Consider the following 239057-nt stretch of genomic DNA (forward strand, 5'->3'; position numbering starts at 1 on the left):
TCGAGTTTACCTGACAGTATAGAAGCGGAATTTTCTCAACTTGATGGGACGAACAAAGAATCGAACGAATGGACGAAAGTGTGTGCACTCAAGGCGTTGTTTATTAAAGGGGATTCGCAACGGAGGACTGGACATTTGGCAGAAGCATTGGAAACCTTTGATTCCGCTCTGCCAATATTGGCGAGCGTATCATCTACACCGCCATCGGCCGGCCGAAAGGAATTGAACACTTGGATTGAAGAATTATTGGCAGGATCTTGCATGCTCTCAAGTCATGCTATCAAAACAAAAATTTCCCCAACACTCGAGACCGAAACATTATCAGCATTTCGTGCATGGGCAAGATTTTGGGAATGGGCCCCAACGAAGCCACTAGGTCGCGCACTGCATGCTGAAACCTCAAGGCGACAGGTATGGAAAGAATACTACATCACATTATCGGACATACTCCAGCAACACCTGCCATTTCCCACAACAGATCTTACTACCGCATATCCTGAGTCGTCATCGAAACCACAGCAACGAGCGGAATTGAAACAAGTGGAAGCTCGCTACGAGGAATTGCTTCTGAGTGAAGTACAGTTTCCGAAGGCGGAAGAACCGAGTGAGGAAGTCGAAGCATTTGTTGAACTAGTGATGCAAAACTGGAGAGTTTTATGCGGGAATACATGGCAAGAACATGAACTCGGCGAAGGAGGGGCGGAGGCAATTAGTAGAAGTGTTTTGAACATTCTGTACAATGCCGCAACTAAAACGTTCCATTCAACGCCAATTTTGCGACATTTATTCACCGTTCATGTAGCGGTCGCGGAATTCGATTTAGCGTTTAAAGCATTCGATACCTATTTGGAGATTGTGAAAAGAGGAAAAGCTCGAGTGGAGAAAACTGGGGAGTTGGAACACGGTCTAGATGACGACGAAACAGTTTTGAAAACGGCTGCTGAGTGCATCAGAGCTTTATGTCGATATGGCTCAAGACAAGGCGCAGAGAAGGCTAAAGACCTTGGCCAGTTTTTCGAGGAGTGGCTGACTAAACACTATCCTGTCGAACAGCCACATGGAACCGAGAAACTGCTTGATAATGGCACCTCGCCTGTTTCAAGCACTCCTATATCACCAAATACATTTGCCGTTGCTTGGCGGTCAATCGGAATCGGCTATGCACAATGGGCACGCTTAACTTTCGATTCGTCTTCGAGAGGGGCCATTCAAGTGAAGGCTATAAAATGCTTCCGCCGGGCTCTCCTCCCCCAGTATAAGAGTACCGCAGATGTAGAAACCCTTTTTGCATTGGGCACAATCCTTGCAGAACGCAGAGAGCTATCGACAGCGATCGAGGTTGTGAAAATTGGGCTTGCTCCTCTGCGCTCCAATTTGCAAAATGGACATGGCTCTTCCGTTGCAGCCAGATTCTCAAGAGAAAGATCTCTGATACCGTTATGGCATCTTATGGCTTTACTGCTGAGCGCAAGACAAGATTTTATAACAGCAGTAAGATCTTGTGAAGGCGTCTTTGACCAATTCGGGGATTCAAAAAATTTATATGGAGCATCTGACCTTGACGGTTCATTCAGAAGCGAGCACCTGAATTCCAACGAAAACCTTACGCAGCAGAATCGAGGCTTAGTAGATGAAATGGATGATTTTGAAAAAGCAAATCTTTTGGAGGTAAAGATGACTCAATTGTCTCTTATAGAAGTCCTTGAGGGCTCCGAGGTTGCAGTTAACTGTAGTGATGAGCTTTTGACTATATATACAAGACTGTTCGGTGATCCTTCTAAAGAAACTGCCACTGCAGTAGTTCAAAGTGCTACGTTGGTGCCCCCCAAAAGTTCCGCAGGAACCCTTAGAAGCATGAAAGGAAGTATATTTGGACGAACTCTGAATAGGTCAATGCGAAAGGATATGGTAGCTTCGATGGAACAGAGCGCAATCTCTCAACGACTAGACACCACACATGCCACGATCAATAGAGCACCAACTATTCAAGTCACTCATGAAAACGGTACAGCTGGAAGACATCACCGCAGACGCTCTGGAGATCATCATGAAAAGCTGCACAAAAAATCAAGTGTCAGAAATCCTTCTCAAGAGCCGAATAGAAGTGCGAGCGTAGGAAGGACCGATGGCACTGCGAGGGAGATGGATCCACAGAATCGAGAGGATCATTCGGAACAAGGCTCAAAACCACTACCACCAACCTCACAGCAGATGGAACACAAGGAGCCGGTTCTTAAACCAGTGGGCTCCAATCACATTGTTCAAGACAGTCGCCTTCCAATTACTCCACATTCATCGTCACTCAGCCCCACAACGCGATTCTCGAAAGATTCCGAGAGGCGGCGGAGAATATCAACATTAGTCAAAGTATGGTTATTGATTGCCGGCTTTTATCGGCGAGCAACCATGTATGAAGACGCTAAAGGTGCAATCGAAGAGGCCCATAAATTAGTGCACGGCTTAGAAATAGATATTATCAATGACCCAACAGGCCTCGCGTCATTCGATCATTCTGGTTGGGGAGGTGGAAAGAGTGTGGCTGAATTATGGGGCGACGTTTTCTCAGAGGTACGTATGCTCGAGGATTGCATAGAATCATGCTAACATTTTTTAAAGCGTGGCTATCTCTCTGTAGATCAATCTTCTCCATATACGGCACTTGAAAATTTCGAGACTGCTTTAACTCACTTTGCTGACCACCCTGGCGCAATCGTTGGGCTTTCCGATATCCTACTAGATATATACACAGAAGATCTTCTACCTCTTTCCACCATGCCAGCTTTAGTTCTTCCCACGTTATCTGCCAGTACTCCCTCGGCATCTACCCTCAATACCTTAGCGCAATCCCAACCACATCAGCCAACGCTTCCCTTTCCCACGAGCGGACCCCTTGGTCTTCCCCTTCCTACTCCTTCGAACCAAGACATGCTAGCTACTTCGAAGACTAATCGAGCAGATAAACTCGATAGACTTGCAGCTCGGGATCGTGCATATGGACTTTTATCCGGTCTAACAAAATTAGGTTCAGGTTGGAACTATTCAGAAGCTTGGTATTCTTTAGCCAGAGCATATGAACTAGGAGGACAGAAGGATAAAGCGAGGGAGGTACTTTGGTGGTGTGTAGAGTTGGAGGAAGGTAGAGGATTGAGAAGCTGGGATGTAGTTAGCAGTGGTGGTTATATTCTTTAATTATTAGATGGGTTGGAGATGCGAGTAGTGCGATTTTTAGACTTCGGACGATAGAGGGTTTGGTTATACATATCGGACAGAAGCCTTGGTGGGATATAAATAATGCAGACTTAAATTAACATTTTTGAAATATTGGCCCGACATTTAATTGGATTTGCAATAAGTGTTGAATTGCATGGATAGGTATATCGATACTCTTGTCTACATAACCTATTCTCTTTTGTTTATAAGAGTAATCCAACGATTCATCGTACATTTCATTGTACCCTTCATTTATTTCAGATATAGCCGCTCGTCTCATCATTTTTATTGTGAAAAGCGGGTAAATTTTTTGTAGCACTTTAGTGTTGGACTTGAATCGGCAATTAGCCGCGCCCACTATTCCTCGATCACGTCGCGCAGACAAGTTAGGAACCGGCGGTTGCAATGTGGATATGTCGTGCCAGGTCCGGTGGAGATGATGGTTACAATTGTTGTCGGAAAAATTTCGTGGAAAGACGATTGTTGTTGATTGTTGGGGGATGGGAAGTGAATGTTGGAAGCTGGGTTTAGGATCTGATATGAGTGAAGCAAAATATTCAGCTTGGTTGGCACGACTAGGAGGCAGAGTAAAATTCAAGGAGCGCGGTGTATTTGTGTGTGTGGAATCAATTGGATATTTATAAGTATTCTATCTATCTTTGCCTTGAAACATGTTTGTTGGTATGTATCCGCTTGCTAACACATTTTCTAGCACTGTCTTTGAACCTCCAGGGTACATTCTAATTTCTAATTGCACGAAACGCCAAACACCCTCCATAAGCAACCTCGCTGTATAATTCGGGATCTCAAGATTTTGAGCTGCGAACCAGATCACCACCTGGGTGATGAGCAACTTTGTAAACTTGATTTTTGACTCGTTCCTGGCTCGAACATTTCTTCTCGGTATCTGAATCTCGGGGATATTCGCCGGAGCAGACTCAATATGGGTTTGATGAGCCCTACTAACGTTTTCCGTCAGATCCATTTGGGAACTTCAAACGGCTGCGCTCGTCCACCTTAAGTAACCATTGATTGTCTGCTTTCTGTTTTGGTTCGCCGGCCTTCTCGGTTTTGTGAAGTTTGATTTTGGGATTTTTCTCTAGTTTTTCACCAGCATTGGTGGATTTTGTAGATTTGGTTTTGGGATTTTTCTCTTTGGGAGCGCTGCGAGTGCTGCTGTTGGTATCGTTTCCGGGCATCGTTACGGGTTGATTTGTGTGGGATTGAGATTGAATGGGTTGAGATGTGTTGAGATGAGATGGAGTGTATTGAACTCTGGTTATGATAGAGGTCAGTGTTGCTCTTGTTGTTGTTGATGAGGGTGATGATGATGAGATATGCATTAAGACTCGAGAATCTGTACGTTATATACACTTCTTGCATACCGACGCATCCACTTCACCAACAACAGCAACACTGATCTCCCATCGATCGCGACCCACTCAATTCAAGGCCAAAAAAGATGCAGTCATTTTTATGTAACTTTTGATGGATTCGGTGGATCTGGACTTTGCCATCGGTCGGACTACCGTTTACGAGGAGGACGAGTGAAGCCTCCCGGACTACAGAGACCAGATAATCGACCCGTAACCGGAAACATCGGTAGTAGAATGATTCATTACGCAGGTAGTTTAGGCAGTCGGTTTCTACTCTTCATGATAATCTCCACTTGCTGTATAGCATATCTCAACTTTTAGCTTACGATCAAGTGATTGTCGCCTGGATATGGATGGCGAACTTTAAGGACCAGTTTGTATTCAGTGTTCGCAATACTTTTGATCTTTGGTGCAATTGGTCTTGTTCTTTTAGAGAATTTAGGCTGCTTTTGCTACTTTATGTTCGATATGCATAGGAACATTCGATGGCTTGACAAGTCATATACTGTGGATTACGATGAGAATAGGGTGGTAGTTTTTCTTTTCCGAGTCTATTAGCTATTTAGTGATTGAATGAGTTTCCTGATAAGTATCGAAGTGGATACGAGTATGTATAGTGTGTTCATATCCCAACCATGGATAAGAAAGATTATGGGTTCAGTGTATACAGATGCATATGATCCTACATTCGAAACTTCTCTTCACAACCCCCCCCCTCCTTCACCCCACCCTCCTCCCTTCCATTTTCCATTTCCGATCTTCTGCTTATTTCCCAACTCTTGATTCTTCCGACATATAACATACTGTAATTTACACAATAACCAGGTAATGAGCAATGATACTTCCAACCTGAATCAGAAATTCAAAGTAACTCCATCTAACTACACATCGAACCACACTTCACCGTTCACAACATAAAAATCCTCCTCCAATTCCATAAATCTCAAGTATTCCTCCAGCCAATTCGACCCTTGAGTGGATAATCCACGACCTGGCCGACTTTTCAAGAGGCCGGCCGGCCAGCTAGGTTAGACGGGCCGAAGTCTAGACCGTGGCACAGTAAGTAGGGTCCTTGGTATAAATATAGAACCAAGCTTTCCAAGCGGGTCGTGCGAGAAGGGCCAGAGGCTCAACCCTGTGACCCGATTGAAATCTATATATAGATGGTTAAAGGGGACCTCAGGTACCTAGGTAGGTATATAAAGTATGTACTCAGCTACTTTTGATGATTCTTGATTCACTCTCTGGTTCTTCTTTTATTACCTTAATTTTTTGGTTCACTAATTTTTCCTATGTATTCTCCTTTGAGTTCACTTTCTGGTATATATATATACCCCTCTTTCTGTATTCACTAGTCTTGAATTTTTACCCCTCCTTCTATATTCGCTATTTCATGCACATCCATATACTCTACTCCCTTCGTTGAATCTCGGTTATAGATATATCTATACCTACCTACCTAGGCAACTCCGAATATCTCAATTTGACAGGATCACAATTAAAAACGAGTAACGGAATGATGTGAGCTTTCATGCGATTCAAGTACATTATTGTCCGCATAATTTCTATTCCCCTGTAAACTCTATAACCATGTGCTTCACCCCATAACAACCCCATCTACCTCACCATCGTCCATATTCGAACGCAAAGCAATCCGATCAAAACACACATCTTGGCTAAACACCTTGCTCTAAGCACTCATCGCTAAACATCTAGTTTCCTGAACCCAACACCCTCATATCTAACTAAACTTTCGTCTCCGTCTATGTCTCTGTCTATAAGAAGCTTGTTAACGCCTTGCAGGTAATGACTGGAGCAAGTACCTGGTCGCTTTCGAAAAGAATCATCATTCCCTCGATGCAACCTTTGAAAGCAGCCAGCAAAGCCAAAGCAGCCAATACCACAACCAATTCTAAGTTATAAATTGCAGTTGAGTTGTGCCAAATATATCTTCATTCGAATTCAGACACCAAATTCATGTCAATTTGAGTCGCTAGTAATAATCGCTTCTGAATGCTCGATATCGTGGAGACGAAATGGGTTCAAATTGAGCTGGTAGATTTGCTGACAAAGTTCATTTCCAAGTATAATGAAGGCGCCGAGGAATATGGTAGTGACTAGGTCGAGCATAGTAGGCTTTACGGCCTCGTTATTAGATGAGTTCCGTATCGATAGTTGCTTGAGATTGAAGCCAAGGACTCTAATATCTCTTCAACCTTATACCCGGAAGAAAAGACCCTTGTTCGCTGGCACGGCTGAAATCGATGGTTCTTGATGCATCACACCCTTCCGGCTGTAACAGGGGTACGATTTCGTATACCTGCACTTGGATAACGAGTGCAAACTACATGGTGGTAGCACGAGTGGATGACGGGATCTGTGTATCATGACAGGTAATTTTCGTGCGAGGTTGAACAGAGTTTGTGCCGTTGATATCCACTTCAGCAACAAACATCAATACTAAGAGCACTAATCAAGAGAGAGACTCATAAGCACGCTGTGGTGCAAATATAGGATTCAAAATCTTTGTCATAGCTTCCGCGGTTGTGAACAAAACACCACCACTAAACACAGTCCGTGATAATCTCATGACTGTTCCTCTCCAAAAGGCTTTCACGCCACCATCTTTGATTATACCCATTACAGCTTGAGTGGTTGTAGTCACTTTCGAAGATTGACTCCTCGTTTTGACAGTATCGAAAGGTTGTGTTGCCAAAGTTGTGATTACACCTGCCGCTGCCCCATTTACGAAGTTCACGACAGTATTCTGTGGAATATCTCGTACGACCTGAAAATCCTTGATAATGTTGTACGAACCCATCCTGAAAGAAGTTGCTGAAGCTTGTTTGAGAGTTGTGTCAATGAAACCTCTATACAAACCTACGAATCCATCTTCTTTGAGAATGGTACGTATGCAATGCATTGTGGAATTATATTGCCTCGTGGCCCTGGCATCATCAATCAGCGCCGTTTTGATCCGTTCAGTAGGTGTGACTGCAAAGATGCTGGCTGCAACTCCCGCTGCCATGCCTGCTAACATATTACGACCGGGAGATAGAACACCAGTCTCCGGATCTCGAAAAACGTTTTTGATGCTGTCATACGAAGTAAATCGTACGGCATCTTTTGCAATAGATCCAAATACTAATGCACCACATCCCTTATACAAAGCTCTGATACTTTCTTGTTTGTATATTTGTAGAACAATCTGAAATGGATTCCGTGGTAATTTATATGGACCAGAATGCAGCTGTACTCTGGTTTTGGCAAATTCCAACGGGTATGTAAGAGCGCCTTCTACTCCTCCAGCAATTCCACCAGATAGCAAAGATACAATTGGTGGTGTCGATGCGTTTCCGTGGCCACTCATTGTAAAAGTATGTGATAGTTACTGATATAGTGGGCAAAAGTTGAACGTGAAAGGGAGATCCCAAATGATTGCGCAGCCAAAGATTTTTCTCTCATAATTATTAATAATTTAGGTTCCTTCCACCGTACCAAGGTACTGTTTCCATGACTTCAATCTATGACGTCTTAGTTTCTCGGTACTTACTTGTCAACCTCACCAGTAGATCGGCAGTCGGTACTGTGCGTTCGCCTAAACTTGCCGAAGCCGACGATATTGTAAAATAATTGTTGTAGATTCATCATTTTTAAACATTTGGTGAAAGAATAATAGCAATATGGTGTCTCGATTTAGAGATGCTGGTGCCCGCTCATTGATCATCCTGACGTCAACGCAAAGCCGACAGCAATGTATACACTGTTCATCAATCAATCAAGGGCAAAAATTCTAGCTAACGGTCGCGGTATTATTTTTAGAGGAAAGTATGCGAAGTGCTCATAGTAGCAAATCCTTTCTTTCCGTTCCGAGCTGCGTCTGTCATGCATTCAGGGTGAATGCCTCCGAACTCCCCCAAGCACCTAACCTCCGCCCAAGAGCAAACGATCATCAAGCTTCCAGAAATCTCTCTTTTCTGACAATGTTGATCTCGTCTTTGAAAGCCTTAGCGGAACAAAACTTTGATACACGCTGTGAGGCAGCATCATGGATTTCTTGATTGGCCGGATTTGTTTCTTTTCTGAATCTTACATCATCCGACGCGTTTGAATGAGCATCACTAGCTTTGTTAGAGGATGCAAGATGACTTTGAGAATCTTGTATCATTTTCTTGGCCGCTCTTAATCTATTCAGATTATCTTTAGAAGATGATGTCTCACAATCGAGCCTGTTACTATTTCCTGTTTGTCTGTTCGTTGAAAATGCGGAGCTTCCAAACAAATCAATCCCAGTAACCGATTTCACTTGAAGGTGATTCTTGCTCCTGGGACTATCTCTAGGTTCATTCTGTTGTGACTCTGAATCCACGAAGGTTCCTCCAGTTTCTTTGAGATCGTCAAGTATACGTCTGCGTTTGGCCATGTGTGGAGATCTTGATTGTAGATGACGGTCAAGATTGAAGTAGGGCGACAAAGAAGTATCAGGCAAGCGCTTTCGATGACCTGAGCTTGTAACCTCTGTTGTAGGTACGGTATATCCAGGCAGATATTCAAGAATATCATCGTCATCTCGTGGTTTCCAGAACCTTGTAACTCGCTCATATGCCTGCTCTATCGCGTCGGAAACGGGAGGTTTCTTGTACCATGGATGATTTACTGCTTGAACAGCAGTCATACGTTGACTTGCGTCACTAGCCAAAAGGCCACGCAGAAATGATCGAGCTCTCCGATGAAGATAAGACCACTTGTTTGCTATTTCTTCTTCATCGGACGAAAGAAAGTTCTTGGCAGCTTGAATTTCTTCCAGCAGGGACAATCGGCCTCGGGGAATCGAACTTTCACCAGTGAGCAAACTCCATGTCAATATTCCAAATGACCACATGTCTGCAGCTGTCGTATAGCCACGGCTTATATCAGAACCAACGATTTCGCTATTATCAATCAGTACAAGTATTTGTCAATTGTCATTTTTAAAGATATACTTACGGTGCAACGTAACCCTCTGTCCCTACTGAAGAGAAGAGTCTGCCAGTTGTTTTGTCCGTATAATTAGCAAGGCCGAAGTCTGTGAGAATGACTCGAGAGCCGATATCGGTGTTTGTAATGAGAATATTTTCCATTTTAACATCTCTATGTGCAATTCCTTTCGAGTGAAGATATTCCAGAGCCAGAGCGATCTGTCGCGTAATGAGGCGAGCATGGGCGTCTTCAAGCCTGTTGTCACAAGAATCGAAGTATGTATATAGGTCTCCTGCCGCAGCAAGCTCTGTAAACATATACAGCCTGTCGTTGGAAAGGAAGGCCCTCTCAATGCGGATAATATTTGGCTATGATTTGTTAGTCTCGGCTATCTGAATACATATACGATTGAATGAGTGAGCTTGTCGTAACTTACATGATTAAGTTTAGACAGTATGTCAACTTCTCGCAGGTATGATTTACTCGCCAAATCGGTATCATATTGCTGACTTAATCCTGCAGAACCATGGGAGATAGGGTGCGAACGTCTTGAGGGACTTATTTTGATTACTTTACATGCTATCTGCTTCGAGTTACCAACATTGTTGGCAAGAAAAACCTCTCCAGCAATACCGCTGCCAAGAACATGGCTGGAAATGGTGTATCGATCTTTGAAATACTATAAATATGTTAGTCAAACATGAAAGACATGCTAAAAGAAAACGATGACATGAATACCTTTATTTCGATATCAGGCAAAGGCATATGCGATGTTGTTCTTGATCTTGGTTGGTGAAATCGAAACTTCCAATCGGGTCGGATCTCAATCAAATCACCGTCAACAAGAAGATGTCCAATTCTTTCATTTCCGACTATACCGATCAATACATTGTTCACATAGGTACCATTCCTGGATTCAAGGTCTTCGCAATAGATTGAAGGTGGGTACTCATCCAACTTTTCCGTATCATATATGATAGTGTAGATACGAAAGTGTTGCTTGGAAACAATCACACTATCGATGGAAAAATCACTAAACTCTTAGCAGGTTACAGATCGATTGAACAAAGTACATACCATTTCGTTTCTCTTCCCACATGAAGATAGCCTTTGGCAAGAATTGGAATTGCTGCAAAATCTATGTTAGATCACGAAAGGTTGATGAGACAAGAGGCTTACGAACTGAACTCTTGACCAGTCTGTGCATGCTCATACTTGAGCGATGCGACAAGGTTGTTACTGATGTCACGACTATTCCCTCCATGAGTTCCCATTAGGGATCGATCAATGTTCTCACGGTGGTCTTGACCACTGAGCTCACTATTCAAACCCGGTGCTTCCATTGTGATTTTAAGATATTGGACCAATGCTCAAAGAATGCGCGATTCACATCACCTTAGGAGAGATGATAGATATCAAGAGATTCGTAGGAAATGAAGAAAAAGGTTTCGAATGCGAATTTCTCAGTTTGAAACATTACGAAATGGCCGCAAGCAAATCAATAGTACAGATTGTGACTTATTAGCCAAACAACGCTTCATCATAGGCCATCTTGATTATGTAACTTGAAGATTTTCTTGATGTATCGCATCACCTTGCTTCTTTTTCACTTCTCCCGTCTTTCTTGGGAAGGAACGAAGGGAGCCACATGCAATTCCGGGTTTCACTATCACGTGACAAACGGGCATCCTTCGTCAACGAACTCCCTTCCATGCTTGGGAGACTGCGAGCCTTTGTTTAATCTCAGATCGTATACATTTTGGGGGGTCTGGTTGAAGTTTGAATGAAAATTGGGGATGATAGAAACATGTATATTAACAAGATTGCTTTCCATTACAACTGGTGCCAACCTTGCGACACATAGGCCTTACTGATGATCCTCTCCGACGACAAACTACCTGGTGGTGTCATGTCAACGTATATGAGACCTCTGTTGGTTTAGCAGAAATGTGTTACACATTAGAAAGGTTGATTCGAAAGTTTTTGAATAAGCCCCTTGGAAGATTTAGACGTATCGTAGGCCAAGTGCTATACTTTTTAAGCATTTATACACTCAGGCTTCTTTCTCGTGATATTAGACATTTTATTGTGTGCCAATTGCCTCAACATCTTACCTATAAGATTCTGAATGTTCATAACATCTTGTTGTGATACACTCAACATCATACAAGCCCGCATTGGAGCATCATTTGCCAACGATGAAGATGCTACATTTTGCATGTGGTAGACTCACCGATGAACTAGGTAAATATCTTAGATAAAAGGAGATGGTGCTCATGGAACTTTTGATTGTTTGACAATATATGAGAGATTGAGAGTGTTGGTTTGTGACTTGCGGAATGTGATTTTCTGAATATTTATATTGATGCCAGATATTGAGAGTGTCTTGAATGTGTTATATTGGTATTTGTGTATCGAAAGTGTTCTGGATCTTTGTATTGATGTTGGAGATTGGGGGACTTTGAATATTTATACTAATGTTAGAGATTAAGAGATTTTGAATGCTTGGAATAAGGTCAAAGATTAAGAGACATGAATGTTTTTATTGATATCAAACATTGATGTTGTCGTCTGGATGAATGCGAACCTTTGAATGGAATACCTGGCAAGCTCTACGTAACGTCATATCTGAAAGCACAGAAACATGTTAGAACCCTACACACCTACCAAGCACGCAGTACTTTTCCTCAAGTCGGGCCCGACCAGGTAAAGGAATCTATATTGGGCATCTTGGGAACGGGTAGACAGTCATGTGACTAGCCCTAATCAGTCAAAATGCGCTAAATTAGCTCGAAAATTAAGCGAGTATCAACACCCATATTTCGAGCATCAATCAACGGAACTGACTTCTCCTCCTCACCATCTTCATACAACTCACATTGAAAATGTAAGTTGAAATCCATCCATCCTACCTTCAATCGCTATTCAGATTGCATTCTATGCTTATCGAAAGCATTTGAATCATTGCAATCACCAAATTTCCCCTCATTTCCGCAAGAATGGATTTTACCCCTCCGTGTCTCCATTTGCATCACTTCCACATCAACAACTTCAAGTATCCATAACTGACAACCATCTTTAGGAGAGCAAAGTGGAGAAAGAAGCGCACTAGGCGCTTGAAGCGTAAGCGCCGCAAGACTCGTGCCCGATCGTAAGCTTCCACCTTCCTGTCGCTCCAGAACGAAGATTTGCTTTTGAGCGATCTTTGTCGTGGAGACAATTTTCTTTGTCGAACATCTACTAACCCCTCTACAGCAAGTAAACAACTCAAAACAACTCGATCTCGATACCCCTTACCTTTCGAATCCTAACATCATGACCTCTTAACCTCTTTTCGAATGCGCCATTTCTCGCACCAAATGTCTTCGCCTTTTTCAGCATTTCAGTATTCACCAACAAGATCGGAGTTCGCGCTTCGTTCAACGGCGGCTGGGTGTTCAAGGAAAGATCAGTTTGATGACGCGCACTTGTCAGCACGTGGTGGGAAGTTTTGGAAGGAAGCTGGATCGGTCAACAATGCAATGTCGATTTGTTCATTGAGGGTTTATGAACCAATACGTCATGGGAAATAAGCTGCCTCTGATGCTAAATGCCTTTATGACTACCAACCCGATAGGAATGAATAAGAAAAAAAGAAGTTCTTCTTCACTGATGTCACCTTTGCACAATGTGAAATGTCTTGAAAGTGATTGTGATTCCTATGATACTACTACTTTCGAAATGCTCACTGTCGTATTTCGAAGCCGTTGTTGTGATGTGCTTCATGCTTCCCCGCATACAATATCAAACCCTTCCCCAGATATACACAAACAAAATGGAGTGACAATTATCACCAAACCTATCTTTCCCCGCCTCGCCCTGGATGCTACGGAATATAAAATGCCCGTTGGACTTCTCAAATTATCTTTAAATCTACTAGGCACTTACAGCTACCTATTTCGATGACAGCATACTTACAAACTAGGTATATAGATAAATTGACAATTGACCAAAATCATTGCGCGCGCCTCATAAATTGGATTACCTTGGAAGTCCACGTTTGAAAGCTCCAGCTGCATATGACCTGCTCAACACAACCCCGCTCATTGGTCAAGCCACCAGCATCTCAGCCTCGTCTGTTTTAGCAAAATGTCGGGAAAAAAGTTTCCAATTGCCGACTCATCCAAAAATTTATTTGATTTGCGACAGAACAGAAGCTTGTCGACCCGGCGCCTTCATACAATTTGCCCAGGCTTCACTTTGATCACAAAATGGCGGATAACATTGAGAAAAGCAAGAAGCGCAAGAAGAACGCCGATGGTTCTTCAAGACCCAGCAAAAAAGTGGCAATCGAAGAAGACAGAAATGTTCAGATTTCCTTAAAGGATGGTGATGAATGGGCTCCTGTAATTGGTATGTTTCCAAGTTAAGACCAGGAGAATGTTATAGTCTCAAAATGAGTTTTCAAGGTTATGAAAGGTTGACTCTTTATAGCATCCACTCCTGGACTTGCTATGCCGGCATCTATATCTCTCCAACCATTCACAAAACCTCGCAAGAATGCCCCTCAACGACCAGGACGAAGCGGAGCAATTGCTACAACAGAAGTCCTCCTCCATTCCTCAGAACATCCAAAGCTTGATTATACTGCGCGAGAGGAGGAAGCGGGTGGGTCTGATACATTATTGAAGCATTATGTTGGTGTATACGATCCAAAGACTGGAAAATTAGAGGTTATGGAAGCGCGAAAGATGGTGGTTCGTGGAAGCGTTAGAGCACATCAAGCTACGGAGGCTGAATTTGCCAAACATGTAGGTCTATTGCAAGGGAATTTCAGAGCGGATGCTAACACTACTCGCAGACTATCAGAGAGCTTCGCAATGACCTTGGAGAGACTTTCGGTACCAAGAAAGCGAAGAAAGCCATTGCTTCCGTTACCGAGAACGCCATCTCAGCAAACAGAGGCTCAAGATTACTTGCGGATGGTGCCAAGCCAGCGAAGTTGGATGCTGCAAAATCCGCAATCATTGCATCCATGGCAGAAGCCACATCTGGCATGGCATCTAGAAAAGACCTCGAGGAGCAAGCAGATGCAGCCAAGCCACGACCAAAAGCAGACCTTACCGCGAAAGATATCAAAGATGTGTATACTGTGGATAGCCTCATTGGAAGTGATATTTTCAAGTCTGTACCGGTCTTGGAATGGGAACAATCAGTCAAAGCAAAGAAGAACATTACGACCAACTCGAGATATGTGTCGGCCAGAATCGTTTCTGCAGCTACCGCAGGCGTTAATAAGCTCAGAGTCTTACGATACCTCCTTCTTTTGTTGGATTTACATATGGCTTCTCGACCAATGCGAGGTGGAAGAATGCTGCCCAAGCGCGATGAAATGAAAACGAAGTTGGGTGACAATATACCGCAATCCGTCATTGAAGATGTACGACGCAAATACTCCGACGCTGGAGTCATGTCAAAATTCAAGTCTGATCTCCTCATCACCCACGCATGTGCTTTAGCATGTCTGGTCGATAATTATGAAGTTGATCTGTATGATCTTCAGCTGGATTTGAAATTAGAGACGAAGGAGATGACTCAATATTTCAAGGAGATTGGTGCGAGAGTTGTGGGACTCCCGGAGGCGAGGAGGAAGGCATTGGATTTGGACAAGGCGACTGCCGCACAAAGGAGGACAGCGAAGTTGAAGTTGCCATTAGATTTCCCAAGAGTGCCATTTGGAAGGAGAGGATAGAATGAGCCGGGGGTAGACTAGGCTGCTAAGTGTAATTGGCGAAGCGGAGTAGAAAGGATATTGGTTTTAATACTGAAAATGGAGATAATGAAATCTATGGCAATTGACAATAAGGTACATTGGTTCATTTCTGTTTCTCGGTGATTCCTATAGGGGAAAGTGCTATTCTGGATTGTCAGTGGCTTCCCAACACACCCTTAACTCCTCCAAGATGGTAAGTGCAGTGTGAGCACACAAGTCACTCTTGCTTCGTAGTCGCAACTGCCGTCTTGATTTGTTTACTCTTTACTATTTCTTGTGAAAATCTTCATGATTTCTTCTTCCTCTTCTTCTTCTTCTTCTTCATACATTCTTAACCAAGAATTTTGGCCCAGCATTTTATATCATTTTATCTTAATAATGTTTAGAGAACTTTTGAAGAGGGGGGGGGGTTGGTGGTTGGGGCTCTTACCGTTTGGTGCGGCTACGAAGTCGGACACTCCATCAACGCCCAGGTGGGCAAGCGGATTGGGGATGCGAGGAGTGTCTAGGCGTCGGCGCGAGCTGCTGCCACCAGGGCTCGGGGTGATGCTGCGATGACGGCGGCGGAGAGGGCCAGAGCAGAGGCGGAAATTTCCACCCTGGGCTCCTGAGTGTGCGGCGGCAAGCCACGGTAAGGTGACCCCACTGACTACTAACCCTCTCCTCAGCGTAAAAAAAAAATCGATTCTCGTATCAAGGCCCTCCAATACCGAAAAAAATCGATACTTGTATCAAGTCTGGTCCGGATCTCTCTCTTGATCTCTCTTGGTCTCGTTCTCGAAAAAATCAATCCTCGTATCAAGTCTGGTCCGGATCTTTCTCTCTTGATCTTTGGAAAGTCCCAATTCCTAGGGCAGATTTGGTAAAAAACTCCATTTTCTCTTTCTTCTCATTTATAATACTAATTATAGTTTATCTAGTATTAAAACATTCTCTCTGTCGACCTCTCTCTCTCTCGATCTCTCGCCATCTTTCTCTCTTGATCTCTTTTTGGAAAGTCCCAATTCCTAGGGCAAAATTGGTAGAGAACTCCTTTTCTCTTTCTTTTTAACTACAATACTAATCATTCTATTCGGTTTATTTAGTATCAACATTATCTCTCTTTCTCTTACATATACACCCACACTCTCTCAAAACCTTCAATTCTCATTTCAAGTCTGGTTGATATTTGAATATCATCTCTCTCTTGATGACCCCGAATCGAGTTAAATCTGGTACAGAGTTTCTCTCTCTCCTTTCGATAACAATACTGATTCTTCCATCAAGTTTATCTAATATCGAAATGTCCTATTTCTCATGATAACTCGAGTCTGCATCTCTCTCTATCCCTCCTCCTATCAAATGATAAATTCCTATATCGAGTCTCTTCGGCGTGGAACATTGCTCTTTTTCGTTTTCTTTCCTTATGAATCAGTCCTTTCATGAAATCTACCTGGCGTTGGATATCCTTTCTCTTTCTACTTCGATCAATAATCAATTCCAAGATTAAGTCTATTCTGTAATAAAAATCCTTTCTTTCCTCGCTTTCGATGGAGAAACTAATCCTCTTAGGTCTGCCTGGCGTTGGATATCATCTCTCTCTATTTCGATCAAATTCTCAACTCTCGTATTGAATTATCCTTGGCATGCCACCAGCACCAGCGCCAATTGTTCCGACTCTCTCCTTGTTCACGCTCCTTCTCACGCCCCTTCTGCTGCTTCGCCACTAGCACCAACAGCACCTCTATTTCCTATCCTGGACAAGTATATCTCGAAATAGAAGATTTTAAGCGGATAGGCCACGCATTCAATTAACATTCTTGTATCAAGTTTGCCATTCATTAAACCATTATATTCATGGCGTCTGTGTAAGGGAGATCGAAGCGTTATCTACAGTCTATGGCATTTTTATTGTTTTACACATGAAGGAAGATGGCAGTTCTATTTGGGGTGTCTATGGTCTATATGATCTATATGGTGTTTGTAGTGTTTGTGATGGTTTGTGGTGTTTTGTGGTGTCTGTAATCTTGGTGGTGTTTTGTAGGAGATTGTGGTGTTTATGGTCTATATGATCTATATGGTGTTTGTGGTGTTTTGTGGTCTTTATGGTCTATATACAAGAAGGGAAATCGGATGTTCTGCAATGTTTTGCTCTGATGGAAGATTGGAAGGAGGAGAAGTAGATCTCCAGGGTTCTCAGGAGGAGGAACGAGGTTCATATGCAGGAGGACAACGTCAATGTGTCATGATTGGTATCTCTGTCTTTTTGAAAGAAGGGTGAGGGAATGATGGCAATTCAGTTTAAAATCTCAAGGGTCTGGGATAAGCATTCCATTTTGGCGCTTGTGCCGAAAAGGATAAGAGTTCAATTCATGATGTTTGGAAATGTGACGAGAGAAAAATAGTAGGGGAAAGGGACAAAGATTGGTTTATGTTGGTTACTTTATAGCGAGAAGGGTGGGAGTGAATTTTATGGTGCCTGTGGCAAGAAGTGTGACGTCTTTTCCCAAGAGCAGGACAATGGACACTGGAATGTGAGATGGCGGGACTTGGTTTGAACCTTACAGGAGCACTGATTTATGAGGGAAAGAGACCCTGAAGGAGCCGCGAAGCTCTTAAATGGTGCTTCAAAGAGATGTTTGGAATAGCTGGGATGATCAAGACGACGAAAATATGACATGGCCTTTGTAATAACGGTTACGGGTGTCTTATAAATTATTGGGATTGAGAGAATGGGAGAGAAAGGAGGAAATTCTATGGTAAACAGCAGTCGGCCATCGCTGGGCCCACAGATGGTTGCTCGATGTGGATATTTTGTCCAAGCTCCCTCACCACACTACAACACACAAGCCATTGCCAGATACGGCGGATAGACAACGTTGCAAAGCTCTCGATACTACCCTGAACGTGTATATTCTCAGGTGCCTTCGCATACCATACCACGAAAAACAATACCAAAATCGGCGAGCATACGAGAACACAAGCTTCAAAACGTTGATCTCGAGACGCCAGGCACAGAACCAGAAAGTCGATATTCCAAAGCTGGGGGATGCTGGACTTGAATAATGCAACGGAATAGCTATGAGGAAATCCCATCAAGCTGCACACCAGGGCACCCTCAGCTAAACGACCCTTGCAAGGACGCAATATCTGCACAGAACATGACGACAGCAGCTTGAGTGGTGTAATCCATTGACTCTCGAGCATTGTACCCTTTTTTTGAAGCAATTAGCAGTGAGGTCTTCGTCTCTCGACACCACATTTCGATCTTCAAACGATTCTAGCCCCGACTTTCGAGCAATTTCTAAAACAATACTCGTTTTGTTTCAGAGCTTCGACATGACATGCGGCGCAGTTGCTATCAATCTCAAAGTTTTTGCGACAGAATCACCCTTAACCAAACGGCTTTCACGTGTACTACTCGAGTACTATTTACTATCCGAAAGCGTCTTGGGGGTCTCCAAACTTGAAGTGTATTACACCAACAACACTTTGCATAATTGAGTGCAACAGTTGTTATTAGTGCTATGCTGACACTGATCTTGTGGTAAAGCTTTTCACGGGTTGTGGGGTTGTGGGGTTGTGGGGTTGGTATGAAAAAAAAAGGATAGTTGAGAACAAAACTGTTTGTAGTTAGATGATCATTTAGACACACAAATCCAAAATGCAATAACCTAAAACTCTTATTCTACTTGTTTGACTTCTATCGGTATGCTCTAGTAGGTGATTGTGACATATAATTTGTCTTGGTTCAAACTTTAACTCATGAACTATTTCATACGCTTTTGATTCTGTATACACCCTTTTTTTCACGAAACGCACTCAATCGCGATGTACATGTTCGCCGGGCACGCATGAAAACGATCATGTATACATAGCTAATATAAATGAACGGTTCTCTACTCTACCAGCGATTCGATCATAGTCTCTTACTCTTAGATTTTAAGGATATTTTGAACCCTGGTAAAAAATCATCATATTAATAAGGCTTTTGTAAAAGAATTTGTATATGACGTAGGATTTCTATATTAGTCTAGACCTAGCTCCTTCTTCTGAAGTACTGGGTAACTGTATAACATAACCTTATTAGGAGGTTCGGTAGTCAACGAATCATTAGTGCTATACCCCGCGCACTCGGAAATTTAGAACATTAAACTATAGTTACTTTTAGAAATTCAAACTCTTATATTGTTGGACTGCAGTCCGGACTATTGGATACGTTGTTGTAGCATTTGCGACTCTAGTCTCTAGGAATTGGCTTGCAGAGCTCAACGAATTCAAGTTTTGCTAGGATTAATCTAGAGGCGAGCGATAAAATCAATGTGCTGAGGTTCTGATGGAAAAGTTTGGGTATGGTATAAGGGGGATGTTCTCTAGGTGTGATCCATACTCACTAGTACGGTAGCTTCAAATCAAGACACACTTCAAAAGGCCTAGGCCTACCATAGAGGAGAATTCTAAGTGATCTCTTTATCTTTTATATAATAAAGTATTGCTTAGTTTAAGCTAGTCTTATACTAAGATATCACCTAAACACGTTAAACACGTGACATACATCACAACTTCCAAGACTACTGACAGCTTAAAACCCAAAGAATTGCATATATATATATATATATATATATATATATAGAAAATATTCTTTCAGACTTCCTCCTCATATCTTTCTTCATATAACTTTTCCTGTCATTGAAACCTATTATCAAATTCCTCAATTCGGTTCCGACAATCAAACAATCAATAATTAATAACTATGCCGGCACGTGTAGCATTTAGGAGAATGCTCCCCCGTGCAGGGTTTGTGGCCAGCAGTGCGGCAATCGGAATTTCAGCTAGCTACAGCAGCGATCGTGCCTTCGACTATATGATGGGCCCGACGAAACCTCGCTCCAAACGAAGTCCTTCGATGAAAGCCATTGAACCGACAGCCCCCATCATGCTTTATCGGCATTTTAAACCAAGCTGGCAGACAATGTGTGCTATATGTGTCTACCGTTGTTACAGCGGTTTTTGCCAAGGCTTTTGCACCGCCATCTTCAATGGCTGCAAAAGAGTATGGGACGAGATCAAAATAGACAACGAGGCGGCCTTGGGTATGTTTTCTTCGCATACACATACATATCTTCAGTTACTGACTGATATTCTTAGAAACCAAGACAAAATAAGCACTTGATAGTGAAGACAACTTTGTTGAGGACACTACATAATAGTGCGATACCTCTTGATCATCTTTAGACTGGAATGGGTAATGGCGTAACAGATGGGATTTTCTTCTGGGGGTTCAAGGTTGTCATTAACTTGTGGCGTTTGGACACTGGGATATAGCGATACCCGATAATGACTGTACACTAGTACCAGGCACAGCAAGGTGGGATCTCGGTTCGAAAAGGGTGCAATTGAGGAGTAAGATCATACTTCTCTATTCTTCGAAGTGTGGTTAATAAAATAAAATGTTCGTATTTAAGCATTACGAGGTTCCTTGATTACATTCCAAGCGCAAGGTTCCGAGAATCATCCATTGTCTCGATTAAGAATAATGATGTGCAGTGAGGCTCAAGATAGGGGAGATGAGCATCACGTGATGTCTTATTCTATATTTGGCTGGCAAGGTTATCCCCTTCAATACGAACTCAAAAGAGAAATAAAATTACAAATGTATGTGATGATCTGTGTATCTCGTATTTCCTCTCCTTTCTCAAACAATATAAAAAGTCATGTAACCCAGAAGCTGCCTTGATAGATGCAAGGAATATCAATATTTTCCTTTTAATTATTTCTCTCGCTTTTTTCTCCACCGTCAATTGTTACACCATGTCCAATGCCGAGGCCTGGAAAAGACGTTCCATATACCAAGTGCTCACCGACAGATTTGCCATAGAAGATGAGAATAATCCAGATAGAGGCCCAGATCCTGGGATGAGAGAATATTGTGGTGGAACATGGAGGGGAATAATATCTAAACTTGATTATATTCAAGGAATGGGTTTCGATGCAGTTTGGATTTCACCCGTTTGTTTTTCAGCCTCATCAGTGTTCTACTTGCATTTACTAATGATTCCATACAGATCACTAAGAACATCGAAGAATTGACTGAATATGGAGTTGCCTATCATGGTTATTGGCCAGAGGATATTTACTCAGTAAATCCACATTTTGGAACCGCTGATGATTTACTCGCCCTGTCGGATGCCTTGCACGCTAGGGGTATGTTTTTGATGGTTGATATAGTTGTCAATCATATGGGTTCGCCTCCCACAGTGGAATATTCCAGATACGTACCTTTTAATGATTCATCATACTATCATCCACAGTCATATATTACAAATTACGAAAATCAACAGGAAAGCGAGGAAGGATGGCTGGGGGATGGACATGTGCCATTGCCTGATCTAAATACGGAGGATCCTACCGTGGTACTCACCCTCCAAGCCTGGATCACAAAACTTGTACAGAAATTTAAAATTGATGGTTTGAGACTTGACACCGTCAAACATGTCAGGAAGAATTTCTGGCCGGATTTTATTCGGGCTGCTGGGGTCTGGTCGGTGGGGGAGGTATTATCAGGTGATCCTGACTACTTAAGCTCATATCAACCTTATGTTGGAGGCCTTCTGGACTACGGGACATATTATCCTCTGAAGAGAGCGTTTCATAGGGATGGCGGAAGTATGTATGAGCTGATCAATCTCCTCACTCCTGCATACCGATCGAAATTCCGCGACACGCAGCAAATGTCGACTTTCATGGAGAATCATGATATGCCACGGTTTACCAGCGACACGAACGCGGACTTGGCTGTTGTAAAGAATGCTATGGCATGGACTCTACTCACCGACGGTGTGCCAATTGTTTACTATGGACAAGAACAATCTTATTCTGGAGATGGTGATCCCGGCTCGCGAGAGCTGATGTGGAAATCCAATTATAACATCACACCGCTATACCAATACATCGCACGATTGAATCAGATCAGAAAACTGGGTTGGGACGCAGGATTTGGCACACATCTAACCACAAAACTTTACATTGAAGACAATGTTGCTGCTACGCAGAAGGGCCCCGTGCTCATGGTGCTGACCAACCTAGGTAGCCAAGCCAGATACAAGAATGTCTCCATACCTACCATGTTCAAGAATGGTACCATAATAGTCGACATTCTCACGGGAGAATCTTTCAAAGTCAAACGATCAACGAATATCACCATAGTATCTGGAGAACCTCGAATTTTCCTCCCTCTTGGTCTAGCAGAGAACATCTGTGATAATATTTCACCACCAGCTCAGAGTGCCATATCTAAATTCTTCTCCAAAATGTTTGGTGGCTCTTCTTCCTCTAAAACTGCCGCCGAAATCACCGATTGGCCATATGGTGAACCGGTCAACACCGCAGATATCATACTAAGTGAAAAAGATCCGGTTGCGGAACAGGCGGGAGTCAATATTCTGATGCCGAGCGTTCAGGAGAGTTCATCTCCTTGGTCTATATTTTATGCAGCTAGATAATTAAGCGATCAGAGTATACTTTGTTTTTCGAGTCACCGAGAAATTTTAGAATAACCATCATAATTAGAAGATACCTTAGATCATTACAATTCATTCTTTTTCCATGTCTCGACAAATTGGCAGACGTTTTCTTTGATCTTCTTGCATGCATAGAACTCATGCTTACTGTGTAGGCGGGCAGGAACTATAAATCCATCCTCATGAAGAGGAGGCATGTCTTTGCAGCTCTTTGCAGTTTGAGCAATCAGTATGACGATGAATTATCTACTCGGAGCCAAACAAACCCTTTTTCTCGATCACTATCCACCTCTCGACATTTGTCTTGAATTCATACCAAAAAAAAACTGATCACTTCTCATTCCAACTTTCCAGAAATCCCCACCCACTCTCCCAAGGCCAACAACACCTTGCCTTCCAGCAAGCCCCCAAGCTGTTCTCTCCCAAATTTCTCAGTTGCATCCAACACTCCACTCAATCCCATCACTTGAAAAAATACCTATGTACACCATATCCCAACACCGGCTTTGGGCCTTCCCCAATCGTTTTCTGGCCATTAACTGCATGATTAAAACCACACGCTAATAATTAGCTGCTGCCACCACAATCATCCTTCTTCACTTCTACGAAATCCTCCTTGCGGACTTTCAATCTTGAAGGAGGAATATCGTAGTAAATACCATGAATAACCGGACTGGGTGCAGGTACATCAGGATCCTCAACCACAAGGAAAAATGAATTTATTTCCTCACAAACCTCTGAATCAGTGTTGTGGGGTTAATGGAGGTAATGAACCGACATACGGAGGGATACATACTGAGTCGGTTTGTGGAAGAGATTGAGATTTCAATGCCGTACAGTACATTTGTCTAACCCTAAGCCCTTGTGCAACAAACATGATGTTCAGACAAAAGGAAAAATATGAGATACACGGTGATTATCCAAAATTTAGTTTGAAATGAAAGAAATTGCATCCTGGACTTTTTCCAAAAGGCACCTATCGATCAATCTGTACCCAAAGGAAAGTAATACACCAGGTACGAGACCAAAAAGGCAACAAACGAAAACATAGCCAGGAAAATCAGGACCTGTATTTTTTCAAAACGTGCCGTCCCCATCTCAGACCACAATATAACACCAAAGGCCACACTGAGGCCCAAGGTCAAATAGACGAGCGATACTTTGCATCACGTCAGCTAATTCAGCAGCACCCGATAGAAAAGACGGTAGACGTACAGCCAGGAGTTAATCCAAAAATATCCCTTTCCGCCCGCTGGGGCGTTCCTCCGCCAGCGAGCTTTTTGCTGGAATTGGCTTTCGATAAACCCAGTTCCTTCATTACGTATGCGAATAACAAGGTGCCAGCCTCAACACCGAAGATCGAGCGAAACGTATCGACGTCGAAGGTTCGGAGCTCTGCTCCGCGACCATATTTCCATTGCGCGGCCAGGGTCTCGGCTTTGTCCTTGGGGACATCGTAATGATGATGAAGGATGTGAGAAATGTATTCCCGGACTGTAGATGAGGGTGCGTCGAGCGGGGGAACTGGAACTGAAGGGGCAGTGGACATTCTGAAGAAAACTTGAGAATTTGAAGTTTTTTTTTAGTTTTTTTTGCAGTAATGCGTGAGGAGTTTTGAAGAAATGCTACAAGAGCCGATGAGTGGGAGAGAAATTGCCATATTATAGTAGGTTCTCTTTGGAGAATTGGAACACGGCAAGTCACATTATGGGTCTGAAGGCATCTCAACAGCGGGTACCAACAGTTTGCACTATGTCAGCTTGCATTGCTCCATTTAAGAGAATAAGCGTGTTGAGTCTGCAGGTTCATTTCTTAAATACATGATACTCGTGCTGACAGAAAGTATGCAGCACTCCACCTAAATATGGGCCATCAATCATCTTGTATTTTACCACCTTATGGGACATGCCTGTGAGTGGAGTGTGGCACACTTCTTTCTGGCCGCACGAGTATTAATTGGATATAAAAATTAGGAACACATTATCTGATGGATGACGAGAACCTGAGCAAGCCTAATCTGCTAACAAGGTATTCTATATTATAGAGAACGAGCTTTTTCTCGGTCTTTCGTAAGTAAAAATAACAATAGCCTCGCTAGTACTCTTTATAATTATTTTTAACACTACTTAAAACCTATACCTATATTCATACTATATCTTTCGAGATATTAGATTTAAGAATATTTTTATTATTTAAACAGGAAGCGGGGTTGCGACGGATTGAAAGAATAGTTTACTGAACCAACTAATTATATTAGATTATGTTGCAGGTGGCGGTCCGAATCTTCAATTCAATTGGAGTTAAAATTGATCAGTCAGTCGTAATATTACTGTGTTACTCTCTCACTAGCATGTTTTTTTTTGAGTGCCAAAAAGTGTCACTGATTTCTGGAGATATATCGGCGATTTTGGGATGATTGAACGCATGAATTTGTTTGAAATCATCTTTCATTCAATATTCTGGCTCGCTTAGATACCTCATTGACAGGAGTTTCCAAGAGATTACGCTCTTTTCCAGAAACAGCCTTGCGCTTCTTTTCACCAATATCCGATGTGCCAAATGCAGTCAATATACGAGCCATGCAAACACTTTTCCGATTATCAAAATTTTCTTGGTTCTGCTGCGTCCGAGATGCGATAAAGGAGCGAGCAGCGCTACCTAGCTTCACAAAATCATTCACCAGAGGCGGACTAAACTCAGCGCCATAGCGAAACGTATTAGCCCATTCAATCAGGTCGAAAATCTGTGAGACGGGATGTTTGTTGCTCTGGTGATATGACTTGGGGGTCTCGGGAGTGTCGATGGAATCAAGCGGATCGTAGAAAAATATCGCAGAACACCAGAGTCTAGTGACATTAAATCCTTCAGCATTAGATGTACGGATATAATAACCAAGAAGTGATAGCTTTCCAGCTAAACCTTTGTGCTTGTATACATTTGGGTTTTGCGTCATTACCCCTTTCAACCACTCAATCAACTTCGCCTGGAGTCCATTCAAAATTGCTAAGTCGCATGTGGATGTGGATGGCTGACTTAGTTCTCGAGAATTCAATTTAGCGAGAGATTCTTCATCCGAGCACACGTCGAAGTCTGTTGTAATGTATCTCGATTCCTCTTCAAACCCGTCCAAGTCCAGTTCGCTGTCAAACAACTCTTCAACGCTGGAGAAGATGCCATGCATTACCGGTGTGGAATCAGGGCTCACTGGAGTTTGAGTCGGTGTTTCTGCAATTACCACTTCGATAGTATCAATTGATAGCGATCCATCTTTGAGCATGACTGGTGGCGACTGAGGAACCTGCACTTCCTTTAATAATGGTGTAGGGTTTTTTGTGTATGGCGGTGGTAATGTGTCCTGTGGCGGCAATGTGTCATATCGATTTGGAGGTCCAAACATACTCCATTCTACTAACATAGCCCCTTGTTGAACGTACATTTCCTTCACGTTAGTTTTGCGTTTGGCAGTAATCAAATCCGCGTGTAATTTTTGTAAATTCACCTGCGCATAAGTACTTGGGCTGATGTATACACTGAAGATCTTCGTTTTGGATAGAGATTTAAGTCTTTTGATCAAATCGCTCGAGGTACCATCTTTGGGCGTAATACTCCCAGGAGTCTTCTTCCGCTTATTCATAACGACAAAACCACTCGTAGTCAGATGGAATTCTACACACATGACAAGTCCTGATTTGCTTATGCCAGCTTGGTGAAGGGCAGAAGCGTCGAGGAAAGATAAATCATCAATGCCTGATGCCAGAAAAGGTGTGAAGGAATCTGTGAAGTTGGCGTCCGGAGGAACAACAAACAGCATCTCCATTTGTTTTCGCGCAATAGATTGCCTGATAGATACTTTGAGGGAAAAGTAGATATGAATGTGACCGTCTGTATCAGAGCTTGCTGACATAAGAAAATTAAGATTCTGATTGTTCTGATGCGAGCAAGAGCCTAACGTGAAAGTTTCGCCTGATGATGAATCCTTCCATTTTACAAACACTCTCTCGCGAAGGAGAGGTGGTTCTTGTAGCTGAAGTCCCTTGATCGGAACCAATATGTCCTACTTCCGTGGTTATAATCAGCAATAGGTTTAGTAAAACAACAATTACATTGAAAAAACCACTAACTTTCGCAACCATGCCGGATTTAAAACAGTCGTGATTCTTGGAATACAATGAGACGTAGGATTGACCAATAAAAGCTAATCTGTGAGTTGTGTTAAAGCTGTTCACGATAGTATAACTTATGCTAAAGAACGTAACCACCACCACTATACAGATAGCTTCGGGTTTTTTCTACACAACAGATGCTCAAGAACTTAACCACCACCACTAGACAGATAGCTTCAGGGTTTTTCTAAACAACAAGTGCTAAAGAACATAACCACTTCCACTATACAGATAGCTTCAGGGTTTTTCTAAACAACAGGTGCTAAAGAACTTAACCACCACCACTAGACAGATAGCTTCAGGGTTTTTCTAAACAACAAGTGCTAAAGAACATAACCACTACCACTATACAGATAGCTTCAGGGTTTTTCTAAGCAACAGGTGTTAAAGAACGTAACCACTACCACTACACAGATAGCTTCGGGGTTTTTCTAAGCAACAGGTGTTAAAGAACGTAACCACTACCACTATACAGATAGCTTCGGAGTTCTTCTAAGCAACAGGTGCTATAAGATACGATTCTTGTACACAACAAATATAGAAGCAACTTTGTTGGCTCCATTGACAGATGGCGCTTGTATTATGGTAATCGATGGACGAACGGCGATGGACAAATGGCGATGGACAAATGGCGATGGACAAATGGCGATGGACAAATGGCGTTGGACAGACGCGCTTTTATTATGGTAATCGATAGATGGTGTGCGACAAAGATAAAGGGAGAGTTGAAATGGCGATGAACAAATGGCGCTTCTACATGGTAACTGATCGATGGTGTATGCGATGGGAACAAACTGAAGGATGAAAGATGGATGCTTCTCTCCGTAATGGATTTGTAGAAGCAAATGTAGTGAAGTTGTATTTCATGTATGCTTATGTAATCTTGTGATACGCTGATGTTGGGATAGGGTTATTCCGATCCGATGACATCTAAAATATTTGAGAATATCTTCAATTCAATTTTCAATCCAGTATACATCCTTATTAAATGAACCAATGATGATACAATCGGAAAATATTTGATTAGATTAAAGCAATTGAGGGCTTTCAGAATCTTGGGATTGAATTTTTCTAATTTGCATAGAGACGTGAACATTCAATAAGACGCTTCTGCAATGGTCCAATTAAACTGTGTACAAACATCTTCGATTTAGAAAATAGATCCGGGATTAAGAATCTTATCGCTGGGCTACCTGATGGCTATCTAAATGAACCGCTGCTTTCGCCATTTTCATCCTCATCATACTCCGCAGTAACTTTGATGTTGATACTCATCCTCTCAGCTACCCTCTCACACAACAAATTTCGAAGGAAACTTTTTCTTCGAAATACAACCCTTTCGCGATCGATTTAGATCATAGTTATTAAACCAAATTGATTGCAATTACCCCCAAGTGATTCTGATTAGTAGTTATTGTGATATTATTGTTGGCACTTTAAATACAAAACTCATATAAAAATTCGTGTAAAATTTTTATTTCAAATCTTTAAAATAAGAATATAACTTTTAATATAGATTGTTTTAATAATTCATTAACACTTCGGGATATAGTTATAATGAAGGCTTCTTCTAAAGCCTCCATTATACCAAATACTTATTCTATTATTATTCTAAGTACCCCAATATCTTCAAGTCTTTTCTCGCTTTTGAAAACCCTTAATTCGAAATCTCTAGTCTTATTTTATTAATCAATCAGCCAATCAGTTCTGAAAAAAGAATTAAAGAGTTTAATCTATTTAGTAATCCCTTTATTACTCAAGATACAATCAATATTATCTATATATTCAATTAGAATAAAAAACATAGCTCTACAATATCCCTTAGCAATTAGAATAAATAATTCAGAATACAAAACAAACCAATTATATTAAAGAAAGCAATTCTAAAAGTGAGAGACCTTATATTACTAGTATCCATTCTCATTCAATCATATAACGAACAATCTAAGTTTTTAGATCTTCTTGAAATTTTCAGAGAATATACTAAAAAGGGAAAGCTTATTATAGCCTTCAATATTATTGTATTTCAAATCACTCACCTCGAATCAGCTATACGGAAAATCGAATTGCAAGTTAAAATATTAGCCAAAAATCCAATCCCAATCACCACAATATTAATTAAACCTAATTATACAACTATAGTAAAAGAAGGAGAATGGAATCTAGTTAATAAAGGAAAAGCTATTAAGTCTATTTTAATAAACAAAAAGATTGAAATTATTCAAAAACACCTAATTCTAATTAAACCAGAAATTACAAATATTACCTCCTTCTCGCCTATATTAATACGAAACCAAATAAACAAAGTATTTCAGAAAATTAGAATCAAAGGCCTGATTATAATAACAGTAATCCTATCACTGAATAGTAATATAATAATTATTACAAATGCTCCTTTTATATTACAATTTCTATTAAAAAAGAAGACAATCTGGAGTAACCTTATCAAATTCGAAAGGATTCAAAAAGATCAAGATGTCACGGGATCACTTCTGGGAGTATTCAGAAGCTTTACCGCTGAGCTAAACGCCCAAAAGACTAGGAGGTAGAACTGGAAGTTCTACCTTACTCTCACATATATAGCAGGACAGGACAGGACAGAAAGGGCTTAGTGTCACCCCGTGACACAAGAATGGTATAAGGTTATTATTTATAAAATATCTATAAAAGAATTCTCAGAATCAAAAAGAATAGATTTCATTCTCGAAGAAATCAAAACCTTCAATCCGGATTTCAAGTCTATAGGAATACCTTTTTGATTTATACTAATATCAAAAAGAGTCTATTAATGAGAAGGAGCAATAATAATTGCTTTTACAATAAAATCAAAAGCAAAACTAGTTATTCAAAAACGACTATATATTGCTAGCATTAGTATAAAAGTAGAAAAGTTCTATAAATCCAAACCAACTATATAATACCAAAAATGCCAAGGATTTGGACATCAGGATATATATTATAGAAGGGATCCCTCCTGTGAACTTTGTGGGGGTAAACATATAACATCAGTACATTTATATATAGTCTGCGATATTAGAGGAAAGTTCCATTAACACTTGGCTATCAAATGCTCGAATTATTAAGGAAAGTATATAGCAAATTCAAAAACCTGCAAAATCTATTAAGCAATTTAACAAAAAGCAGATAACACCAATTTATGAGCTATACTAATATTCGAATCCTTTAAATAAATCTTAACAGAAGCTTACAAGTTATAGAAAACATTCTATAGCTTGCAATAGAGCTTAATATCAATTTTATTATGATTTAAGAACCTTGGATTATTAAAAATGAAATCGATTACTCAAATTCAAGATCTATTATACACTTCAATTTCACACAAATACTATCAAAATTCAACCCTAATTATTAGCTATGTATACTATTATATATATCAAAAACTCTTTAAGCTATAATCAATCTAGTTTCCGATTTTTTAATAGATTCTGATATACAAATTTTCAATTATCAAAATGAAAACAAAACCTTTCAAATTATCAATATATATAACGAAGCTGATTAAGTTAAAGAGAATGGTTTCACAATCGAAAAGTGCTTATATAACATATCTATTATACAAGATACTATTCTCTTAGGCGACTTCAATGCCCATTACCTATAGTGGGATCCTTTTTCCAAGAAAAGCGGAAACGCTGATTAACTAATTGAATGATTTGAAGATTAGAATCTCACTCTTTTAAACGAGCCTGGAATCAGTACCTTTTATCGAACTAATCTTCTTAATCCAAGTGTCCTTAATTTAATACTAATATCAGAGGGAATCTCTCCTCAAATTTACAACTGGCAAACGCTTTCAGATATAGGATCTGATTACACAGGAATAATATTCGAATTAAAAGGAAAAGAAGTTCCAACTATTTCTAATGCTGAATCGACAACTAGATACAATACTAAATTAGCGAATTGGGAAAAGTTTGAATCAATACTCAAATCGGAATCCTTATATTCCCCTATTCTTTCTACTTTAGACTTAATCACTTTAACTAAAGAGGATTCCTTAAATCTCTTGAAAGATAAAGATAACTACTATTCAATTCTAGATCAAGCAACAAGCGAATTTATAAAGATTATTCAAAAAGCAACTGAAAGGTATATACCCAAAGTTATTTCAATTAAAAGAGCTAAACCATGGTGAATACCTGAATTAAAGGATCTTTGAAAAGAGTTAGAAAATATAAAGCAAATAAGTGAATCAAACTCAAAGAACCTTAGCTTTAAGAAAAAATATTGAATCACTAGAAATAAGTACTTTCAAGCTATTAAAACAATAAAGAAAAATTATTAGAATGAATTTCTAGAAAAGAAGGATACATAAACAATTTTCAAAGTAATAGCCTATACTAAAGACTTTCAAAATCAAAGGATATTGGATATTTCAATAGAAAACTTTTTCAAAGAAAAATGCTCTATTTTCAAATCAACTCTATTCCCACCCCCTTCTATTACTTTAAAACCATAATGGGAAGGGTATAAATAATCCAAGAAATAGAAATAGCCTAATCTCTTTCAAACTGAATTAAGTAATGCTTGCTTAGCCAAAATATAAGGAAAGATTTCTAGCCCAAATAGAATTATTTAAGAAATTATTATAAAGGCTTATAAAGCAATCCCATAAACCTTTTTCACTCTTTTCAGCAAACTTCTTAATCTTGAATATCACCTTAAATGCTAAAACAAACTATTAGAATTATTCTAAAGAAAACCTCAAAACCTGATTATTCACTTCCAAAAGCATATAGAGTGATTGTACTCTTAAACTATCTTGGAAAAATTAATAAAAGGATTCTAGCTTAACAATTAGGTTTTTTAGCGGAAACTATTCACCTCCTATATAAAAGCCAAATAGAAGATTGACAAAAGAAATCAGTAATTGATGTTGTATTATTATTAATTATAGAAATCGAAAGAAACAAATAAGCTAATAAGAAGACCTTAATACTATTTATAAATATAAAGGGAGCTTTTGATTACATCTCAAAAAACCGATTATTAAATATCTACAAGAAACTAAGACTACTAACAAATCTTATCTTCTGGATAGTTTCATTCCTATAGTAGAGATAGCTGAAGTTATTCTTTAATAGTCAAACCGAATTCTTCAAACCAATTTCAACCAGAATACCACAAGACAACCCAATCTCCCCAATCCTCTTCCTTATATATATCAGGAACCTCTTTCTATCCAATTCAGTGAAGTTTCTTTTTTATATAAATAATATTATTCTAATCACCAATTCATTTATTTAGAAAAAGAATATTAAATCTTTAGAAAGAGCTATGAAACAAATCTACAAACTCAGTTCGAAAAATTCTATTCAATTTGATCTGGCGAAAACTGAGCTAATGCACTTTTTGTCATTAAAACTAACGAAAAACTATCCAATCACGTTATTCAATTCCAAAACAATTATATCTCAATCTCTAATTAGATGGCTAGGAATATGGTTTGATTCAAATCTCAAATTCAATTAATATATTAATATTCGAATCATATAAGTTAAAGGAGCCTTCTATCGAATAGCCCGATTAGCTAATATCTGTCACGGATCGCACCCAATCGCAGCTGCGATCGCTCACGTGCGCGCTTGTGCACGTGTACAATCACGTGTACATAGCTAGTATATAAGAACGCTCTACAAGCGCTTTGCTCCCGATTCTGTAGTTGTAGATTCTAAGGATAAATTGTACTCTGTTCTTGCAGTTCTTCTAAGGCAAAGTGTCACATTATCTATAACTCACTATACGATTGCACGGCCATCTGGTGACCGATTAAATAATACCTTATAACTATAATACCTTTTTGGGTATATCGAGGACGTTTGATATTACTTATAGGAAAAGGGCTGATTCTGAGTAAATCTATTTGATGGAAGATAATAAACCCTCAATATATAAAGTTATAAGTACTGCTATTATGTTCGATCCATTTATCTCAAAGGGATTTTATTGCTTTTCCCCTCTCGCTGGCCGAGCGCCTTCAGCTGATGACAGTCAATCTCAACGGAGTGATGGTTATAGTCCTTATGGTTCTAATGTAAATATTGATAGATGTGGAAAGGGTAAACAGTCTGGAAACGATTTCTTGATCGAGGTATTAACTTTTGAGGGTAGCATGCTGATGCACATTCTTCTGTTACAGGAAGAACAAGTGCTGACCTTTAAAGACTTTGAGGACTTGTAGAACGAAATTGTAAGATTTAAAAACGAATTGTTATAGTGTAGTCTTAGTATTGCTCACTCATTTCAATCTTTAAGATACCGACAGCAATATTATGCAGATTCCTTTGTGAATCGCGGAGTCCGGATTCCTGATGTTTTAGTCGATTCTATTGAGAGGGTATCTCCTATTACCGGGAAAAGGAAGAACAAGAAAAACCCTTGCTTGTGAAGTTAGTCTTCGCGATGATCTCTTTTGAGTATTGATAGCAGACTTCTTTCAAATCTGGTTGCCTTGCTGAGCGATCTACAAATTCATCGAACATTTTATTCTCGTTCACTTATCATTGCAGTAGAGTGTTTGTATATTTCGAAGCCCATCAATCTTTTATTCAAATTCAAAGATGGTGTGGAGCTGAAAGTAAGTTTCTGATAGTTATTGGTTATCGAGTGACTCGAACTTTACAAAAATTCGTTTATCTCGGAAGCACAATAGCGATTTTATGTAATAGATTAGATGGAAGGAGAGGTATAAGAATATATATTCTCGCTGTATATTCAAGTTCCCTGTTTGATAGGATAGCAATTGATCGATCAGCTTGTAGTTATTTATAAGAACCTAGTCAAAGCTAATTATATATGAATTGAGTACAAATACTGAGTTATACCTAATAATATTTAACGAGAAAACTTTTTAATATAGTATTGCAGGTTTAGATTATTAGTTATATAAACAGAAATCATCAATCCGATAATTCTTCTTCGCAATTTGAAAAGAAAAATATCCGATTTCTTCTGATAAGTTATTGGCCTCTACATTAACAAATACTATATTGTTAAGGATTTAACTATTAAGCTTATTGAGATTAACAAATTCGAAGTTACGCTTTGAGAATGTAATCGTTACAGAACGATTAAAGAGATACCTTTTAGAAAGCTATCTAGTAATATCGATTTGTCGATTATCCCTAGAAGCATTTTTTGCTTATTGAGTAATTCGAATCTATTTATTCAGTTTCATATCCAATATCCTTTTTGCATTTCTACTGGCTATACAGGAATCTTCAAGCCAAATAATATTCTATTTTCAGAAAACAATTTCAATTGTAGTACTATTGCCCCCACATTGGGAATGAATCCCAGTTTCATACTATGTATAGGTAATATAAGTGTTATAGCCAAAATCTAAAAGATTGGAGAAAACGAAGAGTTTTACAATGTAGAAAAGAATATCGAGGAGGATATAAACCAAAAAATGCAAGCGAAAACTGTCGAATCTGCTTGTATTACCGAAGACCAATATTTAAATCAATATATTTAGGTAGAAGTTCCCTTTTAAACGCAATCCGGGATATGAGATTCTTCGATTTAATAAAACTAATGGGAGGTGATTCCATAAATCTATTATGTATACTTTCGAAGAACGGATATTTATACAATACTCAATCTCTTATAGATTTCGGAGCAAATAACTTCGCTTTTATCGATAAGATACTCCTTTATTATTATTTCCTATATTCAAACCCCGCTTTATATTATTTGAACTACCAATTGAAGTCAAAAGCTATAATGGTGTACGAGGTGAAGCTATTATTCATTTCACATTTCTTAATTTTACGATTGATGTTTGATAATAATCTTATTTGCTATTTCTTATTACTAATTTGGGTTTATATAGTATAATTCTAGGTTGTAAATGATTAACAAAAACCTGAGTTAAAGTCGATTGTTTTAATTAACACCTCGAATAACCTCCCAAGCATCCTCCTACTGTTTCCTTATCAAAAAATATACTTTTAATCAGAAACAATCTTCAACAACCCAGAATCAATTACTTGAGATAAAAAGATATTAACAATCGGAATATCTAATTGGAAAAGATATACCACCGACTTGACAATAAACAACCGATCATAGTATCAATTGTATCTGAAATACTTATTACCCCTCCCCAAGAGACTAATACAGTAATCTCAAATACAATCAAAGCTCAGGTTTCAATCAATCTAAAGAAGAAATCTATTCTCGGTTAAATCTTTATTCAATCTATTTACAAATCCCTTTCACTTCATATCTCCAATATATTCAATATCTATACACTTAAGCCAACTCAATTTCAACTCATCTGTAAGAGAAGCAAGGATTATGAGATCTTTATAGTTACATGTACAGAGATTGACAATATTATCTCAATTCATAAATCTAGTTAAGACAATAATTATCGAATTTCAATTACAATTACTACCTTAAACAATTCTAAATCAAAAACTATCGCTATTCTCAATCGCATTATTGCAGATGTCGAGACAAAGCCTCCGATCCCTGAAGCTTACCAACAATATCACCAAGCATTCTCCAAGTGCGAGTCCGATATTCTATCTCTCTCTTAGTTATATAATTACAAGATTATACTTGAAGGAGAAGATGAAAAAGCTTTCAAATATAGTCCCCTATATAAAATATCGCTTAAATAACTTGAGATTATTAAAGAATACATTACAGAAAACCTTGCCAAAAGATTTATAAAACCCAGCCAAGTACTGTTCGCAATGCCGATTTTCTTCGTAAGAAAGCCGAATAGAAGCTTAAGGTTCTATATAGACTTTCAACTATTTAATTCTTTAACATGTAAAGACAGGTATCCTCTACCTTTTATTAACAAAACACTTACATAACTTGCTGATACAAAGATGTATACCAAATTAGATATTCGATAAGCATTCCATTACATTCGTATAGATCCAGCTTCCGAAGAATATACTACCTTCCGCATTTGATATGGTTTCTACAAATACAAAGTTTTACCTTTTGGACTGATAAACGGCCCTGCGACTTATCAATGATATATGAACGATATCCTATTTGACTATTTAGATAACTTCTGTACTGCTTACCTCGATGATATTCTTATATATTCTGAAAACGAAAATGAATACAAGGAACATATTAAATACATCCTCAAACGACTTGAGTTCGCTAACCTCCAGATAGACTTCAAGAAGTATGAATTCAATATCAAATATACAAAGTATTTAGATTTTATTATTTCTATAGATAGTGTACAATCGATTCAGAAAAGATTAAAGTGATTACTACTTGGACTTATTCTATTACTGTAAAAGGTATCCAATCGTTCTTAGGTTTTTATAACTTTTACCACCGATTCATCAAGGATTACAGTATAATAGCAAAACCTCTTCATAAACTTACAAAAGCGAACATCAAATTCCACTTCGATAAAATCTATCAAATTGTATTTGATATACTCAAAGATAAACTCATCTCCACTCCTTTTCTGCAGCATTATAACTATACACTACCCTGTATACTGGAAACCGATGTATTCGATAGTATAATCACTAGTGTGCTATTTCAGAAGTACAGTGACGAATAATTACTAGTTGCCTACTTTTCGAAAACAATAGTTGCCGCCAAGCTGAACTATAAAGTTCATAATAAAGAAATACTTGTGATCATTAAATCCCTAGGTTACTGGAAAGCCGAACTTGCCGGATCCCTGCATCAAATCAAAGTATACACCGATTATAAAGCACTCGAGTACTTTATATCTACCAAACAGCTAAACACTCGACAAACACGCTAGGCAAAACTACTCGCCAATTATAACTTCATTATCATATACTGTACTGAAAAGAACAATCTACTCACAGATGCACTTACACATTATACTGACGAGTTGAATCAATAAAACAATACTAAGAAGAAAAATTGTCTTCAATAGCTTATAAAAGATAATCAAATGGATATAAAGATTATACACGAATCTCTGCGGCAAAACCCGGATGTAATCGCAAATATCGATATATACATAATCACATTGCTTTTCGATATTATAAATCGCATCATTAAAGCAAATAAATCCTATTCAAATTTAGAAGCTTTGCGCGTTCAGACTATCAAATCGCATAAGTATTTCACACTCGAGAAAGGACTCTTGCTTTACAACAATCGACTTTACATATTGGATATCGAAAATCTACAAATCTATTTGATTCACGAAGTTCACAATTCAGTCTTTACTGTATACCCTAATATCAAAAAGATCTACACTCTCTTAGCCAATCAATACTATTAAAAGAATATAAATGATACAATCGACCAATATATACGGAATTGCCACAAATGCAAGTACAGCTCTGTACCAAAAGATCGCATTCCCAGTCTCCTCTATCCGCTCCCGATCCCTACACAAGTATAGCAATATATCACTATAAACTACTACAGTTTCAACAAGGATAAATACAATTACAACAACGTATTCATCATTATCGACCAATTAACCAAACAAGCTATTTCGATACCCTATCATAAATCAATCGATTCGAGAGATCAGGCCCACTTATACCTATATCATATATACAGATATTACAATACCCCAAAGACTATAATCTCTAATTATAGTCCTCAATTTATATTCAAATTCTGATAAGAATTCAATAATATCTTAGGAATGCAAGTCAAGTTATCTATCATTTACTATCTGCAAACTGACGGTCAAACTGAGATTTATAATCAATATCTCTAACAACACTTGCAACCCTTTATAAGCTATTATCAAGATAATTGATCTGAATTCCTATCAATAATGAACTACACTCAATTTACGCTTCCCTATAAATCACTAGATGATCAAATCCTGTACAAGACCTTGTATAACTACTTACCCCACAATCCCTGGGATTGAAAACTCGACTCCATTACATCTGTCAACAATTTGAATATAATTGATGCTAGAGAGTATACCAAATATAATAAACTAATATTCAATCGAGCAAAAGAAAATATCTTGTATGTATAAGAAAAGATATCTCAATCAATCAACTCGTATTACTGCTTAATCGACTTCGATGTGGAAGATTACATATAGTTTAATATAAGGGACTTTTCAATACAACGACTGTTCAAGAAACTGGATTACCCTATTTAAGGGAGATTCAAGATTATTGGTCGGGCTGGAGATTCCTTCTGATTGGACTTATTGCTTATTATAAAAGTCCACCCCGTATTTCCATCTAGCAAGCTCTGCAAAGCGGTAGACGACCCACTTTCCAGACAAATTCTTGAATCACCGCTCCCAATAAATATTACTGATAATATCGAATAGGAAATGGAGCATATTCTAATTGTAAAAAAAGTATACCGATAGCTTAAGTACAGAGTATTGTAACTGAACGCTAATGACAATCTTATCTGGTACCCTGTTTTTAACTTAAAAACTGCTTTGTACCATTTTTTATAACTTTTATCTACGAAATCCCACTTTGCTAGGACTTCCTATACATTTATCAAAGTGGATTCGTCTCTACAAAAGTGAAAAGGATAATTACGATTTTACAGATAACAATTAATATATAAATGAAAAGATAGAAAGAACTTCTTTAATTTATTATTGTGATAAAGAAAATCCTAATTGTATAAGAGGCTGAAAGTGATTGGATAAAAATGAAATGTCAATAAAGAAAGTCTTTTCCCCTACTTGGTAGACTTAAACCAAGCTAGAAAGAAAATCTCTACAGGTATTAATGGTTACGGTCGGGCGAGGTATAACAGCAAAGACTGGATAGTTTAAACCGAAATACCAACCGAGTCCCCAGCTAACAACAATAACAAGCACATATAGAACAACTACAAACCAAAAGACAAAACGATCCTTAATCGCAGTACACACAACAACAAGACCGAGCTAGCGCTCAATCGCACCCAACTGCTCGCGAGCTGCCGAAAGCTCTATTTCTATCTGAATTACAATGAGCTAATGCTACTACTTCAATTCGTCTCCCCATATTGCAACTTCCGCTATGCAATACTCTATAGTTTCTCGAGTAAAAATAAAAGGAAGCATTTCTTTCAAAACACAACTCTTTAGCTTCTTCCATATATCAAGCTATCTTAAGAGTTAATTTTGCTAAAAGCTGGTAAAGTTGTAACTTACCTCTATCATATTGCCATACTCAGCAACAGCCAATTAGTATTAAAGAAATATCTTGCGTGTATCCCTATCAGATAAGTACTCATATTTATGCTTGCCAGCCAGATAAAGTAGATAACAAGATTGACCAGACGATTATCCAGGAAGTCGATAGTAGATATCATTTCCCTTGCTGGAAATACAATTGTATACACAGCTAGCACAAACCCAGCTATCTTTCTAAATATATTGTTCCTATTATAGTATTATCTTTTTTGATAACCTCTTATTTGAAGATCCCTATTCATCGATGTCAATAAAGCTAACGCTTCTACAACAAAATGTATCGAATTTGCGATTAGGTTGATTTTGACATAAGGTCTTTAGAATGTTTTCCTTAACTATCTCACTATCATTTTCGAGATTACAAAAATAATATATTATTATAATCAACTTATTAGCGAACTTCTTTTCGTAATTATTAATACAATCAATCAAGAGATTATATTCTTTCTTCGAATTCTGTTTTGAAAAACAATGGAATAGATACATTCAATAAGCATATCAAAGATCGACCCCACCCTCAGGCATATTGCCTTTGATATCTGTAATCGCATTTATTAGACAAGCCGACCACAAACTGGAGATACCAAAAGAAAGTCTCATTTATATATATCTTCATTATTCAATCCATCTTTCTCATCATTCTTCTTCTTGTTGATAGAATTACTATTACTCTTACTACAGCTCGACTCCTTCTTTTCCTTAACAGGACGCTTGCCTTATACAACAAAAAAGGCAGATGCTTTTTTCATTGCAAACTGTAAAAAAGTATATCAGCAAAGCAAATGCAAAAGAAAAATAAACAATTCACTGCTATATATGTATCCTTTCGTTGCTTCAGCTGTACTAGCAACAACTTGCTTTTACTACTGCATTTTCTTGATAATATAAAAGGCATATTGATTATTGATCAAGGAATACAAAGAAAATGAATGATCGGAAAAGATTTGGAAGAGAAAGGGAAATTCGGGCGATCTATATACTTCGAAGGTTTCGCGCTGTTGCTAGGCTACAGGACAGTTTCCTCCATTTCCCATACGCCTTCCCATTACGAAAAAAGCAAAATTTGCGCACACGCCCGTTTACCACACCATACTACAACATAAATAATGACACCTCATTGGGATCGCCAATACATCTACAGATTAAATAATTATAAAGCTTAAGGGCAAGCTTTTTCGAAAAGGAGAATAGTATCACGGATCGCACCCAATCGCAGCTGCAATCGCTCACATGCACGCTTGCACACATACACAATCACGTGTACATAGCTAGTATATAGGAACACTCTACAAGCGCTTTGCTCCCGATTCTGTAGTTGTAGATTCTAAGGATAAATTGTACCCTGCTCTCGCAGTTCTTCTAAGGCAAAGTGTCACAATATCGAAAGGGCCTTAGTCCTAAAGCCCTCAGATAGCTATATATAGTATATGTGATTAGCATAGCTGATTATAATTCAATAATTTGGTGAAAAAATCAAACTTATTTCAAGAATATAATATAATTACTTCAAAACCTAGTTCTTCATAAGATATTAGGAGTATTCAAAACAGTTTCAATCATTCTAATGGAAGTAGAAACCGATCTAAAACCTTTCAAAATCCGATTAGATTCAAATATCAAATAATACGCTTTTCAATTAGCTAAATTATCATCAAAGCATTCAATCAATATTGAAAAAGAAACTTCAGCTTAATATCAAGCTGATTTAGGAGTAATCCCTACACCTCGAAGAAAACGATATAAATCTATTCAACTGGATAGAATCAGAGAATCAATAAACCAGAATTTCAATTCTTTTTTACTCGAAAAGATTATTCACTTTAACTTTCTTTTATAGAAAAGAGATATCCCTTTCAAAGTCAATATTAGTAATTCGTTAAAAGAAGATACTGCTATTCTTTATAATATTATCTTCAAATACAGGGATAAGGATACCATCTATATTTACATTGATGCCTCCTCCACTGAAAAGGGAATTGGCATCGGGATAGGCATAGTAGCTATACAATCAAATAATCGAATTCTATATCAAGAGCAAAGCAATATTGGTACTAATCAATTGATATATAATAGAAAGCTCTTTGGAGTTACAAAAGCTATCGAATATACTAATTCTATTGCTTATAATAATCAAAAGTTCAAGATCTATTTAAACAATCAAGTTGGTTTATATTACCTAAAAACTCCTTCAGATCATTTAGGATAAGCCTACTAAATAAGAGCAATCAATGTAGCAAAGGTTATTAAAGCAAAAGGAGCCGAAATCTTACTAAATTGGATTCCTGGTCATATCTCAATTGAAGGAAATAAGCTAGCAAATAAACTAGTCAAGGAAGCAATCATAATACAATCTATTTTAAATGAAATAAGCTTTGGATTATTAGGTATGATTGTTAAGGAATATACTTTAGATTAATGGTTTGATATTTTCAATCAATATGAACTCAGATCAAACCAATCCCCATCAATTTACTCGAAACTATTTCCTTGGAAAATAGGCTCGAAAATCAAGCTATTAAGCGGAATCAATCGAAATACTGTTAATATATTCTTTTAATTTAAATTAGGTTATAGATATATCAAATTCTATTTATATTACTTCAAACTTTCTAATAATAAATATATATATAATAATATTGTGATATCATAATACCTCCTTATTAGCTGTTCTATATATAAAGCTAAAAGAAAAGAAATCTTTAAGGAGATATCTTTATCCAAAATCACTATACAATTCCTATTTCATATCAAAATTGATATTGAGTTAGCCATCAAATTCATTAATATCATTAAAATAGCTATAAGGGCATGGTATCTGGCTAAAGTTTTAATATAAAACGAAATAGGAGAAAGAAAAGTAATAAAAGAAAAAGAAGATATAATAATAGAAGAAGAAAGAGTTATTATAAAAATAAAAGGAATAGTAATTAAAGAAGAAAAAGAAGAAGAAAGGAGTTTCTTTTTAATTTCTTAAGTATTATATTTTTCTTTTCTTATTATATACAATACATATAATAAGTAAACACTGGTTCCCAATATTTGTTTTTATTTCCCTAAATCGAATATATTCATCTTTGTAGAATAAAAAGTTATCTGCTAGAGCCTCTAGAGGCCTAGCTGTCCTATATAGTCTTAGACTGAACGTGGACGTAAATGAAATCAATCAATCAATCAATCAATCAGCTACCCTCTGCCACGGCTCAACCAATTTCTCCACGCTATTCCAGTGTATCGTCTTATGTATGCCTGGCCACACACCGAAGGCTCAAGTACGAGTTTCCCTGACCGCATGATTCCAGTTTGAGCACCGGTAAGAAGAGATTCTGCCTCAGGGTAACGTGATTCCAAGGCATTGGTGCAGACCTGCTCCGAATCTACAAGATTGAAGAGATACAGAAGCATGTTCATGTTTGCAGCTGATCAAGCACCAGCAGTCTTGGGTAGAGATGGTATAAGATCCAATATATTCCCAACGACTTGATGTTCAGGCAGAACTCGGTCTTGATCTCCAAATAATACGTGGCCGATAGCTTCAGATTCTGGAATGGCATCTGCTCCGTAAGAGGCAGCTAGATGCACACCATCTCGATATAAAGCTTATAAATCTTGGTCAATACCGGGACTAATTCCGATAACGTTTCGAAGATCGTTAGAAGGTCCACTGAATGGTGTCGATTTAAACAGTCGAATCAATTGCTGGTATTGTGAATGATGTGAAAGGCCAAAATGCATGAACCAGAAGTTACCGATGGAAGCCCCAAGGGAAAACATCTCACGCCGTGTAGCCATGTTAATGAACGCAAATCTCAGAGTTTTATTCACGGACAGGAGATACAAGCTTACGATGACAAAGATGTGTGAATCAGCTTCGGTTAGTGCTGCGATCCTCAGAGAGTTTTGTGGCAGCAGCGGGGGTAAGCCTATCGCCAAATGTTGGCTAGTATCGGGGAAGTGCTTTCACTCGAGACGGATGATTTGTGCATCTAGCAACTCTGAAAGTTCTTCGGCAGGCCCAAGATCGATCGTAATGTATTAAACTGCACTTTAGAATGTCGTACGGACGTTGTTTGAACAAGCAGGAACCTCTATATAAATGATTCTATACAAATGATAGAAAATTTTGAAAAACCTATGCATCTGCGGTGTCGTAGATTCGGCATCTAAATGACAGTGAAAAGCTCGCCGTCACCCTTTACGGTAGCTTGTACATCATGTTTCGCGCCGCAGGAATGCATGAGAAGACCTCGTTGGCTTTCTTGGCTTCTAAAGCTGTCAGTCAATCGTCAACGGACGGCAAGCCATCATTTCCCAACAGCGGATCACCACTCGCATGCTGTGATTGTGGTAATTGAACAGACACTCACCATTTGCTTCATAGTTCCATTCACTCTCAATAGCTCATCATGGAGCTCATGAGTAGTCCTTTCACCAATGATTACTTGTTCAGGGTGAATTTTACACATCGGGTTTGGCCATTCAAGTCCTTGAGCACCCTACTTTCCTGCCTCATTCTGGCACAGAAAAGGTGTTCTAATTGATTTGAGCTGCAAAGTATACTTGATTCAATGTATTGAAGATTTCGAGTCCGGATGACTCATTCTCCGGGTTCCGTCTCAACGAGCCGCAGCATGTGAATATCAGCTTTGTGAATAATATAAATCTATTTAATTTGCTAGAAGAATTAGAGTTTTGCTAATACATTGAATTGACACATCAAATCTAAATACCAACAAAATTAGTTGTTGCATTGGGAAACAACCTTTCGCCCTTGAAGTTTTAAACCATGTCATCATCAATAGCATCGTCCCTTGCGGCCACAACGAAGTCCCCCAAGACCAATTCTCTGTTATTGCTCTTGCAGATGTCTGATATAGAGTTGGACAATCAAATAAAGGACAATAGTAAATGGAAGAAGCGGTCAGAAGAGACCACTCTCGATGTCCATTTCCCGGAGCTAGACAATGCGTCCTTGGAAGCCACCAATCTCGTACTTATTGGATCCAGCATGCTCGAGCGGTTCAAAACAACTGGCCACGACCTCAATCTAGGTTCAAAGCCAGGAACTTTCAACGCCGGGGTAGGAGGCGATACAATCCCCAACGTACTTTACCGCATAAATCTAGGCCTCCTCCGGAAAGCCAAGACCTAAGAGAAAGTGGGAATGGTTATTGTCAATATCGGTTCTAATGATTTGAAAAAACCCGGTCGAAGCTTGACCGAAGCTCAACTTTACCAATTCGCTCTTCACTTGGAGGCGTTGAGAAGAACATTCCCCCGAGCACGAATCGTGGTTACGGCATTATTTTACAAGAAAGATGTCCACCTATCAGATGTTGATAGAAGTAACGAGGATCTGCAAAGCATAGTCTCTGGATTGCCTAGTGTAGAGTGGCTAGCGGCACCGGAAATCGATCTTGACGACCATTATGAGGATCACGTTCACTTGAACAGAGCCGGTTATGAAGTATGGAATAAATGGCTGGTGGAAAAACTTGAGATTTAGCAACGGCGATGGATAGATAGTATTCGAGGAGAAGCTTTTCAACACGAGGTCTTGGGCAAATGACCACTATACGACTTCTACCGCTGATATATCGGTGATCACTGTAACTTGCAGTAGACCGCCAACCTTGTCGGGTCGGTACCTTGAACGGGAGCTCAATAGAGACTTCCGAACAATGCCAAGAGGAATTGTTCTCGAATATCCAGTCTGAGGAAGTACTGCTCCGTTGTCCGTATATGTGTAGTAAAAACCACATGACATGATCCACCTTCCACCTTCCACTTTCCACCTTCCACCTTCCACCTTCCACTTTCCACCTTCCACTTTCCCTCTTCCATCTTCTATCTTCCATCTCCATCTACAGACGACTGCGCTCCTAGAATAGGTTTAGACTTGAGGTACAGCTTTGAAATCTTGACGTTTGCGGTTGATGGAAAGGAGATTGTGGGGGTTTCAATCCATATTGGGTTATTTCCAAAGCGGTTGTGGCCAAGGCGGCGCTTGAAGTGATCATACTCCGTTATAATTTCCGATTCTTGTTAAGCATGTTTCAATTTTCAGAAACCCCTGAATTAACGATTCGCGATTGGCTATCAACGTGCACAAAGGGGCAATGGAAACAACAAAACCCTAAAAAATTCAATCTATCTGAGAATATGAGATGAAATTACAACGCTTGGCTTTCTTGGTACTTGAAAGCGTCATTTCTCCATCTTTTCTTTTGGGTCTCAGATGAAGTCACTAGATTTCGGAAATACAGAAAGTATATCGTCCAAAAGTATATCGTTCGAACGTTAAGCAATTGGGGATATAAACTTCTTGAAAGAGTGCTTAGTGTCGCTTGCCCCGCAAAGTATGCGCGTATCCGTCTTTAGGTTACAATCTAGTCGTTGAACTCTGCGAGTGCCAATTCAATCACTCATCTCGTTCGTCCGTTTGCTCGCCAAGAATTTGCATACACCGAAGTTACGGGTGCTAGTATAGGCGTCTTGGCTCTCGTGCGAGTGTCCACGATACCCAGAAATATCCCCAAAAATTCGAGAGTGAGATGCAGGGACTATGCTCTTGGCCCTTTGCAATTGCAGTGAACAATCTCAGAATTCGCCATTTGCATTGGTCTTCCCGTCTTCATCTACTCCATTTTCAAGCATTTATTCTGCATAGCCACCTTGTTTGTCGTCTTGGCTATCATTCTACTCTTCTATGCAACGAATTCTTCGTTTACCCGTGGGTCTTCCATCATCAAAATGCTTGGATTGTTTATCGAAAACTGTTGGGTGAGAATTAAGGAGAACTTCTAGATCCTCCTTTGCGTTGGGTTGATTCCATGGGACCGTTGATCAGATGAACTTGGCAATATAAACAAATAACCTCAGCAGCAACCATTCTACTATAAAGATGAAGATGAATCCCACGATCTAACATCATCACTTCCATCATTCACTTCCACATTCATTACATTCACTAAACACATTACATTCTTTTAACGGGCAAGTTCCAATTTTCACTCTTTCAATATGAAGTTCTCAATTGTTTCTGCTGGTCTTTTGGCCGCATTCGCCACTGCTGCTCCAACCCCAACCTCCGACGAGATTGTCAACCGCGCTGCCATCGCTAAGCGCGCCACTGTTACCGACGCCTGCAACATTGGTTACGCCAGTACCAACGGTGGTACTAAGGGAGGAGCTGGAGGAGCCACCACCACTGTTTCCACCTATGCTCAATTCACCAAGGCTGCCACTGCCGGTAACACCGTCGTTGTCGTTTCCGCTCCTATCACCCAAGCTGCCAAACAAGTCAAGGTTGCCAGTGACACCACCATCATCGGTAAAGACTCCAAGGTCGTTTTCACTGGTTTCGGATTGTATGAGCTTCCCTCCCTCTATTCTCACTTGCAATTATCTAATCTTATCTCATCAGACTCGTCAAGGAACAATCCAACGTTATCATCCGTAACATCGCCATCAAGGAGGTTCTTGCCGCCAACGGTGATGCTCTCGGAATTCGTAAGTTCTCCAATTTTGCTTATATAACCACTTCAACACAGCAGACTGACCACTCTAGAAAAATCTACCAACGTCTGGGTTGACCACGTTGATCTCTCCTCCAACAGAGACCACGACAAAGACTACTATGATGGTCTCTTCGACGTAACCCACGCTTCTGACTACGTCACTCTCTCCAACTCCTTCATCCACGACCACTGGAAGGCATCCCTCGTCGGTCACTCCGATTCCAACTCCGCTGAAGACAAGGGACATCTCCGCATCACCTATGCCAACAACTACTGGAAGAACGTCAACTCCCGTGGTCCATCTATTCGTTTCGGTACTGCTCACATCTACAACTCTTACCATGACACTGTTGCCGACGGAATCAACACCCGTCTTGGTGCTCAAGTTCTTGTCGAATCTAACGCCTGGACTGGATCCAAGAAGCCTTTGTACTCTACCGATGCTGGTTACGCTGTTGCCAACGACAACGACTTTGGCTCTGGATCCAACGAAGCTGAGAAGGGTACCTTGTCTGCCAGCAAGTTGGGATACAAGTACACTCTTTTGGGCAGCAGCAAGGTTAAGGCCGCTGTTGTTGGAACTGCAGGTGTTACTTTGTCTTTCTAGATCGAGAGTCGGCAGTACTCTTGATTCTTCTTGGGTGATATGAGCACTTGTGAGGAACGGGGCAGAGATAGTACAGGGTACTTTTAGATTCTTGGTGTGTATAAATTTTTTGGTCAGAGACCGTATATATAGATGTGAATAGACGGCTCGAGTAGCTAGTCAATGGAAGATTTTTACTCATCTACTTTCCCGTTGCAATTTTCGTGATTCTCTTTTAATCTTCAATGTTATAATGCTCTATCATGTATTCGGGTTTGAATTAAACACAGCAAACATACTTTCTGCCTCTATTTAAAAGAAAAAAGAGGCTAAAGTTGATCACTTTAATAAATCCTATAATTAATCAACTAATAATAAATTATAGAAATTAGAAACATTGATTAAATTCTTGAATACTCTTTGTTTCATTAAATCATTTAAATATTTAATTTTCTAAATCAAAATGAAATAATTGGATTGTTAAAGGGCTTTGCTAATAGTCAATTGCGGCCTGTTTTTTCTCCTACGAAGAGCCTGCTCAACTAGAAAGAGAAGCGAATTTTAGACGAATGAGGATTGGGATTTTCTCGGGCGTTTTATCATCTGGTTCTTTCGGATGGAAATGTCGTGAGAGAGTGTCAGAATCGAGGACGAATAGAGCGAGAACACTATGAGTGCATGGCATTCAATCGCATAGGGGACGGTAAGATTCGTGAGTTGTATGTGATTGAATCACCAGTGGGTGCATGAATTGACGGGACACTTCCCAACTTTCGAAATTTCTAATAAATTCATTCTTTATTAATTGTTTGATATTAACACTCGTGATTTGATTGCTTCAAATCTAATAAATGACTGCAACAATTTCCAAGACATCTAATTCGATATATCAAGAGATATTCACAAGTCCATTTTTATAGTGTCCCGTCCACACCCACTAGTGGATGGCCAGAATATATATACGATTCGCGATAGAAGCGGCAAACGACCCATTAATAAAGCAGTCTGAAATAAAAGAGAATACAGTCATCCAGCCAACAAAACCGAAGAAAAAAATCCCATCATGTTTTCCATAAGTAGCGCTCTCAGTAAAATTGGTATCTATCGCACAAAAATAATGTTAATAGTTACTTGTGAGTCCACTCGGCCTTCTTTTTCTCCGCAAAAGCCTTCATTCCGATCTTTTGATCTTCACTTCCAAATAAGCTGTGGAAAACTCTTCTCTCATACTCTACACCGTCTCTGAGTGGTAAGTCTTGACTCTTGTTGACAACTTCCTTCGCAGCCTGCACTGCTACCTTACTGTACCCTGCAATTGTCTCGGCAGTACCTAGCGCAGCTTCAATGAGCTCCTCCCAGCTTCCATATGTCCTTGCCGCAACTCCCCATTCTCCGGCTTCTTTGCCACTGAAGTTCTTGCCGGTCAATATAAGCTCCATAGCTCTAGATTTTCCAATCGCCCTTGTAAGTCTTTGACTTCCACCAGCTCCAGGAATCGTCCCAAGTTTAATTTCTGGTTGCCCAAAGTTTGCCTTCTCTGTGCAGTACAATACATCGCACATTAGAGCCAGTTCACAGCCTCCTCCTAGCGCATGCCCTGATACGGCTGCAATAATAGGCTTCTTGATGGCGGTTGTGAGATCTGACCAAGATTCTATGAAAGAGTTTGTATAGGCTTCAGAGAAGGTAAGCGGTGCCATTTCTTTGATATCCGCACCAGCTGCAAAGGCTCTTTCAGATCCGGTAAGAACAATCGCAGATATGGACGGAGATTTATCGAATGCTTTAAGTGCATCGTTGAGTTCGTTTATGAGTGGTGTGGATAATGCATTAAGTGCTTTGGGTCGATTTAATGTTACTTTGACCAATGTTAGTAAAGACTTTTTTAGAGAAGGCAGGGTAGAACAAAGTACTTTGTCCAACGCCAGGTCTTGGTTCTGAAGTTTGTATGAACTCGTAGGATTTGGCTGAGTAGGCTCGTGAAAGTGCGGGGAGAGTTGAAGCTGTGAATCGCGAGGCAAGGGGCCTCAATGCTCTAATTGAATACATGACTTATTGAGATGTAAAATATCGTAAAGGTAGGCTTTGACCCCGATCGTATGAAGCTGTTACTTTAGATCATTAAATAGAGATCCACGAATTCCAATGTTTTGAATATCAAAAAGCAGCTTGTGTAGATTTCTACTGAACTCATTTCTGGCAATTCGGGTACAACCGATTATCCTCGGGAACTCAGAGCTTAGGTAACCCCCGAGTCCCTCAAAAGAAGACCCATCGTCCCGCATGATTAAGTATCACGTGAAAATAGCTACATGCGCGCCACAATCTAAGCCACGACGCTTTCCACGGGGCGATGGATGCTATTAAAACAGGTGGTCTCGAATTTCAAAAGTTCAAACTCCAACTACCTTCCGCGCCTACCACCAAACGTCGCTCCTTTCAACTATAACTTCTTCGACAAGAGTTATTACACCTGCACAAACTCTATACGCTTTCGACACAAGGACACGCAATTCAATATGGATTCGATAGAACCAGAACAAACCCCTTTCGCGGCTGTGAGCGCGCAGACTTCAAAGATAGGACGTGTAAGTTTGTTCATAGATGCGATTTGTTGAATCGCATCATTTGGAGAGGACATATAGACTAATTCGAAGTAAATAGCAATACCAAGCTTGGTTAGATAAATCAACACCATATGTTCCTTATAGATGGTTGGCTACATTCGGGCTTCTTATGATATTCTTCATTCGCATATTCGTCGCACAAGGGTGGTATATTGGTATGTTGACTCTTGGTCGCTTTGCGCGTTCTCAACTTATACATTTCAATAGTGGCATACTCTCTTGGAATCTACCTTCTTAACCTCTTTCTCGCATTCCTTCAACCTAAGTTCGACCCCTCCAATGAAGCTATCGATAATGATATGGAAGATGGAGCTGCTGGTGGATTACCAACTAAACAAGATGAAGAGTTCCGCCCATTTATCAGAAGACTTCCTGAGTTTAAGTTCTGGCATTCAGCGACAAGAGCAATCGGAATTGGTTTCGCTTGTACTTGGTTCGAGATTTTCGATGTACCGGTGTTCTGGCCAGTGTTGGTTGTTTATTGGTTGATTCTGTTCACATTGACCAGTAAGTGATTCCTTGACAGAAGAATAACTTGAGAGAGACAGATTTGTGTTTCAACACACTGACCTTTTCCGCAGTGCGCAGACAAATTCAACATATGATTAAATACCGATATGTGCCATTCTCGTTCGGCAAGACTAAGTATACCAAGAACAGCTCGTAAACTCAATTGGTTTCAGGAAGCAACGAATAAATGACCTGCTTGGGCGACGACAGAATTTGAGAAATGATAGCAATGCTATCTTGTGTACAAACAGCTGTACTTCATATGTGTTCATGAGAGGATTTGGGGAGCAGGAGGCGAAACCCTTACTGATTTTAATCGCAATTTTCTCTGTTCCAGTATACTTAGGGGTTTTCTAGGACATTCAAGGGTCGGTATAGCTGAAAAGCTATCGGGAAATAGATGATACGAGCTAGTCGAAGTCAAGAGAAGAGCAGCATCATCACAACATCGCATCTCTCAAGCTCTTCGAAACATTAGCAAAGCTTCAAAAAGATCCTTCTGAAGACCCCAAATTCCTTTTGGACATTATTCCAGAATTTCAAGGTCGCGCAACCAAATGATATCTAGCATACTCAACTTGTCTCCTTTGATATCTATTTCTGGGTGTGTGGTTCGTATATCGTGAACATATCTTTCCAAACACTCTTCGCCTAGACTGCATCTTTCTATGTAAATCCTTTCTCAAAACATCTTAGCTAGGCTCTAATGTGCATGTATGTGATACAATCAGCTTCCTTTTCTATTATAAGTACGGGCCAATGATCTGAGATAACAAGACTAGACATGACCATAGTGAGAAAGTGAAATTTAATTGGACAAAACTTCAGCCACAGCTTCGTACCACCTGGGCATAGGTACCTCCAGGGCTAGGTACAATCCAGCCTTGTCACTAGCGCTATTTTCCCAGTGTCTGTCCATCCATTCAGACGCGACATTCCCAAATTTATTAATCTACAACAATAAATTCAAGCATATCCACAAAACAATCATCGAGCAACAAGATGGCGTCCTCAGCATCTCGAATTGTTCATCAAGAATATATTGCTCGCATACGATATTCCAATGCCTTACCACCACCTCCAAATCCTCCCAAGCTCCTCGACATCCCAAATACTGGCCTTGCCAGTGGTCAATATACTACACCTGGATTTGCTACAAGATTAGCGCGAGATCAACCATTGAATATCGAAGCCGATGCGGAACTTGGTATGCCATTAGACTTGGTGGGAATGCCAGGCATATTTGACGGAGACGAGAGCTGTAAGTTCGCATATTTCTTTGCAACTTGCGCAATCGCTCACTTTTAATTTCAACAGCTATACAAGCACCATTGCATCCTCCACAACTTCATCCTCATGATCGTGCTCTCCTCAGACCACTGGCGACATTGGGCAAGCCCAAATTCTCCGACACAGGAGTCTCATTTTTGCGACGCACTGAATATATCTCTTCTGGCTTCACCTCAAAAGCGCGGATGGAAGGCACCACCTCAGCGAAAGGACTTGTTGACACACGAAAACCAAAACCTGTTCAAAACTTACCAGCTGATCGTGAATCTCCTGCATACATCAAGGCACAGGTTGAGAAGGGCTTCGAAACCGCCGCTACCAATCTCAAGGATCGCACCCGAGTCCGCCATCCTACCAAGCGGAATGTCCAATTAGTGGATGCAGTTCCTCTTATACCAGATCTCGATGCTTTCCCAGATGCGGGTGGATATGTCCTTTTGAAGTTCCTCACCAACCCCGTTCCTCCAAGCTCTACTTACGACGCTCGGGTTGAGAGCAGTGTTTTAAGACCCGCTGATCCCACCGATGCAGAAATCGAAATGAAAGAAGCTGCTAGACAAGCTTATGAATTAGATCCCCATAATAACCCAGCTCCGGACGAAAAGATACAATACGAAATGTTCATGCCGGATACGGTTACTGATGCCAAGAATATCAAACGGAAATTCGACGTTCTGGATCCTGAACACGACGATAGGGACCTGTATTCACAATTTGATGAGGAAACAGGCAAAGGAGCGTTCAGACTGAAGAGACTCCGTGGCTATGAAACAGTTCAAACAAGCGGTGGGACAGATGACAAATATGATGAATATGTGGTGATAGCTATGCACGATGGGACCGATGGTTTACACCAAAAAGCCGCACATTACTATCCTGTCGTTCAACGAAGTTCCATCAGACCACAGAGAACCAAGAATATTCAAAAGATGAGGCACAATATTAGCGGCGAAGAAGAGGAAGTTTTGGATATGGTGGATCTGAGTATTGTTGACCCGAGCGCGGAGACGAAGCAAGTGATGGAAGGATTCAAGACTTGGCCGTATGGAGAGAACCATGAGGATGACGCAGAAAGAGAGGCAGCTGAAGTCGAGGAGGCGCTCTCCGAAGCAGATGCTGAAGGCGAGGACGACGATCTGAATTCGCCTGTAAGACCTAGTTTGGGTGGAAAGACAATTGCGTCTAGGGTGCAGAGTGATGAGGACGATGACGATGAAAATGAGAGTTTACATTCTGAGGATTAAGGAATGTTGATCTGGACGAGGACCGGAATGGGGACAAGACTGTTGGAAGGAAAATATAGAGATGAAGCAAAGAAAGGAACGAGAGATAATGGAAAATGCGCATATGTGCATATTAAACGAATATCTATCGAGCAATAGGTTACTAATCATACAGGTCTACTTTGATTTCGCATAGCAAGGGGCGGCGTTCTTTAAGGATGGTTGCAGTTATACAGCAGAAGAGAAAGATATGAATAAAATGATACCTACACATGGATATCTTAAGTCAAAATATCGTGGACAATCTGATAAGAACGTGAAAATGAGCATCAAAATGAGAGTCAAAGTAACCACTCTACAACGATGTATGTTTGCGAGTATGATATTCATGATATGTAATTAACTAACTATATGCACCTATCCTACCCCATTCTAACCTATCCTATTCCATAAAAACCAGCCTATCCCCAACTAAACCCCAATGAACCAAAAGAAAGAAACGCCTGTGCTAATATGGTGCTATGCTTGCGTATCTGTATGTTTGCGTGTGTGTATATCATGCTTCTAAATCCAAAATGACTGCAACGAGAATCTCGTCGCTAAATTACATTCTTGTCTATATTCCCGCCAAGCGACTCTACCCCTATCTTATTTGACCGGTGAGAGAAAAAAGGTGAAGGATCCGTGAATGTTCGTATTTTGAGGTTAAGACGATTGAGTGGAGACCTAGATTTTCCAGTGATTCCTCTCGTTTCCAACGATTAGTCTTATCTCCTATTACTCCATTTACAATTCCACATTCGAATCTGTACATTTAAACCACCAATTTCTCTTCAAACACGTTTCCTTATGTTTTGGAGTCGCGCTAGGCGTTGGTTTTACATCAGGTGAAGGATCAACGCAGACGAAACCAAACCAATTTTTGGAGGTGCATGTTTGGGTTGTAGTCGATGGGGTTGAGGTTGTGGGTGAGGGCAGAGGTGGTGCGGAAGTTATGGAATGGGATGAATCTTTTGTACTCGAGACAGAAACGGATGTGGAAGTAGAGGTGGGATCTTTGCAACCAAACCAGCCAGGATGCTCACAAGTTGTTGTTGCTGTTGTACTCGTAGTAGAAGAGGTGGAAGTGGGTGTATGTGGCACTGAAGTGCTACTGCTTTTAGTGGTAGTTTTCTCATCTTTGCAGCCAAACCAGCCAGGGGTTTTGCAAGTTGAGGTTGATGTTGATGTGGTAGTAACCGGTACGCTAGTCGTAGGTTTGGAGGTTGTAGATGCATCTTCATCTAAACAGCCCCACCAGCCAGGCGTTTTACACGTGGAGGTACGACTCCGAGTGTTCGTGGTCGAAGTCGATGGCGCTGACGTGGCAGTGCTACTGCTGTTGCCTTCTACCTCTTTCCAAAGTGGACAGTCTACACATTCCGGTGTAAATTTGCAAACTGGTACTGTATCGTAAACTTTTATGATTTGCTCGATAACAGTTATGATCTTGTGTGACCAGATGTGTACTCCCCACCCGTGATCGGCCACAACGTCATAAACACACTCCATACCGCTATGGCATGAGCTTTCTAATGCGTATCCAGCGTATGAACAAGAAGCGGTAGCTCCATTGCACGTTCCCAAATAGATCGGGTCGGCAGTATGTCCAAAATGATAAGCTCCAGTAAACTCACGCTTTTGTGGTGTACTTGGATTGTGACCTGGTGGCGCTGGTAGACCTAAACGACTTACGGGTAGAGCATCTGGAACGGCCTCGAATGTAACAACAGGAATACCATATGTCAGCCCTAACATAGAACTGACCGACCCACCAAGAGAGTGGCCTGACATCCACACATTTGCGTTAGGATAAAGAGCTGTGACATTGGAGTACAGGTGTCGAGCCGCGGTGTAGTATCGGTTTTCAGACCTTAAGCTTTTCTTGAGGCACGATACATTGCAAGTGTAAGTTCCAGTAGCACAATCGCAGACTTGTCGGTAGAAAGAAGCACCTTGTTGGCCACAACAACAACTGAAGAACAAATTGTCGTTCTCCTTATCGTTTGTAGTTGTCCCATCTCCATCGTACACCGCAAGACTCGTTCCTTTCAATCCTATGACAATTGTCGAGTTCGACTCATCCATATAGATATAACCTCGTAGCCCGTCGGCATCCCAGCCAAATCCATAGTCATCGGTTCGATTAAAACCCCCATCGACGTCCTTCCAATCCCCTGTTTCTGGTTTATCCACGTAGGCGTTTCGCAGCCATTTGTGCCAGTGTTATGATGGTATCCTGTCTGTATGTCCGGTCAGGAATTTCGTCAACAGTCCAAGCCGACGGTGACAATGCCCATACATCTCCGCTCTCTCTTGATGCCGCCACCATTGGATCAACCACTGAAGGTCTCCTGTCTTTTAATCGTTCTATCTTCACTGGGCTCTTCTTCATAACCAATGGCCTTGTCACCTCTTGTAGTGGCCCCTTTCCATCTTCGGATTCCAGCCATACTGTTGACTTGGACTTGGTATCTAAAATATCGAGTTGTTTGTGTAGTTGAGGGTATTCGTACGTTCCATGATGGAAGACGTGGCGAAGGGACTGTTGTTTGCTATTAGCATATTTAAAATGTGGCGGTGAAAGTATATATTTACAAATACATGATTTCCAGCGGAATCCTGTCCAGGATCTGATTCTGGAATCAAAGGTGGTAATATGGGCAATATTGGTTGCTGCTGTTGTTGTTGTCGTTGATGAGTTGAGTCCGATGCACTTATCGGTGTCGATAAGGCCAGGAAAGATAGTAGTAATTGAGCTGTAACCCTGCCAGCAGAAGAACAAGATGTAGATGATTTATACCTCATCTTTTAGAAAGTACTTATGGATGAGGAAACAAAAGAAATGAAGATACTTTGCTACTTTGTTGTATATGATTAGCAATATAGTAGGTATGTTTTGTTGAGCACACTCGAGTATTGAGATGAGAGATGATTGATGGATGATACTCGAGTAGATGACGATAGTTTAATGTCCAAGAGGCGTCACAAGCACACAAGCATTAGGCGGAGGATTATACTTCTGTGCAGGACATTGAAATGAAGAAATCCTATTGGTTCTCTGGCTAATCCTTGCGCATCTCTTATATTTCACAGCCTCGAGACAACAATCTCGGTTTGGTTGGTGTTGGGAAAGATTGCCGTACCTGACAGGAGAAGGAGATCCATTCATATGATCAAATGTACCGTTAGTCATACTCAGCTATACGCCCAAGTTGAAGGTTGTACCCAAGTCAATCTGGATCGATTGGGAAAGCCGACCCCTTCGTCATACCTCTCTCAATTTACCAAAAGATACGCCGGCCGGAATACAAAACCACATCCAATACCTACCTAGTACATCACAAATCGAAGACCAACTGGCAAAAGCTGGCGTCAACGAGTGAGTCGTCCATAGCTAATTAAGGCAGTAGCTTATTAGTCCTCGTTCTCGTGGACTTATCTATTATAAACACACGTAGCTTCAAGCTAATCACGGAAACTACTTCGACTAGGTACTCAGACTATCAGACTACATCGAGTACTACTATCTTCCATTTCCTTTCCTTTCCGTCCATTTGAGTGCCTTCTACCTCCTGTTTGGTTCATCACAATCAATTTATGCTTATGAAATGTAACTTGATTCTCTTCCTTTTACATACATCGAACTCTTCAATTTTCCCACACTCTTTTACACAACGATCCCCGGTTGTTGCTCAAGCAAAGTAGAGTTTCAGGCGTCATCGTATTCATGCGACTTTAGTTCATCACTTCATAAATAGGTATTAATTGTTCATCTTCTCGATTTTCTCTCATTGCCTTCAAAATGCAGTCATTTACTGACAAGATGCATTTTACTTTACCAGATTTCATGTCGTCTCCAGGGAAAAAGAGTGATAGCCAACGGCCTCGTCCGTTGCAGCTTTCCAAGTCATTTTCAAATCAAGAACCACCGTCCAGTCCGGATCGTCTATCCCGTCCTCTCAGAGCAAACACCATACAGAACGGCACTGTCCCGTCAATACTGATGTCGGACACAGCAAAGTTGGGAGAAAACCAGCGACCTGGGACACAATCAAATATTTTTGAGAAAACCTCCGGGCATGGAGGAGAGGGCGGGGAATCGACTGAGGCGTCTGGAAAGTTACCCGTGGACTTCGATGAACTGCCTATAGAACTTGTGAGCTTAGCAGATAGGTCAGTTGAATCTCTAGCATAAAGCAACCAACACGCTTGATTAACATCCCCTGTAGTTTTATTGATTCTCTATCTGCAAAGATTCATCCCACCCCTCCTTCAGTCGACAAATTATCGGGGCTTTTTCAAGACTTCTATGCCGTTGCCGCCAATCACATCAACACTCACATCTCCGCATTATCCTCCCGACAACATCGCGCAAGCTCTCCAGCGCCACCAGCCTCATCGTTATCCGCGACGGCGAGCAAGATCAGAGCGAAAGCTACTTCTATGAATAAGGAACGTCCCAAAGTAATAGAAAGAAAATCATCTGAACAACAGATGTTAACTAGCGAAGAAATCAACGAGCGGAAACGTGCTAGGAAAGCGCTTGAACATAAACGTGTTGCATTAGAAGAAGCAATGGAGAGGAGAGTTTGTGAAGGCATATATGATAGGATATGGCGACACAGGAGTTCACAAGATGAAGCTCAGGACGAGAAACTCCGATCGAAAACTGCCGCTTTGTCAGTGGTTGGGATAGGGTTGGTAGATTTAGGAGTCGATTTGGGCATAGAATCGAGTGAAAAGCCAGACGCGGCTGAAAAGCGAGAACTGGAGGTTCGAGAGTGGCTAGAAGGTGCCAGAGGAGAGTTGATTGCGATGAACGACGAAAGATATCCTCTTGGGAAACTTAACCACTTAAAGGCAGCCCATAAAGGTATTGTTGATACCTTATCACACTTTCATCCATCTTCATCGGCGGATGAGATCATGCCTATGCTCATCTTTACTCTTATAACATCTCGACCTGAAGGGATGAATGTTATAAGCAACCTTTACTTTATACAGCGATTTAGATGCGAAACGAAGATTGATGGGGAAGCTGCTTATTGCTTAACAAACTTAGAAGCTGCGATTTCTTTCCTTGAAACTGTAGATCTGGCAAGTTTGAGGGCAGACGAAATTCCATCAGGGCCAATCAAAATCAGTAGTCGACCCAGCACACCGAAAACAGATAAACCTGACTCTTTGACAGTTGGTATTACACCTACAGGTCTCTCAGCTCCAGCAACTGTTTCTGCAACTCCAAGTCCTTCTGTGTCTAAACCTACGAACTCACCCGTGTCCACACTTCGGCCTACGGTTCAAACAGCGGATCGAAGGCTTAGTGATTTATTCCAGCCACCCGCGGCTTTCGGGGCAGCTGGAGATGCAATATTCGACACCGCTGATCAGGGGTTCAAGAGTATTGGTAACAGTTTGGAAGGTAGCTATAAATTCCTGCTTGGAAAGCTAAAAGAGCGCGACTCCAAAGGCCAAGCTTCAGAAATCGCTATACCAAAAACGCTAGATGATGCCCGAAAGCTTATCAGTACACCTCCACCAGAAGATGACGGATCTGTAAGTGGTGGAAGCACTCCTCAAAGCCCGACTGTTAAGGAACATAAGGATGGGTCTAGTGCAGAGACGAAGCCCGAGGGACGTAGCCGAAGTGATTCGGCTCAGAGAATTGATGATAGAGTTCTCAGCTTCATTGGTGGTCGCAAAATGACTAGAGAAAGAAGCGCGGATAGTAATCGAAGTGGTGGTAGCTCTAGCAAAAGGGTTGCATTTGCTCAAGAAGAAAATGGAGAGAAAGGGACGCCCTCTCCGCAGGCTCCTGCTGGCAATCCAGCCATTGTTGAATCAATGCGAAATCTCGGCAACTCACTCAACCCGATGAACAGGATTGCTGGGATGGGTATGATGCGTAGTTTTGGACGTGTAACAACTCCAACAACGCCCACTCCGACTAGATCAGCCGTACTGGATGGAGGGACTGCTGAATTGACTAGTGTATGTATCATGTACCCTGTGTAATTCATACTTACTGACTTTGATAGACATTCCCTGATTTAGCTGCGTCTCTACCACCCAAAGAGACACGCAAAATCGCGCCACCGAACAAACGATTCATGGAACTTCAAAATCCAGGGGATCTCAAAATTAGTGAGGTAATGGAGTTATTGAGAGATTATAGAAGATTAGCAGGAGCTTTAAAAGATCTTGGGGCTGTTTAGGTGGTATCACCATAATTTTCTTTGATTATCTTGTCGTCTACATATCTTCGGATACCACGTTCCTTAATTTTTTCTTTGTCTTATTTTTCATTCCATAGGCTGTCTTTAGGACATTGGGAATCTGTTAGAATGGTGTTCATTGGGGCGTGGATATGGGAAACATAGAATTGAATGGGTATATGGTATGGGATTTGACTTGGGAGCCTCTGACGAGTGGGGAATGTCTGAATTCAAAACTTGACATGAAAGTGAACTAAACTCGGCCTGAAGAAACACATCGATACACGTGGGTTTCGATTTAAAATTCGATGGATCGAGAGAGGATGAGCTATATCGTTACATTTTTTTCAGAGGAAGATCAAGAGTTAGACACACGGTATTGATTTAAAGGATTTGGGGCGGTTGAATTTGTTTGACATGATGGATGTAGTAGACAACAGAAGATCGGGAGACATCAGTGAAGGTGAGTACTCGAGTACACTCTATGTGATAAAGTAGAAATTGTGAGATTGAAAATGAGAAGAATTTCAAAATCATCTGTTTGTAATTATTGTGATGCGTCGATGTGATTTGAGCACTATGACTGGACATTGAGATGGATTTTATCGGGAATCGGAAATACTTGTTTTTGGTTGTATGGTTATTTGTGTTTGTTGTAGTAGGAATTAACCTGGGCTTTTAATAAGAATGAAAAGGGGTTGGCTAGCTAGCGAGAATCGAGATGGGTTTTTGTGTTTGAGTATTCGTGCTAGTTGAATATATACATAGTTGTATAAGTACCTGTGACGTATCTCGGATGTTTTCTCAATTATAATAATGTTGTAATCTTTAAGTTGGATAGTAGATAACCCACCTCTCTTGATTTCGTATGGATGTATATATACGCATATTAATATTAATATTATTTGTAGTGAGTATAAATATAAACATATGTAAATATATGTGAACATTGACGGAGAATGTGAAAGAGAAGATTTTGAAAGGGATTCATTTGTATTTATTGAGTTGTATATTTCTGGGGTGAGTAAATTAATAGGTAGGTGTGTAGAGGAGTAGTAGATAGTTGAAGTGATTCGAATAGGATGAATAGGAATCTAGGTATATTGATGAGAGAAAGGGTTGGAGATTCAGTGGTATAGTTGTATGATGATGGATGTATTTGAGAGGAAGGGAAGTTAGGGGACGGAGAGATATTGGGGGATTGTAGGATTGTGGAACTGTGAGCAGATATGGATATAGTTGGGGTTAGGGTTATATTGATGTTGATATTGATATTGAAAAGGTTTGAATGTTCAGAATTGTTAGGATTTAGATGCTTGAATGCTGAGTATACTTTTTGTCTTACGTGGATTTACTCTGTTTATTCTTTTTAGTCTTTTTATTATTCACTTTTTATTATTCACTTTTTATTATTCACTTTTTATTATTCACTTTTTATTATTCACTTTTTATTATTCACTTTTTATTATTCACTTTTTATTATTCACTTTTTATTATTCACTTTTTATTATTCACTTTTTATTATTCACTTTTTATTATTCACTTTTTATTATTCACTTTTTATTATTCACTTTTTATTATTCACTTTTTATTATTCACTTTTTATTATTCACTTTTTATTATTCACTTTTTATTATTCACTTTTTATTATTCACCTCTTATTATTCACTTCTCATTATTTATTCCTTACTATTCACTTTCTATTACTCACTCCTTCCTTCCTTTAACAATTCCCAGTCATTTTGCATATCTCTGAGATCGCCTGCTCCTCTTATAAATCTTTTGTTGCAAATCTGCATTCATATCTACTTCGGAATCTTAAGGCAGAGTGATCATTTTCATATCCAAACTTGTAATTGTAAGCATAATCGAACGATAAGAAACTTCCAGTGCCCTCCTCTCGAAAATTCAATAGTTCCGATTGGTCGAATCTACAGTGAATAGTATCGTTGCACGTCTGCAGATAGCCCGGGTATCCGGGGTATCCTGTCATCCTACTCGCCTACTCATTCTAGAAAAGCTACATCAGACCAGACTTTGAAAATCTTTCATAACAATCCTCTATGTTCCGAAGTTATCTAGACAGCGCAGAGATGAGATCACAGTGCCGCAAAGTAAATCCTTATATACTGGTCTGAAGGATAGGTTCAGCTCGTCAATTTAGGTTCTACATCCTGGAGTAGTTATCCAAAATCTTAATCATACTATTGCATTGTGACGACATGATCATTTCCATCTCAGCCAGAAGTCGGATCAAGATATGGAGGGTGGTAATACAAGATCTAGACCCCCAAAAGGCTTATCGGAAGTTATTTCAGATATGCAACAAAGGGGGGTTTGGCTGAATATTAGGAACCCTTCAGTGAGGTGGGATGGAATAGTGTGACCTTTGTTCATATTGGGAATAGACACGAAAATGAACTAGATTCTGAGAGCACATCTCCTCGTTAAACTTGGCACTCCGCCGAAGCCTTTGACGAATCTGCAAATGAGTCGTCGAAAGGATGATGAGAATGATTCTTGGCAAGCTGAATCTGGAAAATCCATCTATTCTGCACTCTATAATCCCTCCAATGTATGTCGTTATGCAATATCACTGCCAGTCTTTCGTTGTATGGATTGGAGCGAAAAACTTTGCACCTAAACTCCGAACATCAGATTCCTCGATCTTGGCTCATCCTGTCATCTATCTGGAAGGAGGTGTCCTTTCCCTTAAATTAATATAATACTGTCAGATGAGCACTTGCGGTAAACTTAATCATCTTATAATGACACACTTTTTCTGTTGCAAAAGCGTCCGGACCGCAACTGCCGTTCGGTAATTCAGGCCAAATATGAAGTTATGAACTGATTCGCAGATGGACCACACATTTCCCCGGATTTGTTTGATGTACTCCAGACTTGGCAGTCTTGACTTAATTAATATTGAAGTTAATAACGGGTTTATAGAATTGTGGAATGAAGATGTAGTTCTTGGCATGTGGTATTAAAATGGTAATTCCCACGTGTGAAACTTCATATGTTTTGAAGACATTCCTTGAATCAAGGTTGTGCAGTCAGTACAACAATCATCATGAGAAGTTCGGATATCGCATTTGTCTTGCTAAAGTGTTGTGGCAGCAGTCAGAAGCCATGCGACTTTCCAGGAACTTTGGATAAATGGTGTTGATCAAGTCGGAAACTGTGTTCGATTGCCTCCTACCAATAGTCCTGTCACCGATTTAACATCGACTGATTTGCGGTATGTAATTTTACCATTATTTGTAGCGTTCTAAAGATATTTCTACCGACTGACTATATGAACAGGTGTAATGTCGGAGGCACAGTTGGAGTATCCGGGGTATGTTCAGTGGCAGGTATGTCAATCTAAATCGTAAAGAATTTGCTTAAACTGACATACAACAAGCTGGAGAGAATGTAACCGTAGAGATGCATCAACAACCCGGAGATCGATCATGTGCCAATGAAGCCATTGGAGGCGCTCATTATGGACCGGTCATTCTGTACATGTCCAAGGTCTCGAATGCGGCGAACGATACTGGCGCTAGTTCATGGTTTAAAGTAGACCAAGAGGGATACGATGTGTCTCGTCAGTGGTGGGGTTCGGCATGTTTTCCCCTTTCTCTAACCCAAGTCAAATCTCTCGGCTTCTTCCTAGCTTGGAAGTACATAACCAAAGTATGAGGCTACACACATATGCAGCAAACCCTAAACGCCAACTGTGGAAAACGTTCTTTTATCATTCCATCAACACTAGCACCCGGTGACTGCTTGCTGCGCGCAGAAGTCATCGCTTTGCATGTAGCAAGTTCTGTAGGAGGTGCTCAACTCTACCTGTCTTGTTTTCAACTACGTGTAACTGGGTCTGGCTCAAAGAACCCCACTGGAGTACTATTCCCAGGGGCATACTCGGCAACCGACCCGGGGATTCTGATCAATATTTACCAACCCATAAATAATTACACCATACCCGGACCAACTACAGTCTTTACTGGCTAGGCAGTAGGTAATGAGCATATACACTTTAAGATGGAAAGAGTTGATTGGAACATGTGGTAGATACCATCCTGCAGAACTCGAAAGCAAGAAGCGGAAATGAAAACCATATGTTGAGCAATGAAGTCCGCGATAATGACCCTTTTCAAGCTTAACATGCTTTTGGTGATGTCTACATGGCTGTCTGGCATGCGAGTGAAATGATAACGTTTTTCAAGCACAAAGGCCTCGTTCCCAAGCGGTTAACTCCTGAATGACCTTGTCGAAAGTATCGATTCACAATATTTACCTAATCATGAAAAACAGAAGCTCAAAACGCGTAATACGGACTGCTCATATCTGTGATGATGAGTGCAGAACACATGGCGCTTAGATCATGTGCCCACATAAACTACAGGCTTAAGAGCATTGCCGAAATACTAATGACGATTTGGCATGAATCCTTGTAGTGCATGCCCAAAGAGCTACGGAGTATAAGGAACAGGTAATTGCCGATCTGGGGGTGAAAGTTTGATGTTGCATTAGATCAATGTGGTTGATGCGACTGGATGAATTGAGTTCTGGTAGTGGGGTCCAATTGTCTGTACTGTGCTGTACAATCCGAGGTGAGAACCCGGGAGTTTGGTTGTAGCGCCGTGGCATGAAAAAGGTTTGCGAGGGGAAGTATGTGGTTTCACAGAACGGAGGCCTTAGGAAAGCGATGCGGTTCGGATGTACTGAGTCTTACGGGGGGGCGAAAGACTTGGCTTCAGTGTCACCTCACCTTGAGGTAATAAGCGCCATTGGAGCACGAAGTATACTTGACGGACGAGGTGACATTGTGCCTCGGATAATTTGAATCGGATGAGTGGAAAGATCTGACGATTTTGATGAGTTACGATCTCGGGCACGTAGGTTGATACCTACAACAGTTGCGTGGCTTGTATCCGTTCCATGATACCCGTGGACTAATAATAAAGTAAATCTCAACTTGATACGAACCCTGAACTGTTATGCTGTTGAGCTACTATGTCCTATGGGGTCTAAAAAGATATTGTTGGATTGTTTTGCAGCGGCAATGGGCGCAATAGATTCATTCCAACATGCGACAGGTAGGCTGAGCTGGACTGGGCTGATGAGGATGAAATTGGGGGCGACTGGTCTTTCCTTTACCTTTCCATTTCCCTGTCTCCTTCCCTTCTGCTGATTCATCTTATCTTATCCACAACACCAACAATTAGACAATACTTCAACCGGCCCGCACCGGAAACTAATCTCGAGCCAATTAAAATAAATAAAGTTTGAAGAACAAGTAGAAGCGAAATAAGCGAATATTGGGCAACAAGAAGAGTGATTGGATCAAATTGAATCACGTAGATCATGTGGATCATACCAAGGTGGGTATAATGTAAATGTCGATATTTGAGAGAAAAAAATGGTCTGGAGTCCTTTCCCCCCGAGCTGAATTATCGAATATGTGATGACATTTCCAAAAGGGTAGGTGGCGATGAGAACATCGAATCGATTACTCTTCTCAAACACCGTGGGTTAGAAAAGTGGAAGCAAATAACATACAGGAAGCCACTCTCATGTATATCACCAAATGTTGGTGTTTCGAACATCTGCCCAAACATAGGTAGATACAGAGTAGGTAGACTGTACGTGCTTGCTACAACAATTCATCAATCCATCAACCCATCAATAAATAACACAGCCATGCTTCAATTCGGAATCTCGGACCCCAAAAGAGGTATTGTCAAATTCAACCGTCTTTTTCCCGTTGGCTATGCCTTTTGCTTGAGAAAAAGGAAAGCAAAGAGAAGATCCAAATCACCCAAATCATCCAATGGATTCCTCAATCACAACAATAGGTCAACGGCCATCTGCATATTCCGCCACAAATTGAGGAACATCAGGAACATCAGAAATACGGCAAATACTGATTTGATCAAACAAGGAAAGAACTTCCTTGTCAATTTCTCTGGACCCCAGCTTCTTCTTTTCTTCATTCGACCAATCATCAAATGTGACGACTTGATTGAGTGATGGGAAAGAATGGAAATGATAAAAAAATGTCGAAGCTCTCCAATCATGATGATAAGATGAAGATATACCCATGTTCATACATATGGCCAGTAACCATGTCTGCATGGGTGCCTTGTACCTTACCTTGGCCTTCTATTCAACCGCCAGACTCTTATGTGATCGATGCACCGGGAAGGAAGTGGATGTGATGCTGCCATGCTGCCATGCTGCCATGCTGGTTGCGGAGAACCTTTCTCAATTAGTAGAAGCACAACTGCATTTCTTATCACACACATAATCCACTATCACCTCAATTTTTCAAGTCATACTGGTACAAGAATGTCAAATTTCCGCAACACGAACTTATTCATGAAGTCTATGAGTCGGTTGAATGTTGTGGGACGAACACTTCCTTTTTTTAATATCTTCATGACGGTTCAATAGAGGATCAATCAACCTTCAATACCTACCTATATTACAGTAATATTTGGGTGAGATAGATCTTGCTGGTCGAGATCAAATATCAAACTATTATTCATTATTACTCCACCTTACGATACACAAGAAAGATCCTTGACGAGATAGAAAACGATAAGGGATTGATTCGAATGACGAAGGTTCAATAATTTATACACCACCTGCCACGAATTCCTCTTTCCCGTTACTCCCCAATATATAATAATAACATATCTGCAACATGCGGTCTTCAATATTGGCTCCGAGCCTCTTCCTCATCACGTCCTTCACACAATCCACGAGTGCATTGAAAGCTCTACCGGATTCACCATGTGCATCGAAATGCGGCAATGTTTTAGGAGGAACCTCAGGAGAGAATGATATCGTGTGTCAGAATACGGACTATACAAGCTTGATTGGAACAACATACTCGGGTTGTGTGGGATGTCAATTGACGAGTACTTTTGTTGATCCTTCAACGAATGAGACGGATTTGGAATGGGGTTTATGTTCGTAGTTCTTTCCTCAAATTTATGTGTTGAAGTATGACTAACATGGCGGGTACATAGATAATTTGAGATATGCCATGAGTTGGTGTCTCTTCGGCTTCCCAAATAATACAGATGTGGAAGATACGCCATGTATAACGTCTCTATCGTGTGCTCCAATGAAGAATGCCATCGAATACGGAAATTTAACGACGGATGCCCAAACTGAATATGGCTATTGTTCAGACATCGCTACGAATCAAATCGCCGAATGTCAGAACTGTCTCGAGATCTCCAGAGCGACATATTATCTGAACAACTTTTACACTCTCCTCTATGGAGCCTGTGATCAGCAACCCGCACCAGGCTCAACATTATCCTTTCAAGGTTCGCCCTTTTCCACAACTCAACTCAATATGACATCTCCCACTCCCACCGCCGTACCCGGTCAAACCTATTCCGGTCTCTCTCTTAATGCACGAATCGGAGTCGCAGTAGGAATAATTGTCTTCGCCCTCTTCATTACCGGTTTTTGCATCGTATTCAATGGCCGCCGTCGCCGCCGTCGCATTCTTCGTCAACATCAACTCGATACCGGCTATGCAGCTTGGAAAAATGCACACGACGTCGATGGACTAAGTGGCCATATCCCTGTCAATGAAGTAGATAGTGCAGTCTCTAATATGACATCCGGATCGGGAGGATTCTTTGATAGTCCTAATTCCCAAAAACCCCTACAACCGAATTATTGGGGTCAACAACAACCTCATGGGGGAAATTTCAATGGGCCGGCCGTCATGACGCCGATTGAAGATAGTCCTATTACTCCCATGGCTGAGAAGGTGTATCTGTCTCCTTATTCCTCACCATATAGTAGTCCGGCCACAGCATCTACAGATGCAAATGGGAGGAGTCCGAATATTGATCAGTGGCCTATGGATCGAAAGGGAAGCTTCGGCCAGAGCAGTTTCGGTCAAGGAGGAGGCAGTATGGCTGAGAAACTTAAGGCCCGAGAGAGGGAAAGAGAAAGGAGGAAGAAAGAAGAAGAAGTGATGAATGAGCGCAATCAAATCGAGTTGCAGAATATGCAACATTTCCAGAGCCAAAACGTGGCTCCGGTTTTGGGGCATCCGGGATATGGAAGGGACCGAGATGGGGTGAGAGGATTATCGAGTGAGGATGCGAGGAGAGGTGATGCCCTTTAATATTAACTAGGACCTAGGGGCTTGAGAGGGGTGTCGTTGTTTGTTTATTTTGAGTGTGGATTTTTTGTATATCATTTCTTGTGTTTGATTATTTGATGATACCATTTTGCGAGGGAGGGAAGAGGTAGAACTGATTAGTTCGTCCTAGGAGGAATTGATGGACGAATTAACGAATGAATGAATCGTTAATACTGACTGTAAAGTCATTTGGAAGGCACATGACGAGGAAATAAATACTACTCCAGCAAAAAGTAAATTGGGAGGAAATGAGACTCTTTTGATATCATCAATGGAATATATACAGGTGTTATGTATATCACCACAATCCATTCACCCACATTGTACCATGAATAAAAATAATAACACCCTGCCTGTGAATTTAAATCTCTGTGCTTCTCTCCACTGTTCTGCAACGATCATCTCGAGAATGTAGCTTGATAACCAATGGTTTAATGTTCATAATTGAGTATCCATACACATATTGCATGTATCTGTACTTTATATTCTATTTTTATGTTGCTGAAGATTAGATTTGGGGGAGAGAGGAGGAGGGGAGCTCTAATTTGTCTATTGTAACTTGTAAGCGCTGGGAGAAATTGGGGAGGGGGAAGGTCGTTTTGAATTGATAGTTTGTATATATGTATTTATATTTATATACATACTTTCGAATTGTGATTTTGAGAAGTCTTAGGGAGTGGAGTATAGAGTGGTATTTTGGGAGATGGTGAGTATCTATCTTGTGGTTTATGATATGGTATTATATGATATGATATATATAATGCGGTATCGAGTTATTGATATTAATATTGATATTAAAAAAACGAACTATCTGAACATAGGTATAATCAACACCACAAGAAACAATATTTGAAGAGCTGTGTTGTATACTATGCGATATCAAAGGAACCGCTTCCCTTTTAGATTCGCTTATCTAACTTTTAATAATTCATTAATGTAGTAGAAGCTACAATCATGTCAGGGAATTCTCTGCGAAAGCGCTGAAAAGGAGGGTAAGGGGAGGAAGAACAAATCCTAGCCTGTAGCTAGAGAGTTGGGTGTTGATTTCACTTAGTATATGAATTGAAATTTTGATTTGATTTCAGTTTCGGTTTCGGTTTCGGTTGTAGATCATTGGTTTGAGAATATTGAATGTTGAATACTGTATGCTCTGATTTGTTGAAGATTGGGGCTTTGAGTACTAGGTTGGATTAGAAAGGGATTGCGTAAGGTTGTGTAGATACTAAAAATGACTGGCCACATGAATTAATTTGGTATAATTACCTATGTATAGTTAATCTATCAAACAGATTCCAACATCCCAAGCCTAGTTTCGAAGCAAGGAAACAGATACCAAGCCAGCTGATACCAATCCCGCTCTTCCTAGCTATTAGTAGCTAGTTAGAAGACCACACACGCCTAAAGAAATTGTAATTAAGAAAATGTAGATAGTAATGAAAAGACGAAAGACCGGGTATCATTCAATCTCGTCCATTGTCGGCTCTTCAAAATTCTCCAGGCCATTGATCTTGATCCTGATTCTGATCCTGGTCGCTAATAACCGACATCCTCTTCGGTGCTCTTTTTTTCTTCCTTTGCCTTTCCTTCTCTCTAACTCTCTCCCTCACATCTTCAATATCTCCCCCTACGCGGGGACTTTTCGTTCTCTCCTCCCCACCACTATCTAACCTTGTTTCAATGTCCCATGCGCTCGGAGAAAGAGAGGAAGCACCAATTCCACTATTCTGCGTGCCATCGATAGCGGCTCCCGCGTAACTCATCGTTACGTCCGATTTCATGCTCACATCCCTGTTTCTGTCTACATTCCTTAACATCCTCTTATCTTGAGCCTTTTCCCGATTATAAAAACTTGCGCCCTCATTATTGTCCGTCATCCGCGCCAAATTTTGTGTTGGCGGTGAAAAAGTTCTTGGAGGATCAAAGGTGGGAGTCTGCATGTTAGACGAATGAGGATGCGAATACGGTGAGGAGGATTCCTCATGAAGCATTATTGGCACCGTATCTTCTGTTCTCGAATATGGATTTGAATGAGGTATTGAAGGGGAATAGTAAGCTTGATGAGCTGGAAGAATAATCGTATCGTGTTTATGCAAGCTTTCATCATCGCTTGGGTACTTTGCGAGATTGAGTGAAGGTGTGATATTTGTATTATTATGTTTTCTAGCTGGCGGAGGTGCAGCTAGGGTGATGGTTTTGGATCGCGTTTGTGGGTTTCCGAATGCACCTTCGTTAGGCGCAGTGATATTGAGAGCGCCGTATCTCTCATCCAGTGTAGTATGCCGTTCGCGTCCACGTTTTAAGGCAATATAATTACGCCATAGGGTGAAGATTATGAAAAGGGTAATGAGGAGAAGAATACCAAGACCTACGGATACCCCAATGATTGTGTGCTTAGATAGACCTTTTCTGGATTCGGTGGTGCTAGGAACGGTGGTGTTGTAGCTTTGTCCAGGGGATGTTTCGGTGATGGCATATTGAGAGAAGACGGAGGCATTGAGACCAATGATAGTTCCGTCGGGGGGCTGTTGGTGACATCCTGCTTGGAGAGCTATCAGGACTAGGTTAATTAGTATTTGGTCGTCATAACTTAAGGAGCAGAACTCACAATTTGAGAGATAGGATTCGGTGTTGCCAGATTGAAGACAACTTTTACATGCGGAAGTGCCGCCACTCAAAATAGAATTGTAGTTTGCCGAGCAATATCCATAAGCTGTTTCATTTTTGGTGATAAATTTTCCATCTTCAATTGCTAGTTGGAATGGGCCACAAGCTTTAGAGGTAGAGCATGGTGTCGCCATTGTATCTGTAGCATTGGCAAATCCATACAGGCATGATGCCAAAGTATAACGAATATTATCTACCGGGCGTTAGTACACAAGTGACTTTCAAAAAGTCACGACAAAACCAATCTTACACATAAAACAGTGTTGATCATTTTGGTCATTACCAGCTGCAGTACTCAACTGCAAGCAAGAGAGACATGATTTCAATTTTTGGCCAGCTGTAGTGGTTATGAAATGTTCATTTTGGCAGACAATTTCACTTCCATCAATACTGTCCGAGCCCTGGCCATCACTACATAAAGACATGCATGGTGAATCCGGTGTAACCATCAACGCGAGCGCGATGTTGTTGACAAGACTGAGTAGTCCAAACGATATTAAGAACATGGTTGGAGAGATGGTGACCGTAAGTGACGATTATGAAGCTCTCAAGTGAAGTTTTGAAACCATCAGTAGGATAACTTTCAATATCGAGCCTTGCGTTAGACTTTCTATTATCGTAGAGCTTGTGAGTTTGTCGCACAAGTCAGCCAGACTCGGTAACGTAAAGGTGTTAAATTTATCATGAAAGGCTCCGCTGATCAAATATTTATGAAATGAACAAACATATTGTAAAGACTACAGCACCTCGAAAAATAGAGAGATTATCAAAATGATCTGAAGAAGTCCTGCGGGTTTGTCGAGCGCGAGAATAGCCGCTTTGAAAGAGAATCCGTGATTCTTCACAGAAATCAGTCGAGATTCGAGCTTTCTGTGTTACCTCTCATCCATACGACTTGCCATGTATGAGGGAGAAAGTATGGTACCGTGCCGTCGGTGCTCAACAGATGCCCCAACTCTTCTCTTTGGAGGATGAGGGGCAAACCTATGTCTGTGGCGACCCAATAACGTAATTTGTTTATGTCCTGCAGGAGTTTTCTAACAAGGATAAACGGATGAACCATTAGCTTTGCACTCCCACACTCCATCACCTGTGTAGCAATGAACGGGGGTATTCATCATGTGTCTTGGAGATGTCCAAGAACTAAAGCTTATCTATCTATGCTCCGAATAATGCTTGAGGCTTTTATTCGAAATCGTTGTTAGGTTATTGCTAATTGGATAAAAAACCTTGAAACATGAATAGGCAAAATGGTTGATGATGAATGAAAGATAGGTATAAAACCAATTGTTGGTGATGAAGGTCCGGATATGCAGAAACCAACTGTTGGTGTATGGTAATTAAATCACTGCCTTGTCCATAGCCTACCATCATTCATTTATCCATGCTTGTTTGGCCATCCATCCGCCTCGTAAACTCGTACGCAGTACTACCTGCATAGGAGTACAATGAAGGTCTGTATTGTGTTCGGTCCCGTCAAGATGATAACAGCAGTCCGAAATGGTGGCGTGGGGTGGAATAACCAGGTTATGTTTCCCCATTCCGACTCCAACCTTAAGCTACGCGAGTTCCTTGCATGTGTGGCATTGCGAAAGCTGAGCAAAGACTGAACAATCGACAGGGGATCGGAAGGTTTTCAATCGTTTCCAGCCAAGCTTTAAGCGCTTCAATATCGGAATCTGAGAAGGGTAATAAATAGACAGGGTAGCCTGCATGGGTAAACTCACATACAGAGAAGGATTAGCCGTGTACGCTCTTCCTATTATGTAATCCTGCCTGGGCATTTCTCCAGTCTCAAGTGTTTGCTAATCACTCATACTCTTTTCCATCAATCTCAGAGAACGATTTCCTTTTCAATGACGGCGGCCACTTGACAAGTTGCTTCATATCTTCAAAGGGTCCCTGATTACGGAGGAGGTTCATGAATGCTAGATTAGCGTTTCCCCGCAATGTTAATTAGCACGCTCGTACGTGCGTACCTAGGTAGCTCTAGTTTTAGTAAATCCTAATATTCAACTCAACATGTAGCTCTAGAATATGATAATGTTCATGTTGGAGTACGGAAAGGTCCAGGAAAGCCCAACAAAGGAAACTCAATACGAAGATCCAAGTCCTCGAGAAATTAATCAAGTCACCAATGTAGATTGAATGATATCACGTGCTATTTATTTATGCAGTAATGCCTAAGGGTATGTGACAGTAATAATGACAGGGGGAGAACATAGGAACACAAAATAACAGAGTAGTGATATCAATTTGGTCAATGAGAGACTTAAAGATCCAAAGATCTAATAAGTGTCAAACCCTCCACAGGTAACGGCGCTACCTCCAATCGAGTACATACATCATGTCCCTCATCACCAAAAGCCTCTGGAGGGTTGGACCACTGCCAAAACCTTTAGCCTCAGTTGTCCACTTTCAACAAGCCAGAAATCTGTTGTACCACCAGCAGTCACGAGATGTTTCTACAATTCCAGGAGGAAAACGTATACACGTTGCTGGTACACATCGTTTACAGACGTTGATTGCCAATGGTATCGCTCAGTCTGCAAAAAATCCACTCAGGAATCCAGTAACCTTGATGGTAGCAAACAACGATTATATTCAGCAATATGTGGATACGGACGGCAAGATTCAAATAATCAAAGACGGCATTGCTACTACCATGGTAGGAGCTGTCGATATGGAAGTTCTTCCTTTCTCAATGGAATATTCTGTTCCTGATGGAACATTCCCTCCTTCTAAGAACTTAAGGTACAAACGTTTGTTGATGGATACTGCTCCGAATGAAGATGATCTCTTAGTTGATGCCGTCTCTTCGCTACTTGACAATGCTCCTCGTAACCTTGACTTGAAGGAAAAACACAAAGCGGCGCGATTGCCAATCTCGGATATGAAAGTCTGCGATTTGTCTTATTTTCTTGAATTGAACGCAAAATTTTGCGAACAAGAAAAGAGAAAACCTGTGGAAAGGGAAAATATCGTAGAGGTTCGAGCAGCACCAAAAGCTTCGGACCTCGAAGTTGTGCCTATAACTCACATAGCCAAAATCAATACTGACCCTATTGATTATTTGATCTACGGCGAACGGCCAAGAGATCTAATCAAATTTTTCAGAAACATCAAACACAGACTTCGTCCCTCTTCCGTTGTGGTGATAGTAGGAAACAACCCTGGTCTGGTTCAAGATCTATACGACCAAGAATTTCCAGATATATCAAAACGACCAAATTTCGTTGAATGTATCAATGCCACATACAGTAAGTATAGGTTCAATGTTTCTACCTTCTTGTTTAACCTAACTCTGTTCCCCGATTTCACCCTCTAATCTGTGTTTCATCCTATATACTCTTTGCTTTCTCGGGAAGCTTTAAAAACAAACTTTCTCCTGATTCTGTCCTTGATACACAATACTGACTCCTCGACCTTACAGTGGGAGAAACTCAGATTACGGGAATTTGGGACTCGCTCCGTTCCGTCCCGATAGTGAGTGGAAAACTCCTTCTAGGTCCACTCGCACGAACCTATGACGATGGTATGACTCCAGGTGAAGTGGAAAAGAGGGAGCAGGAAGTGGAATGCCTTGTCAACAGGGTAATGGATGCACCCCTATTTGGCGCAGAAAGAATCGATAGGCGTGGATTAGAGAGATATAAACTCAAGAAGCTAGTTGCGCGGGCTGTCATTTATCCTCTCACCGTTGCGTTCAATTGCATGATGGGCGAGATCTTTTCAACTGAGGAGCGGGTTACAGAAGCCAGACTGTTATTCGACGAAGCTTGTGCAGTGATACAATCTTTCGACGAATCATTGACTCGTCAAATTCTCTTGGACAACTTATTATGGGCAGTAGTAAGACACCCGAATATACGTCCTATCATGTTGAAGTGTGTCGAGCTCGGATTTGACACAAACATTGATTTAGACAATGGCTGGATCATAAAAAATGCACCACAGGGTATGACTCCAGTTCATACTAAGTACAGCAAAATTGTCAAGGAGAGATCTAGGGAATCAGCAAAAGCTATCGCGGCCGACAAAGAAGAAGCAGCAAAAGCAGAATCGCGACTTAAGATGGCAAAAGAGATAATCGCAAAGAGAATGGAGGAGAACGATACTGAGGAAGTAGTCAGAAGGGGCTTCAAAAGATTTGCCTTTGGAAAAAAGATCGAAGCTCCATTGAACGTTCCGGATAAAACATACTACAAAACTAGAAGTCCTTTGGAGGCTTCTGGCATTTGGCAAAAGCTAGAGATTCCTCTTAATGATCGAGTTAAGGAAGGAAGTGAGAGCAATCCGTCTGTTCATGTTAAGGAGTAGAGATGCTGTTGTACAGAAGATTAGCGAGTAGAGCGCGGAAGGAGACAATGGAGGGGATATTGAAAAAGCGCAATTGTAGAATATCTAAACATTCCGAGGTGGGAATAGTACAATGGATGAGCGACACGTTGTGCAAATCACAACGGGCGTGGATGACGGAAATGTCGATTATAAGACCCTGAGTATCTTTTTCCGTCTAGAGATCTTCTATCACTGTGCAGAAATCGCGGTTGAAACCTCTCCCTACGATACTCGATGATGGAGATTCGAAATGTCTTTTAGTGTCGAAGAGAGTCATGGCCATGCTATGAGTTTAGACTTGGCTCGCTGGAAGAATTTATAGAAATAGTCTAATCCAGGAGTCAAAGCTTTTGACTCCGTTTCTGTCTTCCTCTTCCTCTTCAACGCAACCACTTTATGTCACTTTTGATATATCTTCCTTTCCATGAAGCGAACCCCTGTAATGCAAGCAATAGAAACACATTTTAGACGAATGGGGGTTTTACTGATTTCATCTGTACTACATACCGTTTGTCAACAGCATACCTAACCGTTGATAGATGACAAGTAAAAGAGCAATGTATCTTTGTTTTTGTACTAGTGATCGTTGATTGTAGAATTTGTAGTCAATTTTCGAGCCATAGTGTAATAGCTGAACTACTACTATTGTTCACTACTATTATTCACTACTTTTATTCACTTCTTTCATTCACTCCTCTCATTCACTCCTTTCATTCACTCCTCTTATTCACTCCTCTCATTCACTCCTCTCATTCACTCCTCTCATTCACTCCTCTTATTCACGCCTCTTATTCACTCCTCTCATTCATTTCTCTCATTCACTCTCCCCACTATCATATCAACCCTCCTCTGCCCTCCATCCTCCACCCTCATACACTATACACCATATCCATCACTCCCCTTACTCAAATCTCCCTACCTCAGAGCTTCGACCCCAAACCCCCACAACAATCAACAACCAACAACTCATAACCTCCTAAAACAAATCCAAACAGGTCTACACCCATAACTTTCATCGCACTAACACTATATATACTAAGAGACCTTATATACTAAAAGACTATGTACCCACATTATCACCCCATCGAAATTACCGAATAAAGTTCAAGTATACGCCTAGGACAAGTCGCTGCAGCAGGAATACCTACGTACACCATTCACACACACAAAGAATATATTTCGACTTATTCACCACTTCTCCCACCTTCAATCTTCCATCTATCTATACCCAATCCCACAAGCTCAACTCATCTTTCAGGACACTCTCCCTAACTATCTACTAAATCAAAATAAATATCGAAATTTCATATAAAATCGCAACATGATAGTTATAACCCGATACAACAACAATAACAATAACAACAGCGAGAAGGAGTCGAGTAACGACAATAGCAATCACAATGCAACCACAACGACAATACCTTACGAACAATGACAATTATTGAGACGTGCAACAAAAATCTCCCACAACAAAAGAAAGGGGGGGGTTTGTAATGACATCATTTGATACAAAGAGATCTAAGTTTATGGGATTAGTTACCTACCTCATATTCGCGACGTTTAGTTTTCTTTCTTACTTGCTGTTTTATTTGGATGCTAGGTGCACGATATATATAGCTAGCTAGCTATATTGATATTGATAAAAGACCATAGGTATGACTCTTCACATTATAGCAACTTCGAGATTCTGAATCTTGTCCTGGAGACCGAATACACAGGGAATTGTAATGGCCTGTCGAAGAAGGATAATTTACAAGTACACAATTTTCGACCTTGATGTTTAACGTTGGTGGCTTGACCACTAAAAGTCGTGGTACGAAGTCTATTTCAGCCCTGTGGAGAAAGACATGCAACAGAGGATTCTGTTCTGTATCACGGGATCAGGATCTTCGGGATTGATCTGTGATGAAGAAGAAAGATATGGAGAGATATTGGATGGAAGAAAGCATGGGTCTCACTCGAAGTATCTTTGTCGGTTGAGAACGCACTTGCAGGATCTCCTAATTTGCCGATGATTCTGTTCTTTAGAGTATTGGCACTTCAGAAGGTGTTTGTCCTACATGACACTAGCACTAGACAATGAACAGTTGACGCATGCATGTACGGATAACACCACCGCCGAAATCCCGCAGATAAATCTCTACACTAGCTCCAGCAAGGACTTCCTTGGCACATAGTCAGCAACAAACGGCATGCCTTAGTATCACATCAAAGTAATCTCCAAATCAACGTAACATCCACCAAATGTAAGCATCACAAGAACGTTCCATCTTAATTGAGCTTCATCCAAGCTACACACACACAGCCACAGCCACATCGAACGATTCTACTGCAACTCATCCGGCACGACCGAATTGTCGGAGATGCAAGACGCGAGGACATACACCTGGATCCCAAATTCTTGGTATCATATGTCTGCCTTTACTCTTTCGTCTGACATAAGCTACCGACCAACCCATAGAGCTGGTTCAGATACTCCACATCTCAACTGATGCTTTGCCAACCGTCTGGATTGCGTGGGAGCGGGGATTATTCTCGAACTCGTGGGTCAGATGGCGCTAGCTTATTTGGGTGTATTCCGATCACAAAATGTCTAGACTCTAGACTCTTTTTCGGATAGAGCGGACAATGGAAGAGACTTCACTTCCGAGATATGTATACTTACATTTGTTCCTTCATTTCCGAAGAGCTTATATGAAGAACAACTTGTCCCATTATAAGCTCCCGACGATGCCGGATGCCAGTATCATTCACATGAGCATTCCATCTCTATCCCATCGGAACATCTCGTGCCGTTGCTTCTCACGCCCATTATAACGATACCAGCACGCTCAAAATTGTGAATCTCCCCTGCGAAAGAAACGATAAATGTCCGGATGCCGCAAGCGGAATCTCACATCTTTCCTCGCCGAGGTGAGTTCAGCCTTATGGAATTCCGGCGTGCTGATTGATGGATCTTCTTCATCGGTAAGATAAGTAGATTATGCAATGGAACTAGGGCGCAGGTGGGTTGGTGTGTCAGGTACGCTTGTCAGCGAGATGCTTTTACGATGGAGATGGATGGATGTACTGCCGGTCGAAATCGGAGGTGGGGAGGGAAACAGAGAGAGTGAGCATGTGATCGGAAAATATATTTCCTTTTTCCGGTATCCGATCGGGAGGAAGATTTCCTTCATTCCCGATGGGATTCATTTTATTTGTGTGAGACATGGGAGATTTTGATGTGCGAGTGTGCGTCGTCCGGTTTGTCTGAGTGGGGGATCGTTATTTCAATGAATGATCATCACATGATACCTGTGATTATATTACTTATATCCACATAACAAACAGCTAAGCCATGCCGAGTCCAGTGCACTTCTCTCCACAAAAGCAAACAGGCAAATCACTTCCCAAATTTCATAAATATATTCACACCAGCCAACTTCTGATACTTGGTCGAAGGCAGGTAGGTATCAGCAGTGAGCACGCACCGCCAAATGCAGATCACCACTACCCCATATGGATATTCAAACAACAACAACAACAACACACGAACAAAGCTTCTACCCTCCTGCTTTACATTCACCTCCCACAGAACACATGAAAGATATCCATGGATCCCAATGCAATTGAAAAATACCCACTCGCTCCTCCTTCACCAACTTCTCAATTCCCCAACCACCATCCACCTTCTTCACCGTGCGGTGTGTATATGTGTATGTGTGTGTGTATGCCCCCAAGCCAATAAAATCTTCAATGCAACCCCCCATTCCTCACCGACTACAAGCCACACGCCCTCCCACAAACTTCACCCCACCTACACACCTGTAAACTTCATGCACGCACTTTCCGAGTATACCAACCAACCAACCCCTCCAACTCCTTGCCCCTCTCACCGCATCGACCGAACATTGAGTTTTGCCCACCCAGATGTACATATGTATTCTGTATGTACCTCTGTACCTCTATACATCCACCTACTCCATCCACCCACATGAAAGCGAACATGCAGGCGACATTTCGACGATATAGGCAACGTTGAACATACGGTGTGTTTGAACCTACTGTGGACTAACAAATTTTCCTCCCGTCTCCCGTTCACCGGTACTTGGAGATGAATCTTAGTTGTCTGGATTACGGTACATTACACACAGGAAGTACGACAATGTAATGCGCATGCACGTGTTGGCCAACACATGTACTCTGCAATTTATCTGATTCCATCCCTCTATCCATCGATCATGCACCAAGTACAGCACCGGATGTGATTTGTTAAAATCCAGCTTGACCGATTACCATTTTTGCTTGCGTGCGCATATGTAGATGTTTTCCTCAACGTGTTTTTTTTCGAGTAAGTTGTGATGTGAGTTTTTTCGTCCAGTGTATGTATGTATATCTAGTAGCTCGAATAGGATATACCTGATATGGTTATCCGGATCATGTGATGATGTGATGATGTTCGAGGCGTTCGAAACTTACAATGCACACCTTAATGAAATAAAATACAATCAAATAAATAAATAAATAAACAAAATAATAATCTCTACCTACCTACTTAGGTACCTGCAGTATTTTCTAGAACAATATCCAAAATGCATCTCCATCTCCATCTACATCCTCAAATCCATCCCCATCTCCCAACCCCTCACATACAATTCCAGACATGCAAAAGTAAATCAATCCATCAAAATCCATCACCCATCACCCATCGCAAATCGCCCCGCCTCTCAATTCACTCCCATCCATCCATCTATGTACATCTCATCTCATCTCAACCCATCTCAAATCAACAGATCCCATGATTTCCCCCTCCCATTGCCCCCAACCTTCTCGTCCCAATAGGACCCCGTACATGACCTTCCCAGACGAACGAAAATCTCGTCACTTCGAGGAATTGATTATCCGCGGGAAGAGCGCACACGACTCCGGATTAGCAGGCAGGCAGGTAGGTTGGGGTAGATATCTAGTAGGTAGTACCGTGCCTATCGTATGTACGGTATAGTACAGTACGTACCGGTAAATCTATTTGTTTGTGTATCTGTCTATCGTGCTAGATTGGACTGGATTAGATTGTATTATATTATATTACATTATATTACATTGTTCCTGATGATCCGAATGCGAGACGAGGAATGCGGAGTGCGAGTTGCGGAGGGGAGAGGCGAGCTGGCTAAATCTGAAATGTCTTCTTTTCTATTCTAAGTAAAAAATTGTACGATTCCGAAAGATGAAAGACTCCGGTCTGGTCGGGTCTTGATTATGAATCGAATGGAATGGGAACTATTCAATCTAGATGGGTGGATTTGAGATTCTGATATTTTGATATCTTGATTAATAACTACCTACCGCAAAAAAAAAAAAAAAAAAAAAAAAATATATTAAAAAATAATAATAAAAATACAGATACTCTCAATATCTTACCAAATCCTAATTAAGTATCCGTCCCCAAAGTCCAAACTAAACATCACATCACATCTAGAACTCCAAACCCCGTTCTAGAGTGTTGAAAAAGCCTCCAGTCAGTATTCATCATCAATGTTCAATGTTTACTAATAATAGGATACTTCATGATAAATCATGATGATGAATACCCGTACCCAATACCCAATCCCAAACGATGACACCATCGCACTCACTCGACCCAAGAAAACTTGAAAAAATTGCCTTTGAGCCAGAAGGAAGTTGCGTTTGCATTTGGGCAAAAAAAGAAAAGAAAGCAAGTATTACTAGCTATAGGTAGGTAGATAAGGTAGATGACCAATCTAATCTAGCCTTTTGATCTTCTCCCAGACTAGGTACAGAGCATTCTAGATTCGAGATTCGAGATAGATATTCTTATTACAGTAGGAATCTCTGTCTCTGTCTCTGTCTCGGGATCTCAGCCGAGAGAGTGTGCGTGCGAGAAAGAGAGAAAATGATGAAAATCCATCGAATTTTGCTGAGTTGTGAGGAATAGAAATTGAAATCAATGACCCCTCTTTCTTGTATCGATCGATTTGGATTTGGAATGGGTTTTGTAAACTCCCCTCATATCGCATCGATATGTACTCGAGTCGAGTAACCACATTTGTCTTTTCCATCGCATCACATCACATCACATCCTATTCGAGATCATATCATCATAGCAAATCAAATCCTATCATCCCACCCATCCCGTATCCCATATAACTATCAAGATCACGAGCTCCATCTTATCCAATTACACACAAGCAATAATAACAACAACAACCGCAAATATCCCCATCAATTTTTGGGTAAGATATAATATACACATATACATAGATACACATCACAATAAAGATTTACATCCATCCATACATCCATACACACTACACTTCCTCCTTACGAATTCTCCAATTCCAATTCCAATTCCATCCCACTATGATCGATCCATCTCCATCCCATAGCATTACGAATACGCATACACATAGAGTACGCATCCACATCCACATCCACATCCACATCCACATCCACATCCACATCCACATCCACATCCACATCCACATCCACATCCACATCCACATCCACATCCACATCCACATCCACATCCACATCCACATCCACATCCAATCCAATCCAATCCCCATCCCCGGACCCCTCAACTCCCGTTTCCGTCCCTGTCCCGGACAAACACAACATCCTCAGTCCGCCTAAATCTCCATCCCATCCCATCCCCATCCATCCCCATTCACATCCCCCATTCCCATAAAAAGAAGAACAAAACATAAAAAATTAACCGAGCAAAACCACTGTACTAATCAGATACCTCCTACCTACCTCTCTGACAAACTGACAAACCTACCTCACTAACACAACCAAACCCAATTGATGATGGATGATGATTCATGCCTGCATATACTCTACAGTACAGTACACAGACTACAGTACATACCACCCACCCACCCTTCCTCCACCTTACTCACCTACCGAGTTGACAACAAAACAATCGCTGTGACAACACTCCCATCCAATCCCATCCCATCCAATCCAATCCATCTGCAGGACGTGAGAAAAAAACATAAAAAATTAAGGCTGTGTTATTTTTTTGGTTAGGTGATGTGATGTGATGTGTTGTTTTGTGTTGTATTGTTTTGTATGGAAGGAAGGAATAAAGGAATGAGTCATTTCCAAGGCATTCATATTATATACACAATTGATCAAATGCAAGAAATTATGAATTAATTTTCACGAGAAGAAGAAGAAGAAGAAGAATTTGTTTGTATGTTTGTTGATATTGTGATATTGATTGATTATTGCTATGCTAAACTTTTTGTTTGTATGTATTCCTATCCTATCCTAGATTGCTCAACCAAAACTGGGAGTTATCTAATCCATCCATCCACCGATCGTCATGTCTTATCGCAAATCCCGATAACTTAAAAAATTATCCATCATCTCCAAACATCTGAATGTGAATGTGAAATTCTCCCTTTAACTCCAAATGTCCCCGCATGAGTGGTGTGAATATCCATTCTGATCTCCAATATCCTATATCCTATCCCTTCCTCCATCCGATCATAAAGAAAAGTAACCGCGTGGTTCTTTCTGTATCGTGCCCATGAAAAACCTCCTATGATATGCTCAAGAAACTCCAAAATGCCCGCTCGAAATATTTCGCTCAAATTCGCTCAAATCCTATTCCCATTATGTGTTTGTAATATACAATCCGTAACTCGTAGATAATCCCAAGAAATGGAGGCGTTTAATAAACGCTAATAGCACTTATTAAACCCGGGGATTGTCGAGGAGGTAAATAAAAACCTTCGTCGAAGAAAGTTTGTTGTTCGGATTGTGGTATCGATGAGGAGGGAGTAGACTTGCTGTAATAGGATGTGGTAGCGATTTGTTGTTTTTCCGAGAAAGTTGGGATGGTATCAGATGGTGGAGAAGGTGGCATTGATTCATCTTCTGAAGAATCGGAATCGTGGTCAAGTTCTGGTGGAGATGATGCAGCGTGATGTGATGTGGTGAGGTGAAGTTTAAGACTTGCGTAATCTTCCTCGCCATCATCTTCAAAGCTCTCTTCATCTTCCTCGATTTCTCGTGATGAGACAGTGATTGGTGCGTGGATGTTGTTGGAGTGGACGCGGGTCAATGAAGTCATGGTAGGTTCTTCCAATTCTTCATCTGAATCGAAATCGCTATCTGAATCTGAGGAGTCGTCATTATCGAGGTCGGATGTTTCCCAATCTTCTTCTTCTTCCTCGACAACTTCTTCGACCACGGTATCGGCCCATTGAATGTGTTTTGGTTCTTCTTGCTTGGTAGCCTTTCGGACGGATTGGTTGAACCAGCTTTCTTGCTCTTGCTCAGCTTCGGCAAGCTCAAGCATCAATGAATCGAGAAGGTTTGCATGACCGACCAGAAGACGGAGGTCGTGATCTGCTCGGGAAGCTTCGAAAGAAAGCTTTCCTCGAGCAGTGTGAGCAAGGTAATAAGTTTGAGTAATCGACATCTTCTTTCTCTTCAATGGTGATAATGGAGATTGTGATTGTGATTGAGGTGTTTGGGAGGAAAGGGGACTTCTGGAAATGGTTGACATTTTGTATTAAATTATGCTGCAATGCTGCAATATATTGAATGACTCAAGGCAACGCTTGTTATTTTTTTTTTAGACGAAAAGCCGAGGGTGAATGACTGATATCTTGATAAGTGATAGCCGGGATATGATGGTAACACTTTGAATATTGGATGAGGAAGTATTCTTAAAGAAGTGTATTGTGTTATTTGAAGATGGAAATAACTTGAATGTATTCTTATAGACTTGACTTGACTTGACTTGACTTGAGTTATGTATGATTGATGAGGGTGATATGAGGATGATATGAAAGAATTATAAATGATCATGAGGAGGAACTCGGACAGTCTTTGTATCTTTTTGCAAATCGTCGTAAATGGCCATGAACCCCCATTAAGCACGTTAAGCACAATTGAGGGCTGATTCATAAGACCGCGATCCGGACAAAACGGAGTTGTGGATTTTCTGGATGGGTCATCACCATTAAACCCTTTAACCCCATGCGCTAGTGGGTGCTAGATGAGTGAGACTAATCTTCTTTGGGTAATATCTTTCGCCAGTTTTCTTCATTCGCTGATTAGTTTTCGTACTTTTGTCGTATGCGTATAAAGTCCGCCGCGGTATGATTTTCAGCCCGATGGATGGAACGGAATTAAAAATGATTTGGGCTGGGGTTATTAGTCAGTTTGGTTTGAGTTTGGATGGTTTGTATGGTTTCAAAGAGGGTTTGATTGATTGCTTAGAAAGCCAAAACAATAACGTTAGTGAGAATGATACTCCACACAAAGAAATTCAATTCCATTCGATTCACTCACAAGACGAAAGAGGAAATCAGTCATAGGTCCGGTTGGACTGAATTGGTAAACTCCAGTGTCCAGATTGAAGGGATCACTAAATGGATTGATTGATTGACTGATTGACTGACGGACTGACTGATAGATTGATTCATACTAATCCAAAAACTCCGAATCTTATTTCCACCAGACGAGACACACTTTGGATGATGACTTGGACTTGGACTATCATGGAGAGATTCCGCCCAGAGAAAGAGAATATCGAGTGATAGATGAAGTCGGCAAAGATCGCATGGGCCAAGATGCCGAGTAATGAAAGAGATTATTCTCTTGACCGAATTCGTAGCAAGAGTCGTAGGCATCTATCTAATCTGATCAATGAATCACAATCAAATTAAATCAAATTATTGGATGGATGATTACGATGATGATTACTACTATCGGTACTCGGTACATGGAATCACACTCTTTCTCTCTTTCCCTCTTTCCCTCTCCCTCTCTCCGGTTTAATTCCAAGATATCTCCATCCCCACGATTTCCTTTGCTTGCTCTCGTTCCTGATGACAAACTCACCTATCATCAACTCCTAGGCTCCATGGAAGTCATCTTAAATGGATGATGCACTTTCTAATCAGAATTTCTTCTTTCTTCAATTTGTTATCTCGGGTTACCAAGCAACACATGGCATCATTTCTCCACGATTATGGAAAGTCTTTCAAGATCCCATCTCCAGAACGCATGCATCAAAAGTACACCCCTCGATGGAAATGAAAATGAAGATAAAAATAAAAATAAGAAATAAAACAAAACAAAACAAAACAAAACATTATCACTAATCTTCATCACTCGTATACTCCATGAATGCATCCCACACACCTGATAACGACGACAACCTACATCTACACCTACCACATCTTCCCAATGTCTTGCGCGTGATATCTCATATCCACGACCAGAGAAACCTTAATCATGGCCCATCCATTTCCCTACCCGGTGTCCAGAACACATGTACAGAAGGATGTATAAACTCCAAATGCCCCATAATCCGTTGGTCTGATCCCACCCTCAACCAATTTCTTCCAAGTTCCCAAACGTGTCCACGACTCACGAGACTGCCACGAATGCGAATCCGAGCCTCCAACATTGATTAGCTGGCAGCCTGAACCATCTTACTCATCAGATTCGTAGTGCTTCATCCAGCCTCCTTACCTACGCAAGTCAACATGGGCAGGACGCGGTAAATCATCATGAGAAGAAAGGGAATAGTCTACATCTACATATGTACATGCATATATGCAGCGATGAAGGAAAATAATGAATGATGATTAAAATATTATAAAAATAAAAAAATAATGAATAGTTGTGAAGAAATTAAAAAAACACACACACACACACGTATCCCTGGCCATCGTTCATCAGGCAGCCCACAAATTCACAAATCCCATCCCAGCTCCCAGATCTCCGCCTTTCTGCACCACAGCTGCACCTCACCACTTCACAAAGCTTGGATATCTTGGATGCTCGTAGGTAAGTTGGACCGTGTTCACCGACAGACACCGAGTTTCCCTGCCCACATCACATCCTTCGTACATAGTACATACATACATGCGTAGTCATCGACTGGAAAGCATCCATTCGACTCAATCCATATAGGTACAGAAAAACGGTATGCATACAATTTAATTATACGAAACGACTAGCTGGGGCCATGGCCATAAATTGATCCATGATGTTTCTCACAGCATCGGAGACCAGAATCAGAATCAGAATCAGAATCAATTATTTTCCGAATTCTGAAATGCCCTCAAACTGTCCTGCATATTCGACTACCTCCTGCGATCCGTGACTCCCTAGGTATCTCGGGTTGCTTTGCATAATACAGATGATATAGATGAGATGATGGCTCCCCGCAGGTTGCAACCGCCGTATAAATTACTCCGTACTACCTAGTCGAAGTTCGTTTGATCAATTGATATGCTATCGAGGCTATGCTCTCATGTAAGTCACATGGGCGGATAATACGGTGCATATGGAAATCCCACCTAGGTAGTATCAACAACATCCGTCCGAAACCTTGATGTTAATCACGACCCTAACAGAAGCTCCACATTGATAAAGTTTTTTTTTCTCTTTCTTTCTTTTCTTCAAGCGCTAGATTATCGTAGTGAGTTAGCATTTGGTAGTTTATTAATTTGTTCCCTTGAAATTTCAAATTTCATCACGATATCTTCAACTTTTTCACTATCGCCGGTCGGTCCCATAAAACTTCAATTTTTATTCTCCGAGAGCAAAAAGAGTCTAATACTCGTTCGTACACCATACGCATGAACACCATTCCACTCTATTCTATTGACCGCCGAACAGTCATAGAAATGTCGAAATCTTCCAGTATCCAATCCATTACGGAGATGGTATATCCACCAAATCCGACCATTCGGCCGATTTTTCTTAACTTCTTACTCTCTCCTCTCTTCCCCCTCTGGATTCTTGTGCGATGTGCCTACCTACGTACGATACACAAAGACTCATATCGGTGACATGACTCGGGTTCTTCAAACTTCATGCATACCTCAATTAGGCAATCACACCTACTCATTTTAATTCCCCAGCATTTCGAACCCTTGGTTCGCTTATTCAGCTAAGCCTTTATCATCACGCCGGTACCTTCTCATCCCAGGTATCACTCTCATTATGAGTCTTCTCCCAATGAATGCCAAACGGGCGCATTTCTTTAATTCCTGTTCCCAACACGGTCTTTACCAAAGCTCCGTTAACCTTAATTCCATCCCTCGCATTTGTGATTGGCGTACCTGGGTGGATGATTATGTCAGAAAGGATGATTTGACGGCCGCATTTATCAGCGGAGATTTTGGGTGACTCGACGGAGATAAATGAGATGAGGTGATTGGTTGGAACACGAGGGGCTCACGAATGATGAATAATGAATGTGGAATCTTTTTATGGGATTGGTAATCGCATTTTTCGTGGTAAACGTCTTTCTTTGTTATCCACTGACGACTTTGGAATCATGAATGGTAGGTTATCTGGATACTCTACTGTATGGATCCTTTCCGCGTTCAAAAGTCGGTTTGTATGGGGTATGGAGTATGATTCATAGTTGTCTTACATGAACACGTCTTTGAGAGGTATCTTCATTGTTTTAACCTTATCCCCAACAACCTACTCCAGTAAGTATCTCGCTACCGAATCCATCCGCAAGTACCCCTCCCTCTCTATCCTTGAGTCCTCGTGGTCTCTCTCATGGATGGATCCATCATACCCGTTCCATTCATTTCAACCCCCTCCGTTCCATCCCAACCCAACCCTCAAGCGAAGCCACAGCGCACCCAATTACCTCATTGAGCAAACCCGACTCACTCAGCCTTGCTATCGTACATCTCGCTAGCTAGCACCTGGTACTTTTGCTCTCCGTCTCCGTTTCATCTCACACAAGCCTCCCTCAGCCTTATCATTCCATCATACGTCAGACATAAGACATAAGACTTATACCAGTGAGAAGTTATGTACCTGAACTAATCCTTTCTGGGATGCTAATAAATCTGTCCATCTTTTCGTATCACATCCAATTACGGTTCACTTCTCGCTCTCGTAACAAAGGGTGCTATACGAGTAGTCAAATATGAAAGAAAGTATTGTAGGTTATAGGAGAAGTAATAATAATAACCTTCGCTTGGATACTCAAGTACCACCAGTATCAATAATTCACTGCCCATATTTATGGATTTGTTTCTCGGATAACGATATGATATGTCGGTTCGTATCACCGTATCTACGTTTCTATCCATATCCCAAGTAAACAGAAATAAAAGGGATGTGATATATACGATCGGATGAACTATCATGACAAGTTTTTAAAGTTTCAATTCAGGGAGTATCCTACCCGTGTTTTGACACATCTTTTAGCAATTGATCGGCTCGAAAATATTTCTTCATGCTTTTGACGTTTCTTGTCTTTTATTGGCAATCTTTTTTTTCTATCACGGCGGTGCTGCGAGTACGAGAGATCGTCCGGGTATACGGATTTTTGTTCGGACCGAGCAGGACTTGGAATTGGGTTTGGTTTGGAGTGTTTGGAAATATATGGGGATTTTTTTTGGTTTGAGAGCTTTTGCAATTGAGTTGAATTGAATTGCTGGATGTTTGATTGGGTTGTGGAATTTGTTGTAGGGATATATTTCTTGTTGTTGTTGTTAGTTCTCTGGATATGGATGTGTATGACATTGTATGCATATGTAAGTCACATGTTTTGGTCTAGGGGTTTGATGACATATTGTATATCATATCAAATGCCAAAGTATATCTATTCTACGAACAATTTATATGCTATATGAGTTCAAAAAGTGCAATATAATAAGTTTCTCCTATTCTTATTTCCTACTCGAAACAGAAATATCGACTTCTTATTCCTTCTTGGCGCAAGATAGTACTATACAGAGTACATATACTTCACAACCTAACCACACAGTCCATCCATCGACACCAGCCCAAGCAAAACAATTCGGCACCTCATCACCACAAGTGATCCATCCCGGTAATCTCTACTTCGTATTATCTAATATCGATCCACTCGCACAGCCTTGGGTCTCCTTAACACTCAAGATCCGGTCACACGGTACGGTGTGAGTCCTCTTCCCCAAGTCTTTGGTAATAGCACAGCCTCCTCAATCCTCTCATTCTTCATATAAAAGCAAGGTGTCCATCCAGCACAGACACATTTCACATTCAGATTCAGATTCAGATTCAAGTAGCAGAGAGAGAAAGAAACTTTCAACGGGCCCGGCATTTACTGGTAGCTGGACCCTTCTTTTTGGAATCCTGGTCCTGGTCCTTGAAGTCAAGGGATGGGACTCGGGAGGGGAAGGGAAGAGGAATTAAAAAAGTAAAAAGAATTTACAAATCCCTCATCTATTTCCAAGTTTTTATATATAAAAATAAAAAAATAAAAAAATACATCCATCCCCTTCATCTCTCTCAAGACAAACTACGGAGTACTAGGTACTCTTCTCGGTCAGCACCGTTACAGACTTACCACATTTCATTTCATTTCATTCCATTTCATTGTAGAGCATCACATTATATCGCACAACCATTCCTACAACACCCGATCTCTCTCAAATTCCACTTCTCCTGCAAGTTACGTGCATCCATCTGTACTCCGTGCCGTATCTCCAATTTTCCCTTCGAAATTTCGTTCGCTTTCTCTTCCATGCATCATATCATAATGCATACCCCCCCTCTCTTCTCCACTCTTCCTAGGAGGAAAGTCCCAAAAAATAAAATCCGAAAATCCGTAAGAATGTTCGGATCGGAGTCGGATGATGGAGGGATTCCACGTGTCGGTCGGATTTAAATCGTGAGTGTGAATCCTTTGCTTCGGGATTTAATTTTTGGGTGGGGATCATTGGAGCAGGGGAGGAGGAATGATGGATTCGTAAATCCGTCCGTGCCGTATCGGGGATTTGGGTTGGGGATGGAGGTTTGATGGTTCATGCATGGGTTTGGTGGTTGGTTGTGTTTGGCTCCGGTGCTCCTTTGGGGATTGTTGTTCGCGAGAGGGAATTTTTATATATTTTTGATTTTTGATTTTGAGGGACAGGGGTGAGGGTGAGGGTGACCGTGATCGTGATGGACGAAATAGGGAATGCGGAAATTGTAGGAATGTTTTTGTATTTGTATTTGCATTTATATGTTTATACTACCATAACAACTGAGAAGAACGAAAAAGAATCGCGGGATTGATTCATTGGTCACAATAGATTTAATCCAAAGATCTAGGCCACGAACAGCAACCCGACGACTTTCAAGATGATGTAAGAGTGGTATAGTGGGAGTGAAGTCCCTCCTAACTATACCATTCTCCTCTCCACCAAAAGAGGCTGGAGACCTCCTTGACGAGTAGAAGAAAGAATCATCTCCTCCTCACTGTCGTTTTCATCATGACTGCTATGATACTTCGCACAAGATATCACTACATGAGATTCTCAACATCCATCATACCATAACATTGATCTCTATACTCCAATAAAACCTCATCCTCTCTGAATTCTCGTCTAGCAATACCTAGATATGCTAAGTTCTTATTCTACCCAAACCATATATCACAAACCATCATCAATCTCAAGAGGGTGGAAGATCGTAGAATTCAGATATAAATAGGGGTTCTTCTCTTAAAGATTTGGTCTACTAGAATCAGCTGATACCTAGTCTTTTCATCCAGTGAGGTATCTGATAGTGAATATGTTACATATGTAGCTAAGTATCTAGTGCTACCTACCCGCAATCACATTGAGTGCGATATCCAATCCACACCAATCGTCTGAGATTTCTCAAAATCAACTTGAATCTCTGTCGTCATCACACTTCCATATCATTCGTTCATTGCCAGCTGGGAAAGGTTCTGTGTACTAACCTACATCGCATGACTATTGTCGTACTCCCTCACAAGATCAGCATCGCCCTGAATCGGGGTAGCAAAGATAAAAATACATAAATGCTCACTCAGCGTCCATCTATGCATGGGATCCGCACACCTACCGAGAAGGTTAAAATTGCTCCATCTATTAGATACTACACATCTAGAAACTTGAAATTTCACGGGAATCTCTCGCATATCTATGTCTTCATCCGTATATCTATGTTATAGTTTACAAGGAGTATAAATCAATTCTCACGTATCTAGATGAATCTCTCGGTTCTCTGGCTCTCCTATACACCTCCTTAAATCGCTTTAGAAAACTATTTTATAGTTATTTCCCTTGAATTCAATTATTCTTTTAGATTCAATCATTCTCTCTCTCAAACCCAATTATTTTTTCAAGCTCAATCATTCCTTTAAAACCAATTATTCTCTCAAGCTCAATCATTCTCACACCTATCCTCATATATCTGTGAACACAAGACCCAAGTACAAGTACAAGTACAAGTCGTACCCTAAGAACATCACTATCACCATCATCATATCACTCTCCTATCTTCCGAAAAGCACTTGACTCCTCTCTCCCCATCCCCCCAAAACGCTTCGAATTCTTCCTTGCCCAGAGCTCGATCACTGTCTCTGTTATCCTTTATTTGCATATACATTTAAAAATAAAAATACAGGAGTAAAATAAACCAAAGTCTACAAATATAATACGATATACATCTATAGTTTCAATGTACATACTACCTAGATACATACCTCACAACCCGAACGTCCCAGAGCAGAGGTTCAAGAGCTAAGAACTAAAAGCTAAAAACCATCAAATCAATCCCATCCCATCTCCGATACGATATTACACAATATGATGATCCAAGTTCCGCAACTACACAGATACTTGAATTCCCCCTTGTAAATTGTCATTCATGTGAAATGCAGGTTGTCTTTCTAGATCTACCTAGCATTTATAGTTCTCAACTTCTCATGCGATTCGGGAAGAAACGGATTAGGGGTTTCAAGCTCGCTTCGAATTGATATTGATATTGTCTTTTTATTTCCATTTTCGCTCTAGATTCTTGATTTGAGAGATAGTATGAGGAAGTATGTAAGTCAAGCCGGTGATGTATCATCTCTCCCCAGACTTGAAACTTGAAGGTTTAATATAAGGAGATTCTAAGCACAAGCAGTATATAGATGGTTTGGGTATTAGATAGTAGATATCATGGTCTGCAAGTGCCGCGGCTGGTGATATTTATTGAGTATCCCCTATTTATCCGATTGGCCTTTTCGATGTGCAGTCTTTTTTGTGGTTCTTGAGTTTACTCTGATTTGGAGTTAGATTTCTTCTACATCCGTATCTGTTCTCCTGTACCAAATTGGTTCTTCAATTCAATATACAACACAAGCATTTCCCATTCCAAAACCAACTACGTAAGAGCTTTGATAGACATAACTACATAGCATGAAAATACCTATCTAACCCCCCTATAAAAGCAAGAGTGATTATTCCAATTCACCTACCTACCACGAGTGACGAGACAGCGTCTTTCGAATTTCCCAAACCCCCAATCATATTACAAGCAAGCAACTCAGCAAGTCTGCAGCATGGAGTTTGAAATTAGACGATTCGCACTTCAGATAATTGCCGTCTTGCCTACTCTACCCTGGCTAGTATCCCCTATACCATACCCAGGGGAAAGGAAATACTAATAAGAAATTCATTGATTCTATGCGTGAAAAAGCGATAGAAGATTTCTTCGAATACTGTACTATCATAGAATTAACCGAGTCTACACGTTATGCACAGGTAGCTACATATATGCTTATTCTACGCATTAGGTATCTAGATTCGAAAAAAGCAATACCAAAAAAGCGATTGACACAATGCTGGAAGGATGGCGTTGAAAAATATATGTGTATTCGAGCTAAATGTGAAATTACAGTTAGTGCCAAATCTATCAGCCGAAACGCCTTTCACACAAAACTTATTATTATATTTACGAATTTCTTTATAATTAATAATATAATATAAATATTTTCTCATATTAATGATTTGTTTCAATAATAATTAATAAAAATAAGATAGATTTTTTTTAATAGATATTAAATCGATTGAATTATAAGAATAAGGAAGCTATAGTGTTTTAAAAGACAAGAATTTACTAATAAAAATAAGGCCAAAATCAAGCAACCTCTTGATCTTTTATTCAATAATATAATTTTTGAGGAATTTGAAATTATGAAATATCAATTATATTATAAAAACTTTATAAATTAAAATTTTAAAAGATTAAATCACACAATCATAAAGATTTTATATTCAAAAATATTAGTAAAATATTGATTTTTGGTGTGAAAATGATTTTCGGTGATAGCAGTTGACTAGGTAGTACTGTATATTCAAGAAACATTTCGATGGGTACAACCCGTGCTAGCTATAGATTTTATTTTATCTTATCACCGTCTATCTGGACCAAGTAAAAAGAAGTGCTCGCGTAGATTTGGTAGAAAGTTTGTGGATTCGAATTTTGCGAAGCACGCAATGAGGAATTTAGAGGTGGTAATTAGGTGGTTCGCTAATGTGATGCGAAAAGGAGAAGGTGAGATGTGATGTACAATGGATTGACAGAACTAGGAATCTAGTGCATTGAAGAGAAGAAGAAGTCGAAGACCGAAAGGACGGAAATGAGAATATTTGGATCAAGACATGCCTTAACCCTCGGTGTGACGTAGCTGGAGGAGATTTTACTGATATTTAGCGGGATGTGGTGGAATAGGTAATCAATCAATCGAGAATGTGTTTTGAAAATAAGGAGTGAGAGATTGTTCATCGTTGTCGTTGTGTTAGGAAGGTATCAACAAGAGTGATGATGGGATGTATCAAATTGTATAAAAAGGAGACACAAGCGAATAATGGCGAGATTATGTGTGTAACCATTTGCGCACCCCTTCCAAAATACCAACGCCACTAGTTTTATAAACCCGGTTTAGTTAATCACTCATTCCTCCCCCTTAATATCGTGAGTGAATGAATTTTGCCGCGTTCATATATTCTATCGAGACTCAAATAACATTTGTCTCGTTCTCATCCTCCAAAATGCGAGATGCGGAATACTCGCTTCTTTGGTTCTCCGCTTTCATTCTCCCCTTTTAGCACCCTTTTGCCCTCACACCGCTTTCCAGAAGTTCTCATGTAAACCGTTCAGACTACCATTTAATCAAGATTTTGGTACTCCAATCTGTTCGGACTCGTCATTCCATCCAGACCCACGCCCGTCAAAAAGCTTATGTGCAAATCTCTTATTACGTCTTGGCCGGGACAACGAGGAGCCGTGAATCCATTCTACGAAGTATACGACCTAGCCAATTCACCCGAGAACCCGAGTCTGTGGATAGATCTCTCAACTACGAAACACATACGGATTACGATTGCCTTAATAAATGTATTAAGAGGAAGGGGGAAAAGGCACAAAAGGTAAAAAGACATACAACAGTGGGGATTCGCTGGTGGTCACCCACCCAACTACTAATCCACCGATCTGAAGCTTGTGTATGGCAGAGCGGACGGGATGCCCAATTCTCTTCAGTCTATGGTCGTATGTGACAGGTTTAGTTATGATAGTGAATATGTATCCAAGTGGAATGAGGTGGACAGGGAAGAAAGATACTTCCCGTGTAATAGTTGAAGGGGATGAATATAGCTAAATAGATGAAAACAAGTAGAGATATACAAGTTGCAGATGACCGAAGTGCTATGGATTTGACTCTCTAGTATGCGGATCTTCACACGTAGAGTTGAAGAAAGAGATTGTTGACAGCAAACACAAAAACTGCAAATTGCGAGAACCCTAGAGCTGGAATACAATTCTCATTCTCAAACCTCAACTGTGGTATGTGAATGGATGGGACCAGTATCATGTATGCAATTGCTTAATTAAAATTCGGCAAATTGGCACTATTAACCATCAGTCGTACCTACTGCCTTCAACATTCATGTATTCCAGCACGGAACCGATTTCTTCGCATTTTGAGGTAGTATTTGGGTGCAAACATACACTTACCGAAAGTCCTCATACGAAATATAATTTGACAATAAGGATATATCTCATTATTCCTCTTGTAATCATCCACTGACAAATTAGCCTTGACCCCAACCTGCCTACTCGACCATTCTTCTCGCTCTCGGCATATTCTTCTTTTCTTTCCCCTCCACCTTCTTTCTCCTTCTCTCGATGACCCGATCCAGTTGTTTACCCTTCAACTCCCCGAAAGTATCTAATAGAACCCTCTTCTTTTGTTCTGCCTTCTTCAAATAATATGGCGTCTTTCCCTCCTTCACCAATTGCTTCTCCTCCTTCCTGTGCTTATCCAATACCTCTCGGGCCTTCCTCTTCCTAGCATCCGTCTTCTTTCTACTCTCCATTCGTAACAATTCCCTCTTCAACTTCTCCTTCTCATCTTCGTCCTTGGTTTTTCTAATTGTCTCCTTTAATTTCTTCATTTCGTCTTCCCGATAATCAACTAAGAAATCGTAATTCTTTTCAATCTTCTGCATATCAACCGGGCCATTCGTTGGCTCAAATCGTGGATCTCGAATCTCTCTTTTCTTGACAGGTACGACTTCTCTACGACGGGATACAGCTTTCTTGCTGGAGATTTCAGTAGGTGCATTTTTGCTGCTGCGGGTAAAGTCTCGTTGGTCCTTTTTTCCAGCTTTACGTTCGGTAGCTTCGTTATCTTCCCATCCATCCCCATTACTCTTCTTTAAACTTTTCGAGTCCCTTTTACTGGGTTTGGGCGCGGTAGCTTGTGCTTTAGCCAATGCGCCGAAAGAGATCGAGGCCGCAAGGTTGGATGCTTCCTCTTCGGATTTAGATAATTCCTACTGAACGTTAGTTGAAGATCCAGATTTGGCTTTGGTGAATCCAACCTCATCATCGTCATCATCTATATCATCTACTTCCTCGTCGCTGGAACTTCCTTCTTCCTCATCGTCATTTTGACCAGTTTCTGATGGAGCAGAATCTGAAGAAAATTCTTCAAATTCTTCAGAAGCCTCTCTTCTTGCTCTCACGCGCCTCTGTAGACCAGTGTCTAGTGCTTTTCTCTTTGTTGATAACATCGTCAGATTTCGTAGTTGCTCAGATTTTAATTTCTTAGAAATTGATCGATACGGGGAATTTTTTGCCAATCTCTAACAATCTCAAGGCGGTGAGGCACGGAATAACAAAATTCCGATTAGTTTCGAATCTTCCTGTTATCGATTTTTCGAGTTTATCTTCAGCCTTGTATCTTCGAACAGAAGGTGAACTTCCCAGCTGATGTCCCTAGCACGTTCTTTTGTGTCAACACTCAGTGCAGTAAAGTTGAGATACATCACTGCGAGAAAATTCTCTTCAACTAACAATGTGTTAAATCAATGGGAACGAAACGACTCGGAGCAAATACCATCAAAAATAAGGTTCGGCGAAAGGAATCGAAATCAGCCCGGAGCACCATTCAGATCTGGGGACAAATACAAGAGTGATAGAGTCTCTAAATTTGGCGATAAAAAGACTCCATTACTGGATCACAGTGGTTCCGAGAACATCGCGACAAATCTATCAAAACCATTGTATCCACTATTACGACCACCATACTTTGCACGCAAACCAGATCCACTACAAGATCGGGCATTCTTCTACCCCTCATTTATTAAAGATCTTTGGCGACAGAAGTTAGTATTAAAGGAGAAAATGGCTCCCATGTCCAAAGATGCGAGAGTACAACCTTCAAAAGCCTCAGGTGGTGTTCCAAATCCTACCAGCGAATACCTAGAAAAGTCCTATACCAAGCCAGGCCAAACGCCAGTCCCCTCTCCTGTTGCCCGCCATCTCCTCGTCGTCATCGATCTAAACGGCACACTTCTCTATCGCCCCAACCGCAAATCCCCTACTAAATTTACCGCCCGTCCACACGCCCAGAAGTTCCTACAGTACTGCATCGATACCTTTTCCGTTGTAATCTGGTCATCGGCTAAATCGCAAAATGTGATCCCCATGTGCAAAACTATTCTCACGCCCAACCTCCGACAGAAGATTGTTGCCATCTGGGGTCGCGAAACATTTGGTCTCAGTTCCATGGACTACAATACTCGCGTACAGTGCTACAAACGTCTCACTAAACTCTGGAACGACCCGCAGATTGCAGCTACACACCCCGATGCTCAAAATGGTGGCAGATGGGATCAGACAAATACAGTATTGATCGATGATTCCAGCGAGAAAGCCCGCAGCGAACCTTTTAATCTGATTGAGATTCCAGAATTCTTTGGCGATGACAAGGAAGTCGGAGATGTATTGCCACAGGTTCATGATTTCTTGAATTTCCTCAGCATGCATGAGAATGTCAGCGCTGCGATTCGTCATTCGCCATTTGTGCCACAACCCAAGGCCGATCCTCGTAAGGCTACAGGTTTGAATTTACCCATCCATCCACCTAAAGCTTTAGGTCCTGCTAGAGTCCCGTCTCCAGTTGAACCGGTGTATCAGCCCTCATACTCAAGTGATACTGTACCCTCGAAGTATCAACCGATGCTTGGAAATTCGGAGAAGTGGTAATTTTGCCCATTAACCGCTTTCTGTTGCTGGTAAGTTCATTATCTCAAGTTAAGTATGGCATTGTGATCATTAACACTGAGTGGTAGAAACTTCATGACATCAAGATCACTTGGTACTTTCCTTTCTTTATGATACCCTTTTTAAACATACTTCTGGGGCTTATGTATAGGTGGTGGGTCATTAGGATAACATAAGGCATCACAGCATTAAATGGCGTTTACGATGGTATCCATCAATGTATAGTGGCATGGCAGTGAACTTAGATTGCATTGTTGCATAAACGTTAGGCTAGTAATACCAATAACGATCTCCATTTAATTCGTTTTAATTTATCCTCCCACACGTCATGATTGATCATTACACGTTAACCCTATTCAGCGCTAAAATCATTTTGAAAATTGAAACATCTTGAAGTAATGATTTACTTGAAGACCTTTCCGTCAGCCCATGGGTACTCCTTGCCGTTAACGACAAGTGGCTTCTCCCAGGTCCATTGCTCGTTGACGAACTCTCTGTCCTCTGGCTTGCTGGCATCAAGTTTGGTGAACTCGTAGCTCTCATAGTCAGGAGCGACATCGAAAGCTGGGAGAGCCTCTTGACCACGGATGACGAAAGCACCCTTGATGATGCTGTCGTTGGCGGTACCGTAGACGGAAGCGCATCCAAAGATGTACTTACGGGAAGCCTCAAGACGAGCGAAGAAACCACCGATCAAGTTGGAGGTCATGAAGACTTGAGTAAGCTCGTCATTGTACTTGTAGTCAACAGTCCATAAGGAGTATTCCTCAGCGTTGAAGTTCTCCCAGAACCACTTGAGGGCATCAGGGGTCTCTTGGTTAGAGTATTGACGCTTCCACTCATCGAGAGGAATGGTGGGCTTTGCCAAAGCCTCGAGAGGGTGCTTTGGCTTTGGTGCAGCTGGGGCCTCCTCTTCCTCCTCCTCCTCGACTTCCTTAGCCTTTGGCTTAGCAGCCTCCTTCTTTGGCTTCTCGGCCTTTGGTGCCTCGGCCTTCTTTGGTGCTTGGTTCTTGAGGGTTGGCTCGTCGATCAAAGCGAGAGGGTCAACAACAGCAGAGTAGATTGGCTGGTTGTAGACGGTAGCGTACCAACGGGCAGTGTTTGGGTTCTCAGCTCTCCACTTCTTGTCGAAGAAGAATTGGAAACCACGGGAGATGATACCAGCGGCGAACAAATCGGCAAGAGTGATACGCTCACCAGCGAGGTAAGTGTTGTTCAAGAGGTGCTCCTCAATGACGGAGATGCACTTGGCAGTGGCCTTGATGGCATCATCGACGTTCTTCTTGTTGTATGGGTCACGGCCGATGAGAGGACGGAACCAACCACCGAGGGATGTGAGGACCTCAGAGTTGAAGAAAGACATCCACTTCAAGATAGAAGCATAGTCTTGCTTGGTCTTACCGAGGAGGGTGGTCTTCTCGTTTTGGGAGGTGACTGTAAATCTTGTAAGCTGGTGACTCATGAAACAAAGCAAATGCAAGATAATTTTTTAAAGATAGTGTTCAGAGTCTAATTAATAAAGATCAACATAGAATGATTAAGACAGGGATAACTGTATGACATTTTTTTCATCATTACACAGGAGAGTATGTGGAAGGTAGAGTTGGTGCAAATTTGTGCGAAACAAAGTGGGGTGAAGTGGGATGTAAACATACTATAGATAGCGATGGCAATGGCCTCGTGGAGGGTGAAGCCATCAGCACCAACGAAAGTTGGGACTTTGCCGAGCTTGTTGATCTTGAGGTATTCCTCAGAGACTCCCTTAGCTGGCTCGGTCTCGACAATGTCGAGCTCGATGTTGTTGGCCTTTGCAACTGCAAGAATGGCAGGTGAGCGGGGGTTGCCCTATAAAAAGTATGGAATTAGCAGAAGTTACATAAAACTATTTGTTCGCAGATAATGTAGCGGAGACCGAATAAATCCATATACATACTGGGTAGGTGTAGAGAGTTCCGAAAGCCATCTTTGCGTTGATTCAAAGTTTATTGATTTGGATGGAAGAAAGAAACTTTTCGTGAGATGCATCTTCTCGAAAATTTGAGGTGGGCGGAGGGGTACAATAGAGCTAGTTTAAATCGGGCCTAGAGCCGAAATCAGCTGATGCGGCAAAATCGAGTATCGAAATCTAAAGTTTACGAAGGTCGGTTTAAAGAGTAAAGGCTCCTAAAAGTCCACGACTTAGTTCCCTCTTCAATATGAAGACATCATGGCTTCCTGCAAGCCTAAGGGAAGGTCTTAGATGTGCCTCTTCCACCCAATCAACCATCCCCAGATCACTACTCCGAAATCGAATTCCTCTTTCCTCGCCCCCGAAATCCTTCACAACCACTTCACAACTTCGAGACAGCATTGCGGCCCCAGAAATAAACTTTCCGGATGAAGGAGGAAGAGGGGAAAACGGATCGCAAGAGTCACCGAAATTCTTCGCGCGTCTAGTTCCATACTCGCCATCATATTTCACGGCCCAGCCTTCATATACCGACAATCTTCTCCAATTGCAAAACCTCCTACTAAAATACTCGAAACTTCCTGTTGTGCAACCAGGAGAGGCGCCGCGTGTGGCATGGAGGTCTCTTATGGAATACAGAGATCAGACTGGAGAGGGAGTACGGTCATCAAAATATCATAAGATTGTGGAGACACTACATCGACTAAATCACATTCATCCATCAGTGATGCCCCCAGATGTGAAGGAGGCTATGGACAGGTACAAACGAGATGTAAACCCGCACGAGAATGTCGCAAAACCTATACCCATTGATCAATATGGACGGGCATTAGGAGTCGGAAGGAGGAAATCGTCTACGGCGAGAGCTTACTTGGTAGAGGGTACGGGGGAGGTGCTTATTAATGGGAAAACACTCGCGGAGGCTTTTGGTAGACATCATGACAGAGAAAGTGCTATCTGGGCTTTGAAGGCTACGGATCGGATTGATAAGTACAATCTTTGGGCCCTGGTCAGTGGAGGTGGAACTACAGGGCAAGCAGAAGCTTTGACGTTGGCAGTGGGGAAGGCTTTACTTTCACACGAACCAGCTTTGAAGCCTGCGTTACGAAGAGGTAAGTTTTTCGAAGTTTATTACTTTACCCTCTCCCTATTTATCGAGAGGAGACAGTACCCAAGGATAGGACACTAACATATCTCCAGCCGGATGTGTAACTCGTGATCCAAGAAAAGTGGAGAGAAAGAAGCCAGGTCATGTCAAGGCCAGAAAGATGCCTGCCTGGGTCAAGAGATAGTTGTATATGTATTTCATTGTACCAATACATATGGTGTTTGGGTTTCCGATGGCTTGTCTATGGGCTTGAGACTCATCATGTAAAAAACATGAGAATTGAATAAATACCCAATTATATTCGAAGATACGTACTTCCAACATCAACACTATCAGCTATTTCAGTGGGCCTTATTTTGAGCAAGTCAGCTCGATGGGTAAACATACAAAATCATAAACCACTCCGATACAACATCAACTTTTCATATATTCTTCAGTCCTCAAAATAGCAAGTGCAGCCATAGTACCAGGACCATTATACGAAAGCGAACATCCCTTCATATCTATTCATACCAATAAACAATTTCAAAACATACGTTACATACATTTTCATTTTTTCGAAACCCATGCATGCACCCAACAGCTCAAGAATCTTTCCTGCCAATCAAAACCCACCTTCCTATTCGAAGCAAATCTATATTTATCACCCTACATATACCCCAGTTAACCCCACGCTGACTTGACTACACACTAATGACTTCAATCTGCACCTCTTTAATCTCATACCTCATCCATCTACACAATCTCTGCTCCCCTCTCAAAAAACTGATAATGCCATCTCATCCATCCAATCCCTACTGCAGCCAGCTATTGCTAGCAATCGATCATCGCATGTGCATTAGACACTAATAAACAAAACAAAGCTGACAATGCATCACACTACATGCGTATAAAACAACATCACATCGCCACTCCAATAAGCAATCCTAGCCCTACCCCTTTCTCGCTTCCTTCCTCCACTCCCTTCGCCCATTCGCAATCCAGCCCATTACCATCACCATCACCATCCATGCCGTCGATCTCCATCCAGCCTCATCCAGCCTCACCTCACCTCACTTCATCTCACTCCCACCATCCACACCCATCATCAGCCACAATACAACCCAAGATTATCTACCCAGTCCACGTCCGCTTTCTTTCCCATCTTAACCCCAAAATCAAGTGTAACGTAATTTCGATAGCATGCTCAATTATCGATATTGATCTCAAAGACAATAATAATCCATCATCTCGACATCGTCCGTTCAATCTCACCTCACTGCAGCCCAACTCAACCCAATCCAATTCCATCCATCCATCCAGCTCAACTCAACTCGACTCAACTCAATTAACCCCGACCCACTGCTTACTGCTTAAAATCATGCCACTATATCATCCTCAACCTCTAAACTCGTAAAATCCCTCCAAACCCTAACCGCCAAACCCTCACCTACATCCATATCCTCAGATTTCCCACTCAAAGTCCTAAAAACCCATAATCTTCAAACAAATCTATCACATACATACATACATACATCACACCACACAAATCAACCCTGTCCACCACAGCCTCACCATCCATCACCCATACCTCAGACCGCATACCCGCGTCTCCGTCTATCCGAACCCTACACTACACCTCCATCCACACCCTCCCGCATGTATCCCGCATTATGCATGTCTAACGCAGCTCAGCCACCGCTACACATCAATCCATGTATCCATGTCATGTCACATTTTGAGATTTCTCTGCCAGATCTGGATACTAATCTAGATCCGGCTTTCTCTCCATCTTCCACACACATCTCGATGTAACTTCACATATTCTCATATCCGACCTGATGCTTGCCAAGCTATGAGATATTTAAAACCTGCAAGGCAAAATCATCATCGCGAGATAATATTAAAAAGATTGCACCCGTTTACAGAATGGTTTTTTGTGGAAGATATTATTCATTTACAATACAAATATACACTATCTTTCCACAATTAATTGGCGCCCTGCTCTCCCCCCACCTCCTTCTCGCTTCAAAGAACCCACTCCCTTTCCCCCCGGCAGGCACTCGTCTCTTCCGGCGTATCCACACGCATGCTGATTCATTGCAACTCTTTGCCTTCATACCTTAAAAGATATGGCTTACTTTCCTCAATACCCTAATAGATATATAATCCATTCATACGATCGCCCTAAGAATTTTCATACACCCAACCTATAACTCGTTCCTTCAGTTCCGGACCTAGAAGTCCATCTGGGATCCCAATCCCATGCTGTCCCTTAATTGTGAGCCTAGTAGCCCCCCTTAAATACAATCAATCATACTCCCAACCAACTATTCGAGCCTAGAAGCCCTCCCATTGAACGGCAGCTCTAGTAAACCACATCGTACAATAATACGATATGAAATAAAACAGACACGCTAAAACACATCCATATCATTCATATAAGCCTCCCAAGTATTCCCAACCAAAATTTGCGAACCAGAACCTGAATTCCCACCTTCCTTTCCTTTTCATCATACAAACATCGTAATAAAAGCATTGCGCGTAGAAACATTGAAACGTAGCTTCATCGAAAAATCAGAATGCCGCCCACTCGCAAATAGTCCGCCAGTGACCAATCCCTTCACCTCATGCATGCAGAGAACCACCAACACCAAATTGTCAAATCAAGAAGACAAAATCAAGGTTCCCACCCATGTATACGGACCACATAAAAGTGATCCTGATTAGTAGGAAAAGAAGAAAGTCAAATCTTGATGTCGATGAAACAGGGCGAAGAATTTGTAAAAGAAAAAACGCCAAGGAAGAAAAGATGCAAGTTTATGCTCTACAATGGTATATGAAAACAAAACTTTTCCAAGTAGAAGTGAACAGAAGTGAAATGTGGTAAAACAAGATATAATGTTATCATGGTGGCGCACGACCGACGTTTGAGTTTGCGATCGATGAGGATGCGCCTCCGCTAGAGGCTCCGGATGCTTCGAGTTCTTCTTGGAGTTTTTGGCAGCTCAAAAGAACTAAGGTATTGTTAGATAGCTCAACGATTGTTACGATCTCTGACGTTGTTTTAAACTTACTATCAATAATTTGCGACTCTCCGACTCCATATTGATAATCCACCAAACCATATTTCTCGACCGAATCGCACAGTCGCGTTAAGTTGGTTCCCATTTTGTTAATAAAATCCAAAGACATGAGCGTTTGCTGTTCCTGTTTTCGCTGACCGGATTCAAGAAAGTCGTGTTGTCTGGTGAAAATGCTTAACCATGCCGCGTTAAATTCGTTCCATAGTTGAATGCGATCGGCATGAAGCGCAGTTTCGTCTACAGTGAGGCCTTCATCAGAAACTATTAGTGGATAAAATTGAACAGAGGAAATATTAACTCACCCAATTCTGTTACGTGTCCTAGTAGCCACTCAGAAACTTCAAGTAAAGAAGAGCCCGCTTCTGCAAGACGAAGATCAATAATATTTTTGAAAATCTGCTTGAGAGCAGTCTGGTACGTCAAATAAGCTTCCTCCATCACATGTGGATTTTGGGGCTGCAGGTTTCCGGCGTCCATACCATCGGCCGTTCCAGGTGCTTGAGCCATTGCGCCTAGTCCTACGGATCCAGAATATGATTGTTGGATCAACGTGGTGCGGTCTCCTGGGCTTTGCTGGTGTTGTTGATATGGGGTAGACGAGTTCGAGGAAGCATAATTTTGAGTCGCCGGAGTACTGGTTGGGTCATTTTGGATGAAAGGGGCGGCCACATCGGGTATCATTTGCATTGATGCAGGTTGCCGTCCCTGAAATTGCGAACCGTCATAAATGTTATTTTGTGGAGTTTGTTGTGTGACGTTATTGGGGTACATCAACCCAGTATTGTAATCTGAGAAGCCTTGCTGTTGTCTTTGATCCGAAGGATAATTGGAGGGGTATTGCATGGGATTTGGAGGAATTCCTGTCGAAAAATTCGAGGTTGGCTCGTAGCCACCATACGAATATGCTGGGGCTTGTCCAACTCCACGGCTCATTGATGGCGACCCTGTCCCTCCGGGACGATACCTACCCGGTATGGAATTTGGAATTCCACGGCCTTGACTCTGATCTGGTGTATATCTGGGATCCTGAGGGGGATACGGCGGCTCATTTTGCCTTCGTCGACGGTTATTGTCGTCCATTGTCGTCTCCTATTCGGTACTATATAAACTACTTCCCGCCAGCTAATCCGATCGATGCGCCACCCACAAATAATATGGCGTTGAGCGCAAGTTGGCCAGCTTGATGATTCGGTCCTGATGGTTGGTTGAATGGGTTCCTCTCGCCGCGATTTCGACGCGTTTTATATATTCTTATTCCTCGATACTAAAATATGATGCCTCTACACCCCAGTCAACACTGTGCATCAAGTCAACAGATCGAGAGAGTTTAGTTACCTGGCGCTTTGGAATATGGCAGTCTGAGAAAGAAAATTTGAGATTTATTTTTGCTTCCAACCCGAGCAAGCCTTGAATTGTTGTCGGAAACTTTTTGTTGGGAGTAAAGGAGGGTGCTGGAGGGAGATATAGGAAGAGATGAGAAAGTTGACGTGACTGACTCTAGCACTTGGTCGATAATAAGATGAAGTTCACCCTGAAAGACCGAGTACGTGCTAGAATGATCAATGATGGTTTCGACTACTCGAGAGAATAGAAATATTGCGGAAATAAGGTGTCGATTGAGTTTCTTTCTAAGGTAAAGACCTCGTCACTGCTCCTAGGACTATCCTTGACTTCTGATACAAGCAAGTCCCCTGTGAGATCTAGCTTGTAAGGCACAATATCACTAGGGTATCAGATTGAAAATATGTCCCGACCTGTGACAAACGTTGAAAGTTTCCGTGGGATTTGGAATTTGGCCGTGATTTGGACTGGTGGCTAGCTGGTTGGTTTCGTGTAATTTCTATGGAGGGGCTGCTTTGGAGGTTATTCTGACGTTATGAGGAGAGATGGAGGGGGAACCAGGTTCATGGATAATCCAAGACGTGCAACAGCGCCTCAATTGTCCCTTCCGAGTTTCTAGAAGCGCTAGAAGACTCGAGGGAAGAGGGAAGAACGTGTATTGATTGACAATGTAAATATATCTTCAAAGTCACTGTCTAGGAATCTACCAAACGCGAACCTGATAATGGCCGACGAGGATGAAGATGTGACGATGTATATGAGTATGCGAAGATACCTTCGGGCCGAATCCAAATATGAGGATTTGAGAAACTGAATCGAGTATTCTTTCTACTTTTGGGGGGGAATGTTTGAAGGTGGTGAATGTCGATATATGGTCTGTGAACAGTTTCGTCTACAATATAGGAATGGGTGATATTTCCACTGATTTTGCATGAGCTGATAGCTTGATTTGAGAGGGCCAATGATCATGCACCTGACTATGAATCTTTCCGAGATTTTGGATTTGAGGATTTGCGTAGAGTGAGGTCGAAACAGAGTTGCAAAGATTGAAGTGATTGAAGAGGAGTAGTAATGTCAATACGGCGACATGCTTTTGGGAGATTTTTGAGTCGAGTGACAAAAGCAGAAGTTACTGTCAAGTTCCTTCCTTCCTCAGATTTCAAGAGGGCCGCCAAGGTTCTTCCGAGCACGATTTGACTACTCCAGAAAAGTCGGATATTAGACGTGATTTGTTTTTAAATCTCAAATGAAGGTGCGGTACTGTTAGAGGTTGATGGTTTTGAATTGGTGGTATGGTAATCAAAATGATGTTGGGTGGTGAAGGGAGTTGCCCGCGCCGGATCTACCTTTTGACGGTACGATAGCGCAAGTGCAAAAATGGAAAAGCTTTGCACTACCTCCAAAGTCAACACTTTCTGTGAAGATCCTCGCCCAAACACGGAACCTTCGAGTTGAATGGATGGAACTTTGCTATCCAAAGTACTAATAGCACGAACAGTGCCGAGTAAGGTGGGTGATGATACTACAGATACAGTACAGTAAGCTTTTGGTTCATCCGCCCTCTTTCAACAGCTACAACTCTCCATTTTCGTATTTGCTCACTCATTCCGGTTCGTTCTCATCCATTCCACGGGAGCGGATGACCTAGTTGGATGGACAGATGATGATTAGATGAATACGAAAAGACGGTTATACTAACAAGTCTAACACTTTGGTATGACTTTGCGATCTTTAAAGTGATTCCAAATTTTGGAGCCCCGTGCTTTTATCCTGATGATGCGGGCTTGACTTGACTGATTCAAGTATGTCGAGAATTATTGGGAGTGTCGGTAACCAATCAATTGGCCTAGAATGCTCCGAGATGTTGCCTCGCACCAGCCACTTTGTGAAGTCTGTCTACTGCCAGGTACGGTGGGTTGGCGGTACCAGATAGAAACAGCTGCAAAGTTGACTACTGTCCGGTCAAGACGAGCTAGTATTCGAGGTGTCCGGAGATAAAGAAGAAAAAAAACTTGTTCAGTCTGTATGTTGTAGCTCTGAATTTAACTAAACGTACTCGGTGGCTGGCTGGAAAGCGGAGACCTGGAACTAGAACAAGCGCAATTACTCGTTAAGACCAATGAGATGATGGATCCCGTCAATCGTTTTATAGAGGGTCGAATTTTGAGAGATAGAACGATGTGGTGGAGAAATTTGTGATCACGGTCCAAGTAATCTATGTAGCAGACTCGATTCAACCAGGTGGATGAGAGTAGGGAACAAGATGGCGATGCAAATAATAATAAAAGTGTGGGGAGGGAATCTATTTTCCGGCAGGGGAATTAGCTGCCAATATGTAAGTTGTGGTCATATAATCTGATATGCAGTTGATCAAAAAAGGCTCAGGTCGTTCTCTCTCTCTCTCTCTAATCCAGATCCACTCCAAATCATAATACACATCAATAATATCAGTAATATCAATTTCCTTTTCATTCTTCAAGGCAACAGATACGGTAGGTTAGTAGTCTAGATGGGACATTGAATATGGGCAATCTTTTGAGCTTCAAATACCGGGGGGTTTGGTCGATCAGGCGCAACGCTAGGACCTGAGATCGCCGGATGAGGCGACAAGGCAATGCTTAGGATGCGAATTGTGATAGATGCTCGTGGATCATTAAAATAATCGAAAGCATGCCGAGGGATTGATCGAATGGGTATGGAACTAGCCCAGGTGCCGAGTCAAATGTTGGAAAGTTTAGGAACGGAGAAGGGGTTGACAGGGTTTCGAGACATGAAATGGGATTATTAGACGTGAAGGGTAGTGAGATGGGTTGAAGCCTAGCAAAAAGCGATGGTGTTTCTACCTAGATGGATACTTCAAGGGCAGCTGTAGCATTTTCGGAATCAACGATAGTGAGGTTGTGATGGAAAAGGAAAGTCCAGCCCGATATCCAGGTAGTGTGAGTGTTATTAATGTACAGGGTCTGAAAGAATAAGCTGTTGGGGTCCAGAGGCAGCGTTGCATTGAAAGGAAAAGGCCGAAATAAAAGATACAGGGGAATCCGGATAGTTGGAAATATATAATCAGATATATGCCGCCTTCCCAGCGTCGTGGTTTCACCAGGGTTCAAATCGGATGGAAGGAAGGAATGGAAGGCTGAAAAAAAGAAAGTATTCTCCGAGATCACCGAATTGATTGGATAATCAAGTTTTTTTCCTTTTGATTCCCCGAACTTCAGACATGTCAATACACCGAAGTCGTATGTGTGTAGCTCATCCAATCCAGAAGCGCAGTCCGCGACAATTGTCCAAGCATGGAAAGGGACATGAAATGTGAGGGAGAGGCTAGGATAGAAGAGACGGTCAAGTCGGACAGGAGTCAACAAGAGTACCGAGTAGGAATTTGGAGAGCAACGCAATGTACGCAGTGACTACGAACGTATGCTAGCTAGTACTCGTGAAGCTAGAATAGATAGCTTTGCAAAATTACGATAGATCCCTGATGCCACGAGTTTACTAAAGTAGTAAATTCCACAATATTTCGGTACGACATCTTTATGGGCGCTGACTGGTTCTTTCCGAGGTATGTAATCTCGAGACGCTTGTGCCAAGTTTTTGCTGTACAAAAGCCAAAAAGTCGAATTTTGGAGGAACGATTGAGAAACCTCCCACACGTTAAAAGTGGTGGCACGTCCTTTTATTTTTATTATTTGAAACCAAATCACTCAGGAAACATTTGAGAGGTATCGAATGTTCAGAGCGTGAATTTATTTTCCCATTTGGGTATTTCTAGGGTACTTTTAGACGGCAAATACAGCAAATACAGTAAGTACTAGGTAGTGCTCTATCGAGTCGCTTCTTGCTTCCTAAGTATAAAGTGCTAGCGACGATGGATGAATGGATGAATAGATGGATGGATGGATGTACAGTACGGAGTATACAACAAAATCAAGAACCAGTATGTGTATGTATGTATGTGTGTATGTATGTATGCATGCCTAGGGGTTTTTCGGGCTCTTCACAGAAACTATTCTGTTAACAGCTACCGGTATCTAGAATCTAGATATTGCAGCAGCCATTTTCCCTGAAACCTTATCACCAGGGTCTCGGGCGCAAAATTACCTAGTAATTTTGCCCAAACACATCTCACCAAATCGATATATTTTTTTCTGGTACACTTTTCGTATCTTAGGAGGAAAAAGATTAAATCCATGTACCTGGTCTGTCGTCAAGAGAGGAAAAAATGAGCCATTGCTCATCTTGGAAAATATCGCTTCCTCGCCAAAAAAAATTGATAAACCAAAAATCCACAGTACAGTTAGTTTCTAGGTATGTTACATTACATTATACGGAGTAGATGGTCATAACGTTGTACTCGGTATTATAAATAAAGTCAGTCAATACACAAATCTCATTAGATGACCCTTTTTATTCGATTTTACTCCCAACAATAACTCATAGAAATTATACTTTTATACTCCGTACAAAGTTGTTAAACTCCCTTGGCACTTCGATATCTGCAAAAGTATATCCCAGTCTCCCAGTCTCCCAGCCTTCCAGCCTTCCAGCTTCGTTTCCCAAAAAGATCTACACAGGCCTCTCCATCAAATCAATTTGAAAAGAGGGCTTAGTAGATGATCGATGTGAAACTCATTACTTTATTCAATAATTTATTTTAAACCTCTCTTCCGTTTGATTTCTCTCTCTTACTCTTACGCTTACTCCATGCAGTCACATAGTCATATAGTCTCTCATAGCATAGCCTCACAAATCGATTTTCTTCTCGGCTGCTTCGCTCAATCCTTCCAAAAGGGGCTTTAGGTACTCCGTGATTGTTAACTAATCCCTTTCACAATATAAAATTAGTCGAATTGGAGGTCGTACGATCCTCCAATCTCATCCAATTCCATGCGTGCCAGCACGCTTTCTAATCTTTGTGCTACCAATCGCACGTATCTAATCGTGCTCAGAGCTTCATCTGAGACTCCACGACCACAACTCCCACGAGCTTTCTCATGCCTTTCTGTCAAGTATTCAGCTAGTAATAAGCCACAATAAAGACCGTTCCTAGAGAGACTTACTTCCTCAACACATGGTCATATCTCACACATGAGTCGAGATACCTGCCAAGCTGGAATACCAGTAGTCAAACTCAGAGATGTCTTTAGAAACAGGGGTCAATCACCCAGCGTGTCTTATTTTTGAGCGTTACATCCGTCTAGACTCTAAACTCTATCTGCACAGGCATGCGACGCAGAGTTGCGAGCAATTTCCAAATACTTTGTTTCTGCATGAATGTTCACAAACATGCAATCATGCGATGAAGCAACCCAGCAACCAGAGCAGACAGCCCTCAAATTGTAGTCAGGGGTCTCGCAAGTTCATCCTGAATGGAGACACTTGTTCTTCTTGAAATGGATCGGCAATCGAATCATGCAAAGGGTTCCTTCTACACGCCTTCTATTTTCCCAAGGCTGGGCCGGAGTGATAGCCCATGAGACCGCTATTTCAACCGTCCTCACGTTTTTCCAGACGGCAACTTGTTTAGCTCTAGGGAGCCCTGATGAAGTTCTTCTAGGTAATACCTTGAGCTCCCACGTGTATTGGGGATTTTCACTGGCAGTAAGGCTGTAGTTCTGGAAGACAAACCGTCAGACCGTTATATCATATCCGCATTATTGTTAGCAGATTTCTATCCTCAAAATCAATGACGATTAGGTCATGATTAGATGTACCAATGCCGTGTATCTTTCTTCCACTTGCCGATTACAGCCGCGTTTCTTTTCTCCTCAACTTTCGCATCGGCAATACCGGAGTACAGTATGCATTTTCGTAAGCATTACCCAATACGTCGATGTATTATTTTTAAACGATCTCGAGAATACGACGTCATTTTTCATTTTCAGGCGTCAATGGAGCAAGCAATAATTGTCAAACAGGAAAGGAACGAGGCAACTGATCCAATGCAGCCCTACTGTAACGAACCCGTAAGCAGTCTCACACCTCCTTGATGTAAACTGGATATTGGCCGGAATACTCTAGGTCCCTCTACTTACTTTTTGACTTTTTCATTCCGAGACAACCATAACCTTACAATTTCATGGCTCACATGTCCATGACAAAGATCTCAAAGGTTCGAAAATAGAATTCACATAGATACTATATTATGTGCACAGACCACCATTGGGCTGCGAGTGCGAATCCTCTCATCATTCATCCGGGCCTGTTGGGAGATTCAATCGATCTTCTAGAAGACACTAAGAACTCCAAATTTCCCTCTTCCTTGTCAACTCATTTCTGCATCAATATAACTTTCCCCTTGAATATCTATCTTGAGTCCTTGACTATAGTACTTCATATAGATTTTTAATGGGTTTCAAACATAAAACTTACTAATTATAGATATTTTAGTTGAATTTATTTAAAAGAAGAATAACATTAAAAATAATTATTTATAAAATCTTAAAAGAAAATTAAAAATGAAGTTTTTGATTTATATAGAAATGATAATAAAATCTAATCATTTTTTATTAACGTAACTTATGGTGAACCGGGTCATATGGGGAACCGGGTCAGGTACCTTTACACCAAAATTTGTATGTAAAGGTACTTAGAGCGATTTTTTATAACTCTATAAATACTAGAGATATAGTTTCGATATTTTGAAGTATGATATATTCAATATAAATATTTAATATAACAAAATTGGATAGAGATATAATCTTTTTTAATAAAGATATTAAAGTTTCTTTCAAATTGTTGTTTTTGCCTAACAAAAATTACTATGAGAATTTTTAAAATCGTATTAATTCAAGAACAATATTACTAAAAAGTGTTCTGTTACTTTAATACCACATTTTTATTAGATGTTAAGCCTAATTATCAAAAAAATTAAATTATCTTTAATATCCATAGAGATTATAAAAAGTCGCTCTAAGTACCTTTACATACACATTTTGGTGTAAAGGTACCTGACCCGGTTTCCCCATATGACCCGGTTCACCATAAGGTTACGTTCTTAACATTAAGAGATTTAAAAAATTCAAATATTTCAACAACATTCAAACATTCACAACATTCAAAACATTCAAAACATTCAAAACATTCAAAACATTCAAAACATTCAAACATTCAAAACATTCAAAACATTCAAAACATTCAAAACATTCAAAACATTCAAAAACAGTCAAAACATTCAAAACATTCAAAACATTCAAAACATTCAAAACATTCAAAACATTCAAAACATTCAAAACATTCAAACATTCAAAACATTCAAAACATTCAAAATATTCAAAATATTCAAAACATTCAAAATCTTCAAAATATTCAAAATATTCTAACATTCAAAATATTTCAAGGATTCTAACATTTCAAACATTTCAAATGTGACACTTTGCCTTAGAAGAACTGCGAGAGCAGGGTACAATTTATCCTTAGAATCTATAACTACAGGATTGGGAGCAAAGCGCTCTGCGAGCGCACCTATATACTAGCTATATACACATGATCGTGCACATACGTATATGCATACGTAAGAGATCGCAACTGCGATTGGGTACGTTCCGTGACATCAAATATTTCAAAGATTTTAAATCATTTTGAACATTTAAAACATTCAAAAGATTAGATAGTAATACTTAATTTCTTAACTAGTTTCCAAAACGTAACTTTTCTACATCTCATTAAAATCATTTAAATATTATATTTCGATATTTCAATTTACAATAATTTTATTAATCTGACTTTGATTTGAATAAGTATAGTATTATATAGTATTATTATTATTATTATTATTAGTAATTTTCAACCGGGCCGTATAGGCGAGCCTCCCAGGGGCATTACGGTTGGGCTAACTGCTGGATGATCTTCTAATTTACATGATCCCCCTTTCCTAGGGATAGAGTCTCAATACCCTCAGTAGCCTCCCAAGCGATGGCTAGCGCACTTGCGCCTTTGTCTCCGATCCTCTGAGCGCCTCCGTGCGCGCTTTCCGATCTCCTATATAATATTTGTTTGAAAGCTGCTTTATCCTGTAAGGGTAGCTTTTGTATACATTCTATTGCAACATGGTATGCCGCGTGAGTATTATATAGTAGACAATAACTAACTCTATTATTCATTTAATTTTCATCTAATTTTGAATTATATTAATTGAGATTAAAATTTCAGAGCAAAAAATCTAAAAATTGTAAGATTTTATATAAAAGCTAGTTATATCAACTTTTAAAATATTATGTTATTTTAAATCATTTATTAATCGATAGTTTGGAATAACTTCAAACTTTGAATAATAATTGAATCAATTGATTGCTTTTATTTAGTGTAGAGATTTTTGATTTGAAGTTATATTGATAAAGTTGGAATTTTATTATTTATTGTTTTTATTAAAAAGATTGTGAGATTACAAAACTATGTTTTGGAAGCTAGTTATGAAATTAGGTGGAATATAAAATTCAAAAATTATTTTGTTTAAAAAAATCCATATGAAGTATTATACTTGACATTCCAAATCAATTGGCTACGATGTTTCTTTCTAGATAGGATGTTTCAGTATCCTCCATTTTCACCCTTTTCCGTTGTACGTTCAAGACTTTTAATTTCATAATTCCGCGAGTGAAGGGCCAAGCATACACGCACGCGCAACACTCAAGCTGAGTGTGCTGAAAACGAGCTTTATCACAAGAAAGCATTGATTTGAAGAAAAAATATGCATTCCAGCAGACATCCATCACGAGGTGGATGATCATACATAAAACCTAACCCCTCCTTTTCAGCGAAACAAACACAGCCCGCATGCATAATGCAGATTCACAGCAGCACCCCACACATGCTGCGTAAGATGGAAACCAATCGCTCAACTTACCCAGATTAAGCATTTTTAGACATCACGCTATGTTGTTCTATTTAAGATATTTCTTGTGCTTTGACCTGAAGATAGTTCTTCTTGGCGTGGTGATTGGCTCATCTCCATATTGATCAATTGTAATAAATATATGGGTACGACAACATCGAGATCTACCTAGTATCTTTTCACACTTCAACCAATGACTCTGGCAAACATGTTTGGTCTGCTGATTGGATAATACGTTGAATATAGCTTTTTCAATGATGTATATTAAAACTAAAAGGAAGAGTGGATACTTTACCGATCGTGAGAGGTATTTGACAAACTTTAATACTATACGAGATCACATTACTCGATAGCGCATCATGCATTTTCGATTTCGATTCGGTTGATTTCTGTATAGGAGTCAAAAGATCATTTTCTGCTGAGCTGTCCTCGTAACTACATACGTAGAAGATTTGATTTTTCAAGGCCAGACGCTCTGAGATGATATGTCCAAGCCCGAGGAAAGTTTTGCTAGGCATAAACTTTGGGGCTGTCACCTTTTTTGAAAAACTAGATGAGTGAATTTCATCTGGAATGAACTTTTCTAGAGGATACGACTACGATTAGGTTTCTCGAGTTAGTTCACGCCGAGCTATACTCTTGATCACTGCATCGGGACAGCTCTTTGCAGACAATGAATCCGATGCCGATGATGTAGGAAACCAAGTCTATGATGTGAGTGATACGACAGTTTTGTCGAGATAGTTCTGAAGTGTCTATGGTTTGACGTAGTAGCTTTGAATATATCGCACATGTTGAACAATGTTCGCACATATGTAATGAGTGTGGGAATTCAGCATCAGCAAGTATCGGTCTGAGGGGGAAATGTACACGTATCCTATCATATTCTATCCTATCACGTCCAGATTATCGCGTTGCGTGCGTCACTTTCGAGACTGTGAGCTTTGTGCTTCAGTCTCGTGTCAATCTTGCAAACATAGCATATGTGAGAGCCTTTCCACTTTTGCAGAACTGTGCATCGTCTCAACTGCTCAGATATCAAATCCATAATGAATCAGTCTGTCATGTACACGTTCGTTTCGTTCTTGCTTCTTTTCCGTGCTCTCTTCACACTTATTTTTATCTCGCGCATTGCCATACAATCTGGTGAGGTATAACAACAGCCTTTTGATGGATTCTCCAACATACTTCTAAATATGAATGTGTAGTATCCCACTATTCTTCTGTAGAAATCTTAATGATAGGTTCTCAATATATACCTGCCAATGTGAATATGCCACCCCTCGAAAGAATCCATAAGAATGAATACTACATCTCTACTACATATATGTATATAAATATAGCCATCTTATGTACCACCACGCTTCAAAGCTCCTGACGATTTCTCCCGAGTATTTGTTTTCATTCTGTATAAACACTCCATACCCACCATCCCGTCCCACACAAATTATCTCCTACCCTCAGCAGCGAAAGATCTCTTCCCATTCAACATATCCCTCAGATCTCGAAACCTCTCCCTCGATCCTGATACTCTTCATGCTCTAACACATCCGATTCTCATTTTCTGTATTCATGATAAATAATACAGCATTGTGAATCTACCGAATTGAGGTGCGTACTCTCACTGTGATCTCTCTTTCATGTTCGAGATGAAAATTTATGCCTTTATAAAGTTTATATCACTTATCACCATGTATCTTCCCTAGCTTTCGTTAGGACTCGGAAGATTCAAAGCTGGAAATATCGAGATGATGCATTCTTGTAAGAAGCCGTACAGCGATACAACTGTATCTTGCAATAATAATCTCGAATCCACGTTTGGCTTGCGGTGTGGAAGAAAGTGTGCTGCTGTAGGCAGGGTATTCGATAGTTTGGATTATAGTTCAATATTATAAGGGGTTAAGTATCTAAAAGCAATTAGAAATTTGAAGATATTTTAATATTTTAATTGAATCCAATATCTTAGATGATTTGAGTATGTAAAAGCAATTGGAAATTTGAACATATTTTAATATTTAAATTGAATTCAACATCTTAAATGATTTGAGTATTTTAATTGGTTTGAAGATTTAATAATCTTCATTAACAAACTAGAGTTCGGATTATTGAACACTCTGGTTCGACTTCAACTTCAACTTATAGGGATTATAACTATAAATGTAATCTAGAGTTTGACTTTGGATTTATTGTGATTTACTGAGGGTCTCTGTTTTTATGATTGTAATAGGTAGGGGATTGCTGGCTGATGAGATTTAGGGATGGGCTTGGGGTTGAGTAGGATGATGATGTAAACCTACTACGAGGGGATATGGATATGGGTATGGATATGGATGAAGAAGATTAAAGATAGATAGCGCTAGGAATTAAAATTTAGGAGTATCAGGAATGTATAGAGGGAGTATTTATTGCACGCGGAATCGCTTTTAGATACTGAGTGAAATCACCAGTGAAATACTATTTGATAGGTAATCATATCCCAACACTAGCAAAGCCATAGAATGTACTTATCATATTATCAAAAGAAGAACTAGGTTACAATTACATGCATTGGTGACTCTGTTACTCTGAGAGAATGATGTGGATATCGGATGTTGAGAGATGAGAGAGATGGTGTGTATGAGTTTTGAATAGGGAGGTTGGAGGATGACGTATATATATAGTACAAGAGTAAAAGAGTAAAAGAAAGTAACGGGGTCTTATTCACGTATGATAAGTAGATTCCCCTCTACTTTCCCCTCCCCCTCAACATTCCATTACCCAATATTGTGTACCACCTCGCACCTCTCTTCCCAGAGTTCAAATCTGTACCTCTCTCTATCTTTATAGACATTAAACAGTCAGATCCCTCCCACGCATCTCCTCTTCCCCATTCTCAAGAAACCATTTTCCATCCCAGAATTCCACACACATCTCACTTTCTCCCATCTCGTCCCAGATCCAAAGCCAATCTATCCAACTCCGCCTCTAACGAGACATTCGCTAACCCTCTAGTTCTCCAAATTTTTTGACATTAAATATATATCTACAGACCCCGAGCTGCATTAACAAACAACGCCCGTTTGGCTTAGCGGTAAAGCGCATCACTAGTAATGATGAGATCCTAGGTTCGATTCCTAGAACGGGCAATTCCCATCATCTACCATGAATATAATATCTTTTGTCAATTTGGTTGTTCCAAGCCCTCTTTCTTTTTAGCACCGAGGATCGTGGGAAGATTCATCTCAAGAGTGCCATTTTGAAGGCTTGAGATCGAAAAGGAAAGCGACAACAAGATGAAGTGGGGTACTTCATTTGTGTTCGTGCACCAGATTGAATTTTAGGTAATGTGGTAGTGGGTGGGTGGAGAGGTTGGTGGAGACTACACCAATTCCCGAGAATCTCTTTTGCTCGCAGCCCTGAGGTTCTCATCTAAATTACTAACCCACTACGCATTTACACGGGATCTTGTGTAGAAGGGTGGCTGTGATGCCAGTAAAACAACAAAAATGCCAAAAGGGATGGGCTGTCCCCTGAGTAGCGTCCCTCCATCTTTCGCTATTGACCCATTCCCGTTCGCAGAACCTAGGACTCGTCACCAGCCACCCTGACAACCCCCCAGATTCGAATCTTCGAAAAGAAGATTAAAAAACATACAACAGTAGGGATTCGCTGGTGGTCACCCACCCAACTACTAATCTACCGATCTGAGGCTTGTGTATGGCAGAGCGGACGGGATGCCCAATTCTCCTCAGTCTATGGTCGTATGTGACAGAATATATTGCTTGTGGTGCTATATTTGAGAGTCTTTGTAGTGTATGCTGTTGCTAAACTTCAAGCCATACATACTAGACGAACAAAATCTTACCCCTTCCGAATAATGATAATATCGCAAGTCGGAGAGTCGAAGAATAGGTAGCCCACCTTGCATGGAGCATCCCACCATGTTCAATCTCTTGACTGCGTCCTTGGCGGCGAACTCTTGTCGAAGAAGCCCGAGATATCAAACATCCAATAAACCCACATGATCTGCCATCACTTACCCATTCATGCTCCTAGCTCTAAGCACATTCCCCACGTGTAAATCCTTACATTGAGAATCAAAGTGCATATAAACATACTTGATCTTGTATGCTTTGCTCCAAACGCATTCTTGAAATTCCACCCAAACCCTCATTTGCTAATCAACGCCCCAAATTTCAGAAGTTAGAAAGCCGAACCTTAGATATAACAAACCCAAGCGATTTCAAGCAAAACCAAAACCCCGAGGTGTGCCCACAAACTCCATCCTCGTGATCAAGATCAAGTAGTGAACAAAATTTGTTGCACATCTCATAAGTCGGACCGACCGCGGGCCGGTAAGGGGGCTGCAGATATCAGCGGACCATTTGAATGTTTTGATAAAGTGGCCTGACTCGAGAGAGAGGACTATCTAGATATGGAGTAAACTTTATTGCACAAAACAATAATCCATATATAAAGCTGTAGGGTTACTTTTGTGGTAAGCTTACACGTGTATATACATGCTGTCCCCAAGCTTAGTTGGACCACGAAGTGGATTTTGATTGGATCGAGAAGAACACTTTGAACGCTCAATTCCAAGACCAGCAAAGAGTCAACTAAATTGGTTGACTCATGAGAATCTAGTGAATAAGATGGCACTTTATGATAGTAGGGGATGAGAAGCTTCAAATTGGTGTTTGATTCAGATATCAAGTTCAAGTTATTGATATGTAATTATGGACTACTAGTCCGCAAAACTATTAGACAACAATAGCACTTTCACTTGGAGCACATGAAGAAACGTGGTGGAGTATCTTGTAAATAAATCATCATTTCCCTGTAATGAGTTGAGTATAAATGTGTGTCTCGAGAATCCACAAACCACACCATATCAATGCATCTAGATCCCTAGTTCTGCTGCAAGAGTTTCAACCATTGCTCATATCATGTCCTGCATCTGAGCATGTCATACTGAACTTTGATTTGGGGTGTAGTGTGTGAAAACATGCATTGTTCGCTATATCACTGATCTTCTTCCCTTCCCAATGCTTTCGAATCAAAATTGATCTACCACACATTAGTAAGTTTCACCCTCAAGTACCAACCTATTTTCTCCAAAACGGATTCAACATCCAAACTCACCTAAAGTCATGCTCATAGAAACATCCGTATTCTCCACCATCTTTGTGAATTCTTCGAAACTAATCTTTCCATCCCTATCCAAGTCTGCCTCCATAATTGTTTTATCAACAATCTGTTGCAACTGTTGATCCTTCAAATTACTTCCTACCATCATCTTCAAAACGATGAATAATTCTCCATTGCTTATGTATCCATCACGATCGATATCATAAACCTTGAATGCAAAACGAAGCTTTTGTTCCTTGTTTCCTTTGCTGCTGAATGCGCTGAGTCCACTGACGAATTCTTGAAAATCAACATCTCCACCTCCATCTTCATCGAATATGGCAATCATTCTGGAACAGGGAGATTAATCAGTATGTGTACATCATTTTAAACATTGCGTGTGGACGGCAGATGAAGAGAAATAAGATAGACCAACCTGGTAGCTAGAGGATTCGACGAGATTTGCGGAAGACTGAGGAACTCCTCACGTTCAATAGTACCGGAATTATCCTATAGACATAGACTTCATTAGCCCTCCTGAGTTCCATACACTCCCCACACGTTCAACAGATAACTCGCAGTACTTCCAACACACTAAGTACACCGACCGAGGAAACAGAATAGTGCGCACCTTATCCAACTTCATAAAACGTTTTCTTAATCTATCAACCTCATCTCGATCAACTGTTTCGCACCCAGAATTAGCGCGCCGATCCTCCCAATGACAAATCAGACAGTAATGTAGAAGAATGTATTATCCGCACAGTTGACCCTTGTACAATATTCTCCAACACTGCACTACTTGTATTTCCCATATTGACGGATTGTGTTTGTCTGGTATATGATTATGTATGCGGTAGGTAGGTAGTTGTTTTTTCTTAGCAAGGCCAATCGAGTAAAGGAGGTGGAGGTAAGCTGTTGGAGTAAAGGCGGTCGCAAGAGAAAGGCTTGAAGAATAGGGTGAATGGAGTAAAGGAAGTGGCCGCAGTAAAAGAGATAGTCGCAAACCCAAGTAGTAGGTAAGGTTGTTGAAGTAAAGGAGGTGATTGGGGTTGGTCGCAAGACTGGAGACTAGATAGGTAGCTAGGTGATAAGTTTCCTTAGAAGGGCGGGGAGAGAGGCTGAAAGTAAGATGCGAGATTCGATGATGTCCAAACTAAGGTATTGTTTTCCTTCCGAATCAGACTGAATATCGATTTAAAGTATTAACCTCCTATTTCCTGAGAGTTTCTATTATATTTCCCCCCAATCATCAATGAATTTTGGAGATTGTATTGTAAGTTATATGGGAAAGGTATCGAAGTTATCCATATAACACAATAGGGTCAAATCTCCTATCGTCAGAAGTTTGATATGACAAGGATCCTTAATCTAGTATAGTTCACAAATGTTCTTTGTTGTTGCCTTATACAGTAACCAAATCAGGCCAACATTACCCAAATTAGAGTTATTGACACATTGAACCAGGAAAAATTTGCTTGTATCACGAACGTCGGAACGTGGCAAAGGTACAATTTTCTATCATCAAAATATTCCAACTGACATCGAATTTCAATTCAAAAAATGGATTAAGCATTCAGTCATGAACAGCTTTTTATTTTATGAATTTTTTACGCGTTCAAATTGCGTTGTCGCGTTAATTTTACATATCGGAGTCATTCCATCATCAACATGAGGACACAACCGGCTGGCAGGGTGGTGCGCCAAAAGAAGCTCAACAGATCCACCCATCAACAAATTCTACGAGAAGACCAAATAGAATCTGCCGAATATGATTCATTACAAGGTCAATATAAAGTCGAGACTGGTGTCGAAAAAGCTGAAGAAAATGTTAGTTGTCACGTGCTCGATCTTACCACACAATCACGTGATATATTGCGTATACTGACTCCGGTGTTTCAAACAGGAATACCATCTGCAAGCTGCTCTGGCAGGCCACACCTCGGGTGATAAGGATGCACCACAAGAGATCCCGGCTCCTCCTGCAGAAGAAGGTACCGACATTGACTATGAATCATTATACTCCAGGAAATTTGACAAACCTGCTACCTATATCCGCTTTTCACAGACCGTGGAAGAATGTACTGGTTGCCAATATAACATGACTACCGAAGATGAAATTTTTCTAAAAGATTATAACAAAAGGAAAACCCTTTCGAATCAGCAGCTCTCGGAAGATAACTTTGAAAAGCTCATGGAAATTTTCGAAGAAACTGCTGAAAATAAAACCCCATGGGCCTCAATAGACAAGACATTGGTGAGTTTTGAGACCATGAAAGAAGTCATCAAGGAACGAGGAGAGGAGAAGATATTTGGTCATCTGAAAGAATTGTATGAATATTGGAAGTCTCGACGGCATGCCTGTGACAATCATGGCATTCAGCCCAGTCTGAAGTTTGAAACTCACCAAGATCAAGACGAAGGCGATCCGTATGTTTGCTTCCGGCGCCGTGAAGTCAGAGCTACCAGGAAAACCAGAGCAAGAGATATGCAAATCACAGATAAAGTTAGGAGACTGAGAAAGGAAATGGAAGAAGCAAGGGACCTGATTAAAATGGCGACTGAACGCGAAACTTATAAGAAAAAACTCTTGCAATGCGAACGTTCCGTATTCGAATCTCGTAGTGAAATCAAGAGCCTCAAGATCAAGCTGGGCATCAAGAGTGATCCTGATGACGAACTTCTCATCAATCAGAAGGTATGTATAATCTCGACCACTAGAAGAGAGTTCGAACATCCTGCTGACAATTCGAAGCCACAGAAGAGGAAGGCCATGGACTTTCAAAATGTGCAGCGCCAGCCAGCTCCACTTCGTATTCCACCTCGCCCTGATGGTCGCGGAATTGAAATGGATATGGTGCAGTTAAGTCATGTGCTGGCCCAAAAGGAGAATATGCTGCAAAAAGAGCTCGAGGAGAAATCCGCACAGCATATCAAGTGGAATGAGAACTTCATCGACTGCACAAGGGAACCACTCCTACCAGTTGAAGGACAAAGCTCGAATACGGGCTTTCGCCCAGCAACAGCTCAATACAGTCAGTATTTACTGACGCCACCATCGTCTGTGACCTCCGACTCATTTGATCAAGCATCTCCAGTGAGCCAAGAAAAACCGGACGCGGTAACCGTGCGGTATAGTACACCTCCAGAAGAAGACGATCGTCGTTCGCAACCAGCATATCGGAGACGAATTGGCCGAGGTGGCCGGTTGTGGATAGACCGGAGAGGAATGTCTACAGCTGTCAGCAAAAGCATGGAGAGGAAATCTGATCGTTGGAAATATGACGAGGATGAGGATGAGGATGACGGACAGCCTGTATACGAGGTTGACCCTTATGATACCAACCCTCTACGTTTTAGATCCACAATACCTCTTTCTGGTCATTTGTATCCGGATGCACATCGGCGAAGCATGTTCCAACATCAATCGCAATCGAACAGGACTGGTACTGGAGGTAGTCCTGGTAACAACCGAGCAATCGGGCCTCCAATCCAACATAGTAATTAGGAATTTTCTTCTTCACGACAACTGGGTTGTCACTTTACCAGAAGCGGCTCCATTGTGAGGCTTCTTTGTAAATCAACTTCTGCAGGGTTCAACGGGCAATGGGGGTAGGGGCGTTACCCAGGGAAAGGGCTGAGCGTTGATTTGTTGTCATTAGAAGTTTTGTCCGAAAGTACCCAAGGAGGGTATCTAGGCGACCTATATGTATTTAGCGCTCATGATCGAGCAAAAGATCATTATGAAATGATTATACAGGAGTCAAATATGACGCCCAATTAATAATCTCCTCCAAAAGCACTCCCAGAGCAAAATGAAAAGCTTCGTGACCTACCAACCAAAGTGTTCTCGGCATCAATTGAATTGACATTCTACCTAGAACGTCCCTTTTTCTTTGGCTGTTCCATGTCCTCTCCCTTTCTCTTTGCATTTTTCATCGTTCCCTCCTTTGAAGGCAAAAGCCTCATGCGATGGTTGCCACCCGAAAATGTACCTGCTTCTTGAATCGCTGCTCGTAACACTTTCTTCTCTCCAGAGCGTACTTGAATCGCCATAGCGGTTCGAATTGGGAGATTCGCATTCTTGAGAAGATCCTCGTCCTCTTCAAGAGTAGTCGAGTACTCGTTTTCTCTCGCTTGCAACAAAATTGCTAGGACCTGACCTGCGAGCTCCGTGGTAAGTTTGGAACGGCTTGGTAGACTGCTCTCTGAGTCCAAGATTGCTTTAAGATGACTTTCGTCCACAAGCAAGAGATACAGGAACGCTAAAAGCTCATCTGGTATACTTGGCTCATCTGGACTAGAGTGAACGAGATCAAACGACTCGTCATAGATGCCTTCTCTTTCAGCCAAATCAAGACGAACTTTCAACTTGTCTTGGGTGAGCTTTGACAACGACGGATGAACCTTGCCGTTCCGGAACAAGGAAACGATGAGTTCCGCTGAGATCTCAGCGACATCGTATGTGGAGTATCCGTCTGTGACATAACCGTATCTCCTTAAAAGATCAGACCTGGGAAGCTGGCCATAACTAAAAGTCTCTGTCAGTAAACCATAAACGCAGCAAAAATTGTGATTGAGGAAAAGACGAACTCATTGAATATCTCTTCCCCCTTCGCAATAGGTTTGATTGCTCGCATCTCTAGTTCCTCGTTGTCGCAGATCAAGCGGGCATTGTTCCTGTCTGCATCTGCGTTGAGCATATCGGCCAGCGGAATCATAGATAATATGGTTTTTTCATCTTCCCCATCATCGGAAACCAGGTCATCTGCCGCTTCTTCTCCTTTGCCACCGGAGGTTGGACCATCGGAGGGATCTGGTATGTCGAATGCATACGCCATGATGACAGAAGCTACTTTGTGACACATCTCCGTGCTAGAATGCTGTAAGCCTTGCGGAGTTATGTAAGTTTTGAACATGTCTTCAGCACCCTGTTTTCCGATTTTCTTCACTACTGCACTCGCTTGCAATTCCGCGAGCTCGCTATCCGACCAGAACACCAAGCTATTCAATTGCTCTGGTAGTATCGCGAGGTATGGAGCCCACTTAGAATCGTCTACTTGTCCTTCCGCCATGAGTATCGAGGTGAGCGCCTGAAATCCAGTCAATCATCAATTCGAATCTCATTGAGACGCTCATAACTACTTACCAGCCAGCTCGGCATCTTCTCTGCAAGTCGTTTCGAAATCGCAAGGGGCTTCGCATTCTGAGCATTTAGCACGGCACTGCGTGGGATGCTGAAGATAATCTCGTCGTCATCAATGTCTTCTAGGGCCACTGTTACATGTCAGCGAGAAATGCTCTTCGGATCACTTCATAAAGATCAACAGAAAGCAGGTAGCAGCTCTTTGATCAATGCCATACTACAGTAATGATAGAAACGTGAAGAAAGAATGGATCATACCGACACCTCGCCCTCGACCTTCTTGACGGAGGTCCACCAAGGCCATCTTTGGATTAGTCCGGATACCCATTTCTTGGAGCCATGCTGAGAAAGTTGCTGTTCTAGCTTCAAAATCGTCGACGTCCATAATTTCAGTACACTGACTTATGCTGCTGAAAAGATAATGTACGTGGTTGTGTGTGATGTAGTAACAGAATTGGCGCAAGTGATAGTGAGTACTGTAATTTCTAAACTCGCACCAACGACAAGTCGCTAAATAAACCGAGCAAATCAAGGGGCCCTAGTCCTGATAGGGACAGAATGTGGGGCATTTCAAGGTCAGCAGGAAAAATTTCGCACTCTTGTAGTTATTGATTGCATTTGAATGAAAAGTGCTAGGTAGTATCATACATATATTGCATTAATTTTCTCAATTGTGCACATATGATTAAACCGTTCTAGATGTTGGTTGTGAATCTACCTAGATCTTTGAAAGTATCAAGTTACCTAGCAATTCTACATATTGCGCTTACGTTACTTATTTTCAGCATAATCCTTATCGATTAGTTCTGTTCGTGATTTTCAGCCTTGTTAAATTTAGCGGCCGTGGGCATTGGTCTTATCCATTTCATCGTCGACCCCTCCTTGATTTATATTTTATTGTTGATACTTATAGAACCCAACAGCGAAGATGATTGCTATAGGGCTTGAAGGTAGTGCTAACAAATTGGGTGTTGGTATTATATCACATCCTTCCAAAGGCAAACCGGCCGAAATTCTTTCCAATATTCGACACACCTTTGTCTCGCCTCCAGGAGAAGGTTTCCTACCAAAAGATACTGCGAAGCATCATCGATCATGGGTCGTGAAACTTGTGAAGCAAGCTATGGCGCAAGCTGGAGTAAAAGTATCTGATATCGACTGTATATGTTATACAAAGGGCCCTGGCATGGGAGCACCTCTCCAGAGCGTCGCTATCGCAGCGCGAATGCTTTCTCTGTTGTGGGGTAAGGAGTTGGTAGGGGTAAATCATTGCGTCGGGCATATAGAAATGGGCCGAGAGATTACTGGGGCACAAAATCCGGTCGTTCTATACGTTAGCGGAGGAAATACCCAGGTGATTGCATATGCAGAGCAACGGTATCGAATTTTTGGGGAAGCGTTAGATATTGCAGTTGGTAACTGTTTGGATCGTTTCGCAAGGACCCTGGAAATTAGCAACGACCCTGCACCGGGATACAATATCGAACAATTAGCAAAGAAGGGAAAGGTGTTGCTAGATCTGCCATATGCAGTCAAAGGAATGGACTGTTCGTTCTCTGGAATCTTGGCAAGCATTGATATACTCGCGGCGGAACTCAAGGCGAACCCAGAGCAAAAAGACCCGATCACTGGAGAAGTTATTACCACGTCAGATTTGTGTTTCAGCCTGCAGGAAACTGTGTATGCGATGCTGGTGGAGATCACAGAACGAGCTATGGCTCATGTAGGGAGCAACCAAGTCCTCATCGTGGGAGGCGTAGGTTGCAATGAGAGGCTACAAGAAATGATGGGGTTGATGGCAAGAGATAGGGGAGGAAGCGTTTTCGCAACCGACGAACGTTTCTGCATCGATAATGGTATAATGATAGCACAGGCTGGACTTTTGGCGTACGAAACTGGCTTCAGGACTCCACTGGAAGAGAGCACATGTACTCAGAGGTTCAGAACAGATCAAGTCTTTGTCAAATGGAGAGATTGAATAATATATCAAGAACTTAATCCTGTCTTCTCAAGAGGGGTTGCACATAATTGCATATCGCTGCTCCTACTCTGATTAAAATCCATCATCGGAGTCATCATCTTCCTCAATTATGATCTGCGCCGATAGCCCGTGCTCGTCCTTCTTTCTGCCTCCGTCCTTTTCCAGCCATCCGGAATATCTCTTCTCTACAGAAGGGTCGACCTTCCATTTCAATGGATCCGGTTTCGAGTTTTTCTTCTTATGTTCTCGTGCGGCGCGTACCGATGCCACAGAAAGATCTGTGTCTTCAGGGCCTGATGTCAATTTGAACAGTGATGCGAGTATGCTGGAGGAAACTCGTAACAACGAACCTGTGATCAAGCCGATGACGATTGCAGACCCCAAGAATATGATGATGGTCTGATAACTGTTAGCTACAATCCATCAATTTGTTATTGCATCAAGCTTGCCTCGAATTTCGCCACTACTTTTAGAGGAAGAAGCATAGCAGAAATCAAAGAGTTTCCCAAATGTAGCAGTGGGGCCAGCGCAATCCTAAGAATAGCCAATAGCCAGTTGGAAATAACAATAACTGGCAGGGAAATGTAATGAAAAGTGCTTCCTATAATCGACAGCCATGCTGTATTTGAGAGTTCCATAACGGATAATGACTGGGTTGTCTGAAATGACAGGAAGATGCAAGGCTGACGGATAAGATCTGTCCTACACCTATGTCGTATGATCTAATGCTTATAAGTAGAACTCGGAATATTCTTGAAAGTTCTCATAGTTTAAGCCTTCACGGGAACGTTTTTGCTGCAAATGAGTGGTGATAGTGATGTTTGATTGAATAGGACTACAAGCATTTAGGTAATACCACGATTACCTCTGTACTGATGTGTGATGGAGGAAAGAAGGGAGGAATAGAACAATAGAACACCAGAAGAATGAAAGAACCTTGGAAGCTTTGATGAAGGCACAGACCAAGTCAGCTACTGTGAGTGTAGTGTGTAACAAGGATTCAAAGCATCGTCGCAATTTTTGTGGGTTGGTCTTCAATAAAGCTGATTGTGGGGTTGAAGGAACAAACCTTAGGAAGGATTCAACTTCCAAGGTTCACTCCAGAATCTTTTCCACGAAAGAACCATCCCAATTTTATTTATTGTATTTAAACCCTCAAGCTCAAATTTCGATTATTTCTAAGATACCCTTTAACAAGCACAGGTCATCCAGATTCGTGGAACAATACATTCATTTCAAACCATAATCCAAAAATACTTATTTACAACTCATGAGATAGCTTTGCTCCACAGGCCGTTCCCCTCGACCCTCTGTCTTTCTTTTTCTTTAAAGGGCTCTCACCCCCCGGAAAGGAATCATTTTTTGAGTGCGTTGGTTAGAATAACACGACCATTGTCATAATGGGAAATACACCTTCTACCAACACGAGGCCAACTGCTTCCACACCTCATTCGCATTCTCCCGCGCCTTCGAGCAACAGTAATGACTCGTCAAGAACATCCTCAGCTCGCAGAGATCCAAGGAATTTGATACACACGCATAGGACTGCTGCGAGAGCAGAACCTTCTCTTGCACAGGCTCACGGATCGAATGTCACACACCGCCCGCGCAATTCCCAATCACACCCTGCTGCACAATTCAATAATTCTTTGCCGAATTCGGGAGTGAATACACCTTCGGCGCATGACAGAGAACCACAAGCAGGCTTGCAATCACATAGACATGAACCAGAGACAGAAAAGATCGCCGTGAGAGATCAGCCCACCAAGCCAGTTGATGTTCCCATGCCATCCTCCAATTACGACCCTGCAACGTCCAGATCCCATTCACATTCCCTATCGAGCCCCCAAGCCACATCTGTCGACCCTTCTGGTCCCCCCATTCAAGATATGTCGTATCATCTTTCGCGACCTCCGAGGCTTCCACTGCCAATTGAGGAGGAAGTGCACACCCCAGGGTCGCCTCTAGTCACACCGGCTGATTCGATCGCCCCAGCTATAGATATAGATGCTCTGGACAATGAACCACCACTTGCAAGACGGAATTCGGCATTGAGTAGTACGACAATAGACGAAGAGGACGCCGAGGAAATTCAAATCGATCGGACCAAGGCAACGGTACCAACCTTATTCGAGTGGAGAGAAGGTGGAGAGAAAGTTTATGTAACTGGAACCATATTTCAGTGGAATAAGAAGCAAAGATTGAGTGCAGTGTGAGTTCTAGTCTTTCCAATGAACCCCTTGAACTCCAAGGTTTTTACGGTACACTAACATTTCCCAGGGAAGGAGAGCCGGGACTTTTGAAAGCGATAATTCATGTACGACCCGGCACTCACCACGTTCGATTTATTCAAGATGGTATTATGAAATGCTCAGCACTTCTTCCAACCACCGTCGATTTTGGCAACAATCTAGTCAATTACATCGAAGTCAGCGCCGATGACCTGCCTACCGATGAGGGTTCTGTAAATATACCTAGCGAACCAATTGGAGGTTCGGAAACCAAGCCTGAAATCACCCAGCCCGAGCCAGTGCCTGCAGAAGAGAGGACGAAGCCGAAGCCAGTCTCCAAGATGAAGCGCGCAATCTCCCAGAGTCAATTTACTTCAGAAATTCCACAATACCTCATAGATATGGATAAACCCGAAGACTCCAGGGAATACCGGTACGCAATTGCTGCTATAGACAAATTGCCTCCTCCACCTACTCTCCCAGGATTTTTGGGAAAACCTATCTTGAATGCCAATGCACCGATGAAGGATGATAATAGTGTTCTCATTATGCCTAACCATACTGTTCTCAATCATCTAGCTACGAGCAGCATTAAGAACAATGTTCTTGCTGTTTCTGCCACTACGAGATATAAGCGAAAGGTACGGGAGCGTCTTTACCAATTTATATTATGTACTAATTCGCAATGCAGTATGTCACAACAATCATGTATAAGCCTACAGCGGAGGAGTAAGAATAAGAATAAGAAACAGCAATGCGAGATGTTATAGTCTATGAATAGTGAACCTGGTGGACCTGGATATCAACGAAACTCATACCTGCATCGAGTAAATAATAATTTGAGCAGATCAGCTTGCTTCGCATGATTTCTCAATGGCAAACTACATGCAGAATATTCCAATAAGAAATTTAACCACAAATGATGACCTGACTATTTATCGCAATGTTCAAATTATGACAATAGTAATGACATTACAAAATCAGTACAAACTCCACTTGCAAGCTCTTTAGACTTCATTAAAGCGCACTCGAAGCTACTTCCTAGTACTCCCGCATAAATCCCACCTACCCCTTATCTATTTTAAGCTTCTGTACCCATCCCATCCCGATCTCTCCCCGCTAATGGCACGTGCTGATAAGCCCCCGCTTCTTGCGATAAGATTTTTTTTCCAAAAAGTTGATGCCAAGAGAAAAACAGTTATCGCGGAGGTATCACAAGCTTTCCCCAATTCTCCAGCGCAAACATCATCAAGTCGCATTCTGCACAATTTGAAATACGAGACTCTGTCATAAATACTTCCAAACCGAATCTTCCAAGACTCAAGGGCACATCACTCTGTTTATTCGAATACCTTTTGAGATACCTGCCAGCGAAAGTCAAGTAATCCTTGAATCTCAAGCTCTCAAGATCCAAGTTCGCAATTTCACAAACTCGTCATTATGCGCACACAGCCAAATATTATAATAACAGGTACGCCTGGTGTGGGAAAAACTACCCATTGCGAACAATTGGCTGAGAGTACCGGATTGAAACATTTGAGTGTCAATGATGTGGTTAAGGAGAAGGGGTGTCATGAGGGCTGGGATGATGAGTTGAAGACATGGATTGTGGATGAGGATAAGGTTGGTTTGATTTCTTTGCGAGCTTGACGGAAGATCCATTTCAATGGATTATTGAGACTTTATTAGGAGTTTTGGCTAATTGTTGGGAATCTATAGTTACGGGATGAAATAGAAGAAGATGTCAAGCAAGGCGGCTACATCATCGACTGGCATGCTTGCGAATTATTTCCGAAAAGTTGGATTGATTTAGTGGTTGTGTTGAGGGTGGATTCGACGCTGTTGTATGATCGGCTGAAGGCGAGGTATGTTCCCTCTAAATTTATGCGGATAGAGACTGCATGGAGATGTAGCAACGATGGGGAGCGATGGTCGAGAAAGCTGACTCTAGTCCAAATATAGAAATTATCCAGAAGCCAAACTACAAGAGAATCTAGATGCGGAAATTATGGAGGTTCTACTTGATGAGGCGAGAGAGAGTTATGACGAGGAGATTGTGGTGGAGCTACGGAGTGATACAAGTGATGAGGTGGAGAGTAATGTGAAGAGGGTTGAGGCATGGGTCAAACAATGGAAGAAGGATCACGCGGAGGATGAGCAGTGATATTTTGTAGGCATGGATTATTGTTGCTCAGTCCCTGAAGTGTTTTTTGGCTTCAGAGAGCACTATCTATCTGTCACTCCATTCCTTTTCCTCTGTTTACTGGACTCTATGCTTCTTCTTGCAGCCATGTCTTCAATTTCTCGAGTGCTCGGAAACGATGAGAGATTTTGTTCTTCTCAACTTTCTCCATCTCGGCGTATCTAAAGGGGCGGAGTCAATATATATGTGATATGATGAATGAAAACACAAAATGGAATAGGAAAGAGTCTTACGTTTGACCTTCATACTCGAAAATAGGATCCCAACCTATGAGTCAAGGAATATTAGTAAAAAGAGGTCTTTTTAGTGGTGTAGTAGAACATACCAAATGCAGCTGGACCTCTTGCAGGTACGATCTTGCCCTGGGAAGTGTTAGAGCCATACAACGGCACGCAGGAATATGGGAAGATACTCACGTCTGTTCTCCTTGAAAGATAATAGGTTCATGACCCGGACCTTCAGAATAGGCAAATGTACACACTGCTTGTGCAGATTTATCTGAAAATCCAGCAAGCATATTATTCAGTCCATCATGACCTATTTTATCCATAAACCATTTACTGCCCATTATTAGTGACCAGAGCACTCTCAATGTAATTCTTGACCGGGGAGTCTTACATGTATGGACCAGGCAATTCCTTTAATGCGTTGAAACATAAACATGTATCCTCAACTAGCACTGGACCTTGAATCTATATTCGATATTAGCAACACTCCCAAGGCTGGGGAACATGAAAACACACAATTTCTGCAGCTCTTCGACATTTGTCGCTGGAGATTTCCTCAATAGTCCCTTGGATCTCAACGAGGTCGAGAGATTGACTTTGAAGGTCAATGGTATCACCCAGAATAGCTTTCACCTCGACAAGTTTGTTTTTGTTGCCGGTGATGAAATTGAGGGTTTTGGGAGGAGCCATGATGAATGGAGATGTAAAGATTTTCCTGATGCAGGAAAGGTGATTATTGATGAATGAGCGTGTTAGAGTTGACGTTCAAAAAGGGAAGCAAAAAGAATAAAATCTTGGGTTTTATAAAATGTTGTCCCTTCAAATTCCTATCCTTGAATTATATTATGATATCCATATACGGAGCTTCGACTCATCCGGTCAAAAAGTAGTGCATTGGCGAATGTGGATCGTGCAATCCCAGCACCGCAACCACACCACATCCACAAAAACTGTTGGCGGCATCGATAGACTCTAACAACCACACCGAAAACTCCTAGCTAATAAGTAAGGTGATGATATATTACTCAATCAACCTCATCTTTCAACAATAGTTTATCTTCCATCATGGACGATTTCTATCAGCCCCTCACGAATTCCACCGATGCCATTGACACCTCGAAATCCGGAGGTTTGATTACAAATGCCCTCACAATTATTCGTTCGGTGCCGTTGCCTATTGTTCTTAGTATCGCTTTAGCACCGGCACTTCTGATTGTAGCAACTAGACTACTGAGCGAGAGGCCGTCGGAAAAGCAAAAGGGGAAGGATGGAAAATCGGTTTGGATGCCGGCTTATTGGGTGCCAGGGTTGGGACATGTGGTTGCATTGTACGTCTCACGTGCCATATAGGTATAGGGGTAGTGGGATTTCGAGACTGATGAAAAGATAGTTTGACGAATGGAGAGAAGTTGGCTTGCGAATTAAGGTAGTTAGAATACTGGATTATGGCTGTATAGGATAGATGCTAACAAATGCATAGAGACCAAAGTGCCCATGGTGAGTTTGGCCAAAAAGGGGAATTCTCTACTCTCATAATTTATAACTGAGAGTATTGCAATACAATCTTTAAATGTTACATAGGTACTGATATATTGAGCTAGGTATATTTGCGCTTAATCTTGGAGGCTCTACCCATAATATCAGTAAGTCGCTTGCATTTTCCGAGTAGCTATACAAAAACTGATCATTATAGTCTCAAATCCAAACTTGGTAAAGGCGTAAGTATATGAGCGAGGGCACATTCATATCCAGGATCACTAATGTTGTATTAGAGTACTACAGAAACGGGAATCAGATGTTGCATTTAAAACTGTTGCGTTGGATCTATCAACGAAGGTAGGTACTTCACTATCACAAAATTGAAAACCATGAGTTGGCATGGCTTGTGTTGCTAATAAACCTCTTAGTTTTTTGGACTACCCAAAAAGGCAAAGAAGGTGTATATGGACAACTGGGAGGTAAGACTGCTTCATTTTAATCACTACACCAAGCTAAATATTGTCACAAGGAATACACGTCTATTTTCACTTATCTCATGAAAGAACCATATCTAAGTAGCATGCTGGACAAAACCATACGCAATCTTGAAGGACTAATCCCGCAGATGGTTTCGTTCATGGACAGTGAGATAGATCAACATCCGTGGGAGAAATGGGCCAATGCGGAGTACATTTCAAACAACGAAATGGAGGTTGATCTTATGGCCTTGGTACGAGATTTACTTGGGCATGCTTCTGTACCATCTCTTTTCGGACGTGAATTTTTGGATAATAACCCACATGTCCTGCACGATATTTATGAAATGGATCGCGGTATGATGTATTTCATCATGGGCCTTCCATGGTTCACTCCTTGGCCTGCTGTTGCTAGAGCTCATTATTCTCGCTCCCAAATTCAACAAAGTATGACCAAATTTCAAGAGGCTCTTGATGCTTCAGTAGATGGGAAGCAAATGGACTCTTCATGGGGTGATTTAGATGACGTTAGCGACTTCATCCTCAAAAGACATGAATTGTTTAGAAGTAAGATTACAGAGAACTTTATCCTTATAACAACTGACATTATGGTAGAACATGGCCTAGAACCGAAAGAGCGTGGAGATATATCTGTAAGCTCACATCTCCTCCACCTCTTAAGTCACTATCTAACATTGTCATTAGGTTATCTGGGCTCTCATAGTGAACTCTACCCTCATCGTCTACTGGCACCTCCTTTACATCCTCTCCACCCCCGGGCTCGCCGACAAAATCCGCGCCGAGATCTCCCCCTATGCAACCGTAACCCCTGGCGAGAAAATCGGCTCTATTTCAGAAGCTCCACACATCCACCTCTCTCACGAAGATCTATCCAAGAAATGTCCCCTTTTCAAATCCACCTATCTAGAGGCCTCACGATTATCTTCCCAACCCGTATCTCTTCGAAAACTGGAAAACGACATCACCCTCACCGATGCATCATCCGGCAAGGACACTGACAAAATTACTTACACGCTCCACAAAAATGAATACGTTACCCTCCCCCACGACCTCCACATGCGCGACCCCTCATACTTCCCCTCCCCCACCGAATTCAACCCCGAGCGTTTCCTCACCACGGATGAAACAGGAAACACATCCGTCGACCTCCAAACTATCCGTCCCTATGGTGGCGGACCCAGTATGTGCAAAGGACGCGTATATGCCGAGCGAGAATGTCTGGCTTTCGTGGCTGGGATTCTTATGTATTGGGACATCGGACCCGTTGCGAAGAAAGGGGAGAAGAAGGGTAAATGGACGATTCCTAAGATGGTGAAAACCAGTGCGGTGTGTTTGCCGGATAAAGAAACAAGGGTCAGGATCAAGAGGAGAGAGCTTTGATTGAGGCTGAGATAGAGGACTTTAGCTTGTGATTAAAAATGGTAAAGGAAGGGTGTCGCGGAAGATAGCGACGAGAATTTCAATTTGAATACAGCGATGGATGACTACCTATTGAACTGTGATCAAAAACATTAAATGTAACAAACCCGCTACTGAGATAGTAACTACCAATTATTAGCTTTCACCTAAACCCTCTCGTTCAGTCAGCGCTCAAGATATCATCCTCATCCCAATGAACGAAAGATCTCTCACACCCACCCCCCTTACAAGAACAAACAAGAATCAACCGACCGGACCAGAGGAAGCACCCGCTACAATTAACATCAAGATTTCTTTCAATGGTCAAATAACGCAGTTTTTGCCAAAGCCAAATTATTACTTTCCCTTGAACCTCGAATGGATATATAAAGCCCAGAAAGGAGAAGGAAAAGCAGAAAGAAGTTAGACTCAAAGTTCGAGAGTATACACCCTCTACACTTTGTAGACAGGGTGCTAAGATGGTGATGCGATAACCAAGGAGAAGGGGAATGATGTAAAATGACAAAACATGACGGCGACGGCGATGCGTACATAAAGTGACGAGAGGAAGGAGAATCCAAGCTACGAGTGACGACAGGAGCACACACTACTACCGCTAAGCTCAAATAACTTACGAAGCCACCGGTGGACTGAAGGATACATCGACAAATTCAATCCATCACACAAGCACACAACCTATAAAACACATTCTAGATCGCATATGGCTGTCTGTTTTCTCGTCAAAATTTGATCATCTCAATCATCTCATTTCACATTTCTATCAAAAAATTCGCCCCAGAAACCACGTGAATAAAGTAACAACCCACTCATTCCTAATCTTTTTCGTGAAAAAAGATTTCTTCTAGTGATCTTCATCTCATCTTATCTTTTCATATCATCGTCTAATATCAATCATCTCAGTTTGTCTTATCTTGTTCCCATATCATAACCCTAAAAGACGAAGCCGAAAAAAAGAGAACCGAAAGATGTGACTGAAAAATCGCAAGTGAAAAAGCAAGAGTATTAAAGTAACTTCCAACGCCTAATTGGGAGATTGTACGCGATTGCACTTCAGAAAAATCTCGTGCTATCAAATCTACAAAAGAAGAAAAAATCTTTTGGTCCCCCGTTCTCGCCTCCAAAGATATAAAAATATACGCTAACAATCAAGATTTCATGCTACCCCAAGGTCGTGCAAATGCTGGAAGGATCTCAAATGCCATATACAAAAGGCTCTCCAAGCCATGGCAGAAAAGATCTTAATTTCGTGGGTGTGAAAATGGTACAGAAGAAGGTAAGAAGTTTTGCATTAGATAACGGGACCGTAATTGTTCCCGCAATCAAGCACTGTTCGCCTCCTCGTTGTCTGATTGCTCAGCAATATCATCCTGAGTATATTCCATTTTTTCCTGTTGTTGCATGGCTTGCTGAGAAACGATCTCTGCTAGACGCTTTAGCCTTGGAGTTTGGAGCCCTAGGTCCTTGTTAGCAATGAATGTTTACAAATATGGGGGAATGATTACATGAAGGGGTATATGTTTCTAGGGCTGTGATGACACGAGGTTCGGCGATCTCATATGGCCCACTGTCATCCATATCAACGGCAGCCAAGAGTAATACGTCGCTCTTTTCAGTTACGCGAGAAGCGACAGCTTTCATGATTTCTCCGTTGATGGGCTGTTCGTAATCAGCGACGAGATATTGGTTAAGTAACTTCTGGATTTGATTAGGTGAGAGCATCCAGCAGATATCCTGAATAATCTCGATATCGTTAAGAGTGGCCTTCTTCAATTGGAGTAGTTTGGTCGCTTGCTATAAACATGTTAGCATATGGTTTTACTAGAAATACACAATGTTACTTACCATCAAGTGCTCTAGCTGCAGTGTTCCCTCTGGCATATCGTGACTCTTACACCATTCCTCGATTCTTGTAATGTTGTAATTGATTTGGAGTCCTCGCTTCCACGACAAAAAGTTTCTTCTCATCAAAAGATCATTGAATGCGGTGACACCAACCAACCTGAGCAATTCGGTGACTGTTTGGGTTATGATTGAGTCCTCCAAATAGTATGCCTTCATAGCTTTGAAAACGTTGTTGAGCAAGCTAAGCAAGTTGTCCATGCTGAAGGCAGGTGCTGAATTTGTTTGAAGCAATTTACCCAAGAATCTGTTGCTTTCATTGGTGACGAAACCTGGAAGTGATTGCGATTCGATGATAGCTGGAATGATCATCTTCTGCAACTTCTTCTTCAGTACCTTCATCCAAGTGTGATAAATGTTGAACTCTAAGCTCTCGAGATCATGCTTGACGATGTCAAGGAGACGGTCATACTCGAAATTGTCCGACTTCTGAGCTTCATACCAGTCTTCGGCCAGGAAGACGAAAGAAAGCATCTCGTGAACATTAGACAACCAAAATGCACCAGGGTTGACAGCCTCATCACCATCATGTTGCATGACTTCATGTTGAATAGATTGCATGACATTAGCAAGAAATCTTTCAGATTCCTTAACGAACCCATTGTTCCACATCTCTGATGTGACAAGGTTGATCAAATAAGATGGGAAAAGGACTTCCTTGTCTGTTGGTGGTGGGGTAGATGAAGCCGCTGGGATCTTAAGGTTCTTGATCAAACCAATTGTAACTTCTTCATTCAAGCCCTCCTCGTCAGCCAAAAGATTCTCGAGCTCGAACTCAATGGTGTCAACACTGGGTTGGAATGTGGAACCAGAGAGTGTTTGTTGATGGAGATTGTTGCTTGTGACGGCCATAGATACTGGCCTTGGGTTGTATGCTGCACTGAAGCGATCTAGCTCGCGTGGCTCGGCTCCTGCACTTCTACGTTTTGGTTTCTTTGAAGAAACCAAGTTGATGAGGCCATTTTGTTGCGCAGCAGCAGCACCATTCATAATCTCACCGTTCGGTGGTAGAATTGGGCCTGCACGCTTCGCCAGGTCAAGTTGATCTTGTAAGTCAACAAGTTGTTGTCTGAGAGTGATCTTCTCAGATTCGTGTAAGGTGCCCTCCTCCTTCGCCTTCTCGAGCTCCAAGTTTGATATTCTAAGAGACTCTCTCAGCTCTTTCTCTTCTTCTTGGAGACGCTTGATATTGACAGCTGACTCATCAAAGTTTGTTTGAAGTTTCGTCATTTCTTCCTCCATAACAGCGAGACGTGCGGCAGTTATTCCAGCTTGGTTGGCTTCAGTTTGCAACTCCTTTACCCGAGCTTCCAATGCATTGTGTCTGTTCTTCCATGACTTGATCTGGTTTTCATAGTTCTCCACTTGAGTCACTAAAGTCTTGTTCTCTCTCTTCATCGTGCCAACAGACTGAGTAAGTTCGACGACCTTGTTTTCCAATTTATAGGAAATTTGCTTGAGATCTCTTGCTTCTTCACGGATCTTCTTGTACCCACGACGTGCTGTTTTACCTCTCCAAAGACTTTGAACAATGACAATCTTTTTCCTGTAATCTCTCCACTTCTTGAGTGACTGCCTCGATCGCCACGATCGCTGGATGATCATAGCAGCATTTCCAACTCTGGTCTCCATGATTTCCTTTCTGCGCAAGAATCCCTTGGCAGCAGCTTGAGCGAGTATAACATTGTTGCGAATTGCCAGGAACTTTTTGCGCTGTTTCTGACCACGCCAAACTCTTTGGATAGTTGTGGCAGCCTTAACCTTGCGATTCTCCTGAGCGTTCTTACGAGCCAGGTGACCTCGAACCGCCGATTGGAAAGTAAGGATCGCACCCCTAGCATCAAGATACTTGCGTCGATAGTACTTCGCTTTCAGATTCTTCTGTATCATAATTGCACAATCGTTAAGTCGGGTTGTTCGCAAGTTCTCCAAGAAGGCCAACATTCCTGCGCGGAAGAAGATCTTCGTTAGACCAAGTTGATATTTGTCCAATCCACCTCCACTGCTAGCACCGAGTGCTTTGGTAAGAATTTTGTTGGCCATATCACGGATTTCTGATGTCCACGCTGATGATGGTGTCAACATGTAGTATCGTAAAGCAAACTCCTCATATGTCCAACGTGTAGGATATCCTGCACAACTGATGCGGACCGTCTCAAGCACACCACAAGCTCGCAATTGACTCAAAACCATAGGACCTTCGAATACCCATGATTCCTTAGCCTCGTTGGGCTTGATACAGCGAATGTAGTGAACATCAGTACCGTTGATAGTGCTCATAAGCTCGATAAGAGATGACTTGAAAATACCACCTAGAGTAGGTTTGCGATTGACAGCAACACCAATGCGTCTACCAGGTGTAGGCTTTGTTGCAGCCGAGGTTGTTGCCGAGGCAGTATCTTTTTCCCTCACAGCAGAGGCAGCATCCAAAACTGTGCCCAAGAATTTGTTCGAGGAGGCTCTCAAAACTGCCATATGCTCGTCAGGAACAGTGTCACGGTTCTTGTCAATAAAGCCGTCCGACTCATAAGTGACATCTATAGCATAATGGCAAACTGTGAATGACGATTTCCCGAAGCGAGGCTTCTTGTAAAATTTGTTCTTGTCGGCGGCGAAATTATGATGCAGTTTCGTGACAAATTGCTCGTCGGATCCCATGGGCAACCTGGATTCTTCGTCAAGGAGTGACAATACACCAAGCTTTCCCTCGATCAGATCAATACAAGGTTGATTGTCCGAAAAGTCAATGAACGTCCAGTCAATCTCCTCCCTGAGATATTCCTCTTGTTCGAGTTTGAACACGTGAGCGTTGAACTCCTGTTGGAGCTTCTCATTTGCGTAATTGATACAAAATTGTTCGAAAGAGTTCTTGGCAAAATGCTCGAAACCATAAATATCCAACACACCAATGAAAGTCCTCACACGGGCTAGGACTTCATCGGTAGCAAGGGCATGGTTGATACTCTCTACGAGCCAATCGAACATACTTGAGTAGATGAACTTCGCAACCGAGTCTCGCACAACAATGGCTTGTTGTTGAGTCAAGTTTGAAGTAATCTTCTCGCCTCTTGTGATCAACTGTTTCTTCACAGTCCACTTTGCGAACTCGACAGGATCTACGCCAAGTAACGCTGTCGCCTTTAACAATGCCGGCTCGTTAGGAGCCAAGACAGAGTCCGTTCTCGAGGCTGTGATTTTTACGTCTCCCAAATGCAGCAATGCTGCAAGCAATTTGAAGATATCCGCTTGCTGGCCAGCATCCACTCCAATTGTTGCCAAAGATCCCTTAAGCGCTTCGAACTCTGCTTTATCATCAACACCATCGATAGTTGGCGAACTTCCTTGGTTAAGATAATCAAACTGCTCTACGGGCTTCAAGTCGAGTTCCCTTGTCTCGCTTTCCGATGCTCCTGCGACTAACTGATAAAAAACATGGTAATTTCGCTCTTTGAGTGGTTGGAACACTAATCTCGAACGTTCTAACAAGTAGGTCCGGATTTTTGCTCCAATAATGTTCGTCTTATCGTCGAACATAATCTCAATGTATTTTCCAAATCGAGAAGAATTGTCATTACGTGTGGTCTTGGCGTTACCGAAAGCTTCCATAATAGGATTCGTGGCCAAAATTCGTTCTTCGGTTTCACTCATTTGCTCTGTACCCCGTTTCGTCCTTGTCCCTGGCTGATCTGGGGATTCTCTAGTAGCAAAATAGCGCATAATATATTTGGCACTGACAGTCTTTCCGGCTCCGGATTCTCCTGATACCACTATTGTCTGATTCTTTTGACTCCGTAACATGTCCCTATAAATTGTTAGCAAGTCACCGGGGTTTGAATAACAGATACATACGCAAATGCTTCTTCTGCAATGGCAAATAAATGCGGCGCTTGAGTAGCTCTTTGCCTTCCCGCATACACCTGAACCATACCAGGAACGTATAAAGAATCAACTCGTGCAAAAGGGTTCGTTGCTATCAGCACAATACCACTGTATGTGTATATTTCTTTCTGCAAGTATCTCAATCGAATAGCCTGTAAAACTGTACCGCAAAGTCAGTTTGAGGAACCGAGGAAAATGTAATTGATAACCTACCAGCAGGCTCGTTGAGATGGGAAAGATTCGTTAGGTCGTCACTAGCTTCGAGCATCGTTGGATTCATGAGAGGGGGTAGAGAGGCATTATTTGCTTGCGTCAACGCTTCTTCTGTGGCTTCTATAGACTTGGTCTATCGTGAAAGATGAAGGTCAGCAAAATTCGGGCGGGGAGGTGAGAGACAAGTATATGAGGTTCTTCTCCGAGTGCAGGATAACAAACCTCTCCATTTTCGAGTTGAAAGACAAGTGTGTACTTGTCTCCATTCAATGTTTTCGAGACCAATTCCGAAGCAACCCATCCTTCAGTAGTATCCGGCTGCCATGCCTTCGTACCAATCTCATAATTGTGCGCCATGATGGCGGTGTTGATTATCGAGAACCTGCCTGCCCTCGAACTGCTTCAAATATAATAATAATGGGGACGTGGTTCTTCCAGTATCGGTCTGCATGAAATGAACCACCCTAATTGTAATGGTGTTGTTCAAGTAAGTAGCAAGATAGGTGTTGAAGATATGCCACCACAAATGACTTGTCTTCTTTTTCTTTGTAAAATAAGTACAAGATGCATTCGAAGATGGTAAGGAGTTGAGAGCCACGGTATTTAGGATGCTTGTCGCGAGCTCAGTCGTCAACAGGGATATGTCTTGGCGACGCTAAAATATTTTAGTCATTAAGTACACCAGATTCCCGGTGACCCCTATTTTCGTGAATGTGGGACAGGCAAAGGGTATGATGGGACTCGAGAAAAGAGCAGATCTGATGAGAGCGAGCGAGCGTGCTGTACGGAGTAGGAATTCGAAGTCTTGGTTTTCTTTCCTCCTTTCTTGATACTTGTTTTTAGGTATACTGGTACAAGCATTGTACCATTCAAATTAAAATTGAGTCTATTCCCTTTTCATGCAATCGGGTGAATCCAACAACATCAACATTTCTTTCCTATTTGGCGAATCATGCAATACAAAATAATGAGTGTTCCTGCTAACCTATCGGTACCTCACCGCTTCGATTCACTTCAAAATGGAAACGTGTAAATTCAATCCACAGTAAGGTTAATACATAAGCACTCGAACCAAATACATATACAGCTGCTGTGTTCTGTAAGTTTTAAGTTATCTACTATATAGGTAGGTATCTACAAATGTATGCATGAAGGCGGTATTCTCTATTTCACCATTGTTGCCCATCATTCAACCCGCATTGTTCATGTCAAATCATCTCCCGGCTTAGTAAAGTTGGGGAACTATAGTTGGGGAGACCCAGCATAGAGTTTTATGAAAGGCTACCAAGTTGTTCACGCAGAAGTCAGTAATCCTCGACCATCTATTTGAGATTTACTTGTCTACATCATGAATTTGTGTGATAATGCTACTGTATACACCCGGTAGAAAGGCTAAATTCTGGTCCAGGTATAATATCTTTCGCGTGGAAATATAGTGTAGGGCTTAGCCTACCAATAAAGTTTCTAGAAATCTTGGAACCCAACCCTGCATTATCGGTTGTAGAAGATCAAATTGATTCATTGTAATAAGTTTGAAATCTTAACAAAGTAAGGAATTTTCGAGTTAGATGCAACGTTAGAGTAAGAAACGTCTTTGAGCTCTGTAACTAGTTTCGGAAACTTGGCTGAATAGTTGCATATGGGCTAAAAGACAAAATCATAGTTTGCGATTCCACCATTTCATACATCTCAATATTTGGCAAAGAATCTAACAGACCCCAGCGCAGCATGAGAGAGAATCATAGCCTTCAAGGTCCATTGATGTGCCATATGAGAAGTCTTGAATGCACGAGGCACCACGGTCTGAAAGAGCCCAGTTGGATCGTATTTCTCACTTGCCGCCTTCAACTTCTTCATATATCTTGCGCCGTACCCTTCAAGAATCTTCTGCGTTCCAAATCATAGTTGAAGAACCCGTGCCGAGTATATAAATGTCCTTTTGCAGAAGGAGCATCAATTTGCTCAATCAGATTGAGAACAGTGGATGATATGAGGTCATCTGATGTAGCATTCGCGTGCACTGTATTGATGAGACAGATGAAGAACGGCTCATGCGGTTGGAAGGGTAGAGACCGTTGAGGGCTTAATGTCCAACCTTGTTTCTCAGCCAGTCACGAAGGGATTTCTCGTCCCCTCGTAGTCTCACAGGGAAAACTTCCTGGTGTTGGACGCAGGTTTCCAGAGCTTTCGAGCATCAATCATGAGCTGGACATCGACAGGAAAACTCGTTTTAGAAAGTCATTAACGAATCCCGTTGGCGCTGGAGGCTGGTTTCCCTTCTGCAAAACTCAGAAGTGAATCGATTTGTAGTGTTTGTGCCTAGTTGTGGTTAGATATCCGCAAATGGGTTGAGTGATAGGGGATTAACTGTTAGTTAGTACAAGTTTGAAAAGCAAACTTCTTCCATGCTAGAAATAAAACTTGTTACCCCAATGAATGATGCGTTTTCATCTTCTGGAGTGCCAACAGATCGGAATTGACCACTGGCGAAGTCCTTCAACAATCCGATTGCTCCATTTCAATTCAAAGAATAAAAAGTTTAGATAGTAATGTATAACTGAAGACTATCCAAGGATTTGTTTGATACTTTTAACTCTTATAATTTTATTTGTGATTGATTTCGGCCTCTATTTTCTCCTATGTATAGCATAGGTAGGTAAGCAGTGTGTATGACAAGTCCGTCCCTAGAGAACAGAGGGGGAGAGGGATAATAGTCAAGGCGTCTGAATAAACTTTCATAAGAGATCAATACTCAAAGGGATTCGGGGTTTGATTGTTTCGATATAATTCGTTTGCACATTTGAATGGATATATATGATTTATAACGTATAATTGGGCATTTGAAATATGAGGATAGCTTTGCAAGATATCTCTTCGAGAAAGAACCCTTTGAGTGTAGACAGGATCCCATATGTATATATAGACTGTCGAAATCTGAATTTCTATGCACAAAATATGTAAATTCCACCCCAAATGAGATCCCTTACATTGGACCTGAAGGACCACTTGACTGAGCGACCCGAGTTAGATGATGCTGAAGAAAGTTTAGGTGTTGGAACACTTTTAATATGAGTTTGATGTCTCTACCTATGGTGCTTGACTTCTAGATTGTCATTGAAGGTTCAAAGGGATAATATTTCAGAAAGAATGGCAATCAGAACCTGGGAGAACGTTACATTATGAATCATTTCGCGCGGGGCGTAATCCCCCCATATATTTTATTTCACTCAAATGGCTGAAGTCTGGGAAGAGAACCCTGCAAAAATTTCATTTTCCGTCTGTTTTGTTGACGCGGGGTAAATTTAATCAAATTGATGAGGAATACCTCCCTACCTAGTAGGTACCAATTCACATGTTCAACAGATTTCAAATGAATGACATGATGTGTATACTAGGTATGCACAATGTTGCTTTAACAACCTCATTCTTTTATTCTCCTCACAAACGCAGAAACTAATATGGACTTGAATGGAATCGTGATTGTCATTTGACTTTTCCTAAGAAGAAATCTACATACTCCATGGGGATTACCGGTGGAAAATAGAGATCAAAAATATGGAGGGATGTAAGCTTCTTAAGCAATTAGGCTATTCTAATAGAAGCGAGTAAAATACCGGATCAAAAATGCAGTTTGGGAAAAACACCTATGCAATTGCGGACTATGCTTCCTGGACGACTTTGTGTGCCAAAGCACTTCGGAGGTACTCTTAGGCCAAGAACGTCGTTCCTTTAGAAGGTAGTCAGGGAGTGAAAATGTCGATAACCCTCAAAATTTCATCTAACTCTGCTTACACTCAGCAGCCTCTTGCTTGGGCTTCGCAGCATCATCCTAATTCCAGTTAGTTTATGTAGATAAAATGTGTATCTGACAACTTACGTCCTCATCCGACTCATCTTCATCATCATCACGGTCTTCACTCATATCCTCCTCATCGTCTTCATCCTCAAAATCGCCTTCCTCCAAATCGTCATCCAACTCCTCGAATTGAAGGGCCTCACCAGTGAACCAATCGATTGCACGTGGAATAAGCTTCTCCTTAATATCCTCACCCAACTGGTAATCAAGCTCAAGACGCTCCTCAATATCCGAAGCCAAGTCATCATCGTCCTCGTCGGTAGGTGCCTTAGGTGGGGAGAAGAAGTTGAAGAAGGACTCTGTTGGGACTGTCTTCTTAACAACACGGGTTTGCTTTGTGTCTGAAGTGATAGTTAGTAGAATTTAAGCATGATCAAGTTGTAACAAACTTACTCTTGTTGCGTTGCTTCTTGCTCTCAACTCGGACAGTCAAATCTTTGCCTTCCTTCCAGTTGATCTTGTCACCCTCAGCATGGTCATAGATGAAGTCTCCACCGTAGCCACTCTCGTTTTGATAGAAGTAAGTCTTGGTGATTGTCTTGTTAGTGAAGAACTCGTTGTCGGCAAATTGGAAAATCAAACGGAAACCAGGTTTGTCAAGGTATTCCATTTGGATATCAGTCAAATCCTTGAGGGCGGCCTCATCTCTGTCTGTGATCATCTCGGCAAGCGAAACTTGGTTCTTCATGGCGGAAAGCCAGAATTCTGGGATACCGGAAATCTTCTCGGCGGACTCATCGACCTTTTCGGCTTGTGCGTCGTGCTCTTCATCGTCCTCCTCGCCCGACTTAATCTCCTCTTCGGTAGGCTCAACTTCACCGTTGACGATCTTAGCTCTTTTCTGGTAAAGAGGAGTGAACTTGGCGAAGTACTTCTTCTCAAGCTCCAATACCTCTTCTTGGAATTCGGCCTCTAACTTCGAATGTTCTTTCTGAACGCCCTTGAGGCCGGCAACGCGACGACGGACGGGTGTAGGGAGGGATTCGACGTAACCAGATGAACGGCCTACAAGGGAGCCAAGCTTTCCTTGAATCATTTCGACAAGTTTTGGGTTTTGTGCGAAAATGGAGGCTGCTGTAGCGCGGTCGAACTCCTCTGCAAGGTGAATGTCAGTCATTGGCTTAAAAACTCGGTGTAGGACGGAGTAACAACGTACCTTCCTTAATCGTGCCAACACCAGGTTGCTGAGCATGCGATGAAATAGGAGCGTTGTTCATTGGGGTATTTTGAGGAGTACTGGGAATTAAAATGTCAATATTGTAAATGGAATTTTTTGAAGTATTTGGAATGTCTATTCTGAAACTTACGGAGCGGTTTGGGGGTTGTTTTTCTTTGGAATGTCCGACATCTTTTCGATTCTTTTAATTATTTGAGTAGGTTGATAAAAGAAAGGAAGGTATCTCTTGGGGTGTAAGAGATTTTGTCTCGTGGCGATGTTCTGAAGAAGAAAAGTTCTTGAGGTGGAGGTTGAGAAGTTGTTGGATCTTAGCGTTCAAGATTTATTTAGATTGTGATTGCGGGCTACCACGACTTCTAAATAGGCGATAAGGCGGGGCGAAAATGATGAACCTGAGGTTGAGGTTGAGATGACCGAGATGACCAATAGCGAGGCAAATTCGACGAGCTACCTTGGTCCCTAGGGATTTTCATAGTCTAGTGAATAGTGAGTAAGACTTTCCTAGGACTGCTTGTTGATCGCGCCGCGCTACGAAATTATAACTTTTCCTAATCTCCTAGGAAGTTGGCCGCCAACATTTTGGCCATTGACCGATAATGTATATTTCAACTTCATAATTATTCACTTTTCGGCTCAAAAGCTTTATTTCTTCGTCAATTCAATATGGCAGAGTCCAACGGTTCTGCTGCTGCAGGCCACCGGCCACGGCGAAGTAGCTCGATCGCAAATCATAGGGGAACAAGTCGCCATGGGCTTTACAGAAGAGATTCCAATGTGTCCACCACAAGCTTCATGGACGATGTTGAGATGGCACATGATGAGATGTTTTCGGGTGCTGTTTCTGAATCAGTACCCTCTAGCATTGCATCCTTCGCACATCGACGGTCACGAGCAGATTCCACCGCAAGTTTCACCTATTATCAAGAAAACGAGGACGATGAGCTCTTACGAAGTACCGAGGACGAAGACGATAGCGCTATAATAGATGAGGAAGACGACATTCAATTTCAAGAGGAAGATTCGGACCTAGAAGCTGCCGGGTTGGCTATGAGAAGGACGTCAACCATAGAATCCAGAAATTCCGTGCACGATCGATTATTACGCAGTGACAGTGCAAGAACAGATGGGAGCAATCTTGGACAAGGTCATCGAACGAATCAAAAAATATACATCATCACAGAGGACCTTACTATAGTAGTCGCTGGTTTTCGAACAAGTACTTTTGGATTCGCGCTATACTTGGCCATCTGTATACTTTCCTTTGGTCTTGGTTATCTTTTACTACGATGGTTGCCGCGCTGGCAAGTCCGGATCATTGGTACTCCATCGCCGCTGAGAGAATGTGCTTGGGTTGTCATTGAAGTCAGTAATAATCGTATACTCGAAATTCCAATATTCTTTTCAAGCGACTCTGTGTGCCCCCTTAAACTGCAATGATACGCGTGCTGACTTGATCTGTGTGCGTAGAACCAATGGGGAGAATTTGTTGTCCAAGATGTCGAATCAAAGGAATACGGGCGCTCTCTTTCTACAGTCTTCGGGCTATCAGAAAAGAAATACATGTCTTATGATTATGACGACGACCCAATTTTGGACAACTTGCGTATTCTTGACTATCGTTATATGCGGTTCTCATTCAATCCTTTAAAGGATAGATTCGTCCTTTGTAATAGTGAGTTTCAAGGCTTCCTCATTGTCGGAACACAGTCCAAACTATTGGAATTCGTGGGCTATTTCGTAGCCTGTGTGAACTTACCGTCATAATTGAACCGCACTAACTGATAGCTCACAGGCTGGAAAGATCCAGCATGGACCGACGTAAAATCCATTCGTTCTGGGATCAGTGGAGAGGAAAAGGAAAATAGAGAACTAGTTTTTGGAAATAACATGATCGATATCAAACAGAAGACTGTTCCTCAACTTCTTGTGGACGAGGTACTTTATAATTCTCTCCGCCTGAAAGAAACCCCTACTAACTAGCTAAGGCATTCCACCCGTTCTACGTTTTCCAAGTTGCCAGTCTTTTTCTGTGGTCAATGGATCAGTACTATTACTACGCTGCGTGTATTTTTGTCATATCCGCTGTGAGCATTACTACTACACTTCTAGAGACTAAATCGGTGAGTACATATACATACCTGACAGCTCGTATTATACACACTAACAATTCAACCAAAGACAATGAAACGATTGAGAGAGATTTCAAAATTTGAATGTGACGTTCGTGTACTGCGCAATTCCTTCTGTAAGTCACACGATTTTTCTTTTCTGGCAAACACAAGCTAACATTTTTAGGGCGTTATGTTCCATCAAGTGAACTTGTTCCTGGAGATGTTTACGAGGTCACGGATCCTGCCTTAGGACAGTTTCCCTGTGATAGTCTATTACTGGCTGGCGATTGCATTGTAAATGAAAGCATGCTCACTGGTAAGGTCTACAAATCTCATAAGTAAAATATCCTGACTTCTTTTAGGCGAGTCCGTTTCCTGTCTCTAAAGTACCTGCCACTGATGAATCTTTGCGGCTTCTCAACCTATCTGCTTCATCCGTAGCACCGGAGCTCGCGAAACATTTTTTGTTCTGTGGGACTAAGATCATCAGGGCACGCCGTCCTCATGATGATAACGATGGTGAGGCAGTTGGTCTCGCTATGGCTGTCCGGACAGGCTTCAATACTACAAAAGGTGCATTGGTTCGGTCCATGCTCTTCCCAAAACCTTCAGGATTCAAGTTTTACCGAGATTCCTTCCGGTACATATCTGTCATGGGCGGTATTGCGATGCTAGGATTTGTTGCATCGTTCATAAACTTTGTACACTTGAATTTGGCGTGGCACTTGATTGTTGTCAGAGCTCTGGATCTGATCACAATTGTAGTTCCACCAGCTTTGCCTGCTACACTTACTATTGGAACCAATTTCGCCCTCGGGCGCCTTAGAAAGAAGCAGATATTTTGTATCAGTCCTCAAAGAGTGAATGTCGGTGGAAAGCTCGACATCGTATGTTTCGACAAAACTGGAACATTGACTGAGGATGGTCTAGATGTGCTTGGAATTAGAGCTGTACATCAGCCCGCAAATAGATTCAGTGATATTCTCACTGATGCAACATCCTTGTTACCCGGGGCGGCTTACGAACGTGACCCGACAGTTGATTACAACATCCACAAAGCCATACTCTACACAATGGCAACATGTCATTCGCTTCGAGTCGTCGATGATGAACTTATGGGCGACCCACTGGATCTGAAAATGTTTGACTTCACTGGTTGGTCTTTTGAGGAAGGCCAACACAATTCCGGCGATACCGATGATGAGGATTCGGGAGGATTGTCACCTTCAATTGCACGACCCCCGGCGGGCATGGAATACGATTTAGATGATCAAGACAACGCCACTAACTCTCCTATTGAACTTGGCGTTCTCAAATCCTTCGAATTTGTCTCCCAGCTTCGTCGAGCCAGTGTAATCGCCCGGAACTTTGGGTCCCAAGGGTGTGACATCTATGTAAAGGGTGCCCCTGAATGTATGAAAGATATTTGTAAAGCGGAAAGCTTTCCCAGTGATTTCGAGGATCTTCTTGCGTATTATACCCATAGAGGCTTTCGTGTCATTGCTTGTGCCACGAAACATATCAAGAAGCTTAACTGGGTGAAGATGCAGAAGATGAGCCGCGAAGACACTGAATCGGAACTGAACTTCATTGGGTTCATTATTTTTGAGAACAAACTCAAGCCGAGTACAGCTGGTGTGTTGGACGAATTGACTGAAGCTGGTATTAGGAAGGTTATGTGCACGGGCGACAATATCTTGACAGCCATCAGTGTCGCCCGAGAATGCAATCTCATCGACAAGACCGCTCATTGTTTTGTACCCCATTTTGCAGAAGGAAACTCGCTAGATCCCAAAGCTCGATTGTCATGGGAAAGCATTGACAATGGCATTTATAAACTCGACAATGAAACTTTGACTCCACTTCCTCCGCCAGTAGAGGGCGATGCGTCTTTGCCTTACGATATATCTAATCTAAGGAATTACTCTTTAGCCGTGAGCGGAGATGTCTTCCGCTGGGTTGTTGATTTTGCGCCTCCAGTCGTTCTACAGAGAATGTTAGTCTGTGGCCAAGTATTTGCGCGGATGTCGCCCGACGAGAAGCATGAGCTAGTGGAGAAACTACAAAGTATTGATTACTGCTGCGGATTTTGTGGCGATGGCGCGAACGATTGTGGTGCTTTGAAAGCCGCAGACGTCGGCATCTCATTGTCTGAAGCAGAAGCCTCCGTCGCTGCGCCATTCACCAGCCGAGTATTCGACATTACCTGCGTTCCTGAAGTTATACGTGAGGGCCGAGCGGCTCTAGTGACCAGCTTCAGCTGTTTCAAATACATGAGTCTGTACTCGGCCATTCAATTCACATCTGTGAGCTTCTTATACGCATCTGCATCAAACCTCGGGGACTTTCAATTTCTCTTTATTGATCTAATACTAATTTTACCTATCGCCATCTTCATGGGATGGACTGGACCTTTCCCTACTCTATGCCAGAAACGTCCTACAGCCAATCTTGTATCAAGGAAGGTCTTGACGCCACTCCTAGGTCAAATTGCCATTTGTATCCTCATTCAGGCCATTGCATTTCAAGCAGTGCGTCAACAGCCTTGGTTCATTCCTCCCCACCTCAACAAGGATGAATCTAACATTGAAAACTCCGAAAACACTACACTGTTCTTGGTATCTTGCTTCGAATACATTTTTTCTGGAATCGTCCTCAGCGTGGGGAAGCCTTTCCGTCAGTCCATGGCACATAATCGTAAGTATTTGCACTTCTTTCTTCTTTCTTCTTGACGACTAATTATTCCTTAGTGCCTTTTGTCGTCACGATTGTCGTAGCATTACTATTCTCACTGTATATGCTCTTTGATCCTTCACAATGGTTGGCGAATTTCATGCAGCTTACCGAAATGAGCTGGGACTTCGAGGTCTTTATCCTGTTTCTAGGTATTGGATATATCTCGCTGGCATGGACATCTGAAAATTATCTGCTACCGAGACTTGGAAAATATTTGGGTATTTTGAAGACGTCAATCAGCCGGAAGCCTAAGCAGAGGAAGACATACAAGTTGGTGTTGGAGGAGATGCGCTTGAGTTCAATGCAATAATGGTTGCGACCAATGAACAAACACGCAATACACAATGTAAATGTAATTATATTTGTAAACAAGCTGGAAAATAGATGGTTTATAAGAATCTTACGGTAGCCTGACATGAGATCCAGACTCCAGTTGAATCTACTTGAATTACTTTGAATCTATTTGGATAATTATTCTCACCCAAATTATTAAGTGATGCTCGATCGTTGAAAACTTAATCGTCTCGATCGTATATACATAGGGAGGGCGAAAAGTTAACCCACTGGACAAGCACTAGCATGAAAGCTAACAGGAGCTACGGGTACCGGAGTACATTTTAGATGATGATATTAATTGGGGACTCTTCCGTGCACCCACCCGCGCACCTACCCGCGCACCTACCCGCGCACCCACCCGCGCTTTGAACATTCCTAAACACAGAGATCCCGAACTCCCAGAAACAATCTGTATTTTAGTTCCCTTAATCCCCAGAAATATTCACGGGAACTAAGTATCTTCTGGTTCTTCAACCTTTGACATATTTGAACTGCTAATCATGAACTATGGTAAATCCAATCTACGTCATCTTACTTCAGACCTTGCCTGACAGTGGCAACTAACATTTTCTAGACTGGATCCTCGATGGAGGATATCTCCCAAATGCTGTAATCCGGCTCGGTATTCGTCGCCAATTGCGTGAGCGAATTGAGTTAATCAAGAGTACTTCATTGGAAGAGGCCTACGAGCGTAAAATGAACTATGTAGAGCTTCTTCGAAGTCGTCCTATTGCCATTGAGACGGCTGCTGCCAATGAACAGCATTATGAGGTTGGAACTGGTGTTCTTGCTGCTTGTTTGGGGCCGAGAATGAAGTATAGTTGTTGTCTGTATCCTAAGGGAAGTGAAACATTGGGTCAGGCGGAAGTGGAAATGTTGGGAACTTATGTGAAGAAGGCTGGATTAAAAGATGGGATGAGCATCTTGGATCTTGGGTGAGTGTTTCTGAGCTCTAGACACGAGGTCTAGAAAAGGGGATGGTATCAACTAATGCAATTCAGGTGTGGTTGGGGCTCAGGAGCATTGTACTTTGCGGAAGTTCTCCCAAATTCTAAGATCACAGCGTTCTCGAACTCAAGAACCCAGAAGCTATACATTGACGAGAAAGCCAAGGAGAAAGGGCTCAAGAATTTGACAGTCATCACTGGTAATGTCGTCGATTATGAGTTTGAAAAAGAGAGTTTCGATCGAGTTGTATCCATTGAGGTAAGTCACATGCAAGAATCCGTTCGAGGCAATGGCTAATCAGACGAAGCTCTTTGAGCATATGAAGAACTATGAACTACTGATGTCAAAAGTTGGAAGAGCCTTGAAGCCAGGGGGAAAACTATTTGTTCATATTTTTGCTCACAAGACTACACCTTACGACTTTGAGGAGGGATGGATGAGCACACACTTTTTCGTAAGTAGAATCGATTCTCTCAACTTGGAATTACAATTTTGAATCTGGGAGTGTGATGCAATCTTGCTGCATCGCCTCTAATATCTGATGCACTTTGAGCTCTGATTATACTTCAAGATAAGTTCCTTCAAATGCAGTCACTGACTCATGGATGTTGTAGTCTGGAGGTACCATGCCCTCAGCGGATTTGTTGTTATTTTTCCAGAAGGACCTCAAACTCGAGAGGCAATGGTGGGTGAATGGCCAGCATTACGCAAAGACTTGCGAAGTAAGTCCTTCAACCAGTTTAAAATTTGGTCTTCCATACTAATAACAATCGTAGGATTGGCTATCGAAAATGGTAGCTAGCAAGCAGGAGATTTGGCCTCACCTAACAGAAACATACGGCGAGAAGGACACCGCAATGTGGTACTACCGCTGGCAAATCTTTTACCTGGCAGTAAGTTACTTTCTTCTGTTTTTTCAAATATTCTTTGCTAACTCAATCACAGTGCGCCGAATTGTTTGCTTATGAAGGCGGAGATACATGGGGTGTATCCCACTATTTGTTTGAGAAGCCCAGCTCTGCCTAATAGCATAGACACTGTAGAACCGATAGACTACGTATAATTGACTTAATTTTAACTCCAATGCCCAATGATATATTTCCTTCCATATGTACAGTTCTTGGCCCACTATCCGTGTTGTGATTCCAGAGTCTGCTTTGGACGGTATCTCTTGATTGTCTGGGTCCTGGCAGCACATGGATACATCCTGACTGCCGCCGCACCATTTTCTCGTTCTGACATTCAATGATCCCAAGGATGCTTCCAGCCCAACAAAGCAGGACCTAAATTGTGTCAGTTTCTGTATTGTTTTGACTAGATTCATTGAGTGGCCGTACCATCTTTCTTCGCGCGGTACATCAACTGTATACGAATTAGCATGGCAATAATGAGAAGATTGCATGAGTATACATACGAAGAACCACATGCTTGCTCCCAATGCTGTACCAGCGAATCTGTATATAGGTGGAGCTCTGTAGAGTCCTCCGGGTCCTGGAGGTGGTTGTGCCATTATGCTGCTAAGCGTTTAGTACCAGATACAAATATAGCAGAGAACAGATTCCATGCAGTTAATAGCAGGCGTACGGACGACTTACGATGGTCGTTGTCTTGTGTTGCTTTCAGAAGTGAGGGTTCAATATGCAGATTGAGAGTCCCAGTCGTTCATACACAACTTTGAAATCCGGACCGGGAGCTAAATGTGATGTAATGGCCCGACATTTAAGGCCACACAACAGAAAGCTGGGTACTCGCCCGATAACCTTGAACCTTTGTATTTAATTCACTTTTTCTATTATGTACTGTACTATAAATTTTCTTCAACAAAATCAATCTCCTTACTACTGTCTTCCCGCTTCCTATTGTACTGGGGAAGGCAACAATGCTGTTAAGATCAATCATAACCTCGCAACACGAGCCCTGAAATCGAAGCTTTAGTTTTAACTATCTACTCTCTCATCGAACACCATTCAAGACAGACGTCATTTCTTTACGAAGAAAAGTCTCGAAATCCACAACTGCAAGATCGCATACTCGACGATCTTCGCGCACACAACAAGGTGCCCTGCTTCCATCTTCGTTTCCTGCCAGAATGGCGACCCCATCACGACCAGCGCCGCAAGCTACCAATGGCATCTATACTCCAGAGCATGCGCGCCATCATACTCGGGCGCAAAGCTCATTTCGCGGCTGCTCCAGAATTTCAGATTATGAGGTCATGGGAAAAATCGGAGAGGGTACATTCGGAGAAGTACACAAAGCCAAATCCAAAAAAACTGGCATGGTTGTTGCTCTGAAAAAGATCCTGATGATCAACGAGAAAGATGGATTTCCAATCACAGCTCTTCGCGAAATCAAAACCCTTAAACTCCTCTCGCACGAAAATGTCTTGAGTCTGGAGGAGATGGCCGTCGAGCACCCGCAGAAGAATACCGATAAGAAGAAGAAGGCCATTATGTACATGGTCACTCCCTATTTCGACCACGATTTATCAGGTCTTTTGAAGAACCCAAATATTCATTTCACAGAACCACAAATCAAGTGCTACATGCTGCAACTACTTAAGGGGATGGAATTTATTCATAACAACAATATTCTTCACCGAGACATCAAAGCTGCGAATATATTGATCAACAATAAAGGTATACTTCAAATTGCCGATTTTGGTCTGGCGCGACACTACAATGAGCCTGTGCCAGTGGCGGGAAAGGGAAATGGAGAAGCAAAAGCGCATTATACTGTTGTGGTGGTTACAAGATGGTACCGTCCTCCGGAACTTTTTTTGGAACTGCAAAACTATACTCCAGCGATTGATATTTGGGGAGTTGGGTATGTTTAACACCTTGATTTCGAAAATCTAACTAATGATCACCAGTTGCGTCTTTGGCGAAATGTTCCTTGGGAAACCAATCCTCCAAGGCGAGAGTGAGGAGCAGCAGCTTAAACTTATTTTCGATTTGTGTGGCACTCCCAACGAGGAGAACATGCCTGGATGGAGATTGTTACCCAAAGCTCAGGGACTCAACTTCAGCCCACCGCGCCCTTCGACGTTAGCACAGAAATTTCGAGAACAGGGCTCAGGTGCTATCTCTTTATTGCAGGAATTGCTTAAGCTCGATTGGAAGAAGCGTACCAACGCGATTGATGCATTGAAACATCCATACTTCAAAAACTCTCCTTTACCGCTAGACCCGCACGACATACCGATCCTAGAATCATCACATGAATTCGATTCAAAGCAGCATCGGGGCCAAAAACAGGCCCCACCACCTCCCAAAGGAGGCGATGTAGGCATGGGACCGGATCAGTGGGACCGAAATGGAAGCGGGCAAGGATATGATAACTACTCCAGTAATCGAGGTCACCAAAACGGTCGCTACCCTCCCCCTCCTCCACACGGTGGCTACAGAAATAGTGGCCCACCGCATCAGCAATACGACGATCGCAAACCAGCTTGGAGAAGAGATGATCGAGGTTTACCACCACGACCACCACCGCCCACTGATTTCGCTTATGATGGTGGAAGATCAGATTCACATGGTCACCGATCTAGATCTCAGGATCTAGATGGCCGTGGCCATCGTGATCGTGAGCACGCGTCTCTTCCTCGCAGTAGAGCTGGAGGAGGTGGTGGGAATATCGATACGTATATCCCAAGTTATAACACAAATAGACGACCAAGAGATGACCGTCCACCCCGAGACGACCGCCCGCCCCGAGATGATCGTCCGCTGCCACGAGATGACCGTCGAGACGATCGTCCACGACATAGTAATGGAACTAGACACGACTACGACAATCGAGGTTCCCGAGAACCTCGCGATAGTCGAAGTCGTAGTCCCAATCATGATCGTGGGAGAGATCGATACAGAGACCGAGAGCCGATAGGAGATCCTTATGCGCATCGTCGTTGATGTTACGTCGGTTTTTCTCAGAACGTAGTTACATTATTATTCTGTTCATTTAGCGTTGGGGTCATAGTTGCGAGGGTGGAGATAAATCTATCTCCTTGACATTACTTTGCGAGATCATGGGAAGTGACTCGCACTTAGGGATTGGCGTGGGTAGCTTTTGGCTTTGGCTTTGGCTGTATCAATTTGGCGTTTCTCACTTCAATGTAATTTTGAAAGCATCAATGGAAGGAGGAGGGGATTTTCATATTCAAAGTATCAATGCAGGAAAGAAAAGGAAAGTGGGTTGGCTGGTAACAGATTGCTCGACATTTTATCAAGCAATCACATATATGAAGTTTCTCGGCTCCTATATTCGGGGACGGGGACATATCGGCATGTAATTTTATGTGGGCGGTTGCATCAATGGCACAAAACAAGATCTCTTTCTCTAATTTTTTCCCGGGAAGATTCATTCGCAAAAGGTGCACGGTGAGTTGGAACCAAAGAATCCGTGGATTCTATGGGGATAAAAAGGTGTGATGGCGAAAGATGCTATGCTACAGATACCTATTTCCCTCTCTTCGCTTTTGTATCATTGTACACATCATATCATATCATATTAAATATCATACTACACAATTAGAATACACACTTGGGAATTTGAGAAGAGATTGTTTCGCGCTAGAACACACTATCCATTGAATTCTTTCGATTGTGATATTAGAAGGCAGAGAGCTCTCGAGAAGATTCCTCAATTTTAATCTTCATACACCAGGCTCGTTGGGGTTAATCGTAAGATACTACTTATGTATACTCTACGCTACAAATCTTCTCCTTTCCTGTCTCTTTCTTACCGTAAACGTAAAGCCTTCCCAATCTCGGACAATGTCTCTTGAGTGAATAAATTACAAAAGTATTTTCAGAATTCAAAGTTCAACATTGATAGTGTAAAGAAATCGTAGACACTATTAACAAACCATTAGAGGTTCCCTAACATTCTGCATCTTGAAGCTTCAGTTTCAAATTTGCAATTGTACTCGCAAAAATGGTTACTAAGAGTTCTTCGCGGTTGTAATGAAACATCTCTTACAAATTGCGCCAGTCACCCTTGTGAGCTTTACCGTGATGCCATGCTAGAAATCAACAAGTCCTTTCTCATACACCCAAACTCCATCCTATGCTCACCAGCCAGCCAGTTGGATTAACCATTGGGAAATTTGGCTCGTAAAATTACACTCAATAGCATCAATTCGGTTTGCTCCGCGGTTGTGGAGCGAGTCTACCATGGTGTTAGTGTCAGTTCACATTGATTGGAGCTGGAAGTGGCTACATACTTGAGAAGCTCGAACTCATTGTATCTCTTCAGATACTTGTTCCCACGTCTATAAGCTTTCAATAGATCGCTAGGATGTTTGCTGCGAACAGGTCCGCCAACAAGTTTGACGACTTTTGACGAATCATGGAACATCGGATCAAAAACGAGAAGATTTTTCGTGCCGTCAGTTAGTTTCTCGAATCCAATGATTGTCATTGAGTGACCTGAGACGCAACAGTTAGATAGGTACGTGGAAGCGAGAGTTTGAGGATTTACCTGGATGTTGAAAGTATATGGGAGGCAGAGACGTGTCACGAACTTTGCAGTTATAATCGAGAGCACCATCGAAAAAGTAAGACTCGATCTTCGAATACAAAAGATTGACTGCGGGAGGGTCTCCTCTATCCTTTCTAGTCTTCATAGCCGCAGTATCACATCTAAAATTTTTGTCAATTCAATGTACAAATTCAAGAGCCTTGGAAAGCATACGGGATTCCAAGAGAGCAAAACATCGCTTGAGCCTATTATTCATGTTAGTTGGTTGACATGCTAGCTGGACATAACAAAGGAGAAGCAGAGGAGGATACTCACGTCAGGAGTTCCAATGTACTTTCTTGTTCCACGAATTCCACCGGTTTCTATTCGACCTTGAGAATTTATTCCTTGGTCCCAGGCGCTCTCAATATATTCTTGGATATCAAAAATAGTTGGAACAACATCACCGAGAACTTTATGACCAGGGAATTGGGATTTAACGATATACGAACACATCATTTGAATGTTTCTGTAGCCACAGAAGCCCCCTAAATAAATGGTCAATAGGAGAAACTCGGTAAGGAAGTGAACACTATACCCTCTCTCATGAGTTTTGAAACGTGGAGAACAGCCGGATCACACAGGTAAGCATAGCTTACTGAACGGTCTTGGTCCAGAAGCTGGGATAGTACAGGAATGATACCATCTGCTTGATTCGGACAATATTTGACCCTCCTCAATTGACCATCTGCATTAATCCTGTTGATCGTCTTATACTGGCCATCTGCTTGGAGCAACTTCACGAGCCATGATGGCATTTGCTTCTCATGCGCATGGGGACCAAGCTCTGCTTTCTGTTCATGAAAGAGGTCAATATCATGTGACAATTAACATTTAAAAAAGTCAGAACCTACACCTAACTGACGGGTACCCTTGGCCGGAGGAGGTTTGGATTGCGATTTTAGAGTGATATCAGGCATTTTCAAGATATCTCTCCATGCTTTTGTCCCGGCTTGCGCTGGCAGTGGCTCTCGGGTTTCGTAATCATGCCCATCATCGATGTTTCGCAGTGCGTTTGTGAGTTTCGTACCAAAACTAGCATCTTTACCAGCACCATTCTTGACTTCTTGTCTAGAAGACCCCGACGCGGGAGTATCTAGGTCCATATTTCCATCTTCTTCTCCGTGCATCTCGATATGACTATCAAGCTCATCAAACAATACCATTTCTCCACATCCATCAATCGGACAATCGGTATAGTTAACATCATCTTGATTTACCATGGCGACAACGCTTGCACTATCTTTTGCTACGAATGGTGATTGTCCTTCAGCATGTAATGTTTCCAAATGTAACTTTCTTTTCATTAGCACACGGGATTCTCTTTTTTGACCCAGAGTAATATTTTGGAAAATGAACAAACCATTATTTGATATTCGCTTTCTGTTTTGAACCCACAAAAGGGACAAAGCATTTCTTGAGCCTCTGGCATCTTGACCTGGGCCATACGGTTGGCTGTGGTGTTCCTGGATAATGAAAGAATTACAAAGAGTGGTAGTTACGTTACGGCTGTTAACGTCGAAAGTGTATATGAACGAATGTATGAACAAGGGTCGAAGAGGTTGTTTTATACACGGCAACTTTAATCGGCTACAGGAAATATGAAACGGAAGAATAGGTATTAAAGAATCGTATGAACTTAAGAGAAGGTAGGTAGGTAGTGAATTGAAGACAAGAAGGGTTAAGAAGGAAAGAAGATGAAAGATTGATTGAGGTTGGTTGGTTTGAATGATTTGTCGATTGCTTACCTGGGTAGGTAGGTAGGTACCTGATGTGATTTGTTAAATCAAAGCGAGGCTGTTACAACTTATTATGATCTGAGGATCTTTACTAGGGACCTTCGTATATCTACTAGGTAGATATTACGCAGTATGAGCAAAAGTTGCTGGGTAGATAATAAATATTAGATATAGTGGTGAGTTGGCTGGTTAGGAGGTTAGCATTTATTAGCATATTATTATCTATTATTATTTATTATTACCGATTAAATATACATAGCAAGTGTACTATAACATTATAATTGTGACGCTTCCCTCGGTTGAGAATAATATTAATAATTTGCGTCTTCATTATGTAAAGATTGATCAATACAATATGTTCGTCACCCAGGTAATCTCAAATTTGGATGGCAATTGTCTTTTCTTTGATTGATGAGTTTCTATGAACAGAATTATGGAGGTGTACGAGTAGATAGATACTACATAGACAGACCGTTTCGTGTTTCTTCATCAGAGTAAAGTCAAACTTTCTCCAACGTTACGCCAAAGCAAAGAGAGACATGGTCACATGAGAAGTGCAGCTTCCAACGCCATAAAGTAACTGTTTTCGGTATCGTACATATCCTTATGGATATACCAACCAGTTCCAGGGTACGGCTGTATTTTTCCTCCGAGGAACTCACGAGACGACAACATTTGACTCTTCCACATCACCACAACGAAATGACACTCCAGCACAATGTCAAACTCAAAATCGAACAACGGTTGAACCCGAAGTTAACGGCGGATCATCGGTCACTGAGCGGTCACTTATCGGCCATGAGATACCGCAAGGCTGACCAATTACATAAATTCCCCGTTTAGACCCAAAACATTTTTCTGTTATCTCTGGTATCATATTCTCTCAACTTTCCTTTCTTACTTCGCATACGGTAGCAAGATCTGATTCCACGTGCAATATGTCCCCTCGTTTGCTATCACCTACTCTCCTCCGAGCATGTCGGAGGAATTACTCTACATCTAGCACCGTTTCTTTGGCGTTCGATTTGCACGAACCTGCCAAAGCCTCGTCCAATGCTCCACGAGCCATCATCTTCATGCATGGTTTATTCGGATCCAAGAAGAATAACAGGAGCATTAGTAAGTGAGCTTTCCTTGCGCACCCGTCTTATCGTCGTTACGGTTCACTAATTCTCGACCTCAGGGCTCTCGCAAGAGATCTAGGAAGGCCTGTCTATGCCGTTGTAAGTCATATCTTTCGAAGAGCTTTAAAGAGCATATATTGAGAGCAAATAGGATCTGCGAAATCATGGCGACTCACCGCATCACCCTAAACACGATTATACTGCCATGGCAGCCGATGTAGCTGGATTTATAAACGAGCATAAACTTACCGGGCCTACACTGATAGGCCACTCAATGGGAGCAAAGACTGCAATGGCTTTAGCACTTGAATCGCCAGAAATGGTCGAAGATATAGTATCCGTGGATAATGCACCCATCGACGCGGCACTCCTCAGCAACTTCGCCAAATACGTCCAAGGAATGAAGAAAATCGAAGAAGCGGGAGTCTCCAAGCAAACTGAAGCGGATAAAATCTTGCAGGACTATGAAGAGGAGCTTACCATCCGCCAATTCCTCCTCGGAAACCTTGTGCGCACTGAAGATAAGACGCAGAAATTCAAGATTCCTCTCAAGATTATTGGAGCTGCTTTGGACAACCTGGGCGACTTCCCGTTCAAGGATCCAGATTCGATCCGCTTCAACAAACCTACATTGTTTGTTCGTGGAACTCAAAGCCACTATGTGCCAGACGAAGCACTTCCTATAATTGGAAAGTTCTTCCCCCGTTTCGAATTGGCCGATATAGACGCTGGACATTGGGTAATCTCTCAGAAACCAGAGGAATTTAGACAAGGTTTGTCTTTCCATTTGTGGGCAGAACTGTGAGAACCTTTGCTGACTGATGTGGAACTAGCCGTCGTAGAATTCTTGAAGCCAAAGGAATAGAAAGGGTAAAAATGTACAGTCTATTGTGTGTATGTAAAAGGGTATCTGCCATAAGTCCATGTCATCCAAAAGAATAATACCCACGTAACGCCTCCGTATACAAATGCTTCGTACCCACCATTCCACGTACTGTTTACCTAATATATTATAATGTGTGCCAGTACCACTTGATCCTATTGTTGTAAGACTATTAAGTCTAGCAAGCGCATCCCGATGTAGAGCTGTTGTTGGTTCCTCCGATCGTGACCTGTAGATTTACACATTAGCACACCCTCCCGCTGCACAACCGCAAGCGCATGAAGAACTTACACCACCCGACTTCCTCTGCCCCCCCTTCAACAACTCCGGTCTCTTAACGACCTCCCTTACCACTCCCTCAAAAACCCCCTTCACACCCTCCCTAGTCTTACTACTACACTCTCCCCATCCTGCCACACCCCTCTCTCTCCATTCCTCCGCCAGCCTTCTTCCCTCTTCTTCGCTCACCATCCGCTTCCCTTTACCATCCAAATCACATTTCGTTCCCACAATCCAGAATACACATCCATCCACCGCATTATTCTCCGCCTCATCAATCCATCTACTCAAACTATTGAACGACTCGCGATTCGTAACATCATACACCAACAATACCGCATGCGCGCCCCGATAGTAAGAATTCGAGAGCGTGCGAAAACGTTCTTGGCCTGCTGTATCGAGCAGATTAAGCCGGTAAGGAGAGCCGTGGATAGAGAGGGTTTTTAACTAGAAGGTAGGGAGGTGTTAGTATATATGCGCTGTATCGTATTATATCATCCATTCAAATAAAAGAGAAAGGAAGAACGAAAATCAGAGACAAACCTTAAAATCGACGCCAATAGTAGCAGTACTACTTTCTGAATCAAACTGATCATCACAATACCGTATGAGCACTAGACAAAAAAAAATACTCTATTAGCACAAGCCTATCCTTTTATCTCAACCGCAATAAACCAAATGCATAAGGTGGAATCGGGGGTCATACATGCAGATTTACCAGCTCCTGACGGACCTATCAAGAGAATTTTAAGAGTTGGTATAGATTCGTCGGATGCCATCGTGAGAATATCGAGTAGTCGTTAGAGAAACAAAAAGCTGAGTGTGTGGATGTGAGGTTGATGTTCTAGATGTAGAAAAGGGAGTGGTATGCATATAAGGAAGGAAAGATGTTGGGGCCATGTTAATCACAACGTCACTCGCTAAAAGCAAGGCTGATGCAAGATCAACAACGCCACCAGTGCATTCACGTGGATCGTCCTCATGGACACTGTGTTTTTGCATTTTTTTGACATTTTTGGAATTGAATGATAGCCCAAGGCTATATGTGATGCAAAGTCACGCCTATATTGCCCAAAGCCCAGACTTGACTACATATCATGCACCATCAAACCCAAACCACATAACATCATCATCCTTAATTTATACTTCCTCCAACACCTTCTCCTTGAATTCCCTCTCAACCTTTTGACCCTGCTCATCTGTGTTTGACTCGCCGTGGAGGTTAAGAAGAGCACCAAGGTCGAACTTGGGTGCCTTCAAAAGCTTGACTTTTCTGATGTGAACCTAGTGTAAAATTAGCATATAGAATTCCAACCTCTTTAAATAACTGAACATACGTTTTGTAATGGGTAGATGCCTTGGGTTGCCTTCTCAATCTCACGACCGATAACCTCTGGGATGAGCTTGGCGGTGAGTTGAGTGAGGGTGCAAGTGCTGGCCTCACGTTGAATAATCTCGGTCATCTTCTTGCGGATGGCTCTGATTTGGGAAGAAGCAGCGTATGTGGTCTTCTTGATTTGGTTAGGTCTGCGCTTGGTGAAAGCAATGGCGAAGAGACGGAGGAGGTAGTCGTCGGTGGTCTTGACGGTGATGTTGGCCTCGATCAAGGATTGCCACTTTCTGACGAGAGATCTGAGCTTGTCTGATGTGAAGTCGAGACCGTGGAAGTTGGTCAAGCAGTTCTTTCCTTGAACCTCATCGACACGGAGCTTAACCTTGCGGAAAGCGTGGTCCTCATCCTTTTGCAAATCGGCCAAAGAAACCTCGACGATTCTTCCCTTCAACGAGTCGTTGGCGTTCTTGAGACCGGTGGTTCTGTTGACAAGGGTCTTTCCGACACTGTAGAAATTATTAGATGGAATTCGAAAGATAAGTAATGGGATTGTCGTACTCTCTGATTTGGAATGAAGATGGTGCCTGTGATAAATATTGTCAGTCTCGGCGGATGAGGTTCTTGTGTCAAAGTTCAACATACCTTGATTTGGTACCAATCTTTACGGGTGAAGGGATCCAAGGTCTTCTTCTTCAAACCCTTCTTGCCCTTAGAGAGACGCTTATTCCTGTCGTGCTGTCAGATTCCAGTTCTTGATGCTTTGCCCCTCGCCCTCCTTCAATTGTCGCGAACCCGCTATATCGAATCCGTGTATATTGCGATTCATCGATTTGCAACAGCACAGTATCGAGGAAATGGGACATAATAGCGAGGAATTTACTCACTTTCCGACAGCCATGATTGCGATTAGTTACCTTTTCGCCGACTGAGATTGAATTGTTGAGTGGGCGTTGGTGGTCTGGTGAAATCAAAAAGAGGTCTTCAAACAATTTTGATTTCTGTGCGTAAATGAAAATTAAGCGAGTTATTTTTGATAGTTCCAATGGTCCAAGCGCTACGAAGGGTCAACGTACTAAGAATTGCGGCAGACCCAATCATTGAAAATGCATGGGAAAACTTTTGCAAATTTGATACAATAAAGCAATTTCAGGTGAGGGTGGAGGGGGTCAATTTTCATTTGGAATCGATGGGACATCGGAGAGTGTTATGTTCTATCTTGATTTCTGATGTTTGGCTTTCTTCTCCCAGTGGTAAGGGTCCCTCCATCTCCATACAGACAAGACAGCAAAAGCGACATACCAATCACTCATAAGCTGGCTCATGCATTTAAAAGCATTTGAATCTTTGATTTTACATAGGACAATGACAATTATGATAGTAGTAGTCTGAGGTAGTTTAGATGTTCCTCCATAGTTCCCAGCAGTATCAATATCAATTAGAACCTGCTCATTGGATATGCACGTAGGTAGGAGGGTAGGTATTCTAACTCCCAATTCAAAGTTCTCCTAGTTGGATTCAACATCGAACATTGAAAAGAATCTTCGCGGATGATCTATTTTTGCCATCACCCGACTGCACATCCTATCCTGTCCATCCTACATCCTACATCCTACATCGTGCAGTTTATTCCGTCCATATGGAAAGATGGTAACTGGTACCGGCATCGGTATCACTTGACTGGACCTCTGACTTTTATTACTTTATGGCATTGTGAAAATAAAGCAAATAATGAAAATTCTCATGTCAGTTCATTGTTCCGGAGCCTCGCCGAGCCTTGCCGATGACACGATATTCTACCAAAGCAATACTTTGCGAGTTTGTGCTTGTCATGCCCCTCAACTTTACTAGGTTTTGACTCATCCATACATGAACAACGAAAACTTAAATTGTTGATTAATCCCTTAACTTTTTGAAGATTCATTTTCTATACTCTTCATTCATCATTCATCACTCTTTATAGTTTTTCATTTTCATATTCAGACTTCTCAATCAATTGCTTCCAAAATGACTACACCACAAGATATCGTTGGGGCAAGCGGCCTCTCAAGAATGGTCTCCAATAGCATGAACCTGAGCGGTTCCCCTACATTAAGTTTCCATTCTCCACCCTCGAGCTATGGAGGTTCGATGTCGAGAGCAAATGCGCAAGCTCAGGCAAAGCAATTGAAGCCATTTGATAAAGAAAACATTAAGATTTTGCTCTTGGAAAATGTCAACCAAAGTGGAAAGGATATTCTTACCGGACAAGGATACCAAGTTGAATCACTGAAGAGTTCTTTACCAGAGGCCGAATTGATCGAAAAGATTCGGTATGATGAATGAAGCCAACAAAGAAGCAAGCCTTGCTAACAACTATTGTATAGAGATGTCCACGTCATTGGAATCAGATCGAAAACCAAGCTTAACGAGAAAGTCCTTCGTGAAGCCAAGAACCTGATTGTGGTGGGATGTTTCTGTATTGGCACAAACCAAGTCGACCTTGACTACGCTGCCGCACATGGAATCGCAGTCTTTAACTCTCCCTTCGCCAACTCCAGAAGTGTAGCAGAATTGGTCATTGCGGAAATCATTGTCCTTGCCCGTCAACTCGGCGACCGATCGAATGAATTACACAATGGAGTTTGGAACAAAGTTAGCAACAAATGCTGGGAAATTCGTGGAAAGACTCTTGGTATGTAATTGCACACATGCCTTCTTTTAGCATAGGGCTAATTTTCTATTTCAGGTATAATTGGTTATGGCCACATTGGATCGCAACTATCTGTTCTTGCCGAAGCCATGGGCATGTCGGTGATCTACTACGATGTTGTCAACCTCATGGCTTTGGGTACTGCCAGACAGGTTCCTACTCTAAACGAATTACTCAATACCGCAGACTTCATCACATGCCACGTTCCTGAACTTCCAGAGACCAAGAATCTCATTGGAAAAGCACAATTCGATCAAATGAAGGAGGGAAGCTATCTTATCAATGCCTCCCGTGGTAGTGTGATTGATATTCCAGCTCTCATTGAAGCCTCGAGAAGTGGAAAGATTGCTGGTGCAGCTTTGGATGTATATCCAAGTGAGCCAGGTGGAAATGGACCATACTTTACAAACGAGTTGAACGCTTGGGCGGAGGATCTCCGTAATCTTAAAAACATCATTCTCAGCCCTCACATTGGTGGCAGTACCGAGGAGGCCCAACGTGCTATTGGTGTTGAAGGTATGTGCTTCTCCAGCATTGGAAATATCGTCAGCTAACATGATCTTCTAGTTGGTGACGCTCTTGTGAGATACGTGAACTTGGGTGTTACCCTTGGAGCTGTAAACTTACCAGAGGTCAACCTTCGTTCGCTTACACTGGACGAGTCCAACCACGCGAGAGTAAGTTCATTTCCCGTAACTATACGATCGATTTACTGATTTCAACAGGTTATCTACATCCATCACAACATTCCTGGTGTTTTGAGAAAGGTTAACGAAATTCTCGGTAACCACAATGTAGACAAGCAAATTACTGATAACAAGGGCGATGTAAGTAACTTTTGGTGTTTAAACTGTTGCAATCATGTGCTAATACCGTTCAGGTTGCCTATCTCATGGCTGATATCAGTAACGTACAAACTAGCGATCTCAAGGAAATTGTTGAGAGCTTAGAAGGTTTGAGCTGTAAGTTCCTCTACACATATACTCAATCATACAAAACTAACATATTCAGCACGTATCCTCACCCGTGTGCTTTATTAAGCAACGAAGAAATAGAATCGGATGTACAAATTTGCATTGGGAGTTTTGAATTAAAAGGGCATTCAACAGGAGTGGCGGCGCTTGGTCTTGGGGTTGCATCTAAACAATCCCTTCAACATAGGCAGGGCGGGAGACAAAAAAGGTTCACCTGAGAATTGGAAAATCAGATCAAAAAAGTTGTATATTAGGCGTAGGATACAGCCCAATACATTTATTCTATTGGAAATAAAACACTTGCTGGCTTCGATCATCATCTTGAGGAACTAATCAAATTAATCGTGTAGGGTCTGTCTCGAAAGTAAATTACAATTACTTGAATTACAAAATTTCAATAACGTGTTCAATGAACAATAATGGCCAAGCGGCACTGATCCGAATATCATGGAGGAGCCATGAGGATTGCACATAATGAACGATTTCATTGATTTAACACAGCTATTGATGAACCGAAAAATATAAAACTGTGTTAGAATTACGCTGTTCGAGCCAGTTTTCTGCATTCACACCTCTATGGCCATGTGAATATCTTCATCTTGTTTCTAATCTAGTGTTGTGAGACACAGGAGCTCGATTTTGGAATACCACGACAAGTTCATTACGTACCAGGTTGAAAAAATCGATGCGAGTTTTCTCCTCTCCTCAATCATTTACATTCTCTTTACCATACAGACCTCTCTTGTTCATCGCACAACAATCAATCAATCAAACAGTCAATCTACTCATAACAAAGAAAACGCGCACGAAACCAAAGGGTATTTTTAAAGTGTTCGATTAGATTGTTAAATAAATACCAGGTATTTCTTTGAATAAATACCAACGCCCAAGACCAATGTATATATGAAAGGGTATATAGTGTAAGGAAGGAATGCCAGCCATAAATACAGATTCCCAATGTACACCGAATCAAACATTAACCCATATATACGGAGCACTGTTTACCCCAGGGGGACAACATCCCATTCGTTCCAATCCGATCGACAGCAATCCCTCATCCGTCAAACATCCGAGACGGGAACGCAGAAGCTCACCCCGGAATTGCCGAGAGAGATCCTCGGATTCGTGATCGAATCGACCCACCCCGTACTGTACTTTTTACTAAAGAATTACCACCGGTCCCGTGTTCCGGACGCCCTGAACACTTATCCCGTCCGTCCGTGTATGTGTCCATTCCATCCGTGTGCTGCTGCACGGAAAAAGGTATCAAAGAATATCCGAATATCGAAATCTGTCCGTCCCAAGAACCAGCCCAAGAACCTATTACTATGATGATGATGAAGGACGATCGTCTCGTCCCACTTATGTACTTTTTTTTTCTCCATCTCTTTTCTCCATCCTGACTATCCAAGCAAGTGATTTGTGAAGAGCCTCTCATGAGACGCTCTTTCGTTCCATCCTCTCATTTGGTTCTTGGTATCCTTGAAAATCTTCAAACGAGGGAAAGCTAAAGTAGCCCGCTGCTATCACTTTAATCAGCCAATTGTCTTCTTAGGGAACTTCAAGCCCGCAATCCAGAAAAGGAAATGCAGAGAAAAAGAAGGGCAAAAAAAAAGAGAGAGAAATAGAAAATACTAACATTGGAAACCACCCGAACACCCCTTCATCCCCAATTCCTGCTTACAGCTCCTGGCCAATCCGCTGCCGCTCTCCGGACTCCGAGGACTGCGATTTCCAGGCGTCGAATACGCACTGCCGCTATCTCTCCTCGAGCTCCCTCCATTCATGTGATCTTGCTGAGCCGAGTAGCTAGCCACCCTCGTGAGAATCGACGCCGCTTTGGTCGAAGCATGGAGCGTAGCGAGATCCTTACGCGAGGCATTGCCGGTGACGAGGGAAGGTGCTGTGGCATGTGCTCTCATGAGTTTGGGTCGAGCAGACATGCTGGGTGAGGATCCGCGAGATTGAGTTTTGGTAGACATGGTGAAGTTCTACGGAGGGGAAAGAGGGGGATTGTGATTGGTTGGGTCACGTTTGATGTACGGTCGAGGCGAAGGAATGATCGTCCTGTGATAATATATAACCTTTCGTTTTCTCCACTTGGGTCGAATGATAATCCGGAGCAGACCGATTGATGAGATTGGGGGAAATTGATGATAGATTTGAAGCTTTTGACGATATTAACTCTTCGTAGAGAAGTAAGTGATCAAGAGTGTATTAATTCCGGGGCAGGTTTTCCAGAAGGAAAGAAAGAGGAGTAAAGAAAGTCGGGCGATACACTTGTCTATATTAAATAACACACACAAAAAGCATGGCAGGCCTGTCAAGCAAATGCAAAACACTACGTAGATAAACAACTCAGGCCAATTTAGGACATCCTTACCAGAAAGCCGATAAAAAAGAAAAGGGTCGGTCTGGCCACATGTCAGACGGTGAGCTAATTGCCGCAATCATTGCGTCCACGCCAACAATAATGATGTGGTGGGTTGTTAATGGTTATGGTGTTGTACACATGCATCAAACGTGCATGGGAAAAGGTGGGCAAGCTTACCATCCAAAATACACTATCAATGCTGACCCCTCACTCGGGCCCGCCTTACTGGTTGCCCCCCAATAAATGCCTGGATACGACTCAAACTTTACGATAATATGGCGTTCCCCCCCAATTCTCGAGAATCTTGGAACTTGGGAGAATTGATATATATATTGGGTGGTTTGACTGCATACGATACTTGTGAAGCCACTACTGTACCTACTTTCTGCGGTTAGAATACGGTAATGTCGTAATGTCGTATGTTTTGTCAAACAAGTCACCATGCTCAACCGAGATCTGACAAGACAAAAGTTAAAACATTGGTAAGGTAAAATAAAATCGTTGTTCTATGTACTAGACTACGTTTGGTATGTTAGGCATTCATACTGCATGCAGGTACATATTGTGCGGCCCGAGTCATGACTGTTTCTCTCCGCGCGTGATCAATGATCAATACTGTATTTCTGGGTCAGTTTCATAAAGTCTCACTACTGCAAAATTTCTTGAAGGGGTACATACTCATCCCAACTACGTCCCTTGACAGCAGCAAGTTCCTCCTCTGTCATTCTATGACCAGTAGTAAAGTATCCTAGTAGCAATTGTTCAGCCCTATCACAAGTTATGGATGGTAAATGATGCGTGCAAGACTGACCTGCTGTAATCTTTGCATCAATCTCGACCCTCGAATCCGCTGGGATCCATGATTCAGGAAGCTCAACTCTCTCATGGATGGGGATTCTAGACGTTTGTTTAGTAATGGAAATCAACGTCGCGTGCTTGGTTCTTACCCTTGACCGACTATGGCATCGTGTTTCATGCTGTAAATATGGTTACTCCTGCGTCTTATGTAGTGGATTCAAGCAACTTACTTGCTCATACTTAGCATTCTGTCAATTTTCTTTATTCCCAGCCAATGAAGAATGTCGGGCATCAATGCCTGGAAACGCATATCCTTTACACCGGCAATATTTTCCGTGCGCTTGAAATATTCCGAAGCTCGATCAAGTCCACGCTTTCTAGCGTTATAAACGAGGTACTACATGACCGAGTTAGATGGCTGTCTCAAAGATCCAGAGAAGTGATAAATCATGAAGATCTGAGGGGATAAAATGCGGATGTCATCGGAAAATGATTAGGAAGTGGGGAGATTCTGTGGTGAAGTGGGTATTGGAACAAATCGATAAGCCTCGATGAGCTCCACAACAGAAGGATAAATGCAGTGCAGACAACCTATCAGCCGCGGAAATATTCAAATACCTTTGTAACCTCTCCAAGAGCTCTACCTTCTTTTCTGAAGTAAATCACTCGGGAAGCAGTTAGTCATGGTGTTGAAGCATTGTCAAATACATAACTCACCGACTAGAAACGCAAGAGTCAGTAATTGCCTGTAAACTTTTGAAAGGAAGCAAGGAACAAAAATTGCATGAAAAAGCGAACATAGTTGAGGATCCAAATTGTTGCCCATGTGTCATTGAACATAAACTACGAAATATGCAAACAGATTTGAATATCAGGGTTGTGAAATGAAATCGATTGTACTTACCCCCACTACCACCCTTTTGCGCCTCCTTGACAGCCTCCTCGATACCATAGATCAGGTAAGGACGGCATGTACAAATATCAGATCCGAACACGTCACTTCCGTTACACTATCACAAGAATCAGCATGAAAGATCTCCTAATCGTAATACCTCAAATTTGCGGCATTTGATTTTTACCTCGTCATGAATTCGTAAAGCTAGGCGAACATTCTCATCTGACATCTTCGCGGGGTCTCCAAAGCAGTAGACGGTCAAACCACCTATAGATAATTAGGTATCTCCACGATAAATCGAGATTACTATTTCATACCAATTGGTGGCATGAAGAGCTTGATATCTCCTCTGGTAATCAATTCGGGGTATGATCCACCAGTGTGCTCGAACAGTGCTCTTCTCAGAACCCCTTCGGCTAGACTATGGGTAAGCAGAACGACTCCCGAAATTGTGATAGAAATACGAACAGATGCCAAATCGCTCAGCCACCCCAGGTAAATACCAAACCTATTACGTTATTAGACGTATATCTTTCAAGCAGGCAATCAACATACTGGTTCCACGGCAAATTTTGTGACTGCAAGTTCACCAGCCTCATTCAAGCAAATCTTGCCATCCGGCTTGAGCCGACCTTCACGCACGCTAGCTTCTAATTCTGGTAGCTATAAATTTCATTAGATTTATATTACTAACTTGCTGTTTGAGGTTGCAAACTACCTTCATATGAGCTCGGGTGATTGCTATAAATGATCAATATAATTAGTTCCGCTGTCTAATACGATGTCGACCTTCCAGAAGGCTGTCAGAGTACATACCAATAGTAGGTCTAATATCAACTGAGTTTTGTCAGCCCAAAGCTACTTTATGCCCTCATTTGGGGACTACTTACCATTCTCCTTCTCAATTGTGTCCTTGAAAAGCCATGGAGCGAGATGGCCCAAAGGATCCATCGATACTATCTTTTTCTTGTCGGCCCATTGAGGGAAGGGTCCGATGTTGGCGGCAGGTTCTGTGTTTGTGAAATCTGGCCTGGAATGTGTTAATTTGTTTACATATGAAATTCAGGTTGTTTGAAGCCTACTTATGGTCTGCCTTGATTTCCTTGCTAGCAACGGCCAAAGCATAGTATATCGAATAGGATCCACCGTGAGCTATCAATGTCTAGTATCAGATTACATCACGAGTTATTACGGGCAACCAAAACATACCTCCAATTGCTAAGACAAACCGTTAGTATACGAACAATCTATGAACTGGTGAACAAACTTACCGTTACGTCTTCGGGCTGTTTCTGTAGCTCTGGAAACAACTACCGGTCCTCTGATTTGCGGGTCGCTATGACCCCATTCCATAGGAAGTGGATTGATACCGGATTGTCCAGGGTATGTACTTATATCATAATTCAGTTCAAATGTTTCTATTCCCTACATGCATTCTGAGAAACTCACGTGAGAATGATTCGAGAAGTACCGGTGCTTGCTTTTTGGGTATAAGAAGGAATGGGTGCTTCATCGGGCTTCGCCGCCGAGATTGTTGGAGACTTGGGCACCTCCGCTTCATTCTCATCCTTGGATGCACTTTCATCATTGCTTGCAACAGGCTCGGAAGGTTTGGAAATAGTTGCCGAATCAGTAGACGCAACATCTCGAACTTCCTTCATGCCAGCTAAGACATTGACACGACCGGTAATAGCATCGACGTTAGATGACAGCTGGATCTGGTTGAGTTGTAGATTTTTGATGGAATTCAGGATCTCCTGCATTAAAGCGGTCTGGTCAGGAGGCGGAGAAGACATCTTTGAAGGCAGTTTGGGATATGATGGATTTCAAAAAGAAACGGGTTTGAGAGGAAAGTAAATGATTTCAGTTAATTTAGAATGGGAGCAAGCAGATCTTATAAGTGGAAGATGAGGGGTAATTGGGAATCGGCGCGTTGGTATTGTTTGCTTGTCAGATAGCTACTAGGTAGGTAGGTAGGTAGTAGGTAGTAGGTAGTTAGTTAGATAGCTCTCCAAAGGAAGGCACAAGAACACGTATTACGTGAATAACAAAAATGGTAAAGTGACTTTCCTCTTTCTCATGGATGATACGAGGAAGGAGATAGATAGACGGATAGATGGATAGATTGAGAGAAAGTGGGAACAGATTGATGAAAGTTGTATGCTAGTTGGTCATATTTGGCTGGAGTCTGTGGTAATGGTGATGGATTGCTCTGCTATCATTCACTTCCTTATAAAGCTGTTGTCCACTGTCCAAATTGGGCTGGCTGTATCTAAGATAGCATGATTCCGAGGTAGGTCTATCAGCCCCACTCTGGAGTATAAAGACGGAAGGGACTTGCACTATGAATTACCAGTGGCTAGGTATATAGTACAATTTACCATTTACCATTTACAATTACGATTTACGATTTAATATTTACGATTTACGATCTACGATTTACCATTTACCATTTACAATTTACAAAGAAAGCCCCGTGCTCATAGTCTCAAAGAATCATATATGATGTGCGTACCTAGTAGAGATATTAGCCGTAGTCATTGATTCAGTCATTCTCGCTAGCATGTATCTAGCATTGATTCGATTGAGCCATCGTCCTGTTGATATATACCTACCTACCTACCTACCTAGTACCTATTAATTCCTCAACTTTGAGTCACAATTGATAGTCCTGATTGATAACTCTGTATCAAACCCAAACCGCTTTTAAATCACAACCCATCTTTGTTAATACAAGTACAAGCCATACCCACCCACTCACCATATCGACCAGTACGTACGTACCTACATCATCGGCAGCTTCCTAAAATTTCCCAAATTTCTTTCCAGGGAGTGATATCGCTATCGATAAGCCTGTACCCATACAAACCAGGTATCAAATTCCAAGAACCAACCCATCCAACCCACCCAGCAATCAGCCTGAGCCTAAAAAGATCCCCCCTCGCTCCCAAAGCTTTGTGACGCCTCGGACGCTTAGAAACTAGCAGCACAGGCTAGCAGTCGCGTCTTTACATCTTCCGAGCCGCGCTTGAGTCCCACTGCATTTTCTTAAACATACCTTATCATTACTCCTAGCCAAATTTAAAGAAATTCAAAGAGCATAATGGTAAGCAAATATCAATCTTCAATCTCTCTCGTTACAAGCTTCTAATCCATGCGTTAGGGTAAACGTAAGGCAGCCAAGAAGGTCCAGGGTCCTAAAAAGGTACATCATTTTTTCGCAACTTTCCCGATTCTCTTTGACTTGCGACATATACTGACAACTTGCAAAGAAAGAAGTTCTTAGCACAACTTTCCCCTGTCTGTTTTGTAATCACGAAAACTCCGTCATCGTGAAGATTGATAAGAAAGCTGGTGTTGGTCACTTGTCCTGCAAAGTATGCGACCAAAAATTCCAATGCGCCATCAACTGTAAGTTTTCTGCAACAAAGGAAGTCTGGTAGAGGATCATGCAAAGCTAATTTTGACCCGCATACAGATCTGTCGGCTTCCGTGGACGTATACGCCGATTGGGTTGATGCTTGCGATGCAGTCGCAAAAGAAGGAGATGATGGAGGAGATCTTGCCCCCGAACGCGCGCCTGCTCGACGTTCATCTGGCGCTGCTGGGAAGGGCGATGCGGATGACGATGACAATGATGACGACATAATGGGAGACGAGGACGGGATGGGTGGTTACGGTGGCGATGGAATAGTTGCGGACGACGAGGATTATTGAGCTTGGTATTTTTGGCTTGGGTTGTGATAATTTAACTGTTTGGAGTTTGGGAGGCTCACGGTTGGCGAAGCTCTTCACATGGTTTTGCCCTGCGATTGATAAATGGATTGAAATCATCACCTCTTTGGTTGCAAATCATATTGGTACAAGTGACAGATTGATTGGATACACCAACGGATATTGTTATTTATTTTTTTCTTCTTCTTTTGGTAGATAGCTAAAATATTAAGGAGACATTGAAACCCAGATCTTCTACATGGTATAGAATCTATCGCCAAAATCACCAAGGCCAGGGACGATATAACTAGATGAACATTAGCAAAATTCAATACTATCCGGTGAGAATCATACTTCTTTTCGTCGAGACCCTATCATCATGTCAGCTGAATTGTGCACAAAAGATTGCAATAAGTGAGTACCCACCTGATCAATAAATGCTGTTACCACTCTAACCTTCTGGTACTTCTTAGCGAAGGACTCGATGCCTTCTGGGCTTGCTATCAAGTTCAAGAACAGAATTCTTTCTGCTGGAACTCCTCGAGAAATCAAAACGTCTACTGCCATTGATGCAGATCCTCCTAAATCAAACATCAGAATGGCACCATTCGAGTTTTGGGGGGTGTGACTTACCTGTAGCGAACATTGGATCAAGAAGCAATACCCAACGTTGTGCAATATCTTCTGGAAGTTTATCATAGAAGAGCTTAGGCAACGAAGTTTCCTCATCTCTTTGTATCAATATTTTACCAATTCGCACGGAACGACAGCAATCCCGTAGTCCCTGCTCCATAGCTTCACCAGCTCTCATGATGGAAACACCGCATATTTTTCCTTGGAATTGGACTCCTGCATATGTTCGACCAACTGGGGTAGTGATCGTGTGCTCTACCACTGGTAAATGGTTGAGACCTTCCTCAACCAGTAAACGAATGATTCGGTTTGAGTAAAATATGAAATCGGCTCGCTGCGTGTTCTTGTCTCGGATCATGCTATATCACTCGAGGTAAGCATGTAGTATGGGTACGTGCAATACTTCAATGACGTACGTGAGAAGAGCAATAAGCTGCGGGGTTTGAGGTAATGTGTGAACATTCTCAAAGGAAACTGGAGTTGAAACGGTTGCAACAGGTTTCTCGGGGCGGTAATCAGGACCGACACTTTGTGCGGGTGATTTGACACCTTCTGCAGATTCAGAAGACATTTTGCTGTCAAATTTACTGAGGGGTAGAGCTTCAATGGAGCACGCAGTCGAGATTGACGATGAGGTTTTTTCTCGCTATTTGAGTTAGTGGCCAATTTAGTGATAATTTTGTAGCTTTATAAAGGTAGTAGCTAGAGAAGCTTGATCATTCACTCACCTCAAGGGAATCCTGCTGGTTATTGCTCAAAATGCAGAGCTGCAAGAATCTAGTTCACAACTCTGCGGAGCCCTCCGTATGATTTCTCGTGGGGCCGGTACAAAGCGAAATGCAGTGTGCGGATGAGTAGATAAACTGATAGCCGATAAGAACAGGGACTGTCTTGGCAGGCTCTGAAGAGTAGGTGCTATTCCAATTCTATGACAAACTGTTTTCAAAGTAGATACATATAGATATTCTGGACTTCTTCACAACGGGAATGGGTCAAGAACTAATATTGCTTATTACCTGGTGAAGAGAACAACTTTTGTTGTTGCCAGGAAATAGAAATCAGTAGTTGACGTTAAACTTCAATCAATATAAGGTTGTCGATTTGCGGAGAATTACCTAGTACTGCTAGGTAGCTAACTGTACACAAGGTTCACAAGATTGTCAATCAATGGCGGTAGGAAAATCGTAGACTTTGGAACAGATTCCAATATTTTCCTCAAGAAAAATACCCCTCTACACTCAGGTATATTTTGGACTCGTGCTAATAAGCATGTTTTAGGATTTCAATTCGTGAAGACTGTCTAAGCTGGAGAACAATGACTGTTAGTTTTCTTCCAATAACATTCACCTTCGGTTGGGTGGAGGTCGGAATAACGTTTTCCCGGTGCCATCCTTAGGTAATCTTAGTGCCCTTTCCTCGAGTACTCTGGTAATCATTGCTTTGAACATTCCATGATTGATCAATTCAAATCTACAAACGTTTCCGTCAACGGTTATAGCAACCACCACTTCCTCACAAAGGCACTTTCGGCAGTTGAATGTCTTCAAGGCCGTACCACTCAAGGTCCTATATAAATGACATTTTATTGAATAATTGATTTGCGACAGTGGCATTTCCAACACTCGATGTGCAGATTCACCTTTGCATTTCCCGAGCTACCCATTTCCCCCGCGCAGCATGGCGGCCCATGAAAATATGGCGAGGCCTGGGAAAACAATAACCACATATGGAAAGCCGGCAAGGAAACATCTTGCAGGCCATAGCTATACAAAATTGGTCCATCGCACAACACCTTCCGATTTAACAAAGACAGGTCTCATTACAAACAATGAGCCCAGTGCGTCGAATCATGAAAGACCTCGCGATGTCTACAAGCCTTCACCTAGCACACCTTCTGCCCCAAAAATACAATCTACTGTCGATTTATACGACGTGCCCCTCAGCGATGAAGAGGACCTCCTTTTAATGCGCAAGAACGTTACCAAATCTGCACCGAAACTTAAAGTGAAATCTGCGATGTACGACGTACCTCTGGGCAATAAAGAGGATGAAGCTACGAGGCGGAAGAATGTTCCCAAATTCAAACAGAAAGCTTCGCAAACTTCTACCATATATGATGTGCCACTCAGCGAGGATGATGAGCCCCCCTCGGCGAAGAAGAATCTCTCCAAATTACCACCAAAGGTTACGCAAAAGCAATCGACCATTGGAAACGCGAAGCATTTCATAACAACAGAATCCGCGAATGTTAAGTCGGTGGAAATGCCCGATCGTAAGAAGAGGAAGTTATCACCAGCTGAACAGCCGCGACGGGAGCCTTCCAAGTTTGCAGCAACTTTGCCCAAGGTGCCACCACATCCTAAGATTAGGCAAGCCAAGCCAACTACGGATACTTTACCAAAACGAAAGGTCGTTCATGCTAAGCCTGTTATGGAGTCTATCCTGACCAAACCAGCAGTACATCGAGGTCCACAGAAGCAGAGTAATAAAACGCCAGTGCAGCAACGACCAAGATCCTCTACCTCTACCGGCAGCGCTGCGAGCTTACGGTTAGCTACAAGTCCTGAGTGTCACATCTCTCCCAAGGCTACGAAGCTATGGGATGCCCTCGACAACGAAACTCAAGAAACCACGATGAGTAGTGCAGATGAGCTCTCTTTAGTCGTGAGTACGCCGAAGAGAGTATATCCAATTGTTAGAAAGTTATCTAAAACTGCGGCTTTTGCGAAATCGGCTAACCTAACTCCTCGCAAACGACTAATCGATTCATTAGTCGAGCAGACGCCTCGCCAAGATTTGGACGATGAAGACGATGATGATGATGAATCTGGGAACGAACATGATAATTCTCAGCTTGAGGATCACTTCCAACATCTGAACAATTCAAGAGCCCAGAGTCTTGTCCCAGAAGTGCCTACTTTTACTGCACCTGCACAAGCTAGTCAAGGCCCCCCAATCGCAGGGCCCAAGTTTACGTATAGTCGACAGCGTTCCATGCTTGTTGAAGAAGACATGATGGAGCAATTGGCTTTTGACATGCCTCTAGAAACTCCACAAAGCTCACAGCGTCGCCGAGGCTCTATACCCAGCCTAAAGCCATTATCAAGCTTCCGCGAGGAAGAGCAGCAAGAAGAAGAAGCCGCAAGTACCGCTATCCGCACGATCCATGAACTAAGGCAAGCGGGAGCGAATAGTCGCTTTGCGGACGAAGTAGAAGATTTGCTCGATCGTATTGGGAGGCCTTCGATAAAGTTGTCGTCTATGCGACGCTCCGGGCTCTTGGACCTAGGTTTAAAAATGAAGGATAAAGCATTCGTTCGGCAATTCCGTGCCCATGGTGCTGAACAGCGACTATTTATCGACATAGGTCAAGAAGCTGATATCGTATCGGGATTTTTGATGACATCACTCATCACGCCTATTTTGGCAGAGGGAAGCGCGCCTCTCGTGGTATCGCAACTTCAACAACAAGGTATCGCAAAGCTACTAGGCCGTCTCATATCAGTTGAGAAAAGCTTTGTCAGTGTGATAAAGGAGCGTAAGACAAATATGTCCAAGATGGCACAGAAATCAATGGCAGCATATCATATTCTCTGCTTCAATTCCAGCATGGAAGGATCTTAGCCCACGTGAACTTTCCCCTCGAACCTTGGCCCTCAAATGCCTTGAGCTTATGGTCAGACAATGTAGAGAAGCTGGAGATGCTAGTGACATAATTTCTGAAGAGCTGAATACCAGTTTGTTTGAGATTTTAAAATTGTCAGATTCGGATGACGCGTGGGATTTCCCCCACGGAACAGAAGCAGTCGACTTTTATTTGACACTTTCCACTCTTGAATCTCACTCTCTTGTGTCGAGAATCGCCCAAGATGAGACAATCTGGATTCATCAATTGCTGCCTATCATAGGCAATACCCTCAATACCGCTTTGAATCGGCCAATTGAGAGCTTTGGCGAGCAACAAATTTTGGCATTGAAATTGACAGTGAATGTCACCAATCACAACCCGAAAGCTTGCGATGCGATTGTGGACTCGGATCTCATGTTCACCATTCTTCGCATCGTCGTTGCCAAATTCAAAAGCATGTCAAGCTTATGGGCGGAAGAGGAAATCGTCGTGGCTGTGGATAATTTGATTCTTCTCATTGGAGCGATGATTAATTTTGCCTTGTGGAGCACAAAAGCGCTTCAAAATATCAATGATTTTGCTGGGACGGGCAGGGACCCTCTGGATGAATTGATCCGCCTTTTTGTTGATAATAGAGAGAAAACCTTTGAAGTGAGTTCTTGCGTGAATTTCTCATTCTAGTATGCTAACTTTGATAGGTGGACTCTCAGCACGAATCACACAAAAACGTTCCGTTTGGATACTTGTCGGTATTGTTGGGACATTTTTGTTTATTGCCGGCCATCGAGAAACGAATCCGGATTCTACAGACAACAAAAACACTTCGGCCCCTCATCACATCTATCAATGAATTTATCGTCTATCATAAAGCGGCTGACGATGAGATTGCTCCCAATGAAGATGACACATTCCTCACGTTTACTGTGACGAAGCAACTCGAAAGATCTCGTCCAAAAGTTATTGATGATCAAAGGGGCTTAGAACCGAATATAGAAAGGTCTTTGGGGAGGCCGGTCGAGGAAGGCGTTTGATGGGGTGACGATTGTCACGAGTATAACGGGTCACAATGGATATGATACAGATGTCTTGATACATGATGATATATTTTAGGCGTTTAAATCGGAAAGAAAAATTGCAATATACCCTAGGTGCAGTTTTTTCGAAATGGGCGGGATTGGAGAAAGGGGGAAGTTTCAGGAAATTATGATATGGGGGTTCCTTTAATCGAAAATATTCATAGGGGTATAGCTGGTTTTTCACGATTAAACTCTGGCCACCCAAACAACACATTACTATTACCATATTATTATAGATTTAGAGAAATGAAGATATTTTATCACTAGCAGTCTGCTCATCTGATTCTACGTGTTGTCGTGGCAGATTCAGAACGAGTAATCCGTTCGGCTCACCTACTCTGTGTTTGAACGTGTTTGACGTGTGATGAGGTCGAAGTCGGGCGATGGGCTCCGGTCTGGAATGACATGACAGCAAGTACCATTGAATGTAAAGTACTTTACTGTACCTTGGTAGTTGATGATCCAATCCACACCAGGAAATGTCATTTTGCCCAAACTCCAATTCTTGGAACAACCTTATTATACTATTTAAGGAAGCAGCCTCTTTTATTTCCGTCCTAGATTCACTTTCCGGTTGAAAACATAATACAAATCTGGATTCATATAGATTTAATCGTTTTTATTAAACTTTTACTCGGTGCTCCTCTCATACTCTTTCCAGTCTTTTCATCTATCGACCACCGTGGACTTGGGGTGGTGTCGTCTTCCGAGCCGAGCTTAATCTGGGTCCGCTCAGCCTAAATATTAGCGCTCAGGCGCTGTAAGAACCTTAGACTTAAAACCCATTGAAGCACTAATAAAGTGGTCGGTCTACCTACTTTCAACTTAATTAAAACCTCCTCAGCCTTGTCCTGTTTCATCAGACAAGAACCAACACAACAAAAAACATCAAAAGCTCTTCCAGATCTCGCTCTCCTTGTATTCAATTGCAAGAACCCCCTTTTCTTATAATTTTATTCAAAATTATTACTTCTTCTCCATTATGCCTGCACCACCTAAACAACGCAAGATTGCTATTGTAGGCAGTCGATCTGTCGGTAATGTCATGATAATGTGTGGATGTAAAATACAAACAATCAAAGTAACCCTTCTCTTCTACAGGCAAATCTTCACTTACTGTACAATTTGTCGATGGTCACTTTGTAGAAAGTTATTACCCGACTATCGAAAATACTGTCAGCAAGGTCATCAAGTACAAAGGGCAAGAGTTCGCCACTGAGATCGTTGACACAGCTGGTTCAGGTAAGATATCTATCTGCTTGTATACTATTTGATCCAAACTCACATGTCATCACGTAGCTGAAAAAAATACTAATAGACTTCACATTGTAGGATGAATACAGTATCTTAAATTCAAAGCATTTCATTGGCATCCATGGCTATGTGCTTGTCTATTCTGTTGCTTCCATGCAATCCTTTGAAATGGTAGAAGTCATCAAGGATAAGATATTGAATCACTTGGTATGATAGATATTCCAATTCTCCTCTAACCTCCTTCAAAGATCAAGATCTCTGACACTTTATAGGGTACTGAATGGGTTCCAATCACAATTGTTGGTAACAAGAGTGATCTTCGACCAGAGCAGCGCCAGGTCACTGCTGAGCAAGGCAAGGCATTGGCTGAAAAAATCAAATGTGCTTTCACTGAAGCAAGTGCACGTTATAACGAGAATGTTACCAAGGGATTTGAACTCATGATTGAGCAAATCGAGAAAGGTGAAAATCCTAATGAGCCTTCAGGAGATTCCAAATGTATTCTCATGTGAGGGACAAAGGGATTGGAGTATACGTTGGAATATGATGTCTCATGTCTGAATGTGGTTAACTTAGTATGGGAGTTTGGAGTTGGGAGAGGCATCTTTCTAGATATTTAGTCACAGAGGCATATGTCTTGCTATGTCTTCAGTTAACGTTGATATTACAAGGAGGTAGTTTGCGAACGGTTCAATGGTATACATTAAGCGGTATTCACTGTCTGTCCCAACACGTTAGTCTTGTATAGATTGCATTGAAGAGATCTGTACAACCTAACACCATGATTAGCCGGTACTAATAAACACAGATTCAACATGCAAAGAAATGTCAGGCGACAAGGCCCGCCGGAGTGGTAGTGCGAAAAGGGGTAGTGAATAACAAAAACACATATCACGTGCTGAGCACAATCAGCCAGAATGTTATCTTAGCGGAGCCTTGCAATCGCGACCCCACCAATCGTACTTTGAACAATTTACTAGTGACTCAAAAAGTTGACCGGCCCAAATACACAGGATTCCTCGTCGCATACATATTTGAGTGTGTTAAACTATTTTCAAAATGCTTGACGTTAACGATTTCATTACTGAGAGGGGTGGAAACCCACAAAAGATCAAGGACTCTCAGCGCCGCAGATATGCTCCTGAAGAGGTTGTTGATGAAGTGATTGCTATGTATGAGGATCACCGCAAAAGTAAGCCAGTAAACACAAGCCCAAGTACATAGATACTCACAAATGATCGCAGCCCAGTACGCAGCTACACAGGTCAACAGCAAGATCAACGAAACTCAAAAAGAGATTGGCGCAAAAAAGAAGGCCAAGGAGGATGCTACCGAATTATTACAAAAGAAGGCCGATTTAACGAAGGAGAAGAAGACTTGGGATGATGCCGCAGCAGAGAAAGAAGTACTTTTAAACAAGAAGATTGGCACAATTGGCAACCTTGTTCATGAATCTGTGCCTGTGAACAATGACGAGGTATTTTTACATTGGCAGCATACGATGTTCTTCAGCTCCGGTGTGGCTAATGGGTACTAGGATCACAACGAAGAACTGCGTAAATGGGCCCCCCAAGGTGTCACTGTTGAGAAGAAGGACGTTCTTTCGCATCATGAGGTTCTGACAAGATTGGATGGTTATGATCCAGAGCGCGGTGTTAAGGTTGTAGGACACAGAGGTTATTTCTTAAAGAAGTGGGGTGTCTTCTTGAATCAGGCCTTGATCAATTATGGCTTGGAGTTCTTGGATAGCAAGGGATATACACCATTACAGACTCCTCAATTTATGTTGAAGGAATACATGGCGAAGACCGCACAGTTGGAGCAATTCGACGAAGAACTTTACAAAGTTGTTGATGGAGATGCCCAAAACGATAAATATCTTATTGCTACCTCTGAACAGCCAATTTCAGCTTTCCATGCTGATGAGTGGTTGACTGCTAAGGATATGCCTATCAGGTACGTTAGGAAAACCTGGGCGAAAAGATATTGAACTGACTTGAGCTCAAAGATATGCTGGTTTCTCTTCATGTTATAGACGAGAGGCTGGTTCTCACGGTAGGGACGCATGGGGAATTTTTAGAGTTCATCAATTTGAGAAGGTATATATCCTTTGTAGCATGAGTTCAGTCTGCTTTTTCTAACCATTTTAGATTGAACAATTCGTTCTCACCGACCCAGAAAAGTCATGGGAGGAGTTTGACCGTATGATCAGCTTCTCGGAGGAGTTCTACCAATCCCTCGGTGTTCCATACAGAGTTGTCGCAATCGTCTCGGGTGCTCTCAATAACGCAGCTGCCAAGAAATATGATCTCGAGGCTTGGTTCCCCTTCCAAGGAGAATACAAGGAGCTTGTCTCTTGCTCAAATTGCACAGATTACCAATCCAGAGCTCTTGAGATCAGATATGGACCCAAGACACAAACTGGAATTCGTAAGAACTACGTCCACGCACTTAACTCTACTTTGTGTGCAACTGAGCGTGCGTTGTGCTGTCTTTTGGAGAATTTCCAAACTGAAGAAGTAAGTAGAAAGTAACTTTCTGGGGGTTTCTATTTGCTGACTGTAATTAGGGATTGAACGTTCCAGAGCCACTCCGCAAATATCTCCCTGGCGCCCCTGAATTCATTCCTTTCTCCAAGGAATTGCCCAAAGATACTACATCCCAAAAAGCAAAGGGTAAGGTTGAGAAAGCACCAAAACCAAAGGTCGCACCTGTCGGTGCTACTCCAGCTGAGGCGGCTGAGAAGTTGAAGGATATGTCAGTCTAAATAGAGTTTGGCTTTGAACGAGTGGACGAAATAAAGACATTAGATGCCAGCGCTGAGGATTAATGAAAAGCCGAACAGGCAATTCCAATAAACATAAAAGTTATACAATCTGAGAGCCTTGACTAGAAGATGCATCTTATGAATGGGGAGCAGGCGATAGATATTAAACATCAAATCAGAGATTTACTTGCTTCCAATTTTGCTATGAACAGTTGTGTGATGGCATCTATGAGACTAATCCCGACGAAAGACTACAAGAACTGAAATCTTGAGACTAGGGAGAGACACTCACATGAAATCAGTTACAGCTTCTGATGAAGGACGAGCTCTCAAATACACTCACCACCTGCCCGTTGCTTGTCACTAGTCTCTTGAAGTATTCTCAGAATGTAGACTTTTCTTGCACTCTAGGCACTGCTTGACAGTTTCCCATCGAGTACTGAGGCGTCCTGTGGATTCTCACGCCCATTAACAGAATGCGCTGCGATGTTGGGGATCGGAGGTTTCCACCGCTATAGATTGAGCTCTGGACAACGAATTAAGGAGGACAAAAAGTAAAGGTTTGCAGGTCACGTACGAACTAGAGGATAGCGTTTGCGAGATGGTTTTATGTCGCTGCTGCTTTGTATCATGGCGCTATTGCCTGATATTCGGGTACAGCGTCTCTTACGTTATGGAAGTGGATTCAGGTGAAAAGTCCTTTGTGAGATGTTCTGGGATAGAGGGTGGAGGGACAATGAGTGCGAATCTAGACCATTCATGGTAACAGTGTGTATATCCATCTTGAATTGGAATATATACGCAGACACATGGTTAAAAATTCCAGATAAATCCAATAGATGTGCAATATCAAAGACAAGACGCTGAAAACAAAGGATCAATACCTCCCACAAGAAGATCCATTCCTTGACAACATAGCCTCCAATATACCTACCCACTAAGTATGCAAGTACCTACCTACATAGGTAAACATATTCCAAATACATTCACTGCCTATAGAAAGATATATGTATCCAAAAACCTCAACTAACGTCATCAAACACCACATCGCGTCGCCCTGGCGCAGTTGGTCGACCATTGCGCTTTAACCACCCGAGAGGGTGGGTGTTGGTGTTTGAGCCGCGACTGTACTATCCCCATATCGAAGGGCATAGCTGCGAAATAAAAATCCCTCTTCAGAGAGGGGTTTTTCCCCCTAGACCGGTTTTTTTGCTATTTTATTTTGTCGTTTTGTCGTTTTGTTGGTTGCAGGTGGTGGTTTGTTTAGCTGTGGAGTGGGTGACTGGTGGTGGCGGTGGGAGTGAATGTGTTTTTGGGGTAATGTCGTCTGATATTGACGAGGGGAGTTTGTGGGAGTGAGCGAAGAAGATGAGGTCATTGAAGTTGGGAAAGCCTCATGAAGCACGAACGGAGAGAAGAATTTGTGAGAGTCGATAGAGGAAGGACTAGAGAGCAATGGAAATATCAAGTGAAGCCTGTGATGTATAGCTGGTGTATTTATTGTTTGCTTCGTTGATATGATACAGAGAGGTGATTCTCAGTTCTCTTTTTTTCATGCCAAGAGAGTCTCGTCCTTACACTTGAATAACTTTTGCATAATTGCCCTTCCAATGCAAAGATTTGCGCTCGCTCACTTCAAGTCCATCTAGAATCCCACTGCCTCTCTAACTTCAACCATAGTCCTCTCCGCATTCTCCCTCGCCTTAACACCTCCCTTCCTCGCAACATCCTCCACATACCCTTCATCCCCCAACAGTCTCTCATAATTCTTTCTAATTGGCTCCAGTCCCGTGTTCACCGCAATAGCAGTTTCCCGCTTCAAGTCTGCCAAAGTAAACTTCTTTACTTTGCATTCCTCGGCTATTTGCGCAGGTGTTCGTTTTGGATTTTGGGTATCAAATGATGACCATAGTGTGACAAGATTAGAAACGCCAGGACGCTCAGAGGGTGAATAAGAAACGGCGTTCTGGGAGTCAGTCAGGGCAGATGAGATTTTTTTGGTGATGGTGTTGGGTGAGTCGGTAAGGCGGATGCTGGAGATTGGGGAGGGATGCGATTTAGACATCTTTTGGGTGGGGGTTTGGAGGGACATAACACGTTTTGCTGGGGCTGGAGGTGTGTTTAGTTCTAGAGTGAAGCTGATTTGAAGCTGATTTCTGGCGATCGAAATTATATGAAGAATGATGGTGTGAAGAATAAATAGACACTTACAAAGGAGAGTCTGGGGCGCAATGAGATGGGGTCCATATGCATGGTTGAAATTTGTAGCGCATTCACGTGCGAATTCCAGATGTTGGGTTTGATCTTCACCAACAGGAACGTGGGTTGCTCTTTCGTTGTATATTATCAGCTTCGTTTGCAGGCCAAAAGAGACGAATGTGGAAGAAAATGTGATGAAGTGAGTAGATGTTTACTATACGTACCTATGAACCAAAATATCCGCAGCTTGCAGAACTGGATACGAAAACAAGCCCAACTTGAGCTTCGATTTTTTGCCACCATCTAATGGTGAAGCATCATCTTCGAGAGATAATTTACTCTGTTGCATATCAGTGAAATGGCCAAGTGAAGTATGTAAAAAACGGCGGCAGAGAGATAGAGACAAACCTTCCATTGTGTCATACGAGACAGATATCCCATCGAAGCCGTGCAGCTCAATATCCACATCAACTCCGTATGTGCTGCAACCTTCAAACATACAAAATCAGCTTCGTTCACTACCAATCCAACCAAATCTCCGTTTACACCCTGATCTCTCACCACGTTGTCACTCCCACAATACCGAATAAAAAGAACACAGCACCTACAGAACTCTGATGAAACACCGTACTCCTCTCCGGATCCAATCCAATTGCCAAGAGCGTCGCCAAACTCTCCTTCTTCCACCGCTTCAGCTCTTCCCTTTTCTGCGGTATCGTAATCGCATGATAATCCACAATCGAGTAGAATAACTTCGTACTCGATTCCGCTGTATCCTGTAACCGCACCCAGTTTTGCAAGGCCCCAAGATAGTTTCCGAGATGCGGTATTCCAGTGGGCTGAATACCGGAAAAAATTATTTTGGGCGGGGAGGGTTGGGTGCTTTGGTGTCGTTTGGATACATGATTCAGAGGGGCAGTAACTTGCAGAATTCGTGACTTCACGTTCTGAAGCATCTGCCGAGGTGGGCAGCTTTTAAGCATGGTCAGCTTGGGGGGTTTTTGGGAGGCGATTGAAAAGGGAGGGGTAGCTGCACGCGAGTGGAATGATCTGCCTTGAAATTTGATTTTCTATTGCACGTGACTATTCTCGATTTCATATGCAATTTTGGAACGAAGAAACTTTCATATCGGAGGTGAATACTGCTGCAGAAGAACAATTACTCGACAAAAATCCATTGGTGCTAGTGTCTTGATTCATTTACTTTTACATATACATATCATACATCAAGACTTGTCCCAAACTCCACAGTCCATGTGTGGCCATGTGTATTCCCTCTTCATATCTACTTTTCATTCGTCAAATCCTTGTTGGATGTTTTCACGAATTTCAAGCAAGCCCACCTCATGGCTCGACCCTCATGCCCGGAGCGCTACCTCCCGCAGCCGCTTTGAAGCTCTCTCTATTCAAAATCTCCAGAACCTTATCTGCAGTCTTAGTACTCTGCCCCCTACCAAACAACTCCCATTGTGGCTCCATAACTTCCTTCATCTCCTCCATACTAGCATCCATAGCTTTACCCACGCCTATTCATGCACATATTAGTGATATTCCCACCCATAGCAGAGAAGAAACTCACCAATCTTATTATACTCCCAAACATTCGCCTTCATTCCTATCCCATAGTACGCGTGTTTCCTCAGAAAGGCCAACCATAAGCTCACGGTCTCTGGGTGTCCATCCTTGATCTGAATCAACCTCCTCAATGTTTTTCTCTCAAAATTCTCTTGACTCTTTCTTATGACGAAATGCGATCTCGGAACAGTCCATCTCTCTATCATTCTAGGCAGTGGTACAGGTCCGTATGCAGGTAATTTGAGATAATATGCAGCGCGGAGAGCGAAATCGGAAAAGAACTCTAGGTTACGAATACTGTAAGATCGGAGTTGGAGATCGCATGAGGGGACTCCGTATTTTGCTTCGCGGCGGAGGGGCTTGAGGTAGATTGCTTGAACGTTACGGGGGTAACGGACATTGAAGACATCTTCGTCGGATGGTTCCTCGGCGGCAGGTTCTGCTGTGGGTGGAGTTCTGTCGACTGGTTAGATAGTGCCAATCTATGAGATTATCGAGGTAAATACATCGAGGCTGTTCCTGCAGCGGCAGGTTCTGGTGCATCACTGTGAGATCGTTAGTCTCCAAGCTCCAATAATTGAATTGAAAGTGCGTACGGTGATTCGATGCATATCTAACAGACTGGGATGTGAATGGTACAACCGCACATGTGTGGTTTTAAGGGCATTCGAGAAGGACTGGTTTTGCCTGCGAATATTGTCAATTGTGTTCCTTCCTTGCGCAGTAAAGTGTTTTCATTGACATACCGATACTCCCAGCCTACTGACTGTGCGCCATGGTATGCGCGTGAAAATTGGAGTAGCCATGCCTGGCTCAAAGTTATGAGAAATGCTAAATTGGACTTTTTGGGTAGAGTTCTATGATATCGAATAATTTGAGGTTCGGATATCTAAAGCCGATATTTATCCGAGAGGCACTTTCAGGTTCAACCATCTTGATGTTCATTCGTTACTTTCAAGCATTGTTCTCAGCTGAAGAATGGAATACTATAGGCCTTGCAATCTACATACATTTTCTAGATATTACCAATAGTGTTTGGTCTAGAGGAAAGCTATAGACATCCTCCAATCAAGCTTGCCAACGCCCAAATTACTCCTGTCAATTGAGCTCACCGGGAGGCAAACCCCAAGCTCACCGGGGCCAGCATCATGAAATCACAACGTTTACAGGTGAAATCACCGCTCGACTCATTTAACCTTGAGATTTCGGATGGCTGAGGGACAACAGAAAATAAGTAATTTTGTGGGCAATAAAAACTTCGTATAAATAAACTATCTGGGTAATTTCGACCCTCAGGTTACGTTGGTTTCGAGAGTCTGCATCCTACCTTCCGATCAACGCCTGAGCTAAGTAGCAAATGGGCATCTCTTAATACATCTTCAGTTTGATTATGTATTCTATGTGAGCTTTATAGGTCAGATTAGATGGTGAGAATATGGCGTCCAGACAGTTGAACAAGTAAAGTGTCAGTGTGTTTACGAAACCTATATCAACTGCTCTGGTGTTGGAAGGATCGAAACAAATTTCTCAGGCATAATCCTGGCGGTGACACCTCACTGCTAGCCTACAAGGGTGGTTGACATGCTTCTTCATAAATCTCCAAACGATGTTTTCGGCATTGCACCGGCTGGTGTAGAGCACTAAGTAAAAACTTGACAGAGATTCCTCGAGTATGGAATATCCCACAACACTTTCCTTAGTTATCTTTCATGTACTATTAATATGACTATTTTTTCCTCCAGGAAGTCTCTGTCAATATCTGATTCATGAACTGTAATCTTTCTCATGTTTTTGTTTGAAATTGTAAGGATGTTGGCGTCGATGAACACGGCTCATTTCCAGGTATCTGATGTAGGTGGATTGGATGATGGACGTCCGAGAGGAGCCAATCTTAAAAGTCTATCGAGAGTGACTGCGTACACCATTAAGATTCCTGGGCCTGGGCTATCGTTCTTTGGGCTACCCTTTGAACCTTTATCGACTCTACTATGGATAAGAAGAGCCTGATATCAGATTCCATGCCGTCTCTATTCTCGCAAGTATGTCTTCCTGGTCCGGCAAACATATATGACCTAGTCGAGCTCCCTTCACGTACAGAGCTTATTAGACCTCACCACAGCGTCTAGCTAGAGCCGGGAATGTGTCAGTCGTTAGGCGGAATGTGAGTAATGTATGAACTTGATTGCGTACACTTTCACAGCCAAATATATGAACAAAATGGCCAAAAGTTAGTGATCTCATTTTAGATATACCCGCGGGATTTTGCTAAGTGGATTGAGTATTTCTTGCACTTTATGTGAGAGCATCGATTGATCTTCCTTCTTATCGTTGCAATCCTTTCTAGAAAAGGAGCAGTTATAGAGACTACGGTCTGCTTCGAGACACCCACCTTCTCAATGATAGCTCAAGACCTCTTGACATATGCCCTAGCAAAACCCTCTTTCAAGCTTCTCATTTATCGCTCTTCTCTATTTGAACTATTCAACACCATCCCCCAAAAGTATAACAGCCTCTCCGTATTCTGTCTTCCCAGTCAAAGACCCGAAGCCGATTGCTCCGTCACGGAACAGCATTAAAAGGGAATGCATTAGTGTTCCGCAATCTACACTTCCAAGAAAATGATACCATTTCCTACAACATTATCGAGACATAAACTGAGTACTCGACAAGAAATCTACTGACGAAATTCACAAGTCCTTCCTCCACTCCTAACATGCAAAACCCATAAATGCCAGTGGGAAACCTAATACTTCCTTCTCAAAATCAAAAAGGCCCTGTATCCCGCCAAACTCAATTTCACAAGGGGGGAACTTCTCAGCCACAGAAAAACAAATCAGCAGTAGCTATGCAAACTCCCTTAAAGCCCTCCTCTTTATACCAGCAAGCCAAGCGAGTGGACAACAACATCGTCATAAAGTTCAACTGGAGAGAGAATAACAGTAACATCATCAGCAAGAAAACTGCCGATGGGTAGTGAGAGAATGATCATAATAGAACGAATTGGACACAAGATGACACTTGACTTCGAAAGGTGGAGTAAGACTTCCCGTTCGGTTTCGGGGAACCAATGTTGGCCTATTTGACAATACACAATAGACTTGAGCTTGGGGAATCCACAGGCAGCCCCTGGAATAACAAGGTGCAATAAGTATGCTGTAGTACTTTTTCGGCATGGTACGCGGGGGGGGCTATTGTGAAGCTCAAGTCAAGACGTATTGTCTCGCAGCAAGCCCCCTAAGAGAGATTGGCGTTCCACCACCCCACTCTATGTGAAAGTTTGAGATCTATTTTTTGCTAATTATGGTTTGTGGACAGTTTGGGAGGGTGGTACAATTTCAGGGACGCTGGGGTCACGACACTCATTCACAAATTTATCGAGCAATGGGATTTTGTGATGACAGATAATTATGATTGTCTTTCATTTATTCATTTCTTTGCTATTTACTCAAGTGCATCTGAAGGATACATGAAGGCATCATGTTCTGTTGCTGCATCTTTATTCTGAAAGTGTGAAGATGGCTAGATGGATGACCAAATCTATCGAAAAATAAAATGAGAGCGGACTTTAGCTTTTGAAGTTGCCATGAGGCATTCTCGACTCCTCTGCCCATTAAAGAGGAGAAGAACCCATGGGGTATACTCTTCATTGAAGGATCAACCACACTGCGTGTTGACCCGCATATGCTGCGTGTGAAGCTATGCGGCGACAAGTCAAAATTTGATTGTGACCACCTCACTTAGTACAGTACCTACCGAGAATAGAATATCTGATGAAATTGTTAGTAACAATTCTTGAAACCAAATCAACAAAAAAGGATATAGATGGTTAATATGTTCAGAGTCTAATTATAAATCCACATGTATTCTTTAAGACAGGGATAACTGTTGACTGTGTTTTTCATCACAACATATTTGGGGGGATGGGAAGTGCTGAGAGAAAGTTTTGAACGTACCGATAAGATGATAGCAAAGAGAACTTGCAAGACACAGTCGTCTGTAGCAATGTGGCTAAGACTCTGGTATTCATCAAGATGGCTTGGTATGTGTTTGTGATCAAAGTTGGGACATTCTTGAATGCAAGGTTCGACATTAAGATCATGTCAGAGGCGTGCCTGTAATTTATGATCAAGTCTGGAGAGTTGACTTGTCATGATGTCTTCCGACCTCCCAGTGCGCTCATCTTCTCTTTCTCAATGCCTTCATCTTCTTGTAATGTTCTTTCTTTCCACTAGCCTTTGCAGCTTGGATATCATTGTACTTATTGCGGAATTTGTGGTTTGCCTTCTCGCCTGCAAGGACTTGTTCGACAAAGGTCTGTTTGCGTTCCTTGTTGGTGAGACGGGCCGAAAAGAACTCCGTAGGACCTTCGATGACTGTGCCTACTTGAGAGTACTCTGGAACTTCCGCTCTCGCCGAATCCTTTTTGTAGAAACGTTTGGGGTCAAATACGCTTCTGAGACGGAGGAGTTGAAGGTCGCGCTTGAGCTCAGGAGTTACCACAGTCTTAGGCATGTTATACCACTTGGCTCCAGCAGTAGCTTGTTTCGCCTGTTGGTAATGATATTAGCTTGATGTTCAAACCCAAAATTTGTATCAGAAGTCTAGTATAGTGGCTTCTTCTCAGAGTAACTATGAATGTAAGGGTCTTCAGCTTGTGCAGGTTGACGCCCAAGACGGGGCCAGGTCCTGCGTCCGTTTATATGGGATAAATTTTCCTCACAGAAGGGCACAGCGGAGATAAAGTAGATTGATTTCTTACCTTTGCAGCTTTAGCTTTCGTCACAATTGGATCTTCCACCGTTCGTACACCATTGGCCAGTTTTCTGTCCTTGGCGGGTACGAGTTGAGAAGCATCCACGTGTCCTGTCGATGTGATGTATGGAGTAATTGCAGATGTTGAAGTTTTACCAAGGCTGTGAAGGAGAATATATGTTAGCCAAGCTCAAAATTGAACAAGTCGCATCGTGGGTAAAACTTACTTTGGAAGAGAAAATTTGGTAGAGCTATCATCGCTCACGATGACTTGCCTTTGCAATTTCTCATCCGCTCCTCAGCATCCTTCAACAATTGCTCAATTTGAACATCAGAAAGATCATTGTCGGCCATCTTCGATGATGATGATGATGGTGATATTAATTGGAATGAAGTTGAGAAGGATTGGATGAGCTTTAAGAGAAATAAAATATTCTAGGTGGATCAAGGTCGCCTAAAATTTATTTCTGCAAACTAAGGCTAATCCTAGCTTAGTTATCACGGAGCTTACCAGATTAAAATGTCCGTGCTCGTGACTTTCAGACTTTCAGATCTCGAGCAGATATGGATAGTCACCCAAGCAGATATCATGATAGACACGAAGAAATACTACTAGGAAGTGTCTACAACTCTTGGAGTTCTAGAACTAGAACCAGAACTCTCCATTCTTCTTCTCCTGCCGGTAAAATATACAAATCGAATCCTACGTTACTTTATCCATCAGTCGTGCCAATCCCCACGTACCTTTTGCCTCGTCTTGCCTCATATTTTGCCTTGCACTCTTGCCTCACTGTTCGCCTGTTCATATGGTGAGCCAACGCACAAAAGAAAGAAAGAGCTGTCACAAAACCCTGCATATATGACATCGTTCTTGTATCATTGAAGTAGCATAATAACATATATCATGAGAACATCTAACGAATTCAATTGAACATTTTATTCTTCAATAGATGAAGTTTTCATTGAACATACTTTGTACATATAAAATTCTTGAGAGCGAGCCGAAGAACTGCCCCCAACCGCCAAGCTAACACTGAAATTTCCCCTCAGCATGTTCACTGGTGAATGATTCATCCAATCCCTGCGTCGCCGCTTATTTATCCGTCAACCATCTAAACAGTTGGTACGCCCATCAATCAAGCTCCCACAACCTTATCAACTTCCGACCAATCAAACCCCCCAAATTCCATAAACAAGCTACTCCATCCATCGCGGTCGTCGCGCAAGCCAAAGCTCCTCAATTAAAGAGGCATTCAATGCCACTTTGAACCTCTCCAGAATCATTCAAGTCAGCCCATCTGCAGCTAGCCTGCCGTCGCTCACCGTCACCTAGCATCCGAGTAACGAATCTTGAGTCTCGAAGACGAAGACGAAGACGAGTCGACCGTACCCCTAAAATATTTGGCTAACCTTTCTATTTCTCTTCATACACTTCGCGCCAATTAATTTCGGCCGTAGTAAGACAGCTGGAGGAAATATTTAAAGACCTCAGAAGCGCGACCTTTCGAGATCTTTACCCACGTACAACCTCGATACGAATCGGGAGAAGCAAGCATAAAAACAAATATGGATCCTCCACCACCCGGCTCGTCCCATGGACAACAGCAGCAGCCATCCGCTTCACAACAACGACCGGCGCAGACGCAACAGCCTGTTTATGATACAAGTCAAGGAGGTCATTATGGTATGTTTAATCTTTCCACTCATTCGTTTCTTAATTTCTCGATTACTCTATTTATATCAAGCAAATACTAATTGATTTCGCGCAATAGGTGCCAGTGCCTTGGTATGAATAACTTAGATATATACGTTTCGAATTGCGCTAATGTTGCAGTAGCTATCTCAACAAGGTTTTGCGCCCGTTCCAGAATTCTATACAGGAGCGTGGGCAAATGTAAGTTTTGATCATCTAGATACTTGGAAGACGAGAGCTAATTTGATGGCTAGGTAAACCAAGGTCTGCATGGACAATATAAGGACATTCTTACGACCTATTGGCAACAAATCATCAATCATCTTGAGGGTGACACTCATGACTACAAGCTTCATCAGCTCCCCCTCGCACGTATCAAGAAAGTCATGAAGGCCGATCCCGAAGTAAAGATGATTTCCGCCGAAGCTCCAATCCTATTCGCCAAGGGATGTGATATCTTTATCACGGAACTTACTATGAGAGCATGGATCCACGCCGAAGAAAATAAGCGTCGCACCTTGCAACGATCGGATATTGCTTCTGCATTGGCCAAGTCGGACATGTTTGATTTTCTGATTGATATTGTTCCACGTGAAGAAGCCGCAGCTCACGCAAAGAGACCTTCTGGTTCAGGACAAGCCGCACCACAAATTCCCGGCGCTGCTCCCGGTTCGGCACAGCTTCCTCCTCAACAATCCAATATTCCACAACAGTCTGGTCACCCCCCTCACCCACAATCCATGCCTCAAGATTATTCTCTCGGTGGTCATGGCATTGCTCCAGAACAAGACCCATATCGTCATCAACCAAACATGTATCAACCACAAGTTCCTCCCGGTCAACCTGGCCAGTATGGCGCACAACAGCCAATGTATGGCGAGATGAATGAGATATATGGATATCCAGCATGCCTCCTCACCTCAACAAGTTCGTCCCCCATAACCCTTTTAATGCAATTTACCCCTCCCTAACCCTCATCTAACGAAGCCTTAGCAAATGTACCAAGTCCCACATCAACCCCGTCAAGATCCAGTTAATACCGACGCTACGCATCATTACCCACGCCAGGAAGGTGGTGACGGCGATGCTGATGCTGAAGGCGAGCGTGATTATGAGGTAGGATAAGATGATGGAGGTCCATACTTTAGTCGTTGTTGATTGGCGGTCAAGTGTGATGGGACGGCGTTCGGAGGAGATATGATATGATCTTTCAGGTAGTCTAGCTTTGTGGTTTTTTGCAGCAAGAACAGGCGCAGGATATGTGAATGTGAATTCCATACAATTTCCCCCCAGATACCTACTATGATAATAAATTTGGCGTTGACGTATGATTTTCAGATGAATGTCTGAGTGACACGTGCATTTGATCATAAAATTGTCCTTGTTGTTCATGGAGAGAGGGGCTGATCGAAATGTCCATATATCTATGACTTGTTCATGCCAAACCTTGACGAAAATCCAGCAAGACGATCTGGCTTCGCCGGACTCGTAATTGTATGAGTAAGTCTGTAAACAAAAAAAGTTAGAACATATCCAGAAACACAATCTTTCTGAAAACATCATATCACAAGCAAGCGGACGTACTTTTCCAAAATCTTAGGCCCGTTCAAAGCATCCACTCTTCCGAACTTCTTATTCCTGGTACTGATATCGAAAAACTCATCCGGATTGTCTGTCTGCATCAAATAAACTGTTTGTTGTAATTCATCCAGATTCTCTTTGAGGATAAGAGCGTTGTCAAGGGAATCGACGAATTCGGAGAGGTAGGCTACGTCTTTTGCGAGCGCGGCGACGCCGTGGGGATTAATTTTTTTGACTTCGGGGGAAAGAGGAATAGCCTAGTGGGTGATTAGTTGTTGTGAATTAGGACATGGTCAAGGCCAAGCTTACTAGGATCATATTTGCGGCGTGGGAGAGAGCGTCGAAGTAAATGAGTTCTTTGATCTCGCGGGGCAGGGTAAGGAGAGTGGAGCTCATGATGTTGGAAAGATAGGTTGTAAGGGTTTGCATGTAGTTTACTTCTGGGCTCGGATACTAGAGAAGGTGCCATCCTAGAGTGGGTGAATCGTTAGTCAAATTTGGGAGAGAAGATAATGAACCGAGAATTCTCACCAATCATAATCTGCTGTCTCGACCAAATCGTCTATCTTGGAGTTGACTACTTCGAAAATACGCTTTTCCGCGTCTTTCTTACTGCTTGAGAACTTCTCTGTAGCAGCAAGAACAATTGGCCCACCAGCCGATGTGGATGATCGTGCGGCTAAGAGAAGTTGTTCTAATTCTCTACTCGCTGATTCGAAATACTCAAGGTTTATGAGGATTTGGACAATCTGGCCCAGGTACTGGGTACTCAGCTTTTCCACGAGCGGGTCACAGATATCCTCGGAAAGAAGCTCATCTATCGACTGGAGAAGGACAAAATTAGTTTGGATGAGAGCAGCAAAGCAGAACCAGTAATGCATACCTTCTTAAGTGTCTCATCAATAATATTTGGCTGTTGAAAGTGATCATCCATTATGAAGTAAAATCGGTTCAAAAAATTCCTGATATCTATACAACACATCGGATACATCTGGGAGAATGGCAATACACCAGGGAATCTAACAATCGTCAGAATGATAAAAGCAGATGACGATTCTTTCGACTTACGTGTACTCTTCTTTTGGTTTGTCTGGAACGTACCAACTGACTTGAATGATTTTGTCAAAGTCTTCTTCGCTGTTGACAGGCATAGGCATGTATTCATCCGTAGACACAATCTGGTAAAGGTCAGCCCCATATCCACTAGGCCCTCGGAAAAGCTACTGACCTGTTGAAAGTCTGTACTGAATTTCCGTTTCAACAAATCAGCATATCTGTAGAAAAGCTTAAGCACATAAGTATCTAATATGGCCACTGAATATCCCCAGCCCTAAGACCTAAAGTTAGTATTTTTGACCATTTACATCGTGCTTTGCAAGCTTACCTCCATTGTCTGGATGAACAATGCTATCACATTTTTGGTTTGCAGAATAACATCCGGGTTATCGAATTCATCCAAAGCTTTGGAAACTGCGTTGATGGCGGCATGACACATCGAATCCCACAACTCATCGACCTAGAGAATATTAGCTGATCTACACTTTCTCAATGAACAAATTTTGGCCTACATCAACTGGGGAACGCAAATTATGGACTTTCCGCATAGTAGCCTTTTCTATTATAGCGAAGCCAGCAATACCTTCCAGCAAGGCACTTAAGAAATGTTCGCTCTCTTCATCGGTTAAGTTCACGGAGCTGGGCAGCAGCAAATCTTTCTGCTGCCTTCTTGTGGCAGCATATTCGCTTTTGAATTTCTCAATCTGACCGAGTGCCTCGTGAATATGTAAACACTCAAATAAGGGGTCGAAATCAACTTGGAGCTCCTCATTGTTCAACACATCAAATTCCTCACTTTCATCATAGACCAGCTCGATGGCTGAATTTAGTTTGAAGTTTCGAAGATACGGATTTGCCTCCATGCGCTCCTTCTGCCTGCTCCGTCGAATATTTGTATGATAGAATGCCACTTCCCCTAAGAACTGAGACGTCTCACGGATGCGATAGAGCCAGGTATTCAAATCACTCATTACTGCTTCCGAGATAGCTTTCTGAGAGGAGGGAATCGACTTTTGAATTATTTCTGCGAGGGTATGTTGGGTAGCATATTTGTTCTGAATTGTTGGAATCAAATGCTCGTTCTGTAAATCGTCCAGCGCCTTCAGAGCTGCATAGTATTTCTTCTTCCGTATTAAATCATGTGCTTGATTCACGGCATGCAAAACTTTCAAGGATTCCTTCAACGCCTCAGAAGCTTCCGCAATATTCTGACGGACAGACCTTGTGTCCACCAATGCCTCCTTTTGTGCAGCTAGTTTTTCTGTGCTCGCCTGAATGGATTGATTGAGCTTTAGAATTTCGGATGTAAGTTGGGAGGTTCCTTCTCGAACTTGTTGGAGCTGATTGACGGATGCTAGGAATTCTTCGTGCTTTGTCAAACCAATCCGTTCGATGTCAGCCTCGCGATCATCCGCATATTGTGATAAACTTCGTATGAGTACAGGAGTTCTATTGGATAGGGTAGCGTCCTTTAGGGCGGGTATTAGTTGATCCAGATAATCAGCATCAGAGGAAGACAGTATAATCTATTTCCGTGGGTCAGTTATGGGAGTAGTATAGATATTGTGACAAGGCATACCTGTTGAACAGCTTGCCTGTAATCATCATATTGCACAGTTTTTCGAGGCGGCATACTGAAGAACTTGGGTTTCAAGCTTGTGACGACAATCTAGACCATGAAAGGCTCCAGTTTAGACCATAAAATATCAATGGAGAACTACTTGTAATATAATATTCTCCTCCCTCGTGGTTTCCTGATGATGTTCGAGGGCCAGGCTGAAGGCGGATCGGATTAACCTTGGGCCTAGGTCAAGCTCGGACTCACAACTACCCAATCTTAAGATACAACCCTCTTCTGACAGAATGAAATATCAAACCTGCTCTTAATAACCACTGTCTGAGTCTTTGTGGTGTTGAAAATGATCTCTTGTGCCCCTCAACAAACCCTCATAAAGTGTATGTAAGGTATGGTGATAATTCCAAGAGACTCTTCGAGAACATCAAAGATGCAGATATATTATTAGACAGGGAAATGGGAGCTTGAGACAGCTGCTAAAGAGAGATATGGAATTGGATGACTTTACTCAAGTTGCGATGTACTTGTGCACACCAAGTATATATCAGAGTCTGAGTTCTTCTGATGATTACTCGATCCATTACCGAAGATGTGCCGGCTTCAACTATTTTCAAATCATCAGAGCCGCCGCATAGGATTATATTGCTCTTCTCCTATTTCTTTTCACGCCTTTAATATATATCTATGAGTACAGAAATAATGATTAGAGGTTCTCAATCATCACTTCCTTAGGCTATGTATTAGATCTATTGAGAGTGATGATCTTGGATGAAGTATCAAATTGTCTCGAGATTTGCTAGTGCTCAGCAATCCCGGACTTTCTTGACCAAGAGGAAAGAGCGAAGGGGGGATCTTCATGAGAGACGATTGTCGATGAAGCAAGAGACTTGATCGCCAGGGCACTCTTTTGTTTTACTCCTATGATCCTACTAGATCTAGGTATAAAGATTACTCCAGTTCTACATTCGGTCAGGCTCAATCTGTAAGATACCTGATAGCTAAAATGAAGTAAACTGGTAGCTCAACTCAAAGCCAGATTTTCAAGCCGGCCAGCTGCAGTGAATGAAGGAGTATTGCCGAGTAAGAATCAAGATCCAGAAATAATTCGAGTCCAATTGAGGGTTGAAATCAAGTCACTCAACAACTTGACTGTTGAGCTGCCAACAATATTACCTGGCTGATATGCTCATTTTACCTTGGAATATATCCACTTATAGGTCTATGGCGTTCTTCGTGAATAATGATAGATCTTTGGCGGAATATATAATTTCAAGGTCCAACCCAACAGCTCCATGTCATCTGTATATTTCCTACAGTGGAGATGGCGTGTCGATGGATGTTTGGTAGGATACAAAGTCCAAGGAAGATTTTACCTGCCTGTTACTTTTTAGTATTTTTCTCCGGTCCACCGGTAACGACGAGAGGTCGGTCATTCACACGATACAAACCTCAAGAGAAAATTCTGATTGGCCCTCCGAAATACCTTCCCGTCTCTATTCCCGGGATATAAGTACTATAGGTACTCGGACATCATGTGACCTATTTGGTATTTGCCGGCCACACCCAATTTTCAAGGGGAATTCTACTTGGAGAGCGGGATACCTCCCCGCTTTTGTTCCTCGTGGCAATAGCTACAATGCTTCCGAAGCACTGCTTCGGCCATAACGATATCGGACACGGGACACAGAACTTGAAGGGGATTCCAATTGTCTGTCTACCCGGCTATTCTTGTAAATATCTACATAGTACTAGGTAGGTACCTTGCCGTCTCCTTTCCGTCGTGGCCTTGATTGCTGCCTCGGCGGAGCTACGGCCAAGTAAGGAGGGGCGCGGAGAAAGTGAGGAACTCAACTCTTATCATTTCAGGAATCGCTTATACTTCACATAAACAACCGACAGCGAGATCATGATGGCAGAAATAAGATACATGGAGAGTACAACGACTCCCAGTAGACAGTCAATTGCGGATTCTGAATGTTCTCATTGGTATATATGCTTGAAAGAAATAACAGACATGTTTGACTTCCGTGACGTCCCTAAATTTAATGCTCATGGTGGGTGTTTTTCGGCTTCTCTCCCGAAATGGGTTCATGGTTCCTTCCCGTCCTGCTCATGCTTTCCTAACTTTCTCAACGTGAATACTTAAAAACTCCTCCTCACATCCATCTGGAGGTAAATCCACTTTTTATCAACATCCTCCTTCTTCTCAAAGACTCTTTCTCATATCATACCAACCTTGATGAAATTCACTGAATTTTATTTGGCCTTCTTCCGACTCTTCCCCTTGCAGTTTTCAATGCACTGTCGTTGATAATCGGAAATTCTTCCATCTCCTCTACTTTTGTTCTTGACACATACACGAAATTATTGGTTTGTTCGTTCAATCTACAAGCCTTCAATCTTCAAGCATCTCAACGGTTGTTATCAATTGGTGATTGTCATATCATCAACTGGGCAATAATCTTTGACGTACAATCATTTTGAACTCATAGACTGCCTTTTCCAACAACTTACACAATTTTCACGTCCTTCATTTTTGACACCTCTTCTTCTTGCCTTTGAATCAAGAACTTTGTTCCTAAGCATGTCGTCATTCAATCGTTCATATGGTCAATCGCCACCTTCCCCGGTGTCCAATGGCGCTTTTGAGTCCATCCAAGGAACTCCCAACACTGCCATCACTGCCATCTCTCCAGAAGATGCCAGAGTGCCCAAGCAGTCGGCAACAGACTCTCGTGCATCTTCTGTTACTACAACTGCTAATCAACATGATCCTTTTGTAACGACTGGGACCACCACAAGCAGGGCTTCGGCTCAACTTTCTGCGACTGCTTCTGCGTTTCAACCCTTGCACCTCTACGGCCTGCAGTTGGTGCGCCAATTACGGGAAACCTTATTGCCAACGGATCTGGATCTACTACTCTTATTCCAGGTACAATTCAGTACTTGGACAACGTGGTAGCTTCTCAATCACCAGTTCGTGAGTCAGAGGTTACCAGCTATGGTGTAAGTGTCGGTTTCTCTTTGCCCACCCTGATATTAGTTGCTAATAGTTCATAGAAATTCAGCACGGATACTGGTGCCACTCGTTGCATCAGAGTCACGGATATCTACCAAAAGGTAGATGTCAATAGTTGTGTTCAATACTCTTTTGAGGTATGTCTTTACCTTGTCATTCGCTTGTTCATCGTGTCTCTTTCTAACACATTTCTATGTAGAAATTGAACAAGGCTGGAGTCATCATCACTGGCGGAAAGAGAATCGAAGCGACAAAGAACAATGTCGTCTACATTAGGATGTCCAACATTTATGAGGCAGCCAAAGTTTATACTGCAATCAAAGTCGATCATGTTGATTGCGCCGTTGAATACATCAAGGTTCGTCGAAACCTTCACTTCTCGTTCAACTAAAACTAATATTCCGACAGGCCAATGACTTTGGTGGTGTTCGTGAAATCCTTCCCTCTTCATGTAAACAGGAGCTAACATTTCCCCAGGCTATCAGCCCCCAATCAAGAACCGTGTACTCTGCTCACGAGGGTCAAGTGATGCTAACAGCAACATATCCGCCACACACCAACATTGATAAGAAGGTCTTTGAGGAGAGTCTCCGGGACTTGTTGTCCGTCGAAGGAGAACTATATGCATGGCAAAAATTTCTTGCAACAGAAGCAGGCACCTTCCGACTATGTGCAGAGTTTGTTGATTCCGCAATGGTGGCTCGCGCAATTGAACGCTGCAACAACAAGCTCATTGGTGTATGTATCATCTCTCGTCATTCACCTGATCGGACATCACTGACTTTTGCACAGAATATTCTTGTCAAGTGTGAGATGCACACACCTGATGTTGCAAAGAATCGTGGCACCTCGCGTAACAATTTGGCACAGGCTATAACTCCTACACGTCGCTCAGCTCCTCAAGCTGACATTAGTGATGTACTTGGACACATGTCCCTTCAGGCCCCCCAAACTCCTGGATTTCCTAACAATGCTGCAATGTTCAACTCTGGTAGCCCAAATCCTCAAGGTATTCAATATATGACCACAAATCATTATGGAATGCTACCATCGACCACAGTTCCATACGTCATGAGTGGTATGGGCGGCATTTACACCGGCCAACCTCTAGCCTTTCAAACAGGTTTCCCTGCTGCAATTGCAACAAATCGACCCGCGCAGGTTATGGAGCCTTATGAATCTTTTGCTCCGCAGGCATACTCGCCACACATGTACGCTAGTCACTTTGCTCAACAAGGTGTCCAGCGCTACCCAACCAGTCCACAGGCTTACAGTAACAACTTTGGTTACATGAGTCCTCAGACTCCTAACTCTCGTGACGCAGCCCGCAGTGGTAATCGTCGCCAGCTTCCCGTCGCTCGCACACCCCAGGGACAACTTCGAGGACGCGGAACATCTAATCCTGCTGCTAGTCATCACAATCATGTCGATATCAACAAAATTAATGCTGGCCTTGATGTCAGAACTACTGTAAGTGTTCAATCGTTCCACCAAGCCTGCTCAATTCTAATCTTCTTCTTAGGTGATGTTGAGAAATATCCCAAACAAGGTCGATCAAGCCATGTTAAAGAGTATCGTCGATGAGTCCAGCTTCGGAAGATATGATTTCATGTACCTTCGAATTGACTTCTCGAACGACTGCAATGTCGGTTACGCTTTCATCAATTTTGTTGATCCTATGGACATCATCGAGTTCGTCATCGCTCGCTCAAACCAAAAGTGGCATCGATTCAAGAGTGATAAAGTTGCAGAAGTCTCCTATGCAACTATCCAAGGCAGAGACTGCTTGATTCAAAAGTTTCGCAACTCTTCTGTTATGCTCGAGCCTCCCCACTACAGACCAAAGGTAGTTCTATCGATGATTGATACTCTCCCATAAATAACTGACAAATTGACGTAGCTCTTCCTAACCCACTCCGATGGAGCTAATGTTGCCGGCTTGGAAGATGAATTTCCTCCATCTGACAATGCTTCCAAGCTCAAGCGAAGCTGCGAGAATGCGGAACATGTTGGTAAGTTATCATCTAATCGTCTTTCAAATTAGTACTTTTGCTAAGACTTTGAAGGGCTTTTTGCGCCAAGTGCTGGCCAACATCTTCGTGATGAGCAACGTCGCCGCCGCTCTCAGTATGACCGAGGTACAAGCCTTGCAGAACGTGAGGAGTATGGCTTTGATGACGACGAGGATGATCTTCATCGCAGCCCTTGTGCTCAAGGCTTCTCACCACATTGTAAGATGGCATTCCTTTACTTCCCTGTTCAAAGTATTTTACCCAGTATTTTCGTTACTAACATCCCCTAGATTGAGTAGCTGGACTTTGACCATCCCTTCAAAAGTCATCCATACGATCTGATGTCAATTTCATGCTACCCACTTTGGTTTCTGCCGGCTAGCTATACTCTTGTCAGATACCACCTTTTTCTGGTCTGTTGATTTGCACCAATTTTAACTCACTTGGGGAAGTTTGGGTCAGCCACACGACAAGCCTCATATGGTTTACATTTTGAAGCAGATTGGACGAACCATCTAGTTGACTGTTTCTATTTCTCTTCTTTACACGGAAAAGTTTATCATATTGCTACATATGAACTTGTTTCTTGCGACACCAGAATTCTTTGCTAAATAAAATACTTTGGCGGTTACATTTGTGGTGGCTTCATGGCCCCGGTTTTGAGCCTAGGTACAACTAGCTTTTGACAATAAAATAGAAGAAATTTTTGCTACCTGTCGATTCAGTCCCTCGTATGATCTTAGATGTGCTTTATTATCATTTGAGTGAAATCGTCATCCCCATGCATTGAATTGACTTAATTTCGCATAATTGTGACTGCCGTCGCAATGGGTAAGGTCTTGAATTTGAATGGGATAGTGTTGATGTATATACATGTGGAAGGAAGAGAGAAAAACGTTGGAATATCTGGAGAAATAGATAGGTTTGGTGTCATTTGTGGGATTGGTTGGTGTTGTTTTTTGGGATGCTTTTGACTACGAACTCATGGCTAGAACATCGAGTTAAGAAATCCACTGGTGATCTCAGAGAAACGTCTTTACTTAAGAAAACGGTTTCAGCAACGCTTCGCAAATTTTTGCAGAAATATGAATCTACCTGATATTTCTTGAATTGTCCGTTCATTCAGATTGATTGCCTTCAAAGACAGCTGCAAATTTTTCCTCGCACACTTCGCATTGCCTCAACATTAAATCTCCCATGACGAATGTTGGACTTGTGACTAGTTCTTTACGGCTTCTAATAGTTGGCTCTTCTAAGTGGCCTCCTGGTACCCAGTCGGGGAAAACGGTTGTCCCCTCACCTTTTTTCACAAGTATTTCACTCAACCCTTAAATTAAAATCATAAATTCAATATTATTAAGTTGTTATAATTTCACTAAACTCAACAATGTAATTTGTTTTCAAATAACACAATCTTTCTTGAATGGGGACAACCGCTTTCCCCGACTAGGCACCAGGTGGCCGCTCACAAGAGCCGACTGTTACTTCTTGCGAGCAATCAAAGTTGCCATCGGTGACCTCCATATTACGCCCCGTTTTCCCATCTCGACCGCCTTCTTCCGATAGAGATACGCGGCCATCTTCGCTTCTTCGTCACTCAATCCATTCCGAGACGATAGCAATTCTATGATCAGCGCTTTGGCGCGCGATTGCCACTCAATCACCAGGTCGTTTATTTCTGGTTTTTGATAGGGTGCAAATGTGTGGTCGGTCACATGCACATCTTCCACGGGTAAAATTTGAAGTATCTTTTCTACGTCGTCAGGTGGATCGTAGGAGAATCCTTGGTCGCCCCAGTATTTGAACATCTTGTCTATCCCAGCTTTCCACAAGGGCTCGCTTTCATCAGCGGAGTGTGTTATCTTGAGGCCGTTGCGGTAGGACATGTCGGTCCATTGGAGATATCCACCGGGTTCTGTGTTGGTTAGTTACTGTTTGTTGGTGTGGGTTTGAAGATTGAGAATGCATCTCCTTACTGAGTAAGTCGACTAGATTCTCTACAACGCCTTTGATCTGTTCGACTTTCAGGGCGAGCACGACGAGTCGTATATGCACGACATCGAAGGTGCCGTGGTATTCTTTAGGGAACCTCTTCGTCATATCCCATAACACAAATTTGTTTTCCGGGGCAGGATTCTTGGGGAATTGGTCAGGAGAAATGTCAAACCCTACTGTCTCCAGGAGCTTGCATCCTCCATTCGAAAATTCCTCGGCCAATTCTCTGAGCCAAATGCTGAGTAAGAGTCAGTATTGAATTTGGTAATCTTAAGGAACAAAGCTATTGTACCCGGTACCTGTTGCTATATCTGCTACTCTGGACACATTTTGCTTGGGGATTCGGGGGTCAAGGACGTGTCCATCTCTGACAATCCTGATGGTGTTGCTCTGTCGGTCTAGCCTGGGATATATTAGTAGATACGACAAGTCAAAATATCTCCTGGAATTCACACCTGTCTCTCTCTTTCTCATCTCTTCTATTAAGCAAGTAAAGTTCCTGATCTAGTGACTCCACCTCAACTGTAGTAACTGTGGTAGTCGGCAACTTGGCGATAGTAATCACCTTCTCCACCGCAGCAATTTCCATTTTGAGTGCGAGTAACAACGAGGAGTCTGTGCAGATATTTTTATAGTTTGAATTTTGACACTACAGATAGGTATCGACCTAAAAGTCTAAGAAAGTACTGTCAGATAGAATGCCGACAACTTTAAAAGTAAAAAAGCTCAAGTCTATTTATGATATCCCTCAATACAGCATGGCTCTCAGTACCCCTCTTTATCACATGGTGTGGAAAAGGAGACAAGCCAACGACTAACCAAATCCAACACGATGGCTATGTTCCATTGCAGCACATGCGATTTTCAGCTGTCCACTATTCAATCACGAAGCCGGCTTTAGCGAAAAGAGGCAAGACAAGCGATGATACCCTATTGTATACGTGGGAATTTCGAACTGCCGAAAATATAACATTTTGCAAAAAACACTCTATAGAATCGGAGTCTTAGGACGGCTATTCAATAAGGAGAATCTCAACATGATTGAGTAAACGTGCCGATGAGGCTTTTGGGGTTTGGTTATGCAGGGGTTAGTGCACCCCATACTCCCTCCCCAATCACATTGTGTAACTTGACTAACATACTGTCGAAACGGCTGATTAATGACTGCTCATATGAGCATTATTGTATCGACTTATCAGTTAAACTAGTCCGAACGCAGCGAGGTATGATCCAGGGCTCATTGATAAGCCTATAGCAGCAGGTCTCCGCGTCACTACGCTATGCGCATTTTGACCAGTAGCGACGGCGACATTCGTAATCTCTCAGTTGCTACGGATTTTTACCTCCCCAGAAGTAAGCTTCCGCGTTGTATTTTGTATTGACGATCTGAGGGAATTGAGTCAGTGCAACGGACGCACATCATAACGGACGCACAATGTAACGGACACGTAGTGGCATGTGCGAGTTCCTATCAAGAATAGGCTCTCAATGATCTGAATTTGTAGTTAGCTGACATATAAACGCCCATTCTGACGCTTTGAACGTGAATATATGCATGTGATCCAATAAACATGTGGAGCACATGAGGAAGCTCCATTACAGTATTTCCTAGGTAGTATTATCCAGGTGGTGTTAAAGGTAATCGAAAGCATTATTGTATGGAGCTGAAGTTTGAGAGATATTTCAATCTGCTTTTTAGAGAGCAAGCTTAAAAATCTCACATGCAATAAGTACGATTACCATAAAGAGCTGGCCGAGCACGGAGCTCAGTATGAAAACTTTTGTGATAGAAAAATATCATAGGGACTCGCAAAAGGGAGCAGTTTCAAGATGCACATCATGTATCTAAGAGAGCCCTTACCACAATTAAGCTGTCTGACATTGTGGCGTTGTGTCATTGTGAACTCTGGAGCCTCTAGCCCTTCGATCGAAGCCTTAAGTGTCGATGACTACATTCTTCACAATAGTTTCTCTCTACCACATCAATCGTAGCAAGCAGCACGTGATCAGTTTCATCTATCTAGCTTGGCAGGTAGGCGCGTGAGGCCTAAGAGCTGGAGAGCTGGGTGCTTTGTTCGTAGACTGCGGATAGTGTACCCCATCGTGTTGAGTATCAACCCACTGGGTATGTATTGGTTGATAGGATAGTAACATAGAGTGTAAGATATGTGGTGGAGAGACGTACGTCGGGCCTGACAGAAGGAGGCTTTGTGGTAGTCCCACAGGCAGTCAATCTCCGAACATTGATGATCAATTGAAGCTTTCCTTTGCTCTTCTCAGACTATCACTATCTGAGTAAAATGACCGGTGTGAACTTCCTGCCTTTATGGAATATTTATTGTACATCCTTTTCCTCGACCGATAGAAAATTAGCTCAAGTATAATTGGATGCTAACGCCGCGTTTCTAGAAGACCACTTTTCGTGATTAGAACGAGTTTGTCATTGTAATTGAAAGATAATCATACTACATGTTCCTAATCATATAGAGCTTTCTATGATCTGCCTCGAGACTCGAGTTCAAATGTTGCGACTTAGCCCATCCCCGTCACAATGATACAGAGGGCAAATGGGTTATTCCACTCCATTTTCTCATTTCTCTTGAGACGAGATATGTATCCCTTGGATCAATAATCATAATTATCCATAAATCTCCAGAAGCTATAATCACGATAGCTACCGTTAAATTACAAGATCTTTGGTACAATATGTTGTATCGGGATCGATAATGCCATTATCATTTATGCTCGCCCAATCCACTACCTTGAGCTCCTATATTTCAGAAAAACAATTGCAAAGCAGATTGGTTACTGATTGCGAGGTAATCAAGGTTCCAGTATTGGCTAAAGCTACTCGAAAACGACTCTATGCAAGGCTCTAGATTTAGTACTGACATAAGAGATTCTTTAAATGGACGTCCAGGCTATTCAGAATGCCCGATGCAGCCTTGGCAATGTCATTCTGATCCCCATCACGTCAAACCGCTTCATCGCCCGTTCAAACTGTGGAAAGGAGTCGGCTAGATCATCTATTTATATATATATAAAAATACATGATAAATGTGGCACCTAGGATAATTGCAGCGCCGAGAGCGTGTATGTTTAGACAGAAGATCCTATAATAGAGGATATCGAACAAGCCTTTTTGACAGTATAGGACTTCAAGGGTAGCTTTGAACGCTGAAGCCCTGCTGAATTCAGGTACCACCACAAAACTTTTGAGAAATGACGTGCGTAGGATTCGCGCTTGAACGGTAATCGAAGTGGTATGCTACTTGTCTAGTAGAGCCACGAGTGAGTTGCCAGGTTGGCTATAGTCGTCCACGACACTATCAAATGACATGACGATGAGATTTTTGAGGGAGTCCAAGGTAGGATTGTACTCCGGTGGTGAAAATTGGAGAGTGATACTGAAATATTGAAAGAAACAACACAGGAAAGAACTTTACATCTCCCGACAATCCAAGTGCAGCCTTTTCAAGCATAAAAAAGGATGAACTATTCCAACTCTTGAGACAATCTCGGAAAATATCTTCATCCAATGGATAATATCGATCGCTAACTTCTCGGAATAAAGTCTCAAGGAAGCTTCCGACAACCACTCTGAAGGAAGTTGGCGAATTAAGTTCTTGTACTTCTCTAATAGCCCGCTCTTGTCTGTCGCTATCAATGGAAACTTTTGTAAAGAGGAACTTGGCTCCGTGTCGTGGCTCTATACCGTTTTCAAGATACCAAGCGTTGTGCTGTTATTCCCACTAGACTTCGCAAATTCAAATGCGCTGACCTGAGACATGGGGCATGGCTCAAGCTCCATGACTTCAGATGATTTTTCGTCGTCGAATGAGACATTTATACTTTCCCCCAAAATTCGCCACTTTTTGGTAATTTATTTTTCAAAATGGCATGCCGATTGCTCGTTTCAAACAAGACAATTAGAGTTGATACTAGAAATAGCATTGTGCCTGCTCTGACAACGTTTGCTTACGCAAATATCTTCTGTGCGCGAGAACACTTTCCTATCCCCCTTACAACAGGTTTTCAATAAACTGCAGAATTTCGATATCAGTTCTTTCCGAGGTGTTCTGTCGCTTTGCTCTCAGCCATGACTTTGCACGGGGAATTGCGTGTCTCTACTTATTATTAAGGGTGACCTGTTGCTGGAGACTTGACGATACACCCGCGCCATGGCTCACGTTCTTGCAGCCACGCAATGTAAGAATCTGTAATCTGTGGCGTCAAGTTCCATGATCTTTTGGCAATCATCACACCAAGTGGCGGACACGCAGACTTTGCTTGATTTGCCTTATATCCTGATCTTTCCTATCGTTTGGTCCCGTAACTGCAGTGGTCGTTATCAAAACTGACTGAGCCGTCTCCGTGATACATGTTTCTTTCTATAGCCGACTCCATTTCTTCATCCACGGTTATAATTTCCCATATTCAAGAAGAAGTATCGGATGATTTCCAGATGTGCTACGAATAGATTTGTTTCGACTTCGAATTCTTGGAGCGGAATAATTTGACCTTGGGCGGAGATATTTCGGATCAAGATAGGGCAACGGTTTTCCCAATGAGGATTTCCCAGGAGATTGTACCCCACTCACCTCAAACACCATCGTCAAAACTTCAGACAACAAACACGAGATTTTCAATTTCTTTACTTCCTTTCGTCCAAAATACCTTGGCACTGGTTTCAATGTTGCTGTCCCACTGCAAAGTCTGGTCTGATTATTTGCCGTTAATCTATACAATGCTCATTGCCGCTCAAAGCCCCATCTTAACAGTCCCTCCTTGGCAGCGGGTCAGACGTCTTGGATTCTTTACTTATCAGGATAATATCTTAGTATTCTTCTAATTTTTCAAACTTTGGGCAGAAGACGCGAGGTAGTATCCTTGGGTCCTGTATCACAATCTTCCGTCGAGGCAACGAAGAGTCTTTTGTATCTAAGTTTGGAGTCAAAGTAAGCTTGCTTTGACTTCCAAGATCTGTCATCTGAAAAGTCTGATACGGCGAACATCTGAACAATATGATACAACGAGCGTACAGGCATGAGATGACGACCTTGGTTTGTTTCTGAAATCGTTTTCAATGGGTGGGAATTAGTTCCTCTCCTTGCTCAGTACTGAGAAAGTACCGACCTCAGTGACAGGCAGGCAAAAATATTCCCAAGATCCACGTTGCCTGCAACAGATTTTGTAGGAGAATCGCATTATTATTCAGGAGGCGATATGAGCTATTACCCCATGACGAACTTGCATCGTGAAGTTTTGCTAGTACACAGTTCTTAAAAGGCAGGAGAATTTTCCTTTTTACCGTTTGTACATCTACATCCGCATCTCCAGTTGTGTTCGCAATTCTCTCTTTTTCATTACACTTTAGACTCTTTCAATTCTGTACAGGATCCGGGCGATTCTCCTATAATCTAACTCTTATTCATTCATTTATTAGTGCAGGACACCTTCCTTACCGTCAATATGTATACTTCTATTTTATTTCAAGCGGCATTATTGTCCGTCGCTCAAGCCCACGGTGTTATCCTTGCTGCTCAAGGTATCGCAGGATCCCCCGCAAGTGTTGGATTTAAAGGTAAACTTCCAATCTAAACTTCCCCATATTTCGGGACATTAATCTAATTTAATTTGCTTAGTCGACGATGCTATCGCAAGAAATTGTACCGGCATCAGTCCTTGTCAACAAGACACAACCATTATTCGTGATTCCGAAATCAAAGCCAACATCGTCAATGAATGTGGCCGTACGGAACTGAGCGGCAACATTGATGTAGGAGAAAGTACCGAAAATGCTCTCTCCGCCAATGCGGTCACAAAAGTCAAAGCCGGTACACTGATGACCGTCACCATCCATCAAGTCAACGCAGATGGAGCCGGCCCCTACACCTGTGATCTCGACCAAACTAGCAATGCTGGTGTCATTTCTCAAAATTTAACCGTCACCAATAACGTACCAGGAGTCAACGGACTATCCCAAGCCAAAACTCAAGACTTCAACATCACAGTTCAAATGCCCGACAACCTTGCCTGCACTGGTGCCTCCACTGGAAATATCTGCACCGTCCGTTGCCGTAACAATGCCGTTGCTGGTCCCTTTGGTGGTTGTTTTGCCGTTCAACAAACCGACATTGCTGCTAGCAACAACAGCGCCAATACTATCTCTACCGCACAAACACTCAAAGCAATCGAAGCACAAGTCCAAGAAAACAACGTTGATCTTCCCGTTGCTGTTGCCGCTAATCAAGCCGCTGGTTCCGCTGACGGCGTAAAGGGTTTCAATGGTGCTAATGGTATGCCAATCCCAATCTCATAATGAAAACATACAACTAACAAAACCAACAGCCCTTCTTAGCGCCTCCATAACATCCAAAGCAGCCCCTGTTATGACCCTCGCTGTAGAAAATGTAGGCGCCAACGCAGCTGTTGCATCTACAACCTCGTCCACTTCATCCGCAAAAGCAACCGCAACCACTGCCGCCAAAGGAAACGGCAAAGGAAATGCCAATGCGAAAGGTAACGGAAATGGAAACGGAAGAAATAATAATAAGGCGAGAGGATCGAGTTTGAAGTGGGCCAGTAGACTATTTGCGGCTGATAGCTGGGAAGAGCCTTCGAACTAGACTTTAGTGGTGCTGTATAGTGGATTTCAAGTAGAAGATGGGAATAGATACCGGAGGTGCATGTCAAGAGATACCTATTTGATGAGAATGGAAGATGCTTTTTTTTAATGTATATAAATATATTTGGAGGGATAACTTTGGGGCATGTGTACATGAGATGTAGACGAATGAATTGAAAGATTGGAAGATTGACAGATTATTTGTGCTCTGCGAATTGCAAGTGGATCGAATATGCTCGAGTAGGAATAATACCCCAGACCTCGAGTGTGTTACAATGTGCCCTCTCGCGTTGCCATTGATCATGTATAACTCTAGGCTGTACTTCTAATCAAGTCAAAAAGAAACAAGCCAATCCAGAAACTGCGGAATGAAAGATTATAACATTGCATCGTCTTGCACATCCGCGATGTTCGGTTGCTACATGTGGACGATAGCTCTTGGGTCTTTGATCCCTTCTTGATCTATCTAAGCTACATTCTGAGCCTTCTCGTCGGAACATTTCACCTATTCTTTCCCCAAGCTATCACTGGTGCGATGTATCCATCCAAATACAGCTAACACGTGCATAACGCACTTTCCTCGACACATCATTCAGGAATCTAATCCGTCTTGTTATTTCACGAGCTCTCCAGACACATCATAAAACAGCACAATTTCAAGCATTCAACCAAGCCAAGGTAGGTAGGTGAAATAGTAAATTCGTAAAGTAAGGTAGCCCTAAGTCTTTTTTCTTCATCATCATCATAAATATAAGAAAAATGTATCCATAAGTCATCAATCATAATTTCGAGAAAATCAATCGCCGCGCAGAAGAAGCGCGAGCCCCCAATGCAACGCTCACTCATAACATCATGTTTATGTTCATGATCCACCCACCATCTCAAACGCTCAAACAGGTTTTCCTCCATGCAATGCATCGCTATCCCCCACAAAGAGTGTAACCTCCGTCTTCATCACCTGTAACAATCGCACCATGCAAAACCACAACATAAAAACCCTCCCACCATCTTCCTCTGATATTTCTCTCGCCACTCGCTTACTTGCTCACTACAAACAAGCACTCAATCACCACAACGCAACCACCCAAAGGCAAAACATGTAGGAAAGTTGCCTCTCCGTAAAGACCGTGTACAGGAATATCGAGTCGCCTCATTTTCTCCACGAGATTCCGGTGCTGTGATACCCAAGAAAATCGTGGCCCCATTCGTCATACACAATAGCATTTTGCAATAGTATTTGTATCTTGTAGATATTGTAGATTCTTGATCATTCCGCTTCAAGCAAAAACAAGATTTCATGAGAAAGCAAGAAGGAAATATAAAAGAGTTAAGGAAATTCGTGCAATTCGTTGATCTCATGATGATGTGAATGAATGAAATGGATGAAAATTCAGTATCTGGAAAAGTTCGTCAAGGGAGTCGTTAATAGCATCGTGCCAGTGGAATTTTCTTTCCTTTTGATAATATGCCGCCCGTAATGATCCGTCTTTGTCATGGATAGTCGTAAGTCGTAATTTTTCATTTGCCTCGGGGTCCCTGCTGTATCGTTTCATGTATAGGTGGGTAGTACGTAGTGCATCGTATTGCACCAACATGGATTCGCCGGCAGTCACTTCTTAACTGCCGACAGTCATTGGGTATCTGACGTCTCTATTTTCCGATTCGGAAGATGTGCTCGAGGAGCTGCTACTGAGCGTTACGGAATGTTGCCGCTGACGATCATTTCTCCTCTTGTTGCGGCTGGCCGTCTCGTTGGCAGGCAATCCTTGGATGACGCCATTACGAGCCAACATCCCTCCATTAACTGACGACTGACGGCAAACCATAAAGGCCTGTGTGGCGGCATTCTCCTGAGCCAAGGCATCGGTTTGGTATGCTAGATCTGTTTGGTACTCCTGTCCATTGACGAGAACGAGACAAGTGAAGCCTTGTGCGTCGCGGTACGTCTTGTACTGGGGACCTTGCCAGCCTCGTCGACGGCACAAATCTGTCTACATGTCAGCGGGTAGACTAGGGATTTTGTTGCACAATTTGAATTCTGAGAGTGAATGTAACGCTGGCGTTCATAATATTGACCCCATCAGGAATAGCATATCCATTGGGGCGTGTTTGGTAGCGCAGCGGGATTATGGATCCCAAGAAGACGGTGACAGATGAACATAGTGAGGCGATCAACTCAGCCCTCTTTTGATGCAACGCCGGCCAGAGCAGGGTTATATCAAGAAGTCCAATCGAATACAAATTCCCACAGAGGCGATGAAGAAAAAGTTCCGAACTGATGAACCAACGTACTCTCTAAATATGCCATGTAGAACCCCATTTTGGTATTCTTAAGATGTCAGAGTGTGATCAGATCCCCAAGACAGAAGGTATGCCCGTCGTCTGAAGTGTGGTAAGACACCCCGTCCTCGATCGATATCAGGCAGTGAGTATGCCTTGAATTTAGATAAGTGCCGAACGCTACAGATCTGACGATATGGATGCAATTGAGCCCAATGTTTAAGGTATACAGGGAAATATGCACACACTCAGTGCCGTGTATGTGAATACAATGATGTATGGATAGTGTTGTGGTGTTGAAGAATAAGGCTGACTATGATTGAGTGGATGTTCTAGGGGTTCTGTGCAGGACTTTCCTTCATTGATGGCGAGACATGTGTGATTTATTGCAGAGTCTAATGGTTAGCGTTGAACAAGGATCATGGAGTGATTTCCCGTAGCAGAATCGAGAAGCTGTTTAGATAGGACAATGGCTTGAACCACCTGCAAGTCATGAATGCGGCTCTTTGGATATGATAGCGAGCGATGTGTTGGCGTGTGCCGTTGCCAGTGATAATATATCAACATAATTAGGCAAACTCCACCACAGCATGGGAACGCATAGAAGCGATGATCTTGGATAGCTTGAACGTACCAAATCTCCGTTCTGAGAAACGTCTGCAGATATTGAAATTGTCGATGCAGCGGGGTGGCAAAAAGAGCTCGCGAGATACCTTGTCCCACTGATCCGGACAAAATATGGGAACATGCCATTACCATGGGGGTGAGAAAAAAGTTTGCGGACCGCGAGCAGAGAGAAAGAGCCAAGACTCAATGGATACTGTAGCATCATGGATGGATGGCAAAAAAGATGAGTAAATCTCCAGCAATTACGGACTTTTTCCCAGAGAGATCCGCTGGGTTGGCCACTAATGCAAAGAAATCGATGGCATTACAAAAGTACCATGGGTCCGAATGCAAGAAAAACGTCAATATTGCTCGCTAGGTCAGGGACATAATCCTCCAGAAATTCATCTAATTGTACCTACCATCTACCGATACATTGAGATTGAATCCTTTGACCCCAAAATGGCTTGTGCTTTCCTTGAAATGGTGCCATTGAGTGCTTGTTAATAACAAATGTGGAAAGATTGAAGGCGTTTCCTGTTCTCGGGATATATCTCTATTGCCCCGCACTACCACGGTACATTTGGGGTCGGAAAGGAGAGACGAGAGAAAGAGAGAAAGAGATCGCAACAAGCAGCGCGATTGACGCGGAATGACTGGAGTACGGCTTGACACGAAGTCGGTGAGCCTTCAGTGCATGAACAGTGGCTGGAATTGACCGGCCTTCACCATCGAGTATTTTGCTTCAATATTTGTGATAGTTGATTCGCGAAGGGATCAAGAAAAGATGCGAGGCAAAAATCAGCCAGGTCTACTACTAACCGTAAACAAGGTTGTGGTGCGTATGCTTGATGAGTTGGCAGTGCGCTTGACATCTCGATAGTAATGATTATATGCCGTTGAGATTGAAAATGGTATAACGGTAAAGTATATTAAGCAAAGCGTGAAGATACCGTAGATCTAGAAGTTAACGAGTCGCTGGTCGGATGTACTCTAGATGTATGAAGTGTGTAGACGACTCTGGAGTCTGAGGTTGGAAGGGGTTGGAAGGAATAAGTTTGAGAAGATTATTCGTAGATGGTTCGTGGAAATAAAGGCTCTTCCCCTTGATCCCTCCATGGAACAATCAAACCCCAAGAATGTCAAACGACACAAACAACCTTATGCAGCACAAAGTACGATAAATAATCTGGTTCATCGTACTATCTTTTGAAATATCCAGAATTACCAGCTTCCTCTTTGGTTCACGGCTTTCATTTAAATTGGAAGATTATGGGAAGGACCGTCGCACCGTCCCGTTCTGAAGATTCAGCCGTTACATTGACCAGGTACTTGGGCGACATCTTTCACAATTGAGCCATTGGCAGACTTCCCATTGCAATCGAGCGAGCATATGTACCAAGTAAGAAGCCTGCGGATTTCCAATCGCCATTGATCATACCGAGAATCCTACCGTTTGGTACGAATGCAGGCTCGGGGACATTAGAATACGGCCGTGAGAAGTTGATCTGACATGAAAGAAGATGCATCGAGATTTGAATCGTTCCAATTTGCATCAATCTACAAGTTCAACTTCCTCTCGTTTAACCCAGACCTACTCGTAGCTTCCGCTCTATTGACCAAGATAGGTGGCGAGTCGGAAGAAACTGCTTTAGGGGGAAGTAATTGATTCGTAAGTACGCGATGTGGGTATATGATACAAAAAAAGTACAAGACAGTGGAAATGGCCTGCAGGTTGCAGATGTAGCAGGTTCTATGCAACTAGCGAGTAAGTGAAGGGGTTCTCTCTTTCTCCTCTTGCGAGGGAGAGGGGAAATCATCCTGTACCTAGGTCCTTCAAGCAACGAAGTGGAATCAAACTGCATGTGCGGACAACAATTACTGGAGCTGGAACTTCTACATACAGTATCTAAAGTACAGATCAAAAATAGTATCTATCTCCGAAGCTCCCCCAAAGTCGGGAACCCTCTCGGATCCTGGATCCATTGATACCGGTACCATGATACGACATGTCCTCCAAAGTCCAACACAACAACACACACAACACACACTTCACATGGTCGACCCAATATGTATCGTGTTGCCATATCCACTCCTCACTTGTACAAGAATAACAAAGTAGTCGGTGGTACCTTGCGGTGAGCTCATGACGATTCAATGAGACCGAAAACAGTTGGTAGAACCCGAGATAACCGACCAATCTTCAATGTGGGGGGGGATGACCTCGACCACCAGTTTTCCATTCGATCTTCTTGTTATCCCGATAAATTGGCGAACCATGAGAAAAGAACTTCCCCAAAGCATCCACTCTCGGTCTCCACTTTCCCACCAGTCTAGTAAAAATCTACTCGGTATCAAAACGGAATAAAATGCGAAGGGAGACCTTCATGCACTGCATGCTACCAAGGAGCTACAGTACCTAGCAATATAGTCTCTTTATGATCTATCATATGAATTTCGTGTGAAGAGAGGTTAACAAATCCTTCGTTCTTTTCCGGAACCGAACAAACACTTCAGTACGACGTATCTCGTAACTGCCACCTAGGTTGCCATTGGGGTTATCTCACAAACGCCGCTTGCTTTTAAATCAACACAATTTTCCAGTCACGTTCAAATGTTGACCCTGCTGGCAACAAAGAAAAAAGGACAACAATCGGGCCATTCTCAAGCTAAGCCACCGGGAAAATGGAAGATCCAATTGATCGGTTGGACTTAACTAACGCATCGTTGAATATGTCTCGCGGGAAAATAGATTATATACATCACGTGATACGTAAAACCCACCCTCGTCGCCGACGAAGTGTGAAACTGGCGCCATCTATATGTGCAGACTTTTCATCCCATAAATACCAATCCCCAGCCAATGTAAATTCAGCCCATATATTCAGAATGTTGGTACATTTTAAAAGGTCCCTTTTGAAGCGAAGTATGCCCGTATCTCCTCAGCAACGCCTTCTGGTATCACGAAAACCGGGTGGAGAGTCCCCACCCTATCCTCTTCATCATATATCTGTGTTGTCTCAACATAAGGCTCGGCCGTCCATTGATACGGTGAAACGAGCGTTCCACTCGATTCCGTTTTCTGTGCAGACGTGTTGAAATGCCACTTATGCTGTGCGGAACTAAGACCTGCCAAAACATAGCATGTGTGATACGAATCAGAGCGACTATAATAGAAGATCAGCATTCATGTGGAGCGGAAAAGAAGAGATCGGCTCTTCATGCTTACTGGCTGGGCTTATCCCTCAATCCACCCCGATTTCCTGTATCCTGACAACAGCAGAGGATGTACCTGATCAAACCGTCGCGGCTGTAGAGATTCACCGAATCTGGATTCGAGAATGGCCCTGTTTGAGTTTGCTGCGTTGGACCTTCAAGGCACGCTTCTAATAGAGGCCAGCATCCTCCAACCCAATGGGAGTAGCATCCGTCGACTAACTTATTCGTGCGACCTGAGAAGCCGCCTTCCGGCGCATATTGACGTGCTGATAGCCATGAAATGAAGCCGGGTACGTCAAGATACCTAGATATGTGTTAGCATAGTGATTCGTGGATGATTATAGATATGTAATTTTGACCTACTGAGGTATCATGATGTGTGGTTCACCTAAAATGCACAAACAGCCTAATGCTAAGAACGCATACGCTCCATGGGCTTCGACATTAGGTCGAGCACCTATACCGCCCTCAAATGTTTGACCTATTCTATTAGCACAAGTTTTAATTTCTTCTTTGTTTTGAACATACATCTCGAGATCCATTCCGGAAGTCCATCGATGAAAGTAGTATAGTTTGATGATCTCGCCGGAGCATCTTGGGGAAGATCGAGAGGTAAACTTAGGAGTGTAATGAGAATCAGAGCACAATATGCACCACTTTGAAAAGTATCAGTTACCCGTCCTCCATCGTCCTACTTCTGGAAGGCTTACCGAATATCTTCCTCGCCACCCACAGCCATTCTAAAACCCCCAGTAGACATTTTCAAGCTACCTAGCCATTTCCACATTGCTTTGCGATCAATGATATCCAAAGCTTCTTGCCCACCTACCATGGAAATTGATAGAATGTTTGCATAGGTAGTGGCCAAATGTGACATCTGACCATTTCCTCCACCAAACCCTCCAGTCGCATTCTGTATGGGTCGACATGTTGAAATGATTTTTTGTCGATATGATGATACATCTTCTCCCAGGGTTGAGAGACCAGCCAATGCCCAGTAGAACATCCATGGTCTGCTTGCATCAGCAGCGACATATGCCGAGGGCAACTTTTGTAGATTCTTATGAAGGAACTGAATATGCTTTTTTCGATTCAGATGTGGAACCCCATATGGATTATAGGTCAATCCAGCTTCTTTTCCCGAAAGGAAAGGAAGACATTCTTGAATGGTTTGATCTTGAAGATGAGATGTCTGAGTCTGCAACTGATCGTGGAGTAGGGGATACTCCGTGAAGGTATCGGGAATCATATTCATAAAAGCCTCTGCTGTGATTGGTCGGGATGAGCCGTAAACTATATCTTCATCAGTTCCAGCCTCAATATCTGCTTGGGATGATGAAGATTCTTGTATAATAAAACCAGATTTTTGTGCTTGAATTTCTAGTGAATCATCATTCAAAAGTTGATCTAGTTTGCTGGAAGGAAATAGAGATGAAGACTTTTTATTCGAGTCCTTCTTCTCTTCCATTGCACGTCGATTGAACTTCACACTATGGTGAGTCTTCTTTCCTTTGATAGTGAAAGTCATGTGGGTTGGTTGTTTTTTTGTCTAAGATTCCAGGAATACAATGATCTTCGATTATGATTCGCTATTGGCCTTTACTATTGTTTTACTGATTGATGTTTCGAGGTTGACCAGGTCAGTGGCTCGCTTACAAAAAAACTTACCACAAGAGCCACAGAAGGCTACCAAAGCGTGAAAGTCCATCTTTATCTCGTAGGTATCCCGAGGTCTTTATCAAAAATCCGCATTTGGGTGAATTTGTACCATTGCCGACGTAGAATCTTTGTGTTCAATATGCCGACATAGGATATTTGTGTTCAAAATTCAACTGAAGATGCAATGCAAGCAACGTTCCATACGTCTTCCACGATTGTTCCAAAGATCCAAAAATGTAATTCTGTTGCAACACATTTACATTTGCATTCGCATTTGCATTTACATTCACGAAATGCAAGTTGCCGCGAGGCGAGACTGCAAGCAAGTTAAATCTCTCTATTTTGATAGTTGGGCTGTCATCCTTCGGCCATTGCCGACCTATGATTACTGGTGGTACAGTGCCATTTTGCCCAAAGCATGTATCTGCAGATGTTGAATGCCAGCCAGGGCTCTAATTCGTTCGGGAGCCTGATCAATTCTATTACCTTTTGCCCTTTCACTCGCAGCACATCAAATCCGCATCATAAAGCACAATGGTGAAGGATGTATGTAACTTGAGGATAGTGGCAAATAATTGTTGACGGCCCAAAGGAAGCTTTGAAGGAAGAGAAGAAGAGATAATCATACATAAAACATGAGATGACAACTCTTCTCCGACACTGACAAATCTCCAATTTCACAACAAAACGTTTCACTACTTAACAGGGGGCGCGGTATGCGAGGAATATGTCGGCATGCGCTGATTTGCAGAACGTTTTCGGATTGACCAATAAAGAGATCCGAAAGGAAATTCATCCGCTGCAGGCGTGTGGTGTTGACTCTTGAGGCGTTTTTGCATGAATGTCAATATGCAGCTATCGGAGGGATGGGCCGTTCTATTAGAGGATAGGATACGAGGAATTTTTAATCAAGAAGCCATCGTGGGTTACACTGCTTGGATAGCACCTACTCAATCAATACATTTTGGACATGAAAGTAGGTATTGGTGCCAAGTTAATGATGAAATTGCGAAACGATGAGGGGAAGGAGGGGTGGAAAATGAGGGGCATAAATGTTAATCGCATATGGCGGCTGTTCGTTGATTGCTTCTTTATCTTATCATACAATCTTCGTACCTGGTGGTGTCTCAGATCTCGTTGGCACGTTGTCAAGGTCCACCAGTAATTCATCTATGCGGTGCGAATGTAGACACACATTGTACCAGACAGGATAGTTGAGATTTTCTCAATCCGAAATTGTTTCGACAGAAGGCATTTGTGAAATGCCGGTAGATATCTAGTTAGGCACGGGAGGGTGGTACAAGGCGAACGTAAGCAGCATAGCGTTAATCATTGATGAAGATCATCTATTATCACTCCGATAAGAATTGATTGTGGTTGAGGTTGAATTGAGTTCATTGCAGGACGGGATTCCCTGGTTCGCTGCTACCTCAATGTTGCATCTCTGACGCCTCCTTCGTGTAGAACATATGGAGATGAGATAGAAAGTTACAGTCGATGGACGGTCAGAATCCTCATTTGATTGCTGTACATGTAAGTAAATGAAGTGGTGGTCACCATCTTACCATATTCTTCCAGGTCCCATCACCCATACACAGGATAACTGCCCGGTTCATCATACACTCAAAGTTCTTGTAGAGTCAGTTCTTGAGGTTTGACAACGCTTGAAACAAAGTTTAGACCGAATTGGATTTTTCTGGATTGTGATAACTCGGATGCTAAGCTCACTCTACCCTCTCGGGTCTAGGCGAAAGATCTGACATGCCGAAGCCAAAAAGAGAGACGTGCACTCAACAAACTAGGGGATTTTGAAGAAATTTGAGAAAAAACTTCGTAGGGAGAGGCAGAGAGGGTCCAGGGGACCATCTTATCATCTTTGGCGTCGTAGATGTGGGAAAGGGTTTAAAAAAAGCATACAAAACTCTACGAGGGCGTGTTTTTGATGAGGGCCCGGGTCCGTGCGCAAGCACTTTTCACACCAAAAGTCATCTATTTTAGAATTCAATATTAAATTTAATTAATATTATTATATATTTGAAATCTTGTATATAGGTAGATTTTAATATAAAAATTTGAAATATAATTTTAGATTTTTTATAAAACTTTTCAATCTGATTAAAATCCATATGGAATTATTAGAACTTAAAATTGTTATAAAAAAAATGTTTATTTTAAAAATTGAAATTCTATATAAGATTTATCAATCAATATCTTATTGAAATTTTAAAAAACTAATACTGAAATAATTATTTATTAAATCTTTAAATATATTCTGAATTTCAAAACTTTATAATAAATATTTGAATTATATTTTATTTATAAAAATAGGAAATAAAATATGGTTTTGGTGAGGAAATTCGCTTAAATTTTATTCGGGCCCTCATCAAAAACACGCCCTTGTAATCGTAGGATAGATCCGAAAGATATTGATTGGCAGAGCAACCATTGAGTCAAAATGGAGACCTCAGCCATCTCAATTGGAGATTCCAAAGTCTTTAGTCGGATGTCCAGAACCTCTTCTAGCAATCGCCACTGAAATCATTCGATCTCGTCTACTCCGTCCATATAGCGTTCGGGAATCCATTTCATGATTTGTTGTTCCAGTAGATTTTCATGTCCTGTACGGAGCACTATTTATTGACAGGTGTTGTTCTTGACTCAAATTAGTGGTAAGTAGGTAGGGAAAGCCTAGCACCCGCTATTATATAGCCATTGTTTTAGGTACTGCGCCGCTAATTCGAGCATCAATCGTAACTACTCAGAGGCTATTTCTCCACTTCCCTAACTTCCAGCCCCTCTTGAAAAATAGAGGGTTAACTTACAGTGGGAGCCCACTAGGTATCAAGCTACTCTGCGTCTTAAGACTCCTTCCAATCACTATTGCTTGTTATTTTCATGGGTGAGCCCTGAAAACTGCTCTGTCTTCTAGGGACTTCTCCAAAATCTACCATAGAAATCGAATCCATTGGACACATGACTTCTCTGCTCGCAGTAGTCTCATGCTGCCCCATGCAGTAAGAAGACGCTTGTGGTTCCAGCCGTCACACCTGATTCGGCGAAGGCTTGCCAGTGGGCTCAAAATGGCTGGGGTCGTATAAGTTTGCCGAAATCCCACACCGCTCCTTATGTGGATCCTACCCTCACCCTACGAACTTCTACTACCAATAGGCCACACACCGACTAACATCGTGAGGTTTTCCTCTTCTTCAAAGAGCGGTGTCTTCGACCCTCTTTCTTACAATACTATTGACCATTCCAACAAGTAATCCGCGACAATGAGCTCAAATCTTGACTTCTCGCCAGAAGGTCTGTTAGACCTTTCGTTCGAGCAACGTGACCCACGATACCAATTTACCAATATGACTACGCGTTCGACTTGGCCATTGCCGTTGGATATGGCCTCAGGAGGATCTGACGACCGACGGGAAACTTCGCCAGGACATAGTGGACACCAACAGTATCAAACCGGACATCATCATAATTCTCCCACGTTATTGACAGATTGGCCGATACAACAGCAACCACAGCATTTGTCACCCCAGCAACTTTCCCCTCAGCAATTGTCGCAATTTATCCCGGATAACTCGTTGATGGGACCACAATATACATTTGGCAGCCCGTACCAAACTTCACCTCTCGACTATGGCTTACCTGCAACCACACAAGCAGCTCTCGAAGCCAGTCTCCAGATGGAAGCTCCATTCAACGGACTCACACAGACGGTCGAGGCACAGGCGAATCAATGGCAGGATTGGCATGAATTCGAGTATGCGATGAATTTTACCTCGAACCATGGAATCCCAAGTATAGGACGACAAAGTCTGGGAAGCAACTCACCTACGGGTACGTACTTGGAAGTGCTCTCGTTACCCAGTTCGAGTAGCGATCACGGATGGTCGACAGTCGATACGTACCAGGATTTCAACACCTATCAACAAGCGCAAAACCAAGCAATTTTCAACCCCGGGCAAACATTACATTTGCGAAGTCACTCGGACTCATCGCAATCTGATGGTCACCAATCGATAGATACGTTTGGCAGTTTTGAGGATTTGTCAGGATACCCATATTCGCCGTACTCACCGGGCTCGGATAGCTATTTGGATGTGACGGGTGGACACAGGAATTGTTTCCACGGCGAAGCACACCACCACAGCCACGATATTATCAGTCCCGCCGCAGCCGTTCCCCCGCAACCCATCCAAGCTCCATCTACAAAATCCACGGCGGCTTCAACAACCTCCAACCGCACCTCCCCATCCAACACCTCATCGCCTCCCGCGAGAAGAAACTCCGCACCCCGCAAGAGCCCCACGGCCAAAGCCACCAAACCGGTCATCCGCCGCACCTCCAACGGAAAGAAGGATGCCCCCCCAACTGAGAAGCGCGTTGGACGAAGACGCGGCCCCTTATTACCAGAGCAGCGCAAACAAGCTAGCGAAATAAGGAAATTGCGAGCCTGTCTCCGCTGTAAATTCTTGAAGAAGACGTGCGACAAGGGTGAGCCCTGTGCGGGATGTCAACCTTCGCACGCTCGTTTGTGGCAGGTGCCGTGTACGCGTATCGATATCAAGGATATTGGTTACTTCATGAAGGACTGGAAGGCAGATTATGAACGTCACGTGGGGAGAGGTGTGTCTGTTTACAATATCAAGGGATTCTCGCAAAAGGAGGAGTTGCTTTGGATTACTCATGGGTATGGATTTGCTCTGCCGATTATGGCGAGAGAGGTTTACGTGAGTGATGATAGTTGCTTTAACGTCGACTGGGTTGAGGGTGATCACGAAGAACCCATCGAGTTTGAAACTCGCACCGAGAGAATGTCTGCTGGTTCCGAAGGTGTCTCGAATGAAGCATTATCTGAGTACCTCGATAAACACATTGATGGGCCTTTTGAAGAATTCATCGATGAGTATTTTGAGGGCACCCCATTCATTACCGAGATCTTGAAGACCGCTCACCGCTACTACATGAAAGAGAAGGTTTCCGTCGTCCGCAAGGCATTGAAACTCGTTCTTGCCTACAACCTCACCTTGCACGTTACCATGGTCGAGCAAAGAGGAGACGAGCACCCGATGGAAGGAATCATCGAAGACGAGGACTCCAAATTCAACGGAAAGGTCGTCGCTCCCGTCATGATCAATTTCCAAATCAAATGTGCCCTCGCCGACATGTGGCGTGAACTTCAAAAGGAGATTCTCGAGGAATTATCCTCGCTATACTCTAGCGTGTACAGTGGCGACAGACTCAAGAACTGGCCTACAATCTTCATGCTTGCATCGATTCTCCTCGCCGTATGGGAAGAAATGCAATTTGATTGTCATTACCGCGTTCCCGACCAAGCAGCCGTCAACAAATTCTGCAACGATATGGAAACCACCCCAGTAGGTGTCATTGTCGGATTATTCCATGCTATCTCTCAAAAACTCCCTGCGTTTACCGATTGGGAAACGAGAAGACATGGTCAACTCCTCAACAACAACGTAGCTGTCTGCGAAGCCATGACCGAAATGAGAGGTCACGTAACCAAGCATGGTTTGTCCCCCCTCAAACAATCCAACACAACACAACTAACCCACTCCATGTAGAATCCTACCTCAAAACCCGACCGGACGCCAAATTTGACCGTCGCGACTTCGACTGTCTCTCCAACAAATTCCTCTCCAAACTCGTCATTCGCGCAAATTAATCCTCCTCCTCCATCTATCCCCATTTGCAAATATATACCTATCTACCTACCTACCTACCCAGCTACCGCCCGCTATATAAACCCCCTCCTGTACAAACCCGTTACCCATCTCCGGTTTCCGGTACCAAGATAACGAATTCAATGCTCTTCATGACCACCCATGACATGATATGAAAAAAGAAAACGATTGCAGGAATATGTTTTTCCACCTTTTCTCTTTCTCTCTCTTTTAGAGAAAGCTAGAAAAAAACGAATGAAAAGAATAATTTGTTAATTTCCTATTTTTATTTTACGTTTTTTTTTTTGTTTTGGGTCAACGGCATAGCGTTTTGGTTGTTTTTTGAATTTTTCCTCTATTTTTTTCTTCTCCTTTTCTTTTCAATCTTTTATCAATCATCATCATCATCCGAAGCAAAAAGTTTCCTCCCTCCCTCCCCAATCAACTCAACGACCCCCTTTAACGAAACAAACGAAACATGTTGATTTTTGTTGTTCCATGTATGTATGCATGTATGTTTGTATATCTGATCAGATTTTCAAGAATTCTTCTTTAAATCTCCATCTCATCATTCCATACATACATACATACAAACCGACAAAATCCACCCCCCTTTAACGAAGATCATGGAATTAAAGAACGCTTAACGTTTACATGTCAATGTTTTTATGTTTCTACGGACCCCTATGTCATTTTTATTATTCATTATTCACTATTCATCTATCCCTCTCACTGCGTTTTCTTTCCCAGCCTCTCACGGAATAAATGGATGGAGAGAGAGGTGTTTATTTTATTTTATTTACTCTCATCTGATCTGATCTCGTCGTCATGGTTTCTCTCAAGCGTTTATTTAAAAGAAGGCAGAAGAAATGATCGAAGTAACTGCCGAAATATGAACCCTATGAAAAGATTATTATTATGGCATGGCGTGCATTGAACTTATTTATCTCTCGATTTGTTTTTCTCTCTCTCTTTTTTTGTCTATGGAATGGGGGAAATCAATGCGGCATGCGATGGGATGGGATGAAAGATGGGCGAAGAGCAATGGCGCGAGCGAGGGGTGTTTTTTAGCTGCGAGGGAGAGAGGGAGAGAGGGAGAGAGTATGGAGAAGGAGGAGGAGGATGTGTATACGAAGTTATTGGTTGCTGGACGCAAGAAAGGCATATTTTTATACATGGGGAGAATTTTCGGGGAGGGAAGGGTCGTAGATAAAAACACCAAAATTTAAAGCCTTTTCACTTGATGAATATTTAAGATTTTTGAAGATGTTGATACTTTGATGTGCTTGTTGTATGTTTCTTCTGAATATTTAGATGTATGCCTAGTATGTTGTGCATTTTGAAATTCGAATTTTGGATAGATACTTGTTTGTGTAGGCTGAGTGGTACTTGTTCGTATACTTGTAAAGTACCCTCACTTTGTATAATGAGGACTTACTTGGGGGTTTCTTCGGTGATCTCTCGGATGCGAGATGCTGACTGTTGCGTTCTTTTATATGCACGCCGCACGCGGTTATCACCGACCAGGGAATCGAAAAGATGGAATGAATTAAACTTTGGGATTGATCGGATGAAAAGATTTGATGGCTTGTTTCTTGAGAGAGAATTTACATTTCTGCTAGATTTTCAGTGTGAAGGCGTTGAATGATAAAATCGAGAGGCAAAGAAAGCCAAATCTAGAATTCACGAGACGAAGGAAAATTTGTATGCGTAGCCCAATCCTTTCAAAAAGAGGTCATATTTTTGAGGACCATCAATCAATGTATGTAGACGTGGGTTGAATAGCTGTAAACTTACTCGCATCTTCAATAATACCACCTACAACGTATGTACAGATTGTACGTCCTTACCTCTCATCTTCCCATCAGTTTTACATCCATCCATTGCCGACTTGCCAGACAGATTCGGAGTTTTTGACCGGTGTCCCAAGATATTCTCTTCGAAAAGGGCTGGCATCTCCGAGGCCTCATCGGGGTTTCTGGTACCAGATACACATATGAAAGGAATCATACGTTCTTTCCCTCTTTGAACCTTGGAAATGGGTCAGCTGCTGACCAAGTGTACCAAGAAAAAGGATTTATTTATGTAGGAGTATGCACACTGTTTCTCTGCTTCTGTATTGCGTTGTCCAATTTATGCACCTGCATTTGGGCCCTGGATTGGTCGGTCATGGACAGGCCGATATTGAAAGTTGACTGAGTGATCCAGTTGATTGCAAGAATCAGGGATGTTGATACCATTTTCCATTTCCTTAATCTGTGATCCTTTATCTATTCTCGTGATTGGGATTGCAATATTGAGCAGGGAAATGACGTATCATGAAAGGAAACCCTTTTTGTAGATTTTGATGATTTGGAGAGGAGAGTAAAGTTTGGATTATGCGATAACTTGCTGCTACTTGCTAGTGCATTGCGAGATATTCTATGCAGGAGTTTGAAACGGAAAGTGCATCGGATTGTGTACAACTGGCAGTTTTTGGCTGCAAGGTGCAGATTTAAGTTAAGCATCAAGCATTGAGACTGAGACTGAGACTAAGACTGAGACTAAGACTGAGACCAAGACTGAGAGACGACGAGTAGAAAGGCGATCAATTATTGGAACTGCGATAGAGACATCTGATGGATGGGTCCGAGTACGGAGGCGATGAGGCGATGAAAAGCAAAAGAAGGAAAAAGGAGAGAGGTTGGAAAGATGGTTGATGATATGATAAACATTGTCCTTTCTTTCCACGATTCATTCATCTATTGATTCTCTTCATCGTAAAGCCAAATCCCAGTTGAGCGAGACCGAGTTGAGGTAGAAGGCGGGGTCAATGGCAAACTAATCCATTATAGGAAAGGTCTAGAGCTGATAAGGGGGAGTTGCTCAGTTCTCAAGGTGTTGACGGTGTTGACGGTGTTGACGTTTGGAATTTGAGTATATTCATCATTCATCACCCCTGGACAGCATTATCTCGTACCAAGAAGATATTGATGATTATGATGTGAATGCGAGTAAGCAGTATGAATGATTACAGGACAATATGGATATGGATGTGAACGTACGATGACTAAGAAGAACTTATCTAGTAATGAGGTATTCCGTAGAAAGTACACCGTATTGATTTATAATCATTCATCTACTCCGGTACTCGTACTCACCTATTACTATTCACTCAGGTCCAGATTCCGAGAAGATTCCATTCTCCTTTCCAAATCCATATGTACAGCCTCGGAAGATTCAGGCTGAATCGAGAGAACGAGAGAATCTATCGATTGAATAGAAATCCCTAGAAGGAACGAGTCAACGGTGAGTAAAGAAGGCGAAGGCGCAGCAGTACCTTGATCTTACGCCTACCTATGGACCTATCCGATGGAGCGGTGATTCATTCACTCATTCTTACTAACCTGGAAACTCTAAAAGGTGGCGTGGCGCTAAGCGATAAGGCAAGTTCAATGCGGTTCCTCCTTTGAATACCTACTTAAACACTCCATCTCACCCTCAAACATCTCCCTCTTTTTTCCATCATACAACTCCATCAACTCTCTCTCCACCACAACTTCTTTTGATTTTCAATAAATCATCATCTACAATATCATCTACTTCATCAAAAGATTAATACTACAAAAACATCATCATGCAGATCTTCGTCAAGACTCGTAAGTTGTCACCTCTCCATTTGCCGTCTGCGAGTGGCATTGCCACTTCACTTCCCAAAGCAGCTTCCATCAACACTTTCATCAATAATTCTATCAATAATTCTATCAAAAACATCTGCTAACATGTGTTTGCTACAGTCACTGGAAAGACCATCACCCTTGAGGTTGAATCTTCCGATACCATCGACAACGTCAAGGCCAAGATCCAGGATAAGGAGGGAATCCCACCTGACCAACAGCGTTTGATTTTCGCCGGAAAGCAACTTGAGGATGGTCGCACTTTGAGTGATTACAACATCCAAAAGGAGTCCACTCTCCATCTCGTTCTCCGCCTTCGTGGTGGTATGCAAATCTGTAAGTTGATCCCTTTTGCCATCGCATAACGCCACAGTTCACTAACATCAACATAGTCGTCAAGACTCTGACTGGTAAGACCATCACCCTCGAGGTTGAGTCTTCCGATACCATCGACAATGTCAAGGCCAAGATCCAAGACAAGGAAGGCATTCCTCCCGATCAACAGCGTTTAATTTTCGCCGGTAAACAACTCGAGGATGGTCGTACCCTCTCCGACTACAACATTCAAAAGGAATCTACTCTTCACTTAGTCCTCAGACTTCGTGGCGGTATGCAAATCTTCGTCAAGACCCTCACTGGAAAGACAATCACTTTGGAGGTTGAGTCATCAGACACTATCGACAATGTGAAGGCTAAGATCCAAGATAAGGAGGGTATCCCACCTGATCAACAACGTCTTATCTTTGCTGGTAAGCAACTTGAAGATGGCCGCACTCTTTCCGACTACAACATCCAAAAGGAATCAACCTTACATTTGGTCCTTCGTCTTCGTGGTGGTATGCAGATTTTCGTTAAGACCTTGACCGGAAAGACCATTACATTAGAAGTAGAATCGTCAGATACTATTGATAACGTTAAGGCTAAGATCCAAGATAAGGAGGGTATCCCACCCGACCAACAACGATTGATCTTTGCTGGAAAGCAGTTGGAGGACGGCAGAACCCTTTCGGATTACAACATTCAAAAGGAATCCACATTGCACTTGGTGCTCCGTCTTCGGGGTGGTCAATAAATGTTTTTGATTTTATCTGCACATATATTCTTTAGGCGTTTAACGATGACCTGATCCAATGGTGTTATGGGGGGGCTGGGTTAGCAGGTTCTCATCATAGTGCACTGGCATGTGCCACAACATTGATAGTATTCAATAGTCAAAACTATATTTTTGACATTTAACTCTACACTCTTATGAATGTGATATTGAATGAAGGATTGTGATTGTGATTGTAATTGTAATTAGTATGTAAACAGTAAATACCATTGCTTCACTTCCTTATCGTACATGAACTGGAGTTGGAGATAATGACGGTGTTATGCTCCACTACATCCACTCATGAAGCTAAAGTGATGCGAGGCTGCAGCCGCACAATGAAATTTATATCCCAGAACCTTTCATGTCCACAATACCTTGTGTGCTACAACACCTGAAAAACTACTTTTTGATACGAACGCAACTCTGATGCGATAAACTACGTATTAACAATCCATATCTACTCTTCGCGCTTTTAATTGCCAGACGCATTTTTTTCAACGAGCAGCCCGCGCCACGGTTCCCGCAAGCCCCCACCACGAAGCTTTCGCATGGCATTCGTTTCATGCAGTCGTGAAAGAAATTATGAATGAATGAAGAAGTATGCCATCATACTTTTATCATCTCAAATTCGAATTGTATCCTTTACCAGATTTAGACCCAGAGAAAGTGAGTACGAGAGAAAGGGAGAGGGAAGTGTGGGTTCCTGGTGAGGGAACGGATATTTTTGGCTGTACACCATCATCCACAGGCGGAGCTTGCGCCTGGCCGAAACATAAACCTGTTCTTTGGGATCAACATAGGAGGAGAAAGGGAGGCACTGGGAGCTCGGCAGGTTCTGTGCTGGAAAGAAGCTCGAGAGATATTATAAAGGGAACTGAGAATCAAATACAGGCGGGCAGTTTGCAGGGTGCCCAGAACGGAGATCTAGGTTCGGAAGTAGCAAAAGGGGGAGTCATTGATTGCGGACCTTCACGGCAGACACGACCTGACGAGTCGAAAAATCTGATAGTATTGAGCACGACGAAAAATTCGCAATTAGAAATCGCACCTCCGAGCGCGAGTTTGGTGGGTAAGAAAAGAGATCTGCGAACTTCGAAAAGGGATTGGAGGTTTGGGAGGGTTAGGGTTGAAGCATTGGATATGGATGGCGCGAGGGGATATCATCGTAGAGGGGAGGGTAGCCAGGGTGGTATTGTCATGAATGCTGGGCTAGAACCGGGTGGTCGAGTTACAAAGGCGAGATTCGAGGAATTACATACTATAGGGGAGGATGGGTTAGAGTTGAAGAATACGGAGGTGGGATGGGGAGTGGTGCATTTGTATAGGGAGGGGGAGGAAACACCTGGATTGATGGGGGTGGAAGTTTATAACGCAGATACTGCGGCGAATCCCACGAATGATGCACAAAGTAACGGGTCGAGTGAGTCCGATGGAAATGATAGTGCAGAGGATTGTACTTTACTATGCATACCTGCTGTGCCGAGTTATCTTACGCCGAGAGATTTCTTGGGATTTGTGGGAGAGAAGACAATGTATGAGGTTAGCCATTTTAGAATGGTTATGACGGGGCGGATGAACAGGTATATGGTACTTATGAAGTTTAGAGACGGCAATGTGGCAAAGAAATGGAAGGCAGAATGGGATGGTAAAGTCTTTAATAGTATGGAGGTATGTTTTCACTTTGGTAGAAGATATCTTTGTTTAGAACTGACGATATTCAATGTAGCCAGAAACCTGCCATGTCATGTTTATAAAGTCAATCACTTTCCAAACTCCCACCTCCTCCAAATCAAATACAAGTTTTCCAGAATTATCCCACGATCCTTTTACACCAGCTCCGATGCAAAATAACCTCAAACCTTTCCCTCCTCCAACTCCAAATCTCGTCGAACTTCCCACCTGTCCTGTCTGCCTCGAAAGAATGGACGATACAACGGGCCTCTTTACGATTCTCTGTCAACATGTCTTTCACTGTGCATGTCTCGAAAAATGGCGTGGCACAGGTTGTCCCGTTTGTCGACATACCAATCCCTCACTAGCGATCGCTTCTCGACAGTCTACTACACCCTATGATCCCGACAATCCACCGTTTGGAAGTGGTGAAGCATCACTATGTAGTGTTTGTGATTGCACAGATGATCTCTGGATCTGTCTCATATGCGGAAACGTCGGATGCGGACGCTACAAAGGCGGGCACGCCAAAGAACACTGGAAAGATTCGGCGCATAACTTTGCCCTGGAAATCGAAACCCAACATGTATGGGATTACGCGGGTGATATTTGGGTTCATCGACTCATTCGCGATAAAGGCGATAATAGTAAAGTCATCGAACTCCCCTCGTCACGTTCTAGGGGTGCGTTGGCGCCCGCAGAAGATGTGGATATGGTTCCGCGGGAAAAACTCGAAAATGCAGGATTGGAATTCACGCATCTTTTGACGTCGCAGTTGGAGAGTCAGAGGGTTTATTTCGAGGAGTTGGTCGGCAAAGCGGTTGCGAAGGCGAGCGCGGCGAGTGAGAAAGCTAGTCTTGCGAGTCGCGATGCGGAAGTGGCGTTGGGGAGGTTGAGGGAGTTGGAGGAGAAGTATCGGAAATTGAGTGGGGATACGCTGCCGAGTTTGGAGAGGGAGTTGGAGAGGGAGAAGAGGAAGGCGGAGAAGGCGCAGGAGCTTGCGAGGGGGATGGGGAAGAGTTTGAGGGAGGAGAAGAAGGTTTCGGAGGGGTTGATGGAGAGGATTGGGTTTGTGAATGAAGGGGTTAGGAGAAGGAGGAGGAGATGAGAGGGGTGAGGGAGGAATGTGAGGAGTTGAGGGAGGCGAATAGGGATTTGATGGTTATGATTAGTGGGAGGGAGAAGATTAGGGAGATGGAGGAGGCGGGGGAGTTGGGTGAGGGTGAGGCGGAGGCCGCGGGGGTTAGTGTGGGGGAGAAGGAGAAGGAGAAGGACGGGAGAAAGAGGAAGAAGGGGAAGGGAAAGGGGAAGAAATAGGGATGCGGATGGGGATTGATGACTGATGATGAGAAGAAAAGCTTCTATTTTGGCGTAACATATCAGGGTTGGCGATTGGGTTCTAGGTTGGCGTAATTGGGAAACGAAACGAAAGGAATTGAGGTGATATTGTATTGCATTGCATTGCATTGCATTTCTTGCTCGATACATGGAATGAATGAATGAATGCATGAATGCATGAATCAATACAATGTATCTCTACGAGTAGTCAGTCAGGTACAATCAGGTCTATAGGTAAATCAAAAGGAAACACATATTATGTATATCTCGTATATCTCGTAGATATTCATCAGAAAGATCTGTGAAAATGTTATTCTGTCTATACATACCTAAGATCCATTCTCCCCATGTCTCTCTCTCTCTCTCTCTCCCTCCTTCACTTCCAAAACACACAATACAATAATACAATAAAAATCACAATTCCCAACTCACAATACAAATCACAATTCCCAACTCACAATTCCCAACTCACAATTCCCAACTCACAATTCCCAACTCACAATTCCCAACTCACAATTCACAAATACAACACAACTCACAACTCACAACTCTACACCTCTACACCCCTACACCACACCTCGCTAACAACTTAACTTCTTAACTTATAATTGCCTCATCTCAACCATTCATTTCAATCAACTTTTTATTTCAATGAGAGGAGATATCAATCATATATAGATATGCATGCATGCCACATTGCATACCCAATACCATAACTAACCATCCATACCAATATCCCTACACATACACATACATACACTATACCCTCCGGCCAAGAGCAACAAAAAGAACAGAGCAGAACTAGCACCATTGAGATTTGGAAACAGTCTTGGAAAAAAAATTGCAAATGTTCATCTCTAGAATTTCTTTGGCCCCCCCCCCCCCCCCCCCAAAAAGAAAAGAAAAAATTGCATGCATCCATAAAAACATGTAATGCGTGACCCTTTTAACCCCCAAAGCCAAAAGCCAAAGCCCGAATTCAATAAGATACGATAGAGAAATGGCAAAAAACGGCCAGGTAATGAAGTCCATCCATGAATTACTTTACTCCTTCCCTTCCTCGTACCCTCATTTCTTCTCTCCACAACTTTTCATCCAAAAAGGTATCTCTGATCATTTTTCCTCTACTTCAAATCTGTTACTCGTCCAGCGATCCTTTCCCTCCTTACATAATAATGGCCGGAACGTCAACATTAGCCTTGATGCTCTTATGTGGGAGAATGCTACCTCCGTTTACATAAATCTCATCACCAATCGTAACGTCGTCACCCAATACACTGACATTTTCCAAACGTGCCCATTTACCGATAGTAGAGTTCCAGCCTACGATGGTGCTCTTGACCCAAGCGTGATCCTTGACTTTGGAGCCCTCGAGGAGAACACAACGTTGTAAACGGACACCATCACCGATAACAACATTAGGACCAATTGTTACGTTGGGACCAATGCGGCAGTTCTTGCCAATCTTGGCAGAAGGATCGATCAAGACATTGCCGCCGTGTACGTATGGGGTATTGGGTGGAGTAAGGAGCTTGGAGCCCTTCTTGGTAAGGGAGGAGAGATAAAGACAAGTTCCGGAGAGGAAATCCTTGGGTTGCCCAACATCCATCCAGAATCCTTCCAAGTCGAAAGAGTGCAATTGACCATCGGCGCAAATGGCAGGGAAAGTCTCTTGTTCGATGGAGGTTGGGCGGAGGTCGATGCGCTTGAGGACACTTGGGTTCAAGATGTAGATACCAGCGTTAATGCGGTTTCCAACGAATTCGACGGGCTTCTCTACGAATCGATCGATTCTGGATGCGTGGTTTGGCTTATGGACAACGACACCATATTTGGATGGTTCTTCAACCTTGGTTACGACAATGGTACCTTCATCACCGTGCTTCTTGTGGAAAGCAGCCAAATCTGCGAAAGGATATTCACAGATGACATCCGAGTTGAGAACGAAGAAAGGAGCATCATCCTTTCCGAGAATTTCTTCTGCGAGCTTCAGAGGACCGGCTGTACCTAATGGTTCGGATTCGATGGAGAATGTGATTTTAACGTTGAATCTTTCCTCGTACTATGTGTGCCTGCATTAACTTCTGCGGTGTAACCCAAGAATTTTTTTTCTGGGTGGTAGTAGTGAATCATACCTCAGCCAAATACTTTTCCATAACCTCTGGACGATAATTGACGGCCAACACAATATCTGTGACTCCAGCTTCTGCCAAGGCTTCAACTTGATGCAAAATCATGCGCTTGTTACCGAATTCGACTAAAGGTTTTGGGAGGGTCAGAGTCTATGGGTGGCAGTCAGTTGAAAGCTCTGTAGCTTGTGCGAAGGGCGCCATGTAGATTTCGAGTATCGTATCATGGCATTGGGAGAACGTACGAGTGGGCGGAGACGGGTGCCAAAGCCACCGACAAGAATGAGAGCTGTGTGAATATGTTAGCAATGCATTGCCAAAAGGACTGCGAATGCGGAAGCCGCGTACCCTTCATTTTGATAGATTGGAAGAAGTGAAATGTGTAGAAAGGTTGTATGTAATTCTAGTTCTACCCCACAGTTTAAGAGGATAAGAACAAGTGTCGAGAAGATCTAAGATTGAGTTGGATGTTGATCACCACGTCTACTTAATGGAAGATGGTGAATGTAGAGGTGTCCTTGTGAATTGGATATGCTCAAGCACGATTGGAATTGTGAAGGAGAAAAGAAGATGTAGATGGTACAATTAAAATTGATTCGAAATAGAAATCAACGAATGTATTTGTTGCTATTAAAGGATGTAGCAAAGAGAAGATTGAATTGAATTAAAAGAGTTCAAAGTTGTCTTCTTGTGTTGTCGTTGTTGAAGTTGGAAAGAATTTATGTTGAGAAGATGTTTAGGTGTACGGTAAGTGTAAGTGTAAGTGTAAGTGTATGTGTGAGTGTGAGTATAAGTGTGCGTACAAAGTAGTAATAAGGGTTTGGAGGGTCGTATGAGAGAAGGCCACTGTGTCAATGGATGGATGAATGGATGGATGGATGCAACTAACTACTAACTACTAACAACTACTACCAACTACCTAGGTAATAATCAATCAATCTATTTTGGGGGAGGGGGGGATGGGATGGAGGGATGAACAGTATCTCAGTCAATTCTCGTCAACCGTTTTATCGTACTGGGGAAAGGGGCTACGCAGTTAAGCCGTAGAAGGAATCAAATCAAAATAATAAGTGGCTCTTCATGGCTCTTGAATAAGATTGAAGATTAAAAGGTTGCATTCATGCCATTCAATTGGCTCCAAGTTATATAATCCAATGAATTCCATCCAAAGAACACGTTCTCGACTTTTATATGGTCGACTCTAACTTCTCTTGCTAGCGTATATTTAAAATTGAAGGACATACTCCGTGGTCGAATGATTGAAGTTGATGATATTCCTGGGGAGGTGGTAGCTATATGGCTTGGGTCCAATGGCAAGATGCATATTCTCATGTCAGTATTGCCTGCTCGCATCATATATTGTATGTATTAGATGAGATGTATTATATTTATTAATCAATGCTGGCGTGCACTCCTATTCCTTCGACTCATGTATGGTTGACGATATACACACAGAAAGTCAAATGACTGCGGGCAGGTACGGATAGCGAAAGGATGTACAATGTAAAGATTGGCACATCTCGATAAATGCATGGTAGTTGAGATGTAATAGAGACCTGTTTCGTACCTGGGTAACATGTAGTAAAGTATCTATCCATATATCATGACTTTGAAAATAGGAGTACACACGGAGTACACGAGTATTAAGGTTAGAAAGAAATCAAAACTACCTCTCTGTCTACGTAAGGTTAATAAGTCTTGGCTATAAGGAAACCCCGTCAATCTTCATCTTACAAACAACCTCCTTCATCCCCCTATTCGCAAACTCAAAAAGATTGAAGATGCCATGTCGAAGTGTGTCTACATCGTATCCCCTTTCCATCCATCGTACATATCATGATTTAATCCCCCCAATATAATCATCACCATCGCCACTACCACCAATACAACACCACACACCACAACACAATACCTCCAAACCCCACGACAAACTTCCCCATCGGAATTCAAGCAGCAAGAATCGTATCAAAAACTAGGTAGTCATCCTCTCGTGTTCTTCAATGGCATAAAAGTCGTAAGATGTACTGATACATGCTTCCCCCGCCTTCCTCCCCCTTCATACGAGGTGGTGGAAGTCGCCGATCCAAACTATCGTTGCCCTTCCGTATCAGACAGCATCACGAGATGTGAAAAAAAAAAAGATAATGTGGCAGTGCATGAAAACTAAACTTCACTCTATCCAAGACGCCACATCCCTCGGCGGTTTTATGAGTTGGTTGCCGATCAAACATCAATTACGTCGTCTTGTTTGCTGACGCTTGTCGTCAATACTCGAGCATTGTTGTCACTCAGCACAAATGCCAAATATGAGAAACTGATGTTGCGATTCTTGTTTGCACGATAATATATGACAATCTACATATTCTAGCTTTTCCCTCGAGCTTCATCACTGTTTGTTGGAACAAGAGTTTTCGCAAATGGTTCGGGTTACCATAGTTGGTAATCCATCCATCCATCCATCCATTTTTGATCCGAGCTTGCTGGATTAATCAAATCATGCCTATTGGTATATCACCAATCTCATGAACAACATGAGCAGCCCCGAATATTCAATGAAACAGCCATCCTGAAAAACGTCGCACAATTTATCTGCATTTTGCGAGATCCCTTCACAAAAATGACTCCCTACTCCCAACCCCTTTCCCTTCCCAACCGCGAAATTCGCATCCTCATCCTTCAACCCCTAAGCCAAGGCACCCCAATTCAATGCACTGTCGAAACCATCTCTCTCCTCTCCCATCCTTCATACGAAGCATTATCCTACGTCTGGGGCGATGCTTCTATCCGACAAACCATCATATTCAATGGCACTCCCTTCTCCGTTACTCAAAATCTGGCTATTGCACTACATTATCTCAGGCTACCTCTTGAACCGCGAAGACTTTGGGTTGATGCCATCTGTATCAATCAATCCGATATTAAAGAACGCAATGAACAGGTCACGCTGATGGGTGAAATTTATTCTCTGGCGAGACCAGTTTTGGTTTGGTTAGGTGAGACCTTTGAGGGGTGTGAGGAGGCTTTTGATTTGATGTCTAAAATCGCTATTGCGTGTGAAGATGAAATTATGGAAGAGAAGTCTCAAACCATGTTTTCCTTTTATATAGAGCTTGTTAAGAAAGAATGGTTTACTCGTCTGTGGACCATACAAGAACTGGCACTAGCGGATCAGGAGCCTCTAGTTGGTTGTGGATCTACCTGGACTACCTGGAGTGTACTGTCAGAAGTCTGGCAAAAAGTTGCAATGATAGAATTCACGAAGATGGGAATGATTATGATGGAACGTGGCGATGAAAATGAGAATACACACAAGACTGCTGTTTCGCAGGGTGTACGCACCAGTGCTATCAAAATTGATCTTCTCAATAATGTACGCACGGCAGTTACTGATAAAAAGGGTGAAGATCTCCGGGATCTATTACTCAACACCGTTACATCTAAAGCAACAGAACCTAAAGATAGGATATATGGTTTACTAGGCATGATGGGTTCCTCAGACCGAAAAACCATCACAGTAGATTACAGTCGATCTCTAGGAACAATTTACGCAGACGCCATATCCCACATCTTTCATAAAGGAATAGGACCTTTCTTTCTTGCTGGTTTGGAACTAGCTGGTCCAAATCCCCCATTCCAGTATTCTTCCTTTCCATCATGGGTGCCAAGGTTAGGCAGTGAATCTCTTCTTCATTCTACTCTCTATCATCCCCCAGGTATAGGAGTCTCGGGAGCAGGCAGCACTGCCATCAATGGCCACATATCTCCCGATCTCAAAACCCTCTACATAAGAGGTCTTCCCATCGATACCATTACCGAAAAATTTACCTTTGGCCCAGATGATAATTGTCTCACCCAACTCGCCCACATTGAAGAAATGGTTCTCAAAGCAAAAAATCTCGCGACCCTCCACTCACATCATCGCCCCTACCTCCACACCTTCAAAACCAAAGAACCAGTATGGAGAACCCTCATCACAAACAAACTCTACACCGGAGCCGGCCGTGGAGTTGCACCAGAAGCTTATGGCGAGATGTACGACATCCTACTAAACGACAATTCGCAGCACCACCACACCAATCATAATATTTCCCGTCAAAACAACGATAGCTCGCACAACGACGATGAGAGAATTAGAGACTATAGACTCTCTCTCCTAAACTGCCTCCCGAACTCCGCTTTCTTCATCACCACCACGGGGTTTTATGGCATGGCTCCTAAGTCGGTAGAAACTGGAGATCAAATAGCGATTTGGTTTGGGGCAGCTGCTCCTTTTGTTTTGAGAAGGTGGGATGTGAAGGGACAAAACCCTTCGCATGATATTGATAGTAAGCATTCCGATACTGCAAAAGAAGGACAAAGCCACCGAGAAGGAAACGAAAAAGAACAAAGTGAGATCTTTGCAGCAGTATCCGTAGCATATGTAGCAGGTATCATGGATGGAGAAATAGTCGATGAGGTGTATTGTGAGGATTTGGAAGAAGATGTTGTGTTTACTGTTCGATAGGTAGGAGGATGATGATGGGTTTCTTTACGTAAGTAGGTGGGTAGGTAGATGGTTTTTTTACTTCTAAGTTTGTGTTTTGTGAGGGAATTGTAGAATTTATTGGGTTATTTATTTTTCTATCTATCTATATCTTTATATACCTAGATAGGTAGATAGATAGATATATAATTCAAAATCGAAATTAAGAATTTTCTGTAAAATAATAGATTACTTATAAGTTTTATATATATAATGAATAGATGGATAGATAAACAAATAAGTAAATAGATAGATGTAGTTTTGTATATATAGAACCTAGATATTCAGATATTCAGAATAATAACTATTTATACTATATTATTTTATCTTATTGTATATATAATAGCTATCAATCAATACATACCCCCCCCCCCCCCCTCCTTCTCGCCTCTTTCCCCTGCTCTCTCTCTCCTATCCTATCCCCTACCTCAAGCCCCAGATTGAATACTAAATTGAACACTCAATTTAACCCTAGATTTTTATAATTATCTTATTTCATTCCGGTTAAATCAAGCTTTGTTTTATTATTTCATTATCTTACTACCTCACACTACCTCACTACCTCACTACCTCACTACCTCACTACCTCACTACCTCACTACCTCACTACCTCACTACCTCACTACCTCACTACCTCACTACCCTCACTACCTCACTACCTCACTACCTCCCTCCCTCCCTTCATCCCTCCCTCCATCGCTCCCTCTCTCCCTTCCCCACCAATCACAATCCCCTCCCCTCCCCCCTCCCTCACCAACCCCAAACAGAGATCGAGATCGAAACCCCATAAATTCTAGACTCCCAACACCAACACCCACTCTAAACATGAATATAAACATGAATATAAATATAAACATATCCCCCAAATCCCTTCTCAACCTAGCCCTGCCCCCCTCTCCCCTCCACCCTCACCATCACCCATCACCCATCACCCATCACCCATCACCCATCACCCATCACCCATCACCCATCACCCATCACCCATCACCCATCACCCAGCACCATCACCCATGCACCTATCACTTATCACTTATC

General features: G+C 42.2%; 70 protein-coding genes across 70 annotated transcripts; 37 read left to right on the forward strand and 33 right to left on the reverse strand.

Annotated features, from left to right (window-relative positions):
• Positions 1-3189, forward strand: EAF02_010328 (uncharacterized protein; the record flags this gene model as incomplete). The annotated part of the gene is made up of 2 exons (XM_038906376.1): positions 1-2568; positions 2617-3189. Coding segments are annotated over 2 exons (3141 nt in total), but the record flags the coding sequence as incomplete, so codon positions are not given.
• A 3870-nt stretch (positions 3190-7059) lies between these two features.
• On the reverse strand, positions 7060-7956 carry EAF02_010329 (uncharacterized protein; the record flags this gene model as incomplete). The annotated part of the gene is made up of 1 exon (XM_038906377.1): positions 7060-7956. The coding sequence occupies one exon, from the start codon at positions 7954-7956 to the stop codon at positions 7060-7062; it is 897 nt and encodes a 298-aa protein (XP_038753641.1).
• A 357-nt stretch (positions 7957-8313) lies between these two features.
• On the reverse strand, positions 8314-10888 carry EAF02_010330 (uncharacterized protein; the record flags this gene model as incomplete). The annotated part of the gene is made up of 6 exons (XM_038906378.1): positions 8314-9517; positions 9573-9913; positions 9982-10224; positions 10284-10578; positions 10623-10674; positions 10729-10888. 6 exons carry the CDS (start codon positions 10886-10888, stop codon positions 8539-8541), a joined length of 2070 nt encoding a protein of 689 aa, XP_038753642.1. The 3' UTR covers positions 8314-8538.
• Positions 10889-12189: 1301 nt separating this feature from the next.
• Positions 12190-12657, forward strand: EAF02_010331 (uncharacterized protein; the record flags this gene model as incomplete). Its single annotated transcript, XM_038906379.1, has 3 exons — positions 12190-12251; positions 12306-12432; positions 12628-12657. 3 exons carry the CDS (start codon positions 12190-12192, stop codon positions 12655-12657), a joined length of 219 nt encoding a protein of 72 aa, XP_038753643.1.
• A 1138-nt stretch (positions 12658-13795) lies between these two features.
• On the forward strand, positions 13796-15276 carry EAF02_010332 (uncharacterized protein; the record flags this gene model as incomplete). Its single annotated transcript, XM_038906380.1, has 3 exons — positions 13796-13937; positions 14019-14335; positions 14386-15276. The coding sequence occupies 3 exons, from the start codon at positions 13796-13798 to the stop codon at positions 15274-15276; spliced, it is 1350 nt and encodes a 449-aa protein (XP_038753644.1).
• A 2077-nt stretch (positions 15277-17353) lies between these two features.
• Positions 17354-17557, forward strand: EAF02_010333 (uncharacterized protein; the record flags this gene model as incomplete). The annotated part of the gene is made up of 1 exon (XM_038906381.1): positions 17354-17557. The coding sequence occupies one exon, from the start codon at positions 17354-17356 to the stop codon at positions 17555-17557; it is 204 nt and encodes a 67-aa protein (XP_038753645.1).
• Positions 17558-20029: 2472 nt separating this feature from the next.
• On the forward strand, positions 20030-20483 carry EAF02_010334 (uncharacterized protein; the record flags this gene model as incomplete). Its single annotated transcript, XM_038906382.1, has 2 exons — positions 20030-20369; positions 20443-20483. 2 exons carry the CDS (start codon positions 20030-20032, stop codon positions 20481-20483), a joined length of 381 nt encoding a protein of 126 aa, XP_038753646.1.
• Positions 20484-21087: 604 nt separating this feature from the next.
• EAF02_010335 (uncharacterized protein) lies at positions 21088-22881 on the forward strand (the record flags this gene model as incomplete). The annotated part of the gene is made up of 2 exons (XM_038906383.1): positions 21088-21285; positions 21342-22881. 2 exons carry the CDS (start codon positions 21088-21090, stop codon positions 22776-22778), a joined length of 1635 nt encoding a protein of 544 aa, XP_038753647.1. The 3' UTR covers positions 22779-22881.
• Positions 22882-23363: 482 nt separating this feature from the next.
• EAF02_010336 (uncharacterized protein) lies at positions 23364-23673 on the reverse strand (the record flags this gene model as incomplete). The annotated part of the gene is made up of 2 exons (XM_038906384.1): positions 23364-23531; positions 23593-23673. 2 exons carry the CDS (start codon positions 23671-23673, stop codon positions 23364-23366), a joined length of 249 nt encoding a protein of 82 aa, XP_038753648.1.
• Positions 23674-23779: 106 nt separating this feature from the next.
• Positions 23780-24554, reverse strand: EAF02_010337 (uncharacterized protein; the record flags this gene model as incomplete). The annotated part of the gene is made up of 2 exons (XM_038906385.1): positions 24012-24554; positions 23780-23955 (listed from the first exon to the last, which is right to left on the reverse strand). Exons 1-2 carry the CDS (start codon positions 24343-24345, stop codon positions 23780-23782), a joined length of 510 nt encoding a protein of 169 aa, XP_038753649.1. The 5' UTR covers positions 24346-24554.
• Positions 24555-25236: 682 nt separating this feature from the next.
• On the reverse strand, positions 25237-26613 carry EAF02_010338 (uncharacterized protein; the record flags this gene model as incomplete). The annotated part of the gene is made up of 1 exon (XM_038906386.1): positions 25237-26613. One exon carries the CDS (start codon positions 26611-26613, stop codon positions 25237-25239), a length of 1377 nt encoding a protein of 458 aa, XP_038753650.1.
• Positions 26614-43914: 17301 nt separating this feature from the next.
• Positions 43915-44634, forward strand: EAF02_010339 (uncharacterized protein; the record flags this gene model as incomplete). Its single annotated transcript, XM_038906387.1, has 2 exons — positions 43915-44232; positions 44284-44634. 2 exons carry the CDS (start codon positions 43915-43917, stop codon positions 44632-44634), a joined length of 669 nt encoding a protein of 222 aa, XP_038753651.1.
• Positions 44635-46151: 1517 nt separating this feature from the next.
• Positions 46152-47255, forward strand: EAF02_010340 (uncharacterized protein; the record flags this gene model as incomplete). Its single annotated transcript, XM_038906388.1, has 3 exons — positions 46152-46498; positions 46555-46640; positions 46699-47255. The coding sequence occupies 3 exons, from the start codon at positions 46152-46154 to the stop codon at positions 47253-47255; spliced, it is 990 nt and encodes a 329-aa protein (XP_038753652.1).
• Positions 47256-48361: 1106 nt separating this feature from the next.
• On the reverse strand, positions 48362-49283 carry EAF02_010341 (uncharacterized protein; the record flags this gene model as incomplete). Its single annotated transcript, XM_038906389.1, has 2 exons — positions 48362-49092; positions 49148-49283. The coding sequence occupies 2 exons, from the start codon at positions 49281-49283 to the stop codon at positions 48362-48364; spliced, it is 867 nt and encodes a 288-aa protein (XP_038753653.1).
• A 470-nt stretch (positions 49284-49753) lies between these two features.
• Positions 49754-51093, forward strand: EAF02_010342 (uncharacterized protein; the record flags this gene model as incomplete). Its single annotated transcript, XM_038906390.1, has 4 exons — positions 49754-49822; positions 49899-50016; positions 50069-50368; positions 50443-51093. 4 exons carry the CDS (start codon positions 49754-49756, stop codon positions 50526-50528), a joined length of 573 nt encoding a protein of 190 aa, XP_038753654.1. The 3' UTR covers positions 50529-51093.
• A 280-nt stretch (positions 51094-51373) lies between these two features.
• EAF02_010343 (uncharacterized protein) lies at positions 51374-52905 on the forward strand (the record flags this gene model as incomplete). Its single annotated transcript, XM_038906391.1, has 2 exons — positions 51374-51632; positions 51689-52905. 2 exons carry the CDS (start codon positions 51374-51376, stop codon positions 52903-52905), a joined length of 1476 nt encoding a protein of 491 aa, XP_038753655.1.
• A 765-nt stretch (positions 52906-53670) lies between these two features.
• Positions 53671-55857, reverse strand: EAF02_010344 (uncharacterized protein; the record flags this gene model as incomplete). The annotated part of the gene is given in 3 exon segments (XM_038906392.1): positions 53671-55100; positions 55120-55468; positions 55522-55857. The coding sequence occupies 3 exon segments, from the start codon at positions 55729-55731 to the stop codon at positions 53671-53673; spliced, it is 1989 nt and encodes a 662-aa protein (XP_038753656.1). The 5' UTR covers positions 55732-55857.
• An 892-nt stretch (positions 55858-56749) lies between these two features.
• EAF02_010345 (uncharacterized protein) lies at positions 56750-59701 on the forward strand (the record flags this gene model as incomplete). Its single annotated transcript, XM_038906393.1, has 3 exons — positions 56750-57099; positions 57156-58917; positions 58965-59701. The coding sequence occupies 3 exons, from the start codon at positions 56750-56752 to the stop codon at positions 59139-59141; spliced, it is 2289 nt and encodes a 762-aa protein (XP_038753657.1). The 3' UTR covers positions 59142-59701.
• A 2513-nt stretch (positions 59702-62214) lies between these two features.
• On the forward strand, positions 62215-63140 carry EAF02_010346 (uncharacterized protein; the record flags this gene model as incomplete). The annotated part of the gene is made up of 5 exons (XM_038906394.1): positions 62215-62221; positions 62262-62382; positions 62448-62497; positions 62548-62819; positions 62844-63140. 5 exons carry the CDS (start codon positions 62215-62217, stop codon positions 63138-63140), a joined length of 747 nt encoding a protein of 248 aa, XP_038753658.1.
• A 2698-nt stretch (positions 63141-65838) lies between these two features.
• On the forward strand, positions 65839-67290 carry EAF02_010347 (uncharacterized protein; the record flags this gene model as incomplete). The annotated part of the gene is made up of 2 exons (XM_038906395.1): positions 65839-66106; positions 66167-67290. 2 exons carry the CDS (start codon positions 65839-65841, stop codon positions 67288-67290), a joined length of 1392 nt encoding a protein of 463 aa, XP_038753659.1.
• A 1502-nt stretch (positions 67291-68792) lies between these two features.
• EAF02_010348 (uncharacterized protein) lies at positions 68793-70478 on the reverse strand (the record flags this gene model as incomplete). The annotated part of the gene is made up of 3 exons (XM_038906396.1): positions 68793-69865; positions 69914-70165; positions 70223-70478. The coding sequence occupies 3 exons, from the start codon at positions 70476-70478 to the stop codon at positions 68793-68795; spliced, it is 1581 nt and encodes a 526-aa protein (XP_038753660.1).
• Positions 70479-72253: 1775 nt separating this feature from the next.
• EAF02_010349 (uncharacterized protein) lies at positions 72254-74674 on the forward strand. Its single transcript, XM_038906397.1, has 2 exons — positions 72254-73232; positions 73406-74674. Exons 1-2 carry the CDS (start codon positions 72320-72322, stop codon positions 74290-74292), a joined length of 1800 nt encoding a protein of 599 aa, XP_038753661.1. The 5' UTR covers positions 72254-72319; the 3' UTR covers positions 74293-74674.
• A 7320-nt stretch (positions 74675-81994) lies between these two features.
• Positions 81995-82834, reverse strand: EAF02_010350 (uncharacterized protein; the record flags this gene model as incomplete). The annotated part of the gene is made up of 1 exon (XM_038906398.1): positions 81995-82834. One exon carries the CDS (start codon positions 82832-82834, stop codon positions 81995-81997), a length of 840 nt encoding a protein of 279 aa, XP_038753662.1.
• An 11365-nt stretch (positions 82835-94199) lies between these two features.
• Positions 94200-95162, reverse strand: EAF02_010351 (uncharacterized protein; the record flags this gene model as incomplete). The annotated part of the gene is made up of 2 exons (XM_038906399.1): positions 94200-94922; positions 94971-95162. The coding sequence occupies 2 exons, from the start codon at positions 95160-95162 to the stop codon at positions 94200-94202; spliced, it is 915 nt and encodes a 304-aa protein (XP_038753663.1).
• Positions 95163-95361: 199 nt separating this feature from the next.
• On the forward strand, positions 95362-96639 carry EAF02_010352 (uncharacterized protein; the record flags this gene model as incomplete). The annotated part of the gene is made up of 1 exon (XM_038906400.1): positions 95362-96639. One exon carries the CDS (start codon positions 95362-95364, stop codon positions 96637-96639), a length of 1278 nt encoding a protein of 425 aa, XP_038753664.1.
• A 240-nt stretch (positions 96640-96879) lies between these two features.
• Positions 96880-98666, reverse strand: EAF02_010353 (uncharacterized protein). The gene is made up of 3 exons (XM_038906401.1): positions 98591-98666; positions 98313-98502; positions 96880-98091 (listed from the first exon to the last, which is right to left on the reverse strand). The coding sequence occupies exons 1-3, from the start codon at positions 98618-98620 to the stop codon at positions 97061-97063; spliced, it is 1251 nt and encodes a 416-aa protein (XP_038753665.1). The 5' UTR covers positions 98621-98666; the 3' UTR covers positions 96880-97060.
• A 186-nt stretch (positions 98667-98852) lies between these two features.
• Positions 98853-99897, forward strand: EAF02_010354 (uncharacterized protein; the record flags this gene model as incomplete). Its single annotated transcript, XM_038906402.1, has 2 exons — positions 98853-99717; positions 99806-99897. The coding sequence occupies 2 exons, from the start codon at positions 98853-98855 to the stop codon at positions 99895-99897; spliced, it is 957 nt and encodes a 318-aa protein (XP_038753666.1).
• A 2702-nt stretch (positions 99898-102599) lies between these two features.
• On the reverse strand, positions 102600-103858 carry EAF02_010355 (uncharacterized protein; the record flags this gene model as incomplete). The annotated part of the gene is made up of 3 exons (XM_038906403.1): positions 102600-102709; positions 102770-103027; positions 103081-103858. The coding sequence occupies 3 exons, from the start codon at positions 103856-103858 to the stop codon at positions 102600-102602; spliced, it is 1146 nt and encodes a 381-aa protein (XP_038753667.1).
• Positions 103859-117987: 14129 nt separating this feature from the next.
• Positions 117988-118873, reverse strand: EAF02_010356 (uncharacterized protein; the record flags this gene model as incomplete). The annotated part of the gene is made up of 5 exons (XM_038906404.1): positions 117988-117998; positions 118074-118408; positions 118495-118568; positions 118690-118773; positions 118823-118873. 5 exons carry the CDS (start codon positions 118871-118873, stop codon positions 117988-117990), a joined length of 555 nt encoding a protein of 184 aa, XP_038753668.1.
• Positions 118874-119729: 856 nt separating this feature from the next.
• Positions 119730-121566, forward strand: EAF02_010357 (uncharacterized protein; the record flags this gene model as incomplete). Its single annotated transcript, XM_038906405.1, has 3 exons — positions 119730-119888; positions 119965-120756; positions 120814-121566. 3 exons carry the CDS (start codon positions 119730-119732, stop codon positions 121564-121566), a joined length of 1704 nt encoding a protein of 567 aa, XP_038753669.1.
• A 192-nt stretch (positions 121567-121758) lies between these two features.
• Positions 121759-123589, reverse strand: EAF02_010358 (uncharacterized protein; the record flags this gene model as incomplete). The annotated part of the gene is made up of 4 exons (XM_038906406.1): positions 121759-122589; positions 122652-123151; positions 123208-123335; positions 123463-123589. 4 exons carry the CDS (start codon positions 123587-123589, stop codon positions 121932-121934), a joined length of 1413 nt encoding a protein of 470 aa, XP_038753670.1. The 3' UTR covers positions 121759-121931.
• Positions 123590-124132: 543 nt separating this feature from the next.
• Positions 124133-125182, forward strand: EAF02_010359 (uncharacterized protein; the record flags this gene model as incomplete). Its single annotated transcript, XM_038906407.1, has 1 exon — positions 124133-125182. One exon carries the CDS (start codon positions 124133-124135, stop codon positions 125180-125182), a length of 1050 nt encoding a protein of 349 aa, XP_038753671.1.
• Positions 125183-125257: 75 nt separating this feature from the next.
• Positions 125258-125823, reverse strand: EAF02_010360 (uncharacterized protein; the record flags this gene model as incomplete). The annotated part of the gene is made up of 2 exons (XM_038906408.1): positions 125258-125584; positions 125653-125823. The coding sequence occupies 2 exons, from the start codon at positions 125821-125823 to the stop codon at positions 125258-125260; spliced, it is 498 nt and encodes a 165-aa protein (XP_038753672.1).
• Positions 125824-126585: 762 nt separating this feature from the next.
• Positions 126586-128149, forward strand: EAF02_010361 (uncharacterized protein; the record flags this gene model as incomplete). The annotated part of the gene is made up of 3 exons (XM_038906409.1): positions 126586-127397; positions 127466-128057; positions 128108-128149. The coding sequence occupies 3 exons, from the start codon at positions 126586-126588 to the stop codon at positions 128147-128149; spliced, it is 1446 nt and encodes a 481-aa protein (XP_038753673.1).
• A 707-nt stretch (positions 128150-128856) lies between these two features.
• On the forward strand, positions 128857-129580 carry EAF02_010362 (uncharacterized protein; the record flags this gene model as incomplete). Its single annotated transcript, XM_038906410.1, has 3 exons — positions 128857-129039; positions 129136-129281; positions 129379-129580. 3 exons carry the CDS (start codon positions 128857-128859, stop codon positions 129578-129580), a joined length of 531 nt encoding a protein of 176 aa, XP_038753674.1.
• A 106-nt stretch (positions 129581-129686) lies between these two features.
• Positions 129687-130536, reverse strand: EAF02_010363 (uncharacterized protein; the record flags this gene model as incomplete). Its single annotated transcript, XM_038906411.1, has 6 exons — positions 129687-129780; positions 129853-129886; positions 129945-129981; positions 130101-130179; positions 130238-130311; positions 130363-130536. The coding sequence occupies 6 exons, from the start codon at positions 130534-130536 to the stop codon at positions 129687-129689; spliced, it is 492 nt and encodes a 163-aa protein (XP_038753675.1).
• Positions 130537-130911: 375 nt separating this feature from the next.
• On the forward strand, positions 130912-133202 carry EAF02_010364 (uncharacterized protein; the record flags this gene model as incomplete). Its single annotated transcript, XM_038906412.1, has 10 exons — positions 130912-131174; positions 131237-131272; positions 131327-131343; positions 131448-131489; positions 131540-131564; positions 131619-131682; positions 131754-131804; positions 131855-132368; positions 132417-132454; positions 132507-133202. The coding sequence occupies 10 exons, from the start codon at positions 130912-130914 to the stop codon at positions 133200-133202; spliced, it is 1746 nt and encodes a 581-aa protein (XP_038753676.1).
• Positions 133203-133956: 754 nt separating this feature from the next.
• On the reverse strand, positions 133957-139768 carry EAF02_010365 (uncharacterized protein). Its single transcript, XM_038906413.1, has 6 exons — positions 139455-139768; positions 139233-139365; positions 138990-139179; positions 135084-138942; positions 134744-135032; positions 133957-134694 (listed from the first exon to the last, which is right to left on the reverse strand). Exons 1-6 carry the CDS (start codon positions 139587-139589, stop codon positions 134561-134563), a joined length of 4740 nt encoding a protein of 1579 aa, XP_038753677.1. The 5' UTR covers positions 139590-139768; the 3' UTR covers positions 133957-134560.
• Positions 139769-143010: 3242 nt separating this feature from the next.
• Positions 143011-144436, reverse strand: EAF02_010366 (uncharacterized protein; the record flags this gene model as incomplete). Its single annotated transcript, XM_038906414.1, has 5 exons — positions 143011-143061; positions 143110-143429; positions 143482-144183; positions 144245-144324; positions 144396-144436. The coding sequence occupies 5 exons, from the start codon at positions 144434-144436 to the stop codon at positions 143011-143013; spliced, it is 1194 nt and encodes a 397-aa protein (XP_038753678.1).
• A 492-nt stretch (positions 144437-144928) lies between these two features.
• On the forward strand, positions 144929-149422 carry EAF02_010367 (uncharacterized protein; the record flags this gene model as incomplete). The annotated part of the gene is made up of 8 exons (XM_038906415.1): positions 144929-145627; positions 145733-145937; positions 146058-146200; positions 146251-146385; positions 146444-146510; positions 146561-146670; positions 146739-149073; positions 149127-149422. 8 exons carry the CDS (start codon positions 144929-144931, stop codon positions 149420-149422), a joined length of 3990 nt encoding a protein of 1329 aa, XP_038753679.1.
• A 526-nt stretch (positions 149423-149948) lies between these two features.
• On the forward strand, positions 149949-151422 carry EAF02_010368 (uncharacterized protein; the record flags this gene model as incomplete). Its single annotated transcript, XM_038906416.1, has 7 exons — positions 149949-149958; positions 150023-150383; positions 150450-150654; positions 150704-150850; positions 151011-151118; positions 151173-151289; positions 151342-151422. The coding sequence occupies 7 exons, from the start codon at positions 149949-149951 to the stop codon at positions 151420-151422; spliced, it is 1029 nt and encodes a 342-aa protein (XP_038753680.1).
• Positions 151423-151563: 141 nt separating this feature from the next.
• On the reverse strand, positions 151564-152139 carry EAF02_010369 (uncharacterized protein). Its single transcript, XM_038906417.1, has 4 exons — positions 151992-152139; positions 151811-151910; positions 151734-151758; positions 151564-151679 (listed from the first exon to the last, which is right to left on the reverse strand). The coding sequence occupies exons 2-4, from the start codon at positions 151904-151906 to the stop codon at positions 151639-151641; spliced, it is 162 nt and encodes a 53-aa protein (XP_038753681.1). The 5' UTR covers positions 151907-151910; positions 151992-152139; the 3' UTR covers positions 151564-151638.
• Positions 152140-152485: 346 nt separating this feature from the next.
• EAF02_010370 (uncharacterized protein) lies at positions 152486-154307 on the forward strand (the record flags this gene model as incomplete). Its single annotated transcript, XM_038906418.1, has 2 exons — positions 152486-153222; positions 153269-154307. 2 exons carry the CDS (start codon positions 152486-152488, stop codon positions 154305-154307), a joined length of 1776 nt encoding a protein of 591 aa, XP_038753682.1.
• Positions 154308-155003: 696 nt separating this feature from the next.
• Positions 155004-157824, reverse strand: EAF02_010371 (uncharacterized protein). The gene is made up of 9 exons (XM_038906419.1): positions 157280-157824; positions 156771-157211; positions 156455-156710; positions 156193-156404; positions 156091-156122; positions 155878-156038; positions 155621-155825; positions 155377-155565; positions 155004-155284 (listed from the first exon to the last, which is right to left on the reverse strand). The coding sequence occupies exons 1-8, from the start codon at positions 157361-157363 to the stop codon at positions 155532-155534; spliced, it is 1425 nt and encodes a 474-aa protein (XP_038753683.1). The 5' UTR covers positions 157364-157824; the 3' UTR covers positions 155004-155284; positions 155377-155531.
• A 769-nt stretch (positions 157825-158593) lies between these two features.
• EAF02_010372 (uncharacterized protein) lies at positions 158594-159644 on the forward strand (the record flags this gene model as incomplete). The annotated part of the gene is made up of 4 exons (XM_038906420.1): positions 158594-158778; positions 158839-158878; positions 158931-159552; positions 159613-159644. 4 exons carry the CDS (start codon positions 158594-158596, stop codon positions 159642-159644), a joined length of 879 nt encoding a protein of 292 aa, XP_038753684.1.
• A 196-nt stretch (positions 159645-159840) lies between these two features.
• Positions 159841-160720, reverse strand: EAF02_010373 (uncharacterized protein; the record flags this gene model as incomplete). The annotated part of the gene is made up of 4 exons (XM_038906421.1): positions 159841-159891; positions 159954-160388; positions 160485-160555; positions 160648-160720. 4 exons carry the CDS (start codon positions 160718-160720, stop codon positions 159841-159843), a joined length of 630 nt encoding a protein of 209 aa, XP_038753685.1.
• Positions 160721-161081: 361 nt separating this feature from the next.
• EAF02_010374 (uncharacterized protein) lies at positions 161082-162172 on the reverse strand (the record flags this gene model as incomplete). The annotated part of the gene is made up of 5 exons (XM_038906422.1): positions 161082-161225; positions 161279-161780; positions 161833-161858; positions 161917-162001; positions 162159-162172. 5 exons carry the CDS (start codon positions 162170-162172, stop codon positions 161082-161084), a joined length of 771 nt encoding a protein of 256 aa, XP_038753686.1.
• Positions 162173-163278: 1106 nt separating this feature from the next.
• On the forward strand, positions 163279-165003 carry EAF02_010375 (uncharacterized protein; the record flags this gene model as incomplete). The annotated part of the gene is made up of 7 exons (XM_038906423.1): positions 163279-163583; positions 163638-163945; positions 164000-164479; positions 164531-164640; positions 164689-164790; positions 164844-164925; positions 164975-165003. 7 exons carry the CDS (start codon positions 163279-163281, stop codon positions 165001-165003), a joined length of 1416 nt encoding a protein of 471 aa, XP_038753687.1.
• Positions 165004-165756: 753 nt separating this feature from the next.
• EAF02_010376 (uncharacterized protein) lies at positions 165757-166919 on the reverse strand (the record flags this gene model as incomplete). Its single annotated transcript, XM_038906424.1, has 2 exons — positions 165757-166460; positions 166622-166919. The coding sequence occupies 2 exons, from the start codon at positions 166917-166919 to the stop codon at positions 166372-166374; spliced, it is 387 nt and encodes a 128-aa protein (XP_038753688.1). The 3' UTR covers positions 165757-166371.
• Positions 166920-167765: 846 nt separating this feature from the next.
• EAF02_010377 (uncharacterized protein) lies at positions 167766-171220 on the reverse strand. Its single transcript, XM_038906425.1, has 18 exons — positions 170454-171220; positions 170276-170394; positions 170214-170222; positions 170087-170156; positions 169895-170034; positions 169821-169841; positions 169723-169745; positions 169560-169667; positions 169473-169512; positions 169322-169420; positions 169189-169271; positions 169014-169119; positions 168728-168774; positions 168340-168506; positions 168259-168288; positions 168123-168208; positions 167990-168059; positions 167766-167926 (listed from the first exon to the last, which is right to left on the reverse strand). The coding sequence occupies exons 1-18, from the start codon at positions 170798-170800 to the stop codon at positions 167914-167916; spliced, it is 1578 nt and encodes a 525-aa protein (XP_038753689.1). The 5' UTR covers positions 170801-171220; the 3' UTR covers positions 167766-167913.
• A 107-nt stretch (positions 171221-171327) lies between these two features.
• EAF02_010378 (uncharacterized protein) lies at positions 171328-172884 on the forward strand. Its single transcript, XM_038906426.1, has 4 exons — positions 171328-172110; positions 172168-172209; positions 172277-172415; positions 172483-172884. Exons 1-4 carry the CDS (start codon positions 172108-172110, stop codon positions 172719-172721), a joined length of 423 nt encoding a protein of 140 aa, XP_038753690.1. The 5' UTR covers positions 171328-172107; the 3' UTR covers positions 172722-172884.
• Positions 172885-173922, reverse strand: EAF02_010379 (uncharacterized protein; the record flags this gene model as incomplete). Its single annotated transcript, XM_038906427.1, has 5 exons — positions 172885-173025; positions 173073-173089; positions 173145-173299; positions 173352-173710; positions 173768-173922. The coding sequence occupies 5 exons, from the start codon at positions 173920-173922 to the stop codon at positions 172974-172976; spliced, it is 738 nt and encodes a 245-aa protein (XP_038753691.1). The 3' UTR covers positions 172885-172973.
• A 1106-nt stretch (positions 173923-175028) lies between these two features.
• Positions 175029-178010, forward strand: EAF02_010380 (uncharacterized protein; the record flags this gene model as incomplete). The annotated part of the gene is made up of 3 exons (XM_038906428.1): positions 175029-176889; positions 176960-177630; positions 177678-178010. The coding sequence occupies 3 exons, from the start codon at positions 175029-175031 to the stop codon at positions 178008-178010; spliced, it is 2865 nt and encodes a 954-aa protein (XP_038753692.1).
• A 1027-nt stretch (positions 178011-179037) lies between these two features.
• On the forward strand, positions 179038-179821 carry EAF02_010381 (uncharacterized protein; the record flags this gene model as incomplete). Its single annotated transcript, XM_038906429.1, has 4 exons — positions 179038-179092; positions 179157-179297; positions 179485-179516; positions 179582-179821. The coding sequence occupies 4 exons, from the start codon at positions 179038-179040 to the stop codon at positions 179819-179821; spliced, it is 468 nt and encodes a 155-aa protein (XP_038753693.1).
• A 451-nt stretch (positions 179822-180272) lies between these two features.
• EAF02_010382 (uncharacterized protein) lies at positions 180273-182273 on the forward strand. Its single transcript, XM_038906430.1, has 6 exons — positions 180273-180501; positions 180554-180786; positions 180847-181265; positions 181318-181408; positions 181460-181828; positions 181879-182273. The coding sequence occupies exons 1-6, from the start codon at positions 180369-180371 to the stop codon at positions 182074-182076; spliced, it is 1443 nt and encodes a 480-aa protein (XP_038753694.1). The 5' UTR covers positions 180273-180368; the 3' UTR covers positions 182077-182273.
• A 1448-nt stretch (positions 182274-183721) lies between these two features.
• On the reverse strand, positions 183722-186656 carry EAF02_010383 (uncharacterized protein; the record flags this gene model as incomplete). Its single annotated transcript, XM_038906431.1, has 9 exons — positions 183722-184185; positions 184288-184406; positions 184500-184615; positions 184684-185247; positions 185698-185801; positions 185855-186306; positions 186357-186395; positions 186447-186463; positions 186597-186656. 9 exons carry the CDS (start codon positions 186654-186656, stop codon positions 183722-183724), a joined length of 1935 nt encoding a protein of 644 aa, XP_038753695.1.
• Positions 186657-189419: 2763 nt separating this feature from the next.
• Positions 189420-190956, reverse strand: EAF02_010384 (uncharacterized protein; the record flags this gene model as incomplete). The annotated part of the gene is made up of 4 exons (XM_038906432.1): positions 189420-189617; positions 189804-190398; positions 190610-190763; positions 190868-190956. The coding sequence occupies 3 exons, from the start codon at positions 190954-190956 to the stop codon at positions 190027-190029; spliced, it is 615 nt and encodes a 204-aa protein (XP_038753696.1). The 3' UTR covers positions 189420-189617; positions 189804-190026.
• Positions 190957-192168: 1212 nt separating this feature from the next.
• EAF02_010385 (uncharacterized protein) lies at positions 192169-193420 on the forward strand (the record flags this gene model as incomplete). The annotated part of the gene is made up of 5 exons (XM_038906433.1): positions 192169-192286; positions 192375-192388; positions 192440-192496; positions 192550-193222; positions 193302-193420. 5 exons carry the CDS (start codon positions 192169-192171, stop codon positions 193418-193420), a joined length of 981 nt encoding a protein of 326 aa, XP_038753697.1.
• Positions 193421-193719: 299 nt separating this feature from the next.
• EAF02_010386 (uncharacterized protein) lies at positions 193720-196565 on the reverse strand (the record flags this gene model as incomplete). Its single annotated transcript, XM_038906434.1, has 10 exons — positions 193720-193801; positions 193880-194133; positions 194186-194321; positions 194408-194700; positions 194760-194895; positions 194945-195054; positions 195105-195206; positions 195261-195392; positions 195445-196458; positions 196512-196565. The coding sequence occupies 10 exons, from the start codon at positions 196563-196565 to the stop codon at positions 193720-193722; spliced, it is 2313 nt and encodes a 770-aa protein (XP_038753698.1).
• Positions 196566-199092: 2527 nt separating this feature from the next.
• Positions 199093-201834, forward strand: EAF02_010387 (uncharacterized protein; the record flags this gene model as incomplete). The annotated part of the gene is made up of 11 exons (XM_038906435.1): positions 199093-199380; positions 199452-199514; positions 199569-199664; positions 199727-199885; positions 199936-199953; positions 200005-200265; positions 200320-200997; positions 201050-201373; positions 201428-201539; positions 201594-201758; positions 201830-201834. The coding sequence occupies 11 exons, from the start codon at positions 199093-199095 to the stop codon at positions 201832-201834; spliced, it is 2169 nt and encodes a 722-aa protein (XP_038753699.1).
• A 1033-nt stretch (positions 201835-202867) lies between these two features.
• On the reverse strand, positions 202868-204228 carry EAF02_010388 (uncharacterized protein). Its single transcript, XM_038906436.1, has 4 exons — positions 203990-204228; positions 203827-203937; positions 203516-203772; positions 202868-203454 (listed from the first exon to the last, which is right to left on the reverse strand). Exons 1-4 carry the CDS (start codon positions 204121-204123, stop codon positions 203021-203023), a joined length of 936 nt encoding a protein of 311 aa, XP_038753700.1. The 5' UTR covers positions 204124-204228; the 3' UTR covers positions 202868-203020.
• Positions 204229-206802: 2574 nt separating this feature from the next.
• EAF02_010389 (uncharacterized protein) lies at positions 206803-207345 on the reverse strand (the record flags this gene model as incomplete). The annotated part of the gene is made up of 3 exons (XM_038906437.1): positions 206803-206941; positions 206976-207243; positions 207264-207345. The coding sequence occupies 3 exons, from the start codon at positions 207343-207345 to the stop codon at positions 206803-206805; spliced, it is 489 nt and encodes a 162-aa protein (XP_038753701.1).
• A 1661-nt stretch (positions 207346-209006) lies between these two features.
• On the forward strand, positions 209007-210163 carry EAF02_010390 (uncharacterized protein; the record flags this gene model as incomplete). The annotated part of the gene is made up of 3 exons (XM_038906438.1): positions 209007-209118; positions 209180-209833; positions 209886-210163. The coding sequence occupies 3 exons, from the start codon at positions 209007-209009 to the stop codon at positions 210161-210163; spliced, it is 1044 nt and encodes a 347-aa protein (XP_038753702.1).
• A 680-nt stretch (positions 210164-210843) lies between these two features.
• On the reverse strand, positions 210844-213837 carry EAF02_010391 (uncharacterized protein). The gene is made up of 2 exons (XM_038906439.1): positions 212455-213837; positions 210844-212149 (listed from the first exon to the last, which is right to left on the reverse strand). The coding sequence occupies exons 1-2, from the start codon at positions 212480-212482 to the stop codon at positions 211779-211781; spliced, it is 399 nt and encodes a 132-aa protein (XP_038753703.1). The 5' UTR covers positions 212483-213837; the 3' UTR covers positions 210844-211778.
• Positions 213838-214561: 724 nt separating this feature from the next.
• On the forward strand, positions 214562-214824 carry EAF02_010392 (uncharacterized protein; the record flags this gene model as incomplete). Its single annotated transcript, XM_038906440.1, has 2 exons — positions 214562-214709; positions 214763-214824. 2 exons carry the CDS (start codon positions 214562-214564, stop codon positions 214822-214824), a joined length of 210 nt encoding a protein of 69 aa, XP_038753704.1.
• A 1126-nt stretch (positions 214825-215950) lies between these two features.
• EAF02_010393 (uncharacterized protein) lies at positions 215951-217795 on the reverse strand (the record flags this gene model as incomplete). Its single annotated transcript, XM_038906441.1, has 5 exons — positions 215951-216215; positions 216278-216571; positions 216631-216748; positions 216796-216923; positions 216978-217795. The coding sequence occupies 5 exons, from the start codon at positions 217793-217795 to the stop codon at positions 215951-215953; spliced, it is 1623 nt and encodes a 540-aa protein (XP_038753705.1).
• A 3245-nt stretch (positions 217796-221040) lies between these two features.
• Positions 221041-226792, forward strand: EAF02_010394 (uncharacterized protein). Its single transcript, XM_038906442.1, has 2 exons — positions 221041-223461; positions 223515-226792. Exons 1-2 carry the CDS (start codon positions 221202-221204, stop codon positions 223613-223615), a joined length of 2361 nt encoding a protein of 786 aa, XP_038753706.1. The 5' UTR covers positions 221041-221201; the 3' UTR covers positions 223616-226792.
• Positions 226793-228962: 2170 nt separating this feature from the next.
• Positions 228963-231350, forward strand: EAF02_010395 (uncharacterized protein; the record flags this gene model as incomplete). The annotated part of the gene is made up of 3 exons (XM_038906443.1): positions 228963-230030; positions 230089-231101; positions 231206-231350. The coding sequence occupies 3 exons, from the start codon at positions 228963-228965 to the stop codon at positions 231348-231350; spliced, it is 2226 nt and encodes a 741-aa protein (XP_038753707.1).
• A 1186-nt stretch (positions 231351-232536) lies between these two features.
• EAF02_010396 (uncharacterized protein) lies at positions 232537-233855 on the reverse strand (the record flags this gene model as incomplete). The annotated part of the gene is made up of 4 exons (XM_038906444.1): positions 232537-233433; positions 233507-233653; positions 233746-233789; positions 233849-233855. 4 exons carry the CDS (start codon positions 233853-233855, stop codon positions 232537-232539), a joined length of 1095 nt encoding a protein of 364 aa, XP_038753708.1.
• Positions 233856-236117: 2262 nt separating this feature from the next.
• On the forward strand, positions 236118-238004 carry EAF02_010397 (uncharacterized protein; the record flags this gene model as incomplete). The annotated part of the gene is made up of 1 exon (XM_038906445.1): positions 236118-238004. One exon carries the CDS (start codon positions 236118-236120, stop codon positions 238002-238004), a length of 1887 nt encoding a protein of 628 aa, XP_038753709.1.
• Positions 238005-239057: the final 1053 nt, after the last annotated feature.

This window comes from Botrytis sinoallii (genome assembly GCF_014898435.1).
Source record: "Botrytis sinoallii strain Bc 23 chromosome Unknown BSIN_025, whole genome shotgun sequence".
Classification (NCBI taxonomy): Eukaryota; Fungi; Ascomycota; class Leotiomycetes; order Helotiales; family Sclerotiniaceae; genus Botrytis; species Botrytis sinoallii.

Coding starts and splice junctions, on each gene's coding strand:
- EAF02_010382 (XM_038906430.1), top strand. CDS start 180,369: ATGCTTGACGTTAACGATTTCATTACTGAGAGGGGTGGAAACCCACAA. Junction 180,787..180,846: donor TGCCTGTGAACAATGACGAG/GTATTTTTACAT, acceptor AATGGGTACTAG/GATCACAACGAAGAACTGCG. Junction 181,829..181,878: donor AGAATTTCCAAACTGAAGAA/GTAAGTAGAAAG, acceptor GACTGTAATTAG/GGATTGAACGTTCCAGAGCC.
- EAF02_010369 (XM_038906417.1), bottom strand. CDS start 151,906: ATGGCACAACCACCTCCAGGACCCGGAGGACTCTACAGAGCTCCACCT. Junction 151,759..151,810: donor GAGCAAGCATGTGGTTCTTC/GTATGTATACTC, acceptor ATTCGTATACAG/TTGATGTACCGCGCGAAGAA. Junction 151,680..151,733: donor GTACCGCGCGAAGAAAGATG/GTACGGCCACTC, acceptor GACACAATTTAG/GTCCTGCTTTGTTGGGCTGG.
- EAF02_010377 (XM_038906425.1), bottom strand. CDS start 170,800: ATGTCTTCTCCGCCTCCTGACCAGACCGCTTTAATGCAGGAGATCCTG. Junction 169,120..169,188: donor CTTTACGAATTCATGACGAG/GTAAAAATCAAA, acceptor TTCTTGTGATAG/TGTAACGGAAGTGACGTGTT. Junction 168,775..169,013: donor GCAAAAGGGTGGTAGTGGGG/GTAAGTACAATC, acceptor CTGCTTCCCGAG/TGATTTACTTCAGAAAAGAA.
- EAF02_010353 (XM_038906401.1), bottom strand. CDS start 98,620: ATGGCTTTCGGAACTCTCTACACCTACCCA. Junction 98,503..98,590: donor GAACTCTCTACACCTACCCA/GTATGTATATGG, acceptor TACTTTTTATAG/GGCAACCCCCGCTCACCTGC. Junction 98,092..98,312: donor CATTGCCATCGCTATCTATA/GTATGTTTACAT, acceptor CAAGATTTACAG/TCACCTCCCAAAACGAGAAG.
- EAF02_010378 (XM_038906426.1), top strand. Junction 172,210..172,276: donor AGGTCCAGGGTCCTAAAAAG/GTACATCATTTT, acceptor CAACTTGCAAAG/AAAGAAGTTCTTAGCACAAC. Junction 172,416..172,482: donor ATTCCAATGCGCCATCAACT/GTAAGTTTTCTG, acceptor ACCCGCATACAG/ATCTGTCGGCTTCCGTGGAC.
- EAF02_010371 (XM_038906419.1), bottom strand. CDS start 157,363: ATGGCCCAGGTCAAGATGCCAGAGGCTCAAGAAATGCTTTGTCCCTTT. Junction 155,826..155,877: donor CATATACTTTCAACATCCAG/GTAAATCCTCAA, acceptor GTTGCGTCTCAG/GTCACTCAATGACAATCATT. Junction 155,566..155,620: donor AATGAGTTCGAGCTTCTCAA/GTATGTAGCCAC, acceptor ACACCATGGTAG/ACTCGCTCCACAACCGCGGA.
- EAF02_010349 (XM_038906397.1), top strand. CDS start 72,320: ATGTCCCTCATCACCAAAAGCCTCTGGAGGGTTGGACCACTGCCAAAA. Junction 73,233..73,405: donor ATGTATCAATGCCACATACA/GTAAGTATAGGT, acceptor TCGACCTTACAG/TGGGAGAAACTCAGATTACG.
- EAF02_010391 (XM_038906439.1), bottom strand. CDS start 212,482: ATGGGGTTCTACATGGCATATTTAGAGA. Junction 212,150..212,454: donor CTACATGGCATATTTAGAGA/GTACGTTGGTTC, acceptor ACATGTAGACAG/ATTTGTGCCGTCGACGAGGC.
- EAF02_010388 (XM_038906436.1), bottom strand. CDS start 204,123: ATGGAAATTGCTGCGGTGGAGAAGGTGATTACTATCGCCAAGTTGCCG. Junction 203,773..203,826: donor GATATAGCAACAGGTACCGG/GTACAATAGCTT, acceptor ACTCTTACTCAG/CATTTGGCTCAGAGAATTGG. Junction 203,455..203,515: donor GAATCTAGTCGACTTACTCA/GTAAGGAGATGC, acceptor TAACCAACACAG/AACCCGGTGGATATCTCCAA.
- EAF02_010394 (XM_038906442.1), top strand. CDS start 221,202: ATGAGCTCAAATCTTGACTTCTCGCCAGAAGGTCTGTTAGACCTTTCG. Junction 223,462..223,514: donor AGGTCACGTAACCAAGCATG/GTTTGTCCCCCC, acceptor CACTCCATGTAG/AATCCTACCTCAAAACCCGA.
- EAF02_010365 (XM_038906413.1), bottom strand. CDS start 139,589: ATGGCGCACAATTATGAGATTGGTACGAAGGCATGGCAGCCGGATACT. Junction 139,366..139,454: donor TTCAACTCGAAAATGGAGAG/GTTTGTTATCCT, acceptor CTTTCACGATAG/ACCAAGTCTATAGAAGCCAC. Junction 135,033..135,083: donor TGCAGCTAGAGCACTTGATG/GTAAGTAACATT, acceptor ACATGTTTATAG/CAAGCGACCAAACTACTCCA.